Source organism: Patagioenas fasciata, chromosome 26 (assembly GCF_037038585.1).
Source record: "Patagioenas fasciata isolate bPatFas1 chromosome 26, bPatFas1.hap1, whole genome shotgun sequence".
NCBI classification, from domain to species: Eukaryota; Metazoa; Chordata; class Aves; order Columbiformes; family Columbidae; genus Patagioenas; species Patagioenas fasciata.
Genome location: NC_092545.1, coordinates 6,869,929 through 7,113,721, shown reverse-complemented (window position 1 = coordinate 7,113,721; position 243,793 = coordinate 6,869,929). Strand labels below are relative to the sequence as shown.

Sequence of the window (243,793 nt, the reverse complement as noted above, 5' to 3'; positions counted from 1 at the left end):
ATTTGGGTCTGGCAACATTTAAAAATCAGCTCACAGAAAGTGGGTGCCCCGAGGTCTCGCTTTGCAGAGGGCTGGGCTGGGCTGGGCGCTGCCCGAAGCTCTGCCCACACCTGCTGCCTGCGTGCTGCTGCCCCGGGCTGGGCGCTGGGCAAACCGCGGGGTGCAGGGGACCCCTTCGCCCCTGGCTGCGCCGGGGCCCGAGGCTTTCCCGGTGCCACCGAATGCAACAGGGCGAGAGCAGGGAGGGGTGAGCGTCCCCCCGCCGCACGGCCAGCGCCCGCTGCCGCAGCCTGGGCTGGTTCCGGGGCGACAACCGCCGGCAAAACCCAGCGGGGACCCCCGGGATCCCGCTGCCGAGAGCGCAGCCCGGGGGCCCGGGCGGGCGGATGGCCCGGCGGCGACTACAAGCCCCATCAGGCCGCTGAGGAGGAGGAGAAGGTGGGAGGAAGGCGGGGGAGGAGCCGGGAGCAGGCGGCGGGGCGGTGCGGGAGCGGCTCAGACCGGCGGCGGGCGCTCGGCGGGGACGCGGCGGCGCGGGCAGCGGAACGGCAGCGGCGGCCGTCGGGGCGGCCGCGCCTCCGGGAGCGCCTCCCGCCGCCACCTCGGGGCCGGCCCCGCCATGGGGCGGCCGCTGTGAGCGCGGCGGCGGCGGGGCTGCGCCTCTCGCCCCGGCCGGGGCTCCCCTCCATTGTTCCCGGGAGCGGCGGGCACCGCGCCGCGGGGCTCCGGTGAGTACCGGGACCGGGGCCGCCGGGCATCGCTTTGTGCTCCGTGCGGCTGGCGGCGGGGCCCGATCCGGGAGCCGGGGACACCCCCGTCCCGCGGGGCTCCGCCGCGGGCGGCCCTGCCCCCCTCCCGGTGCACCCGTGGCGGGGCGGCTCGACGGCGGCCCCGGTTCGCAAGCATGGGGCTTTGCGGACACTGGGAGGGCTGCGATTTGCAAGTGCTGGAGGTTAGCGGACATCGGGGGGGCTCCGGTGTGCGTTGTCGGGGGACTCGGTTTGCGGCTCCCGGGGGTCGCGGGGGCCCCGGTTCGCAGCGCTCCGCGGCTGGAGCCTCTCGGCGGGCGGCAGCTTTGAAAGGCGGCGGGTCCGAGCGGGTCCTTCGGACCGAGCCGGGGCTGGAAACCTGCCCGCAGCCCCGGTCCCGGGGCGGGCTGGGGCCGGAGACCCCCCCGGGCTGCAGGGGAGCCCGGCCGGAGCTATTTTCCGAGTTGCTGCCTGGCCCCTATTCTCGAAAAGTTGCTGGGCGGGAGCCTCGCGGCTTCCAGAAAAAGACGGAGAAGGAGCTGGGTTTGGTATTGTCCAAGATTTTGGATCCTGGGGCGTTCGGTGGTCACCGGGGACGGGGGCGCTCGGAATAACGCGGTCCTGGAGTTTGTGCTTCCCTTTGTGTTGCTGCCTGCGGAGAGGGGGAGACTCCGAGAGGCTCCTTTATCCGAACTCTTCGCGGGTCTCGGGGAGTCGCTGCGGTTTGTACATGGCGAACGCGCAGGGAGCGCGGCGTGGCGGCCTCGGTGCCTGCGATACTCAGTTATCTGCTGGGCCGGTGTGCGCAGCCCGCCAGCGCCCGCCCGGGCTTCGGGTGGCGTTTTGGGGGATTTTTGCGGTCGGGGCCGCGAGCCGCGGTCGCAGCCAGCTGGCCTTGTGCGGGCTGAGCGTGTCCGCGTTCAGGTTACAGCCAGGAGCGCTGAAGCCGCCTGGCGATTCTCCGCTCTGCCCGGATTGCTGGGTTACTGCCCCGTGGCTCGGGTGTCGCGGCTGCCCGGTGCAGCTTCCTGCCCGTCAATGTTTAAACCTCAGCGCTGCGGTTCGCCCAACTGCTCGCGTTAATAAAGCAGCCGGGCCGGGAGCTGCTGCTCTGCCGGGGTCCCGGCCGGAGCGGAACGGGGGTTTGCGTGCGGGCGGAGGCGGGGATTTGCTCTGGCTGGAGGTCTCTGGGTGCTGACCAGCTGGATGCGAGTGTGTGCAGAGGAGTGGGGGTGCGGGGGGGCAGCCACCCTGCCCAGCGTGGGGGATGCCGCAGGATGCGGACCCCGCAGCCCCCTGCTCTGGCTCGCAGCCATTTTCCCCACACAGGAGCACTTCCTCCCTTAATCTCTGTGGGGGCTGGCATGCACTGCTGCCTTTTCCTTGTGTTGCTCGGAGAGGATTAAAACAAATAGTCCCTGCCCTGGCGGGGTGAGGCAGGAGCAGCACTGCTGCACAAGCACCCTCGTGTGCACCCGTGGGCTCCTGGCTTTGCTGTGCCAGACGTGCCCGCTGTGGGGAAGGGGCCCCGGGTCGCTTCCAGGTGTGAACTGGAGCTCCCTGTGTGTTGATCTGCTGAAAAACGGAGCCTGATCTGGGAGCTGCATCGGCTCCGGCCCCGCTGGTTGCCCCGGCGCTGCCGCCCCCAGGCCTGGCTGCTGGAAGAGGCCACTCAGCCGCGCTGGGTCACAGATGTTCGTCCCATCCCAGCCATTCAGCTTTCTCCCCCACTGAGGACCTTTTGCTTCTGGGTTTGAAGGCAAATGGAGGTAGCAGAAACCCATCCAGCCCCCTCCCCAGCTGGGTAACAGACTCTCCCAGAGGCTGTGGTTGTGTCCCAATGTCCCTGTCCTGGAGCAGTCAGTGGCACCAGCCCGGGGGAGGTTTTTGGGTACCCATGGATGCTTTGTAGATCTGAAAATCAAGCCCTTGGGTAGGCATCCCCGAATTTGAGGATACTTGTAAACCTAACCCGGTTTTACAGAGACGTGTGGGTGAGGCCGGGCCTTTCCCCGTCCTCCTGCCCCGTGTGCCAGGCTCCCCACAGCTGGGCGCCCACAGCGAGCAGTGAATTGGCTGCTGGAGACGCCCCGGGAGCCGCACGTCCCCGCCAGGCTGCAGCGCCGGTGCCCGGGAAGGGTTAACGCAGCGTGGATGCTGCACAGTTGGATATTTATTTTTCCAAGCATGTGTCTGCTTTAGGCATTATAGGTTTTCCCTGTAGTTACATTTGCAGTTGTATTTGCTTTCTATTTCAGCAATACTTGGTTCCTGACCTGAGGCGCAGGCTGGGGCCAGGAGAGGGCTGAGGGAAAGGTTTTTCTCCACCTCGCCCACAAATTTTGCCTTTGCCGTGCCCTTCTTCCCCAAGGGCACCTGCAGGGCTGCTTGTGTTGAGGCTCAGAGAAGAACTGAGCCTCCTCCCCTTGTTTTGGAGCTGCAGGGCATCTGTGCCAGGCGGGGTCTCCCAGGGGCAGTCACCACCTCTCCACCCCGAGGGCCGTGTGGGTGCAGCCCCCACGGAAGCCTCGCTGACCTGGGAGCTGAGCTCCAGCTCTTCTCCCCGTTGACTTTGGCCTTGCCCTGTTGTTTTTCTGCCGGCTGCCTACGCGCTGGTCACTGGCACCGAGGCACCCGGGTCCTCGCCTGCCCCCGGGACGCTCTGACGTGGTGGGTGCTGCACGGGCCAGCTCTGCTCCATCACGGGGAGCCCCGGGCTGAGCGTGGCCCCAACCCTGCCCCGGGACCCGCTCCCGCTTTTGGCACCTTCGGTGCATTCCTGGGGATGAGCCGTGGGGTGCGAAGGGGCTTCCCCACAACACCCAGCTCGGAAGCGTCCAGCGGCGGCTGCCCCCGAGCGGGGAATGTCCCATCTCGTGCGGCGTCCCTGGGACAGCTCAGCCCTGTGACTCACGGACGTGGGACAGCCAGAGGCCAAAGTGCAGCCCGCGGGGTCCCTGGGGACAGTGGGGGAGACAGGTTGCACCAGACGGCTTCTCCAGCACACACGGGCATGCAAAGGATGCGTGAGAGCATCTTCCCCGGCACGCGGGGTGCGTGAGCCCCGGGAGGGTGTGCGGGTGGGCGCAGGGGTGTCCTGTCGCTGCTCCGAAATAGCTCCGTGGGTGTAATGGCGGGTGTAATTGCGGGCGCGGAGGCAGGTCTCCGCGGGGCCGTTAGCCCTGGCTCCTCTCTCGCTGCTTCCATTTTTAGTTGTTTGAATCCACCCTGAGCAGTAAATTGCAGAGTGCTGGGGGAGCGGGGACGGTGCCCGGCAGGACCGGACACCCCCCCTGCCCGAGCCGCTGCCCTGGTTTCCTGTGGGGATGTATTTAGAAGCTGTATGAACAGGGAGAAGAGCCATGCTGTTTGCACAGGTAGGAGCGCTCTCCCCGCTTCCTCATCCTGTCCAGCGGGCGCAGAAGAGCCCGGGGGGCAGGTGCCATGGCGCTCCCTTTTGCCTTGGGAAGGAGGGAAGGGTCTGCGCCGCCCCAGCCCTTCAGCATCCGCTGCTCTGAACACCCAGATTTCCTCAGGTGCTGCTGGGCCTGCTCAGGGGAGCAGGAGGATGCTCGGTTTGTGCAGGATGTGTCCCTGTCCCCCACCGTTCTGGAGCCGAGCATCAGTGGCTCTGTCCCTCCAGACCTCAGCACAGGTCTGTCCGTCCCTCCCTCCCGTGCCCTCCCAGTGACTCCCAGCCCCTCGCTGCCGGTGATCCCGCGCCATGGGAATAGCTGCTGTGAGCCCCTGAATCAGCTGGAAGGCGCCCGCTCCGAGGGGTGTCTGGAGAGGGCTTTGCCGTGCACCGAGCCAGCACTGACTCATTTTTCAGGAACTGCGGCTTCTGGAGGCTCTGCGCTCCCCTCCCTCCATCCCTCCCTCCATCCCTCCCTCCATCCCTCCCTCCATCCCTCCCTCCATCCCTCCCTCCATCCCTCCCTCCATCCCTCCCTCCATCCCTCCCTCCTTCCCTCCCTCCGTCCCTCCGTCCCTCCCTGGGCGTGGGGCGGCTCCGGAGGCCCACGCAGCCGCTCCACATTAGGACATGTTCCGGGAGCGTGTGCTGTCGATAACAAAACCACTTAGAGACAGAAAATAATTTCCAGAAATACTGAAGGCTTTTTTTTTCCCCAAGGAGAATTCCACCTCCCCTTCCAAACCCCGATAAATCGATAACATTCAATAACTGTTTGAAAGCGCTGCCTGGCGCCTGGGAGCGCTGGCACTGGGAGATAACGCCGGTGTTTGCCGGGCGCTGCTTTTCCCTGCCCGGCCGCTTGTGTCAACATTCGGGTCCCAAATGCTCCTGCGCTGGGCAGAGCTGGGCAATTGGGGCAGGGAGGAGGCGGCTGAAGCGCCCGAGCCTGCATTCCGGGTGTGTTTCCTTGGGCTGCAGAGGCTGTTTGGGGGCATCTGAGCTCACCCGGTATTAAACTGGAGCCCTTGGGGGTTGCTCAGCCCATCCTGGGGGAAGAACCGGCGATTTGGGCAGGGGGAACGAAGGGTCCTGCTCCCTCCCTGGGACGGGACAGGCGGCGGCCGGAGCTCCAATGGACTGAGTGCGTGGGGAGGATGAGTAGCAGCTTATTACTCACTGCAATTATTACTCACAGTTTTCAACAGCACATACTTTAGACAGATATCTGACGGCAAAAGGACGTGGTTGTTCACGCGGCGGGTTGGGAACGGCTCGGCGCGGGGCTTTGGGGAGCAGGAGTCGCTCGGGAGAGGATCGGGGTGAGCTCAGGGTGCTCGGCAAGGGCTGCGGGGCGCGGGGGCCCAGCTGCAGCCCAGGGTGCTCAGCCGGAGCCTGGAGGAGGGTTTGGGGACGGCATCATCGTCCACACCCTGGTCCTTCCGCTGCTCCGGTGCGGGGCCAACATCGCCTTGGCCGGAGCGGCGCGGCCGTGCCGGGGTTGTGCAATGAGCTGGGCAGGGATCTCGCTGGCGAGCTCTTCGGTGAAGCCCAGGGGGACAATTAGTGACGGCCGGTGTCAGGACCCGCGTCCCAGGCTGCTGCCGAGGCGCAGATGTGTGGCGGGGGTGGAGCGCGGGGCTCTGCTCGCATCCACGCTGCTGGGACCAGTTGGCCAGGGCGCCTTTGGCTCCGGCGTCCCCCTCGAACGCGTTTTGGCAGCGCTCCACGCTCCCGGCGCGGCGGGAGGGAGGGACAGGCGGGGGAAGGAGGACGAGGGCACATCCCGGGGGTGTCCTGAGCCGGCATCGGGTTCCGCTGGGTCTCCCCGTGCCAGAGCCCGCTCTGATCCCTCCCCGCACGCAGCGTCCCCTGGCACGGGAAGGGGCCGGGGACCCGAGGGGACGAGCAGCTGGAGAGCCCAGCGTGAGAGCTGGCAGGGACCGGAGCGAACTGCGGCGCTGGCCCTGGAAACCGGGGATTTCTCCCCGAATGGCCGCTCTGAAAACAGCTGCTGGTGGAAAGAGATCTGCCGCACGTGGGAGCGGGGCCAAGGCGCCGGCTAACCCCTTCGGCTCCGGGAAGGCGTTGCCATAGCAGGTGGCTGCATGTGCCCTATAGATCCTATAGGGAATGGAAGGAGCCGGGTTTGCAGCAGGATCTGCTCTACCAGGCTTGCACGGTGACATGGATGACGTCAGGTTGGGATGGCTGGATTTGCCACAGACGGGTCTGGGGTCGGTCCTGGAGCACCCGGGGGTCCGGGCTGGGTCCCGGTGCTGCCGGGGCGCTCAGGGCAGAAGATGCTGTGGGAGCAAGGGACGGGGCAGGAGGGCGTTTGCAAACACCGTGCGGGCTGGCAGCTCACGCGGGGAGAACTGACCCTTCGGAGCCCACCGGGAGCATCTCCTGTCCCGCAGAACCTCAGGAGCGGGAGGTTGGTTGTCATCCGAGCAGAGTTAAAGAGAACTAAGAAATTTCTGGGAGCCACCATAGCATGATGACCCAGCCGGGGCCAAGGAGGTTTTTGTTTCCGATTCTTGCAGTGTTTGGTCTGTATGGAGTTCCACCCTCCAGCACAGTGTAGGTGCAAGAAGAGGAAAGCGGGAGAGCAGAGATCTCCCGTTCTTTATAACGGTGTTGGAAAATGTCTCCCACCGTTCTGGGAAATTTCTCTGCACTCGATTCTGCTTCGCCAGCAGTTTCACTCTTGACATATCAGCGCAGGAGAACACAACCCTGCCCGGCAGCGCTGGGTCGCTCCGGGCTCGGAGGGCTCTGCAGGGACCTGCCCCGCGCTGGGGACGTGGTGTCGGGGCGGGATGCTCCGGAGCGTCACCCGCGGAGCCGCGCTGGGACAGCGGGGCTGTGCTGGGACAGCGGGGCTGGCGGGGGACGCGGGGGTGCAGCCGGTCCTGCCCTGACTCTGCTTTCCTCCCTCGCAGCTCGGAGGGGCTGACGGCCCGGCGGAGACGCCCCCCGCGCCCGCCCGGGGTCCCCATGGAGTGGGAGTTGCGGAGCCCAGTCGCCGAGCAGTAGCCGCAGCAGTGGGATGTTGACCTGGCGGTGCCTCATCCTTTGGGCTGTGCTGGTCACAGCCGCGCTCGCCGCCGCCCGCCCGGCCCCCACCCTGCCCGAACAAGGTAAGAGCGGCCAACGGGGGCTCCGCGTCCTTCGCGTTTCCCTGGTGGTGACCTGGACGGCGTCTCTGCGAACAGGCAGAGGCTGGCGCGAGGGCTGCAGTGGGGACGCGGGCACGTCCCCGGCAGCCAGCACGGTGTCACCCGGCTGCCTGGCACGTCTTGTCTGCTAAGAGCAATTTGCGTGGGCACAAAAAGCCTGTGCACGGCGTCAGCGTCACCTGTGGGCGGTTTAAACCTGGTGGGAGATTGTGGCAAAACCTGATGTTGTGGCTCGGAGAAGGCTACAAAGCCCCAGGGGCTGTGTCCCTGGAGTGGGGTCAGTGTGTGACATGGCACTCGCTTCCCCGTGACAATCTGCAGCTTGAGATGTGTGCGGAGCCGGTCCCAGCGCTGCTGGCGGCTGCGCTGCTCCTGGGGACGAGGGTTTGGGTGCAGACCGGGGGTGCCCTGGCCTTGCTCCCCGCTGGGGAACACCCGTGGGATCAGCTCTGCCGGGGTGCAGCGCACGGGTGCCCTGGCGCTGGGGACAGCCGGCCCCGGCCCAAGCGTCGCTCTGGCGTTTCAAAGCCTTGGCCTTCCCCTCGGTGCGGCGGAGAATAAACAGAGCAGGCACCGCCGCACGGGACTTCTGACTTTCTGCCTTTTGGTTTTAATTACCCAAGAATGTCTGGGCTGTGGGGTACTGCTTTGCTTTTTGAGGCTGGTTCCCCCTTCCCTCTTCCTCCCACCGAAACCCTGAGAGGCCGCTTGCTGGTGCTGCTGGTGCGGTGCTGTGCAGTGGCACAGTGCAGTGGGCTGCTGTGCAGTGGCACAGTGCGGTGGGCTGCTGTGCAGTGGCACAGTGCGGTGGGCTGCTGTGCAGTGGCACAGTGCGGTGGGCTGCTGTGCAGTGGCACAGTGCAGTGGGCTGCTGTGCAGTGGCACAGTGCAGTGGGCTGCTGTGCGGCACCCCAGGGAGCAGCAACATTCCGTGCTGGCGTGAGCAGCGGGTCCCGGTTTGCGGGTCCGTCCCGCGGGGCGCCGGGGCCGTGCGCGGTGCCCGGGGAGCAGGCGGCTCCCGCGCGGAGCCCGGGCAGAGCGTCGCGCACAAGCGCCATCTCCAAGACTTTTCCACTGGCATGCTCGCTCCCCGCTTCTGTAAATAAGGCGCTCGGCAGCAGTAAACATGTTTTTCTCGGGAGATTGCTCTTCCTGGAAGAGGTTTCCCGGCGGCAGTTGGGCAGGGATGGCTCTGGTGCTGCCGGAGAGCAGAGCGGCGCTGGCAGCCCCGCCGTGGCGCTGGGAGAGCTGCCGGGGTGTGCAGGCTGAGGGCTGAGCTGAGGAAAGTTGGGTTTGGGGTGCCCTGCAGCACCCAGAGGGTTTGGGGAGCAGCGTCAGGCGGAGGAGGAGGAGGAGGAGAGGCTGGAGAGGAGGGAGCTGGGTCCTCGCCAGCCTCATGCCAGGGCTAACAATAACCTCTGGAAACATTTCCCGACACGGTTCTCACCAGGGCGGCCCAATTAGTGCCACAGCAGGAGCCCGGCTGGAGCAGAGTCCGTCCCTTGGCTCCGGGGCCGGCTGGTGGGAACAAAATGTTCCCGGCAGGACGCGCGGGATGGGAAGAGCCGCTGCGGGGCCAGAGCCGCGGCCCTGCCACCGGCACCGTGCGCGTCCCCGGCCGCCGCGGGCTCCGGCTCCAGCCCTGGGGTCCCGCGGGGTGCGTGGGGACACAGCTCCTGTGCCGTGGGACATTGTGTCCCCGTGGCCGGGCTCGCTGTCCTTCCCCTGCGTCCCCACCGGCTCCTGAGCATCCCCGTGCTGGGGTCCCTCTGCCGCGGAGGCAGCGGCTCTCCCGGGCTTTGTTGGGGATGTTCATGGGGTTTCGGTTTTCTCCCGGTTCTGAGGCTCCAAGGTCCCTCCCGAGGGAGCGAGTAACCCCCAGCCAGCGGCCCCGGCCTCGCCGCAGAGTGGTTTGCAATGGCCGACCCGCTCCCCGTGGCGTGGGGAGGGGGCTTGGGCGCTCTGCCTTTGCCAGGGGCTCCCTCCCATTCCTGAAAGTTCTGCAGCAAGTAAAATATTAATGGGCACTTACTGTGTTTTATAGCTACCTAAATTTGGAGGTGGTAAAAAACCCCTAGTTAAGGGGAAAAGCCAAAAAATTTCCATGACCAACCTCCGTGGCCCTCCCTCACAAAGCTGCTCTTTGTCTTCAGGTTAAATAGAAACCTGCAGAAAATTGCCGAGGGGATTTGTTTTCCTCTCTCCTTGTCTGCTATTGTCCTCGCTGCTGCTCAGGCATTTCCAGCGCTCAGGGTCTGCCCATCGCTGCCTGGGGAGCAGAGCGGGTTTGGGGGAGCGGAGCGGGTTTGGGGGAGCAGAGCGGGTTTGGGGGAGCGGGACGCTGCCGTGCCCTGGGGACGCTGCCATGCCCTGGGGACGCTGCCGTGCCCTGGGGTGCTGCCGTGCCCTGGGGACGCTGCCATGCCCTGGGGAGCTGCCGTGCCCCGGGGTGCTGCCGTGCCCCGGGGATGCTGCCGTGCCCCGGGGTGCTGCCATGCCCTGGGGGTGCTGCCGTGCCCTGGGGGTGCTGCCATGCCCGGGGATGCTGCCGTGCCCGGGGATGCTGCCGTGCCCCGGGGTGCTGCCGTGCCCCGGGGTGCTGCCGTGCCCCGGGGATGCTGCCGTGCCCTGGGGAGCTGCCGTGCCCCGGGGTGCTGCCGTGCCCCGGGGATGCTGCTGTGCCCTCGGGTGCTGCCGCCTCCTCGCTCCCCAGACCTCGCAGCACAGGCAGGAGCGTTGGACAGAACCTGGGGCTGCGATCTGCTGCTTCATCTGAGGTGCAGGCTGGGCAGGGTGGGGGTGCCCGGGGCAGCGAATAACGCCCCTCCCTGCCCGAGGAAGCAACTGGGACCAGAGGGTGGGGAGGAGCTGCTGCCCCCGGGCTGGCTGGGACAGGAGGAGCCAGGGATGCCTTGAGCCCCCAGGAAGGAGCCAGCGGTACCTCACACCACTGGCATCCCCCTGCTGTGCATCCCCTGGGATGCAGGGATGCTGCTGGGGGCATCCCCCCGGGCTGGGGGGGTCCAGCAGGGCCAGGAGCTTTTTAAATAAGAAAGAAGCCAATCCCCGCATCCCGGTAAGCGCTTCCTGTTGGGATTAGTGGGGCTGCCGGGCATGTGTGTGCTTTTTCTTCAGGAAATACCTTCGGAAAGCCCCGCTGGGGTCTCCAGGGCAACCGGTGGCCGCGGCCCCGCGCCCCCGCCCGCATTGTCCCCGCGCCGCTTTGTTGGCCGCTTTATTGCCATCGCCACCGCCATCGCACCCGCCGCCCCCGCGCTCGGGGGCTGCGCGCCGGGCCCCTCGCTGTGTGTGTGCACAGACCTGGGGGGCGTGGAGGTGCGGGGGGGTGAAGGTCAATCTGTGCCGCTCCTCTCCCCGGGGTTGCTGCCCCACGTCCCCGTCCCCAGTGGGGCCAGCCCGGGGAAGCCGGTGACAGTTATATGCACTTGGTGACACTCTCCATCTGGCTGGCGCTCGGCTCTGCTTTCAGTTCCATTTCAAAGCTGGAACAAAGTAATAAAAGCAGCGCGGGCTGCCCTGGCCGCTGCAGCCTGCACCTACTTTTTGGGCTGGTTTGAAAGCCGAGGAGCGACGTGCAGGGCTGGGGCATCGGGCTCTGCCCTGCGGGACCCAGACCGGGAAACCGGGGCTGCCTCCCTGGCCCGAGGAGTTTGGGTTGAAGAGGGAACAGCAGATAGTTCAGAAGTGCCAGATCTCATGGCTGTTTTGCTGCTTTCTCCCGGCGGGCGAGCTGCTGCTGTTCCCTTTGCTCTTCTCCTCCTCCCTTCACCCCGTGTCGCTCAGAGGGGCTGTGAGCATCCCCACAGCCCGGCTGGGCAGGGGGATCCCCCGCCCCGGTCGCCCCTTTGTGCGGCTCCAGGAGCATGCGGAGCCCGGCCGTGCAGCGCCAGGGCAGGCAAGGCCCGGGGAGCAGAGCCAAGCGTTTGTCTGGCCGATTAAACTTGTGCTAACGTGGCTGCTCGGGGCGAGCTCTGCGCGCCATGGGCGCAGCCGCCGGGCGGCGGCTCCACGGAGGGGCTGGGCTGCACCTGGTGCCGGGGCTTAGGTTACAGAGAACCAGAACACAAGAAAGAGACGTTTGAGGCGGATGGAGTCCAGCGATCAAACGGGCTCACCCTCGTTAACGTACGTGGGGTACCTCGGTACCACAGCTGCTCCGGCTGCCATCCCGGGTTTTACAGATGCTGCGTTTCCAGGGGGGTTTCGGTGCCTCCGCTGCCGCGGGAGCCGGGCTGCGCGGTGCCAGCAGAGCCGTCCCGGGGGCCGCGGCGCGGTCCGTGTGCCAGGCGGCCCCGCAGCAGCGCCGTCCCAGCCCGCCCGAGGGTGAGCGAACCTGGACATGCTCATTAGCCTGTGAATCCGTTTGCAGGCTGTTCCCACCAAGGCGCGTTTTCCGCCTTGTCCCCGAGTGCCAGAGATGGGCTGTGGGTGAGCGGAGGGCACGGTCCTGCCCTGCCCTCTGCCTCCCCGCTCCCGTCCGTCGCTCCGACGCCTCCGCGCGTCCCGTCACGCTGTAATGCAGAACAGCCCCCGGCTCACGGACCGGGGGGAGGGGGCTGCTGCCTTTGAAAAGCAATCTGGCCACACGCCGGCGGCCCCGGCCCCTGCCCGGGCTGCTCAGGGCCCTGCGGCCGCGGGGCGATGGCCCGAGGGGCGGTGGCACTTGCACGGGCTGCCCGGGGGCTGCGCGGTGCTGAGCCTGCGTCGCTGCATCCTTGAGCCTCAGCATCACTCCAAAGGCCTTTTCTACCCCCAGGCCACCTCGTCCTCAGGCTGCAGGTCCAGCTGGGAGGCGTTTGCAGAGCAAGGGGCTGGCAGGAGCTTCGGCACGGCAGGTTCTCCTGTGGTGGCCCTGGGACAGGCTCGGTGGGGAGGTGACCTCTGCGAGCTCTCGCACCGCCGCGGTGTCGGGACGTTCGTGGGCAGCTCCAGCCACCTTCTGCAGGTTGTTCTGCTCGATAAGGAACGAGCTTATCGGTGCGTGGGGAGGGACAGACCTGAGCGCCGAGGGGGCGGCGAGATAAGGGCAGATACGGCTGTGCCTGCGGCTCCGAGTTTCGCCTTGGTTTGGGTTTCGGCGGCTGTTTATCGCTCGCTGACCTTGCTCTGTTTGAGAAGGGAATCGGGACGGACAGGAGGACGTTGTGTTACCCAGTGCTGCGGTGTTCGGACAGACGGCGATGGGACGTCGGGGCACGGCTGCTGCATTGTGTGCCTCTGAAGATGCCTGTGACCAATCACTTGAAACACAAATCAGGGCGACTGGAAGTGCCCATCCTGCAGGAGGAAAGCAGGGGGAAAGCAGGATTGCGAGAGCAAGACCTTCCTTCCGCCACCAAGAGACTCCCACCACTCTTCACCTTCCACGTTAAAAGGCTTTATAACGTCTTACGGATGGATCTGGAGCCATGGCTGTTGCCCTTCTAGCAGCCAAGGAAAGTGAACTGTGCCCCACCACGCTGTTCTATGTGAGTGCTCAGCAAGAGAAAAAGGAGAAACTCAAGCTGCTTGTAGCTGTTTTCCCCATGAAACTTCTCGTGAGCACGAAAAGGAGCGACCAGAAAGCAAAGTGCAGATCACGGTGCTGTAAATGGGAGTTTCTGGAGCACTGAGCTCTCGGTTTTGGCAGCAGGGAGCTGCTGGTGGGTCCGGGGAGGAGGACGCCGTGGTGACAGCGCTGTCCCCACGCTGCCAGCCTGTGCCCCTGCCTGCGCTGGCCCGGGCAGGGCTGTTTGCCCGAGGGTTCGGTGCTGGCACAGACCTTGCAGGCGCAAGGACGAGCTGGGGACGAGGCTGCGCTTGCCCGGCTCGGTGGCACCGAGAGGTGGGGGCGATAACGCGTGCTGGTTTGCAGTGAGACGGCCCCTCCGGCGCGCACTCGGATGCTGCAGGCGTTTGTAATTAGCTGCTGCTTTGCAAATTGCTGGGTTCTGTGTGGGTCCCGAGGGAGAGCTGTGGCTCTGCTCCTGTCCCCGCAGCCAGGGTATGGTGCCTGCGGGCTGTGTGTGCTCTGAGCACCTCGGTCCTGGAGCCGGGGATTGGCTGAAGTTTGGATGTTTCTGGGCGGTTTCTGCTGGGCTGCCTGTGCAGGGTTTGTGGGGATTTTCCAGCCCCCGTTCTGGATCCTCTGACACAGAGCAGTTGCACCGTGGAGAGCGTCGGCCGTGCCCCCGCGGCACCGTTGGCTCCCACTCCCGGCTCAGCCGGAGGTGCCGTGGAACCGCGGCGATTCCTTCCGGGACGCTACCGAGCAGCTCTGGCCCTGAGAGCTGCGTCCACAGCAGCACCCAGGACCCGGAGCCACATGCATCAGCCCGTGCTGCTCGTTCCCAAGATGATGCTCGTGCTGCATCTGCCCTGCATTGCCACCCGCGGAGCTGCAGCAGCCCCAGCCCTTCCTTGGGCCGTGGAATTCAAAGGGATGGTTTGAAACCCCGAGCTCTGCACCAAGAGCCGCTCGTGCACCCCCTTGGAGCTCTTGGGGTCAGAGCCGTGTCCACACAACCCAGAGAGACCAGCTCATGTAGCAGCGGGATGGAGAGAAAGGACCTTTGTGCTGCTCACACAAGTGTTGCATCGGGGAGCAACTGCAGCAATCCCCGCCCAGGGGGCTGCGAAGGGGATGCCGCGGCCACCACCTGTGTCACCGGAGCTGCCCTGGGCTGACCTGTCCCCGTTACCCCGCTCCTGCCCGCTGTCCTGGCGCAGCCCCCGGCTCTCCTGCCCCTGTCCCTGCGCTCTAACCGGGGCAGGGGTCCTGGTGGCATGGGGACCCTGGCCCGCTTCGCTGGCTGATGGTGCTGGGGATCTCGGGAGCCCTGCGCAGCGGCAGAGCCGAGCGGGGTTTGGGATTTGGGATGCTCCTGCCCAAACAGCTGCTGCTGCCTGAGAAATCTCAATTTGCCCGTTTCTCCCCCATTTCAAAGCCCCTGCGCGGCAGCGTGTGAGTGCTTTTGAACTCCCCGGCCGGGTCCTGCCGCGGGGTGAAGTGCTTGGTGCTGCTTGGGGTGCTCGCAGCTCTGCCTCTGCCTCCCCCGCTCTGCAGCCGCCCCGGGGCAGCCGCTCCTGGAGCATCCCCAGCAGCGCATGGTGCCTCATTAACACCGAGCCGCGACAGCAGCGGTTTCCTTCGGTCTCTGTTCCTTTTCTCCTTTTTCTTCTCTTCTTCTCTCTCCTAACCCCTCCAGCTCTGCCCAAAGCAAAAATCGAAGTGGAGTCGTACTCGGCGCACCCCGGCGACCTCCTCCAGCTGCGCTGCCGGCTGAGGGATGACGTCCAGAGCATCAACTGGGTGCGCGACGGCGTCCAGCTGGCCGAGAACAACCGGACGCGCATTACCGGGGAGGAGGTAGAGGTCAGGGACGCGGTGCCCGAGGACTCGGGGCTCTATGCCTGCATGACCAACAGCCCCTCGGGAAGCGAGACCACCTACTTCTCCGTCAACGTCTCAGGTTCGTAGCGGCCCCGGGCGCGGGGAAGGGGCAGCCCCGGGGCCGGGCTGCGGAGCGATGAGCCGGCAGCCCCCACTCGCCTTGGCGCGCTCGCCAGCACACACACCGGCCATGCATGCGCCTGCCCGGTGAGTTCGGGTAGATTTGGGGTGCCCCAGGAGCCACCGGTGCGGCACAGGGTCCCTGCGTGCCGTGGTGCGGGGGCAGCAGCCGCAGGTGTCGCCGGTTGGTGTGGGGGCTCCAGGGAAGCTGAGCTCTGCGGTGGAGCGTGAGGCTGGAGAGGAACGAGTGCTCGCGGTGTCTGCGGAGGCGTGGGGCGATTCTGTGTCCGTGGGGGCTTGGTTGCTGCCCCAGAGGGGTTGGTGGCACCAGGCGTGGGACAGGACCCGTGCGTGGACACAGGAATCACCCACGGGGCAAACTGCTGCACGACGTCCATGGCTGTGACACCAGGATGCAGGCGCTGCCAGCCCGGCTGTGCCGGGTCCACACACAGCGGTGTCACCCGTGGTTCCCGCGCCCCCCACCAGCGCTGTCCTGGTCACCCACTGTTCTCCATCCCTTGTCACCAGCCCATGGTGCTCCGGTCCCCGGCCGGTCCCGCTGGGGAGGGGTCTGTGCGCGAATGTTCAGCTGGGCCGTCTCTTCTCTTGCAGACGCGCTCCCCTCCGCAGAGGATGATGACGATGAAGACGACTCCTCGTCAGAGGAGAAGGAGGCGGATAACACCAAGCCAAACCGTACGTGTGGGATGGGTCAGTCCCCGCTGCCCTGGCTTTGGGGGGGCGAGGGGGAGCTGAGGACGCTTCCCAGCACCGCCCAGGGATGGAGAAAGGAACACCCGTGTCCGGAGGCACCCTCGGGCATCCCCGCTCAGCCCTGCCGGGGCGCCCTGGGGTTAAACCTGGAGCAAAACGCTGGAATCCTCCATGGTTAGGGGGTCTGGCCAGGTGCCCCCACCACCATGCTGACCCCCCCACTCCACAGAGGCCATCGCTCCGTACTGGACCTATCCCGAGAAGATGGAGAAGAAGCTCCACGCCGTCCCCGCCGCCAAGACGGTGAAGTTCAAGTGTCCGTCGAGCGGGACGCCCAACCCCACGCTGCGCTGGCTGAAGAACGGCAAGGAGTTCAAGCCTGACCACCGCATCGGGGGCTACAAGGTACCGCGGCGGGGGGGCCGGGGTGGCACAGCCCCCAGGGGCAGCGCCCGTCCCTGCCGGCAGATGCTCAATCCGGCTGGGTGCCCCTCGGGGGGCCGGAGCCAGGGGGCTTGCCTGGGGAGGGGGAGGATGGGGAGGGGGCTCTGCAGATTAAGAGGCACCGAGCCCCCTGTCCGCGCAGCCCCCAGCGGCGGCAGATGGGCCCCTCCGCCATTCCCGTTGCCAAATCGCCCCATGGCGGTGACAACAGCGGTGACCTGGTTCTGGGTCGTGTCAGTGCCGGGGAGAGGGGGCCAGCCTGTCCTCGCGGCTTCGCCTAATCCCCCACGAGCCGAGGGCGGGCGGGCTGCGCTCCTCCAGCAGCCAGGGGCTGTCACCCTGCGGGCAGCCCCGGTGGGGACCCCCGGGTCACCCCACAAGGTCACCACCATAGTCCCCTCTCTTCATCTCCCCTGGTTTCCTGGAGCGCGGCGGCAGCCTGCCCGGGGTTTGTGCCCCTCGGTGCTGCGGGGACGCGGCTTCGGTCACTCCAGCGCCACTATTGCACAAGTGGCATCCGGCCGTGGCCCTGCGTGCCGCCGGCTCCAGCAGGTGCCAGGACGCGCAGCGGGAACTCAGCCACGTTGCAGCCCTGGCTCCGGGCAGCACGTCCCGGCAGGGACGCCGGATCCCAGGGAGCTGGCAGCACCGCGGCTCCCCGGCCGGCGACAGCGCCGTGCCCTGGATAGCTAATGGGGCTGAAATGTGGGGCTGTGGAAACAACCAGTTTCCAGCGGGGAGGGAGGAATGCAGTGGGTTGGGGGCTCTCACCAGAAGGAGCAGAGCTGGGCGCAGGAAAGTTGTCCCTGTGCCCAAACGGGACCTGGGGAGCACTCGCAGCCCCCCGAGCCGCCAGGACCTGTGCCAGAGGACAACACCTGGGTGTGTGACGCCCAGGCTGCACGGCGCCCGCTGGCCGTGCGGAGCAGCGCGGGTCCGGCCCCATGGAACAATGCCGGTCTGTTCCCTCCGCGCTGGGGCCGCCGCACAGGGGTGTCCCTGCGAGCCGGGCCAGCCCATCACGCTCGGCTCCCAACATCTGCTTCTCGGCACAGTTGGCTCATGCGAGGCTGTCCCGGGACAGCTGGGAGCAATTACAGCCCCTGCGTAGGAGAGGGGAAAGGTGACCTCAAAGGGAGATTTATGTCCTGGCTCTGCGGCGGGGGCCGGGGGCCGAGCCAGCTCTGACATGTGACCGACTCTGTCGTTGTCCCCGTGTCCCCAGGTCCGCTACGCGACCTGGAGCATCATCATGGACTCGGTGGTGCCGTCCGATAAGGGTAACTACACCTGCATCGTGGAGAACAAGTACGGGAGCATCAACCACACCTACCAGCTGGATGTCGTGGGTGAGCAGCTGGGGGCCACCCCCTGTCCCCCACCCTCCCCAGCAGCAGCGGGTGCTGTGCCCTGTGGGGACGGGGACGGGGACGGGAGTCTGCGGCACAGCCGGTCCCGGGCGGCGGAGGCAGAAGGTTCACCTGACCCCGTCTGGGGATTTTTAATTGTGGTGGACATAATTTCATAGACCAGACAGAAACTTTTTCTAATCGCCTTATTAGCCATAATTCCCAGCTGGGAAGGCTGGTCTGAGCAGTTCCACATGTGGAGCTGCTCTAAATGCCAGTAAATGAACCATTAAAAATGTGATTTAATTTGATTACACTGAGCAAACTGAAGGGAACAGTCAGGGAGGGGAACAAAGGGGTTTGTTAATGCTGACTCACCGCGGTGGCAGCCGCTTTGTTAACGGCCCCGGCCCTCGTTAGGTTTGTTTGACCTCTGACCCCTGCCATAGGTACTGCCGTCCCTGTCCCTGCCCTGGGACCTCACCTGTCCCTGTCGCCAGCTCCTCCTGGCTGCTCTCGCCCCACTGCGGGGGGTCCCTGGGGAAGGGGACACTGGACGCATCAGTGCCCACCCCAGCCAGGGTGCACCCCGTAACGTCCCCGTGTCCCCGTCCCGCAGAGCGGTCCCCGCACCGGCCCATCCTGCAGGCGGGGCTGCCGGCCAACAAGACGGTGGCCCTGGGCAGCAACGTGGAGTTCGTCTGCAAGGTGTACAGTGACCCCCAGCCCCACATCCAGTGGCTGAAGCACATTGAGGTGAACGGCAGCAAGATCGGCCCCGACAACCTGCCCTACGTGCAGATCCTGAAGGTACCACCGGGGAGCTCCGGGGAGCAGGGGGGAGAGCGCAGGGGCTGCCCGACCCCCGGCTGCACACGGGCACCCATCCCTCTGAGTCCCCAAAGGCACCCGCCGTGGGGCTGGGGCGAGCACGGCGCTGGAGATGTGGGGCTGAGCCCCCGATCTGTCCCGGCGGGAGCAGCTCTCCCTGCTCGCAGCGAGCAAACGGGCTGCATGCGAGCCCCTGGGGGTGCGTGGGTGTCCCCAGCTGTGTCCCCAAGCCCAGGGGTGCATGGACGTCCCCAGCCATGTCCCCACCCCCCGGGGTGCGTGGACGTCCCCAGCTGTGCCCCTGACCCCCGGGTGCATGGGGAGCAGCATTACAGCCTTACGGCTGCCCCCTCCTCCGGTGACCCCGGGTGCCAGGGAGCACCCCCGCGCCGGCGGGGCCGATGCCGATGCTCCGGCACTGCCGGTGCTCCGGGCGCTGCCGTTGGCAGCCGCCTCCGTGTGACTCCATGTTGTTGGTCTGTTCCAGCACTCGGGGATTAATAGCTCTGATGCGGAGGTGCTGACCCTGTATAATGTGACAGAGGCGGAGAGCGGGGAGTATGTTTGTAAGGTTTCCAATTATATTGGCGAGGCCAACCAGTCTGCGTGGCTCACTGTCACCAGGCCCCTGGCCACAGGTAATGGGAAGGACGCCCGCCGCGGTGTTTCCTCGCACCGTCGCTCCCCGGCGGCGGAAAACAAACCTCTGGGCTCTCTGGTTTCTGCTGTTTCTGGTGCCACAAGCCATGGAAAAACACTCAGCAGGGCCGGCTGGTTTTGTGCTGTGTGTGTGTCCCGGTGTGTCCCCTGTGCGTGTCCCCGTCTGTGCTGCCCTCCTGTCCCGTCCTCGTGTCTCCAGCAGCCGGCCGGCTCTGCCTGGGGCTGGTTTCTCCATGCAGCCCATGGCCAGCATGTTCCGATGGGCAGGACGCTCAGTTTGGTGAAGGGTTTTTAACCAGCGTGTCCGTAGGTCGGCCGGGATGAGTGGTCATCCCGGGGGTCTCGTAGCAGGTCTGCAGCGGTCTCTGTCTGCTCCCCAGGGCTCTCCCTCCTCTCTGGACTCCTTCCCAAAGGTCTCATGTCGTTTGCTTCTCCGTTTTTGCTTCCATTTTTCCCTCTAGACGGCTGGCGTTAACACGACAGACAAAGAAATGGAAGTCCTTCACTTAAGGAATGTCTCATTTGAGGATGCTGGGGAGTATACATGTTTGGCGGGTAATTCTATTGGGATCTCCCATCACTCTGCATGGTTGACAGTTCTCGAAGGTATATACTCCTCTTCCTTTCCTCCCTCCTTTCCGGCGTATGCATCGCGGGCCGGGAGAGAGCGTCTCCCCCGTGGCCGTGGGACGGGGTGCGTGGCCCCCGCTGTGTCCCCCTCGCCCCCGATTGGGGTCTGTCCGCCGCTCTCTCCCTGGCCCAGACGATGCATACTCAGGGTGTTTAACCAGGGCTGTGTGTCGCTTCTGCTGCGCTGCAGGGCCGCTGTCCCTGTCCCCATTGATGCTGCCCCCCGGGCATCAATGCCGTGCGGACCCCAGCCTGATAACTCCACCAGGGAAGTTTTTGGGGCGCTGTGTGGTGGTGGCTTTTCAGCCAAAAACTCTCCCCGTTATCAGGCGGTGCTTTGCCAGCCAGGTGTGCTCGGAGGTGGGACAAAGCTCGGACTCCCTCTTACAGCTCTGTCTGGGGCTCTGTTCTTTGGGGGGGCCGGGTTGGGGGTGCTGCTGGGGTGCAACGGCAGCTCCCACCCCGACAGATTCACCGCGGTTTGCAGCCGCGCTGCACCACGCCATGTGGATGCAGCTGCTCTGCGCCATTCGCGGCACTGCCACCTCCTCTGCCACCAGCGGCCACCAAAGCGGGGTCTGTCCCACGGCAGGGGGGACGGGACCCTCCTCCCCGCCAGCCCGGGGGTCCCGCTGCTGCTGGCGCTGCTTCTGCCTGCGCTGCCCGAGCTCCGACAGTCGTTATCGGTAGCGCCCGGGCACCGCTGCGCAGCCCTTCCACCCCTCCAGGCACAGGGTGACCCCCGGACCCCAGGGGACCTGCAGCAGGCAGGGGACCCATTGCCCAGGGGTGCCCGTGGTGCCCCATCCCTGGCAGTGACGCAGGAGCATCCTGAGAGCTCTGTGACATGGCCACTGTCCCCCCACTTCACACCTTCCCCAGTTGGCCCCTCCCCAGCCCAGAGCTCCATCCCGCCCTGGGCACGTCCCCGGGATGCGGCAGAGACGTCGCCCAGCCGCGGGGCAAGGAGCTGGGGGTGCCACACGCCTTCCCCACGGGGGTGGGTGCTCAACCCCCCCAGTCCCTGCCACACACTGCACTGAGGTCCCCGGCGCTGCAGAACGTGTCCCCGCCCAGCATGGGGAGCAGCCCCAGCTCCCCAGCTCCGCTCCCCAGCGCCAGGGGCTCGCGGGTGCTGACGCCCTGTTCGCGCTGACCCAGCTATCGAGGACACCCCAGCCATGATGACGTCCCCCCTCTACCTGGAGATCATCATCTACTGCACCGGGGCCTTCCTCATCTCCTGCATGGTCGTGACCGTCATCATCTACAAGATGAAGAGCACCACCAAGAAGACGGACTTCAACAGCCAGCTGGCCGTGCACAAGCTGGCCAAGAGCATCCCCCTGCGCAGACAGGTAACAGAAAGTAGAGAGGGGGTTCGTTTGCACCTACTGCCCCTCCCGGGGGACCTGCCCTTGCTGGGGGGAGGTTTCAGAATGAGGATGATGGAGGGAGACCTTGGGACCATCTCCTCCTGCTGTATGTGCCACCCTCCCCAGCCAGTGGGGACCGTCAGTGGGTTCCGATGGGCTCTGCCCTGCCTGGCAGTGCAACGAGCCGGGGGGCTGCACAGCCCCTCCGCCCCCCGCGGGGCTCAGCGGGGCGCTGGGGACCAGGAAGGATTCACAGCAGTTTAACGTTCCAGCAGAAGAGTGTGTGTTACACACCCAGGAGACAGAGAACTCCAGGCTGTAGGTTTTTGCGGTATCAGCATGCCAGAAATTAATTAAAAATTACTTCATCTGGGTCCAGCATGGAAGCAGCGCCAATGGGGCCCCACGCCTGCGGGCAGGGGGATGCAGGCGGGGGGGATGCAGGCAGGGAATGCAGGCAGGGGGATGCAGGCAGGGGGGATGCAGGCAGGGGGATGCAGGCGGGGGGATGCAGGCAGGGGGATGCAGGCGGGGGGATGCAGGCGGGGGGGATGCAGGCAGGGGGGATGCAGGCGGCGGGGATGCAGGCGGCGGGGATGCAGGCAGGGGGGATGCAGGCAGGGGGATGCAGGCAGGGGGATGCAGGCAAGGGGGATGCAGGCAGGGGGGATGCAGGCAGGGGGATGCAGGCAGGGGGGATGCAGGCAGGGGGGATGCAGGCAGGGGGATGCAGGCAGGGGGGATGCAGGCAAGGGGGATGCAGGCAGGGGGGATGCAGGCAGGGGGATGCAGGCAGGGGGATGCAGGCAGGGGGGATGCAGGCAGGGGGATGCAGGCAGGGGGGATGCAGTCAGGGGGATGCAGGCAGGGGGGATGCAGGCAGGGGGGATGCAGGCAGGGAATGCAGGCAGGGGATGCAGGCAGGGGGGATGCAGGCAGGGGGGATGCAGGCAGGGGGGATGCAGGCAGGGGGATGCAGGCAGGGGGATGCAGGCAGGGTTGGGGTGCAAAGGCTCCTGGTCAGCATCTCTGCGCAGGACAGCACCGCCCCCCACGCTGCGTGAAGGTAACCCACGGTCCCCCCCGGCCCCCGCAGGTCTCGGCCGACTCCAGCTCCTCCATGAACTCGGGCGTGATGCTGGTGCGGCCCTCGCGCCTCTCCTCCAGCGGCACCCCCATGCTGGCCGGTGTCTCCGAGTACGAGCTGCCCGAGGACCCGCGCTGGGAGCTGCCCCGTGACAGGTGACGTCCCGGCCCTGGGGACGCGGGTGGGAGCTGGTGGGGACAGCGGCGCTGCCGAGGGACCTGACCCCTCACGGTCTGGTCTGTCCCCTCACGGTCTGGTCTGTCCCCCAGGCTGATCCTGGGCAAGCCACTGGGCGAAGGCTGCTTCGGGCAGGTGGTGCTGGCAGAAGCCATCGGCCTCGACAAGGACAAGCCCAACCGCGTCACCAAGGTGGCGGTGAAGATGCTCAAGTGTAAGTGGTGGTGAGAATGGGGGTCCCGGTGCAATGCCGCAGCCCTGGCTGGGCGTGTGACACGGGGGGACCCAGCCTGCCCCCCCGACCTCCGCCTACCCCCCGTTTTAGCCGACGCCACGGAGAAGGACTTGTCTGACCTCATCTCCGAGATGGAGATGATGAAGATGATTGGGAAGCACAAGAACATCATCAACCTGCTGGGTGCCTGCACGCAGGACGGTGAGGATGTGCGGGCCGGGGGGGCTGACGCTGTACCCGGGGGGACGGGACCCCCGTGCCGGGGTCTGGCCGCTCACCCGCCGTCCCACAGGTCCCCTCTATGTCATCGTGGAGTACGCCAGCAAGGGCAACCTGCGGGAGTACCTGCAGGCGCGGCGGCCCCCGGGCATGGAGTACTGCTACAACCCCGCCCGCGCCCCCGAGGAGCAGCTCTCCTTCAAGGACCTGGTGTCCTGCGCGTACCAGGTGGCCCGCGGCATGGAGTACCTGGCCTCCAAGAAGGTGAGGGGCTCTCGGAGCGGGGGGTGCACCCAGCGCTCCCAGCCCAGCTCATCGGGGGGCTTGGGGACCACCTGACGGCCCCGCGCTCGGTCAGTGCATCCACAGGGACCTGGCGGCCAGGAACGTGCTGGTGACCGAGGACAACGTCATGAAGATCGCTGACTTCGGGCTGGCCCGCGACATCCACCACATCGATTACTACAAGAAGACGACAAACGTGAGTGGTGGGCGATGGCAGCGGTGCTTGCCGTGCCGGGGATGTCCCAGCGCGGTGACACAGCCAACGTGGGGCTTTCTGGTGTCCCAGGGCCGCCTGCCGGTGAAGTGGATGGCCCCCGAGGCGCTCTTCGACCGAATCTACACCCACCAGAGCGACGTGTAAGTAGCAGCCATGGGACGTCTGCTCCCTGCCCGGCTTCACAGCAATGGGCTGGGGTGGGGGGACCCTCACTTGTCCCTTTCAGCTGCCCCCCAGCACCCGCTGCCCTCCCATCCCGCTGCCCCCCCAGCGCCCGCTGCCCTCCCATCCCGCTGCCCCCCCAGCGCCCGCTGCCCTCCCATCCCGCTGCCCCCCCAGTGCCCGCTGCCCTCCCATCCCGCTGCCCCCCCAGCACCCGCTGCCCTCCCATCCCGCTGCCCCCCCAGCGCCCGCTGCCCTCCCATCCCGCTGCCCCCCCAGCGCCCGCTGCCCTCCCATCCCGCTGCCCCCCCAGCGCCCGCTGCCCTCCCATCCCGCTGCCCCCCCAGCGCCCGCTGCCCTCCCATCCCGCTGCCCCCCCAGCGCCCGCTGCCCTCCCATCCCGCTGCCCCCCCAGCGCCCGCTGCCCTCCCATCCCGCTGCACCCCCAGCGCCCGCTGCACCCCCAGCACCGCCGGTGAACACGATGCGCACCGCGGCAAAGTGCACCAGCTGTGATCCGTCTTAATTAAATGAAAATACAATTAGCGCCAGCAGACAGAATACAGGATGTTTCAGAGATGTACCCCATTTGAAATCACTGTATCTCTGCAGCCACGAACCGCCCATGAGTAAAACTCTTCTGGTGCACGCAGCAGGGGGAGGGAGCACAGAGCGTTCATAAAAATGCTACGAAAACTTGATAACTTTTTAAACTGTTTGTAAATTTTTGTGTGATTGTAACACGTTGGGTCCGTCTTTTTGAAACACCCTGTGTTTTGAATCACGATTGTATTTGGTGGTGGGACTCGTTTGGCTTTGTGCGCCGGCCGTCAGCGCTCGTCCCTCCTGCGGGTACGCGGAGCTTTGCGGAGGGGCTGTCACCCACGCGGTGTCAGCCGGGGGTCCCGTTCCCGGCAGGTGGTCCTTCGGCGTGCTGCTCTGGGAGATCTTCACGCTGGGCGGCTCGCCCTACCCCGGCGTGCCCGTCGAGGAGCTCTTCAAGCTGCTCAAGGAGGGGCACAGGATGGACAAGCCCAGCAACTGCACCAACGAGCTGTGAGCGCCGCAGGGGACGGGGACAGGGACGGGGGGGGGACACCGGCGCCGCCCCGCGTGCACAGGCAGATGTTCCAGCAGTTCCCTGCAAAAACATCAGCTCAGCCCGTTTGTGATAATTGACGCCTCCCTCTGGTATTTCCCAGTGGGGTGAATCCCGGGGTGACCCTGGCTCAGCTCCCCGTGCATCCCAAACTGCCCCACGTGCCCTGGTGGATGGGCAGGCGGGGACTCCCTCCTTGCCACGTGGGATTAGCCCTAAATATGCAATAGCATGTAAATATAGATGAATGTAAATATATAAATACCTGTAAATATAAATATATAAACACGTAAATATATAAATACCTACACATACAAATATATAAATATAAGTAGCATATAAAAATGCAATATCACCTCCAGCACCTTTGCTGGCCGCGGGCTCAGCCCTCGCCCCCTGTGCCCCCAGGTACATGATGATGCGGGACTGCTGGCACGCCGTCCCCTCGCAGAGACCCACCTTCAAGCAGCTGGTGGAGGACCTGGACAGGATCGTGGCCATGACCTCCAACCAGGTAGGAGAGACACGGCGCCAGCCCGCGGCCCCCGAGCCCTGCTGGGATGGCCCCTCCGGGGTGTCCCCTCCCGAGCCCTCTGTGTGCCCCCCAGGAGTACCTGGACCTCTCGGTGCCACTGGACCAGTATTCCCCCGGCTTCCCGGCCACGCGCAGCTCCACCTGCTCCTCGGGCGAGGACTCTGTGTTCTCCCATGACCCCCTCCCGGACGAGCCGTGCCTTCCCAAGCTGCCCCCCCAGCACACCAACGGCGGCCTGAAGCGACACTGAGGGTGGCCCTGCCACCAAGGACTGCCGTGCCGTGCCGTGCCGAGCCGTGCCGTGCCGAGCCGTGCCGTGCCAAGCCGAGCCGTGCTGTGCCGAGCCGTGCCCGCGGGCTGCCGTGCTCAGCCCTTACAGGACAGGTTCAGAGACAAACCGCAGCATCTCCCGTAACCAAACCCACCCACCCCTCGTGCTCCTGCCGCCTCCGTCCGCTCCCTGCAGCCTCCATCGCCCGCTCCCTGCAGCCCGAAGCTTTTGTCCTGATGGGTTTTGGCGTTTCCTTTTACTTTATTGTTTTTAACGCAATTTTCCATGAACTCTGTGCTTGACTGTTTCCACTTGGTTACGCCAAAATCCTCCCCGGTGGGCAGCACCCAGGCACCGGCCACCCAGCCCGGGATGGTGGGTCCTGGCAGGGCACGGAGAGCCGGGCTTAGCTGGGCTTAGCTGCGCCTTGGAGAACTCGCTAAGCCAAGACCAGCGCCAGGTTCTGCGGCCACGTGAGCCAGGGGTGTGCCGGGGATCCCCTTGGTGTGCCGGGGATCCCACTGGTGTGCTGGGAACCCCACCGTTGTGCTGGGAACCCGCCGGCACGGCCCCAGCTGCCCCAGGGCTGGTCCCGCAGCTCGGCAGCACCGGCACCCGCGGGCTGTGCCGACCCAGCGCCGGTACCGGGGGGCGGGATCCGTGCCGCGTGCGTTTCCCGGCACTGCCGGGGGCGGCCGGACACAGCAGCGCTCGGAACAGATTCCTGTGTACATAGCTAAAATATGTATAAATATGAATATATATTTACATGTCTTTTTAAAAGGGTTGTTACCAGAGCTATACCGGTGGGTAGTGAGGTACTAGTGGCTGGTAGATATCAGTTGCTACAAAAAAAAAAAAAGTCCATATATTTTGCTACTTTTGCTGTTTTTATTTTTTTAAATTATGTTCTAAACCTATTTCAGTGTAGGTCCCTCGGTAAGAATTGCTGCTGCTGCTTCAGTTTTATATGGGGTTGTATTAAACAGTAATAATAACGTGTCGATGCCTTTTGGGAATGCGTTGTCGTGCCGTGCCTGGCCTCGCCATGGCCCCACGTCCCCCGCGCTCGGGGCCGGGCACCGCGTCGGTGCCCCCGCGGTTTGGGCAGTGCCGGTGCTGGGGGTGCCCGGGGGTCCCGTGGGGAGGAACGGGGGCTTGGGGGTCGCAGTGGTCCCCGGGACACCGGAGCAGTGCCACGTGTCACCAACACCTTAACCCAGCTCGGTGCCCGCGGGGGACACGGGCCATGCCACCAGTGCCTTACCGGTGCCCGGTTTGCCGTGCCGGGGAGGACGGGGCGCGTCCCTGGCTGGGGACAGCGCGGGGACGCGTGTGTCCCTGTCCCTCCTCGTCGCTGGTGTTGAGACTCCAGAGCCAGACGCTGTTACTTGAAAAGTTTATTTTGCCTTTGTATGGAGAAATATTATTTGTTGTAAACTCTTCTGTACTGAATCTGGAATTCTTGTAATTATTAAAGACTTTATCCACGACTCCGTTCCTGAGCGGGGGAAGATGCTCTGGGCTGGTGGGGAAGGGGCCGCAAGGGGTCGGGGCGCTGAGGCTCATCCGAGCCACCAAAACAAGGCGTGTGTGGCTGTGACGGTGTCGGAAGCGTCGCCGGGTGGGTCCCTTCCCGCCGGCCCCTTCCCCAGCCCTGAACGGGTTCCGGTGAAGCGGCTGCGCCATCGCTGGCCTCACCGGCCCTTTTGAAAGCATCTGCTTGCTGCCGTTTCCCTGTGTAAATTAAATCGATCAGCTGTGCTCTGCCCCCCGCTCCCCCCTCCTAAATTAAGTAGAGCTTTTAATCAAGTGATTGATGTTGAATTCACAGTCCTGGATTAAACTGGCAGCCCGGGCGGGGGGAGGGGGGCTGGGGGCTCCGTAAATCACCGCGCTCCCCGGGGCCGACTTGGCCGTGGATGGAGCCCATGTCTACATCACCAGCAACCGCGGCTCCCGCGGCTCCTGCTCATTTCCTGGGGTTACCAGGAGGGCAATTAAATATGATAATAAGCAGAGCAGCTCCAGCAGTGCTGCTAATGCACGGGGGAGGGACGGGCACCCAGGGCTGGGGGTCCCCTGAGCATCCCCTGGGGACCTGGGGGCTTGGCCGGTGGCTCCTGCAGACCTGGGGACACCACACAGAGCTCTGGGGACACCACGCAGAGTCCTGGGGACACCACGCAGAGCCCCGGGAACACCACACAGAGTCCTGGGGACACCGCGCAGAGCTCTGGGGACACCACATAAAGTCCTGGGGACACCACGCAGAGCCCTGGGGACACCACGCAGAGCCCTGGGGACACCGCGCAGAGCCCTGGGGACACCACGCAGAGCTCTGGGGACACCACGTAAAGTCCTGGGGACACCACGCAGAGCTCTGGGGACACCGCGCAGAGCCCTGGGAACACCACGCAGAGCTCTGGGGACACCACGTAAAGTCCTGGGGACACCACGCAGAGCTCTGGGGACACCACGCAGAGCTCTGGGGACACCACACAGCCCTGGAGATACCACGCAGAGCTCTGGGGGCACCGCGCTGCCTGTCACCCAGCCGCAGCCCCGGAGGACTGCAGGGATGGGTGTGATGGGGACCCTTGGGAAACGGCCCCAAAGCAACAGGAGATCACAGGGACCCCGAGGGGGTGGCGGGGAACACTGGGCATCGGTGGCTGCCAAGCGCTGGGGCCAGGGCTGCGTGTTTGGCTCTCACAACACCCTTTGTCTGCTCCCCTCCTCGCCTGCCTCTTTCTCTCCTTTTAAAGCCTGCGCTGTGCAGCTCCGAGCCGATCCCCTGGCCCCGGCCCAGGCCTGGCTGCTCCGCTCAGCCTGAGCTGGGCTTTGTCCGCCCGCCAGCCGCACCAAGACCCTTCCCCGCGGTTCCACCTCGACGTGGGGTCAGCGGGGCCCAGGGGTCTGGCTCCAGCCCCCCGGCCACCCACAGCCTGGCCAGGGGCCGCTGTCAGCGGGGCAGATGCAGCCAGATGTGCGCAGCTGCAGGAGCGGATGCCCCTTTGCCCCCCACGCCCCATCCGTGGGGGGTCCTGGGCACCAGGTGACGCGGGGACAGCACCCGGGGTCCGTGTCCCAGCCTGGTGGGGCAGGCAGGGGACCCGCACCCCCAGCAGCCCCACGCCACAGCCGGGGCTCCATCCTGCACGGTTTGGCCACGGAGCCCTCGTTCTCCATGACTCGGGGCTGGTGTAAACCTCCCTCTCCTTTGCTACGAACGTACAACGGGGCAGAAAGCCTGCTCGGAATGCAACGCTCCAACACAGGAGGCTATAAATCTCAGCCTTTGTTGTGCTTGGGCCTCACTAAATCAGTGCTTTTCCCCCTGAATATTAATCTGCTATGAAAGTGCTGAGCGTGCATCTTTCCCCGTGGCGCTCTGCGGAAGAGGCTGACGCAAAGACCAGTGGCATGGGGGGTGTTTCCAACCAGCATCCAGCAGAACCCCCGTGTCCGGGCAGTCCGCTGCCCCCACGCCGGCACGGCGTGCGCCGGTGGGACGCGGCAGACACGGTGCCGTACAGCCCGGCTCTGGGCCGGGATCGGCCACGCGGGGGGTGCCGGGGGAGGATGAAGCGGCGGCGGAGCCGGCTGTCCCAGCCGAGGGGAGCCCGAGGGGTGTTTGGCACCAGCGCGGCTGGAAAAGCTCTCCCCACGCCAAGGCACACACGGCCCTGGAGCTCTGCGGTGGTTAATTCGCCCGGCTCTGCAGAACAGAATCCAGTAATTCACTGGGGCTCTGCCGGGGTCGTTTCCTCTGCGCACGCGGGGGGTCATGTAGCAAAAACTGCTGACTCTCCCCTTCTTGTGCCTGTGGGTAAAGGGGTGCGGGAAGGTGCCAGGGTGGAAGCGGCTGGGGGTGTGCAGGGGTTTTTGGTCGCAAATGGGTTTGTGCAGAGCTGCGCCAGTGGCCCAAAGCTCCCTGGGTTCACCCACCTCCACCTGGCTCCAGCGCCTGCTCGCCCACAACAGGGGCAGGTTTGTTCTCACTTTGTGCTCATTCTGTGTGCAGGGTTTGCTCACTCTGTGCTTGCTCAGGGTGTGCAGGGTTTGCTCACACCGTGTGCTCACTCCCAGAATATTCAGGGCTTGCTCAGAGTTTGTTCTCAGGGTGTTCAGTGCCTGCTCACACTGTGTGCTCAGGGTGTTCAGGGTTTGCTCACCCTTTGCGCTCACTCTGTGTTCAGGGTTTGCTCACCCTTTGCGCTCACTCTGTGTTCAGGGTTTGCTCACCCTTTGCGCTCACTCTGTGTTCAGGGTTTGCTCACCCTTTGCGCTCACTCTGTGTTCAGGGTTTGCTCACCCTTTGCGCTCACTCTGTGTTCAGGGTTTGCTCACCCTTTGCGCTCACTCTCAGGCTGAACTCCAAAGCTGGTGGCTCAGCTGTGCAGCTGGGGTCAGCGCGGGAAACCCAGGGAAGAGCACGGCCCAGCTTCCAGATCTTTCTAAATCAAAAACACCGGAGGAAAAGACACAGAGCGACTCCTGGCACACACGGCTGCGCGGTGCGGGCACGGCAGAGCGCAGCGGGGACGGGGCTGCGGGGACGCCTTCGCTCGCCCACGGGTGGGATGGGCAGCCGGAGCCCCGGGTGATGCCGCGGGCTCCACACCAGCCCCTGCTCGCCCTCCATCTGCAAAACCTCTCAGCAGAGGAATGTGCTGCTCCCTGAGCCAGCGCAGGCCGGCCCTGCCTTCCTCCCACCAGCCTCCTCCTCAGCCTCCGCCCGCGCAGGAGTGACCCAGGGAGCCGGGCTGGGTGCATTTGGGATGGGCACGGGGCTGGGGGAACAGGGAGCCGGGCTGGGTGCATTTGGGATGGGCACGGGGCTGGGGGAACAGGGAGCCGGGCTGGGTGCATTTGGGATGGGCACGGGGCTGGGGAACCCCTGTCCCCAGCACCTCACACGGATGCTCAGGGGCTGCCGGACCCGCCGGGCGCAGCCGCTGCTCCTCTGGGCTGGCTGAGCCCAGCTGGCGAAGCAGCCGCCCGGGGAACCACGATCTGCTCGTTTCACCTCGAACTTCCCTGCGCGGTTGCGGACGCTGCCAGGAGGGGTTCAGCCGGGTTCAGCAGCTGGAGCAGTCACCAGCCTGGAACACGGGGCGGGAGGAGATGACTTCCCTCATTATCCTGTATTATGTGGCATCAGATGTTCCCCTAAGATGTATTTAAGGACTATTGGAGTGGCAGTCGTGCAAGGGAACATTTGCAGGAAATTAAGGGTATTATCTCGGTAATTTTCTGCCTACCTCTTGCACCCAGCCCAGAAAAGCCCCCGACAATTTGAAATTCAACTGTGATTTCCCCAAACCCCCTGAAAACTCCCCAGCCGGCAGGGGGTGTCTCCTGTGGATCCCGAACCGGGTGCACCCCAGGGTGCCGTGGCCCCCAAAGGCAGCACCGTGGCCCCCAAAGGCAGCACCCTGCCCCGGGACCCCTGGCCCTGCGGACACAGCCCCGAGGCCCCACCCCGGGGAGCCTGTGCTGGGCAGGGGGCCGGCCAGCCCCTTTAAATGTGGGGCAGGAGAAGGGCTCTGCCCTATGGCTGCCCCGTAGCCTGCAGCCCCCAGCACCACCGGTAAGTGCTCCCCGCGCTGGGGCTCTGTGCTCTCGTCTTTGTTACTGTTGTTCTCTAAGGAACAGTTGATTTTTTTTGCACAACCGAGGCTGTGGAACGGGTCGGGGGTCTCCCGGCTCCTGCCCCTGCAGCTCAGCCACGGGCAGCTGGGTTTCTCTGCAAATGCTGCTGGTGACCCCGTTCCTGGTTGTTGAGGAGTTCAGAGCTCGTCTCTGGGCGCTGCAGGGCGCTGTGGGACCCGGTGTCACCTGAACCCTTGTTCCAGGGTCGGACTCCCTGGGTACCTCGGGTTTAGCGCCTCTGCTCCCCGGAGGGAGGGTGGAGAACAGGGCGGTGTTGCTGCAGCTGCGGCAGCAGGGGCAGAGGAGCGGCTCCTGCTCTGTGCTCCTGCTCTGTGCTCCTGCTCTGTGCTCCTGCTCTGTGCTCCTGCTCTGTGCTCCTGCTCTGTGCTCCTGCCCGTCCCGAGAGCGCGTGTCGGGTCTGCAGCAGCGTCTGTCCTGCGGTCCCCATGGGGTCATTGACCCCGAGATGCTGATGGGCTGATGCTGCTCAGCTGGTGCTGGGCTGGGTCCGTGTGGGACGGTGCAGCGTCGGGCAGAGGAGGACGAACCTGTTCTTGGTGCAAGTCCCACAGGGCTCTGGGCTTCGCAGCTCAGCTGCTGCAGAGAAAACAGAAACCTTTGAAGTCTGGTCGGTACCGAAAACGCTTCATTACGCTGCACTAATGAGCGGCTGACTCTGGGAATTTGGAATTCCTCAGCCGGGCTCCGGCGAGAGGGCATTTCTGGGTAACGCTCCCTCCCGTGGCTCTTAATTGGAAATACAAACAACTTCCCACCCAACCTCTGCCTCCCCGGCCGGTGCTGCGGCTGCGTGCGGGGCCCGGGCTCCCCGTGTGCTGCAGCCAGCTCTGCGGAGCGAGAGCGGCCCCACGGCGTCCTGGACACGCGGCTGATCCGTGTTGCTCGGCCCCGGGGGCTGGTGGCGGGAGCTGCTCCCGGGGTGTCCCCTCCAGCCCGGGGGGTGGCCCCAGGCGCACCGGGGGGCAGCAGGAGCAGCGAGCGGCCCCGCGCGGTGGCCGCCGTGACCGGTCCGTGCGCGGTCTGAGTGCTTTGGTACCGGCTGCCGAATGCCCCTCGTACCTGGCGGCAGGATCCGGTGTGAACGCAAGGGGTTTCACCGTCTGCCCGCGGGATGTGGGGGGTTTTGCACCGGTTTCAAAGGCTTTCGCAGGTTTCTGCCCGCAGCCCCAGCTTTGCCGTGGGCTCGCAGCCCTGTCCAGCGGGAGGTGCCCCGGGGTGGAGCTGGGCGCACGGGGCTCAGGGACAGGGTGGGCTGTCCCCAAACAAGGCGGTTTAGATCCCAGCGGCTCATTTGGGGCTTTCGATGGAGAACTGGCTGGTGCTGCTATCTACCGGCGGGAAGGGGCCGTGTCCCAGTGCCGGACCAGCGACCCCGCGCCGGCGGGGCCAGGGTTACAGGTGCGGGGACACGGAGCTGGCAGAGCCCCCAGCACAGCCGTGGGTCCCAGTGCCAGGACAGCACCGACCGAGGATCATTTGCACAACTCATACGCAGAGTAATTACTTCCCATTGTGCTAGGAAAACACGTCCCTTGGTGGCAGTGATGTGAACTATCGGCTGCTGGCAGAGAGAGCGGTTTGGGGCGGTGTGGTGGAGCTGGAAAAATCATGGATGGTGACGGAATTGTGCGTACCCGCTGGTGCGGGACAGGGATCAGTCCCCTCCGATCGCTCGGTGCGCTGAGCTGGGCTGGCTCTGTGAGCCCAGCTCGTGCGCTTTGATCGCAGACATTCCCCTCGCAAGGCTCTTCCCGCTTACCCTGAACTCAGGAATTACCCCTCGCTGTTTCCGTGCTCCAGCCATCGTACAGAAATCACCCGCGTTCTCTGGGCTCTGCACCCATCCCGGTGCTCAGCGCCAGTGAAATCCTGCACTGAACAGGTGCTTTTCCAGCCCCAGTGGGCTGTGCAGACACCAGCTCACGGTTCTGTTCAAACAGCGGCGACTGTCGGCGTTACCAGCGAGACGAGGCTTCTGCTAAATGGACATTTTATTAACAGAACGCTTATTCTCGTATACCGACCACCGATTAACACAACTATTCAGCGCTGCGTACCGGGTGCGGGACCAGCGGAGCACGCGGGTTGCACAAGCTGCTGCTGCATCGCTGGTCGGAGCCTCTGCCACACGTTTACAGTGCAGGTAACACCCGACTGGTTTCTTCGAGTCAACTGCTGTCTGACCTCTAGAAAAGACGTTTCGTTCTACTTAGCACCAAGTCTAACTTTAATTTTACAGTAAGTATAAATATACATATATTTAAAACCCATCATGTGAGTCACTTCTGGATATTTACATAGGACAAAGTAAAAATAAAAGTTAACACGTTAAAACCAGGTTTTCAGTAGGGTCTACCAAAAAACTCGTGAACGCCAGGGTGTGCGAGGAACCGCTCTGTGAACGCAGCGAGTCCGAGCCTGGCAGGTTTAACCACAGATGTGTGCAGGTCCCCAGGGTGCCTTGCACGACCCCTCAGACCCTAAACCCGCGCAGCTCTGCCCGGTGCAGCCCGTCCTGGTGCCGCAGGCGCCCCCGCCGTCCCTGCACTGTGCTGCTCTGAGCCCTCCAGTCCTTCCAGCAGCTCCGGTCACCGCGGTACGAGTGTGACAGCTCAGGCCAGGGCTACACGGGTCATTCTGTGCACCGGTTATCGGTTAAACCGTGCTAACCAGGACCAAGAGCTTGAGTTTAATGGTGGGAGCAGAGCGGGCTGCAAGCCCTGGATATGTGGGTAGGGTCCTGCGGAGGATTTCAAACTGTAGAACGGGCTTTACTGGGCTTGCAGCCTAACTCATCCTGCGCCCAGGCCTTTGTGACAGTGACGAGCTGCCTCTCCTAAGGTTTAGAGCACCTGATCAGTAGGAACACAGACAGTTGCATCATAATTTAGGTATTTACAGCATAAGTTAAACTGGTGAGGGCAGGGGATCCAGTCCAAGTGGGGGGCGGGTGCCCCATGACAGCCTTGGCCTGGCCGAGGAGCGAGCGTGGAGCGCACGCGGAGCCCTGGGGCGCTGGCGCCTCCTGTGCGCCGCAGCCCCTGCAAACCCGCTCCTCCCATCCCGGGAGCGCAGACACCAAAGCTCCTGTGGCAGCACAGGACCGTCCCCAGGCTCCAGCCTAAGCCCCGTTGGCGCCGGCCTTGCTGCTCTGAGCCGCTTCCAGTTTAGTCTGGGGGAAGAGAAAGTCGCAGATTTTAGGCAGTTCCAATGCAAATGCTGCTTAAAATTCAAAACCTCTTTTCGGTGTCCTCCCGTTTGCTACAGGAGGCTGCTCTGAGAGTAACAGCTGCTGTGAACACAGCTCTCCAGGGTAAAGGAGCACTCTGCCGATAAAACGCAGCCTGGACTCCCAGCCTGCCTGAGGTGGCACCCAACGTGTACACGTGAGCAGCTGAACTCAAATGAAATACCACAGACAGCAAATGGGCGAAAGAAAAGCAAATCACTGTAGAAGTACTTCTAGAGATACAAAACGGCAGTTAACACTGCTGACACAGGTCACACGTGGTATTTGCACATTCACAGCTCTCCAGGCAGTTCTCATCCACAGCTTCTCCAGTTGCTCCTTGAACTTAACGTTCACATCATCCTGTGGCACAAGTTTCCCCAGTTTGTGTGTGAGCTGTGCGATGAACGCTCTCCTTTGGGAAGCTGAGGGCTCTTTAAAATCTTACCTCTTGTGGGGGAGGCTTAACTGACATCTCCGGGGTTGGCAGTTTCTCTGTCGTCTGAGACACAAACTCTTCATTCTTGAAGGAAAAAGCAGCTTTAAGTCGCAGAGCCCCCTCAGAAAGCCAAGCTCTAGCGAGACCCCGTACCATCCCTCCTCCCGCCCGAGCAAGGCTGGGCCCTGCAACGCGTGTTTGTGAAAGATGCATGTTCGTGTTTCCAGCGTTTCCCTTACACTATTTAACAGCACTATTTGGAACTATTTCTAGTGGTTGACACAATATTCTCCTTTAATTTCAGCTGCTGCTCTTATTAGCTTGGACTAATGGAAGGAATTCACTTCAGCCTCATGCTGAGAACCACGTGTTCTGGTTTTCTCACTCCAGGTATTTTGGCTCTTTGTCCCGGACAATTCACCAGGAGAGCTGAACACAAGGCACCCTGAGCTGGCTCCTCTGCGCTCAGTGCACCCGGACCGAAGTCTCTGTGTTTCTGTGAATACAGCAACGTGCAGACCGCTCTTTTCTCACCTTTCTCCCCTGTACGACAGGGGCAGGATCCACCAGCACCTCCCGCCCTTCGGGAACGGATGTCACCGTTTCAGCAGCTCCACTTATCTACGGAGGAACAGACAGTTCCGCACGGTTACAACTTTAGTCCGCTTGGAGGATCAAAGAACAAGATTCATGTCACGGTGCTTCATTTTTGTAACGTGTAATGGTTAAACCATTAACCTGAAGGTTTTATTCAAACAACGCACCTTATTTTGTGGAACCGGAACAGACTGTGGCTTCACATCTATTAAGTACAAGGCACGGGAAAGCAGGAGCAGAGAAGGTGGAACGTTCTCTTTTAAATGCAGATCCAGCCACTGCGAGTGGGAAACAGAAGCAAAAGTTATTTCGTATTGGCTTTATCTAGCACTCTTTGTCCTTAAAGATCTTCAGGCTATCTTGAGTTTGGCCAAGTTAAGTCACCACAAAGAGCAGAAATAGTTTTGCAGAGCTGAGAATACTGTGTGGGATACACACTGGAGAGCAGGTTTCCAGCTACCAGTGAGGTACCAACATCAAACAGCCAAACACTCTGAATTATCTACAGCTCACAAACACAGCACCCACAGCAGCACCTGTAAACCGTCTGAATGCTTAGGAAAGTCTAGTGTGGGCTCTACTGCAAGTCTTGGCTACTTCAGAGGCTTAAAACATATTCCACCCCCCACAATCCTCTTCATCCTGCTTCCAGCTGGCCTGATGCTGCTTTAAGGCATAACCTGAGTGCTTCAGGCCTTAAAGCTCCGTGCTGCGCAGAAACCTCCTGCACATGAGGAAACCACACTTGCCTGTCTGAGCTGCTCCTTGAGCTGCTCCTCCGAGAGCCCCAGCGAGCGCATCCCGCGGGCCCTGCAGGCGCTCTGCAGCTCTGACACGCTCAGCGCGCCGACCCCCTCCTTGGCGATCATCTGAAACGAAAGGGAACGTTCCACCTCGGCACCGAGTGAGCCAAGGCCCTCGGTGACCTGATGAGCTTGGGCCAAAAGACGTGTCTGTGTAGGTAAATGTGCATCAAGTCCCACCAGCACAAGGTGAGACAGGGTTTTGTCCACAGGCCATTCTGTCCTTGGCAGCGGACAGGCGTCAGCTACAGAGGATGGAAAACCTGGATCCTGATTAGCTTTTTTTCCCCCCCAAGTACTGACAATTTCACTTTTACAAGTGATCCTACAGGTTTGAAGATTTCACACAAAACCAGGTAACCCTGGGAACTGCGAGGACTGCAGGCTTGAAAGCCAAACCCATGGTTAAGCTGCACCTGCCTGTCAGGACCGGCTGCCTCTTCCTAGTGATATTTATTCCAGAATTGGAACCTCCCTTCTTTACAATTAGTGTGACTCCAGACAAAAACATAAGGGTGTTCTGAATAGCGACAATATCTGCAGCGCCCCACATCTTGGGGGTCACCAAAGGCAGCAAGGGCGCACGAAGATGAACCTCTCTTTTTCTGGAGACTGTCAGAATCTGTCCCGTGAACGTTAAACTCCACGCCGGAGGATGGCGCGTGGGCAGTGGCACACGCCCCAAGCAGAGCAGGCAGCCTGTGACTCAGAGGGCAGAACCCGAGACTGCAAGAAGCGTGCGTTCCACCCCAGTAGCCACGTCTGCGCTAATTAAAACTCACTTCATCATCCGCCTTGATGGTTCTGAGCCTCAGCCGGAGCTGAAAGCGGAGCAGGTTGTTGGTGCCGATGGGCTGCAGCTCAAGCAATTTGCAAAGAGCCACGAGCTGCGGCCGCTCCAGGTGTTCCAGGGTCAGCTCGTCCTCAAACAGCTTGGAGAAGCGCACGATCTCCTGGGTGCTGGGCCGGTGGCCGCTGTGACAGATCTACGCAAAGCAGAGGCACCAGGGCCAAAGTGAAAGAGAATCGCAGGTTCTGAATCCCCTTCCCCCTCCAAGGAAAGAGCCCTCCCATTTCTCACACTGGTGTTCCCATCTCTCAATGGAAACAGAATTACATAGTTGAAACGCCAAAGTGAAACAGAGTTTGAGCGGCAGCTTAAAGGATTTCCCAGGGTGAAGCTTTGGTGGCTGTTCCAGGATGGAAATGCTGGTACCTACAACCCATTTCACCAGGGTATGGGCTGCGAGAGGGAGCCCAGTTACCAACAGCTGACGGGACAGCTCTGCGCTGCCAAACCTCTCTGTATCTTCACACAAACCCCACCCTGACTGCTCAAACCAGCGGCACCAAAGCTGCTGTCAGCACTGCTGCCGTCACCCGGCACAGCCCGGCTCACCTGGTGCACGTAGGAAGAGAACTGTCTGCCTTGTCCTGTATCCGCCTTGTTCCTTTTGGCCATCTCTGCCACGGTCTCCTGCAGGAACTTGGCTAACTCCAGCTTTGCACTGAGCCTCTTCTTCTGCTTCTCTTCCTGCATGAAGGGAACAAAACATAATTAAAAATTCCACTTGAAAATCAGAAGGGATTCTGGGAAAGAAATGGGACTTCAGTACTGCAAGCAAAGAGGCTTCGGTTACTGTAGAAAATGGAATCGCTGTGCACTTCCCTATGGATCACCGTTTACAGAATGATCTTCACGTTCTGCTCTCCTGTCTAGGAATAAGCCAGGACCGTCTGACCCAGACGTGTGCGAGGACGACAGTGGGTGACAGCAGCTCTCTGTGCAGCTGCACAGGCGCTCTAACGACCGGGAACGTGCAGTCTGCGTCTCTAGAAAGGACACACACCTTTTTTGACTCTGTCTCAAACGTTGAGGGCAGCATTTCGGGAAAGAGCTTCAAGAACACAGGTAACAGGAACTCCATGAAGGGGACGATGACGAACACGAGGAAGGGAACCAGCCGGAAGAGATCCGCGCACGTTCGCAGCAGCTGCACAGAGAAGAGCACGGCAGAAATTATCATTCGACCGGACAAAAAGAGTGTTCCAAAGTGGGAACTGAGTGATTTAACTTCTTTCGGTGCAGTCAGCCTCCCAATGCATCGCTTTGGCAAGGCGTTCATGCGCTTGGCACTTACCCTTCGCCTCTCCCTCCTGGTGAGGACCTGGCCGTGTAGCAGCCTCCACACCATCCTGGCAGCCACCTTGGTGTCGATCCACAGCAAGTGGAACCCATTGTAATAATGTTTCAGCTCATCCACCACCCTTTGGCGCAAGGACTTTTTTCCCACTGGAGTCTCTACGATGTTTTTTGCTGGAGTCTTAGCAGGTTTAGTGTCCCGGTTCACGGCGCTTTGGTGGGGCGGAGGGTCGGCCCGGGGCTCCTGACGCAAGCAGGCGGACGCGTGGAACGTTCGCAGGCTGGTGCCCGACGGTGCCCGACACAACCATCGCTGCTTCTCAGGGTCTCTGACCAAAGTCCGGTCTAGATGAGAATCCACAAGTTGGACAAAGGCAAGTGCTGGAGCGTACGGAGGACTGGGGTGCACAAGGAGGTGGGAGCCTCTGAAACTGGAGAGATGTTCAAGTAAGTAATAGTAACTAAGGTACCTAAGTGTTACAAATCGCTGTTCTTAGTGCCAAATTAATCTTGCGAAATGGATCTTGTGGCTGCTTCGGCAACTGAGATTCCTGTCCTTCGGCAACAGGCAAAATATTGAGACCATGCCTCATGCTTTAAACTTTTCTCTTTAGGGGAAAATAAGTCAAGGTTTCAGGCTGCCTCTGGGAAGCCATTAAACAATCACATCGGCTAAAATTTGCCAGTTGCACACAAAGAACAGCCAAGGCCCCTTCTCTCACCGAACATTTGTTAACAGAACAGAGTTCTCTGTGTTTCCTGCCCCTTTCCTCCCCCAGGAACTGGAAGAGCCAGGCTGAGCGCTGGAGAGCTCTGTGGGACATTGGACAGGCTGCCCAGGGCAGTGCTGGAGTCACCATCCCTGGAGGGCTGGACAGACGGACACGAGGTTCCCAGGACATGGGGCAGTGCTGGGGTGGGTTATGGCTGGACTCGGTGGTCCTGAGGGGCTTTTCCAACCACAGTGTTTCCATGGTTCTGTACCAGAGCTCTGCCCTGCGCTGCAACAGCTGTGGAAACCCCTCCGTTTTAGACAAACGGGGTTTGTACCGGAGATCCGCAGCAGTCCGGGGCGCTCTGCCGCGCAGCCCGGCCGGGAACCAGCGGAGCAGCCCCGGTCACGCCGCAGCGGTCGCGGTGAGGGCGGCAAGACCCCCCCGTCCCCAGCACCCTCCGGTCCCAGGCTGACCGCCCCCCGCAGCCCGGCCCGGCTCCCGAGGACCCCGCCTCACCTGGGCCTGGCCGCAGCCAGGAGCGCGTTCCAGCCGCAGGCGGCCATGGTGGCACCGAGTCAGCGGCTCCGGCCGGCGGCGGGCAGCGGGGGGACCCTCATCTCCGGCGGCGAAGGCGAGAGGCCGCCGGGCCCCGGTCCCGGCCCTGCCGCCCAGCTCCCCGCCATGGGCCCGGTCCTCCCGGGCTGGCCCATCGCGCCCCGCCCGCGCCGCTCTACCCCGGCCAGCCGCGCTCTATGGTTCCCTCTGCATCACGCCATCGCGTGGCGTCACAGCCTCTTCGGCGACAGCCAATCAGAAGGCAGGGTCGCGGCCCTACCGCAGGCCACCCAATGGGAGCGGGGCGGGGCGGGGCTTGACCCGAGGTGCCCTCAGGAAGGGCCGCGCATTGGCTGCGAGGGGCGACGTGCGGGAGGGCGGGCCCGGCGGGGTGATGTCACGGGCCGGTGAGTGACGACATCGCGGGGCGGTGGGGCTGCCCGTGACGTCAGGGACGGGGGGGCACGGGGACGGCGGCCGGGGCGGCATCTGGGACCGAGCCGAGGCCTGAGGCCCGAGCCGGGGCCCGTGCTGAAGCCTGAGGCCCGTGCTGAAGCCTGAGGCCCGTGCTGAAGCCTGAGGCCCTGCGGCCGCTCCTTCCTCCCGCTCCCCTGTCGGTTCTCACCGGCGCTCCCGGGCCGGAGGGGCTCCGCTGGCGGCCTGGCCTCACCTCTGCCTTTTTGTTGTTGTGTAGCACCTGAAGAGCGGGAGAGAACCCGAGCGCCATGTGCAGCAGCGGGCTCCTGGCTGGAAGGGACCCCCAGGCTCGGCTCCGCGCGCTCGCCGTGTCCCGCGAAGCCCTGGCTCGAGTCCTGGCGGAAGGCAGGAGGGCTGTTAAGCGGTTGGCACACACGATGGTGTTTCGCTGGTGGCCAGGTCGGATGTTTCCTGGTGCATTCATAGGGTTTTCTTTGAAAATGCCATCAGTGTTTCAGCAGCCCGCGCTATCCAGTGAAACACCGATAGTATCCCTTTAGTTTTTTGTACGGAACAAAACTTTGCTTTTACGTGAACGGTTCCCATTTAAGTGATTGCAGTTTGTATCTATATATAGAACAGAACATATTCTGAGCAGCTGCGTGTACAACGCGTCAGGTAACAGAAGAGTCTCCTTTGTCTCCTTTTGCGTGTTGTCACCTCAGAGCAGCTTTCCGTGGAATTAGGCGTCAGAAGGAAGTTTCAAGCCCTGACGTGTTTCAGACAAATACCGCAGGTCTGATGATACGCATAGGCAGCTGGAGAAACGTTCCTGGGAGGTGACAGGAGACTCGGCCTCTCGACAGGGGACTGGCAGCAGGTGTTCCTGCGCGGTGTGAGGCGCTGGGCCGTGGGGTGGTCACTGCAGCGATGGGGGGTCAGAGCCGCTCCCTGGGGCTGCTGCTGGGAGCCCCGGGAGTGAGCTCCAGCTTCTGCTCCCCCGTTTTGAGCTGCAGCTTCTGCTCCCCCTTAGCAAGGCCTCCCCATCTTTTTGGGAGCAGCACCTGGCAGGGACTATTTGTCCAGGAACAGGCAGTGGTTCTGAGCTGTTCTGAAACACGCAGGCAGCAGGACTGGGGGCACAGCTTCTGGAAGCAATTAGCGCGCTGCGTTTAATTATTCCAGGGGAATGTGGCACCTCTGCGATTGCTCAGGAATGTTGTTTTCTCTTGGGTACGTCTCGGAGGCTGTTGTGAAGCTCTGGGGTGTGGGGGCTGTTAGTGACGGAGCTGCCGTTGTGTGTGGTTCCGTGTGCTGATCTCCTGGAGCTGAAAACGGGGAGGTCCAGACTCAGAACGGTGAAGCTGCGGTCGTGGTGCGTCCCTTGTTCTCGTTCAGCTTCAGCTCTGCCAGTGGTTTCCAAACCAACAGTCAAAAACTATCAGGAGCAGGAGAAAGTCACGTGAAGGAAAACCGAACGTGAGAAAAATGGAGAAGAAACAGTAATTCCTGTCAGGATGTTCATTGGTTGTCAGAAGGAATCAGAAAGAAATCCATTCTTATCCCTTGACTACTTCAGGAACATCAGGACCCTCCGTAGATTAATATTAACCTTAATGCTTAATATTAAGCATTTAGAATTTACAGAAGGGAGAGGAAGAGAGAAAGAGAGAAAGCCTTTTCGAGGTCACCTCCGTTTTTGGTGCCTTATTGTATTGGAGGGGGAGAATCGCTTTCTAAATCCACTTTATTCGAGCGGTTCCCGCCGCAGCCGGACCCGTCCTCGCTGCGGGCTCAGCGCTGCTGCTCTCGGGGCAGCGGGAACCGCTGTGCGTTTGGGACTCCTTGCTCAGTCCCTCTTCGCCTTCCTCGTCCACGTTGGGTCATGTGTCTCTATCTAATTCTTCTTTTATTATCCAACTTCCTTTTTTTCTGGTAACAGACCTCACCTTATCTTCCCATCTTGTTTACTTTCCATTCTCTTGAGCTTTTCTTACTTTCTGTTTTCACTTTGTTTCCCTTGCATGTAATGTTTGTGCTGCAGGGAAGGTTTATTGTGTGCGCTTCGGTTGCGTTTTCTGCTGCAAAAGAAGAGTTGAAGGTTGTGGAGGAGGGGAGTTCATTGCAAACATCTCAGTGCACACTTTTCCAGCCAAAACGGGGTTGAAAGCTCCTGAATCCAACGTTTTCTTTCTCGATCCAGCCTCGGGACCCAGATCGAGACTTTCCACCGGAACTGGGGGTTTGTTTTTCGGCGCGGCGGGATTTGAACCCGCGGCCCCTGGAGCGGGTCGGGGCCGCGGCGCCGGGACCACATCCCCCGGCGTGCCTTGCGGCGGCAGCGGCCAATGGCGGCCGGGGGCGGGGCGGCGCGTGCGCGCGCGCCTGCGCGGCGGCGCGGGGGGCGGAGGCGGAGGGCGCGGGAGCGGGGCCGGGACCCGGGCAGAGCGGCACCGAGCGCCGCCTTCCCCCGCCGCCAGCGGTCGCCCGCGCCCGCCCGCGCCCCGCCGAGCGCCTCCCCTTGGCCGCACCGGCCGGGAGCGGGCGGTGGTGGGGCGGGCGGCCTCCCGGGGCGGAGCCCGGCGCCAGCGGCGGGGGCGCGGAAATCGAGGCCGGGGCTCCGTCGCGGCCTGCTGCTGCGGGAGGAGGCGGGGAGGCCCCGCCGCCGCCGCCCCCGCCGCCGGCCTTTGTCTCCGCTGGGCTGGGTGGACGCGGCGGGGGCAGTTAGAATGGAACAGACTGAAGGTGAGGGCGGCGGGCGGGCGGGCGGCGGGGGCGGCGGCGCCGGCCCGCCCGGGCTTAAAGGGGCCGCGGCCGCCATGTTTGCTGCGGCGGCAGCGCGGCCCCCGGGGCCGCCCCCGCGGAGGGAGGGGGACCGGGGAGCGTCCCGAGCCCACCCTGCGGCACGGCCGGGTGGCGGGGCCGGGCCGGGCTCGGGGACGCGCGGCGGGACCCGCTCGCTTGGCCCCCCGGGCTGGGTTTGGGGCAGCGGCGGGTTCCTGGGAGGGCGGCCGGGGCTCGGAGGGGCCTGCCGGGGGAGCCGGGCTCGGAGACCCCACATCTTGTGGTGGGGAGAAGTTGGGGTTGGAGCCGGCACCGCGCTCTTCCTGCGCTGAAACCAGGCACCGCTGGCTCCGCCACCGACCCGCGGACCTGTCTGCTTCCCAGGGAAAAACGTTTTCAGTGTGTGCTCTGGAGAACCACATATAAGTGAAAGATTTGTTGTTGCTTGGATTATGTTGGTTCCAGGTCCTGTTGCAGTGTACTCTACTTTGTTCTGTGTCTCACTCTGCTCGTCCTTGGCTGTGGATACACTCAACAACATTAGTACAGGTTTAAGATGTTCAATTTGTTGATCCAAGACCGTATGTTTTGTTTTAATACCACCCTGTTTTGCATCTTTTAGTTCAGCAAGATTGCCTGAGTTTGAAGTGATTCGTGAGAGGCGTATTGCAGCTATTACACTGGTTTTGATATGAGGAAGCATGTCATGTCTTACAGTATTTGGTGTTGCCAAAGGTCCGGCTGCTGGTTTTATGTGTGTGTCAATCTGTGACTCTCCCTGAAAAACAAAAGATTTTCCTACACGCTTCCTATTTGAGCTGAGGCTCTAACAACAAACGAGTACTCTTAAACCCAGTTTCAAGACAAACAACTTCTTTTTTCTTTTTAATGTGTAGCATTTTCTTTGCCACTGTCTGACTTGTTTTCTTTCCGTGTCACTGTGGGAAACTTGTTGCAAGTGGCCTTATCAAAACCATATTACAGACGTGACTGTCTCTTCTGGCATTTGAAAAACCAACAAACCACCTTGAGAAAGGTGTCCAGGGAGCAGTCAGCCTCCCCGCGTGCTCTAAGGTTTGTCAGGAGGCCGCTGATTCACCGGCAGTGTCTGCCAGAGGAGGCTGCGCGCTCCAGCCGGACTCTGGAAATCCACAGGCTACAACTTTTCTGCTGATGAATCTACGTGCTCTTGAAAAACTTGGCATTGTCTTAACGTCTGTCAACAAAACTTTCCATGCATGATTTCTTAGGACACCCAGAACAAAATGAGGCAAAGCAGACTGTAAATACTGAATGCAGGAATCAGTAAGAATATTTGTTTTCTCTCTGTATACAGTTCATATAATTCCATGGGATGCTGTTACAGGTGGTAAGGGTGCCCTCGGGGTGATTTTTGACGTGGCTGTAGGAGAAGCGCGGGTGTGTTGGGTTCCAGTGAGGAGTTCGGGGGCAGGTTTGTTTGCTGGACTCGAGCAAAAGCCCCGTTCCAGCTGGAAACACCACAGAAGTGGATTGCATCACTTACTGTTCCCGACCAACCGAGCCTGTTCCAGTCAAGCAGCTGCTGGTAGAACACGGGCAGGGTGCACAGCGACTGCTCGCTGCCCGGGTCAGACGTGTGAGATGAGCGCGGGTCGGGTACGGGTGCGCACTGGGGTGGAACAGCACGGAAAATGGGGTAGACGTGTGCGTGGTGACTCGGGGAATGAAGGGGCGGTAGGAATGAGCAGATCTTGAAATCTCGCTGGTTTAGTTGTGAGCTGGGCTGTTATTTGTGCTCAGAGAACTTCTGCTTTCGAGGCTGGTGGTAGAAAGTCCATGTCGGGGTGGGGGGCGGTGTCACTGAGCACGCAGGGCTGACTCAGGCTGCTGCTCTCCAGCTCGGGCAGTGAGGTGGTGGGGCCGTTTCTCTTCTCACAGCAGACACTGTGTCTGATGGGTGCTAACCCCACCACCCGCGTGCGTGCTGTCAACAGAAAAGGGTAAAACTAATTCAGAAAGGTTTTGTGGAAGCTCAGTTTAGAACATGTGCATGCGGTGCTTTGGATGGGTAGGTGCTGTGTCAGCTCACCGCTGCGGTGACAGCCACAGTGTCACATCACGGGCTCTGTGCTGGTCCCTGCAGGTCCCTCAGCCTGTGGCCCTGGGCGGGAGGTGCACGGAGCCCCCTGCTCTCGGTGTGTGGGGAAAGCGCCGTTGTTTGCACTGGCGCCTGGGTCCGGGCAGCTTCTCCCAGTTGTGCCTGCAGCGGCGTTTGCAGACCGTGCCCCCTCGTACTTGGGAGTTTTTACCCTGGCTCCCGGTCAGCGATGAGTAGCGGTGGGTGCTTCTGATGTGTGGGAAGTTTCCCTCACGCATTGCCCGGTTACCGTATCTTTTCTCGCTTTTTTTGAGCTCTTCCTGATTGAGCAATAACGCAGCAGATAGATGCAGGTTTGTGTGTTTCATAGGGAGGTCCTACCACGTTGCGATTTGTGTGGACCCACAGAACTCCCGGTTTGGGAGGAAGAGGAGCTTTCACCAAATGGGATCAGCGTTGTTCAGAACTGTTTGATCATGAGAGGTCAGTCGTTAGTTACTGCATCATGGAAGTGATATTAGAGAACGTCGTGTCTGCTTTCTGAGAGTGCGCTTACAAAATACTCATGTTAAAAGTGGCTTTAGATAAGTGTGATTGTTCGTGAGAAAACCTGAACCCGAGGATTCCTCGTTTCTCTGAAGCTTCCCCGTATTGGGCACTCGCTGTTGGAGGCGTAACTGAGGTTTTCGAGTTATGCTCAGTCAAGCTAAGGAGCTTGGGATGGGAAGTGAAGCAAACTTAGTGTTAAAGTAAGAAAGGTCTGTTGAGCCCTGGTAGGTTGATCTACCTTACCTTGCGCTGCTTATACTTTCAGTTTTTCCTTTAGTGCTCTGAATCGTGACCCCCCATGGGCCGGGTGGCAATGTTTGCTCCCCCATGGGCCGGGTGGCAATGTTTGCTCAGAGCGTGTGCCCGTGTAGTCCTGCTCAGGATCCTCCGGCGTGGGGCAGGACGAGCACAGGGCGCTGCCTGCCCAGCTCTGCACAAGCAGCCCTTTTTATCTCTTTAGGGAATTCAGTTGCGGTTTTGAAGGTGTCGTTGATTTCAAGTTGTTCCTCAACTGCTATAATGTATCCACTTCCTATAAACCTATAATTAAATTGTTCCTTTATCTCTTGGTTGAGTTCCAATGGGGTACCAGTGTGGTATCTGTTGTGGGTCATATTTGGAAGCTGAATTTTCCAGCTTGCGGAAGGCTGGTACCATAGTTTAATACAGTAATCGCAGTTGTAGTGTGAAGAATTTATTCTGAAATGCTTTTTTGCAAGGTGGACGGGTGTCCCTGCAAATCCCATTCACTGGGGGTTTAGGAAACGTTCCTCTGATGGGGACGACTCTCGAGCCTGTTGATATTTCAATGGCAATGGGGTTCCTGGTGCATTGGAACTCGGGGGTGACTTTACGAAGTACTCCTGCCGTGGGTTTAGACACCGAGATTCCGGCTTGTTGAGGATTCCCTGTTTGCTCTGTTACTGGGGCAGCTCCTGGGTGGTGACTGGCACAGGAACAAGCTCAGCAGGGCTTTGGAGAGGAAGAGGGCTGGAAAATCCGGGTGTGGTGGCGGTGATGGCAGGCAGGCCGCGGAAGGAAGCCGCTCTCCTGATGCGAGCGCTGTGGGAGAGCAGCAGCTCAGCGAAGCCGTGATCCCCGCTGCGGGCCGGGGGAAGGGCCCAGGCAGCTGTGCAGCTTGTCCTGACCGTGAAGCACGGGCCTTGGATGGGGTGGAGGTTGTTTCACACAGCCGAGCTCCAGAAAGGAGTTTCTTTCAAAAAGATAATCATCCAAACTATTTTCTTTTATTGATAGCTCCTAGATCCAGTGTAAGTAGGGTGTTCTGAAGCTTGCGTCCCGTACCGAGGCGAAGCACGCTGACGGCCCAGCAGCCGCTGCCATGCAGCTCTCGGGTTCTGTTAGCGCCGGGTCTGGATCTCATTGGTGCCACCTTGGGGGGCAGTTGTGCCAAGGTGTTGGCAGAGAAGCTCTGCTGCTCAGTGGGTTTGTGCTGCACCTCGTTTCAGCCCTCCTGGGAAGAGCAGCCGTCCTGGCGAGAGCGTTGTCTGTGTGGGGAGGGCCTCGCTGGCTGGTGGGGCAGGTGTTGTGCCATCTGTGGGCCCACGTGGCCGTGGCCATGCCGAGGGGCCCGTTGTGTGGCCATGGCTTGGTGCTCTGGCCCCGGGACAGGTTCTGCTGGGAGGAACAGGGCTTTAGGCCTCGATAAAAGCAGCCTAGGCTGCAGTTTCTTAGTAGTGTGAGAAACCTGTTGTTTGCTCTTCGGTTTGGCAGATGTAAAGTAACAATTAGTTTGTAAATACGAGTACAAGCAGTCCCACTTCCTCTTCCTGGAGTGGGTGGTGGTTTGTGGTTTCGACCTTGGTGCGCAATCCTGCTCCGTGTCCTGTCCGCTCGACAGTGACCCTTGGCTGCTGGTGTTGTGGCCGGTGTGCAGGGCGCTGCTGCAGAGAAGGGATGGTTCTGCCGCCGCGAGATGGGAAAGTTCCTGCAATTAGTGGATGTTGCTGCGTAGCTTTGTGCTAGGGAGTTTTTCCCCGAAGTCACTTAATTAGTGACACATGTGCCCCCGGCTGATTGCACGGGGCAGGAAACATGAATGCAAACATCAGTGTGAGCTGAGGATCAAGTCCACGGAACATAGAGCAGAATTCTGGTCAAGTTCTTACTTGTTACTGTTATAACTTCAGTTTCTTTTTGCTGTCTGGCCGAGGGAAGTGCTCTGGGTGTTTTGGAGACTCTTAGCTAAGGTGTTGCAATCTGTTGCGTTGGGAGGGTGAGAATTTAGTGCAGGGGGGTTATTCGTAGATCTTCCTATGAGCAGGACCTGTGGGCCGTGTGAATGGCGTTTGGAACCCCGGCCAGGCGGGCGCAGTAACCCGCTGTTGTACCCACAGAGGCAGAGTAAATAACGCAGGGCGCTGTTTGCTTTGGAAGGGCTGACGTGACCTGGCTTGGGAGCAAACCCGCCCTTCTTACCTGGAGCGCAGGTCACTCTTGTTGACCACTGGGATTATTTAGGTAAATGCAAAAGCCTTCTCTGAACCAGTAGCTGAGTTTTGGAAATACAATTTACTCTGATTTTGCTGGTTTAATGTGCAATGGAAAAGTGAAAGTGTGTATGACAGCTTTCTCAGCTGTAATCTCATTCTGTGAATAACCTCGCGTTTTGGACATCTTTTGACGCTGAGGCTATTTTTCTTCCCCTCAGAACCATGTAGTGTTTGGGCCCTAAGTGTTTAATGCTAAATGAAGGTGAGGAGCAGGGAGTGAGCAGGATAACCGTCCTCGCTTGGCTGCCGAGAGCTGATGGCCGCAGGCTCTGCGCTGCTTTCCTGGGGAGGGAGGAGGTTGGGAAGCCCCCGCTGCGGCTGCTTTCCCGGCAGCTGAGCTGGAGTGGCCTCCTCTTCACTCTAACGGTGCCCGTGGCCCAGTCTGCTGCTGGCACAGGGCTGCCCGCTGGCTCCAGCAGTGGCAAGGAGCCGAGGGGCAGAGAAGAGGTTTCTTTCTCATTGAGTGGTCCTTCTGTGGCTTTTTGTGGCTCGTTCAGTTTTCTGACAGTGGTGTCAGGAGCACTTGGTGTGTTCTGTGTGCCCGAGGGCCCGGGTGTGCTGCCTTCCCGCTTGGGGTGTGAATAATCCCAGCGCCAGGCTGGGAGGGCTAGAGACGCTGCTTGGGACTCTGGCACCGTTATTCTGCCTTGGTAACACTTGAGCTCATAGTTCTTAAGCACTTGTGCTTATAACATTTCTTAAAACATCTTGGGAGAAAAGAAGGTGGTCATGTAAAAAAGCTGTTCTGCAAAACTGTGTGAATGGCCCTTTTTGAAGATTCCGTGGGACCGGTCCTCTCTAAGTCCATGAGAAGGTGGCTGCTGAATGCAGAGGGGGAAATTGGTCTTTGGATCCTTTTTCTCAGCAATTTAATTTGATTCATTATCTTTTGATTGGCACTGACTTCTTATTTCCTTTCCCTCACCTGTAGGCCCTATGAGAAGAAGGGAAAGCTAAGGATGCTGGAGCAGAACAATGGATTTCTCTTTCTCTTTCATGCAAGGGATCATGGGAAACACAATTCAGCAACCACCTCAACTCATTGACTCCGCCAACATCCGCCAAGAGGATGCCTTCGATGGCAGCAGTGACATTGCTGAAGATGGTGGCCAGACGCCGTACGAAGCCGCCCTGCAGCAAGGCTTCCAGTACCCGCCGCCCCCGCCCGAGGACCTCCCGCCCCTGGCCAACGGGTACCCCCCGGCCATCGGCATGTACGAGCCCCACGGCAAGTACCAGACCTACGCCCAGTACCCCAACGGCTCGGCCAACGGGTTCGGTACCGTCAGGAACTTTAGTCCCCCGGAGTATTACCAAATGGAAAACTCGAACGCGAGGCCACACGAAGTTCTGGAGAAACCTTCCCCTCCGCAGCCGCCACCTCCACCGCCGCCTTCGGTTTTGCAAACGGTGATTCCAAAGAAGACTGGCTCACCAGAGATCAAACTAAAGATAACCAAAACTATCCAGAACGGCAGGGAATTGTTTGAGTCCTCTCTGTGTGGGGACCTTCTAAATGAAGTACAAGCCAGTGAGTATGCCAAGGCGAAACACGAAGGGAGGAAGGAGAAAAGGAAAAAAAGTAGCAAGCACGACTCTTCCCGGTCGGAAGAGCGGAAGTCGCACAAAATTCCAAAATTAGAACCAGAGGAACAAAATGTAAGTGGAATAATAGTTTCAGCCATCTGTGTACCTGATATCACTGATGGAGTTTGTGTGCCTGCAGTGCTTTTCCTTTGTTTTAATTGTATACATACTTAAAGTCTCGAAACTTGATTTACTGGCCAGATACTCTCTATTAGGTTCCTATGAAGCTACTTCATTGTGTCTGTTTCCTTTTCACGTGCTTGTTGCTGCCACCTCTGGTGCTGGTGTGGGTGCTCCCGGGTTGCGGGAGGGGCGGGGGGCAGGGATGGGGCGGTCGCCGTGCCCGTGTCCCGGCTCAGGCTGGGCTGCTGCAGCCCGTGCCTCAGCTTCCTGTAGGTTCCCGTGGAACCCTCGTCCTGTGGGTTTGGGGAGGGTTGGGAGATGTGCCCTGTAGGGATCAGGGCTCTCACCTGGTGTAGCAGGTTCGTATGCTCGTTGTGCTGTTGTTGTAATTGTTTTTAATGGAAGACATGGGGCTCTGATTCTGCTCTTGGAGCTTCAGCTGTGCCTGTCCCTCTGTTTGGCTGGTGTTCCTTGGTCATCGCGAGAACAAAATCTTGTGTCTTTCCCAGGCTGCACTGGAACTTTGCTTCTCAAGTTCTGAGTCGTATGTGTCGTCCAGAATTCACCAGGAATCTTGGTCTTGCTTTTGTCCTCCTTGTAGCTTCCATTTCCCTTCCAAAAGGTGGTGCCACAATCAAACCTTGCGTGTTGTTCACCCGTTTCAGATAGCAGATCACTGACACAAACAGGATTTGTGCTGGTGGTTTTCGGTATGAATTCCCCGGTGCAGTCTCAGTTTCATCCTCCCACCGCTTGGCTTTCCACTACGTGATTTCATCTCCGTGTGGGTTCATCATGTACCCTTCCATCATCTTTGGTATTAATGCTGTGAGACTCGTCGCTTAGCCTCATCTTCCCAGCCGCAAACAGCAGCTGTGGTGCAGGCCGAGCTGTGTCACCCCCTCAGCGTGGCTGTGTGAGGCAGGGTGACGTGCGGTTGTTCCCTCCGCCTGACACTCTAAGCTCTCTGGAGACCCAGTGGCTGTAGGGGGGTGTTCGTGCCTGAAATGCCCATTTGAAATGGAAGTGTTATGAAAACACCATTGAGCTCTCAGCTCTGAGAACACTGTTGTATGTAGGTGTGATGGTAGTGGAAATAGTGTAGGGAAAAAAGGTATTTGTTGGTTGTTATGCTGCTGTGTTTTGAATGGGGCGCACGGAGCCCTCATATCTGTTTTTTCTGGGTTCATGGTTGCCTTTCTGCGAAGGATTTTTCCTCCGTGGTTTCGTTATCATGCTTGTGTGTTTGTTTTACTGTCCCCTTACCCTGTTTGTGTTTGTCTTCCTTTTTTCTCTTCGTTGTTCCGTGTTTCCTAGAGACCGAGTGAGGGGCTCAGTGTGGAACGACCAAGAGAAGACGCGGTGCTGGAGGAAACCCCGGTGAGTACACGCAGTAATCCACACTTTGGAACTTCCGGTGTGTTACTGGTTTTGGACTAATTGTTACGTGGGTCAGGTGCCATTTCTTTGAAATCATTACTGCATCAAAACACCTCTCATCCTGCTGTATTTATTTATCCCCAAAGCAATGTTCTTAATCAGTTTATGAAGCAGGGACTTCTTTGGGGTGGTGGTGGAGGTTGCTGTTGCGTGTCTTGGTTTGTCAGTGAGTATCTTGTGTGAATCCCAGCTGTGTGTGACTCCTTCATGTCGTACTGCAGAGCAGTGTTTCTCTCCTGTGAGATTATCAACGTCAGGGGTGCTCCGGAGAAGAGCACCAAGTCCCCGTGGATAGCGAGCGCATCTCTGCGTGCACTGAGCTGCCTTCTGTGGCTTTAAACTTGCGCTTTCTTTGCAGGTCCAGCAGTTCTTGCCTTCTCTTCCTACACAAGTCGGCCATGACATCAAGTTCCAGGTTGGCGATCTGGTCTGGTCCAAGGTGGGAACGTACCCGTGGTGGCCTTGCATGGTTTCATGTGATCCACAGCTTGATGTTCATACCAAAATTAATACAAGAGGTAAGGGAGGAGGATCTTTGTCAGAATACATCAAGTGTTTGTAGTTGTTCCTGTATTAAGAATATCTTGGAACTCTGTTTGAAGGATGAATTCTGCTTGTGTGTGCGCTAACCAGGGCTGTTCCTGAAATGTGTAGAACTAATGCTTATTAGATCACCTCCGCAGATGGGCCTGTGCAAACTGGGCTTGTGCGCAGAGACTCCCACTGCTCTCAAGCCAATGTGTTTGTGAGGACGCTGACAGGCGTGAGGGTGTTCGTGTGGACTTATCTGGACTGATCTCAATCTAAGCCCGTCTTATTTCTGAACTTAAGCGAGGTATTTCCACCCGCAGGAGCTGAGCGATGTGGAGGAGGAAAGCGTAAGCTAAACCAGCCGAGCGTTGCTGATAAAACTGCTGACCAGAACTTTTCGCTTGCAGGTGCCCGCGAATACCACGTTCAGTTTTTCAGCAACCAGCCGGAGCGGGCGTGGGTGCACGAGAAGCGGGTCCGGGAGTACAAGGGACACAAACAGTACGAGCAGTTACTGGCTGAGGCTGCTAAGCAAGCCAGCAACCACTCTGAGAAGCAGAAGGTATGGCGGGCACTGATTGCCTGGAGGGTTATCCACAGCGCCCGTGTAAGCGGAGCTGCCGTGGGGCGGCTGGGAAGCACTGCGGTGCTGTGCCCTGGAAAGGGGGTCTGCGTTTCACTGGTAAAAGTGCTTCTCGTAAAGATACCGAGAGTGTTTCCGTACTCTTGTGACTTCTGTGTGAAAAGGCTGAGCTCACGTTGTTGGTTCCTCCTGATGGTGGTCATCCTGGGCACATCTGGATTAGAATATTGAATACAGATGGTGCCTGTGTGTTCACCACTAACCTGCTCTTTGGAAATACGGTTTTTGAGACACCCTTCCAGCCCTGATACTGGTGACTGTGTTCTTTTCTGTTGTTTTATTGGAAAGGCAGTGTTAGCTACAGAAATTCCTTACTGGGCAAAGGGACTACTGCAGTCACTATTTATGCTGTTCAAAATACTGATGTGGAAGGAAAGGAGTGTTTATAGGAGAGGAAAGAGGATTTAAACTAGGATTAATTCTGTGTCTCGTAACAAAACGACCGGCTCAAATATTGCCACTGCTTGTCTGTGCCGAGATGTAACTGGGGCAGACTCGTGATGGTCGTATGATCCTGTTTGTACTCTCATCAGGGGATTCACTGCCCACCCCTCAAAAACGCCCTGTAAATGGAGAGCAAACTTAAATCTGCTGCCTGAGAGATTTAAAGACCCTCAGGGCTGCTTTTTAAGTGCTATATGTGGCAAAATCTTCAGTGTAATTAGCTGCTTGTCTTTGTTCCTTAAGATTCGCAAACCAAGGCCGCAAAGAGAGCGTGCTCAGTGGGACATTGGTATTGCTCATGCTGAGAAAGCGTTGAAAATGACTCGGGAAGAAAGGATAGAACAGTACACCTTCATTTATATAGACAAAGAGCCAGAGGAGGTTTTGTCAAAAGCCAAAAAGACTGCTGCTTCTAAATCGGAGGCCAAGAAGAGCCGGCGGCCCAAGCCGGCGTCGAGCGCCCCGCCGGAGCACGGCAGCGCGGCCGCGGCGTCGCCCTCCAGCGCCGAGGCGCGCAGACAGAGCCAGCGCAGGCAGTCGAGCGTGGAGGAAGAGGAGCCGCCTCCCGTGAAAATCGCCTGGAAAACAGCTGCGGCTCGGAAGTCCTTACCAGCTTCAATAACCATGCACAACCTGGATCTTCAGAAATGTAACATGTCTCCGGTTGTTAAAATTGAACAGGTTTTTGCCCTTCAGAATGCTGCCGGGGATGGAAAACTCATCGATCAGTTTGTTTATTCCACTAAGGTAGGTACCTGGTGTGGTGACTCCTGTTCGGGGGTTTTCCCAGCGAACGTGTGTCCAGAGGGTGTCACAAAGCACGTTACACTGAATCGCTCCAGTGAAAGGACCGAGACGCAAGTGTGAGAACAGAACCTTGCAGTGCGCTGAACTCGTAGCTGCGGTGCCCCCGCGGTCTGCGTCGCTGACCCGTTGGTGGCAGAGCAGCTCCCTGCACACGGGCACGCTCTTGCTCACAGCGCATCCAGAGTATTAAAGCCCTTCACTCCCAGCTTCCTAGGTGAAGCAATCCAGAAATTCTCTGGGCATCTCAAAACCAGTGGCTTTGTGGGAAATAGATGAGGTGACAAAACTGTCAATAACGCATGAACAAGTACTCGCTCCATCTTGTGTAACCGACTTTCGCAATGAGCTCTGCCTCCTGGCTTCCTCCAGGTGCACAGCAGCTTCCCACAGGCAGTGCAAGGAAAAGGTTTAGGACTGTTTCTCTGCCTGGAGGGTATTTATTTCATCCTGAGCATTAGAGGGGAGGTAACGGTGAGAAAAGTCGCTGGGATTTTGTTTTTCACTCGTGCAAGGGGAGGCAGGGGCGGAGAGCTCTGCGAGGAAGCGGCTCGGCAGAGGAGAGCTCGCTGTGTCCCTGGTGCTGCGCAGCGCTGGGCCTCGCTGTGGGAGGCAGGAGCGGATCGATGGGCCCGTTAGCAGCACGTGCAGCAGCACCTTAAGAGAATCTTCTTTTTCTTTTGAAGGGAGTTGGTAACAAGACAGAAATAAGCGTCAAAGGACAAGACAAACTCAATTCTTCATCAAATCAGAGAAATGAAAAAGCAGCGGTGCAAAACGCGTCCTCTCCTGAAACAACCGGCTCCACAGGTAGGCAGAGTCTGAGAATCCTCGGCTGAACTTTTCCTTTGGTTCCTGAAAAGAGACAGTTTTGAGTCATCCTAAACCAGGTGCTTTTCGAGCTCCTCCAGTCCCTATAGCGACTTCTGTTTTTCAACCGCAGGTTTTGTGCAGACCACGTGAAATCCAGTAACTGCTGCATGTCTGTTGCTGTGTTTGCGATCGTGTCCTTGGTTTAGTCTCAAATGTACTTTTACGTCGGGTATCTAAGATTAAGTTGCAGGTTGCAGCAGAACACCTGGATTGTCTCTCACGGTAGGGTGTGGAAATGCTCATGGTGTTGAAACGGAAAAAATGGAAGACATTTCCTTCTTGAGAAAAAGATCTCAGAATGCTGCCAAGTGTCAGTCCCACTGTAACTGTCCGTCCGGTTGTTTCTCTCTTTACGGACAGTCAGTGGTCAGCATAGATGGGATCAGCATCCTCTGCAAACTCGCTTCCGTTTCTGTACTTGTCTAGTTTTTGGGTAGGCTTCTTTTTCTAGGTTTTCTGGCTGTATTTGGGGACTTCAGTCACCTGCAGTCAGACATACAGAGTCCCATAGCGCCAGGAAAGGAATTCTGTGACTCGAGATCTGGTAACGAGGGAACAGGGCTGAGAATTCCTGGTGTCCAGGTGCAGCTGGAGGGGCCTGGCTGGCCAGCACTGGGATTGCTGGGCCGAGATCCGGCCTGGACCTCGGGGTCAAACGTGCGGAGCTGGTGCGGCGGGGCCCTGCGCTGGGTTCTGGAACCTGCCCGTGGTGCTCGGTGCTGCGCACGTGTTTCTCAGCGTGCCCTTTTTGCAGTTGCTGCGGCATAGAAAGGTCTCCGGAACCTTAGTTGTCAAAAAGCAGGAGCTCCCACTCCATCTCTTGGAATGTCATCATAACCTTTGTTAACCTGAGTTTCTTTCCCGTGGTAATGTTTTCAGAAGCTTTCATTAATTGTAACAGCACATCGCGGTCCTGGTTGCGTTAGCACGGAGCTGGTGCTCAGCTCCGGGGCGCTCAGCGAGGTTGGGTTTGGCACAGCGCGGATCCCGCCCCGGTTGGTGTGGGCCGGTTGGTGTGGGCCGGTTGGAGCAGGGGCCGCTCCCCGCAGAGCGGCGGCCGCGCTGAGGACCTGGGGCTGCGTTTTGTGTCTGAAACGTTGAGCTTGTTTTAGTTGAAGAAGTTGGTGGTGGGTACCTTCCCATAAACACCAAAGATACGGACTGTTCGGTTAAAAATGAGCCAAAGCGAAGACTCTGCTTGAGAGCTTGTTACGCAAACCCGTTTGCGCTGGACTGGTTTCCAGCTTTCTGTTCTGTGACCGTGTCTGGTCCTGAGCCCGATCTCCCCGGCTGTGCAACCGGAGCACGTTGTCTGCAACCGCAGCACCAGTTGCAAAGAGCTCGCAACTGAATTCAGAAATAAAACACTCAAAAGAGGAGAAAGTCTTGGTTTTGTTATTGACCTGTGGGTTTGGTGTTGAACATCTTGCTGTACGCCGAAGAAGAAGGAATCGTGTAATGGAAATGTTTTTCCTTCTTCAGGTTCTGTAGAAAAGAAGCAGCAGAGAAGATCGATTCGAACCCGCTCAGAGTCTGAGAAATCCACCGAAGCTGTGCCAAAGAAGAAGATCAAAAAGGAGCAGGTTGGCTTCCTCCATGTAGAGAGTTAAAATATATTGTGTTCATAAATGTTGTGGCTTATATTGGTGCCTTTCGTTTTCTCCATTCCCCCGGGTTCCGTGTTGGACTGTCTGGTGTCCCTGCCAGTCCCGCTGCCGCCGCTCTGCCGCGGCCCCAGCTCGGTGCTGGGCGGCGCAGGACAGCGCTCGGTGCTGCGCGACCGCTAACGAACCCGCCTCGTTCCCCCGACATTTCTGTTCTCACCAAATGATCTTGTTCCACTAGTTTCTGTTCGATGGAATTGCCACCAGGTCCCTTCCTTTGCTCTTGATTTAGCCGCTGGTTTGTATTGAGGTTTTGTTTTTCGAATGGAGTTAGACTGATTAATCTGACCGCTCTTGCAAATGGACTTTAAGAATGATTTAATTTAAAGATGAAAAGTCAGAGCTTTGCGTTGGCAGACATCAGCGAAGCAGATCTCCTGGGATACACGTCCTTCCTTCCTTCGGTAGATCTGACATGTACAGGGCGTTCCTTTACTCTGGATGTCAGAGGACAAATGTTGTTGCTTTACAAAATTATTGCAAATTCTGCGTGGAAACGAGTAGGAAAGTTCAGTGGATGGGCGTTAATGTTGGAAACCGAATACGCTTTTAACAAGTTTGTCAAAGTTGTTGGTTCTTGTCCTTGCATGGTTGATTTTTCCCCTCCAGGGGCGGCTCCGCTCGAACCCCGAGGGTTTTACATCGGTGTTCCACAGGACAGCTACACCAGGGAGAGCTTTAGCCGGGACAGGCAGGCTAAAGGTTCATGTGGGACGGGGAAAATGTTTTTATCTCTTGTATTTTAATTTATTATTTGCCCTTTGCACTTCATTCACGTCAGAGGTGGGAAGTGAGCCCGGTTGCGGTTTTCTCCATGGTTTTGTCCTGGTGCCGCGGCGTTCGCGTCCGTGTGGAGCAGGAGGATGCTCGAGCGCTCAAAGGTTCAGCCTCAGTGCTGGGTGCGAGATACCTGCCCGGCCCTCCCGCCTCTGCCTCTTTTCAAATGAGTTACTTTGTGTTTGTAAATGTTTCTTAATTTAACAAAGGTATAAGAACCAACAATAGGAGCTCCATGGGTCCCGGTTAGCTTCGCGTGTACGTTACCGAGCTAACCAAGACCGTGAACGTTAAAGTGCTTTTCTCAGGAAAAGTGTGTGACTAAAAGTTAAACACGTGCACTGTAGTGTGCATAACCTTGAATGTATTAAGTTATATTAAAAAAGAAATCTCACTAACTTCTTACAATTATGCAACAATATTTGTTACCCCAGCTCAAGTTTTCTTGCAACTGATTCCCAAATTAGTCTACATCAACTTGGTATAAAATTATAACTGGAACGAGTACAATTAATGGGAAAAACAAAATGTTAATGCTACTGTTACAGTGACTAGTGGAGAAATAAAGTGATTGTTTAGATTTTATATTTGTATTGCAAAATGTATCCTATACAAATCCTTCTATTGTATGTTTTTACTTATTGTACAACAAAATAAAATATTTTTTAAAAAAATTAGAGAATAATCCTTAAATATTTACTAAATGTGTTCCTACATGCATATGTAACCGCATTGTAAAGAAATAACCTGTAACTCTTAACCTTAAAAGCAGGATTTTAGCAACAGCTTCCTCTGTCGTTCCCGAGCAGCCGCCGTTCTCAGGCGTCCGTGGGGTCTGGCAGAGCAGTTTCCAAACTCGCCTCCCGCGGTGGGACGGGGCCCTCGGGCAGCGTGTGCCAGGCCGTGCCCGGTGTTTGCCGTGTGCCGGGCCGTGCCCGGTGTTTGCCGTGTGCCGTGTGCCAGGCCGTGCCCGGTCTGTGCCGTGTGCCGCGTGCCCCGGCCGTGCCGCCCCCCAGCAGCGCAGCCCGCGCCTTGCAGGGCCCTGCCCGGGACGGCCCGGCAGCTGCTGCGGCCACGGCGGGGGCGGCGGGTTTGCCGACGCATGGGGAGCCGCCCCGGCAGCCGCTCGGCCGTGGGCAACGGGCAGGGCCGCGGGGGCTCCGGGCGCAGCGCAGGCCGCGGGTGCTGAGCCCCGGGACAGGCTGCGCGGGGGCACGGCCCGCGGCTGCGGCAGGTGCTGAGCGCTTACCTGAAATGCTTGCTTTTGATACCAGGGAGAGGCTTCCTCTGGTTTTAACTGTGGGTTTTCCTATTCAAACAGGTGGAGATGGTGCCCCTGACGGCGGTGAAGACGGCATTGCAGAAAGGTGAGTTACACCAAAGATAAACTTCCTTTAGAAGTTCCTGGCTCGTCACGTCAGGTTTTCCTTCCGGAAAGGTCCTGATGCTTTCTGGTGGTGAACGTGATAGATGCTGATCTTGATTTCCTTTGCGAGGGTGTTCTGGGTTCTGTTCTCGTTGCTTCGTGCGTTGCTGGTTGCACAGTGTTGGTTAAGGTGCTGTGAGCACGTCGTGCGGGTCCCTCTGCACGCTCTTAATGAGAAAGAAGCCTTTGCTGAGGCACGTTTGAAAGCTGAGTGCTGAGGGGTCGTCTCCTCTGCTACACACAGCTCGGGAGCTTCCTCCGCCAGGTCAACGTGTTCAGAAGTTGGTCAAGAGGTCTTGCTAAGGTGGTTTTTAGGGAGAATTCAACTAGTGTCAAAGTGAAGTCTAGCAGATACAGTGCAGGTTTAGGCTGTCTCTCATCTTGCTTTTTCCTTTATTGTTTTTAAGCAAAACAGTTGAGAACATATATTAAAACTAATTGTAGTATGTTGTGTTCAGGTGCCAGCGAGATTTCGGACTCCTGTAAGCCCTTGAAGAAAAGGAGTCGCGCCTCAACTGACGTGGAGCTGACGAGCTCAGCTTACAGGGACACGTCCGACTCCGACTCCAGGGGACTCAACGATGTACAGGTAGCGGCACGTTGTTCAGTCGTCAGTATAACAGGCTGTCAGTTGTGCACTGCTGTGTGAACACTGTCTTTTCTACCCCTTCCTGTCTTTGTCTAAAAAATAAAGCCTCATCTTCTTCTTTCTGATCCTCTCCATTGATATCAAAAAACCTTTCTTTACAAATTTTCCTACTTCTTTTTCTGGCAAGACCTGGGTTTAGATCAGTGACTCGGTTTGCTTTGTGGAAGTCGTTAGATTCATTGGGAATTGGGAGATGCCGCCATATTTTGGGATAAAATTGAGAGGCATCTGGAAAAAGCAAACTAGATCTCTTTATGGTGTTTCACGTGTATGGGTGAAAAATCCTTCAAGTGTCACGAAGTTCAGCAGCTTTCGAGGACTTTTGTACCTCTTGACACGCTGAGTGACCTTTGGCCGGTGGTGACTGAAGCATTGTTCGGGAATGCCGTTGTCCTTTCAGAGGGCCTGGTTTGAGTGCCTTGGACCTTTCCCCTTTGCAGGGTGGTTTTGGAAAGCGTTCGGACAGCCCCTCCGCTGCTGCCGATGCCGACGCCTCCGACGTGCAGTCGGTGGACTCCAGCTTGTCCAGGAGAGGAGCCGGAACCAGTAAAAAGGACACGGTTTGTCAGGTAAATGGTGGGACTGTACAGGATTAAATGCTGAAGATGTATCGATCCTGTTACTCTGAGCTGACAGACTCTTCAGATTGCACTACTTTGTTTTAACCATTCAGTGTCTCAGGTAAAATTCATGGCTTTTTTAGGAGTTCTGATGCTCTGGAAATGATTCATCAGCCCTCCTGTATGCCAGGAAGTGGCATCTAATTTTTCTACCTACGCTAGCAGGTATGGATTAGATGCCATTTTCTGCTCCATGCAGAGATTTCAGATGGTCTTTCGGGATAGGGCAGAAAGAGAATTTTCCAGTGTTTTGGGGAGAAAGTGGATTATTTTGGTTCAGAGACTCGGGTCTGCCGCAGTTCTGCAGATTTCGGCAGGTCCTGTTCCTCGTTCGCACCCGTGGCCGCTGCGGCGCGTCCAGTGCCCCGCTCTCCGACACCCTCTGTGTTTCAGATCTGCGAGAGCTCCGGCGAGTCCCTGGTGTCCTGCGAGGGCGAGTGCTGCAGCGTCTTCCACCCGGAGTGCCTGGGCCTGCAGGCGCTGCCCGATGAGAAGTTCATCTGCGCCGAGTGTAAGAACGGTGAGTGCGTTCCAGGCTCCGAAAGCTGGGGAGGGATCTGAGGAGCTGCTTTGGGGTCAGAACACACTGAGGTGGGAAGTTCCCAGGTTTTGGGGGTGGTTTTGAGTTACTCCGTTGCTTTTTTAACCTCTGCAGTCTGATTCTCCTTTTCCACCCAGAAAGTTCCTGCATCAAAATCTATTTAAGGTCTGTGCCTCAAAGAATTGGCGTTACAGTTGGGTTTCCTTCTCCCCTCTTTCACCAGGAGAACACACGTGCTTTTCCTGCAAACTCCCTGGCAAAGATGTGAAGCGCTGCTCCGTCAGCACGTGCGGCAAGTTCTACCACGAGGCCTGCGTTCGCAAGTTCGCCACGGCCCTGTTCGAGTCGCGGGGGTTCCGCTGCCCGCAGCACTGCTGCACCGCCTGCTCCATGGACAAGGACATCCACAAAGCGAGCAAAGGTGGGAGCGGGGTGGGGGGGCTCAAATCGCAGCAACAGTGAATAGAACCGCACCCTCTGAAACGCAGCGTGCGGCAAGGAACGAGGGTTTCCCTCTTAATGGGGTCGTTACATTAGATCTGTGGTGGGTGGGAGAACAGCAGCCTGAGACCACTGGGTGTACGTGCATCCACGACCCCTGAGTCCCCCCGAGTCGCCTTTCGTCGTGGGGTTTAATGGGGCTGGGAGCACAAGGCCAAGGGATGTGGTTTGTACCAGACAGTTGGTAGCAGCGTGTAGAACAATTTCTCAAGGAAAAAAGAATCCATTTAGAAATCAACCAAAATATTTAAACAAAACACATAGACTGCAGAATGATTAAAAAGTATGTTTTTTCTTAACAGAGTTTTAAAGCGAAAGATTTAACTTCTGTGAAACCTTTTTTTATGTGAAGATGTAAACTGTTGATTTAGATCCGGTCTCTGGAGCGGGACCCAGCCCTGCGGCCGTGTCGGCGGCCGTGCCGCACGCTGCTCGGGGTGACGGCGCCTCTCTGTCTGTCACACAGGTCGCATGGTGAGGTGTCTGCGATGTCCCGTTGCCTTCCACTCCGGAGACGGCTGCATCGCGGCGGGGAGCTTGTTCGTGTCATCCCACATCCTCATCTGTAGTAACCATTCCAAAAGGAGTCACTCCTCATCAGCTGTAAATGTAGGCTTTTGTTTCGTTTGTGCAAGAGGTGAGCGCGCTTGGTTTTTCCCCGGTTCTATGGTTCTGTGGTCACTTGTGCAGTTTAGTGATAAAATCAGGTATTTTGTAAAGAAAAACTCCCTCAGGGCTCTCCAGGGTTTAAATGCTGCCTGAGATGGTTTTGTTTCCCTGGTCAGCAGTTCTGATGAGAGCTCAGTCGCTGTTCTGGTGGGCAGTGCCTGGTGCTCAGGCACAGCGATGGGTGCTGGCAAGGGCTGCTTGTGCTGCCAGGAGAGAAGGCGGGTGCTGAGCCCCCCGTGCCGGCCCTGGCAGCCCCACAGTGGCTGCTGTGCTGTTACTCACTTAAAACTGTTCACATTTTTAAGGCTAAAAGGTAGGATTTACTCCTCAGCTATAAAAAGCCATTCTAATTCATAACTACCATCACATTTGAGAACTCTGGAAGAGAGGCATTTACAATACCACATCAACAAGTGTCATGCTGGGATTTTCCATATGCAAAAGTTTTGTGTTTGTCTGTTTGTTTTCCCTTTGTTTCCTCTTCCCCACTTGTCGCTCTGTGGCTCTCAGGTCGTGGATGTTCTGCCGCACCGCAGGTTCGGGAGTTCTAGGGCATCAGCTGCTTTAGTCACACAATGCAAAAACACACTGTTCAGGTTCATCGAGGTGACCGAGGCGTTTGAGTGACCATGTGCGTCTTAGACGGCATTTCAGGAGTTTGTGCTGGATCCGTTCTTTTCAGCAGCTTTGAAATCACTGATGAGGAAGTGAAAATGAGATAAATCCTGAAGCTGTTTGGTTTCACTTGTGTTTATTGAGTTGGAGGTTTAGTTTGGGGAAGGTTGCCTTGAACTCGGAAGAGCAGAGTGGTGATTAAAGGCCTTCGAACAGGAAAGATGGCGCCAGGATAATTCCCTTTCTGCCTCTCTCCTCTCTTCCCCTTTCCTCATTTCCAAGTAATGTAGGAGAACCGTTACAAACAATTTCGTGGTACGTAGAGCAGTTCCATAACATTTTCAGCACTTCGGTGTTGTGGTTTCTGTCCCAGTTGTCCCGTCAGTGTGGTACCAGGATCAGACACGGGTTGAGGACAGAGCAGTTTCTCTGCGTCGTCCATGGTTTGAACGGCAGATGAGAAATGTCCCTGGACAAGGTCATAGAAAACCTGCTCTAGAAGATGTTCATGCTTTTTTGCCATTTGACATTTTGTAGTAATTCTGTTTGAATGTGCATCTGGCTTCAGCAGAGGTGGAGCCCCACAAGTCTGTGTCTTCTTGTGGCGATTCACGTAACCTCTGAACCCCGGCAGGCGCAGTCTCCTCCTCTGTGTTCACTGGGTCTTAGTTATGAGAGCCGGACGTGTTCAAACCGCTACCGCTGACTGAATCCTCTCTATTTTACAGCAGTTACCTGCTTGTTCTCTAGACAGTGGCTGTGAGGCTTGTTTCTATGGGCATAGCTGGACTCTGGTCCCGTTGCTGCCCCGATGAGAGGCTCGGCATGGGTAGGTTTAGCAAACCCTGGGTAGCGTTAGGTCTAGCAAACCCTGGGTAGGGTCAGGTCTAGCAAACCCGGCTGGGCAGGGTTATGTTTAGCAAACCCTGGGCAGGGTCAGGTCTAGCAAACCTGGCTGGGCAGGGTCAGGTTTAGCCAACCCGGCTGGGCTGATGTGAGTCCTGTCCGTGCTGTGTCAGCGGGGGGACAGACAGCAGGACGGGAGTGCCCGGAGCACCACACGGGACAGAACGCGATGGAGACACTGGGCTGTGTGTGTGTGAGAATGGTTCCTCAGTGGGCTGTAGCTGATCGCAGCGCTCAGCTCTGCCCCTGTCCCAGCGGCCTCGGGGGCGGCTGTGCGGGCCGCAGCTGCTCTGCTGTCCCCTGGGCTGGTGGCCGGGAGCTGGCGGGCGGTAGCCGCGGGTCTCAGCTGGGCTGCGCTCGGCTGCTCCGTGGTGATCGGTTCGGCAGCGGGGGGGGCAGGGCTGGCGGAGCTTTGCTTGCGAGCGCCGTGTGGGGCAGGACTGTGTCGTCCTTACAGAACCACTGTTCCCCCCGTTAGCTTCTTTCCCAGCACGGTTCTGAAGGCAGAGCCCTTTCCCCTGTGCGATCGGAGCGGCAGGTGGGCCGGCGGGTGCCCCGGCTGCTGGTCGGTTTGTGCCCGGCCTCGTCCCCAGCTCCCATCAGCAGCTTTTGGCGCGGTGGGGAGGGAGGGCTGGTCACACACATACACCGCTGCTTGCTTTTCTCGTGCTTTCCTGTAAATGCAGATTAAGAGTAAAAGCACAATTGCAATTCCACTTACAAGCCGTTATTCCTCATAGGTTTGTCTGGCTACGTTTAATTTAGTCTCTCAAACACACAACCTTTTTCTTAGCAGAGAAACTCTGTCAGACCTTTCTTTTCCTCCATTTTCTTTTATTTTCATTCACGTAAATGCGTTAGAGATGTTCATTTGGTTTATTTTATTTTCTCCTTTATGGAATCATGGGTAGTTTCATTGCAACTCATCTCTTTCTGTTTGTTTCGTATAGGGCTGGTAGTGCAGGACCATTCAGACCCCCTGTTCAGTTCATATGCCTATAAGTCCCACTACCTACTGAATGAATCAAATCGTGCTGAGTTGATGAAATTACCTATGATTCCTCCTCCTTCGTCAGCTTCCAAAAAGAAATGTGAGAAAGGTAACCAAAATAGTTTCTTTCTCTTTAATTTACTTTTGCTTTTTCTGTTATTTCTCTCTCTCTAAATCAAACAAGAAATGTCTGCTTGTCAAGCACCATTTACTGCTTCTCAGTAAACTTCACTCATTGGTTATTGTGAGCTTGTGTTCATGTTGTTGGCAATTATTTGTATTACAAAAGGGCTTAAAATAATTACTGTCTCTAAATTCTCCTCGGAGAGGGAGATGGGTGCGTGTCTGGCCAGGCTGGTCCAGCCCTGGGGGAGCTGCTTCCCCGGTGATGTGAGGCGGTGGCAAGTAGAGCTTGATACTGTAGCTCAGGACTGAGCAGGATGGTGCAAACCAGCTTCTGAACTGGGTTTTCCAGGTGAAGAAGAGGGGCTGCTGTGTTCGAGGTGTTCGGGGGCTCCCGCAGAGGAGAAGGGGACGTTCGGGGGGCGGTGGCTCCAGCGGGGGCAGTGGGTTCTGTCTGTGAACGTGTCCGTCAGTCCGGGACCCCCGTGCTGCCCCACCGGCCCCGCATTGGGAGCCACGGGGACACAGGACGGGGTCCGGCGGAGCCCAGGTGGGGGGTCCTGTTCCCCACTGAAATCCGATCTCCCGAGAGCGGTCACAGACGCTGCCCCGTGAACCGTGCTGGGGTGAGGTTGTTTGGGACGTTGGTGGCTTTCAGTGGTCCCTGTGATTCCTGAAAACAACAATTATTTTGAGCCCTGTCCTTGGCCTGAGCGATGTCTCACGGGTGCATCCGAGAGCAAAGCGGGGGGTATTTTCTTGCTTAGCACTGAAAGTTATGTGTTTGGTTTGGTTTTGCATCTCTTGGCATTTTACCGTGTTGGATGACGTTTCAGCAATTCACGCTGGCTCTGTATTTCCTCTGAAATAACCTTTGCGACAAAATATTTTGGAAGTTGAAATTTGATGATGGGTTTGGGAGCCCTGGAAGATCCACGTTTGCATTTGCCGGTCTCGAGCAGAGGAAATACAGCGCTGGTCACGATCTGTTCAAGAACGCGTGTGCCATGCAGCGAGCTGCCCGTGCGGTGACATTGTCAGTCTATAGGTGGACAAGGTTTTCTGGTAGCGTTTGAAAGTTGCTCTTAGCACTTCTTTTGATATTGTGCTTGAAAATTGCTTGAAATCCTCTCAAGTCTCTCCCAGATTTTCCATCTGGGACACAAAAACTTGTTAATTAAAAAAAAAAAAATATTTCTCTTTAAGAAGTATACATATTTTACGTACATATTTGAATATTACAGCATGTGTAACGTGTCCAGCGTTACTGTTCGAGCCACTTTCTCTGCGAGGGCAGCTCAGGGATGCGCTGGGCTCCCCACATCTGATCCATCTGCCAAAACATCTTTGGCCCAATAAGCGAGAGCTTCAGAAATGGACGTAAACTGCTGCTCAGAGATTTCCTTGGTGCGCAAAAGGAACTTCGGGGATGGGGCCAGCTCCGGTGGGGCCTCATTGTGCGTAAAGTTCCTTTTGTGGAACAGACAGACATTATGGTTCCTCTGTAACGTCCTTGGTGCAGAAAAGCATTGCTCGACCTATAGGCTGCGGGGTTTGGGATGCACCCTGAGTGACTGCGGGGGGATTCGGTCACAGCAGTGTTGGTTGCAAAAGGGGTTTGTACGAGGCGGGGTCGATGGCTGTTTGGCCGCAGCGGCGCTTCTGTGGGACCTTCTGCCCGCTCACCTCGTGGGCAGAAAGTACCCGGCTGCTTTTTCGTGCGTCCTTGCTGCAGGGCAGTGAGAACTTGATTGCCCTGCACAGCCTTTCTGAACCAACGCTGTGGGGTTTGACCGGATCCCTTGCCGGTTCTCCTGCCGGTTTCTCCTGGGGGAGCGCGGGGAGGGTGACGGACGGAGGGCGGCGGCTGCTGCGCGGGGCCGCGAATCCTTGCTGTACGAACCAACGGGTTTCTTTGTTCGAAGGTGGGAAGCTGCTGTGCTGCGAGTCCTGCCCAGCGTCCTTCCACCCCGAGTGTCTCAGCATTGACATGCCCGAGGGATGCTGGAATTGCAATGACTGTAAGGCTGGCAAGAAGCTGCGTTACAAGCAGATCGTTTGGGTGAAGCTTGGGAATTACAGGCAAGTTGGCTACTTTGGGATTTTCATGCTTTGGATGTTTTTGATGTCCTGCGGAATTACAGGAAGGTAACGCAGAGCAGCTCGGTCTTTGTAAACAAGAACCAGAAATACAATAATTCATTGGTTTTGTGTCAGACATTGGTGTCAACCTTTCAGTTCAATTCTCCTGCTTCTTCCGGGCAGTGATGGATACTTGATTTTGCTTACGTTGCTCTGCAGAGCGCAATAGCGATAGGGGAGATGAGGGGCTGTCGCACAGCCCCACGGTGTCCTAGCGTGTGGTTGCTGTTGGGCACCTACAGGCGTTACAGGGGATCTTACCAGCCCGCTCTCGTGCCACGTGTGTTCTTCCAAGGCCTTTCTGAATCCGGAGGGAGAGCTGTTGTCACGGTGTGCACGGTGCTTTGCCGGTGTTGCCAAGGGAGCCCGGGCTGCGTACGGGAGGAGTTTGTTTCTCTGAGAAGGGAGAACTGGCTCCTATTTCTCAGCCTCACAACTGAGGCCCCAGCTCAAGGGACTTACGTGCTCTGTTTTTCCTGCTTTCAGGTGGTGGCCAGCAGAGATCTGCAATCCCAGGTCTGTGCCTCTCAACATACAGGGCCTCAAACATGATATCGGGGACTTCCCAGTATTTTTCTTTGGTTCACATGACTACTATTGGGTACACCAGGGCAGAGTTTTCCCTTATGTTGAAGGAGATAAAAGCTTTGCTGAGGGGCAAACTAGTATTAACAAGACCTTCAAGAAAGGTAAAACCAAACAAAGTTTATAGTGGTTTATGACAAAAATTCCACGTGTTTGTGTCTCCATCACCACTTAACCTGCATGGGAATATTATGTGCCTAGTGTTCTGTGTTCACGTAAAATTGCAAACATTGTTTAGATCCCTTGACCGCAGCTACAAATACGTTGATTTAAGTGCCTACTCATTGTGTATTGTTGTGGGCAAGTTCAGTTCTTCATAGACTGGGAAATGTTAAGATGGAGCTCGGGCTCTGCTGCATGGGATCGTTGTTCAGTATCTTCTTGCCTACTGAAAATACCTGATGATAGATTCATGATATACTGCGATAACTCATCTTTACCTTGTGTTGTTGTTTATAGAGTTCTATTCATAGCTTTTTGAACAAATGAAACAATTAAATGTGTACATGTATGTATGTGATTAACAGCAGCTGATGCTAATTGCTTCCTGTTTTGAACTCCCTTGCACAGCACTTGAAGAAGCAGCAAAGCGCTTCCAGGAGCTGAAAGCACAAAGAGAAAGCAAAGAGGCATTAGAAATTGAAAGGAATTCGAGGAAACCTCCGCCGTACAAACACATTAAAGTGAGTTGGCTTCTTTCTTTTGCTGTTTTTATTCTGTGCGTTGGTAAGGTGTACTTATTTAAACCAGTATTTGCAACAATTCAAGCTTGAGGAAATTCAAATCACTTTGCTGTTCTTTTCAAGAGTCTTTTGTTCTCTCTTATAATACCATAGAAGGTTATTTTAGCAGAGCGTTTGTGAAGGAGAGTTAACGGTTGAAGAACAGTGTTACCTGAGCTGGGATTTGCTGCTTGCTCCCGTTGCGTGTCTTAGATACGCGCCGGCTCTTACGACTTAGTAAGTTGTCTGGACACTGAACTCTATACTGGTTGGAAACTCAACCGCTTGTGCTGCTGCAGCTGCCGAGTCTGACCCTGCCGGCAGCTGTGGGCACGCAGGGCCTGGTGTTGCCCCTTTCGTGTCTGTAGTTGCAGCTGGAAGAAATCCCAGTGAGGTACTTGATAACGTAATCATTACTTTCCTGCCTCATCATGACGGTTGATGATTGACCCTCGATAGAGCCGTTGCGTTTGCGTTCTTTGTGCGTCGCCATCTTCATGTATTCGTTATGCTTTGTCCCGCAGTCCAACAAGGTGATCGGGAAGGTTCAGATCCAGGTGGCGGACCTGTCGGAGATCCCCCGCTGTAACTGCAAACCCTCGGACGAGAACCCCTGCGGGCTGGAGTCCGAGTGTCTCAACAGGATGCTGCAGTACGAGTGTCACCCGCAGGTGTGCCCGGCCGGGGAGCGCTGCCAGAACCAGTGCTTCACCAAGCGGCTCTACCCCGACGCCGAGATCATCAAAACCGAGCGGCGCGGCTGGGGCCTGCGCACCAAGAGGAGCATCAAGAAGGTGGATACTGCACAGGACAAGGGTGGTGGTGGCCATCGTGTGGGTGTGTGTGAAGGTGGATACTGCACAGGACAAGGGTGGTGGTGGCCATTGGGTTTGTGTGAAGGTGGATACTCCACAGGACAAGGGTGGTGGTGGCCATCGTGTGGGTGTGTGTGAAGGTGGATACTGCACAGGACAAGGGTGGTGGTGGCCATTGGGTTTGTGTGAAGGTGGATACTGCACAGGACAAGGGTGGTGGTGGCCATTGGGTTTGTGTGAAGGTGGATACTGCACAGGACAAGGGTGGTGGTGGCCATCAGTGTGGGTTTGTGTGAAAGCGCTGCAACTCTGTCCTTCGAGCAAACATGTACGGAAATTTCAGCACTTGCAAGTAAATGCTTTGTGTTGAGGAGCTGGAATCTCTGCAGGGGAAGCAGTGAGGGTGGGGGCAGCTGAGCTGTTTCGACAGGAGCCTCTTAACCACGACACCGGCAGCAGCAAAGTGGATTGAGGGGCTGCGGACGTGTGAGCTCGGGAGGGAAGGGGCGCCCGTGCATCCCCCACGGCCGGGGAGCAACGCGTCCGAGTGGCGGGTTCTCCCTGAACGGGGCCGTTCAACACAACGGCATCTTGGAGGGCTGACAGAACAGACCTCCCTGCTTTTTGTGCTGGTCAGAGTGTGTTCTTGTAGGGAAGGCTTTTTCTGCGCTGCTTCCCTTAGCATCGTAAGAAGCCACAAACATGGATTTCTTACTTTGTTCTCCTTTACTTGTCAGGGTGAATTTGTGAACGAATACGTTGGTGAGCTCATTGATGAAGAGGAGTGCAGGCTGCGGATCAAACGCGCGCATGAAAACAGCGTAACCAATTTTTATATGTTAACTGTAACAAAGGTAAATACCATGTATTTTATATAGTCAGACATTGTTCCATGAAACTAACTCTGCAGGGAAAACATAACCACTTTTAACTAATTTAAAATGTGTGTTTTGCTGCCCTAGCCGTTAGTCCTCACTTGTTGGCAGGAGACCTTTTTCGTTTGTAAGCACTAAATACGTCTTTTGTCTTTTTGTTGAAAGGACCGGATAATAGATGCTGGCCCGAAGGGGAATTATTCTCGCTTTATGAACCATAGTTGTAATCCAAACTGTGAAACACAGAAGTGGACAGTGAATGGTGACATTCGAGTTGGGCTGTTCGCTCTTTGTGATATTCCTGCAGGTAAAAACCTCTGTGTACTTTGGTCTAGAAATGGCAAAGTTCCTGACCTGGCTGGGTTCTTTCGTGCTGGTGAAGCGTCGCTGTCGCAGGCCTGTCTGTGCTCAGTGTCTGTGTTGCTGAGTTGTTTTTCTTCGAATGTTAGGAATGGAGTTAACGTTCAATTACAACCTGGACTGCCTGGGCAATGGCAGGACCGAGTGTCACTGCGGAGCAGAGAACTGCAGCGGCTTCCTAGGAGTGCGTCCCAAGGTACGCGGTGAAAACGGAAGCGGGAGCAGGGCAGAGGGGCTCTGGTTTATGTAACTTTATTTAACAGTCTGTGGAGCACTTTCCACCCTTGAAAGGCTGTGAAGATTGTGCAGTGTGAACTGTAGTGCTGTCACATCTAGGGCAGAGTTAATTCAAATATATGCAATGGCCATTTCTAGCTTTTACAGCTTACAGACTTTTTGGAGTGAGTTTAATTTAAGCCTAGTTCATGCAAATAATAACCCAAAGTCGATTAAATGAATTTTCGTGGCAGGGTTTATAAAGTGACTGTGTGCTGTGATCTTTGTCATTGCCAGTCAGCATTTGCAACTGCAAACGAAGAGAAGATGAAGAATGCGAAATTAAAGCAGAAGAAACGGAAAATCAAAGCAGAACAGAAGCAGATGCACGAGGACAACTGTTTCCAGTGCGGAGACGGGGGAGAACTGGTCATGTGTGACAAGAAGGACTGTCCCAAAGCGTACCACCTCCTATGCCTTAACCTGACTCAACCACCTTTTGGTAAGAGCTCACCTTTCCCTCCTTGTGGGAGCGTTTGAGCTGAGCCGCGGTGTTTGACGCTCAATGCAGCGTATCTGCTGTACCACACCGCCGTTCTTAGAAACACAGCAGGTGGCAGTGTTCCGAAATGAGAACCCGTGGCCAGAGAGGCGCTGGAATCGTGTTTAATGCTCTTGTTGTGTCTCTTTCTCGGACCAAATTTCCTCCTCTTTGTTTGAAATACGAGCCTATGTCTGAGCTTCCTTTGCGTTCACCTGAACGCGCGGTGAGGCTCAAGGGCCGGTGCTGTCTGCGAAATGCACTAATTCGAGCTTCCCGTGTCTCTTCCCGCCCGCAGGAAAGTGGGAATGTCCGTGGCACCAGTGCTCCGTGTGCGGCGGCCCCGCGGCCGCGCTCTGCGACTTCTGCCCCCGCTCCTTCTGCAGGGAGCACGAGAAGGGGGCGCTGGCGGCCTCGGCGCTGGACGGCCGCCCCTGCTGCTCCGCGCACGACCCCCAGGCGCCCGTGGCACCCGAGTTCTGGAGCAAGATCAAGTGCAAATTGGAACCACAGAACCCTGCGGAGGAGGCGAAGGAGTGAATTTGGTCACGAACGGACAAGGGAGGGGAGAAACGAGGCAAACGAGCGATGGACTTGAAGAGACTGCTACACCACATTCAGTCCTTGTCATCGGAGCCGTCGTGTGTGAACTGGGAACGGGACCATTTAATCTTAGCAAGCAGAAACAGGCAGCGTGTTTGGTTTGCATTGTTTGGTCTTTCTTTTACCCTTGAATGTGCTACAGCAGCTCTTACTCTTGGATACCAGAAACGTCTTGGCCTTCAAAGCAAAATGTAGACCTTTCGACAGTGAAAAGAAGATTCTGTTTAAAACAATGCTCTTTGAGTGTAGAAAGCAAAGCATAGCAACATATTTATTTATTTAATTTTTAAAGGGTGTTGAAGATCTGGTTTTGATCAGTCAACGCGTCTTCAAAAACAAAATAGCAAAGCCACCATAACGTTTTTGTCCAGTTTACAAAAGAACAAACCTCCCCGCGCTGTGTAACACTGGGGTGCCACAAAGGCAGGCGTGACCCCGAAATGCCTCCATTCCAGTACTTGTTGTTAGAGGCATTTTGGGAAGGTAGGTTACATGTCAACTTATGAGTATTATTGTAAAGCTTTTCCCGTGAGAAATCAGGTGTAGAACTTTTTGCGAGGGCTTGTAAGGCGAGATCTGGTGTTGGCTGAGGAGCGGACGAACCGTGATTCCTTACGGAGAGCTGGTGGGTGTTTGCAGAGAGGTGGGCGTTCAGGAGGAGCTCAGTCAGTTGCGCAGTGCTCGTTCTTTATGCCGCCTGCCTTGGAGAACCTTTGTGGTCGGGAGAGCCGCGCGCTGCGGCGCCAGCCCTGCCCGGAGCCCGGCCCGGCCGCGGGGCGTTCGGCACTGCAGGCCTGCGCTGGTTTCAAGGCATTAACGTTGGTGCGGTTCTTTATTGCTGCCTTCTCAGGCTCCCGTCGTCTTCAAGGAAAATTGGAGCGCGTAAGGGATCTGACCCCTGTGCATGTTTATTTTGATCGGGCGTTTAGGCTTTTTCGCTGAGATCTCCTGACTTTGCTCCTCGGTGTTGGTGGCGATGAACCTCAGCGCTCAGCAGTGAACAGGGTATTTTCTGTCTGGGTCACGGGCCGCGTCCCCGCTGGAGCCTCGGGGGGCAGTGCTGGCTGATCCGCGCTGCGGTCAGCAGAGGGACGGGCGCCGTCGCTCGGGCCTTCGCGGTGGCTGGGGTGGCTCCTGCGCCGGATTTTCCTCTGCAAACCTCCACTCTTTCTTTGCGAGGAGCTGGGGGGCCTGGTTTCCCAGGCTGCCGTGAGTCTGTGGCAAATCCCCCGTCCCCCAGACCGACAGCGCTGTGCTCACAGCGCCCTTTCCGCTCGGATCCCACGTTAGCTGGCTTTTCGCTGATGGCTATTGGAAATAATCCTGAACGGAAAGAATTCATGCCAAGGGTTGCTGTAATCTGGCTACAATGAGCTCTGAATTAAGAATTAAGAACCGCATCTCTGGAGAACGGCCTCCATCAGCCTGCAGGAACACGGCGACTCCTCAGCTCAAGAGAACAGGCCGGAAAGGCGCGTGTGGGATTCTGGAGCAGGTCTGGCCTGGGGCCGGTGTCCCGCTGGTCCTGACGTCGCGCTCGGGGAGTTCGTGTGTGCGGCTGTGAAGCTCCAACATACACTACAGTGTCCCGCAGCGGCTCGTGTGGCGGGCGCTTCCGCGGGCGCCCGGGACCGATCTCAGCACTTCATCCCCCGGTCCGCGCTGCAGCCGGCGGCCGAAACACTACTCTTGCTTCAAAGCAGTGCTATATTTTGGTATTTTTTACAAAAGGAATTTACAAATAGGATTTTATTTTTCTTAACGTTTTGTGTGATAAATGTCTCTTTTTAAGATCTTACTGGGGGTCTTCAACCTTTTCAGAAATCCCAAACGCAGCTCTTGCTGCAGCGTCTGTAAGGCCCGGTGCATTTACTTTATATTATTTATTAGGCTTGACCACGCTGGGATGGTTCAGAGCGTTGTGAGTGTTGCAAACGGGCGATCATGGGAGCGCACGGACCCGCAGCCCCGTTCCCATCGGCGGGGACTCGCGGCCGTGGTTTGGCAGCGCCGGGACACCCTTGGCCCCACCATCGCCAAACGAGACATTGCGGGACGCGGGAACGTTCACAGGAGGCTGAAAACTCGTGAACACTGTGACCCGAGGCTGCGCTCCCGTGCCGCACCACTTGGTGTCTTCGCCTGCAAACTCTTCCACGTGCTCCTCTTTTTCCACCAAAATAGGTCCCTAACAGCCAGCAGCTGCGCCCGGACCTGAAAGGGAAAATAGATTGGTTTTCCAGTTCGTACAAGTTCTGAACAAGAAGTCTGAGCTGGATTTCACGCTGTGTGGGAGAAGGTGAATCCTTCAAAAACCTTAACGCTCTGAGAGAAGAGAATTCCCGTTTCAAAGTATCCTGGTAACTGTAGGGGTTTGTTACATACACAAAATGTTAAAGTACACGTTTTAACCATGTTTTCGCAAATTGAATAGAACAATAACGCGATTCCTTGCAAGGAAAAGGTTGATCAGCTGTATTTTGGTAACTGGTGTCAGCAGAGGGGCCGTTTGCGCGGTCTGTAAAGCGGGTGAATGCCCTGGGGTAGCGGGGCTGCTGGGTGCTGAGGCCGGGAGAGCTGCGGGGCCGCTGGGGTTTGACTGGGAGCTGCGCTCAGCCCGTCAGCCCGAGCCGCTCCGCACATCCCGGTTCTGGCTGCAGAGCCGGTGCTTCCCAGAGCCCCCGGCCCCGCACCGCAGCGGCCGCTTCCCGGCGCTTCCAGGGAGATCTTCCTGCTGCGAGCGTCAGGTCCCGCAGCTCCGGCCATCAGCACAGGCTCGTTCTGACCGCTCGAGGCGTTTGCGGCTCAGGAAGGAGAACGGTGAAGGCGATTGTGTGCGAAATCACCTTCGCTGGTCACCACCCTGGTCCTGGGGAACCTGTTCAGATGGAGCGATAGGGCTGGAATGCTTGGTTTGGGCCTTCTAAGAAAACCCTTCTTGTATCTTAATTTCGGGATAGAATGGGAAGGACACAATTACTAGATGTAATTAACAGTGAGCATAAAATCTGTATATATTGAAACTTGACAGAAATGGGGGGATGTCCCGCGCTGGTACGAAGTTGTCACTTTACCACGGAAACCTCTGCCTCGTTGAATTCAGGGTTTAACGTACTTGAAGCTCCGCAGTTCCTTATTCAGCTTCTTTTATTTATACACGACTTTCTGTGCGCTGCATCGGAGGCGTCTTCGGCTCCCCCGGAGCCGCTTTCTGCTCCCGCTGGGCGGCGAATCCGCAGCAAACGGGAGTTGCCAAAGGTGCCGTCCCATGCGGTGGCGCGAGAGTGGCAGCGGAGTGATGCTGTCCCCTTGCTGTCCCCTCCTTGTCCCCCTGCTGTCCCTTTGCTGTCCCCTCCTCGTCCCCCTGCTGTCCCCTCTCCGGCAGCTTTCCCCTTCCGTTTACCTTTGTGTAGCAGAAACATTTGCACTTAGGATGCACTCCTACGCGTTGGATGTGTTCACAATGTCGTTCTGAGGGAAAAAGAGGAAGAAAAGGTAAAAAAAGGCGTTTAGTGATGATGGTGTTTCCCGAGCGCCAGCTCAGGCGGTTGTCACCCGCACGGGGCTGGAGAGGGGGAGCTCAGCTCCAACCGTGCTTTGCGTAGCGATCGCTGTAATTAATGTGAAATCAAAAAGGGAACGCGTGCGTGACTTTGCCAAAGCCATTCTCTCCTCCGTTTCCCGCCCGGTCCCCTCGGCGCGGTTCTTGCTCCGGGTCGGTGACAGACGGGTGAAAAAACAGCAATTCCTGCTCCCCGGCTGAGCCGCGGCCGTCGCGGTGTCGCTGTCCTGACGTGGTGGCACCGGCTGTCCCGACGCGGTGTCACTGTCCTGACGTGGTGGCACCGGCTGTCCCGACGCGGTGTTGCTGTCCCGACACAGGGATACCCGCTGTCCCAACACAGTGAGACCCGCTGTCCTGACGCGGTGTCGCTGTCCCGACACGGTAACACCGACTGTCCCGACGCGGTGTCGCTGTCCCGACACGGTAACACCGACTGTCCCGACGCAGTATCGCTGTCCCGACACGGTGACACCGGCTGTCCCGAGGGGTCCGTGTGTCCCCAGCCCGGCCCCCGCGTCACCCGCGTGTCCCCGCGCTCCGAGGGTGACCCGTGTGGAGCCGGTATCTCTATAGGCTTTGTTTATCCGTAACACCCTCTGCAGATCCTGTGGGCTGGTACTGGAGCGGAACCCCTGGAGCCTGCACTAGCGCGGCACCGGGGTCCCCGCAGTCGCTCTGGGGGTGTTCGGGAGGCGCTCGCAGCTCTGGACGCCGAGCCCGTCGTGTTCCGTTCCGTTCCGGGGCCGTTCCGCTGGGGCATTACTGTATTCACGACTTGATGTTGCCGCATAGACTTTGAGGTATACGATATTCGGGGGGTTGTTGTTCGGCCTATGTTCTCTTGCCTAGTGTGACGCCTGTAAAGCTTGGTTACCTGTACATAGTTAGCTTCCGTCGACTAGTTAGTGTATCTAGGACTGCCTGTAATATTTTAGCTTCTTACTGAATGTCCGTGATGGTAGAAACATATAATTTTTGTACATTCTATTTACTGAGATGTTGCCTTTTTTTTTTTTTAATTATTATTATTATTTTACAAACACTTTGGAAATTCCGATGTGGTGGGATTTTGTTGGTTGGTTGTTTTTCTTCATTTCGAACAAGTTTTTAAATGACATTCCCCACTCATTTTTTTTAATTTTTATTTTATTTTATTTTATTTTTTGCTTGAGGTTGACTTCAATAAATCGTTCTTGAATGTTAGTGAACGGATCCGGTGCTTTTTACCTTCACGGGGAAGGGGCGGGAGGGCCGCGCTCCGCCTCTACCGGGGCGGGGCGGGGGACAATGGGCCGGGCGGGGCGACAGTGCGACCGGGCGGCGACAATGAGCCGGGGGGGGTGACAGTGCGACCGGGCGGCGACAATGAGCCGGGGGGGGTGACAGTGCGACCGGGCGGCGACAATGAGCCGGGGGGGGTGACAGTGTGACTGGGGGGGTGGTGACAGCGTGCTGGGGGTGACAGTGTGAGCGGGGGGGTGACAGCGTGAGCGGGGGGTGACAGCGTGAGCGGGGGGTGACAGTGACCATGCGCCGTGCCGGCGGCTGCACGGCGGAGCTGGCGGCGGAGCTGGCGGTTCGGACCCTGCTGGTGGCTGCGCTGCTGTGAGTGACCCCCCCGGATCCCCAGGGACACCCCGGGGCCATCAGCCCTTTGTCCCCGTGTCCCCGTGTCCCCTCCCCACCCTCCCTGCTCTCGCTCTCTGGTTTCTCTGCGCACTCTGCTCGAAATCTGCTGCCTCTGTTCGCTCTCTCCCCAGGGTGATGGAGACTCTGCCCCCGTTCCAGCGCCTGATCCAGCCCGAGGAGATGTGGCTTTACAGGAACCCGTACGTGGAAGCGGATCGCGTGCCCGCCGTGCCCATGTTTGTAAGTTCAGCCCTTTCTTTCACTTCCTCGTTGTAAAAACCAGTGAGGGCTTTTCACGGTTCACCGTCAGATTCTGGCTCGGATGAGCGGGCCCGCAGGTCTCGCTGTCAGAGGGTGTTTTGCTTGCAAGCCGCTATTTTTGGCAAAGTTAAATTATAATTTTATCGTGAAAATGTAATCCCTGGGTCTCCAGTGAAAAGGGTCGAATACAAACTATCGAAGCGCTGGATCCGAGGAGGGAGCAGAGCGAGGGGCGGGCGCTGCGTCCCGCTGGCGCGGTCGGGGCGAGCGCGGGGGCTCCGGGCTGGCTGGCACCCGCTGGCTCTGCAAACCGCGCTTGGGGTTTTCTGCAAGGGGCGAGCGCTAAATGTTTGGGGATAAAACCTCATTTTTTAGCCTTGATTTTGGGTGTTAAAGCCTGAGGTGTGCTGGACAGAGCCGTCGGGTGTCCCGGGGCGACGTCCCCGAGATGTTGTGAATAACCGGTTTTCTCTGCGTCAGCCGTTCCTGTGATTTCTGCTGACCGGCGGCACGGCGCTGGTCAGAGCCGAGCCCTGCGCACGCGGCAGCGCCAGGACAGGGTGGGAGGGCGCCCTGGGTGCTGCTCGAGGGCTGGGGATTGCTGGGCGTTGGGAAGGGAAGGCTCTGCAGTGTGTGCACCCACCGGGCAGGGCGCGGGAAGGAGCGGGAGCAGAGGAGCTCTTCGGTGCCCTGCCTCTTGTGTTTGGTTTTTCTCCTGCTTTGGTGGAGGCAGCAGCCGGCTGCTGGGCGCTGGGGCAGGAAAGCGTGTGCCCTCTGCCACGCGTTCTGCTGGGAGCGCTCACATCTCGCTCGCTCGGAGCTAACGACGTTCTCCTTTCTGGCAGCTCATCTCGTTCCTGTCGCCCCTGCTGCTCATCGTCCTGGCGAGGGTGCTGATGGGCGCCGGCCGAGAGGACACGCGGGAAGGCTGCCTGGGTGAGCCCGGGACCCGCCGCGGGCCGGGGTCCCGCACACGAGCCCTTTGCTGTGCAGCTGCAGCGCTCGGGGCGCCGGTCGTGCCCGGGGCTGCGCGTGGCGGCGGGGGCGGCGCTGTGACCTCTCTGCTCTCTCCCAGCTGCCAGCCTGGCGCTCGCCCTCAACGGGGTTTTTACCGATGCCCTGAAGCTCGTTGTGGGGAGGTGAGGACTCAGCTCGTGTCCGGCTGCGCCTGGGGGGGGCGGTGCTGCAGCTGCACCAGCAGGAGCTGGAGTTGGTCATAGCCTGCGAAAAGTGTGGTTTTTCAAGCTGTAAAACCAAACAAATATGAGAACGGACGCTGTCGGGGGCCTGCTGTCTCCAGGCATGGTGTGGGGGGTTCATCCAGGCCTGTGCTGGGGAGGGTGTCGAGGTCTCTGGCGCTGAGCACGGGCTGCGCGATGCGGTGGGTTTGTGCTCTGCCCCAGGCCGCGCCCGGACTTCTTCTACCGCTGCTTCCCCGACGGCCGAGCCAACGCGGAGCTGGCGTGCACAGGCGACCCCGGCGTGGTGACCGAGGGACGCAAGAGCTTCCCCAGCGGACACGCTTCGTGTAAGGTTCCCGCGTCCCCTCCCCGCCGCAGCCCCGACAGACCCAGGGGAGCAGCACCCCGTGCGCAGGGCAGCTCACGTTTGCTCCCGTGCACCCCACGGCTCCGGCTGTTACACGTTCCTTGGCCTGCCCGGGGCCTCAGCTTTCCCTCCGCAAAGCGACGGGGTGACAAACGTGTCCTGCGGCTCCCGGGAGCAGCGGGAGCTGTTTCTGACGCTACACGCTTCTCTTGCAGTCGCCTTCGCTGGTCTCGCCTTCTCCGCGTTCTACGTGGCCGGGAAGCTGCGCTGCTTCACCCCCGGCCAGGGCTGCAGGGCCCTGCGCCTCTGCGCCTTCCTCCTCCCGCTCTTCCTCGCCACCCTCATCGCCGCGTCCCGCACCTGCGACTACAAACACCACTGGCAAGGTGGGTCAGCTCTGCCTGGGGACCCGCTCGGGGACGCTCTGTGCACGGGGGTCCGGAGTTGGGAGCCTGGGACGGCCGCTTGGGGCTTGCGATTACTCCTCCTGTTGTAATTGTTTTGCTGGTGCCAAGGCCTTTCTCTTTGTTTTGGAAATAGATGCCAAGCTTAGTTGTACAGCCAAGGGCCAGGTGGCCAATGCAGCTCGGCTCGGGGCAGCCGAAAGGCGGAGGATTCGCTGCCGAGGGCTGTGGGGTGAACCGGAGGGGTAACTCTGCTCTTGCCCGCAGATGTGGTGGTTGGCTCAGCAATGGGCTTGGCGCTCGCCTACCTGTGCTACCGGCAGTATTACCCTCCCCTGACCGCGGCCACGTGCCACAAGCCGTTCCTGTCCACACCCCAGCAGGAGAAGCCCTCAGCCACCAGCTTTCCCCTGCACATCTAGTGCTGCGGCCCCTCCTGCTGCTCGGGCCGTTGTGCGGGCGGGGGTTCAATGAGGACGACCCCGAGCAGCCGTTCCCTGCCCCGCTGCTGCTGCTCCTTAACCGAGCGGTGCGGGCGGAGCGAGGGGCGCTCGGTGTGCAGCCCTGGAGCAACACCGGGGAAATGGGACAGCCCGGTGTGTCCCGGTGGGTGCTCTGGTGTCGGTCCGGAGAGCACCGCCAGTCGCCGCCCTTGGACCCAGCCGAGCTGTCCCTCCCAGGGACCGTACGGCCGAACGAAGCGCAGGACCTGCTCCTGGGCCAGGATTAAGTCCGTCTTTTCAATCACTGATGAGCTAATTTGGAGTAACGAGCACAAGGTTGCTGTCTGTAACCACGGATTAAGAGGAAAGATGAAGGTAACATGATTGTAATTTGTATTATTGTGCTAGCTCTGATTTTTTCTAATTTGCCAAATAAAGGAGTTTCGCTTTTCTAAGGAGCTGTGGCACCGAAGACTTCACTTCCCAGGCCGGGTTTATTGCTGGATGAAGCGTTGCGCTGTGCCCAGGGCTGTCGGGTGGGTGTTCGTTTCGTACCGCTTTCCCTGCAGCGCTGGGACGGTTGTACAGAGGTGACAACCAGCAGAACGGGGGGTCCGGCAGCACCCCCGGGGCCGTTGTCTGCAGGGGGTGCTCCCAGCAATGGGGGGGCAGCCATGGAAACGCCGCCTGGCATCTTCGGTTTGGCCCATATAGACCCCCGGTGACCCTGCCACTGCAAAATGGCTTCATCTTCCCCTAGAAATGGGAACGATTCAACCCCTTCCCCTCCCGCCCCCCCAAACGCGCACACGCCACAGTCATCTACTTATTTATTTTGGCTTTTACTGGAAAAGACATTAAATAACACTTAAAATGTATTTAACTCTCTCTTTTTTTACAAAGTGCTTAACTTAGAAAGCTGATCATGAGAGTGTCCCGCGTTAAGACTTGTTCCTTCTCCTGCTCCCATAGGAGGTACCTGAGCAGTCGGTAGCTCAGGCGTGGGGGAGCAGCGGGTCTGATCCTGCGGTCGGTAAAACCAGCTCCGGTTCCCCTGGGACGGGCGCGGGGACGAACCTGCAACAAAACCTTCCCCGTAGTGCAAAGAACGTGGTAGGATGGAGGAGAAACACAGGCTGCGGAACAAAGGCTCCTCGCCCCGCGCGGGGCGACAGTCACTGGGGTTTCGGGAAAGCGGTTTGGCTCTTCCCAAGGCTGGCGCTGCCGCGACCTCGTGTGCCGGGGACGCGTCTCCCGGTCCCTTGGCGCGGGGCTCCAGCCTCGGCCGGGCGGTTTGGTCACAGGGAGGATGGCCCCGTGTCCCCCCGGAGCAGAGCTGGGGTCACCGGGACACGGTGTCCGGACTCTCCGGCTCTGGCCTCCAGCGTCACTGGCTGTACACTGAGTATTTCAAACCCAAAAACATATCCGAGGCCCTTGCAGCCCCCTGCCAGCCGGGCCGCCCGTGGGACACAGGAGGGACTGTCCCAGCCTGCTGCGGGTGGGGCTGGGGTGACACGTCCCCGTGCGGTCACGCGTGGAGCCGTGTCCTGCGCGAGGTGCCCGAGCTGCGCTGGGGACCACACTGAGGAGCCGCTCGACGTCCTGCAGCACGAACCCACTCCGGAGCTGTCTGAGCGGGCACAGCTCAGGGACACACGGACACCGACACAGGGAGGTGACAGCGGCTGCAGGGACGCGTTCTGCCCAGCAGCCTGTGCCTGGGGCTTCGCCCGCGGGACCGCGGTGCCGGGTCAGCGCAGGGAGGCGCCGCCATCTGGGGCTCCCAGCGTATTTAAGGCTTTTGTTCCTCCAGGTCCCGCTGAACCGGGAGCAGAGCCCGGCCCGGGGGTCCCGGCAGCTCTGCCGCGGTGCTGGGGGAGCGACTGATGGCTCACACGTGGAGGGCTGAACGCAGGTGTTGCCACAGGGGCTCACAGGGCACATGCTGTGTGTGCTCCAGCAGAAATGTCCTCCCACTGATGTTGTTGTTGTTGTTTTCCCCGCTCCATACCCCAAAATGGAGGAAAATCGTCCTTATCTCCAGGCAGCAGCAGCAAGTGCTGGGGAAGCAGCATGCGGGACACGGCAGCGGAGGAGAGAGGAAGGCAGAGGAGAGACCCGGACTTTCCTGGTGAGTACTGGGGTGAAGCGGATCTAAGAAAGCGATGGGAGAACATGGGGCAGACCAAACCCACCCGCCCCCCGTACCTCGCAATAACAGCGTCGGGCTTTGAGGGCAGGAAACACCAAGTTAAAACCCCTGTGGGTAAGGAACGTGGCTCCCTCCGTGGCCCAGGTGTCCCGAGGTGTCCCGGGTAGCTCGGAAGGGCTGGGCGAGGTGGGACTCACCCCCAGCGCCGCGGAGGGCGTCACTGGCCCCCTGGCAAGGGCTGGTCCGGCGTGATGCCCTGTGTCTGGTAGATCTCCTTCAGAACCAGCAGAACCGTGTCTTCCGACTCCCTGGGGGACCAGAGGGGACAGGTGGCCCCGTGTGCCAGGACACCCGTGGTGGCTGCGGGTTGGTGCAGCGCTCAGCGGCCGCTCCGGCACCGGATGAGCCTCCCCGGGCTGCTGCCCTGCACACCCCGGCGCTAGGACAGGAGCGGCTCGTTTACTCGGTTAAGCTCTTCTTATTACTGTGGCCTTAAAACCGACGGCGTTCTGCTCACGCCGAACTGGGATTTTTGAAGTTGTGACGGTGACGCAGGACCTTACCAATAGCAGAGATGCCCCTGCAGGGCAAACAGGTACTCGTTGAAGCTCTCGATGGGCTTCTCCTGCAGCACGTAGTCGATGCGGTTCCCCCCGTTCAGCCTCCCCACGTTGATGGGCGGGGGGGTCTCCTCCTTCGCCACGGGGGGCTCCTCGGGCTTTGGGTCTGGGGATGAACAAGAGCGATGTGGTTCAGCCAGGGGCACCGCGGCCCTGAAAAGGCAACAGCATCGCCGTGCCCGCCCTTCACAGAATCATTTCGGTTGGAAATGACCTTAAAGATCATCGGGTCCAACCGTTAACAATCCTGATACCCAGCTGTTAGAGGGAGGATGCCTGATCTCAGCAGAGTGGTGGCTTTGTCTGGAAAGCTTTTAAAAGCATCGCACAGAAATTGAAGTTCGATGCGTGTCCGCTCATATGGAATTCTAGAGCCCCTATTATGCACAATGTTCAAACTGGTTGTAACTTGATGATGCCGAGAACATATAGAAGCAGCTCTATTCATCAATGTGAGCTTCGGCAGAGGTGAAACGACTACGTTTATCCACATTCACGTTGGAATCAAGGAAGGTGGCAAAAGAAAGGAGGCTCACGGGGGCTCCACGCTTCACCTCGTGCACCCCCGGCTCTCCACACACGCCACCCACCTGGCTGCTTCTCGGCGCCGGCGTCGCTCTCGGCTTCGGCGTCGGCGGCGGGCGCCTCCACGGCGGGCAGCGGGGCACGCGTGAAGGACTGCCAGGCCACCCGCAGGGACCCCAGCAGGTTGTTCTTCAGGTCCACGCTCATGCGCGTCAGCCCTTCCTTCAGCTCTGCAAGGCAGGGGGTGAGGACACGCGGCCCTGGGCGGGACAGGGCTGCCCTGGGGGGCTGGGGCTGCCCTGGGGGACTGGGGCTGCCCTGGGGGGCTGGGGCTGCCCTGGGGGACTGGGGCTGCCCTGGGGCTGGGGCTGCCCTGGGGGACTGGGGCTGCCCTGGGGGGCGCTGGGGCTGGGGCACTGGGGCTTACCCAGGTGCATCCTCTTCCTGCCCTTGTGGTGCGGCAGCAGCATGGGCTCGAACTCCAGGTCCGGGACGATCATGGGCTCGATCCTGTACGCCACCGGGTCGAACTGCGCGGGGAGGGGGACGCTGAGCCGGGGCTCGTGCCCCACGGGGAGGGGGCTCTGGCTCCGGTACCTACCGGGTGGAAGATGTTGAAGAAGCCTTTGCAGGTGGGCAGGCTGTAGTTTGGGTCGATGCGCTTCACCCCTCGCACCGTGAGGAACATCCCGATGGGCGACCCGAAAGCGAAGAAGATGGTGGGCTTGTAGTTCAGCTGAGGGTAGTTGGCCGAGACCTGGGAGGGAGGGAGGGAGGGAGAGGCGGTTTTGTTTCAGGAGACGAATGCCACGCTGGCTTCACCAGCGCCTGGTTGTGGCGGTCAGAGCACAGAGCTGATCGCGGTCGTTACCTGTCCCAGGCCAACATCGCGGTATTGGCAATCTCTGCTGTCACCGGTGCCGTCTGGGTCGCGCTGTGATGGGGACGTGGCCCCGGGAACCGCTCTGCTCTGGTCCTGCGGGGACACAGCAGCAATCCCGCTGGTGGCTGCGGGACGGTGGCACGGCCCACCCGCCCATGGTGGCACGGCCCACCCGCCCATGGTGGCACAGCCCGCCCGCCCACGGTGGCACGGCAAACCGCCCGTGGCAAACCGCCCGTGGCAAACCGCCCGTGGCAAACCGCCCGCACCCCCATCCTGCCGAACCGCGGCAGCCCCGTCCTGCTCCAGCCTCTCTCGCTGGCGTCTCTGATCGCGTCTCTACCACCGTTAACGAGCCCTCCTGCTCCACCATCACCCCTGCAGGCCGCGGGTGACGTGTCCCCCAGCACGGTGACCCCAGCGGACAGCAGGAGCTCTGGGGTGCTCAGGGTCCTTGTCTGAGAGCGACGGGATGTGAGCGCCGTGAACACAAACCTGCATCTCCGTCCTGGAGCTGATGTAATGAAGAATCTTCATTCTTGGTCCTAAGGGAATTCCCATTTCTTTGAGGTTTCGCTCTGTGCACAAGAACTGGAAAATAAGCAGCACAGTGTTTAGCACCGGAGCAGGGGGTGTGTGCCCAGCGAGGTCCTTCTGATCCCCAAAACTCTGCTCCTGCTCTCCCCAGGGACGCTTGGTGTGCGAGGGACCGGTCCCAGGAAGACGCGCAGAGGGTGGAAGGACTGGGAAGCAAAGCAAAGAGGAAACGCAAGAGACAGCCCAGGAGAGCCTCTCACCAGCGCCTGCGGGTCCATCCTCTCCTTCTCAAACACATCGCAGTATTCGGACAGCTCCAGCTTCTGCAGGATTTCCTTCACCCCCTCAGCACCCCCGCTGCTCGGGGTTGTCCTGGACCCCTGTGAACAGAGCCGGCGGGGATCAAGCTTTTCGCTCACCGATTTTCTCCCGTGTATTTGGGGTCTGTGCCCCGTGTGGCGGGGCAGCACGCACCCCTCGGCTGCGCGCGTCCTCCTCGGGCCCAGCCTTCTGGTTCGTCAGCAGATCGAACAGAATGAGCGACCCTAGAAACCAGGCACAGAGCATCAGCGTCTCCCCGGGAAAAGCCCCAGCGCAGCATCCCTTGGGGACAAAAGCCCGGCGCCCCCCGCGCTCCAGGGCCGGCGGGGGGACCCTCACCCAGGCTGTGCCCCGCGATGGAGACCCCCCCAGTGAAGAGCGGGTTCCTCTGCAGGAACAGCTGGTACAGGCGGTTCATCTCGGACGCCACCGTGTCCACGATGGTTTGGCAATAGGTGGAGCTGTTGTAGAAGAAAACGTCCAGGATGGTGTCGTTGATGAAGTGACGCAGGCGGTTGATGCTGGGCAGGGTGATCCGCTCCAGGTCCCTGCGGGGGACGAGAGGACAGAGGGGCCTGCAGTGAACCCCACCGCCCTTCTACAGCAGAACACGCGTTCCGAGGAGGGTTGCCGGTGCCGCAGAGGACAAAACGCTGCCACCCAGAGCCCTGGCTCGCGGTACGGCATGGCCTGTGCTCTTATGCTGCAGCAGGAGTGAGGAGCGTGGCTGTTCTCCCCCAGCACCCCAACCTGCTCTGCCCATCCCCAGGCTCCGCTGAGCAGCTTTTGGGTGCAGAAACCAGGTATTTGGTTTCCAGAGGCTTTTACCCACGTGGGGTGGCACAGGGGGTAAAAGGGGGTGGCCCTGACCCAGCCGGGGCAAGGCAGACGCTGATCGGAGCAGGGACCCGCAAACCGGGCTGCAAAAGGACAGCAGGGACGGGCCTGGCATGGGAGTGTCCCCGAGACCCCGTCTGTCCCTGCACCCACAGCTCCCCTCTGCACGCAGGGCCGCCAGAACACACAGGTTGGGCAGCGGAGGGGCCTCCTGCGCCCTGCCGAGCCGGGACAGCGCGGGGGGGACGCTGGGGCCACTCACACGTCCACGCCGGTGGAGTGCAGGGAGCTGTGCCAGTTGACAGGCAGGAACTCCACGCGCCCGATCTGCTGCTGCTCCTGCGCCCTCCTGAAGTGCGCCTGCAGCATCCCCAGCGACACGTTCCTGAAGTCGTTCACTGCAAGAGAGCAGCGGCGTCACCCAGAGCCGCAGGGCGAGCCCGCGGTCCACAGCCCTAATGAGATCAAAGGAAAGATCATTACCGGGGAAATCCCACCAGGGTCTTTAAGCTGCTGCTGCTGCTACCCTAAGACATTGCATCTTTAACTACGAGATCAGGGGAGGGCTCCGTGTCCCTACGTGTGTGTTGAGGGGATTTTGCTGCCCCACATGTAACCAGCTGCCTTCTGCAGGGCAGGGCTCTAACGCAGCGGTCGGGATAAGAAAGGTGCTTTTAGGAGTTAAAAAAATACAAATGTGTTGTGAAGATGTGTGTGTTAGAGAGGGAATCCTAAAGGAGGAGATGAACCTGCAGTGACTCAGTTCTGAGGGAGAGGCTGATTTCCTTCCCTTCAAATGACCAGCAGCCTTGAACCCAGCTTCATCAGCTGAACATACAGAGAGAAGAGCAGACCGCATTAAAGCAGAGGTGTATTTTATAGGAACTAGAGACAGTCCGCTGTGAAGAGTCAGCTCCCCGGACTTCTACACGTGGATGGCATTTGGCTGCCAGGCATTGTCAGTGACGGGCTGTCCTGCAGCACGGCGCAAACGCTAACGAACAGGTCGGACCAGAGGCCCGGGTTTGGTCCTTGCCTGCAGTGCTGCTGGCGCTCAGAGCAGCGCCAGCCCAGCCACGCTGCTCGCAGCTCCCCAGCACCCGCAGCCCGGGCCTCCCTGCGCAGCACCCTGCTGCTGGTCCAAACCCTCCACAGGCTGCGGGACGGGGGGCGCCTGTGTGCCTTCCCCTGCTGGGATTGACCCACAGCAACAGGCGGAGCAGGCTGGTAATTACTTTAGCAGGTTTAGACAGTTACTTGGAAAATCTGTATCCAACCTGGGAAACCATCCTGAGCAGCAGCAGAACGCGGTGATGCAAGGTGGCTGCCCAAAGCTTTCAGGTGGTGGGATTTAACGGGTCAGCGAGCGCGATGTTCGCGCTGCCCGCTGCACTCAGCAAACGTGGCCGTGCAGCTCGCCAGAGCGAGTGCCGGGGCTGGCACGGCTCCCATTGTCCCATTGTCCATGCAGATGGGGCTTTACGGCTCCGCTACCGGCAGCGGGCGGAGGGAGCGTCCCGGCCGCGCTCCGCACCTACCGCACTGCACGATGCTCCTGAACCGAATGTCACAGGCCGGGCCGATCCCGTGCACCACGAACACCAGGTGATCGATCTGCAGCGGCTCCCCTGGGAGGAAGAAGAGTTCAGAGCGGGTGTGACGGCAGGGGTCCGCCCCAGTGCCCGTCCCGCTCCGCCAGCCCCCGGCGCCCCATGCCCGTCCTGCTCCATGAGCCCCTGCGCCTGGGTGGGGTTACGGCTCGTGCCCTGTCACGCTGCCCACGGAGCAGTGTGCGTGCATACTTTCCTGAGGGTGTGCGGGGAAAATGAAGGGTTAGATGGGAGTAGCTGCCTGTCCTCAGCACGGGGACAAGTCCTGGGGCCTGACTGGGAGTGCTGGGACAGCTGGGAGGGGACGGAGCTGACACAGCTCAGGGACAGCGAGGGCACGTGCCCCAGAAAGTCACTGACGTGTTGGGAAGTGATGAACCTGTGTCCCTGCCAGGGAGACTCCTGCTTCACGGACACCCACGCCAAGACCTCGGGGGTGATTTCGGGCTGTGCTCTGGTGCAGGAGCTGGAGCTCACACCTGCTCCCCACAGGCACCTTCATTTGCACCATGGGCACTCTGCTGCTGGGGAGGTTTCCGAAAACCACTCGGTTCCTTCCGGCACAAAATGTTTAGATGTGCCCTTCATTTAAAGGATCATGGAAGCTTCTGTCGGTCTTTTTTGAGAGGAGAGGTTGGAACACAGCCCCGGCAGCTGCGGGCGGGAGAGCGAGCTCACCGTTGGGGATCTCGGCGGCGATGTTTTCCACCCCTCTCTTCACCGTCCGAGGCCGCCCTTGCTCCGTGGGAGTCGAGCCCCAGTCGTCGGAGGCGGCCGCGGGGTGGTAGTGCACCATGAGCTGCAAACGAGAGCGCCCGTCACCCGGCTGCTGGGCGGGAGGGGAGAAACCCCGCTCGACACCCGCCCGGGACACGGGGGGACCAGGCGCGCTGAGAACCAACGAGAGGCGTGAGGCAGAGTCTCTGCGGGCACCGCGCTCCGCTCGGCAGGGGCGAGGGGAACGCTGCCGGACAGAGCTGAGTTCTCGGCAGCCGTGGTTAAGAGGAACGGCGTAAAGCCAGGACCTCGAGAACGGCAGCGCTGTCCTCGCTGGCAGCGCAGCGGCCCCTCCTCACCTTCGGGTTGTGCAGGATGATGATCTCCCTGCTGGGGGACTCCAGCTTCTTCTTCCACTCATCCAGGGTCACAGCGACCATGTACGCTTCCTGAGGACAAGAACACGCTCCGTGAGTCGGCCGGAGGTATTGCCGTGAACATTCAGCCACCCGGGACACTCCCACCCCTTTCACGGTATCTTATCAACACACTTTGCGCAAGAGGCAGAGGAAGCAGTCGGGTCGGGCTGGGGGAGCAGCGGGGTCACCTGGGTATCGCCTGCTAGAGAATGGTATCTTTTGGTGAAACTATTGAGGGCGATTGTCATGAGGAGAGTCAAACTGGAGCTGGAGCAGGCGGGTCAGGAGGAAACAGAGCCAGGCTGCTGTAGCAAGGCCAAGGGCGAGCACAGAGCAGCGGGCACCGAGCGTGGGGCAGGGGACGGGGCAGCCGCCCAGCTCCGGCAGCCTGGGAGGGAAACGCTGCCAGTGTTGAGAGTTACAGTAATCAGCTGCAAAAACACCACGCCAAAGCCTCTTTCGAGTTCATGTCCTCAGGCGCGACTCTGGTGGCAGTTGCCCCGTACGGATTTTGGGACGTTGGGGCCAGTATTTGACAATGCAAAGCCAAGCTGGACGCTGCCGGGAAAAGCGCCTTTACCTCCAGTTCTTCGCTGAAGGTCTCCGAGTAGGGAATATACTTATTGTCCTTGTCTCCCTTGTAAAACCAGGTGCAGCGGCGCACCTCGGACACCTCCTCGTCCCAGTACACGGCCACGCGCTGCCGCTTCTTCAGGTGCACGTCGTACCTGCCCCCCGACGTCGGGACAACCAGGTCCTCGTCGTCTCTCCCTGCAGGAACCAAGGCCTGGGATTAATCGCGGGAGGACCAGAAAGGCGCGCTAGCAGAGAGCCGTGTGCCACGCCAGAGCCGAGGGATGGGATGACATGAGATGAGATGCGCATCTTCTGCGGGCAGCACGCAGGAGCACGTGGACACCAATGTTCTCCGTACCCAAGCACAGAGAACGGCGTCACGGGTGTCCCAGGATCGATGCCCCAAGTCGAACTTCCCCAGAGGCAGAAGGTAAGGTGAAGGCGTTAAGCTACATCTGCCTTCCTCTCTAGTTCAGGCTTACATGGACGCTTCCTGCCTCCCTTAGGTGGTACAATGTGAATTTGCGGCACGGGGAAGAGCATTGTGTAACGGTGGAGGTGCGCGTCCCCAGGTCTCTAAACCGCTCTCCTCTAACAGGGAGAATTCCACATAGATCCCAGTACAGACTTCACATTCTGCTAATTCAGCTGCCTTTGGGGTTTGCTGGCGGAGCACCGTGCCGGGTTCCGGGGAGAGGGCGGCCGGCGAGCCCCGGCAGCAGCCGTGATTTCGGCACCGTCCTGGCCGCGGGCTGCAGGGACGGGCGGTTTTCGGCAGCAAAAGGGCCTCATCGCGTGTGGTACCGCTCGGAGCAGAGCACAACCCATCGTGTCCACACGGAGGAAATCTCCCCAGTGGAATTTCTGCCCTGCCACCCACACTAGATGCGGTATGATTATAATTTAGAGCGTATATCAAATGAATGAGGTCAGACCATTTGATGCATCCGGACAGCTTAGTTATTCATGTGTTTACAGCTCTAGGAGCGAGGGCATCGCTAAGAGGAGTCAGTTTAACATTCCCAAAGGAAAATCCTGCATCCGAGGCAGCAGCCGCGGACGTGCCGGGGAATTTCCTCGGATGCGCAGCCAGCGCTGCCTCGAGCGCACACCTGATGCTCCCCCCTCGCCCCACCAGGCCGGTTCCTCGCAGCGATTTTAAGCGCAGAGAAGAGGTATTTAGAACCAAAGGGCAGTTTAAAAATAGCAGCGGCAGGAGCCGCAGGGCGGCGGTGCCGGAGGGGGTACCCGGGGTCTCTCCGCGGGTCCGGGGGGGTTTCTCCCTACCTGAGCCGTGCGCCTCTTCCAGCCGCTCCGAGTCCTGGGCGCTGAAGGGGACCCAGCGCTCCCGGGTGTCCGTGACCTTGCGGTAGAACCAGTGCGGAGCCACCGCCTCGTATCTGCCGGCGGCGTCGGGCTCGGCGGGGGCCGGGGGGGGCGGCGGCGGCTCCCGCGCAGCCATGGTGCCGCAGGGACGGGGATCGAAGCGGCCTCGGAAGCGCCGATTCCGGCTCAAACGCAAAACGCGCTCCCGGGGGGCCGGGCGCCCCCGCCGCCCGTCGCGCACACGCGTGTCCGCGGCTGTGACCCCCCCAGCCCCGCTGCTGCCCCCGCGACTGAGGCGGCTGCTCCGGCGGCAGCGCAGGCCCCGGAGACCGCCCAGCCCGGGGCGGCGCTGCCCGGCCCGCTGCCGTCACGCGTGGGGGCGGGCGGGGACGGAGCGGAGCCCTGCGCGCCGCCCTGCCTGCAGCCTGCAGCCTGCCGCCTGCCTGCGACTGCTGCAACGGCTGCAACTGCTGCCTGCAGCCCTGCCTGCAGCCCCTGCTGCACAAACCCCTGCCTGCAGCCCCTGCCTGCAGCCCCTGCTGCACAAACCCCTGCCTGCAGCCCCTGCCTGCAGCCCCTGCTGCACAAACCCCTGCCTGCAGCCCTGCCTGCAGCCCCTGCTGCACAAACCCCTGCCTGCAGCCCTGCCTGCAGCCCCTGCTGCACAAACCCCTGCTGCACAAACCCCTGCCTGCAGCCCCTGCTGCACAAACCCCTGCCTGCAGCCCTGCCTGCAGCCCCTGCTGCACAAACCCCTGCCTGCAGCCCCTGCCTGCACCGCTGGTGCACAAAGCCCTGCTCGCAAGCGCTGCCGGCAGCCCTGCACCGAGCTCCTGCCTGCAGCTCTCAGGAGGGCCGTGCAGCCCAAGGGGACCCATGCCCAGATGCCATCGCAGGCAGGCGATGCCAGCACTAATTAGGACTCTCCAGCCCCAGTCTTGACCTCAGCGGGTTGTTGCGCCCCTAGGATGGGCCCCGGCGGGTAGGGGTGCGCGGTGCTGATCCGGCATCGCTGGGAAGCACGTGCCTTTGTGCTGGTTGCTCCCCACGTGTGACACGGGCAAACACTTGAGCACAGGCCACTCTGCAGCAGAAACCACGAGGCACTGACCTAATGTTTGTTTTTCAGTCCTCCTGTGCCCCTTTCGCCTCAGCGGAGGTTGGGAAACCCTCCCGTGGCAGCGGGTGCTGCTTGTCGGAGCGACAGGAAACCCCGGAATGAGGGTTTGGTTTCTGCAGAGATGGGCCCTGCGATAAATCCAGAGGCGCGCTTTCTAATTTGGGGTTTTGTAATGTGGGTGGATGCTGTCAGATAAACCAGTTGCCAGGAATTCTCATCCCAGTGCTCACCGCGGTTACCGGCTGGGGAGGCCGAATGGCCAGAAGTGCTGGAATCCGCGCACAGCGAACGGGGGCACCGTGGCCGCGCAGGCTCAGCTCCGCGCCGCTGCTGCCGCTGCCCCCTCCGCACCCCGGCCTGGCCGTGGCCCACCGTGCTCCCACCGTGCTCCCACCGTGCTCCCACCGTGCTCCCACCGTGCTCCCGCTGCGCGGATGGGAGGTGGCGGGCACAGACGCGGTTCTGCCAGCGGGAGGTTTCTGTAGACACGGAAGGGATGCCCAGCTCCCCGACCCCAGGCTCAGCTTTGGGGGTAAACGCACAAACCCCCCGCCTGCCCCGGGGATGCAGCAGCGTCACCCGCAGCCACGTCCTCTCACAGAGCCGGTCAAACCACCACCCTGCTGAACCAGAACCCGCCGTCCCAGCCCGCTTTTTGTGTTCTTCCATGCGCGTTAACCGTAGGTTTACGTAACCCTCTGCGCGTCCTGCCTGCGCGGGGACTTCAGCTCTGGAATCTTGCACAGGAACGCGTTTCCTTGGCAGGTTCAGCGCCGGAGGAGAAGCCCCCTCGTTCCTCCCAGACTTTGCCTGGCTCGTGTGCCACGCACACACGCTCACGGTTTCTGATGGACAGATAATGACGTCGCCCTCACCACGTCTCCGCAGCGGGAAACCTTTGTCCCAGGCGGAGCGTGGGTGACACAGCGGCCGAGCGCATGGGGCGTCCTCCGAACCCGCGCCGCAGCCGGCGCCGGCGCCATCGGCTCCTGCGCGGCTCCGGCCTCCTCACCGGGAGGGAAATGAGCCGCGGAGCAAACAGGATGCGACAAACAATGCGGGTTTGTTCCCGATGCGACTCCACTGAAGCAAATGAAGGGCTGATTCGGCAAAGCAGGGCAGGCCTGTGACAGGGACTGTCACCCGCAGCCCGCCCCGTGCGGCCCAGACGCACCCACTGGGGCCAAACGGTCCCGCTCGCCCCGCGACGTGTGACTTGCGCCATCTCTTGCAGCAACAAATGTCAGACTTCGGCCAAATCCTGCGCAAGGGGAACCCAGACCTTGGTTTCAACAGCTGTACCAACCAAATGGAAAAAAGCAAATGTGGGAATGGAGGAAGAAATGAGCTCTTTGGTGACTCCCTAGAGAGCACAAGCGGGTGAGACTGTGGCCAGGACATGGGGTGGAACCCGGAGTGGCTGGAGAACAGGGCAGGGCGGCCACGGGTGTCACCAGGGCTGCCTCCAGCCCCCAGTGAGAGATTCATCGCTCTTGACTTTTCTAGAACGTGACAACTAAGGTCCCTTTGGGTACTTACATCCCTGCTCTACTTTCCCATCTCCTTCACAGCCAAACCTTGCGGGAAATGCTGAAGGATCAGAACAGGACTCTGTAAATCTGGAACTGAGTGCGCTAGAACCGGCAGCACGAGGACCGAGCTCTGCCCCTGCAGCGCACCTTTCTTCAGAGCGGGTGATGGTTTCCTTGCCCATATTCCCTTTCAAAAAACGTAAAGAAAGTTATTACTGTACCAGGCTAATTCAGTGAACCTGCAGCAGTGTCTTGGGAAAGACCTCAGGGCATTAGAGGCAGCATTTAACAAGACTTCCAACCATAAGATAAAACGAAAGGGGTGCAGAGGCACCACGGTGCTGCTCTTCATTCTCTGGGTCTAAAGAGCCGCTGGTAGCGAGGCCGGTTGTGGAAATGGTCCCCATGGGACACCGAACCCTGGGACACCCCGGACGAGCATTCCCGGAGGTGACTCACGGCGTTTTCCTGCCGAGACAGCCGGTCCGGCGCTGGGTTACGGGCCGAGCTACACACCCTGCCCAGAACTTCATTTTTAAAGAAAAGAGACTTCGAGATGCCCTAATTACAAAATAACATTTAAAAGTTGTGAGGGTTTATTATCTGGTCACACAGAGCGATGATTCGCGTCGTGCGCTGTAGCCGGGGGTGCACAGCGGCTCAGCCGCGCCGTCCCCCGGCCTCCCGGAACACACGGCTCACACTGTTACCATTCAAAAGCGGATTTTCAGCCAAGTGAGCTGGGGAGCGCTCCCAGCGTCCTGCTGTTCCGGGCCGCTCTGCCCGGCCACCGTTCCTCCGCTCGTGTCTTCCCAGCGGCAGAACCGGGCTTTGCGCGGGGACACCGGGACCGGCTCTTCAGGGCAGGAGGAGCAGACGACGTGGCACCGGTTTGCACCGACCTGGTCCCGTTCCGCAGCACCCGGGTGTAGCTACTTGGGCGCACTAAAACCCGACAAACGCCCAGGACGACGCGAGTTTCACGGCGAGAAGCTGAAGCTGAAGCTGCAGGCGGTGACGGGCGGGCTCTGGGTTCGTGGCCGCACGTTGCGGGGCTGTGACGGTGTCTGGCCAGCGTTGCGGCCGTTGGCAGAGCTGCCGTGGCTGCGGAGCCGCCTGCAGACCGGGGCTCCTTTGGGGCACTTTGTACAGTGATTTTCCTGCTGCTGGTGCCGGGGATGCGGATCCCCAGAGACTCTACCCTTGAGCACCTGGGGTGCTGCTGCTCCCCCAGAGCCTGGAACAGACAAACAATTCAGTTTGCTGCTCCAGACCCTCCCTTAATTTGTCCATTGCCAAGTTATTTGTTGGGGCTGGGCTTCTGTTTTGTTTGGGGGTTCTTTTGTGGCTTTGTTTTTTTAACTCGGGGCTTATTGCTATTCCATTGTCAATAGTGCGGAGCAGAAAGAGCTGATTTAACAGAACGAGAACTCTTTGGAACCGCGACAAGGGGCTGTGTGTGTGGCTGATGTGCTTTCACAATCCCTTTCTCTCCAGTTGCTCCAGTATGGCCTGAATTCTGTGGACGGACTCTTTCCTGGCCTGCCGAACGCTGTCCTGGCCCCCGGTCTCCACGGAATCCAGCTCCAGCAGCAGCTTGGTCAACATCTCCTCCAGAAGCCGGTAGGATTTATCTGTCTTTTTCCCCACAAACTCATCGACCTCCTGCTCCAGCCGCTCGGCCGCCGCCATCACGTGGAGGATCCTCTGGATCTCTGGCTGGGCGGCCGCAGATTTTGCAGAGGGCTGGTCGCTGGGTTTCAAAGCAGCCTCCCGGTTCCCAGCCCGCGGTTTCCGCCGCGCGGCGTCGTACATCTGGGGCTGGGCGCTGTACTGCACTTTGGGGCTCGGGGGGCGCGCCCTGTGGTCACTCACTGTCCCCGAGTGCTGGTGATTGACATCAGAATAGTAGCTGTGTTGGTCTGCGCTCTGCTCGGCTTGGTCGTAACCTGCATCCTGCAGTCAGAAGGAAAAAACATAAATCTTTAAGTGCATCTCCCTTAAAGCCGGGTTTAATTTTGCTGTCGAAAGGCAGCCAAAGCAGGGTGGGGTTGGGTGCGGGTGACACTGTCACTGCCCTGAGGTGTGCGTGCCCAGGAGCGAGGGCAGAGCGGCTCAGCGCCGTGTCACCGGGGATCCGGGCGGCATTTCTGAGACCGTCACACACCGTGATGTCACAACACATCACGTCCCCGCGGGCTGGCACCCCGAGTCCTGCTGCTTCTACCTAAACTGACTGTGCCCAGAGAAAGGGGCATCCCCAGGGGAGCCAGGCTTGGAGGAAAGCTCTATCATCTATAATGATGATGATAATGATGATAGTAACAATAGACGGTCTGGTGGCAGCAGGGAACGCGCTGCAGAAGCTTCGGTTGTACCTTTGTGTCCCAGGTCGGGGGGTGGGCAGAGGCTGCGCTGCCGGCCCAGGGCGGGTGCGGGTCGGAGCCGAAGGGGTTCCCGTGCCCGGGGGCCGCGGGCCAGGCGTAACGCACCCCATAGACGCTGGGGGGGCCCCATGTGTCCTCCGGGACTCGCGGCTGCGGCCCCTGCGGCGTCACCCCCGGGTTGTCTCCATACAGATACTGCGGGACGGGCATTCCCGGGGTCTGCAAGAAAAGGGGGGGACGGGTGTTACCCCCGGAGTCTCCCCAAGCACCATTCCCTCCGGACAGCCCTGGGAACCGCCACAGCATCACCCCTGCTGCCCGAGCCCTGCTTTCCCGACCCACGGGCTTGGAGTCTCTGGAGAACAGGGGGACCACCAGCTTCAATAAGAATAAAAAACATAATAATATATATAAGAATAAAATATTTATAAGAATAAAAAATACAAGCTGCGCAAGGCACAGCAGCCACATGGAGCCATGGATCCCCTAGAGGACGCACTGGGGGCTCTCCCTCTGCTGGGGCCCCCACAAAACCACTTCTTGTGCCCCGGGAAGCGCTGTGGCCGCTGTGGCTGTGGCTGTGGCCACTGCCCGGCCTCCTACCTGCGGTGGGGAGTAGCCGGGAACTTGCTGCCTCTGGAGCGAGGAGCCCTCGGCGGCGCTGTCCGGCGGGACGTAGTTCCAGGGGGGAGCGGGCGACGGGGGCCGGTACATCCCCGCTGAGTCCACGGGGTAGGGGGTCCGCGGGGGCCCGGAGCAGTAGTACCCCCGCGTCTGCGGCAGCCCGGCGTAGTGGGGGGCAGCGCTGGGAACCGAGGGGTACGGGGGGCCATAGGCTCCGTTCATGTAGGGAGAATCCATCGCCTGCGGAAGAGCAGAGGTGACGGGACACGGGGCAGAGGTGATGGGACACTGGAGAGATGGGATGGGACACAGGGAAGAAGTGATGGGACATGGGGCAGAGGGGATGGGACACAGGGATGGGACACGGGTCAGAGGACATGGGACAGAGGTGATGGGACACAGGGCAGAGGGGATGGGACACAGGGATGGGACACGGTGCCGAGGTGGTGGGACACGGGGCAGAAGTGATGGGACACAGGGCAGGGGGCTCTGGTCCACCCAGCAGCGGCCCGGGGACAGGACCAGCCCTTCCCGCAGTGTCTAACTAAGGGGTTCCTTTGTCCCCGAGCCGATTTGCCCCAGTTTTAGGTTTTTCTGCTCTACCGTGGCTTTCTGTCGCCACTGAGTGCTCACGGGCCGGTCCCACCACCCTCGCAGCACGCTCGGGGCACTCCAGATTCATCTGGAGGGCAGGAAGCAGAGGGGATGCACCAAGCTTAACCGTGCTTCGCTTAGCTAAGCCTTGCTCAGAAATACACATACAATCCCTCGCAGCAAGCGGCTCTGGGGAGGTTCAGCCAAGTCAGTTTAGTCACCGACTGCGGGCTGAAAAGAAAAACACTCGGGGCAAAGCGCATTTCCTCGCTCGGACAAGACCGACCGGTTCTGGGCCCCGGGGCGCTGGATCACCCAGCCCCGGGTCGCGCTGCGGCCCTGGGATCTGAGAGCTTGTGTGTGCACGGTCTGTACGTCCGTCTGTGAGAGTCTATGTGAGAGCATCCAAAGAATCGATGTATATTGAACGTTTCCATCCGCCCGTAGCGCGGATAATTAAGCGTCGGAGTTCCGGGATCACTCCCCGTAGCTTTGGGCAAAGCATTTTTTCGCAGGTGAGCACAGATCCTATCACCCGCGTGCCGGGTTTAGGGGAGAACCGGACAGACCTACACATCCCATAGGATTCAAACAAACCGCAGCACAAAGCGGCAGCGAACGGGGGACGGCGCCGTTTCCGCGGGGAGCTCCCCGTTAAAATCCCCGCCCTGGAAATGTCACCTTGAACTCGATACGAAGCTAAAACTTCACCGCGTCCGCCGTTTCATGTATTTTTCTCCCGTTAAACATCCGCCCAAACCCCGGGGAAAGGGGGAGGCGGATTTTTCATGCAAAACGGCTCCTTCTGGCAACCGAGCTGAGAAAAACACCCCAATGGGCCGTGGGGAAGGTCAGGGACGGGTTGAACGACCCGGGCGGCGCGTCCCGGCTCGATGCCGCCGTCCCGGGGGTGTTTTGGGGGAGCCGGTACGGGCCGCGCAGCGCTGCCCGGTGCAGCCGGGGGGACGGACCCCGCGCCTGCCCCCGCCCCGGGCACGGGGTGGGCTGCAGCCCCGGTGGTTCGGCTCAACGGCCGGGATCGGGGCGGCCGCCTCCCCGCCGCCCGCCCGGTCCCCGCCGCCCCCGCCGTTACCTGCGCGGCCGCCGGCGGGCGGGAGGACCCGGGGGCCCACGGCGGGCCCGGCTCCGCGGCGCGGCCGCGGGGCTCCATGGCCGCCGCCCCGCCCCGCCCCGCCGCCAATGGCCGCTGCAAGACCCCGCCGCCAATCGGAGGCAGCGCCTCGCCGGCGCCCACCAATCAGCGTCCGCCCCGCGCGCACGGCCGGCGCGTCTTAAAAGGGCGGGCCAATGTGGGGCCCACCCGGCGGCGGGGCGGTTCCGGGGTGGCGGCGGCTCCGGCGCATGGCGGCGCTTCCGCTGGGGGCGGCGCGGCGGCACCATGAACTACATGCCCGGCACGGCCAGTCTCATCCAGGACATCGACAGTGAGTGCAGCGTGCGGCCGGGCCGGGCCCTGCCCGCGGCGGGAGCCTCGGCCCCGGGGTCACCGTCCCCGCCGGGCGGCCGGTCCCCGCTGTCCCCGCCGGTGCTGCCCTCCAGGGGGGTCGGACCTTCCGTTGTCTGCGGGTCCTGCTCCTCTTAGGGTGGTCGCACCCCTCCTTTCCCGGGGGACCTGCCCCCCTGTGCGCACCGGTCACGCGTGGGGCGTCCGCGCTCCCCGGGGCCGGTTAACCGGACATCTCCGGTGTCCCCCGGTGCGTGTGGAGGGTGGGGGGCGGCCGTGGCTGACCCCTCCCGCGCTCCCTGTCCCGTAGAGAAGCACCTGGTCCTGCTGAGGGACGGCCGGACGCTCATCGGGTACCTGCGCAGCATCGACCAGTTCGGTACGTCCGCACCGGGGGGACTTAGGCCGGGATTTGGATGCAATCCGGTGCCAGCCGAGTGCGGGGGCTGCGGGGAGGAGGAGCAGAGCCCGACGGGACCGTTTGCATGAGCCGGGGGATGTTCCCGTGGCTGTCGGGGCCGCGCTTACCGGAGCAGCTCCTGTCCCAAACGGTGCTGCTACAGTAACGAGGGAGTTTGGGTTTGGGGGGAGTTCCCTGTTTCGTGGTCCCGCTCAGCTGCACTATTTCCTGCAGCAACGACCCCGCCGTGTGCCGGTCCCGTGTGCAGGCCCCCTGCGTTTTCTTAGCTGAAATCAACATGAGTTTTAAAATAAATCAGTTTCGTAGTGCGGAAAGCGACGTGGTTGCAGGCTGTGTTTTTGGAGTGTTTGTGTTGTGGGTTAAACACCCACCTGTGTGACCACTGGAACTGGTGTTTCACAGAGATTTCTCCCAGAACCAGTCCCTCTTTCCCCTGGTTACATCCAGCACTGGTGCTCTGACGGCTCCTTTGAGGCACCGCTGCTGTGGGTTTTCTGCCTGGGTGGGATGTGATGTTCTTTACAGCCAGAAAATGTAGCGAAACATGGATTATTTTCTCTCTCTCGATCGCTGCAGCAAACTTGGTGTTGCACCAGACGGTGGAGCGCATCCACGTGGGCAAGAAGTATGGGGACATCCCTCGAGGCATCTTTGTTGTGAGAGGCGAGAACGTTGTGCTGCTGGGGGAAATAGTAAGTAGGCAGCTCCCTCTGCCTGCTCTCTCACCGGAGCTTGGTGTCCGTGTGTCTGTCTGCTGTGAGATACGGTCGCTGCCGTCCCCACTGGCTTTTTGTCCCTCCAGACGGAGCTGCCCCGCAGACGCCGGAGCGTCCCACGAGCAGAGCTGCACGGGCTGCTGCCGAGGGGCTGAGCGGCTGTTCCTCTTGCAGGACCTGGAGAAGGAGAGCGACACGCCTCTGCAGCAAGTGTCCATCGAGGAGATCCTGGAGGAGCAGCGCGTGGAGCAGCAGGCCAAGCAGGAGTCGGAGAAGCTCAAGGTGCAGGCGCTGAAGGAGCGGGGCCTCTGCGTCCCGCGGGCGGACACCCTGGACGAGTACTAACCGTGCCGCCGCTCGGACCCTTGCCCCGCGGCAGAGCGAGGGCTGCGCTGTGACCCGCTGTGCGCGGGGGATCTCCTCGGAAGGGCGGGTTTTATTTTCAGGCGGTGTTTTCTGTGGCGTGGATAACTGTAAAACAAATCACGCCATCGGTTTCTCCTTGCGGAGAAGGAGAGAAGGCGTTGGGCCGCCCTTAGAGGCGGGCAGGGGCACTGGGGAGCATCAGTGGTTTTGTTCAGGAGGCGAATGGCTTGGTCCTCTGGGTTTGTTTGCGTTTTCAGACTCTCATGACTCTGGGCAAGAGTTTTCCTTGATGTGTAAATAAATCCTTGATCTCAACAAGACTGTTTTGCCAGTGTCTGGGACCGGATGCCTTCCCCTCTCTTGGGACAAACACCCTTGTGCCAACTCTGGTCCCTGTGGGGGAAATGGGCCCGTGGTCCTGCCGTGTCCGGGCTTGCACTGAGGAGAAGCTGAAGGATGGGGTGAGATCCCTCCCTCCAGCGTGGGGAGCAGGACTTGGGGATCCCCTGCACCCCAACAGGGGCTGCTGGCTCCCCCCAGCTGGGCTGGGCAGCTCTCCAGCAGCTGAGCCCACTAATTACCCACTAATGAAGAGCTACCGCAGGGCTGGTTCCTCGGTGCTGGAGGAGCTGGTGCAGCTGCAGCAGGTACAGGGACCTTCATGTCTGGGGGCTGTCGGGTGCGTGTGGTGATGGGTGCACCTTTGTGGGGCTTGCGGGAGGCTCGGGGTGCACTTGCAAGTGGGTTTTCTCTTCCGAAGCGGCTCGTTCCTTTGCAGGAGGAGCCCAGCTCTGCACCGGGTACAAATGGGTCTGGCTGCTGTGCTCCTGGAAAGTAAACAGCCGGGGTGCCCCCCCGCGCCGGCCGGCCCAGAAACGTGTTTCCCTGCTCCCCGTGGGCCGGGCTGCCTGCTTCCAGGGGGAAAAAGGCATTTTCCCTGTTGTATTTACTCGGGTGGGACGGCGTGAGTCTGGTGGCAGAACAGGAGTAAACAAGGAAACGCGATTTCTTGCTTTAACAAAAACAACGGCTGGATGGAGCCGGCGGCGGCTCCCGCGGCTGCGGAGTCTCCGCCGGGAGGAAGCGGCTCCTTCGCTGTCGTTGTTCGGCCGCCGCTGCTGCTCGGGGAGGCAGCGGGGGGTGTTGGGGTGCGGGGTGGATGAAGCGGGGGGTGCCGTCCTGGGCTCAGCCCCGCGGAGTGGGGGGACGGGGCTCCCTCCCTGCCGGCCCGGGGTCCCGTTTCGGAGGAGGAGGAGGAGGAGGAAGGCTGCCGTGCCGCAGCCGGGTCTGCAAGGTGCTGGTGCTGCCCAACCGCAAACCGGGAGTGGGGATCCCCAAGGCGGGGTGGGCGCTCCCGTGCGCTGCCCCTTACATAAGCCCGTGACGCCAGGGGGCGGCCCGTGACGTCACGGCGGTGACGCAGCCCCGGAGGCGGCCGGACCGCCCCGCGCCGCCGGGCCGGGAATGGTGAGCGGCGGCGGGGCTGCTCCCCGGCCCCGCCATGGAGCTGGAGAACATCGTGGCCAACACCGTCCTGCTGAAGGCCCGCGAAGGTACCGCCGCGTCCCCGTCCCGTTCCCACGCTGCGTCCCGGATCCACCCGGGTCCCGTTCCCACGCTGCGTCCCGGATCCGCCCCGGTCCTGTTCCCACGCTGCATCCCGGTCCCATCACGGTCCCGTTCCCAGGCTGCATCCCGGGCCCCTCCCCACGCCCCCTCCCCGTATCCTCCTCCCCACGGGCACCCTCGGCCCCTCCACGAGCACCCCAGGACCCCTCCGCCCGGGCTGGTGGGTGGCCGGGGGGGCTCATCCCGGTTGGCTTCGTGCAGTCCCCGCAAGGGGACGGCTGCCCAGGTGCTGTGGGACATATCTGTCTGTCTGTCCCACCCACCCTGTGGACCCAGGGACATGAAGCAGAGAATTTAAGCAGCAATTTGGGTGCAGTTTCCCCAAGCGATGCATGTGCTGAGGCACCGCGGGCTCGGGGCGACCGAGAGCCGCTCTGTACGTCCGTCTGTCTGTCCCTCTGCGCCAGCAGGACGTGTCAGGCGAAGCGAAACTTTGCTTGGTGCAGGCCTGTGCGACAGGCGCTTCCAGGAAAAACACGGCCCCGCCGGTGGAGCCGGGGTGGTGCCGGTGCCACTGCACCGGTTTGTGCCCCACCGGCAGCTGCGGTGAGGCCTGGGGGGGCACAAGGCTCGGGCGTTTGTGCCCCTTCAGACGCGGGGGCTTGGCACAGGCTCCGGGGGGATCGCGGGCGCCTTTGTTTGCTTTTGGTTTCCTTTGGAAAACCGGCGCCCTCGTCGCTGAACCTTTGTGACCGAAAAGCAAACGGCCCCGAGAGCCGCTGGGGCAGCCCTGGGGACGGGGTGGCTTGGCGGTGGTCCCATTTTTGGTTTTGGAAATCCAAGTTTTCTAAAGGTTTCCTTACCCGCGACGTGGTTGCTTCCAGCAGCTCTGGAGCTGCCGTGGGGATGGAGCTGGAGAGGTGCCGGTGCCTTCGCCGGGCAGGGAGGTTTGGCATCGGGAGCTTGGGGCAGCCGGACCGCTGGCACCGGGGCTCCCTGCCCGGGGCTGGACGCTGCTCCCGTCCCACGGGATGCGCGGCAGACGCCTGCCCAGTGAGCTGCAGCCCGGGGAAGGAGGGTTTGGCCCCGGGGCTGGCGGGGGCTCTGCACCGCGGGGCCACACGGGTTAATGTCGGCGTGCGAGGGCTGCGAGAGGCGCCGGAAGCCGGGAGCGGAGCGGGACGGGGCTGGGTCCCGGCTGAGCGGCTGCTTCCCTCCCCGGCAGCGTGGGGAGGACCGGAGCCGTCTCAGCAGGAAGCTGACACCCCCCGGCCGTGCCCGGGGGTCCCCACGTTTGAGGGTCACGGGCTGGCCTTGCTTTGGGAGGCGCAGGGGGCTCGGTGAGGTGTCAGACCTGGCATTTGGATGTGGTGTGTAAGTTGGAGGGCTCTGTGGTTTGAAGGGCTCCCCAAGCTGCTGCCGCCCGCTGTGCCCCTTGAAAGGACCTTGCTCTGCTGTGGGGCCCCTCGCTCTGGCCTCATGACCATTCCAGGGGCTTTGCGCCCCAAAAGGTGATCTGGGGGGTGCCCCATGTGGGATGCGGGGGTCTCTGGCTGGGCGGTCTCCCTGGGCTTCGTGTCCGGCTCTGCTGGAGCTTTCAAGGAGCTGGTGTCCGCAAGGGCTCCTGAAGCTCGGGGAGTCAGGAGGATTTGTCTGCCCACGGAAGCACCTGGGATAAACCCCCGGGAGTGTGCGGGCGCGGGGCAGATAACCGGCGGTGAGTAAGGCCCTATGGCTGCCGGGGCGGGGGCAGCCGCGTCCACACCTCGCTGGGCATCGGTGCCCCCTCACCGCAAACCAGCTGGGGACAGGGCACCCCGGGGACCACGCTCCCACCTGCCGCGGGGCTTTCGCGGCTGTGCTGGTGTGACACCTCCCTGTGTGCGCCGCGTGGTACGTGGGCTCCTTTCCGCCAAGGAACGATTTGATTTTGCTTTCAGCAGTTTTTCTGGTTGCCACGGTTGGTGCAGCATCCTCGAGGGCTTTCCCGGAGTGGTTCACTTAAGGGGAGCAGGGCTAGGCGAGCTCCAGTTTTATCTTTCCCGCTGAGTCCTGCTGCTGGCTCTGGTTGGTGCAGGCAGGGACAGGAGTGGGGACGTGGTGCTGTCTGTGCTCGGCCCGGCTGTGCTGTGCTGTGCCAGGCTCGCTGCAGGGGCGCCGGGCCGGGGCAGGAGGGTGCTGCAGCAGGAGCCTGCGTGGAGGCAAAACCCTTCTGATGTGAACCTCCCCATGTGCTCAGCTCCCCTCCTTCCCACCCAGCCCCAGCCCTTCCCCAGTGCCACCGTCCCAGCTGAGAGCACGTCCCCAGGGCTCAGCCGGGGGAGATGCGTTGGGATGCTGGTGACAAGCGTTAATTCAGTTTTTATCGTTGCAGCAAACAAGTTGGAATTTGGAAGGAGCGCTGTAAAGGGCCGGGTGGTGGTGGGGCTGGTACCTGCAGGGGAAGAGGCAGGGAGGGAATCGCGTGGGCAGCGTCCAGCCGCGGCCTCCAAGCATCCCCGCAAGGTCGATGGCTCCTGGGGCAGGCGGAGGGTTCTGGGCATCCCCCTGTGCCAGCCGCCCGGGGCTCCAGCCTGGGCACCGCGGGGCGAGGGGAGCGGCTGCTCCTCTTCCTTCAGCACCGGGTGCCCAGGACCCCGTGTTGCTGGTCTCGGGGTGCCCGGGGACCCGTTGCCGCCGAGGCCGCTGCGCTGGCTGGCGGGGCTGTTCCTGCCGGAGGAAGGAGCCGATGACGGCAGGAAGCTCTGCCCGGCCGAAAGCCGGCCCTGCCAGAGCCCAGCGCCGTGGCGTCCCGCGGGCTGGCCGCGGCGTCACCGGGCGGTGCTGGCCGGCCACCAGCTCGGAGCCGCGCTGATGTCAGGTCCCTGCAGGGATGACTTCACGCGCCAAGCATCCGCCAGCAGCGGCTGTGGGGCCATCGCTCTGCCCCCTCCGTGTCCCCGGGGAGTCCCTGTCCCCGAGGAGGCAGGGGCTGCTGTGGGCAGGATGAGGGCTTGATGGGGAGCGAGGGAAACTGGACACTTTTGAGAGGGAACGACATGGAGCTGCGACATCGTTTGGGGGGAAGCGATGCCAAGGGGCGTCCCGTTCCTGCCCTGGGAGCCGTGACTGGGTGGGGCTCCCCTTGGCTGTCTGGGGCAATGGTCCCTGGGGGCCTCAGAGCCCTCTCCACACTCAGGGTGGATTTTCCCACATGGCTTCAGAGCTGCCCAAAGCCCCAGTGCTGGTGGTGGCGGGTACGTGCGCGAGTGATGGGTTTTGGGAACCAGCAGTAATTGGATGGGGGAAAGCGCAAACCAGGGGACTCTGCAGCACTGGGCTGGGGCTCAGCGGCCCCGTTGTCCCCATCGCCACCGGACCGGGGCAGGGATGGCCGTCCTGCTGACCTGACCTCTTCTCCCACTGCTGCAGGAGGCGGCGGCAAGAGGAAAGGCAGGAGCAAGAAGTGGAGGGAGATCCTGCGGTTCCCGCACATCAGCCAGTGCGATGAGCTGCGCAAGGGCCTGGGTGAGACGGGGAGGGCGCTGGGAAGCGGCAGGACCGGCTCCCGGCTCGGGGACACGGTGGGCGCGGGGCTGCGGAACACGGTCGGCGTGTCCCGTGGCACGTCCCGCCTTCCCTTGCAGAGCAGGACTACGGCAGCCTGTGCCAGAAGCAGCCCATCGGCCGGCTGCTCTTCCGGCAGTTCTGCCAGACGCGGCCGGAGCTCCTGCGCTGCATCCGCTTCCTGGACGCCGTGGTGAGGGACGCGCGCGATGCCACCGGCGCTGCTGGGGACGGGGACGACAGGGGCGGGATGGGGCTGGCAGGGGGTGTGCGGAGTCCCGGGGTTGCCGCTGGAGCTGGTGCGGTGGTACCGGGGGCTGCGGGGGGCAGAGACCGCCCCGTCCTAGCACCCCGCGGGTGCGTCTCCGGGTTGTGCTGCAGGATGGGGCTCTCCAGCCCAGCAACCTCTGAATGCCGTGAGGCTGATCCCGCTGCTGGGAGGTTTCAGCTGCGGCACAAACCTCCCAAAATGACCCGCATGTCCCGTCACCGCACGGTCGGTGCCAGCGGCGGGTGGATGTGGGGGGACACAGGGCAGGGCCTGCAGCCCCCTCCTCTCCCGCACATCCCAGGCGGATTACGAGCTCTCCCCGGATGAGAAGCGGAAGGAGATGGGGGAGGAGATCATCCGCCGGTTCCTCCAGCAGGAGGTGAGTCCCGGGGGGCTTTGTGCCCCCAGGCAGCTGGAGCAAGACGGGGTGAGAATGGGATGGGAGCAGCGGGTGCAGGGGTCCCTTGCTGGCCAAGGAGCCACGTCCCCTCTCTCTGAGCACCCCAGTGGCACCCACCGCCAGCCGGGTGACAGGTGGGCTGCGAGGGCGACGCAGCGGGGTGGGGGGCACATCCATCTGCTCCCCTGATAGTCCCCAGATTTCCTGCCCGAGGTGGGGCAGCCCCACGCCAGCCGCTGCCTGCAGGACCTGCAGAAGAGCCCCTGCAAGGACCTGTTCAGCAGCTGCCTCCGGTGAGTGTCCTGCCTGGGGACGAGCGCCCGGGGGCTGTGGGTGATACCGACTGTCCCCTGTCCCCCCGCAGCCCCCTGCACCAGTACCTGAGCGGGGACCCCTTTGCTGACTACCAGGACAGCATGTATTTCGACCGGTTCCTGCAGTGGAAGTACCTGGAGAGGTGAGTGGGGGGGCTGGGGGGCCTCTGGGGGGCTCTGGGGGGCAGCGGGGCTGATGTGCCCAGGGCTGTGTGCTTCAGGCAGCCGGTCACCAAGGACACGTTTCGGCAGTACCGGATCCTGGGCAAGGGCGGTTTTGGAGAGGTACGGCCATGGGGGGAGGATGGGGGGCAGATTTAGGGCTGACGGGGGCTCACCCCGCTGCTGTGCCCCCCGCAAGGTGTGCGCCTGCCAGGTGCGGGCCACGGGGAAGATGTACGCCTGCAAGAAGCTGGAGAAGAAGCGGATCAAGAAGCGGAAAGGGGAGGCGATGGCCCTGAACGAGAAGCAGATCCTGGAGAAGGTCAACAGCCGGTTCGTGGTGCGTGTGGGGCTCTCCGGGGGGGTCGGGGTCCCGGGACCGGTGCTGACGGCCGGGTGGTGCAGGTGAGCCTGGCGTACGCCTACGAGACGAAGGATGCGCTCTGCCTGGTGCTGACCATCATGAACGGCGGCGACCTCAAGTTCCACATCTACAACATGGGCAACCCCGGCTTCAAGGACGAGCGGGTGGTTTTCTACGCGGCGGAGATCTGCTGCGGGCTGCAGCACCTGCACCAGGAGGGCATCGCCTACCGGTGAGCGGGGCACGGGGGGCGGCTGGGTGGGACCGCGCCATGCTGAGCCGTCCGTCTGTCTGTCCCTGCAGGGACCTGAAGCCGGAGAACATCCTGCTGGATGATGATGGTGAGGAGGGGGCTGCTGGGGCTGGCGCTGCCCATACTCTGGGCTCCGGGTTGGGACTCCGTGTGCTTCCAGGGGGGCTCTGGTGGTGGTTTGGGGGCGACATGCAGGGATGTGGGGGGGCCCTTTCCTGCTGCCCTCCATGCAGAGCTGGATCTGGGGAACAATTCCTTCCCCAAAGGGCTGTGGGGCATTGGAACAGGCTGCCCAGGGCAGTGCTGGAGTCACCATCCCTGGAGGGTTGGACATGGAGATGAGGTTCTCAGGACACGGGGCAGTGCCGGGGTGGGTAATGGTTGGACTCCATGATCTTGAGGGTCTCTTCAACCAAAATGATTCTATGATGCCCCCAACCCTCTCCCTGTCCCAGGCCACATCAGGATCTCCGACCTGGGGCTGGCGATCAAGATCCCCGAGGGCGAGACGATCCGAGGCCGCGTGGGCACCGTGGGCTACATGGGTGAGTGCGGGGGCTGCGCCGGCGGGGTCCCGGTGCCGCGGTCCCCCCCGGGCGCTGACGGGTGCGGGGCCGTGCCCGCAGCCCCGGAGGTGATCAGCAATGAGCGCTACAGCTTCAGCCCCGACTGGTGGGGCCTGGGCTGCCTGGTGTACGAGATGATCGAGGGGCAGTCGCCGTTCCGCGCCCGCAAGGAGCGCGTGAAGCGGGAGGAGGTGGAGAAGCGGGTGCAGGAGGAGCAGGAGCCCTACTCCGAGAAATTCGGCGAGGACGCTCGGGCCATCTGCAAGATGGTGAGTTGGGAGCGGCTGGTCCCTGTGGGGGTCAGGGTGGGCTCCGCCCCCCGCCATGACCCCTGTCCCCCTCCGCAGCTCCTGGCCAAGGACCCCCGGCAGCGGCTGGGCTGCGGGGCCGAGGGGGCGGCCGAGGTGAAGCGTCACCCCTTCTTCAGGAGCATCAACTTCAAGCGCCTGGAGGCCGGCATCATGACACCCCCCTTTGTGCCCGATGTAAGGGACCGGGGCTGGGCACTCCGGGGGGCGATGCCCGTGCCCCCCGTGACGGTTCCGCTCCCGCAGCCCCGGGCGGTTTATTGCAAGGACGTGCTGGACATCGAGCAGTTCTCCACGGTGAAGGGCGTCAACCTGGACCAAACCGACAGCGATTTCTACGCCAAGTTCGCCACCGGCAGCGTCTCCATCCCCTGGCAGAACGAGGTACCGGGGGCACGAGGGGGTGCTGCCCCATGGCAGCGCTGCCAGGGCTGCCCGTGCCCACCCCACGGGGACCTGCCCCCTAGATGATCGAGACCGAGTGCTTCAATGACCTCAACGTGTTCGGCCCTGGCGGGACCCGCTCCCCCGACCTGGACTGGTGGCAGCTGCCCGAGCCCCCCAAGCGCAGCCTCCTGCAGAGGCTCTTCCGACGCCACGTAAGGGGCGGGGGGGATATTTGGAACGGGGGTGTCCCGGGGTCTCCCCGAGCCCCCCGGCTGACTGCCTGCTGTCTGTCTGTCCCTCGCAGCCGTCCGACTACCCCATCGGCACTGCCATCCACCCCCCCGACCCGGCCGCCAGCAACTCGCACCCCCCTGCAGCCAACGCCACCTGCCGGACCCCGGCCCCGTCCTGACCCCTCTCGCCACCCCGGGGGAGCCCCCAGCCCCCCGTGCCCTCCCAGGGTTCCCCGGGGCCGGGGTCTCGGGGGTGCTGACATGTGCGGGGTGATGGGGCAGAGTCCGCTTGACCCCAACCCTGGCAGCCCTATGGCCCTTCCAGCTGTTCTCGGGGGTCCCACTGCAGGGCACCCCCCACCTGCCCCCCCAGCCACTGCCAGGGGAGAGGGCCAGGGCAGGGACCTATTTTTGCTGCGTTTGAGCCCGTTATCTTATCACCGCTCGGTGCGTGACCTCTGCGGGCACGGGGGGGCTGCGGGTTTATCTGCACTCTCCAAATAGAAACAAAGGCAACCTTGGAGCTGGGGGGACACCCCCGGCTCCCCCCGGCCATGCTGCAGCAGGAGGGACGGGGTGACCCCGACAGAGCCCCCGCTCGGGGAAACACCGGCTGCCCCCTCCTGCTCCGGCCACCACAATGGGAAATGGGCTCAGAAAAGGGAATTTTCTCGAACGTGAGGGGCCTGGGGGGTTCCCTTTGTCACTTTGTCCTCCTGAGGCTGGTGGGGTGCAAGGGACAGCACATGGGTGTGCAAGGGACAGCACCGGGGTGTGCAAGGGACAGCACATGCGGGTAGGGGGGCTGTGCTGCCCCCCGCTTCGGGCCCCAGTGAATCTCTGCCTCCGGCACCTTTGGTTTACATTCAATCCGGTTTTGTACATTTGTAAACAGTTGTAAATATTTGTACGTTGAGCGCCTGGATGTACATTTTTAAGGTAAAAGCTGCAAACGGAGCTGCGTGTTGACTTTGCATGGGGATGTTTTGGGGAGGCATTTTTGGGGATGGGAGCTCGGTGGGTGCTGTGGGGGCTGCTGTGGCTGTTTTGCCTTGGCCAGTGTTTGTTCCCCGGGAAAAGCTGGGAGGGTGCTGGGTGCCCATCCTGGTGCGGGCTGTGCTGTGTCCCCAGGCGTCCCCTTGCTGGACCGGCCGTGTCCCCCCTGTGCCCCCCGCGTCCCCAGCTTGGGGGTCCCGGCTCAGCATCCCCAGCTGAGGGTCCGGGGGTCTGGGCAGCTCCGAGCAGGTGAGCGGTGCCAGAGCACACATGGGAGCAGCCAGAGCGATGGTCCCGGTGCCCAAGGTAGGTGCTGGAACCCCAACCCCATCCCAACTGCCTGTGGCACCGCACAGCGCTGCTGCTCACTGGTGCTGTGGTGCCATCCAGGTGTCATCCCCGGTGCCATCCTGGTGCCACGGTACCATCCCGGTGTCATCCCCAATGCCATCCTGGTGCTGCGGTGTCATCCCCAGTGCCATCCTGGTGCCACAGTGCCATCCTGGTGCCATCCCTGGTGCCATCCTGGTGTCACGGTGCTATCTCCAGTGCCATCCTGGTGCCATGGTGCTATCCCAGCCCTTCTCCTCGCAGGCTCAGCAGACTCGGTGACAATGAGGGACCCCACGGGACGTCCAGAGGAGATGCTGAGGTGGCACTGGGAGCTGGTGAGTGTCGGGGTTGGTCCCAGTTAACCAAACGGAGGATCCCGGAGCTGTTTTGGCACAGCTCCCTGGCTGCGGATCTCTGTGCCGCTCTGGGGACCGGCTGCCCGGAGCGTTTGCTGCGTGTGCCACGGTGCAGCGTGGCTGTCCCTGCGTGTCCCCTCCCGGGGGGCACAGAGGGACTCGAGCCCTTGCAGGCCCCAGCCCAGCGCCGGAGGGGTGGCCCTGCCCCGGCTCTGCTGTGGTTCTTCTCACAAACAACCGCGTGTCCTTGTGCCGAGGCCTTGTGCCCGGCAGCGACTGCTCCGGCGGGGATAACAGCGATTTGCAGCTGAGGGGGTCTCCGTGTCACCCTAGAGCCGCGTTCCTCAGCCCGGGGAGGGTCTCGGTCACCTCGGTGCTTGTGCATTTGGCACGAGCTCCATGCTGTGGGGCTGGGGACTCCCAGCGATGGATCAGGGACTTCAAACCTCCCAGCAATGGCTCAGGGATTTCAAACCTTCCAGCAGTGGCTCAGGGATGTCAAACACTCCGGATTTCCCTCCTCCAAGCTGGGGCGCAGAGCCGGTCAGTGAGCGGGAGCGCGGCTGTGGCCAAGGTTCCCCAGTAAACATTCGGGAAGGGGATGGTGCAGCCTCTGGCTTCCTCCTGGTCCCACCAGCCCCTCTGTGGGCCTGCACATTGCTGATGTGAACACACGGTGAATTTTCTCATGGGGGATGGAGAGGAGCCGTCTGGGGATGGAGGAGCCGTCCTGGGGATGGAGGAGCCGTCCTGGGGATGGAGAGGAGCCGTCTGGGGATGGAGGAGCCGTCCTGGGGATGGAGAGGAGCCGTCCTGGGGATGGAGAGGAGCCATCCTGGGCATGGAGGAGCCGTCCTGGGGATGGAGAGGAGCCGTCCTGGGGATGGAGGAGCCGTCCTGGGGATGGAGGAGCCGTCCTGGGGATGGAGGAGCCGTCCTGGGGATGGAGGAGCCGTCCTGGGGATGGAGGAGCCGTCCTGGGGATGGAGGAGCCGTCTGGGGATGGAAGAGCTGTCCTGGGGATGGAGAGGAGCCGTCCTGGGGATGGAGAGGAGCCATCCTGGAGATGGAGGAGCCGTCCTGGGGATGGAGAGGAGCCATCCTGGAGATGGAGGAGCCGTCCTGGGGATGGAGGAGCTGTCCTGGGGATGGAGAGGAGCCGTCCGAGGATGGAGGAGCCGTCCGGGGACGGAGGAGCCGTCCGGGGAGCAGCAGGACCTTTACACAGACGGCAGGTAGGACCCAGCGGGAGTGTCGGGGCTGGCGGGGGGCTCCGCGCTGGCCTCCCCCCGGCCGGCTGTTGCGCCAGCGGGAAGGTCAGGTCCCGCAGGGGGGTGCCGGGCTGACGTCAAAGGAAGCAGCTGGTGATTCACGGGTTGTTGGGAGCGCTGCTCTGCGGGGCCGTAACTCATCCCAGAGATGTCATTTCATCCTTGAGCCTTATCGCTGCTCTGCCGCCGCCCGCCCCTCCCAGCCCCGTGGCAGATAAACCGGGCTCTGGGGGGGCACGGGGGCTGCCCCGTGCTCCCAGCCTTGCGCTCAGCACCTTCATGTACCTAATAATCAGCTTTATAGAGGCTGGGAGCCAGGCTGCGGTAGCGGGGGCTCTGTGGGGTGCACTGCACGCCCCCCAAACACTCCCGTCCATGTGAAGTATCCCTGGTGCTGCCCTGCCGGGCACAACTGTCCTGGTCGGTGTCCCCCATCCTGCGCACTGTCACCTGTTGTTACCTGTCAGAACTGATTGTTACCCATCGTTATTCATGGCTGAGGATCCATGTGGGGACAGCTGTGCTGTGGACCCCCTTTTTGGGCCCCTCAGGCCAAGAAAGGCCTTGAGGTGCTGGAGCGAGTGCAGAGAAGGGGACGGAGCTGATGAGGGGCTGGAGCACAAGTGTGATGGAGCGGCTGAGGGACCTGGGGGGGTTCAGCTGGAGAGCAGGAGCTGAGGGGAGACCTTCTCAGCACAATTTACGCCAGGAGAGGCTGAGGTTGCATCTGGGGAACAATTTCTCCCCGAAGGGCTGCGGGGCGTTGGAACAGGCTGCCCAGGGCAGCGGCGCAGTCGCCATCGCGCGGGGCAGAACACGCGTCCGCCCATGTGCCAGCGCCCGCTCGCCGGACGCGACCCGTGGCCTCCAGCAGCTGCGCGAGGAGCCGGCTCCGGCCTTGGCCCCGCCGTGAGCGATGGCTCTTATCTCAGCGCTGACAAGCCAGCATCCTTCAGCGCCGCTACTTAAGGGCGGGCGCCCGGAGGGCTGGGGCAGAGCAGCGATCGCCGCGGACGCGCCCGCAGCCCCGTCCCGCCGCAGAGATGCTGCCCGCCACCTTCAAGCTCTGCGCCGCCGTCTCCTACCGGCACCTGCGCAACATGACGGGTGAGGGGACGGGGGACGGGGGGGAGGCTGGGGGCTCCGGGTTTGTTCTCCCCACCCCACAACTGCTGCTCTCTGGGGTTTGTGTTTTACCATCGCCACGACCCTTTCTGCCCGCAGCCCTGTTTCTGGGTGCTGCTGGACGCGGGGTGCGGCGGTGGGTGACGCTCCTGCTGCGTTTGCTTCCCTGCACTCCCTCCCTGCGCCTTTCCGGGCGCTGCAGATGCTCCTTGGTATTTTTACGGCTGTTTTCTGCTCGCTGCCCTGCACGGCCGGAGCAGAGGGGGTGCGGGACAGGCTCTGTCCCAGCGCTGTGGATGGCACCCACCTGCTCTCTGTGCCAGGACGGAACACAGTAAAGCAAGCAGAGGTTTTTTCAGTGTTGTGTGCTTAAATTGCAAAAAGAAACCCCCAAACCCAGCAGACCTCTGCAGCACAGTGCTGGTGCTGGTGCTGGTGCTGGTGCTGGTGCGTGACGCGCTCTCTGCCCCCAGGTCTGAGACGACAAGCAGCCGTCGCCATCAGCCAGGAGCTGAGCAGGCTCGCCCGCCACGGCGCCGGCCCCGGCGCCTGGATCCACCAGGTCCGCAGGAGAAGCTCCTTGCTCGGTAAGGGACAGGCACACGGGTCTGACTGTCACGGGCTAGTGCTTGGGGACAACTGGCTCCTGGGTCACCTGTGCTTTTGCTGAACACACGGCAAAGCGGGGAGGGTGATGGGAATTGAGTTTGTTTTCCCTGGGCACAGAGGAGTGTATTTGATGCAGACAAGGTTTATCTGGCACTAGGGTGTGTTAGTGAACCACGCAGCTTTCTGACAGCCCCAGTTTGTCCCCCCCGCGCAGGCTCGAGGCTGGAGGAGTCGCCCTTCAGCGAGATGGAGATGTCGTACATCAGGCAAGGGGAGGAGGCTCTCCAGAAATCGCTCAGCATCCTCGGGGACCAGGACGGCTGGAAGACGGAGACGGTGGTGGTGGGTGCTCCGCTTTGCGGCAGAACGGCCCGGCCCTCCTGGGAATGGGGGTGGTGTTAGTTCTGACCTTCCCTTCTCCAGGACAATGGAGACAAAGTGCTGAGCAAGGTGCTCCCGGACGTGGGCAAGGTGTTCCGGCTGGAGGTGGTGGTGGACCAGCCCCTGGACGCGGTGTACGGGGAGCTGGTGGACAACATGGAGCAGATGGGAGACTGGAACCCCAGTGTCAAAGAGATCAAGGTAGGACCCGGCTGGGGTCCACGCAGCCGCGCTGCTCCCAGGGCAAAGAGCCGCTGTGGCCGCCACGGCGGGGACACGGACGCTGTCCCACCCGTTCTTTGGGGACAGAGACGCTGGGCTTTCTCTTGTCCCGCTGCAGGGGCAGAGCCTGCAATCGCGGTGCTGCTGCAGAACCACAACCCAGGGTATTTTGCTATTCCACAGCTTGTCTGGAATAAGAGAAACACCTCCCCTTTTGAGGCATTGAAAACTAAAGTTGTGTTTTCTGGGATGAAGTGCATATTTGCTATTTTTCTCACTACAAGCACTGAGCTTTTGTAAGAGTGTGTATTGAACACACAGTAATCAAAGCCGGCTTTTAGCTGTGTTTGCGGTCGACACCCCAAATTAACCCTTCAATTCCAAACGGTGCAGATTCTCCAGAAGATCGGGAAGGACACAGTGATCACGCACGAGAAGGCGGCCGCCACCCCCGGGAACATCGTGGGGCCGCGGGACTTCGTGAGCGTGCGCTGCTCCAAGAGACGCGGCTCCACCTGCGTCCTGGCCGGCATGGCCACCAAACACGGAGCGATGCCGGAGCAGGAGGGCTTTATAAGGTAATAATCACCTGTTGCATTCACGAGCTCGGAGTAGTGAGGTGTCTCAGACGCAGGAACCGAGGAAACGCTAATTCACCACTGCTGTAGTTTTGGGGATACAAGTCAGATGTTGTGTTTTTTTCCAATATGCACGTTCCTGTCCCCGCAGAGCTGAGAACGGCCCCACGTGCATGATCCTGCGCCCGCTGCCCGGCAGCCCCTCGCAGACCCGGCTCACCTGGCTGCTCAGCATCGACCTGAAGGTGAGTTCTGAAGGTCCCCGGGGGGAGCGGGACGTGCCGGGGACACGGCCCTGAGCGCTGTCCCTGCTCCCCCAGGGCTGGCTGCCCAAGAGCATCATCAACCAGGTGCTGTCCCAGACGCAGGTCGACTTCGCCAACCACCTCCGGCAGCGCCTGGCGCGGACCGCGGCCTGCTGACCACCGGAGCCGGACGGAGCCTCGTGCCGCCTTCATTACAGCCTGGCTAATTGGCCTTTAATAGTACACACTGCTAATTAACGAAGCTTTATTTATTGAAACTAATAAGGGAGGTGGCAGGGGCCAGCACATGCTCATTGTGCAAATGCAGGACCGAAAATCTGAGGTTAACCAAGTCCAGCATTCACTCCACTGGCCCAGTCAGGCCCCTGCGACCTCCCTAATTAGTTTCAATAAATAAATGAAAGCTTTATTAGTAGCGTCTCCTATTATATGCCTAATTAGCCATTCGGGGCTGGGGAGGCAGGACCAGCCCGGGCCCAGTGGGGCAAACGCAGGACTTAAATTTTACTCCCCTCCCTCCCCAAAACACAACTTACCTAAAACAATTCTATTCCCCTTCTCCCCCTGTGCAGCAGCTCTAATTTATTGTTCGTGTACAGACACACAAAGTGTCACATTATTTATTCACGCAAAGCTCTGCAGCGATGATTGGCAGGAGGCTGTGCAGAACTTGTCAATGCAGCGAGCAGGAGAGCCTTCAAGTAGCTACTTTGAGTTTAAATCTCATTCGTAACAAGGCAACAACAACAATAAGTAAGAGTTAAAGCCTTTATTTTCAAACTGGTTTCCAGTTTGTGGGGAAAAAACCCACAGTTTGGCCAGATGCCCGCACTTCAGCCGTACACGCAGCAGCCTCGTTACAGCACAAGCTGTTGTTCATTGTACAATCAGCCGCGGAGCAGCAGCACCGCTGCTGCAGCCCCACCGAGCAGAACGGCCCCCTGGAGCCCGCGCTGGCTGAACCGCGACCGCCACAGCAGCCGTTTCCTCAGCACAGCGCTCGCTGTTTCGCTGTCACCGTTGCTGCCGGCCCCGGGGGGTGCGCAACCAGCACAACGCGCTCCGGAACGGCAGCACTGGCTCCAACAGCGGCAGCGCGTGAATCGGGTAACAACTACACGGCTGGTGAGGGCTGCAGCTTGTTTGCTCCCTGGTTGATTGTTCTGAGTGATGCGTGTTCCTGTACAATAAAAACCACCTGACTGGACGCCCGCTGCGCTGCTTCTTCTGCTGTGTCAGTTCTTCTGCTGCGCCGTCTAAGGCTCCCAGGGCGGGCTGCGCCGCCCGTCCACCTCCGTCTCCACGTGGTACAGCACGTCTGCCAGCGTGTGCTCCACCACGGCCCCCCAGCCCATGTCGCTCATCTGCGAGGGAAGGAAAGACAACCAGCTCAGCCCTCCCAAAAACATTAGAAAATTTTCCAAGTGTTTCCTTAAACAAGAATTCAGGCTCTTGCTGATAAAAGCAGCTGACACGGAGACCTGATAATCCATCAAAAGGAACATTTAAATTTTAACTAAATACTAGATGCTAAGTTATTTTTCAGGCTATCTATCTGTCCTCAAAGATTGTTAAATAAAATTCTCTTGTTACACTATCCATGCACAGACCGAAGGGAACAGACACAGGCCTGGTATAAATCAGCTCCCACCACCACAATAAAACCTCAACCACTTTCGGTTTAAATACTGTGAGGCTGCCAAAAGCAGGGGGTAAAAAGCTCTGGTTATTACTTACCGGACGGTAAGTGATATCTCGAGGGGGGTACTTGAAATACGGTCCAAAGTTTATAGAAACCTGTGGAAGATACATTTGTCATTAGATCCAAAAGAAACAGGCAAAGTTCTTCATCCTGCGCCAGAGCACATCGAACACCCCACAGGGATGCAGAGCGTTCCTTTGGGCGTTTGGTGAAGCCACATCACACCAGGGATGTAGCTTTAGTAACGCACAGAGCGCGTGTTACAACAGACCTGGGAATTATGTTTCAAAGATACATTACTTACCGTGCAGCCCTTGTACAAAGAAATAGCAGGAAAATAAACTCCTTCGAAGATGTCTTTAAAGGCAACTCCTTGGCTGGCACCATTCTTGAAGAATATTATCTGCAAAGGAAAAGGCAGAGGGTTTTTTCCGCAACAACATGACAAGCAGCCGGTTCATCCTGGTATTGTTGCTTTAGTAAAAGCATTCTGGTTTGTTGTTGTGGGTTTTTTTCTGTTGTTGAAGAACTAATAATCAGCCTCCCTTTGTGCTCATTAAACGTGAAGAACACCTCCCGGCCCTCCCCGAGGCTCCGCACCCTCCAGTTTAACTCACCTGGCTGCCGGGCGCTTGCTTCAGGCTCTTCTCTGCTTTGTCCACAAAGTCCTTCTCTTCGAAGTACAAGTAGCTTTTGAATTTGATCAGAGCCTGAAATATTAGAAAAAAATAACACTTCAGAAGTAATCCAGAGAACTGTTACGTCTGGTGACATATTAAAAAGCGCCAGACACACAGGAGCCCTGCAGAACATCTGGGTGGTTTTGGGTGCTTTGTCTTCTTGAGATCAACGCTTTGGGCCCTTCCGATATAAACCACAGTAAACCCAGAGGTAGGACGGAAAGGACGCACTCGACACAAGAGCAACCTGTTTTCCACCCCCCAGCCAGCGCTCAGTCCGACTGCAAACACCTCACCTTGTCTTTGTACGTGTCAGGCAGAGACCTGGCCGTCTCGGTGTCTTCCGGAAGACTGATGTAAAACCCCAGCACGTCGCCCTGGCCGTAGCCAGACGAATAGTGCTTCCCTATCGACTGGTGGAACTTGGTTCCCTTCTTGCTGCGCCAGGAGTAACTGAACTTGTCGTATCCCAGAGGTGCCTGGAGGTTCCCTGCAAAAGCAACTGTTTTGTGAACACACAGAGCAGCAGGAGCACCTCCGTGTCCCGCTTTGCGTTTTGAAATAGTAATTACATTCCGTTAACAAATGCATCTGCCCTTAGTACACAGGCACCGCCTACAGTGTTAAGCATGCAACAGCACAAAGGATCCGCCTGTGCCGCACAGTTTACATCACCTGCAGAAAGAGCTTCCCCTTCAGAAAAGCAGTGAAGAAGCTGGCAAGCCAAATGTGACTTACCCTCCTGAGGTCTAAATTACTGGGGAAAGAAATATAGGAACCAGTTGCAATCCACCACTAAGAAATACTTGGTAAAATCCTTTACCGAGTGGCTGTGACCAGCCTAGTCTGGCAGCTGTGTCCGGAGGCATCTCGTCCATGGATATCTCGAAGTACCACGCTCCTTTCCGCACGCCGTGCGAGGCTCGTACCATGGAATAGCCCTTCTCGCCGATAACGGTCAGCCTGTCGTCAGAAATCTTTAACTGAGGAGCTGCGGCAGAGGAGAGAGGATGATATGAGAGGGACATTTGTGATTTTTAAAGCGCAACAATGCCAAAAGGCAAATGAACATATAGAAGGGGAATTAACATTTGCACCGCTTAAAGCAATTATGTCCGAAACATCAATAACAGGTAACGTGAGGTTCCAAGAAGATGCCCCGTGAGAAGAGCCCGTTGCACACTCGCAGACGATCAGCAAGCTCTGTACCTCGGTCGTGCAGCGCCAGGAGGACCCGCTCGTACAGGCAGGCTCTGTACAGGTCCCCGGGGATGGGCTTTCCTGCCCAACAGTCCAGCTCCAGCTTCTCTGGGTCTGGCGCGTGGGGGTCGGGCTCAGCCAAGATGTACCGATACCCGTCCTTATTGAAGGGGTGCTCCAAGGGGTAACCGTGGGGCGGCAAGCGCTGTGCAGAAAACAACGGGTCGCTGCGGGACACAAGAAAGAGAGGTGGGCATCTCACATCACAAGTCGACGTGGGACAGCCTCTCAGAGCTGTATCTGCCATGTTCACAGCCCGCACGGCGCTTCGCTGCCAAACGGCTGATGCAAAGTGAGCGTGTACTCGGCTACAAAATGGGCATGTACTCGGCTGTTCCAAAGAATTTCTAGGGTGTGATCTACCAAAACCAGCCCGGCGTTACGGCACAATTCCCCACCAGTGTCCCGAGGGCAGAGACAGACGGGCGGCAGCATAAGGGACGGGAGGAAAGCCGCCCCAATGGCTCATCACGCATGGCGGTGCCACCGCGTTGTCTCTCCTCTTACCTTCTGGTTTTCTTGGCTGTTCCCGTGGTTCCTCCGTCCTGCTGCTTGCGCTTGGCTCCCCGTCCCTTCCCGCTGCCGCTGGCGGCGATTCCCCCTGGAACACAAACGGGAACGTTGGGCGGCTGCTGAGCAGAGCAAGCGCTGAGCAGGAACCTCCACGAGCACAGGGGCAGCCAAACCCAAACCCACCGTGAGCTTGAGCACCTTCTCCCACAGCCAGTGGGAAACAGACTTTATCCAAAATGAGCACAGCAAAACCCAGAATTTTTGTATGAAATGTCTGGATTTGGAGTGGAAGCTAAGTGAGATTTTATCACCCAAATGAGCTCAGCTCAAGCTTTCAAGGTGAGAATGAAGAATCTTTTCTGTCATCAAGACATCCCCAGGCAGCAGCACCGGGATCCACTGATTTGCTTTCGTGGAGATTCCAGTCACTGATCAGACTTAGTTCTGCAAAAGCAGCAGAAACCCAGGCTGCAGCACACAGTCCGGCTTTAATCAAAGTCACCACGCAAGGCACCGCGCTGGAGAGACGCTCGGACACCGATAAGCAATAAGCACTTAAAGTTACATTTCCATCTATAAAAGAAAATACACCTAAGCTGAGGGAAAATGAGAAGCAACAGAGGTGTTTCTCTTCAGTATCACCAAAATCTGCGGTTGAACGGCGGATCACTTTGTATGACAGAGCCCAATTTTTACTCATAAATCAAACCACAGTACAGGAAAAGCTACACATCAAGTGTAATCAAACTAATATCGGTATGATGTTTAACAAATTAAATGTATATGCATTTTATCATTACGCTATTTCAAAAAAAGATCATGGTTGATTTACTAAGCAAACTATAGAATTTTTACGTACTGTAGATAAAACACCTTTACAAACCACATACTGTGTCGTAACTAAAAATATAGTCAGCTTTTAAATTATCAGTATTCCCCTTGGGGTGTAAGGGAGTCACAGAATATTCGTCACAAACGTGACGTTATTTCAGTCACAAACAATCACAAACTCACACCAGCTCACGGGTTCCCCGTATTTAGGCATTCAGATTTAAAACCGCAACATCGGGTCAAATCATACAAAGTGAAAACAGAACTGTAAACCAGTCAAGTGGGGCAGAATATGACAACGAAAAACCAGCTGCTGAAGATTAAAACGTGAAATTGTTGGTTTGTATTCAGGTATTGTTGCAATCACATCAGGGCACGCTTTGGATTTTTAATCGACTTTAGCTTCTAAGACAACTGAGCAAAAAAGCTTTGCAAACAATAATACTTAAGTTTTAGAAGCTGAAAGGTAAATATTCACCTCCCAAAGGGGCTGCACCTGCAAGAACAGAAGTGGCACCACGTTTGCATCAGTCTTCCAGAAATTACATGAAAAACAACCGGCACATGAAACGGAGACAACGCAGCCTTAGCTATCTATAAATATCTCTAGAAAGCCCCCAGCACCTCCTGTCAGGCACTATCTGATGCGTTTTAGGGAAGGGTGTAGCCTCGCACACACTAAATCCCACCGGCAGGTAACGTGATTATTGAGAATAACAGACCGTCCCCAACCACTCTGAAATCTCAGAGTGAGGAAAACGGGAACTCCGAATAATACAAGTAGGTAAATTAAAATCGACACGAAGGAAAACGGACCACCTCAGCTCTCTTGCAAGCACCTTGGTTTGGCTGGCCGCCACGAACAAAGAAGTTGAGGGTTTGCAATAAGGTAAAATGAATCTCTCCCTACAGAAAGGCACAGCGACATTGGCAAAACGTGTTTTGGAGATAACAGTAATCTCAGTTCACACAACGGGTTTAACCGCAGCATCTCAACTGATGTAACTGCACAACAAAATGCAGCTTAGCCCCAAATAGTCACAAAGCGCCTGATTCGAGAACTTGCCGTTTAAGTTTCCGCTGGTGGACACGGCGTTGTTCTGTTTCTGGTTGTCATACGCAGGTCCGATATTGGCGAGATCCTGAAAGAGACGAAAAACGCGGTGTCTGGACTGGGTGCAACTCACCCCCAAAGGCCAAGCAGCGCGGTGCCGCGGCCCAACGGGGGCTCACGGCGCGGTGCCGCGGCTCAACGGGGGCTCACGGCGCGGTGCTGCGGCCCAACCTGGGCTCACAGGGCTCATGGCACGGTGCTGTGACCCCTCACGGGCTCACAGTGCGGCCGAGTTCTGCTCGTGATCGAGCACAAACCACAGCAAAAACAACCCCCTGCCCCCCTCCCAGCTCCCACGGCACAGCTTCCCTTCCCTCTCCCGCTACCTACTTGGTCTACAAGCCCAAACTTGGGGTAATCCTCCTCTGGGTCTTTGCTCCCCGGGTCCGGATGCTCCTTCACCAAGAATACGTCTCTTTCTTTACACTAAAACAGAGCAGGAGTTCAAGTTTTGCACGGTAAGATCACACCAAGACCATTAACAAGTGTTTAAATCACAATATTTATTAATAGGATGTACATGAGCTAAATAAGAAGCTTCAGACTCTTCACCATTCCCCTCTAAGCCCAGAGCTTGGCAAACACAAATATCAGACAATTGTACTGCGCGCGGAAAATCCTCCACAGATTTAACTCCAAACACTCACCATAGTTTTGACAATGTTATTAGGCCAAGTCATTTTCCCAGGTCTCTGGCGTGTTGTCATGCACTCCCAGTATTTATCAATAAAAGGGATAATATCCTGTAAAAAAAATACAATAAAAATTGCGTGAACACTGTGGGTCTGAAAGTCTCGCTGCCGATATTTGTTTGAAGTTGCTTTTCACTGAGCTCAGAGCCCACGTCAATACACGATGGTTTTTGTAACAGCCGTACCTTATCTTTTGAGAACATGGTTTTCGGGTGCTCATCCTGTGTCCTTGACTGCCACGTTAGGTTGGCCAGAGCACTAAGGCACATTTCCTTGAGATCTTAACAAACAAAAATATTCCAGAGTGGGAATTACACTTCACAGGGGAAACCAAACACAGACGCGTGCGCAGAACGATCCCCGGCCACACAGCACCCACAGCATCCCCAACAACAAACCCCTCGCGAGTTCTGTCCTTGCTCTGCAGCCCCAACCAGCAGGAGACTTTCACCACCTCAATTAACTTAGTAGCAAATGGCAAAACGCTTTTAGAAAAAGCTTCACACACTTCTTGCTAATACGGAATTTTTTGGAGGCATTTTTGAAAAGCTTCAGCTGAACCTTCCCACCGACTTTAGACAAAATGAAGCCTCCAGGATCATCTCGCACAAAATTCCAAACACGTGTGCTTTCACACTTACTTGCTTGTTTCCTTAAGAAATAGGTGTTCCCGCTGTGGTGGCAAACGTTGCAGTGGAAACTGTAGTTGGTCATGAAGGGCAGACAGGATCTGGAAAAGCACACGGTGATCTGTGAGTAACGGTGCAGACCTTACGCACCAGGTTAGGAGATTAACTGTTCTTCACTACGTTGGGTTATAAAACTCATCATTCCAGGTTAGCAAATTAATTCTTCCCCCTTTCTCCAAACCCAGGAACATCTAACAGGTTCCATGATACTCCCATCACATCAGGTTTATCACGGGCACCAAGAAAAGGGAAAAAGTGAGAATAATGTAAGCAAGCCAAGGGTCTTCTTGTTTTACAGAAGTCCTGAAATTCATTCAGCAAAATAACAAACAGCCCAGAAGCTCCAAAGAGCTCCATCCAAGTCAAGTCATTCTAACTGGAAATCTAGAGTGCTTTTTAGGGACAAAATACAGCGGAAAAAAGCTAAGTTTTTAATAAGTCTGAGGTCAGCCCCATGTAGGTTCTAGAAATTAACTGAATTTACTTTTCACTTGCAGAAAGATTTTTTGTTCACGTCAACTGAAAACGCCTGCTGAAGCCCCCCCTGCTTTTCAAATGGCACTCTGGGCATTTCCACCCCAAGCACCCCGGTTCTGCCGAGCGGTTCGGCGCCCGCGCCGCGCGGAGCTGACGCACGTGGTGTCGATGCCGAACGTGTCCGCCGTGAACCACTTGGTGCAGATCCCACACTGCAGCTCGATCTCCCCCAGCTGCCGCCCGTTCTCCTCGTCCACCGAGCCGGCCTGGGCGTCCAGCGCCTCCGAGGTGTCCCCAGCACCTTCCTGCAACCAGAGCACAGCAGCAACCCCGCAATGACCGCGCCGGACAGGAGCTTTGTGCAGTCACCTGGCAGAACAGGACACTTGGAGGGAACAGGTTTTGTTCCCCCGGCACAGCCGAGCTGTGAGCTGCAGCCGTTCTGCAGATGCAGTCGGTGAGAGCTGGTCAGACAGGTGAGGATCTGATTTGTAAAAACAGCTCTTTAAAGAACCAAAACTGAGGCTAACGGGACAGCAAGTCCTTCTCGTCTGAACCACAGGGACGTGTTTGGATTTTGTTTTCTGAACAACCACCTGCCCGCCTCCTACGTCCTCGTCCCGCCCTGACTTGGCGACCCTGGCAAACCGAGGATGCTCATCAGTGCTATGGCGTCAGGTGCCACCAAACGTCCATGGGTTAAATGGAAATACCTTCTGAAAAACATCCGACACCTGCCCTTTCTGCACCCCGTGGAGAACCCGTGGCTGTCTCAGGCCTTGGCATGTCCCCTGTCACCCGCGTCCCCTGTCACCCGCGTCTCCTGTCACCCGCGTCCCCCGTTACCCGCGTCCCCCGTCACCCGTGTCTCCTGTCACCCGCGTCCCCTGTCACCCGTGTCACCTACCAGTGCATCCTTCCCGCCGGCGGCCTCCGTGTCCAGCGCTGCGGTGACATCGGCCAGGGTGGCATCGCCCCTGCAGGGACAGAACCCGAGAGCGGCCTCGGAACTGGGCTGGACTGGGGAGACTGGGGAGAACTGGGGAGACTGGGAAGAATTTGAAGAGACTGGTGTGGACTGGGGAGACTGGGGTGAATGGGGAGACTGAGGTGAATGGGGAGACTGGGGTGAATGGGGAGACTGGGGTGAATGGGGAGACTGGGGTGGACTGGGCAGCCCGGTGCGGGCCGGGCCCTCGCGGGCAGCACGGGCCGGGGACTCCGGGCACCCCGCTGTGGCTGAGGCAGAACCGCCCGTGCTCCCCCGGGGAGGGGCAGGATCCCCCGGTCCGCTCCCGGCTCCCCGGGCCGGGCGGTGCTGAGGGGCCGGCAGGGACTCACCCGCTCTCGGCGTCGGCAGCGCCCGGTTCCGGCGGGGCCGGAGGCTCCGGGGCGGGCGGGTCCGGGGCGGGTTCCGGCCCCTCGGCCGCTGGACCCGCAGCCCCGGTCGCGGCCGCCGCCGCCATCTTCCCGCGCCGCCTCCCGCCCGCCAGGCGGCGCCGCGCGCGGCTCTCGCGAGACTTCCCGCTTCAAAGGGCAACGGCTCCCGGTGGACCCCACCGCGGGCGTGCGGCGGAGCGGCGCCACCTGCTGGCGGCTGCCGGGAAGGACACGGCGGGGCGGGGGGAGCCGTGACATCACCCCGCTCCGCCGTGACGTCACCCAGCCCACGGCTGAGAGCCGGTGCGGGCGTGACAAGGGTCCCGCCGGGAGCGGGTCCGTGCCGGGCGGGGACGCCGCCAGCAGTCCCGGGGGTCCCGTGTGAGCATTTGTCACGTTTCCCCGGGAAGGAGCAGCGCCACCCCCAGCTCCGCGAAACCCTCTCGCTGGGAGGGCTGGCGGAGGTGGGGACCCCCCGCTCGGCTCCTCACACCTCCGGGGCCCAGCTGTGCGGGGTGACGCGCAGCCATGTGTCCCCACGGCCGCTCTCACTCGCTCCGCAGTGCTACGAGCAGAAGGGTTCACCCACCGCAACCCCCGGCCTGGCCCAGCAGCACCCCCGCCCCAGCCAGATCGCGTCCCCGGGGCTGGTCCTTGGGCCAGGGCCACCCCAGGATGCTGCCGTCCCCCCGCACCCAGCGGTACGAGCCCGCTGTCCTGTCCCGCACACTGTGCCATCAGCAGGGAGGGCAGTGGGTGCTCAGCACCCTCTCCCCAGGTCCTGCTCCGGACCCCTGCCTGAGAGGGGCTCGGGGAGCGATGGGGACGATATCCATCGGTACCGCAGACCCTGCTCTGTTCTCCAAGGAGAAGGACAGGATTGTCGTGGGAGGGTGCTGGGGCCACCCTTCCGCAGGGGTCCCAGGTGCAGGGCGCTGGGGACAGCGGTGTCCCTGCACAGCGAGCGGGTGGCCGTCTCCCCCATGGCAGGACAGGGCTGGAGGGAGCTGGTGGTGGGGAAAAGCCCAGGAGGGATGGATGGAGAGAGGGATGGGGAGGAGGAGGAGGAGGAGTAGGGATGTGGAGCTGGAGATATGGAGAGGTGGAGGGATGAGATGGGGGTGGACAGGGCTGGAGGCAGGGAGGGAAAAATGGGAAAAAGGAGCGAGGGAGAATGGGAGGAACAGGAGAGATGGAAATGGGACAGGATGCGGGGCAAATAGGGGGTGGAGGACAGGGAGAGTGGAGATAGGGACGGGGAGAGGGACGGGGCTGCGGATGAAGGCTTGGCAAGAGGGACGGGGAGAAGAGGGGAGGGGGTGAGGGTGGCGGGGAGGGGGCTGCGGGGCCGCCCGGGGCGGCGCTCGGGGCTGCGGTACAAATAGGGCGGCTGCGGGCGGCCGCTCCAGCCATGCGGGTCCCGCTGCGCTCCGCGCCCGCGCTGGCGCTCTGCGCCCTCGCCCTGCTCTGCCTGGGCTGCGCACCCACCCGCGCACCCACCCGCGCCCCCACCCGCGCCCCGCCGCGCTGCCCCCCGCTGATGCTGCAGCTGCTCCGCGCTCCGCCCGCCCCGCTCCGCGCCGCCGCCGCCGCCGCCTTCAGCCTCTCCCCGCACGGTGAGTGGGGCCGCGGCCCCGGGAACCCCTGTCCTGGCACCGGCACTGTCCCTGGCACCGGCACTGCCCCCGAGCATCCTTTTCCCTGGGACCGGCACCCGCAGCTTTCCCGAGCATCCCTGTCCTGGGACCGGCCCTGTCCCCGGGACCGCACCGGCCCCGAGCATCCCTGTCCTGGGACCGGCACTGCTCCCTCACGCCCCATCCCCGAGCACCCCTGTCCCCAGCGGCCAGGGCACCATGCTGGGAGGCTCTCGCTGGCTCTTGGGGTGGATCCAGCTGCTTTCTGTACACCCTCGGGCTCCCGCGGCAGGGACCGTGTCCCGGCAGTGCGCAAGGACACGGTCCCGTCTGGCACCGGCGCTCCCGGCAGAGCAGGTGCCCTCACCGTGCCCCTTGGCTTTCAGGCTCGCTGCAGAACGGCTCCCGCTGGGCGCTTTCCTTCGACATGTCCTCCCTCTCCGGCAACCAGGAGGTGAATCTGGCCGAGCTCCACGTCCGCCTGTCCGGCCTCTCCCCAGCCCACAGCGTCTCCCTGGACATCTACCACAGCCGGCGGTGCCGGGGCGGCGGGACCTGCGCCCACCAGCTCTTCCTGGGCACCGTGACCGGCAGCCCCTCATCCACCCAGGCCTCCTGGACGGTGTTCGAGGTCTCCAGCCTGCTCCGATCCTGGCTCCACCAAAGAGTGGCCCCTGGGCACCACAGTCCAATGGGGCAGGAGCGGTGGGAAGCAAATGGATCAGCCACCCTGACCACCACCGCGACACACTTGCCCATCCTGAGTGACGCTGGTCCCAGGGAGCCAGCCCTGCCCCAGGACATGATGGACAGAGTCCTGCTGCTCGTCTTCTCCAAGGACAAGTCTCCAGGAGACCACAGCCTCATCCGGACAGCAGAGACCTCCAAGCACGTCATGCGCGACAGCGGCTCCCAGGGCACCGGGACCCGGCGGCACCGCAGGAACAAGAAGGAGAAGCAAAGGATCAAAGTGAGTGACGTCGCCGCCGTCCCCGGGGAGGAGAGCAGGACCTTGTGCAGGAGGGTGGACATGATGGTGGATTTCGAGCAGACTGGCTGGGGCAGCTGGATCGTGTACCCCAAGAAGTACAACGCGTACCGGTGTGAAGGGCAGTGCCCGTCACCTGTGGACGAGACCTTCAAGCCCACCAACCACGCCTACATACAGGTAAGAGGGACCCGCTGCCCCCTTCACCCCAGCCCTGCCAGCCCACGGCAGCGGGTGACGCCTTTTCCTTCCCACAGAGTTTGCTGCAGCTCTACAAGCCCAACCAGGTGCCCTGTCCCGCCTGCTCCCCGGTCAGGATGAGTCCCCTCTCCATGCTCTACTACGAGAAGGGCGAAATCGTCGTCCGCCACCACGAGGACATGATCATCGAGGAGTGCGGCTGCAACTGAGGGCAGCTCCGAAGGGGCACGTCTCTGCCCAGAAAGTGTCCCCGCGGACTGGCCACCCCACCCATGACCAACACACAGACTGGGGCATCACTGAGCCCCCGTCAGCTCCACATGCCGGTGGGCTGGGGAAGGTCTGGCTGTGCCAGGGAAGAAGGAGCGGGGTGCCGGGTGCTGGCAACCCTGCAGTGCAGTGCACGGACAGATCCGGGGTGCTGGGTGCCCGGCGGCTGCGTTTAGCCGGGAGCCGCGGCGCTGGCAGCCGCTGTGTGCCGGGGCAGCGGGGCTGTGCTGCTCCGCGGGGGCAGGAGCCGGGGCGCAGGGCTGGAGCACGGCAGCATCTCTCCGTGCCACCGTGTGCTGCCTACAGTGACGCTCTTTTTGCGGCAACAGGTATTGCTGGCAGCTGCAAGCGCTGCAGCAGTGGTGCATGGCCATGCTGAGCATCTGCACCACTGGGATTTTCAATCTCGCCCAGGGTTTTGGCATTTCTCTTAAGATTTTTGTTATGTTTCTATTAAAATGCTACCAGATTTATATCACAATGAAGCTGAGTTAATGTGTCAGGTCAGTGTCCAGAGCTCCCAGCCACAGCGCCACGTGGGCAGCAGCAGATGGGGCCTCCATCTCTACACCCAGGATGCTGGGAGTGATGCAGAAAACGGGGCTCCCGCATCCCTCCCCAAAGCATCTCCCGGAGCCAGAGGGGGTTTGCACGGGCAGGGGAGGTGCCCCTGGGAATAAGGCACCCTGGGGTGGGTCTCGGTGGGTCTGAGCCCCCCAGCCCACCCTGAACATCTTGGCTCTGTAAAACACGGGTTTGCTCCAAGCTTTTCCACCACTCGCTGGATGGGGCGGCAGCGAAAGGGTCGTGGTTGTATAATGCATGAATAAACTCTACATGTTAAAAACACCTGGTAGACTCTTCTGATTTCCACGGCCCGTTTGTGCCACAGCATGGGGCCAGAGTGGGGAGCTGCAGCCCCACGCGATGCCCGCGGGTGACCGTGTCCCCGGGGTGACCGTGTCCCCAACTGCCAGCCCTGAGGGGACAGACGCTCCCTCTGGGTCAGCGGGGGTGACCGCTGGGTCTGGCCGCTCCCACCCCATGGCCGTGGGTCTGGGCTCCCCCGGGCTCGCCGCTGCCCGTGGGTGGGGACACGCACGCGCGTGGGGACCCGCTGCTGTCCCCGGCCGCCCGCGGCGGGACGGGACATCCCCAGCCCTCCCCTCCTGGGACCAGCGGCCCCCAGTCCACATCCAGCCCAGCCCCATCATCCCAATCCACATCCCGGGCGGCGGGTAAACAAAGCGCGTCTGGTTCCCCCCCGCCCCTGCTCGCAGATTCACACGGGGCCCGGCCCGTCATTAGAGGGTCATTTGCGGAGCTGTCAAGGGCGGGCAGGGGCCCGGGGTCACCCCGGCAGGACACGGACCCGTGCCGAACCTGCACATCTGAGCTCCATGAAATACAGTTGATTTTTCCCCTCCGCAGGTTTGCTGCTCCCCCCCAAACCCGCTGTCGCCCCGGCCAGGGCGCTTCACCCTCGCACGTTCACCAGCTCCTTGTCCCCCGTGGGACGCCCCTCGGCCTCCCCAGCCCCCCGTGTCCACCAGCCGCGCTGGGAGCTGTATCTCGGCCATCTCTGCCCCTCCATCAAGCCTGTCTCAACGCCAGCAGCCGGTTCTGAAGTTGTCATGGGGCGGAGGGGGAGCAGACGGCGCTTCCCTGGGAAGAGTGGGGTGGAAAAATAAAGTCTGAGATTCCAGGGCTGTAAGGAAAACATCAAAGTGCGGACGGTGACAATAAAGCTGAACTGCAGTGCTTGGGTGAAGTATCTGCTAGCGAGCCAGGCTTTGCAAGGCTTGGGCTGCGAGCAGGGACCTAACGTGTGAGCAGAGCTCTGGCCCCTCTCCTGCCCCAATACACATCAGCTGCGGGACAGAGGGAGCCCAGACATGCAGGGCAATAAACCCGGGGGACAGCTCCAGCCTGGTGGGGGTCCTGTCCCCCTGCCAGCATCGCCAGCTCCCTGCTGGTCACCTTCCCAGTGATCAGTGGGACCCTCCAGCACCCCGGGGCCAGTGGCTGCTGGGCAGGGGTGCTGCACAGGTGCTGGGATGGCAGGAACGGTACAGGGGTGTCACAGGCGCTGGGATGGCAGGAACGGGACACAGGGGTTGTGGGCATTGGGATGGCAGGAACAGTACAGGGGTGTCACAGGCGCTGGGATGGCAGGAATGGGACACAGGGGTTGCGGGTGCTGGGATGGCAGGAACGGGACAGGGGGTTTGGCCCAGTCCCGCTGCACGGGCAGGGAATGGTCCAGGGGGCACACACGGCCAGACCCCGCGCTGGCCATCCCGGATGCTCTTGTGAGCTTTGCCTGAGCAGGAGCGACCCGGTTTTGCCCCATTTTCTCAGTGGGGTGCTGCTGCAGAGCAGGAGCTCTGCCCTGAGCACTTGCGGGAGGAACACCTGGTGGTGGGGAGCTGGCACGGTCCCCACTTTTGGAAGGGCTGGCTGGGCTGTAGCACCGCACACATTGGTGTGGGAAGGACAGAGCCTTCCCAGGGTAGGGCAGGTTTTCTGGCACAGAACGTGCCCGTGGTTTTATGGGAGCGCTGCCTGCCCATGGGCTTATCAAAGGCCCAGGGTAATATTTGCACAAACGGTGGACTGAGGCACAAGCTGGGTCAGGCGGGTGTTGTTTGTCCCGTGACCAGGACACGGAGCAGGACACGGGGACACTGTGAGCGCTGCTCGAGACAAAAAGGGGCAGGGACAGAAAATGGACCGGCAAAGCCAACACTTGTCCCTCAGACCTCCCCGGAGACCGCGGCCATGTGGCAGCCACCCACGCGCCAGGGCGGCCGCGCCGCAGCCAGCACCGCCGGGCCCGGCCCGCGGCAAAGCGGCTCCTCCTGGAACAAACCCTGCTCCACAGGGACCGCAGGGACGCAGGGCTGCCGGGACCTCCGGAGATCACCCCGTCCAGCCCCCGCCAAAGCAGCGTCACCTGCGGCACGTCACCCGGGATCGCGTCCCGGCGGGTTTGAGTATCCCAGAGGTGCGGATATCAAACCACCATCACCAAGGCACAAAAACCCTATCCCAACAATGACCCCAACATCCATAATTTAGGCGAACAAAGCTCTCAGTCAAGATGAAATGAAATCATCCACACTATGTCTATGAACATTTCCTATTAAAACACCCGCTGTCAGAAAAAGCTGTTGTATTTGTAAGCGGTGACGTGACCAGGACGGGCGATGTGCAGGGGAGTGCGCCCAGGGTACGGACAGTGAAAATCGAGTATCCGCGCTTTCCTCAGGCTCGGGTACAAATGTCTCGCTCGGGGACACATTCCTCCTGTCTCATCCACCAACAAATACTAAGCCTGCTCCCCTGGCAAGGCTGAGCCGCTCCTTACGGGGCTTAAGCGAGCTCAGAGCGCTGGAAACGCGAACGCACAAGGGAAAGGATCCGAAAATGTGCTGAAGGATGCAGCACCGGGGGTGTGAGGAGGGGGTAGAGATGGGAGAACAGGAGCAGGGGGTGCTGAGACCACACAGCGACACCACGGGCGCAGCAGAGGCCCAAGGCTTGGGACAAATTGCACCAGAGCCGACAGAACGTCACCGCGTCACTCGCTCTGTCCCCTGCGTGCCCGTGGCCCGGGGGCCCCGCTCCGGGAAGCCAGCGGGAGCCCTGACCCTCCGCACCCCCACACCTGGCCGGTGCTTGGCGGGGTGTTCACCGTCTCTCCGAATTATCGGCCAGGAATTGCTTGCGGAGGCACCTGGTGCTTTGATGCTCCCGGATCTACATAAGCACGCAGATACCGATGCAAAGCTGGCGCGGGCACGGACGAAATACTTAACACCTAAACACTTGTTACCCTCTAGCAGGGGGGCGGGAGGGAACGGAATTTAAAAGCAGCGCTTGCAGGAGCTGACACTCGAAAAGAGAAAAAAAACAGGCAGTAGCTTTCGTACCGACATAAAAACCCCTCACCACGAGGCTCCCGTTCGCGTCTGGGCCAGAAACTCACAGAAATAAGCAGCAGCAAGGCTGAAATGGGCTTGTTTCTCCCCAGAGACGTGCCTGGATGTGCAGAGGGGACGGTCCTGCTGGCCGGGTCAGCCGGGGTCACCCCCAAATCTTCCCTGGCACAAAGCGAGTGCCAGATCGCAGGGCCCAGCGCTCAGCACCCACTGACACTGCAAACAGCACCCAGGTCTGTCGCGGCTCTTCCAGCCTCCCCAAAGCTGGACAAATTCACACCAGAGTGAGTTTTCTTAAACCCGAGTCTTGTGTTGCCTCCCCAAAACGGAGCTGGTTGTGAGCAGAGCAGGACGCGGGGAGCTGAACGGCCGCAAGACCGACAAAGTGACACCCCAGGGCAATAAATTCACATCCGTCCCCATTAAGGTTCCAGAGAAACGCTAAATCTTATCTTAAAAAAAGCGCAAGTTTATCTGCAGCAATTGCTTTGTCTCTGTTCCTTCTGTTACTCATTATTAAAGGTTTGCATATCATAATGTCACAATTTAGCTTAATTAGCAGATGTTCAAACGCTATCTACCGAGGCTGGTTCAGACACTCATTGTCTTTTAGGAAGCGTGGGGTTTGGGCCGTGTCCTGATTCGCATTCTTGGAGATGCCACCACCACACGTGGGACACACAGAGGGCCCAGGCACCTCAGCCGTTCACTTCGAGGGAAACCCCACGAGCGCGGTGCTTATCTCGAGCCTACCCCCCATCGATTTTCCCAGAACAAGCTGGTGGTTTCTTGCTGGGAAGAATGAGGGACAGAAGCCGCATTTATTGCATCGATCTCCATACCAGGAGACTCAAAACGATTTTTATTTCTCCCTTATGTCGCATTTCTGTAACTTTTACAGTATTAAAATGATTAACAAAGGCATAAAACTGGAAACAAACGCAATGGTTGAGAGTGTCTGCTCCGGCACTCCCAGGCCCGTCATCGGCAGCGCGGGATCCGCACCGGTCCGGGACAGGACGCGCTCTGCTCGCAGGACACGCCGCCCGCCCGGGACGCAGGAAGGCACTCAAGGCGCGGTTTAATCTTAGGCCTGGCTGGTGGGAATCCTCAAGACGAGGTCCTGGTTCTAAACTGGATGAGCACTCTCAGGGCACACGCTTTAGATGTCCATGTCAAACTGCTCCTCCTCGCCTGTTGAGAGGGACAAATGGCACAAGTGAGTCCTCCAAGCTTCACATTAAATATCGAATACTTTAGTGAAGAAATAGCCGGCTGTGCTTCAGAAACGCAGCCGTTTGGACTTAATCTGCACTGAGGCATCGATGAAAACCACCTTGTCCAAGCAAAATGTGGATGTTGTCCATAGTGGGATCTTACAGGTAGACGAGCAGTACAGGACACACCCTTTACAAACAGGTATTCTACCGTGGATTTCCTTGTACTATCAAAAGGAATGTAAATAACATGGATGGCAACTACAGGTACAAACTCCAGTTAGCAGAGACACACACACACGTTTTGTAGCTTGTCGCGGGTCCAGTTGTCACCACAGTGTGACAGGACAGCCATGCACACAGCGCGGAGCCGCCCCCAGGACCCGCACAGCCGGGTCACATCCAGCCCGCCGCCACAGCTCACAACCGCTGCACCAAAACCACGAGGCAATACTGACTCTGGAAAGATTGTGCTTAGAGCGAGCATCGGAGCCAGCTCATAAGCACTTGGATCTTTATTTTCAGAGGGAAGATAAAAAATTGTGCTTAGTAGTTCTAGGTTTGCTTTGAGAAGGGATGCCACATACTTAAAATAAACCTGTTCAAGAGTGATAATTGCTCATTTTGCTACAGCACCTTTAATTAAATCACTTGTACACCGGAAGCCTCTGTGCCAAACAAAAAGTCAGAAGGAATTTAAAACTCAGGCCAATATTAAAAAGCTCGAAGAAATGCTGCTCCGAGTTGTAATCTAATCTTTGTTAGAAATGCAAAGCAGCTGCAGGATGGCCCAGGATGCAGAGAGGCAGCGACAGCTGCGCCCGCTCTCACCACAGGACTAGCGACCCAAGAGCAGCGTCCCAAACGCTACATTACTGAGAACAGAGTCACTTTGACCAATTACACTGAACTAATTGAAAATCCCTCCCCTGAGGAGCCAGCAGAGCACCGCCCTGGGTTTCACGTGCCCTCACCTGCGCTCACTTTCTCCTCGCAGTTTTGGACGTGGTTGTTCTCGATCTTCAGCTCCTCCGTGCTAGGGCTGGTGACACCTGGAATGTCCGGAAGGTGGGAAGGTGGGGTTTTGGCAACCGGAGAGTTGCGGCACTCCATCAAGAATTTACGGTCATAAATAATCCTGGTACCTGAGGGGAGACAAGAACGCCGTCAGGTTTTAGCGTTTTGACACATGGAACACAGCAGGGCTACGCTCACAGCTCCACGTGCAACACAGCAGCAGCAGTCACGTTTAAACCGATACCTGTTGTTCAGCACTCCTTCTGCTCGTTTTGTGCTGCCCCAAAGCCAGACACCACCAGCACTATTTGCCAAAAAAGGTGTGAAAGCATCAGGTACCCATGTAAGAGCCAACGCTCCCCCTCTGCTGCACGGGGAGAGTACAAGGTCCCAAACCCAGACCGGTGCTGCATGCCACAGATTCAGCCCCTTCTGCCTAACTCAAGGGCACAACAACACTCCAGGGAAACTGATAATTGACTGTAATTTCCACTTATGAACATAACAGGCTTTTCTGAGCTGAGAACCGTGGACAGACAAGTTGACACATGCGGTGCGGGGCCTGGCAGCGCCTCCGTGTCACCGAGCGCTGGCGGTTGCCTTTGCAAACCGCCCGGTGTGGTGACGTGTACCTTACACACAGCTCCACAGCCGAGAGCTGCGGGTGCCGTCTGCTCCATCCGTTAGCAGAGCACGGCCCCAGGCACGCACTTCTAGGAACACCGCTGGACTGAACAGCCTGTTCCTTATAAAGGAATTGTGCTGGAAAAGGCTCAAACACCACACAGAAAAGGAATCCCTCCAAACAGACCGCGGCCTTAACCCAGAAAGTACTGGAAAACACTTTTTCCTGCAAACCTCATCTCTGTTTCAGGCCCTTTCTGCTCTGTTCCTGTTCCAGCAAGAGGGAGACTCAACTCCTCCTTGTGTACTCCCTGAAAAATGTGTAGTTAAAGTTCACACGTGCAGGCAAACAAGCTGTGATTAGCATCTGTTCGGGAACATTAAACTCAGTTTATTTTGAAGCGTGGCTATAAAATAATGTACTGGGTGTCACGTTTCAAAAACGTTCTGCTCATGAGTTCTCAAAACAACGGGGACCTTTTCCTGGAAGACTGTGGACCCGAGTTGTTCCTGTAGCTGCAAGGGGAGCCCCAGCGCGAGCCGAGCGCGCTGGCAGCTGGCGGGGCGCGAGGAGGCGGGACGGGGCAGCAGCTCGCTGGGACTCAGCGCTGCATTCCCGGGAGGCTCCCGGGGGCGAGGACGGGGTTTCCTGGAACCGCAGCTCATGTACCGAGTACCGGGAGCACAGTTCAGGGGGACCAGAGCTTCCCTGCCTGGGTCACGTTCCTGGCGCGGTCACATGCCTGAGCTCAGAAAGCAAACACCCCGCGGCGGCACGGCCCGGCCATAAATGGGCTCCTCACGAGCATGTAGCCGTTTTCCTCCTGTTTTGGGGAGGATAATTAGCAGCAAAGCCAACACCCCCCCGCCCCGCTTGTGCCATGGCCCCAGCACCCCTAGTGCCTCTGCTGTGCAGCTTAGGAAGTTGGGGTGAGTTTGGCTCATTGGGTTGAAATATTAATACAAGGGTTTGAGGAAGCAACTGGTGCAACCCCTCTTCCCTTTCCTCCCAAAGATAGCCCCAAATTGACCACCAAAGGGGACCAGCCAGCAGCTCCGGGTCACCAGCGCCCCGCGGGCTGTGCCAGGTGCGCACGCCCTGTGACAGACACCGGCTGTGACGGACACCGGCTGCACAGCTCCTGCGGCTCCAGACGTTCATTAACTCCCCAAAGACTGACGGTAATCCCAGGAAGCTCATTAGGCTGAGCAGCGCTGCTAATTGTTCGTTTCTATTCTGTTACTCAGAGCTTTGAACACAGCTGAGAAAGTCCTATCTACCGCAGCATAATTACCGCAAGTGCTGTTTAAGTGCTCCAGTTATTCGCTGCTTTCAGAGCAGAGAGAACATATGGCAAAAACAACAGGAGAACTTCAGTTCCCCAAGCAAAGCTTTTCTGTACAGACGCACAAAAAAACAAGTGAGTCAGCAATGCTGACTTCCCTCTTCACTCCAAATTTTAACCCACGAAACACATTGTAAAGATGGGGAGGAGTGAGGGACGAACAAAACACCTACCGACTCCCACTTAGTTTGTTCTTTTGACTGAACTTCAAGTACAGTTTCATCACCCCTGCTGCTCACACTGATCTCTTATGTAGCAGAACGGGGGGAAAAGAAAAAACTTAAAATTACAGAGAAAATTATCTTGGAGCGCTGATGAGCAGGAGCTGCAGACACACACACGTGCCGGGGTCATCAGCTCGACAGCAGCCGCTTGTCCCAACAGCCAAACTCTCGAGATAAGCAGACACTCGGGCAGGCGACGGGGACACGGACACAAACCCTCTCGACGGACAAGCCCTTTATGGAGCTTTGCACGCGGCGTCCCTGCTGCAGCACGGGGACAGGGACACTTCAGCCGAGATAAAACGCAAAGCTCCCAGGTTGGGCACCTGCACCCCTGTTATCTGCGCCGAGCAGGCAGCAAGCGTAACTGATCCCGCGGTCTATTCTGATTAATGGAGCACCAAAGCCCCCAGGGACAGCACAGCTCCCGGGCCTCCAGAGGGAACCACGGAACCACCGGCTGCTGTTCCGCTCCTCGCACAGACCCCTGGGCAGGGGCAGCCCCCCAGTACCGGCCAAGCTCCCACAGCCCAGCCCGGGGATCGCAGAACAGCCCCCAATGCACCCCCAGTCAAAGCAGGAGCCCCCCAGCCGAGCCCCTGCACCCCCGCCCAGGTACGAGCCCCCCGGTGCCCACGCAGTACCGGGTACAGCCCCGCGCACCCCCGGACAGCAGGGGCCCCGCCCCGAACGCGGGCTCGCCCGGTTCCCCCGCAAACCCGGGGCCGCACCCGGGGGTCCCGCTCGCCCCGTTGAGGGAGCGGCCCAGTCCCGGCCCCGCCCGTCGCTCACCGCCCGGCGTGGTCCCGAAGACGGTGCCCCCCGGCGTGGTGCTGTAGTCGCCGGGCGGCAGCGGGGCGCCGTCGGGCAGGGCGAGGCGCTTGCCGGGGCCCGGGATGTCGCGACTCGGGGTCTGGCCCTGGCAGCAGCGGCCCGACATGGCAGCGGCTGCCGCCCTCCCGCCCTGCCCGCCGCTTCCGCCGCACGCCACGCCCCTTCCGCCGCACGGCGACACGGGAAATGCAGCGCGGGGCGGGGCGAAGGGCGGGGTTTGGTTGACTAGGGGTGGGGGCATGAGTGGGGCGGGGCAGGGGGCGGGGTCTGGTTCAGTCGGGGCGGGGTCTGAGCGGGGCGGGGCAGGGGGCGGGGCGTTCCCGGAGCACGGCGGGTCCTTGTGCCCGCCGGCCGCTGTCCCCCAGCACGCTCCCCCTGTCCCCACAGTGTCGTGCGCCCTGCAGTGACCCCACGGGGTCCGCAGCGGGATGATGACAGCGCTGCCTCCTCCCGACGGACATCCCAGCCCCGCTGCCCCTCCAGGGGTGTCTCGCACTTTTAGTGACCCCCCGCCTACCCCATGGGTCCCCATGTCACCCTGGGTCCCCCTCCCGGGGACTGCAGCCGCGGTGGCCGCGGTGGGAGGTCCCGAGTGGTCGCGGTGTGAACCCCGCGGGGACAGATGTCAGCCCGCCTGGGTGGCAGAGCCCCGTCCCAAATGGTTCTGTCACCTCCGGGTGACAGAGCAAACGGGGAGACCACACAGCGTCTGCACAGGTGTCCGGCACCCCGGGGGGGCCTGGGGTGCACCCCGGGCAGGACGGCTCTGCCTGGGGCTGCCCGGGCCTCGGGGCAGTGACAGAAAAGAGGTTTTTTCTTAGAACTTTAAAAAATCACAGATTTGAAGAGAAGCTGAAGCCCCCCAGTGACCCCTGGGACCCCAGGCAGGGCGCGGTGCCCCCCAGTGACCCCCGGGACTCCGGAGCCGCTGCGGTGCCAGCCGGGCAGCCCTCACCCCGCGCCGGCTGCTGAATCGATTACTGAGCTCTGGGGCAGGAAAATAACACATCCGGCTGTGCCGAGTGACATCAGCAGTGACCCCCAACCCAGCCAGGCGTCCTGCCACCGAATACCAAGGTCCACGGCCATTTCCTCCTCCTCCGCCCAGAGAATGGACCATTACGGGGTCAAGGAGCCGGGGGGAGGTCAGGGTTTAAGGGCACATCTTTGTGGGATAGAATCACATCACAGAATCGTATCACAGGATGGTCTGGGTTTGAGGGACCTTCCCAGCTCCCCCAGCTCCCCCCTGCCATGAGCAGGGACAGCATCACCAGCTCAGGTTGCTCGGAGCCCATCCAGCCTGGCCTGGGATGTCTCCAGGGATGGTCTAAATCACTTTCAGCAGAGCAGGGGTGGCTTTTTGTGAAACACTTGTTCCCTTAGCAGGCTCCCGGGAAGTGAAATGTGCCTTGTAAGTCATGAAACACTGAAGTTTGCCCTGGATGTGCGACAGCCGGGGCTGCCCTGTGGAACAGCCCCATGGCGCTGCCCCCGGCCCCTGCCCCTGCGTGAGAGCAGCCCCGGGACAGGCAGCGAGGGGCAGTTCCTGCCCAGCCCCGGGCACTTCCACCAATACTCCCCGGCTGCTCGTTACCAGAGGGGTTGCTGGAGACAGGAAGAAAATAAAGCGAGGGGAGGATAAACTTCTGCACCGGGGCAGTGGGGACTGGCGGCTTCTGTCTTGCCCCATCCATCATCTCTATCGTCCCTGTCTGCGGGATCCAGGGTGGGAGCTGCACCCCGGCTCTCCCGTGGGTGGGGAACCCATCTCCAGCCCCACGCAGGAGGGGGTGATGGTGACTCCCCGGTGCTGCTGCCCGTGGCAGTGGCCCCCGGTGAAGATGTCCCTGTGCCGCATTTCCACCCCATCTGTGTTTACATTCCCCTCCGATCGCTGGGGGAGATAACAACCAACCCACATCCACTCTGCCCGCCCAAGGGCTGCTTGTGCAGATAAACGTTGCCCCCGTAAACAAGCCCATCCTGCCCTTGGGAAGCTCATCCTGCCCTGTCCACAGCCAGGAAAGCCCTGGACAGGGCTGGGCAGGACCGTGGCCCCCGCTGTCCCCGTCCCCTGGGCACAGGATGGGGCTGGCCCTTGCTGGGGGTGCTCAGCACCCCACAATGCACCCCTGTGAAGAGTTCCTGGGCTCACACTCTGCACCCACCGTCCCCTCCCTGCCCTTCCTCGTGCTCCAGGTCACCCCTGGGAGTCAAAAGGTCCACGTGCCAGTCAGGAAGAGAAATATTCATGGGACCTTTCCTGACCTCGGGGGGCTCGGTCCGCCTGCCACCCCAGCAGCCGGCAGGGTCCCGCTCTTGCCACATGCTGCCCCCGGGTGAGCCGCCACTGCCATTCAGAGCCCCAGCTAAGGTTTGAATTCCTGCACCGGGGTCCCCTGCCCTCGGCAGCCCCGTGGCTGCATCCTGCGGGAAGCAGGATGGGTGCTCAGGCGGCTGCCAGCACCGGTTCTGCTTTCCTCTGAACACCAGGGTCTGGGAAGTGGCTCAGCCTCCTCCTCCTCCTGCCCATGCAGGGGGACCCGGGTTCCGGGTGAGGGACTGGGGTTCTCCAGCACCGGGCAGGAGCTCCGGGATGCAGATGGCAAGGAGGAACCTTTTCCCCATTTGCTTCCCTCAAGAAGGAGGTTTCGGAGCAACACCGGGGTCAGGAGGAATGCGTGGGGTAAAAATAACCTCCATGGCATGGGAGCCACCGCGGAGCCCACAGCAGCCTTTTCTCCCAAAGCGGGGCTGGACCCAAACCTGCGGCCGGGCAGAGCTGGGGAACCACCATCAGGTGCCCCGCTCTCCTCAGAACCTCTGGAAGCACAGCTGCTCTCAGAGGTTGTTTTTGTTGCTGACATTTTTCCCCTACGGTTTCTACACCGTTTTGTGAAATCTGTTATTGCAAACTTCTCCCTCCTTCCCCCACACCCTGTTTTTCTTTAGCAATAACAGTGGGAAAACCAGAAACAATGGAGAAGGGTTTGTGAAGATGTCCATAACGCCTTTGCAGGTCTCGGCAGCAGCACAAGGATTCTGGCTTCTCTGGGTACCTGCGGCTGGAGGGCGATGGGAAGTGTCTGAAACAAAACCCTGCTGCGAGGTGTGCTAAAAACGCCAGCAAAAGGGAATAACTGCTGCAGGCAGCGCTCTCACTGCTGCCGCAGGCTCCCCCCGGCAATGGGGGAAGGAAAACAGCTTTCTTATCATTGTTATGATATTTTCTTTTTTCAGATCTGAAAACATGATTGCACAGGGGTTTGGGGGCAGGAGAAGGACCTGAGGTTGCTTTAGTGCAGCCTTTGACACTGGCTGGGTTTCAGGATCTGCGTGTCCCTTTCCCTAATTCTCAGCAGGCTGGCGGAGCTGGGGGATGAACCACAGCCTCACGGTGCTGAGAGCGCTGGGCAGGGCAGGATCGGTCCCAGCAGCCCACCCGTGCCCCCATCCCCGCTCCGACGGGACACCATGCTGCTCGCCACCCTGAGGGGCACAAAACACATTCACCGTGCCGGGTTCCCCCTCTCCAGCCCCAAAGCCACCCTGGGGTGCCCGGGCAAGGAGAAGCGACCCCAGCAGCCCTGCCCCGGGTGGCACCAGCACTTCCCCCAGCAAAGCTGCATGTCCGCAGGGCAAAGCTTGTTGGGAACGGGCTAAAACCCATGGGCTGGGTGACCTCAGCCCCGCCGGCAGCGGCCCCGGGCTCTGACCCCGGTGCCCGGGGTACACGCTGCCTCTTCCATCATCATCCACGCGTCTGCTCCCAGGAGCTTTGCTCGAAAAACAGGATGTCAGCCTGCGACACGGCCGCTCGCCCGCCCGAACCGTGGGAGCCCGCGGCCGGTCCCGGCCCCGCCGCCGCACCGGACTGGTGCTGAGCCACGGGCTGCCCGCCCAAAGGAGCCACGAGGCGTGGGATGGGTTTTCGGCTGCATCAGATGCAAAGCACAAAGCGTCTCTTTACACGCCTGTGAGGATTTCCCTTTGTGGGTACGGCGGGATATTGAGCACGCCTTGACTAAGCCACTCTCTGGAAACAGTATCTTGCACGAGATTCAGTGAAACTGCACATTTTTGTTACTTTTTATTGTTCTGACACCGGATTTTTCCCATCCTGTGCCTCAGCTGACAATGGTGCTTCGGCTCCCAGAGCTGCACTTGCATTCGGAGCTTCTATAGAGCCGAGAGTTTATGTCCAGCTTCCTCCAGCCTGCCCGGGACAGGCAGTACCCTGCTGGGTAAAGCTCCATCACAGCCTGTTTATGTGCTGACGAGGAAACACGATGACAGATAATCCCAAACAACTTCAAAGCAAGATTTGCAGATCCGATATGGAAACTATTCCTCAAGTCTCGGTTCAGAGAGCCCCGCACTAATTACCGCTGCGGACATTAAAGGGAGGGCAGGACCCGCTGCCGAAAGCCCAGCGCCTGGCCTGGCTGAACCCCGAGCTCCCTCCTCGCCCCAGCGAGGTGATTTGGGGTGGAATGATGCTCCTTGAGTCGCACCAGCCCCACACGGCACTGCAGGGAGTGGATGGGGATGCTGGGGGTCCCGGGCTGGCAGGACTTAGGTGACGTGGCTTGGTGGCTCTCGGCAGGGACAGTCCTGCCCGCACACCCTGCTGTCTCAGCCTGCCCGGGTGCTTCCCCAGACAGTTTGCATAAATAAATCATTTTGTAGCTCTTGAGAGGCCGCTCAGGTTGCCACAGGCTGGGCCACAGCGTGGGGTGAACCCCTCTGCCTGCCCTTGCCCTTTGCTCTGGGCCGGGGACTTGCGCCAGCACGAGTTGGCTCCGGGTTCCACGGAGGGGCAAAGCTTTGCGACACAAGCCTGGCTCAAGAGGGGTCTGGCACGGGCTCTTAGTGGCGCAAAGCTGAACGGCACCTCCGCGGTCGACGCGGCGGGCAGGGACAGCAGTGGGAGCGGCGCTGCCGTGACTCCTGCTCATTTGTATCCCTGGTTCTGTAAGGGCGGGTACGCAAACAGCGTGCCAGGGGCCGGCCGGAGTTCCCAGCTAGAAAGAGCCTCTGTTTTACCCTGGTGTGGCATCAGCCCTGCTCAGCCTTGGCAGAGCCTGGACGTGCCGTGTTTAACGGTGCTGGAGGCCAAGCCGATGCTTTCCTGCTGCTGCCCAGTGTCTCCTCTGCTCCCATCCAGCCTCAGCTCCTCCTGGGTGCTGGACACTGCACCCATGCAGCTGCAGGGCTGGCTCTGGTCCCCGTGTGCAGGCAGAGCCCAGCCCAGCCCATGGCAGGATGGGAGGGCAGAGGACGCACAACCGGGGTCTGGGCACCTCGGGGGCTCTGGGGAGGCTCTGGAGCAGCTGGGATGGGGTCAGCACTGTGCGAGACCCAGCGTCTCCGCACTTCAGCTTGACAGCCGTAGAACTGGGACAAAGATACCGAGCCACGTTACTTCCCTGCTTGGAGGAACGAATGCCTGGGACTCTCCCTTCCTCCCCTCGGCCAGTCGGATCCCCGGGAAGGAGCCCAGCAACCCTGCCTGGGGGTGAGAGGAAAACCTCATGTGAGTGCCTGGAAGTGGCTCTTCAATGGGTGTCATTGTCCATGTGCATCCCCACAGGTGCTCTCATTTAATTTTTCAGACACGAAGCCCATCTGCAGCCTCGTGTGCCGGTGCACGCTGGAGCTGCGTGTGCAGTGACACAGAAAAGACGATGGCTTTCCTGCGCACATCTTGCGTGTGCCCTGCACCGTTCCGGTGGAGGAAAAATCGCTCTGTAAATACAAGTCCAGTGCTTGGTCCAAGCCAGCAATTAATGCCAGAGCTGGGAGCTAAAAAGGGTTGCACCAAGCCTTCTTCTGACTGCTTTGAAAAACCAAAACAATCTTGTAAAGATCAAGCTTGTAAAAATGGGGCTCTGCTTTGCCAGCTCATGAATGGGAAGAAATTCCAGCTGGATTAATTTTTTACACATCTTTTTTTCCTCTTTGTCAACATTCCCCCATTTGGCTGAAGCTTCAAAACGCCATATTTGGAGAGCGCCTGTCTTAGAAGTCCCAGTATTTGTATAAATAGCTGATAGTAAAAAAATGAGCCACTCTGGAGCCTGCGCAGGGGCCACCAGGAGCAGCGGAGCTGGGGCAGAGCTGGGGCTGCCCAGTGCCCCCCCAGTCTGATATGGCTCCGACCTGGAGCAGGAGTTGTGGGGGATCTCTAAAGCACCAGCACCCCCCAACAGCAGGAGGGGGAACAGTGGGGGTCTGACCATCCTCCTCCATCAGCTTGGAGAGGGGTTTGGGCAATGAATGTGGAATAGTGACTGTGGGATGCCCTGGATGTCATCTTTTGGAGCAGGGCTGTCATCTTGCCATCCCTCTGCTGATGTTGGGGTGGGCAGGGGGGTCATTGTCCCCCCCGAGACAGCCTGTCCTGCCCAGGGAGATCCTGAGCCCGAGGAGGGGTGTATGGAGAGGGCAGGGAGCGAAGTCCTGGGGTGCAGGGTGAGGGGTTTGGAGCACGGGGTGCCAGGTGAGGTGCTGCGGTGTGTGAAGGATTGGAACACGTGGTGAGGGGTGCACGCGTTGAACGAGGGGTGAAGGGCGAGGGGTGCACAGAGAAGGACTGGGGTGCACGGAGAGAGGCTGGGAAGCAGAATCACGGAACCGTTTTGGTTGGAAAATCCCTTCAAGCTCACTGAGTCCAACCGTTTCCCACCCCCTGTCCTGAGAACCTCATCTCCATGTCCAACCCTCCAGGGATGGTGACTCCACCACGGCCCTGGGCAGCCTGTTCCAGTGCCCCACAGTCCTTGCCGGGGAGCAATTTTCCCAATATCCAACCTCAGCCTCCCCTGGAAGGCGCGGGTTCAGCGGGGATGCCGGGCGTGCCGGGCCGGGGGGAGGCGGTTCCGCAGTCCGTTCTCCTTTCATTGATGTCCGGAGCGGGGCTGCCCGGGGCCGCCCCCCGCCTTTAAAGGCTCCTCCTCTCGCGGCGGGGGGAGCCCGGCCCCGCTCGGCCCCGCCGGTCCGCCCGACGGCAGCTGCGGGCTCGGCGGGAGCGGGGACGCAGCGGGACGGCGGGACCCCCCGGCCCCGCGGAGATGAGTCCCCTGCCCGGGGGCAACGGCAGCGCCTGGGGGGCAGCGGCAGCGCTGGGCAACTGCAGCGGGGCCGGGAGCCTGGGCCGGCAGTGGGTGGTGGGGGCCGCCCTCAGCCTCACCGTGCTGGTCATCGTGGCCGGCAACTTGCTGGTGATCGTGGCCATTGCCAAGACGCCGCGGCTGCAGACCATGACCAACGTCTTCATCACCTCGCTGGCTTGCGCCGACCTCATCATGGGCTTGCTGGTGGTGCCGCCAGGGGCCACCATCCTGCTGAGCGGCCACTGGCCCTATGGCACCGTGGTGTGCGAGCTGTGGACCTCGCTGGACGTGCTGTGCGTCACGGCCAGCATCGAGACGCTGTGCGCCATCGCCGTGGACCGCTACCTGGCCATCACGTCACCGCTGCAGTACAAGGCGCTGGTGACCAAGGGCAGGGCGCGGGCCGTGGTGTGTCTGGTCTGGGCCATCTCCGCCTTCATCTCCTTTCTGCCCATCATGAATCACTGGTGGCGGGACGGGGGGGACGAGCAGGCCGTGCGCTGCTATGACGACCCGCGCTGCTGCGACTTTGTCACCAACATGACCTATGCCATCATCTCCTCCACCATCTCCTTCTATGTGCCCCTGCTCGTCATGATCTTTGTCTACGTCCGTGTCTTCACGGTGGCCACGCGGCACATCCGGCTCATTGGCAAGGACAAGGTGAGGTTCCTGCAGGAGCCCCCCAGCTCCAGGAGCAGCCGGCGCAGGCGGCCGTCCCGTCTGCTGGCCATCAAGGAGCACAAGGCGCTCAAGACCTTGGGCATCATCATAGGCATCTTCACGCTCTGCTGGCTGCCCTTCTTTGTGGCCAACATCATCAAGGTCTTCTGCCGGTCGCTGGTGCCGGATCAGCTCTTCCTCTTCCTCAACTGGCTGGGCTACATCAACTCAGCCTTCAACCCCATCATCTACTGCCGCAGCCCCGACTTCAGGAGCGCCTTCCGCAAGCTGCTGTGCTGCCCGCGCCGCGCCGACCGCCGGCTCCACGTGCTCCCGCGGGACCTGCAGCGCTGCCCCTGCGCCTTCAGCCCCCGGGGGGCACCCACGCAGGACAGCAAGGCCACAGCCCCCGGCGGCCCCGGGGAGGACGGTGAGGCTCGGGGCAGCCGGACGGAGGAGACCAGCCTGTCACAGGGTGGTGGCCACCAGCAGCATCCCCTGAGCGAGTCCCGGCTGCAAGGCACCCAGACCACGCTGTGCTCGCAGCTTGACGAGTAGGTACCCACGCTCGGGGGGGCTCCAGCCCTTTGGGATGTGACCGGGGGGCTGTCAGTGGGGGGCTGTGGTCTCTGCAGTGTGGAACCGGGGCGCAGGCAGTGGCTGGGGTGCAGGGGAGAGGTGTTGGGGTGTGGGGCTGGGAGCCGCTGCCCTGTGCCCTTGGCTTCCCCTAAAGCCCCAGCCCCTGCCCTGGGCTGCCGAACTGAGCTCCCAGCCCAGTCCCGCTACGTCCCTTCCCAGGGAACTCCCCAGTTTTTTATCAGTACCACAAAATCTGTGTTATTCTGGTTACTGTGGGTTTTAACCGGCTTTCCCTGCTCTGAAACGCCTCCTGACGCCCGAAGGCAGCAGAGGTTCCCGCCAGCCCGCGCAGGCGGAGCTGCTGCCGGCAGGGACGCGCACAGAGAGGTGCCAGAAAGTGTTTTCTGAAGTTTTGTGTTCTGAGGAAGGATCCGTCCACCCCAGGAACCTGGGACGGTAGATCGTGGGAAAAATCTGGGCTGTTCACACGCTGTGCTCTCTTGTTGCAGGTTTGCCAGCAAAGAGATGCCAGCGGGTCCCTCCATCTGACAGCGGGCAGCCGTGATTTGGGAAGAGAGTGAGTGTGCGTGTCCCCGGCCGGTACTGCGGCGGGCTCGGGCCATTGTCCCCTCGGCGTCCCCTCTGCCCGCTTTGGCGGCTGCCCGCCCTGGGGGAGCGCAGCCTTTGGCCGGCAGCATCCCGCTCTGCCCGGGCTGCTTTAACCCCTCTGCCGCCTCGGCTTTCGGGCTGCTGCAGCTCCAAAGCTGGTGCATGGTGCTTTTTGTCCAGCTCCAGCTCTGGATCCCCCCTGTGCGCGCTGCTCCCCTTCTCCTGGGGCGCTGCTTTGCGTCCCTGTCCCCAGCGCTACGAGGGCTGAGCCCGGTGGGTGATGCTGCGTCACCTCCCACCCTCTTCTTGCAGGGCTGGGTGTTGCCAAGGGGACAGAGGATCGGCGCTGGGGGTGACGGCGCTGGAAGGACCCTCTGGTGCTTGCATCGACCTGGAGAGGAGGGAGCGATCCCTTGGGAGCGCTGGCGGTCACAGTGGGGTCGAGGAGACGGCTCCTCCGAGCTGTCGGTGCTGGAGAGCTGGAGACAGCCAGGAAAAAGCCAAGAGGCAGCGCAGCCTTGGGGACATCCCTGCGGTCCCCATGAGGACAGGGGATGAGCTTCCCCCGGGGGTGCCTTCTGGCAGGGCTGGCATCAGGATGTGGTGGCCAGCAGCTCTGCTCTCCCAAAGGACCCGTTGTCCTGGGCTTGGCGGGGTTTTGGGCAGCCCGTCAGGAGGGGGAGAAGAGGCTTCTGTGGGCACCGAGCCCTTTTCGGGATCTCGGCTCCATCCCTGCCCCAGCCGCGGTGTTCCCAGGGCCGGTGTTATCCCGGGAGCCGCAGCGATACCTTCAGCAAAGGAAAAGCGCAGGGGAGCTCTGGGCAGGGGACGCTGGGCAAAAAATGCCAACGATGCTCTTATCAAACCTCCTCCCACTTCTCCCCGTCCGTTCAGGGCAGATGTTGCTTTTTCCGTGCCGTTCGGGGCTGGAGCAGCAGCAGCGTGGGCAGAGCGCTGCAGGAGGGTGGTTTTCACCCCACGGCCCCTGCTCTGGGTACGTGGGGCAGCGGGGTGAGGGTAAGGAGGGTTTGCATCAGCTGTAAATCCCATTTCTGCTGCCAGCGTGGTGGGAAGCGCTGGCAGGGCCAGCCCTGCTCCCCCGTGCACGTTGCTCGGGGTGAGTACAGATGGGCTGTGCGACTTTTGGGGATGATGTTGGTTGTGAATACGTCACAGTGACTGTAAAGTTTTTGTCCTGTTTTGTCTCCTCCCACCCTCTATGTGAAATAAACCTTGGAAACCCTGCGGTGCCTTCGACTCTGTGCCGAGCAGGGGGATGTTTCTCCCAGGTGCCCTTCCTGAGGGGCTACGTGGGGCTTGGGGGGGGGCTGCGTCCCCTCCCGGCGCTGTGTCCCCTCCCGCTGCTGTGTCCCCTCCCGCTGCTGAGTCACCTCCCGGTCCTGCGTCCCCTCCTGGTCCTGTCTCTCCTCCCAGGGGGTTTTGGTGGGTCAGGGTCCCCCTCCCACGCAGCCCTGCATGTCTTTGTCCTTTGCCCCCAGGACAGCCCCTGGCACAACCAAAATCGCACTTGCTGCAGCTTTTCCCTGCAACCTGTACATACCACACACACCTGTACACACCTGTATGCACCTGTACATACCATACATACCTCTACACACACCTGTACATACAGCTGTACACACACCTGTAAACAGCTGTACATACCACACACTCCTCTATACACCTGTCCATACACCTGTACATAGCATATGCACCTCTACACACCCCTGTACACCCGTGTACATACACCTGTACCTACCACACACCCCTCTAAGCCCCTGTATGCACCTGTACATACACCTGTCCATACCATACATACCTCTACGCACACCTGTACATACACCTGTACACACCTGTCCATACCATACATACCTCTACGCACACCTGTACATACACCTGTACACACCTGTACATACCGCACACACCTGTAGACCCCTCCATACACCTGTACATACACCTGCCCACACCTGTATGCAACAGGCGCCCAGGCCCCGCCCCTTCTCCAGGCCCCGCCCCTTCCCCCGGCCCCGCCCCGTGCTCTCGCGAGAGGGGCGGGGCTCTGGGCGGGACCGCACCGGGCGGCACCGGGCGGCACCGGCGGCACCGGTCCGGGCATCGCGCCGCTCCCCTCGTTGTGCTCCGCTCCGCTCCGGTCCCTTCCCCTCCCCTCCTGCCGCCATGTCGGGCCTGGCCCCGGCCTGGGTGCCCACCCACGTGCAGGTGACGGTGCTGCGGGCGCGGGGGCTGCGGGCCAAGGCGGCGGCGGGCGGCGGCGGCAGCGATGCCTACACCGTGATGGCGCTGGGCCGCGACAAGTTCTCCACGTCGGTGGCGGAGCGGTGCCAGGGCCAGCCCGTGTGGCGGGAGGAGGCCACGTTCGAGCTGCCGCCGCCGGCGCGGCCCGCCGCCCTGCGCCTCACCGTGCTGCACCGCGCCCTCGTGGGGCTCGACAAGTTCCTGGGCCGCGCCGAGGTGGACCTGGCCGCCCTGAGGGCCGACGGCGGGCGGCGGCACTCCAGGTGCGGACACCGCGGAGCGGCGGGCGGCTGAGCCCCGGGGGACAGGGGTGTGGGGATCTGTGCCCCACAGGGGTTGGAGGGAGGGATGTGGGGGCTCTGAGCCCTACAGGGGTTGGAGGAAGGGATGGGGGGGATCTGAGCCCCACAGGGGTTGGAGGGAGGGATGAGGGGGTCCTCTGTGCCCCACAGGGGCTGGGGGGAGGGATGGGGGGGATCTGAGCCCCACAGGGGTTGGAGGGAGGGATGAGGGGGTCCTCTGTGCCCCACAGGGGCTGGGGAGAGGGATGGGGGGGATCTGAGCCCCACAGGGGTTGGAGGGAGGGATGAGGGGTCCTTTGTGCCCCACAGGGACTAGGGAGAGGGATGGGGGGGCTCTGAGCCCCACAGGGGTTGGGGAGAGGGATGGGGGGGATCTGAGCCCTACAGGGGTTGGAGGGAGGGATGGAGGGTCTCTGAGCCCCAAAAGGGTTGGAGGGAGGGATGAGGGGGTCCTCTGTGCCCCACAGGAGTTGGGGTGAGGGATGGGGAGGATCTGAGCCCCACAGGGGTTGGAGGGAGGGATGGGGGGACTCTGAGCCTCAAAAGGGTTGGAGGGAGGGATGAGGGGGGTCCTCTGTGCCCCAGAGGAGCTGAGGAGAGGGATGGGGGGGCTCTGAGCCCCACAGGGACCTGGTGTTCTGGTGGGGACCACAGTTCCCCCGGGATGTCCCTGTTCCTCATTGAAATCTCTGTGCCCCATGGGGACCCCTCATGGGGGTGTGGGGCTCTGTGGAGGACCCTGTGCCCCATGGGGACCCCTCATGCTCCTGGAGGGCCCATGGGGTGACCCCTTGGGGCAGGGTCCCTCCCGCTGTGGGTCAGCCCCCCATGGCTCTGGGGTGCCCATCCGCTGGGAGAAGCCGGGGGTGCTTTTTTGGGTGCTTTTTCCACCCATTCTGGGGTTTGATTTTTAAATTAACAACACACACTGGGAACAGCCAGACTGTCCCCAGAAACTTAATGTGTTCACAGTGCCTTCTCCTCCCGACAGAGAAGGAAAGCAGGCTGAGGCCAGCTCATTACCGATTTTTCTTAATGAACACTTAACAGAGCTTAAGTGCATGTAAGAGCAGGTAATGCAGTGTTTTATGGGCTGGCTTCACACCGAGCTGGGACACTGTCCTTTAATCCCGAGCGCCAGCTCTGTGTCATCCTCGCTCCTTTGAGCGTAAACACCGGGACGGTGCTGGAATCCCAGGGCTGTTACTGGGAGGGTTTACTGGGAGTCAGCAGCCTTGTAATGTGGCTTTCGGTGGCCGGTGAGTCACCTTCCTCCTCCCGCTCACCTGAGCACATCCAGGTTGTGTTTCTTGACAAAGCCATCACTGTTTCTGAAGCCTTAATTATAACACGGCTGTCATTAAGGCTGCGTCAAGGCTAATGTGTTTACACTGCGAGCGTGATGCGCCGTGGGTCAGCAGAGTTTCATAGTAAATGATATTAATAAGATTTCACGTTCTGTAGTTCTGGGGGAGGTTGTCAGTGGGTTGTTGACTTTCACGGCTGTTTCAGCCTTTCGCTGAGCACGTAGTTTGTATTTTGGACGCAGCTGGAACAGAGCAGAGCGCGCAGGATGAATTGTTGTGGCGCTGCAGAGTGCAGGATGCTGCTGGAAATCACGGGGTTCAGAACAAAAGTGCCCAGCGCTGGCTTGCGTTACAGGATTCGCGATTCCCTTGGTGCTGCAGCTTTAGGGACCCCACAAAACCTCCTGTTTCTTTAAACAATCCGTTTCGTGGTGCTGTGTCCCTTAGCATCAGGTGTGCAGCGTGGTGCTCGAGCGCTCCTCTCCCTCTGATGTGTTTCTCAGTGGCAGATTCTGAATTCACCTCCTTGGGCTGACACTCACTGGTTTCGAATTTTCTCTGGAGCAACTCGCCTTTCCCCGCTCTCTCCGTTGCTCCCAGCGCGCCTCCAAAGGAATGAAGTGCAGACTGGTGGAGAGGCAGATTTGCATGCTCTGTTCCCTTTGTTGTCATGCTCCAACCGGTGAGAGGAAGAATTTCCAGATGGTTTTTCCTCTCGCTTCTGTGAGGTCGGGAATTCCACGGCTCCAGCCACAGACAAAACGAGTACCGGTGCGCGGTGCTGATAATTGCCTTTGCCAGCCCCGGTGTGGTTTGAACGTCATTGAGATGTAATTGGGCACGTGCGATATAACGTGTAGATGGTGGTTTTGCAGTTTGAGATACCCTGAGCTCTTATTTAATAGGCAGCGGTTAATACTCCGGAGCCGCGTTTCGGGAGGTTTGAGGTCCGGGGTGTGCGCAATGTCCTTCCTGGTGCGCCGGGTGGGGAGCGGTGAGTGGAAATCCCCAGCGGGCTGTGCTCCGGCTCTCCGGGTGCTGATTAGGGCTTCTGGAGCTTTGTGGCCATTAAGATAGCGACAGAAGGAGCTGGAATGAAAGGTATGAGGGTGTGGGGCGTGTGTGCGGCTCCAGGTCCAGCTCTCCGAGGCTTTCGCACCCACTTCAAAGTCCTGACCTCTGCGAGCTTCTTTGGAAGCCAGATAAAGGCACAGAAGAGAGTGGCTGAGTGAAATACAGGAATTCCACGTTGAGGGGGATTTTCTTCCTTTTTTTAACCTTTCCTGGTCTTGTTTAAAAAAAAAAAAAAGTAATAACTTTCTATTTCTGATAAAAAATGTTTTCCTTGGCACCTGGGGCTGTGTGGTTATGATGTAGCTATAAGATTAAAGGCACATATTTTTTCCCCTACACTGTAGGCTTATTTGTTTTCTGCAGCATAAATACCGTCTGTTGTTCTAAATTACCCTCTCAAGGACTTGTTTGTAAAAGGAAACGTCCTTGTTGCTGCAGGTGGTACAAGCTCCGCTCCAAGCCAGGGAAGAAAGAGAAGGAGAGAGGGGAGATCGAAGTGGACATCCAGTTCATGAGGAGCAACATGACCGCCAGCATGTTCGACCTGTCCGCCAAGGACAAGCCTCGCTCGCCCTTCGGGAAGCTCAAGGACAAGCTCAAGGGGAAGAGGAGCAGCGGCTTTTCCGACACGGCGTCGGAGATCGTGCCCAGCGCCACGCACTCCCCGGCCGACAGCGAGGACGAGGCGGCCGAGAAGGAGAAGGAGAAGAAGAAATCCAAGCTGAAAACGCTGTTCTCCAAGCCCGGGCTGCAGAAGACGTCGCTGTCGCAGTCCATGTCCGTCCTGCCCACGCTGCAGCCCGTCACCACCAGGGTCCGCCTGCATCCCCGCGACTTCCACCCGCACTGGGACGACGAGGACCCCGAGGCCTCCCCGACCTCGGAACGTGAGTAGTGGCGCTCGCTGCGCTGAGCAGGCGCAAAGCCCTTCCCCAAGGGTTGGCTCACACTTCTCACGCTTTTTAGAGCACTGGTTAAATCCTCCTTGCTGAAGGAACCCGTAGGAGGTCGCTCCTGTGGTGGGTGTGCACGTTACGCTCAGGGCTGAGCTTACCCTGGGACAGCACAGACGCAGCTCCACAGTAATTAATCCGCGGTGGTTTTGGGTCATTAAACAGCGCGTGTGGTCCAATGTGCTGAGGGCTGGCAGGAGGGTTTGGAAGTGGCTGGTACAGTCACACTTGCCCTGTTCCTGTTCCCACAACCCGTTAATGACTGTGAAGCGCTGCGGTTGTCGGTGGCGAGTGTCAGAGCAAAGGGAATTCTCGCATCTTGAATTTCTCCCTGTTTATTTTTTCCAGAAGCCTTCGGAAATGCCCTGGAAGAGAAGTCCTCTCCTGCTCCTTCTCCCGTGTTTAAAACTCGTAAAATGGCAACTTTGGACAGCAGGCAGCTGAACCAAGGAGGCGCCGGCCACCCCAAGAAAGAAGGGCTGTCTTTGTTCAGTGGCCTTAAATCCAAAGGCGATCCCGTTTCCAAGTCCAGCCTGTGCATCAACGGCAGCCACGTTTACATGGAGGAGAGCACGGGCAAGGACAGCACTCCAGCCTCTTCCCCCTCTCCTCGCAACCTGAGGAGGAAGCAGCTCTGTGCGTCAGCAGAGAACCTGTCTGCCAGACCCACCAGAGCGCCCGAGGAGGCGGGGGGAGCGTCTCCCGGCCATGCCTTCTCTGGCTCGGCATCCCTGGAGACCTTTAAATCCATGACTCTGCCGTCGTACAAACTGCTCAGCAGTGAAGAACACCTGGAAACCAGCATTCCTCCCAGCACCGAGGTTGTTAGAGAGCCCAGGAAAACGGACCACAAGAAGTCTGCCTTGCTCTCTCTGGTCACGGGGAAGAAGGAAGCAGCCAAGATCACCGATGCTGAGAATATTCCCAACAGGACCCTGCGGGATGAGGAAAACAAAGTTCCGGAGGAGGAGAGTGAGCAAGAGGCCGAACGTCCGGAACCTCCAGCAGGTTTAAGCAGCGGGGACCCTTCTGGAGCCGCGCACCACGCAGACGACGCCTTTGCAGAGAAACACCCGCTCAACCCTTTCGAGGAGGAACGGAAACCTGACCGAGCTGCTGCGCCCACAAAGACCAGAGCTGTCAAGCCCAGGTCAGTGGCGTTTCCTCCCGAGGGTGACAGGATGGCGGGGTGCAGCGGCGGTGTTAATGGGGCTGCTCCACTGCAGGGCAGTGCATATCAGCTTAGATCTCGTGTGCAGAACCCACTGCTCTGCCCGGTGCCTGGGGGTCACTGCGCTTTTGGTGACAAATAATCATTCCGGGTTGTTCCTCGGTGCCAAAAAGAGCCTGGTACAGGGAGGTTCCTTACAAGCAATGCTGAAATAGCAGTTCTCCAGGTGCAGGCTTCTTTGCAGGTATTGTAGGGGTGATTTTTCCTGCTGGATCTTCTGCACAAACTAACAATTCTTCTGGGCTGTGTGGCTTGAACGTACCCAGGGGCTGAAACACCAGTTCTGTTGTCTCCTCTGCACTTGGCTGTGCTCTTCAGAAGTGTCCATCTCGGAGCCCTTCTGCTATTGGCGTTGTTCACAGCAACGTGAGGGACATTTGTGTGCATTTGTACACAGGCTTTTTCGGAAATTCTGCTCCTTTATCCTTCATATATATATAAAAAAACCTCTCCGTGTTTGTGTTTTTATATATATAAGGCTGTGTCCTACTAATGAGTCTACATTTTGTGTCTGTCTAACTCCTTATTTTCAGTGCTTCTCCTGTTAAACATCTTCCATATGACGTTCTTACGTACTAATACGATTGCTTGAGGTGCAAAAGACGGGATAGTGCTTAAAGCAACCGCAGTAACCTGTGCAAACTCTGCAGCCGGCGTGTTCTGACCAAACTGAGCGCTTTGTAAAGACACATTAATGTGTGCGGAGTCTGCCAGGCGGGCTCTGAGGTGTCCTCCCACTACAGTTTGTCCCCAGTGTTAGGAGCTGGTGGAGTCCGGTGCTAAAGCTTTGTCTGTTGTGCCTCGTGTTGCATCTGCCAGTGACATGCGAGTTTTTTGTCCCTTTTTGCAGACCGGGCGTGACTTCAGAGGAGGAAACCCAAGCCACGCTTCCTGCTCTTGCACCTGATTCCCTGCCTGCCTTTCTCTCTGTGCACCGCACCAGCGGTGACAATAATCCTTTCATTTCTAAAACGGTCCAAGTGCCAGGCTCTGAAAACATTACAAGCTCTCCTGCACCTGCTACTTCTCCTCCTCCTGTTGCCTCAGAGCTTTCAAATGGCAAGAACCCCTTTGCTCCCGAGCGGGACAGGGCATTTGCAGCTCCAGATGCTGAAGGTTTCCCCCATTTTCCTTCGCCCCACCTCCCCACAGCCTCCGTTCCCAAAGCGCCTTTCCCCCGGGAGCTCTCTGGTCGTGGCAATAACCCTTTTGCTGGTGAGTGGGGGCAGAGCCCGTGGGGCCAGGGTCCTGCTCTTCCCTCCGAGCGCCGTTTTGGTGACAATAACCCCTTTGTACCCAAGCCTGGGCGGGAGGCAGGTGCGCCGGGTTTCAAAGCTGTCGCTGGTTCTTCCCCTCTGTGCCTCCCCGCTGGTCAAAGCTGTTCCTTGGCAGAGCTGGGACGTGCTGGTCGCGATGCTTTGGGGAGCTCTGCAGATGCGGCTGTAACTCATAATGTCCCCACCATGTCACACCCCCCGGGCAGCCCTTCCCGCAGCCCTGGGCTGGCTCCAGAGCAGCGCGGTTCTGCTGGGCTCCAGGCTGAGGGTTCTTCAGTGAGAAGGGAGGCAGGTGACAGGTCCGTGTGCGAGGTGGGGGGGGCTGTCGGGGAGGGCTCTGTCACCCCACAGCCGCCACCACGCCTGGCTGTGCCGCTGAACGAGCGCACACTGGGTTCTGGGGCTGCGCAGTTGGGTGCTGATGTTCCTTCTTCAGGCCACGGTGTCAAACCTGCGCCTGGGCTGCCGGTACCTGACGACAAAGCCCCCGACGCTCGCGGGTGCCTCCCCCAGAGCGGCTCATCAGAGGCCGTCGCTCCGCCGGTGATGCTCAGAGATGACAGCAATAATAGGCTTTTAAAAAACAAAGTTGATGACGATTTGTTTGACTGTCTTACAAACCTGAAGTCTGCTATTCCCGTTACTGCGGACCACGGCCCCAAACTGGTCGGTCTCCCGGTTATTCCGGAGGGCGGCTCCGATGACGAGCTGCTGGGCGACTGTCAGGAGAACCACGGCGATAAAAGCCTTTCAGAGACTGACAAGGGGTCCCTGGATTTAATGCTGGAGCCCACTGAGAGCTCTGTGGCAGCCCAGGCCGCCCCCGGCGGAGGAGGAGGAGGAGGAGAAGGAGGAGGAGGAAGGGCTCCTGGTGCTGGCAAGCTGAGCGAGCCGCCCGCCAGGGTCGATGTTCACGGTGTCAGTGCGACTGACTCAGGCTCAGGTGTGACGTCTTGTTCCAGGGAGCGTAATAGTTATTTGGAGAAACAAGAACTGAAAATAGAGGCAGGTGCTGAGGAGCGTGCAGAGCGTGACTTCTTTGAGCCTTCTGCTTCCTCTTCCTCCTTGTCAAATCCTTCCCAGCCCTGCTCTTCCTCTCGTCCCCTTCTCTCTGACACCCCAAGTCATAGAGCAGAGTCTCCGAAAAAGCCAACAGCCGAGGGCTTCGCAGATAAAGCAGGAAATTCTGGCGAGAAGAAGCTCCTTCAGGCGCGGGTTTCACCCTCTGACGCATCCCCTGCCCAGGGGCAGCGGGGCGGTGAACCCGCGTCTCCCAAGCACAGGTGAGACAACGTGGGGAACGCACGGAGAGTTTCGCTGCTGCTCTGAGCCTCCTTTTCCTCCCTGGGAGCGCAGCTCTGGCTCTCCAGCTGCGGTTCGCGGTGATGTGGCACCGTACAGCTGTCACCTCCCCGGGTTCGGCGGGATCTGGGTCCTGTCGTGCCAGCACAGGGTCATTGCGGGCACCAGGTACGTGTTCAACGGTGCTCAGGGCACTGAGGGGACCTGCCCTGTGTCGCCTCATAGCAAAACCCTTGGGAGAGCTTGGTGGCAGTTCAAGAAATCAAAGTGGGGAAGCGGGCTGGAATTGATCCATTTGTCAGGAGCAGGGGAACATGACAGGGAGCCTCATGAACCGGGGTGCATCGTTCCCTGGCCAAACGGGGCTCCTGAGCCCCAAAATGAAGAGCTCCACCTGTGGAACCTGCTGCTGCCAGGCCGGCACTTACCCAGATACAAATACAATTTCCTTCCTATACTGAAATTAGCAATATAAATCCTGCAGCTCATGGCGTAAGTTCAGCTTGGAAAAGACGTAATAAATGTTTGTCCCAGGACAGTAGAACTATTTGATGTGTTGCAAGAGCCACGAATGTGTTCTCGTGAGGAAAGTCAGGCTCAAATATCAGTGTGTGAGAGATCAGAGCGTGTGCTGCTGTCCCAAGCACACGGACCTGCCCCGTCCTTTGTGTTTCCCTTGTTGCTGTTCATTATCTCCAGTAGAGAACTGGAGCATACTTACATACCCTATAGCTTAGACAGAAATGCTTTGTCTTCCTGAAGCTGAACCTCTCATCTCTCTGGAGATAGAGAAGGGCAGGGATTTTTTCCAATTCCTTGCTATATTTTAGTCTGAAGACCCATGTAGCGTTATGTGTGCTGCCTTAATAACGTGAACCTTCTTTGCTGTTGCAGGCTCCATCCCGTGAAGCCGATGAACACCACAGCGAACAAGTCGCAAACTAAAAACCTGAACGTCATCAGCACGATGAGCGAAAAGCTGCTGGAGATGAACGTGAAGGTACGGAGGAAAGCGGCGCTTTAAACCAAAGCTTAAGCACTCAATTGAACAGAGTTCGTGTGTTTGTTTGCCTGGGCTCGCATCTCGTATATCCCGGGCAGAAAAAGAGCAGGGGTTATTAGGCCATGGGGGGTGTGAACTTTCCTTTGTCAGTCCCCAGAGGCAGGAACAGCCTTTCAATGTTTTCCTGCAAGCAGCAGCGCTGGGGCGGCTGTGACGGGGCCGGTGCTGCCCTGGGCGATCGTGCCCGTGGTGACGCGTGGCAGCTGCGGAACTCGGATCAGCAAATTACTCACTGCTTGTTTTCAGGCGCGATGAGTCCCCAGAGCTCGTTTTCACCCCAAAATAAGCGTGTGGCTCTTAAAGCCGGGAAGGTGGGAAGAGTCACCTGTGGGTGGCTGCTGCCTTGTGTGCTGCTTGAATATCCTGTGCAGGCTGAGGGTCAAAGCACGGCCGCTTCCCAGGAGCGTGCCTGCGCACCGGGCATCGGCGCTCGATTTAAAGGAGTTCTTGGCATAATCGTGGCCTCAAAAGAGACCCCCAGGCTTGAGGCGTAGCTTAAAAGTTGCATTGATCAGAATGGCTGGAACAGGCAACAGGGAACAGCCCTGGGCAGCGTTATTGTCTCAGGGATTCTTGGGGAACACGGGAGGTTGGTACCAAAGTGACTGTGGTGCCTCCTTCTGGTGTGAGTGGAAAAGCAGAAAATGTGAGTTAACTGGTTCAAACCGGCCTGTTGCCATTTCAAAAGAGCTGAAAACGTTTAGCTATTGTCCTGGTGGTTCCACGTAAGGAGTGACACTTGCCGCAGCCACGCAGTGGCACAGTGACAACCGCAACACGAGGGAAACGCCAGAGGCCTGGGTGTTTCTGGCTGTTCACCGTGGATTTGGCTTTGGTTGGCGTTTAAATCCCTAAGCCAGCTCCGGGTCATCCCATCGCTGTTTTGAAGTGCCCGTATGTCCACACTGACCCTGCCTTTCTCTCTCTCCCAGAAATACGACCCTTCGGATCCCGCCTACGCGTACGCGCAGCTGACGCACGACGAGCTGATCCAGCTGGTGCTGAAGCAGAAGGACACGATCAGCAGGAAGGACGTGCAGGTGCGGGAGCTGGAGGATTACATCGACAACCTGCTGGTGCGCGTCATGGAGGAGACCCCCAACATCCTGCGCGTCGCCACGTCCGCCAACAAAAAAGCCGGGAAGATGTAGGAGCGCTGGTTGAGCAAAGGGCTGAATTCCCGCCGGTGGAGGTTGGTTAACGAGGAGACGACGCGGAGTCGGTGGGACCGGTCGTGCTGCCCGCAGAAAATGGGCTCTTTCCTGTTCCTGCCTTGAGCAACTCTGTCTGATTGGTAGTTACATCAGCTCTTGTCGATGGAGCTGGGAGCAGAGTCAACTTGCCTTATTTATTTTCTGGTGTCTTTCCATGATTTGGGAAGATTTGGTGAGGCATCTAATCCGAAGGCTGATGGCGGTAGGAAGGACGAAGGGTTTTTGATGTGTTTTGCCTGCCAGCAAGGCACTGATGATCCTCTATGAAGGTTTTTTTTCCATGGTTTTGTTTCGTAGCAGCTTCGATAGATGAATTACTCTTCTTTCTGTTTCAGTTGTAGTGCAATACAAAATCTTGTACAGTAGAGCTTGAGGATTTGATTGTTTGTAAAGAAGAAAATTAATAACTACAGAGAGAAGCCCAAAGATGTCTGCTTCACACCAGGGCTCGATTTTAGAAGCAGTTAATGCCCTGAAAGTTGAATGCAAGTTAAACTTTAGACTGAAAAGGAGGAAGCAAGGCTGAGTTAATCTCGTGAAGTACGTGTTGTTCAGAGCGGTTCTCCAGGGGACTCTGGTGCAGGACACACCGAGGTGTCGTGGTGCGTTTGTCCGCCGTAGGAATGGTGATGAACCCGGGCAGAGGTGCGTTGGAGATCAGCAGCTGTTCCGTTACAGGCGTCACGTCCCTGACCGGAGGTTGTTCAGGGGGGAGCGAAGGTCCGGCTGTCCCTGTGCTGTCCCTGCCCGCGCGTGTGGTGACAATTTGCCTCTGACCCCGTCGCGGTTCATTAAATGTAAATACATCAGGTTTTGGAGCTGAGGCTTCCCTGGAACAACCTCCTCAAGTGATGGGTCTCACAACACTTCTGTGCGTTCCTTGTGTAGCCGGGGCGGAACCGAATCGCCCTCCCCTGGGGATCCGAGGCTTCCTCCCCCGAAAAACTAAACGTGACTCTTGTCAAGATCAAAAAGCTCAGACGCCTCTTTGCGGCTCTGGGACTTACCGGGTCGCCAGAGTCTGTAAAAGGCGTAGGAGAAAGCTGAAATACCAAAAGAGCGGGCAGCAGAGGACCAAAGCAGATGCTCCTGCCCTCGGGAGTTGGGTCGCTCCTGGCTCAGCTCCAGAGGGCTGAGTTTCTACCACCACTTTTCTCCAGCAAAGCACTTTATCGTGGGACTAAACCAGCTGGGCCGGCTATCGACCTCTTAGCTGTCTCTTTTCACAGAACACTGGACACTACCGGACACTTCTCAAATACCGTATTTTTGTAGTGAAGAGTAGTTTAATATATTTGCCTAGAGATGTGAACATTTATTGGAAAAATCAAAAAATGCCGTTAATGACATTTAGAACTGTAAACTGATTCCCAAAGCGTGGAGCTGTTCTGGAGGGAAGCTGGAGCTGAAACAACCCTCAAGCATTACGAGTCTTCTGAGACTTCAGGTACTCATTTCTGATTTTATTTATATTTGAGCGGATGTCCTCAGTGAAGGGGCTGTTTGTTTCCTGCTTCACCCTCTCCTGTGGGTGCAGGGTCTGAAACGCAGGAGGTGTTTGTGGCATCTGCAGCTCTTGGCTGATGGTTTTAATTTCGAGTGGGACTGGTTGGCCTTGCTGAAAACCACTGCTGCTTCTCGTGCCTTGCGACAGGGAGGAAGATGAAGGATTGATTTGTTTCCTCCTTGTGCCTCTGGATCTCTGGAAAGAAGCAGCTGCCTGTGCCTCGCTCATAGATTTATCTCGTTAGACTTTGTGCCAGCTTTCTGATGTTCTAGGTCAGAGAAGCCGGTTGTGCCTTTGAACGGTGACTTAACGGTTAAGACGACTCAGTTGTTACTGGAAGTTGTAATGGGACACGGGGGAGGTGAGGCTGGACTCCTGCTTTTGCTCATTTTAGCACAATGCGGGCACTGCTGCGTTGCTGGCAGCACCGTGGTGCGGTGTGCGGTGCCTTTGGAGTGTGGGGGTGGTGGATTTGGGTAACGTGTGTTCGTTCCTGTTGACCGGAGCGGCAGGTTGTGCTTTTAGCAGTTTCTCTGGAGACACAAAGCCTTAAAACTCGCAGTATCCTCCCACAGCCTGCTCTGCGGTGACAGCCGGTGGCCCCGGGCTGTGTCTGGTGTGCCACGGGGTGTTCTCTCCGCACCGCACACCCTGTACCTCAGTCTTTCATTGGCAATAACTCCTTAGAGCCTTTCTTTGGTGTTTCGTGTCCGGCAAGGTGCTTCACCTCGACTCTAAGGGCCTTAAGAATCAAATGTGTTTTTTGTTATTGAAGGATCCGAATGTATTTTTCCCGTTTATACTGTCTGCTTTTAGCCTGGGTACCTGGTTTTTTTTTTAAATGCCTTTTGGTTTCGTGGAACACTAAAATAAAAATACCTTAATTCTGACCATGGTGTCTCTCTTTCTGATTGAGCGCTTTGCCAAGGGCACCGTCCCCTCCTTGGGACCAGCTCCACTGCCCGAAACTCCTCACTTGCCAGGTATTCTCGAGCTGATCCCATCCCCGCGCGCTCCCCGTGCGGGTTGCGGAAGCACCTGGCGGGGCGGGGAAACCTGCCGGACCAGCTCCCCCGCATTGCAAGAATCCAGAGTTTCTGTAAAGCAAAGAATAGATTAATATGTGAAAGGTTCCTGGCCAGCAGCCGGTGCCATCACCCAGCGCCGGGCCCTAATTGTGATGACCCTGCAGCTGGGGGCAGGGGGTGAAAAAGGGGTGAAAAGCGAGGAAATCAGCCTCCTGCTGTCCTGAGGGCGTCCAGCCTGGAACGGGTCAGCGCTGCCGGAGCGCCCAGTGCTGTCATCGCGCTGTCATTGTCCTCGTCCTGCGGGCGATGAGAGGCGGGTGGGGGACCCCCAGAGCCCCCAGCCCATCCCACAGCCCCCCAGCGCTTTGGGGCTGCCTGGAGCCCCCAGCACATGGGACCTCCAGCGGGGGATGCTGCTCAGCCCTGACACCTCTAACGAGGATGAGAACTGCGAGCTGCGGCTGCTGCGTCCCCGGGCCCGTCTTGTCCCCTCGCTCCCCCCCGGAACCCGCGGACCCCGGAACGCGGAGCGCGGGGGGGCGGCGCCCGCGCCGGCCGGCTGGTGGGCGGGGACACACAGAGCGGCGCCGCGATTGGAAGTTCTGAATGCGTCGAGCTCCGCGATTGGCTGCTCAGAGTGCGTCGAGCTCCTTGGTCCCCCGGCGCCATGGCGGCCCCGGGCCGGCGCTGCCCGGGCTGCGGCTCCGCGGAGCTGCTGGAGGACGCGCTGTACGCGCAGCAGCAGTTGGTCTGCGCCGCCTGCGGCTGCGTGCTGGCCGAGGGGCTGCTCACCACCACCTACAGCGACGAGGAGCACTGCAGGGGTGCGGGGATCGGGCTGGGGCAGAGCCGGCCGGGGGGAGCTCGTTTGGGGTCGGTGTGACGGCCCCGCGCTGCCCGGGCAGCGGGTCCGTCCGCCGGGGCAGCGGGTCCGTCCGCCGGGGCAGCGGGTCCGTCCGCACGGGCAGCGGGTCCGTCCGCCGGGGCAGCGGGTCCGTCCGCCGGGGCAGCGGGTCCGTCCGCGGGGGCAGCGGGTCCGTCCGCCGGGGCAGCGGGTCCGTCCGCACGGGCAGCGGGTCCGTCCGCGGGGGCAGCGGGTCCGTCCGCACGGGCAGCGGGTCCGTCCGCGGGGGCAGCGGGTCCGTCCGCGGGGGCAGCGGGTCCGTCCGCCGGGGAAGCGCGTCCGTCCGCCCAAAAGCCGCTCCCAAGCGTGGTGTGTCCGTTGCAGGGTCAGACCCGCGCTGCCGGGTTTGGGGCTCGGAACACGGGCTGTGCTGCTCGGGGCGGTTTGAACCCCGTGGGGGGTTAAAAGCTGGTTAGATGAGGTTCTTATGGACATGGGTTAGTGACGGTGTTGGGTTAATGGTTGTGCCAGGGAAGGCTGAGGTTGGATTTAGGAACAATTTCTTCCCCAAAGGGCTGTGGGGCATTGAACAGGCTGCCCAGGGCAGTGCTGGAGTCACCATCCCTGGAGGGTTGGACAGACGGACATGAGGTTCTCAGGACATGGGGCAGTGGTTGAACTCGATGAACTTGAGGGTCTCTTCAACCAAAATGACTCTGTGATTCTATGATTTTAATCTCTGACGTGTCGGGGAGCGGCCCCGGGGCTGTTTGCTGGTTGTTCGCAGAGCAGCGATGGCTGGAGGGGCTCTGGCTCCTCAATGGGACTTGGTCCACTGGTTGTTTGCAGAGCAGCGATGGCTGGAGGGGCTCTGGCTCCTCAATGGGACTTGGTCCACTGGTTGTTTGCAGAGCAGCGATGGCTGGAGGGGCTCCGGCTCCTCCTGGGACTTGGTCAGTGCCCCCGCAGACCCCGCAGTTCTCAAGACTGAAATCCAGTGCTGTGGGCATTTCCCGAAATCTAAACGACACCTACCCCCAGGGTCACTGGTGTCACCTGCCCTGACACTGGCTGTTTTTCAGAGGTGGCGTATTCCCAGAGCACCGGCCAGAAGGAGCAGCTGAGCCGCTGCGTGCAGCAAGGTAAGAGCGAGCCCTACGCTCCCTTCCACCCCTATTCCCCCTTGCTGCTCTCTGCCCAGCTCTCGTTCGTTTAGTGTGTTTCTGATGCTCTCTGAAGGGGTGGAAGCCCTCGGAGCTGGCGGTAGAGCAGTTAGTTCTGTGTCCCACCAGCACCAGCCTTCAGCAAACCGCCTCACCTGCGCAGAGGGGCTCGGGAGGGCTTTTCGTGGTGTCTACAGGAACTGGGTGGCTCTTGCACCTTTGCCTGGGGCAGGATGAAAGCCGCAGCGTGATATCGAGGAGATGTGTGTATCGGGAGCTCCCTGAGCTGGTCTCTAAGGGCTGTGTCTTCTCACAGGGATCAGACGTGTCCAGGATCTCTGTAAAGTCCTGCAGCTCCCGACAGTGTTCGAGGAGACGGCCGTGTCCTACTTCCAGAGAGCCGTGCAGCACCCGGCCTTCCACCTGGTCAGCCTGGAGAAGAAGGAGCTCCTGGGCGGCTGCTGCGTCTTCGTGACTTGTCGGCAGCACAACTGGCCCCTGACCATGGGGACGATCTGCTCCCTCCTGTATGCGAAGCAGGAGCTGTTTGCCGGCATCTTCCTCAGCCTGCAGAAGGAGCTGGGGCTGTCGGTGCCGGCGCTGAGCCTGGCTGATCTGGTGACGACGCACCTGAACAGGTAACAGGGCTCGTTTCAGCGTCCCGTGGGTGGAAAAGGTGCTGAAATGCAGGGCAGGAGTCACAAGCACATGCAGGGTGACCTGTGCTGGGGCACCGAGGTGAAACCACATCATCCAAACCCGCGTTCCCTGGTGCAGCTTGCGGCCCCACGTGCTGGGGGGCACGTTTACCCAGAGCCCACAAGGCTGGTGCAGCATCTCAAATCCACTGTCTGGGAGCGTGTTCTGTTGTCCCTTGGGTGACAAACTTCATGGAGTTCTTGCTCCAGCAGCAGTCGCAGCACAACGGAGCAGCTGGGGGTGGACGTGAGCAGCCGGTGGAGCAGGACTGGTGTTGGCTGCTGGGCTGGGGGGAATGGCCCATGCATGCACTGCATTTTACAGACTGCGATGGCTTTTTTGCCTTGTTTTTCACAGCCTGGGCTGTGATTTCTCGTCCTGCCCTTTTCTCCCCAGTTTGGAGAGTGGCAGTGAGGTGACATGAGCAGAAGCCACTGCAGGTACAGGGTGTGTTTGTCCCAAAGGACGTTCCTGCCACCACATCAGTCGGGATGCGCAGTGAGGCTTCCCGGTGCCCTGGCACTGACGACGGGCTCTTTGCTCCTGCAGTTTTCGGCTGTTCCAGCACTCGGCTGACGTCCCCGCCCCGTTCGTGGAGGACAAGGAGAAGATGGTGGCCCGGACGCTGCAGCTGGTGGAGCTGGCCGGCGAGACGTGGCTGGTCACCGGCCGCCACCCCGTCCCCATCGTCACGGCCGCGGCTTTCCTGGCGTGGCAGTCGCTGCGGCCGGGCGCCCGCCTGGCCTGCCCCTTGGCGCGGTTCTGCAGGGCGGCGGGGGTCGACCTGCCGCCCCCGGCGCACCTGCGGCTGAAGGAGCTTCTGGACATCCTGCTGCGAATGGCCTCGCAGCTCGCCTGGCTCAGGGTCTTCAAGCTGGACAAGAAAACCGTGGTCAAGCACATCGGGGACCTGCTGCAGCACCGCATTTTCCTGCTGAAAAACGCCTTCTGCGTGGAGGAGGAAGAGGAGCAGCACGCTGCGGCCCCGGGCCAGGGCTCCCCCGGCTCTCCGTGTGCTGTGGCGCCGGAGAAGGGCTGTCCCGAGGGGAATAAACGCCGGCGGGAGGGCGGCGCGAGGCCGCTGCTGCCACCCTGCCTCATCCAGCCCAGGAAGCGGCTGCGGATGGCAGTCCCCAGCGCCACGGGCTCGGCCGTCAGCGGGGATGAGCCCATCTCCGACAGCGAGATCGAGCAGTACCTGCGCAGCCCCGAGGAGATCCGCGCCTTCAGCAAGGCCAAGGGCTGGCCCTGACGGCAGCGCCCATGGGGTCTGGAGGACGCTGCTCCGCTGGGACCAGAGGTGTGGCATCTGAGGGTGATGAGGGACAGCCCGCAGGAGCGGGGCTGCGGGAAGGAGCGGGCACTGTCCCCTGGGCTTCTGGACCAAAACGGGGCTTTTTGTGCAGTGACGGCGTGGGGTTGTGTTCTGTTGCTGTTATAAATAGATGGAAGCGCAGGTGCCGGGACTGGTTTCTGGATCCTCTCTCGCTGGTAGAAGGTGCTTTGGTGAGTCCCAGCCCTGCGGGGCGGGGGTGATGCCCAGGGGGACGCCTCCAGCACCTTCATGGTGCGGGATTTCCATAGCGCTGCTTTTCCAGGGGTGGTCTCCCCTTCTGGTGCTTCACCTCCTTTGTCAGAATGAGTTTGTGCGGGTCTGGGAAACACCTTCACCTGCCGAGGGAAAACTCCCCTGGTTTGGGTTAAATAAGGGATGTGCTGGAAATGGTGAAGCCGCGGTTTTGGGCGGCGTGTGCGGAACACGACATTGCTGCTCTCAATAAGACAGCGCCCTCGCCATGCCCGGTGTATTTGGACACAAGGTCTGTGAGAAATAACAGTAGATCTTGGCAGATTGGCAAATCTTTAATATATTAAACAAAACATATCTGCTAGAAACATTCTATTTATATAAAAATGCAAAGAAGACCCCTTTAAAGACATGTCTTTGGCATACGATCCCCTCCCTCCCCCGGGTTACTGCCAGAAGCTCTCTGTTGATACGATATGTCGTTCGCTTGTAATGTAAACAGACAAATAAAAAGTGTAATTAATAATACAAAGCTTTTTCTATAATACTGTCACAGTGCAGCAAGCAGATACAACAGCTCAGCATCGGCACCACCGCGTGGGCTGCGACACGGACACAAGGGTTTGAACTGCATCACACACTGGGTGCGCTGGAAAGTGCTTGGAGCCGCCGGGCGGGCAGAGGCGCCGCGGCAGAGCCCAGGTGAGCAGTTCCGAGCATGAGACAAATCCAGCGCTAAGTGCTTTTTCCTCCATGGCTTCGTGGTTCACCCGCGGCCCCCGCCTGGCCCTCGGCAGGTAGCTCCATAATTAAACTAATTTGCACACAGGAGAAGTGTGAATTGGGGGGAGGCTGCAGAGGGCAGAGGAGGCAGTGGCTGCAGCACAGGGCTGGGTGCTCCCCACCTCGGCTCCTCAGGAGCAGGGGGAACGGCTCCGGCACCTGCAGCATGGCTTTTTTGTTTTAATCTGCATTCTAGGGAAAAAAAGAAGGGAGGACTTGTTTTGAATTGGGAAAAATAAGTGCTTGTCCAGTTCCAGCCCTTCGACTGAACCGGGTCCCTAATTAATCAGCCAGGAACTGCCCCAGCACTTTCAGCTCAAGGCTGGTACCTGGGGGGTTTCTCTGTCCTCCTAAGCGCAAACCCAAGGGTTTTCTGTGCGTGCCGTCCCCGGGGCAGCTCAGGACCCGCTCTGGGCTCTGCCCCGCGCTCGGCTCTTTGGTGCTTTGGCGGAGGGTCGGTGTCGGCTCCGGCAGCAGCTCTGCCAGCCCGGCCCATTGCATAGCTGGCGCCTCTGCGGGCTCAGAGGCCTTTTCTGGCTGAGATTGTAGTGTCTGGCGTTAAACCAGTGCAGACATCGCCTGAGGCTCCTCTCACCTTGTGCTTGCTTCGCAATATGGCTTTTCCTTCGGCAGCCGCTTAACGCTGGCGTCTAACACTGATGGACCAAAACGTCAGCGTCTCCACTGGTTTCGGGGAGCAGCTGCTCTCCGGGTGGCTCAGCAGCAGCTCGCTAGGGTGACGGTGCCGGCGTGTGAAGGGCACTTGGTCCGGTCCCATTTTAGGGAATATTGCAGTCGCGGCAGGAGCGGGCTCTTGCCAAAGTGCTGGAGGGCTCACCCGCTCCTGGAGAACACTGGTGGGTAACAAGGCACTCGCATCACTCACTGATCTGTCTCTACATATATACATTCAATAATATAGCTTTGAAAAATAGACATTTGTTTCCTCTGTATATTATAAAATAGCATTTAGGATCAGTCTGAAGTGCCGTGCAGCAGTGACCGAAGCTCGGCTGCAGTTGGGGCTGCGGAGGAGCCAGGACACCCCACGCCCCCGGGATGCTCGGAGCCCCCCCAGGGAGCAGGCTGGGCTCAGCACCACCCCAGCCCGGGGGAGCCGCAGCCCCGGCCACGCTGCCCATCCCGCTAGTGCACGTGGCGATTCCCGCAGCATCGCAGCCTCGAGGCACCGCGGCTGCGGCTCCCGGAGGGAAATTCTGCGGCGCTGCAGCCGTCTGGTCCTTCTCCACCTTCACACGGTGGTTTCGCTCTTCCAGAGGCCAGTCTTCATGCCAGCCGCGCCGTCGGCGCTGCCCAGGTCCATGTCGTACTTGCTGCCCTTGAGGCCGCCGTTGTGGCTGCCCAGGTTGAGCGGGTAGGAGCGGCGCTTGGCCTCGCGCTCGGCAGCGCTGTGCCGCGGGTTGTCCCTCCTCCGGCGAGCCGCGGCCAGGTCGGGCGCCCGCCGGCCGCTGTCGCTGCCTTCCGAGGGGCTGGGACCCCCCTCCGTGTCCTGGGGGGGCCGCGGGGCCGTGCGGCCGCCGCTGCCGGGGCTGTTCCTGCCGCTGTGGTAGCTCTCGGAGTGGCTGTTGTGCAGGCTGCCGCTCTCGCTGGAGGGAAGCTCCGAGGACGGGCCCCGCAGCGTTTTCAAGCGGTGATGCTTCCCGTCGCGGCACGGCTTAGTTCTGCCGCGGTGGCCGCGGCGGCCGGGGAGGTTGCTGGCGTGCCGGGCGCTGCCGGCGGTCCTGCCCTCGGCCGGGTCCAGCTCCAGGCTCTGGGCCAGCTGCAGGTTGGTGAGTTTGCAGCGGCCACCGGCTGAGCCTGCGCTGCTGGGTGAGGAGGAGGAGGAGGCTGCGGAGCGAGCCAGCTCCGGGTCGCAGCCGATGAAGACCTGCGAGCCGTCCCCCGGCGCCAGCCCGGGGTGCACGTACGCCTGCATGGGCAGCGCGTTCCTGTAGGACGGGCAGCAGGAGAACCAGGAGTTGAGGACGTCCCGGCGCCGGACGCAGTGGTGGGTGAAGATGAAGAGCCCCAGAGCCACGGCGGTGACGCCGTAGAGGCAGCTGAAGATGATGTTCAGGTACCAGCGCTGGGACACGGCCAAGGCGCCGAACGTCCACAGGGCCACGTACAAGACGTGGGTGGCCACCAGCGCCCAGAATTGCACCTGCAGAGAGTAGACACCGTCCTGCTCGGGACAGGGTGGCCCCGAGTTCAGTGTCACCGAGATGGACCCGGAGTCCGTCAGGAGGTCCCCGGCAGTGCCCAGCCGCGGCGGTGGCTCCAGCGGCTCGGGGACATCTTTCCGGTGCGACGGCTGGCACTGGAGGCTGAGTGCAGCGCAGAGGAAGTAAATCCAGGTGACCAGCAAGATGAAAGCCACGGGGACGTAGAAAGCGCCCAGGCTGGGCCGCCACACCAGCCAGCAGCTGCATGGGGAAGGGTTGGTGAGCAGAACCTGGTTGTCACACAGCCGGCAGCAACGTGGCACCGCGATGCTCGGCATCCCCACCCCAACGGGACGGGTTGGTGGCAGCCTGGCTGCTGCTTGCCCAACATATAGGATCATTGAATCATTCTGTTTGGAACAGACCCTCAATATCATCAAGTCCAACTGTTCCCCCTGTCCTGAGAACCTCACGTCCGTCTGTCCAACCCTCCAGGGATGGTGAGTCCAGCACTGCCCTGGGCAGCCTGTTCAATGCCCCACAGCCCTTTGGGGAAGAACGATCCCACCAGCCCTTCCCAGGCTGCCGGGATTCCCAGCCCCACCGGTTCCCCCGCCCCGGCAGGGCGTGCAGCGCGTTCAGGGAGGAGGGCACAGGGGGGTACAGACACTTACTAGGGGTTGTTGTCGTGGTAGTTGTGGATGTTGACGGCCGCGGTGATGCCACAGATGATGAGGGGGATCCCGCCGGCAATCAGGTAGAACCTGCATGGAGGGGACGGTGTCACCATGTGCCCAGAGCGAGCCCTCGGGGAGCACGGACTTGTGTGGCAGAGCGAGTCCTGCCCCAGGCTGTGGACACGGGGCAGGGGATGCTGCCCTGGCTCCCCATGGGGCTGGGGAGGGAAGGGGCGCCCGTACCGGAGCATGGGTCTGGGGGCCGGCTGGGACGCGTCCCCGTCCGGTTGCCGCGGCGCCTTCCAGGTCAGGTCCCTGTAGAGCACCCGGGCCGTCACCGCCATCCACAGCAGCGTGGAGAGCGAGGAGTAGTGCAGGATGATGCCGACCTGTGGAGAGAGGCGGCGGCTGGGACGGGGGGGGCTCCAGCGCGTGGGATGGCAGAGCAGCCCCGGGCAGCGGCGGAGCTGAACCCCCTCCCCGGTACCCACCGCCTGGCAGACGATCAGGTACCCGGTGAGGGTGATGCCTCCCGCGAAGACAGCGGCCGTCATGGCCATGTGGAAGCAGAGGTTGAGCAGCATGTGCCAGCCCTTGCGCGGGATGAGGATGGTGCTGGAAGAGACACACGGGTGCCCGTCAGCGGGGGATGCGCTGCAGTGTGCGGAGCCGCGGCTCCTGCTGCCCCGAGGGGGCTCGGCACAGCCCGGCCCTGAAGCCACGGCACGCACATGGGCAAAGGACTTCGAATCTCAGAATCATTCGGGTTGGAAGAGACGCTCAACCACAACCTAAATCTAGCACTAAACCATGTCCCTAAGAGCCCTGTCTATAAGCTGTCCAGCCCTCCAGGGATGGTGACTCCAGCACTGCCCTGGGCGGCCTGTTCCAATGCCCCACAGCCCTTTGGGGAAGAAATTGTTCCTAAATCCATCCTCAACCTCCCCTGGAGCAACTTGAGGCTGTTTCCTCTTGTCCTATCACTTGCTCCTCTGGAGAAGAGAGCAACCCCCTCCATGCTACACCCTCCTTTCAGGTGGCTGCAGAGCCAGCAGGACACGTCCTGCCACACCGCGACACAGGAGCACTCACCCGTGGTTGACGATGTAGGTGATGATGGTGGTGAAGAGGCAGAGCAGCAGCACGGCCGTGCAGGTGTACATGGCGGGGTGTAGCACCTCCCCGGCACCCCCCGCCTCGCTGGGGAAACCGCTCAGCTCCTGCACGGCACAGCACAGCCCGTCACCCCCACGTCACCCCCACGTCACCCCCACGTCACCCCCACGTCACCCCCACTGCCCCCCAGGCGAGGCTCCCGACCCCAGCGCTCCCCACACCTACCATGAGCACGGCCACGTTGCTGAGGTGGCGGCAGTGCAGGGAGGTGACGTTGGGCTCCCGCGATGCCAGCTGGCAGCCCTCAGCGCTCCAGCCCCCCATGCCCCCCAGCACCTCAAAGTTCCAGTACGCGGCCACGGGGTCTGCGCCCTCCCCGGGGTGCCGCAGGGACACGGCCACCGGCTCCGAGAGGTTCCCCACTCCGCAGCCATCTGCGGCGACAGAGAAAAGGGGTGAGCGAGGCAAGAGAGCCCCTGCCTGCTCCCCGAAAGATGAGGGAACCCCCACCCCACCCCACAGGCACAGTGCCCCTCCCAAGGATGGCTTCGCTCTGCAAGGAGCCCCATGGAGCTCCACTGAATTGTGGAGGTTTGTGCTCCAGCCCCTTCCCCAGCTCCGTTCCCTTCTCTCAACCCGCTCCAGCACAGGGGGACGCTCACTGCCCTGGTCCACCCCCGAGAAACCCCCGCATAGGGCACCCCCAGTCCCCACATCCCCTTACAGGTCCCGGCGTAGATGACGGGGGTGGCCACGCTGCGGCGCTTGCCGTCGTCGGCCAGGCGGGAGGAGTTCCCGGTGCTGCAGAAGAGTTTCCCGTTGCGGAAAACCAGCAGCTGCAGTTTGCAGTCGGCGAGCGGCGCGGCCGGGACGGGGCTGGCGAAGAGGCTGGGGGGCAGCTGGATGGAGGCCAGGGCGATGCTGTTCTGCGGGGACACGGGGGACGGTGAGCAGGGGACACCCCCTCTGTCCCCCCCGTCCCCCGGTGTACCCGTACCTTGATGTGGAAGCTTGTCAGGGAGATGTTGGGCCGTCCCGTGGTGCAGCGCAGCCGCAGCTGCTGGTCGGGCGTGGGCTCAGCGCCCCGCTCGGCCGGGGGGGGACGCCCGCCCAGACCCCCATCCCGCCGCTGGAAAGCCACACAGCTCAGCCCCACGTAGCTCTCGGGCTTCACCACGTACGCCTCGAATGCGATGTTGCGGGAATTCTGCCAGGCACAGCACCGCGGGGTGGACATCAGCCCTGGCATGGGCAGAGACCCCCCGGCATGGGCAGAGACCCCCCAGCATGGGCAGAGACACCCCAGCATGGGCAGAGACACCCCAGCATAGGCAGAGACACCCCCTGGCATGGGCAGAGAGACCCCCCCAGCATGGACAGAGACACCCCGGCATGGACAGAGACACCCCGGCATGGACAGAGACACCCCCTGGCATGGGCAGAGACACCCCCTGGCATGGGCAGAGACACCCCGGCATGGACAGAGACACCCCAGCATGGGCAGAGACACCCCCTGGCATGGGCAGAGAGACCTCCCCCAGCATGGACAGAGACCCCCCGGCATGGACAGAGACACCCCGGCATGGGCAGAGAGACCCCCCAGCATGGGCAGAGAGACCCCCCAGCATGGGCAGAGAGACCCCCTTGGCATGGGCAGAGAGACACCCCGGCATGAGCAGAGAGACCCCCCCCAGCATGGACAGAGACACCCCGGCATGGGCAGAGAGACCCCCTTGGCATGGGCAGAGAGACCCCCCAGCATGGGCAGACAGACCCCCCGGCATGGGCAGAGACACCTCCCAGCAAGGGCAGAGAGAGACCCCTGGCAAGGGCAGAGCCCCCTCACCAGCAGCCCATCCACCCCCTCGCCCCCGTGCAGCCCCCTCACCACCGCCATGTGCTGGGCGTTGCTGCCGAGCGTGCGGGCCGCGATCCTCTCCAGGGAGCGCACGATGCTGGAACAAGCCTTCTCCTCCTTCTGCGACATCCACAGGATGTGGTCGTCCACCAGCATGATGTTGCTGGCCATCTCAACAATCACGTCCGGCAGCTGCAAGGACAGCAAGTGGGTCTAGTACGGTGGCAAATACCCCAATTCGTGCTTTTTCCGCCCCAAAAGCACCTGGCGGGGCTGGGGACAAAGCAGCGCTCATCACCTGCTTGATCTGGTCCACGTAGCCGATGAACTTCTCAATCATCTGGGCCACGTAGAGGACATCGACCATGTCCGAGAAGTTGGCCGCCTCGGCAGTGTAGACGCGGAGCTGGTGAGCCAGGGTCAGGGCGTTGGAGGCGTTGATGGGCATCTGTGGGGCGGCACGGCCAGGGGGACAGTCACCGCCTGCACCGCCCCCCCCGGCACGGCCGGCCCCCCGGTGCCCGGCTCACCAGCACGAAGGTGTAGAGGACGCGGGTGATGTCGTTGGTGTAGAGGCAGTGCGAGTAGTCGCCCTCCTCCCAGCGCCCGGCGCGGTCGCAGCGCCGCCACGCCTGCTTCTCCCCGCCGGCAGAGCCCCCCCCGGCCGGCCCCGCCGCGAACGGGTGCTGCAGGCACGGCTGGTACGCGGTGATGCCGGCCAGGGTGCGCGGCCACCTGGGGGGACAGAGAGCGCTGAGAGGGGGCACGTGGGACAGCAGCACCCCCGCTGCACCCCCAGCGCCAGAGCCCTTGTGGAATCACAGAACCGCTCGGGCTGGAAAAGCCCCTCAGACCATCAAGTCCAACATAACCCAGCTCCTCAACTTGCTCCAGCACCTCAATATTATTAATAATGAACCTCGCTGATCTCCAAGGGACACCACAGCCCCCCAGCAAGCCCCTGTCTCCCCACAGCTTGGGGGGGCTGGGGGTGATGCTCCCCAAAAAGCTGCTGCCCCCCAATCCCAGCTCAGCAAAGTGGGAAGCAGCAGGAGGGGGGTGGGCACCGCTAATTTAAGCCAGATTGCCTATACCAGTAATTTATATTCCGTAGCGGCCCCGCCGGGGTTACGGAGCCGCCCGGAGCCTTTCGTCTCGTGCCAGAGAAATTCCAACACCTCCGCTGCCGGAGCCGCCGGCACGGGAAGCCCTTCAAAAGCCCCCGCGCCCCCCGTTAATCGCTCCCAGACCCCGTCACCTGCGGCGAGCCCCCTGCCCGGCACGCACTGTGCACCCTGTCCGCGTCCCCACCTGAAGTCCCCGCGGTTGTTGGTGACACGCTCGGCGGGGCAGTAGGATGCGGAGGTCTCCAGCACCACGATCTCCACCTTCTTGCTGACGTTGCCCTGGGCGGTGGAGACGGCACACTCCCACTCGCCGGTGGCCGAGACATGGATGTTGGACAGGATGAGCTCGCTGCGGGCAGAGGGGACACGCTGGCACGGTGGCTCTGCCCCACAGAGAACCACTGCAGTGCTCCCCTAAGCATGGGGACGTGGGGACACAGACCATGAAGCACAGGAGGTGCCCACACTTGGCAGCCCGCTCACTGCACTACCAGTAAGCCCCGTGGCCATGAGTGTCTGCCCTGTCACATCTCCATCCTGTCCCCATCCCTGTCCCCAACTCCATCCCTATCCCCATGTCTGTCTCTATCCCATTTCCATCACCTTTCCCATCCCATCTCCATCCCCATCCTCATTCTCATTCCAATCCCATTTCCATCCCCATCTCCATCCCCGTTCCCATCCCATTTCTGTCCTCATTCCCATCCTCATTCCCATCTCCATCCCCATTCCCATCTCAGCCCATCCCTTCTCCATCCCCATTCCCATCCCAAATCCCATCCCCATTCCATTTCCATCCTCATTCCATCTCCATCCCCATTCCCATCCCCATCCCATTTCCATCCTCATTCCATCTCCATCCCCATTCCCATTCCCATCCCATTTCCATCTCCATTCCCATTCCCATCTCATCCCATCCCTATTCCCATTGCATCTCCATCCCCACTCCATCTCCCTCCCCATTCCCATCCCATCTCCATTCCCATTCCTATCCCATCTTTCTCTCCATCCTCATCCCACCTCCATTCCCATTCCCGTGTCATCCCATCCCATCCCTATTCCCACCCCCATTCCATCTCCATCCCCATCTCCATCCCATATCCATCCCCATTCCCATCTCAGTCCATCCCTTCTCCATCCCCATTCCCATCCCAAATCCCATCCCCATCCCATTTCCATCTCCATCCCCATTCCCATCCCAAATCCCATCCCCATCCCATTTCCATCTCCATCCACATTCCCATCTCATCCCATCCCTATTCCCATTGCATCTCCATCCCCACTCCATCTCCCTCCCCATTCCCATCCCATCTCCATTCCCATTCCTATCCCATCTTTCTCTCCATCCTCATCCCACCTCCATTCCCATTCCCATGTCATCCCATCCCATCCTATCCCTATTCCCACCCCCATTCCATCTCCATCCCCATCGCCATCCCATATCCATCCCCATTCCCACCCCACCTCCATCTCCATCCTCACCCCACCTCCCTGCCCACCCCCCCAGACCTGCTGATGAAGGTGCAGTCGTGGATGAGGCTCTCCTCCACGATCACCCCGGCCCGCTCGTCCCCCTCCACGGGCTGCCGGTTGTGGTACCAGCGGATCTGGGTGCTGTTGTCCAGGTAGGTGGCCGTGCACTGGAAGGGCAGCCGGTCGCCCTGGAAAACCACCTGGCGCAGCGACGGGATGAGGTGGTGGGTGTGCAGCTCCGGGGCACCCGCTGCGGGGGACACAGGCGTCCAGGTGAGCCCACGTCCCCCCGCCGCCGCCGCCCCGTCCCGGCCCCGGCTCACCGCAGCGGAGCTGGCCGTCCTGCGTGCCGCGCAGGGGCACGGCGCGGAGCTCCCGGGGGTACACGCACACCGTCCGCTCCGAAATCTGCGCCGAGCGGCCGCGAGCCCAGGGCAGCACCCAGCGCAGGTGGCAGTCGCACGTCAGGTACTCGGTGGCAAAGTCCCTGCAAGGGACAGCGTCACGGGCGCCTGGGACACGCCACCAGCCCCTAGACCCCCCACACGGATCCCTCCGCGTGCCCAAATCCCAGAGCGCACACTCACACGACTTTCAGGGAGGGGAGCTCATCGAAGACGCCAGGCGGAAGGCTGGAGAAGATGTTCCCAGACACGTTCCTGTGGGGTGGGACAGAAGTGGTGTGGGGGGACCTGGGGGGGGCAACACTTCCCAGGGGCACCGGCGAGGGTGGGCATGGGGATGGTCAAATTCTCCTTAGTTAGATGTTCTATTTCTTAGGTGACAGTAGAGACAATGTTTAGTGTAGCTAAACACTCTTATAAACAAATACATCTACATTTGCCGCAACAAAGACAGACGCGAAGCTGCTGGCTGTAGACACTCAGCCTCTTTTTGTACTATTTGACATATCACTGTCTCTAGTTTTGCTTTACTAACCCACCTTTGTATTAGGTTAGTTTTTTAACCACCTTGTGATTTTATGCCATGCATTAACCACTTCTTTCTGCCATCAGCTGCGCCATCTCACTAACCGTCCATTCTCCCTTACGTCTTTTCCATTTTGCACTCACTTCCATATGGCTTTAATCTATTTTGTTCTTCTTTCCTCCTCTAAATGGCAACTTCCAGCTGGTAGCTGTGACGCAGGTAGATGAGCCCAACGAGCCCCGCGCAGGAGCTGGCACCGTGACAGCGCCGAGGTGCGAAACCAGCAGCGGTGCCCCAGGGCAGGGGCTGGGGGCTCTGCTTGGGGAACGGGGGTTCCCAGGGGGTCCCCAGGGAGGTACTCACAGCCGGAGGAGGTTGGGGAGCCCCTGGAATACACTGGCGCTCAGGCAGCCGATGCGGTTGTTGGAGAGGTCCCTGCAAAGCAACGGGGGGGTTGTCAGGGCTGGGGGGTCCCCGTTGTTCCCACTGGACCGACCCCGGGGGTCCCCAAGGGGCTTCACCAGCACTTACAGGCGCTTCAGCTCAGGGAGGCCGAGGAAGGCGCCCGGCTGGACTGTGCTGATCAGGTTGTTCTTCAGGTCCCTGTGGACAGACACAGACCTCGGGGTGTGCAAGAGCCTCGTTAGCAGCTTTCCGTCCTACTTCCCCCTCGTTATCACTGCAAAGGGTGCAGGGAAGGCACAAGGTTCCCCAACACTTACTGGGGGGACGCCAGCCCCCATGCACCGTGGAGCCTTGTGCACCACAGAGCATTGCGCCCTGTGCACACCAAGGGGCTGCTGTCCCCCAACACTGCTCCCCAGGCAGCCGTGCCCCAACGGGTCATCTCCTGCCCGCTGGATGAAAGCACATCCCAAGTATCAGCACGGCCCCAGGAGGGTTTTGTGTCCCGTAGGAAGCTGGTTTGGGTTATTAACCTGACTGGGGGGACATATCTAATCAGCCGCTCACCGGGCGTGTGGCATGCACAGGGTGCCGGTGGCATCAGCCACCCCATCCAGCCCTGGGGACCAGAGAGGCGGTTCCTGCCGAGCTCCAGCGCTGGCCCGGGAAGGAAATGGGATCCATATGGCAATGGCACGTTTATTATAGCAGTCTGCACGGTGCTCACCCGCTGCTCCATGGCCCTGGGGACACCGCTGAGCTGCAGCCCCTGCTCCAAGGCTTGCCCTCCCCAACGGGCAGAGACACGGCCCGCCGGCTGCGGTGGCGGGGGCTGCAGGCAGCGGTGCAGGCAGGGTTGGAGGCAGCGGTGCAGGCAGGGATGGAGGCAGGGATGCACAGGGGCCAGGTGAGTGGCAGTGCTGAAGGAACAGCTCCGGTCACCTGCACTGTCACTGTCACCGCCACCACCCGCCGCTCCAACACCCAACCTGCAAACACCCATTCCACAAACACCTGTTCTGCAAACACCCATCCCGCAAACACCTGCCCAGGGAGAACACCCACGCCAGCCCCTGTCCCACCGGGGGACAGGGAGAGGTCCCCAGGGACCCCCACCCAGCCCCAGCACACGTGCTGCAGGCACGAGAAATGGCCATGGGGAGAGGGGTGGCGATGGCTGAGCCCGCGGCCACAGCAGCAGCTCCCGCGCACAGCAGCGCCCACCGCAGCCCGGTGCAGACAGACAGACGGACAGACTCCATCCCCATCACTGCTGTCACCCGCAGAGCCCCCTCGCAGCCCCATGGGGGAAGCGCCGGCCCCGGCGAAGGGCAGGACGTTCCCAAGCAGGGCAGCGCTAATGAGCGCGGTCGCCTCGCCTGCATACCGGCCCCGCTCAGACTCATTAATCTCATTACGGCGCTACAAATCACCCGAGAGGCCAAGCTGCGAGCCTGGAGGGGTGGTGGCCCATAGGGACACCCCGCGCACGGCAAAGACCCCAGGAATGGCTCACCCCCATCATGGGGGGACATCGAAGCACCCATAGCGGGTGGCCAAGGGCCCCATGAGCCCCAGGAGGAGAAGTGAGGGGCCCCAGCGCCCCTGCCATGTCCCTGCTGTGCCAGCGCGGTCCCTCCATGGGGCACATCTGCGCCGTGGCCCTGGACCAGCCCGATGAAAACAATTATGGCTCCTGTCGAAAGCAATCAGGCACAGAGCGATACTGCTGGCCCGGGACGGGGAGCGCTGCCCACGGCCCCCCCAGCCACGCTGGCATCCCGGCTCCGACCCACGTGGGGTTTCGGCACGGCAGAGGTGAGCGGAGGTGACACGGGACAGCTGCTCTTCCAGAACATGGAGACTTTTAGGGGGACCCCGGGGCTGCAGAGCCATGGTCCCCCCAGGGACGCCGGCAGCCGGGTCACCGTCACACCAGGGGGGCGTCCGGTGGCAGGAGCTCCGTGCAAGAATGTGCGAGACCCTCGTGGGGCCGCGGTGGGGAACAAAATGCCCTCAGTGTGCCGGTCCCTGCTCCTGCATACCTACAGATCAAACCCATATGGGGGCCATAAATCTCCCCTTATTACAGCTCCCTCCATAGAGATGCCTTTCATGGAGAGATAAGAAAGTTGACTTTGTTCGGGGGGACAATGTCGCTTTTCATACCGGCCCCCACAGAGTGCAGCCCCCCCGGTGCCTCCCGCCCCAGCGCCGCTCCTGGGGTCCCCAAGACGCCTGCGGGTGCCGATGGCAAACCCTGCGCCCGGTGCCGATGGGCGAACCCTGCACCCAGTGCTGGCCGTGCCACAGCACCCGAGAGCGACGTCTGGAGCGGGACGGGCACCTGCCCTGCCTGCACCCCAGGGAAACCCTGCCTGCTCCCCACCCCGACCCCCAGCCAACCACCGGGCACTCACAGCTTCTCCAGAGCCTGCAGCCCGAAGAAAGAGCCGTTCTCCAGCACCGTGATTTTGTTGTTACTCAGCAGCCTGTGGGAAGAGCAGAGGGAGAGCAGCAGCCCCGTTAACGACCTGCCCGGCAGCCCCATTCACATCGCGGTGACCCGTGGGGCTGGAGCAGGAGCGGAGACGGTCAGACCCACCGCGACAAGCGGCAGCTCGGGCCGTGCTGCCGGGGTGGTGGTGTTGGCAAAGCCTTGGGGACAGGCTTGCGCGGCCAGGTGGCGACATGGGATGCAATGGCGCGTTGGGATGCCACATGTGGTCCACACGCGTGGCAGTGCCAGGTTGGAGGCGCCCAGGGCTGTGCCAACTCTCAGGGCATCCCCGCTCCTGCATCCGGCCCTGGGGGCAAGGGGCTGCAAATGTGGGCAATGAGACCCCCACCCCAGCACGGAGAAGGCCTCCCCAAGGATCTGCAGCTGGGAGGGGGGCCCATGGCACCCCCAGCTCTTGCCCCCAACCAGCCTGACCTCCCTCCAGTCATCCGGCCATGCCGGGAACCTCCCAGCGCTGAGATTTCATCCCAAAGTAAACAGCTTCGCTGGCCAAAGGGGCCCTTGCGGGCTGACGGGGGAGCGGGGGGGCGCACGCACCCGGCAATTGAGCCAGGAGCTCATTAGAGCGCGGCAGCGGCAATTAGCAGAGCCAGACCCAGCCTGGGGACAGGACGCGGCTCTCGGGGACCGGCGGAGACACCGGCGATGCTCCCGCCGGCAAACGACGGCCAGGGCCGGGGGGGCAGCGGGAGCGCAGCCTGAGCCCTGCCCGGGGGGGCACCGGGAAAAAAGGCTCATTGAGGGCCGGGCGGGCTGTTTACACACGGGCGGCTCCGCAGCCGGGCTGAATGGCGGCTGTGTGCGGAGCCCCGGCCCCCCGGACAGGGACCGGCCCGGGGGCTGCGCTGCGGGGAGGGGGCTGCCGAACCCCCCAGGACAGGGCTGGGGGACAGCCCCCCGCCCTGGGACACATCCTGTGCTGATGTGGAGCCACCACTGGGTACGACGGGACCCTGTGACCCGGCCGGTGGCACCGCCAGCCTCTAATTGCTTCCACCAACTGGTGGCCAGTGCCACCTCTCACCCTGTCCTCCCCGTGGGGACCCCGCTTTGGTGGGGCTCAGTGAGCCCCGATGCCGGCAGGGATGGTCCCAGGGCAGCATCGGTCCTGGAGCATCCACAGTCCCACAGCACTGCACCCCATGGCACACAGCAGCCCCACAACACATGGCAGCCCCACAACACACGGCAGCCCCACGGCACCCCACAATTCCCCGTCATGGCATTGGACGCTGCTCAAGGCCATGCCGGCTCCAACAACTCCAGAAGGTTTCAATTCCAGCGAATTTCACAACCCAGCAAATCTCCCACAGGCTGCGCACACATGGGGGGACATCAGCCCCAGTCTGGGGGCTGAGCCGGGGACACGCTGGACCCTGCTCGAACGGCCCTTTGGGACCACGGGAGCTGCAAACGCAGAAACCAGACGGGTGCACGAGACTCTGGTCTCAGACCTCCCATCTCTGCTCCCATGCCGTGTCTCGGGGTGGCAGGGGGGTCACGGCCAAGGACACGCGTGGCCTTTGGGCAGGGCGGGGCCAGGCACCCTGCGCAAACCAGACCCAGTCACATCAGAGCCTTCCAAGGCGTTGCATGGGGTTACGACCACGGGTGTGCTGCCAGCACAGCAGGCAGAGAGCAGGCAGCTGCCCGCACGAGCGGGGGTCACCGCACCAGAGAGATCCCCACCACCCCCGGGGCTGACCCCGGGACACTCGCTTTGTTCCCAGACCCCAGGGACCATCCGCGCCTCTGCCATAAAAAGACAACTTCCCGCCTTAAAAGGCAAAAAGCTCCCGCGGCCCCCAGGGAATCGGCCCCCCCTGTGATCCATGGCCAGGACACCCGGCCAGCGACCGCCCCACGGCCGGCAAAGCAGTCGAGGGCAAAGCCACCCGTGGGGACCACGGCCATCGGGAGGGACCGCGGCCATCGGGAGGGAGCGGCCATCGGGAGGGACCACGGCCATCAGGAGGGATCGCGGTCATCGGGAGGGAACGGCCATCGGGGAGCGCGGGACTGACCAGGACCCGGCCCAGCGCAGGGGACACTCCGAGCTGTGGGCTCTGTCCCTGCAGCCCCCGCTGCTCAGTGCCTGGTCTGCCCTTCATTAAGGACAAGAGATCCTCGACTAAAACGAGCGTTTGGCACACAAAAAGGATTGCACCGACAGTAACGATTTAGCCAGAAGTTTCTTCCCGATAAAGCTTTTTCTGGGTAGCGATCCTGGCTCCTCTTCTCCCCGTCCTGCAGGAGACAGCTGGGTCACACTTCCCTGTTACAACTCACATCCTCAAACACAGTCTTGTTTTGGTTTTGCTGTTTTTATGGATATTATGTTCCAAAATGTTTTCCTTTTGTTTTTTCCCAGGAAGTTCCCATCAGGCTCCACAGGACTTCCCGGCCCCACGCGTCTCCTGGCGGCAGAGCCATGTGCGGGTCCCCATACTATTCCCTTACCGGACATTAACCGAGACACCCCAAAATACGGTGCAATAAGCGTACCCACGAGGCCACCCTGACACGGGGGTCACAGGCGAGCAGCCCCCGAGCTGCATTGGGGCCGCGGGACCCTGCACTGGGACCCTCAGCACACAGGACGGGGGTCAGAACCAAACCCCTCAGCTGGATTTCAAACCCCAAGAGCTGCCCCTGTTCTCATACCTGGATTGGGGAGGGCAGCAGATGGGGGGCTGGAAGCAAACCCCATTGCCCCCGGTTCCCGTGGCTCGCCGTGGCCAAGGTGGCCATTGCCACTGGTGGGCAGGGGTTGCGGCAGTTGCCCAGATGCTCGTGGGGTCTGCGCGGGGCTGGGGGTGCAGAAGGGCCGCGGTGCCTCCAGGTCCCAGCCGTCTGAGGGCTTGGCAGCCCATGAAAGCGCAGCTGTGCTCCTCAGAGCCGCCGCTCCGCTGTGCCTTGGAACCAGCCCAGCCTGGGACCGCGCACCTCGGCAGCGCCGGCAACCGCTGCGGCAAGAGGTGCCCCCAACAGTGCCAGGAAGCGCCATGGTAAGAGGTGTCCCCCAGCCCGGGCTGGGAGCAAAACGACGGGCACAGGGCGATGCAAAGGGCTGTGGACCCTGCAGACACCCCCAGCCCTCGACACCCGACCACCCTCGTGCTCCAGCATCCTCCTGCCTGAGCCGGAGCTGCAGCCGCCCTGAGACCCCCGGGCACCGTGCTGCGTGGGCGGGCGGCTCCCGTCGCCACCGGGAAAATAATCAGCTAATTGAGCGATGGCTGGCAAAGTCTCTCCGGACAATGCGGGGATTAAGGACCAGAGCATCGAGCCCAACGGAAACGACGGGGGGACGCGCAGCAGCAGGGACGGGGGCGGCCGGGCAGCGGGAGGGACCCCCCAAGGAGCATCCTCCTGTCCCGGGGGGATTCAGCTTTGGAAAGGGCTCAGCATCCTCACTCCAACCCGCCCGCACTGGAGCTCTCAGGGCTCGGACCCCGTGAAGCTGCAGGTGGGGAGATAGAGAGATCCCTTCCTCTTGTTTGGGCTTTTTTGGGTGTTTTTTTCATCTCAAAAAGAGGAGCCAAAAGCGAAAAAAACAAGTTTGTTTTTTCAAGCGTGCTGGAATCCACTTGGATAAATAACGGCTCCAGAAACTGGGCTGCTGAAACAATAAACTTCCTCTGGACCCAACCAAAAAAGGACGCGGGGAGACGACGGCTCCCCGGCCCGGGTGAGCGGCACAAGCAGCGGCGCAGAGGTTAATAAGGGGGGGCCGCGGTGGGGGCGGGAAGGCGGCTCCGCTTTGCTCTCCAAGTGCATTAATTCAAAGCATATGCCCGCAGCAGATACGGCGCAGGCTGCGCCCCAGCAGAGCTGCTGCTCCGCACGGGGAACCGAGGAAGAGCAGAGGGGCCCTGGGGCTGGCGAGAGGTGCCGAGGGCTCGGGCACCCCGAAGGGCTCTGGGGGCGGCAGCGTCCCGGGGGGACCCACAGCTCCCAGCCCAGCGGCGCTGGGGACCCCCCGACACGGCTGGTGCCCCCTCCCCACTTAGTTTGGGCGCTTGGGGGCTCTTCCCTCCCCACGCCGTGCGCGGGCGTCGCTCCAGCCCTGCGTCACACCGGGCTGCTTCGGATGGTGGAGATTATTGTTCCAGCCCTCGGCTTTTGTTAGCACAGGAAAAATCAGCCCCGGAGAGAGGGCGAAACCTCCAGAGCCGGGATGCACCGGGCAGCACCACGACCCACAGCCCCCGGGTAAACCAAACCTGCCGGAGCCACAGCCCAAGAAACACCAAAAAGCTGAAAAGGTTTGAGAAAGACACGATCCGCAGGGCACAGGACAAACTGGCCTTGGAGAGGGGAGTTCAAGTAGAACTGGAAATTGGTCATAAGTCAAAGCCCTCTATTCCCTGCAGACAATCTGTAATTTCAGTGCAATCAAGCTGTGCACATAAATGAGGCCTGTGCTGGGATTCCACATCTGGAAGAGGTTTGGGCTCCCGCCCGTGTGACAGCGGGGCTGGGGCGGCCGGCGGCGAGCTGCGCCTCGTTAGGGCCACGGTGCTTTTTCCATCAGGCGATTAGCAAAGGGGTCAGCTGGAGGGGGAGGGAATTAAAGCCTTGTTAATACACGTGTGCAGAGCCCTGGCACCTCGCAGTGCGCTGGAGGGGCGTCCCCAAGAGGTGCCAAAGCCCCAGCCCCACACCACACGGAGCTGGTGGCCTGGGCAAAGCGCTGTGCCCCGGGCTGTGTCGGTGCCAGCTCTGCTGAGAGCCGCAGCCGGCAAGCTGAGCAGGTCTGCCAGTCACCAAGGGGTTACAACGCAATCTATAGGGCTGGCACCCATCCCCTTCCTCCCCGCGATGTGCTGGGGTCAAGAATTAATCTCCAGGTATAAAACAGGGCAGGTGCCTGCAAACACACGCCTTGCAACATCTGTGGGCATTGCACGGGGATATCGCACCCCTGGGAGCATCGCCCTGCTCGCCAGCCCCTACATGTGTCCCCACACATGTCCCCACGCTGGCTCCCTGCACTTCTGTCCCCCGCATCATCCCTTCAGCTCCACATCTGCGGGCGCTGCTTTGCTCCCTCCCGGAGCGGCGATCCCTGGAGGGTCCGAGGGAGAAGCCGCTGCGGCTCCACTCGGCAGACGGCTCCTGGTGAGAAGCCGCTATAGCCCCCGGGACGCGGGGACACGGTGGCCGAGCCCAGCGCTGGCTGCAGGACAGGTCCTGGGGCCACGGGCGTCCCTCGTCCCCCGCTCTGCCCATCCGCTGGCTGCAATGCCAGCGAGCATTCCTCAGGTGCGGGGGTAAATAAGCAGCAGCTGCCACAGAAGCAGCCCTGGATGCCTCAGCGCAGGCCTAATAATTAAAGATAAATAAAGAAGTAAATCGAGAGTGTGGGAAAAACCCAAATGAGACCCAGGGTGAGGGACCAGCAGGGTGGCAGACCCGGCCTCCTCGGGTCAGCAGCTGCTGGGAAGAGCCTGGTCCCGCGCACAGCACCAGCCGCTCGTCGCCACGGACACAGGCGCCCGCTGCCAGGCCAGGGCGGACACAACCGAGCGGGGCTCTGCTTTCCAGTGTTATCCCGCACACAACACACCCCACACTGCCTGCGACCGGGGCAGCGCTGACGCTGAGCATCCCTGGGGCATGGAGGGGACCGGAGCATCCCCAGAGCATCCCTGGGGCATGAGCAGGAGCCCTGCTCAGACCTGGAACACCCGCAGGGCTCCAAATTTGGCCGTCCCCAGCAGGGTGTCCCCATAGGCACGTGCAGCCCTTGCCACGTGCCCGGGCTCTACTGCCTCCTCTGCTCCCTGCCCGCACCCCAGCGGCTCCAGGAGACGCTCCCAAAGCCAGAGCCTCTGGTTTTGATTGTTCCATCTGGAAAGGGTTTAGAATAAATCATGTTTACTGCACGAGAGCAGAGCCCAGGGTCACCGCATATTTGTAGGTTCCTGCCTACGCCTGTAGGTTTCATGTCACGTTTTAGTGGGATCGTGTAATGCCCTAAACGCTTCTGCACAGTCATCCTGGCCCCTCGGAGGGAGCCGGCCCGGCACAGACAGCTCCAAACCCCATCCCACCAGCACATCCCACCAGCACCAGCAAATCCCACCATGGCCACTTGGCCAGCACGGGGCTCAGCTCCTGCTCAGCATCGCGGTCACACTCGCCCAGGCTGGAGAAAGCACCAGAGCAGGCAACTAATCAGGCGCTTTTCTCACATACAAATTGGCGAAGGACTCAGAAATCCCTGCAGGTATTTGCAAGGAACTAACGTGTAAGAAAAAGCCATGGGAAGAAAGAAAGAAAGAGCAAAGCCACTCGAGGGACAGTGCGAGACCAGAGCTCTCCCTGCCCCGCAGCCTCCCATGTCCCGCACGAGGGGAAGCTCAGGACAAACTCCGTGTTGTTGTTCCAGAATGACTTACAGTTTCATTACAGCCATTGTGCTCCAGCCCCTGCCAATGGCACCTACGCACAGGCACGTCTCATGGCCACACTCAACATGGGGACAGTGGCATCAGCTGGATCCCCTTTGCAGCCACCCCATTTTCACAAAACAAACATCATCCCCCCAAAGCGAAGCCCCTTGGCAGCCAACGGCACACGGGAACCAAGAGGTGCTTAGAAATAGCAGCGACTTGGGCACAGAAGCAGCAACGCGACCAAGTGGGTTCAAGCATGAGAGCAGATGGGACGAGGAGCGCAGTGGCCTCCAGCCCAGCTCCACAGCATCCGAAAACACACCCAGCAGCAGAAGGCGGGGGCCGAGGCCACGGGCACGCTCGTGGGCACAGCCACCCTCGTGGGACAGCGCTGGGCGAACGCGACGTTCCCTCCAGCAACGGCGCTGCCGGCCCTGCCCTCCAAACCAGATTTTAATTCAAACGTCTCCTCTGGAGTTATAAATAAACCCTGCAATTGCCGCTGCAGCGAGCAGGCACGCCAGCTGCCCGCGCAGCCCAGCCCTCCCGGCAGCCAGCGCAGGGGCGGCTTTTGGGGGAGAAACGGCGGCTTTGGACCCTTTGCACAAACCCCAAACCACTCACCGCCCCTAATCTCTTTTCAGAAAATATTTTCAGCAAGAGCCGTCACTTTCAAACAAAAACATCCTCCCCCGGCGCTCAGGCAGCGGAGGGAAGCGCGGAGGAGCCGTTTCCTGGATTTCCAGCTCCTGTCCCAGCTTCAAACCCGGGCGCACTGGGGGGACAGCGGGTCCGTCCCGTTATCCCGCCCCGCCCCGCCGCGGTGCCATTTACACGCAGTTAACGCACAACCGAACGAGCTTTCCTTGGGAAGGATTCACTCACTAAGTGAAAAAATCAGTGGAAAAAAAGTCGCGGTTGGCGCGGCGCTCCCCGACACGGGGGGACTTTATCCCCATCGTCCCCCTTGTCCCCGCCAGCACCTGCCCGGCCCCGGTCCCCGGGGACACGGAGCGGGCACGGAGGGGGCTCAGCGCGACCCACGCGTGGGTGCTCGCTCTCCTTGGGGACGCGGGGCGGACGGAGAGCGATGTCCGGGGCCGGGGGCGATGCCCGGGGCCGGGGGCGATGCCCGGGGCCGGGGGTGGCGGGCGATGCCCGGACGCGGTACTCACAGCGTGGCGGTGCCGTCGGGCAGCAGGCGCGGCTCGGGCGGCGCGGGGAGCCCCCCACCGGTGCAGACCACCCTCCGGCGGGGCGCGGCGGGGCCGCCGGGGGCTTTGGGCCGCTCGGTCCCGCACTTGCAGCCCAGGCTCTGTGCGGGGCAGCTCCGCGCCGCTCCCCCTCCGCTCAGAGCCGCCGCCAGCAGCACCAGCGCCGCCGCCCGCCGCATGGCCCCGGCCGCGGGCCACGGGCTCCGGGCTCCGGCTCCGCGCCCGCCGCCGCCCCGCTCCCCGGGGCGGCTCCGGCGGCGCCGCCTCCCCCGCTCCGCCGCGCTCCGCAGCCGGCCCTGGCGCCTCCCCCGGCCCGCCCCGCCCCGCCCCGGCCCCGCCGAGGGCATCGGCTCCGCTCCCCCTCCCCGGGACCGGAGCCTGCGTGGGGGAGCGATGCAGCCCCCGCGGGCCGGGGCCGGCGTTCGGAGCGGTCCTGGGGAGCCGGAGCCTGCGTGGGACAGAGCTGGAGCCCCCGCGGAGCTCCGTGCGGTCCCACGGGACCAAAAGCCACGGCTCTGCACCCACCCGAAGGACAGAAGCTCCAGCCCCACAGTCCCGAGCTGGAGCGCCGGGCATCGCCGGGGAGGGCTGGAGTCCTGCGCGGTCCATACGGGCCGTGGTGTGACACCTCGAGCGGCATCCCGGCGGTGACAAGCACAGGGTGCCGTGCCCAGGGTGGTGGCACACACGGGACCCACCAGGGCTCCTGCAGGTGGGGGCTCTGTGGCCTCCCAGCGCCTGCTGGGATCCCCCTGCGCAAACTCCCAGGGTTCACTTCATGGTCGTGCCGCTCTGTCCCTCCCGGCCTCCGCTCCAGAGTTAACGCTCTTCCCTTCTTGCCTTCCCTGTTTGCTTCACCGGTTTTCACTCTAAGTTCAATATTTTGATTACCGCCCCCCCCCCATCCCCGCTGCCCCTTGCGCTGCCCCCGGACTCGGCTTCTCCGAGGCCACGGCTCGCTGCAGCCTCAAATCAAAAGGGATCAACCGCCGGCAGTGAAGTCTCCGGGACCCCGTGCCAGGGAGCGGAGGATGAGGGTCACGGAAGGACGGCAAGAGGCGACTCTGGGAATGCGGTTTCTCTCCAGGACCAATAGTTCCTGGAGGGGAAAAGAAATTTACTCCTTTCTCCAAATAAATACAACTTGCTGTGGCTGTGGGCGTTGGAAAGAGGAGACACTCATCAGCACACACTCCCCAGCTGTTTCCACATGCGCTTTTGTTTGGGAGCAGAAGCAGCCCCGTTCCCGCACAGCTCGTTACCAGCGCTCACCTCGCTCCTCCAGCTCTGCCCGGCTCGGGCAGTGAAAACCCAAACAATGTACCCACATCATCTTCCCCACACCCCCCTTCTTTTTCTCTTTCTTTTTTCCTTTTCTGCACAGAGCAAAGTTTCCAGCGCAGAACTGACCCCCGTGCTCAGCGCCGCAGGATGCTGGTCCCAGATCCTGCGGCTGAAGCTGGAAGAGCAACAGGAAACCGCCCGTGTCCAGTATCCGCTCCGAGATCCTGCAAGCATCTGCACAGCATGAAACCCCTCCCCAGAAATAACGCGGTGAGCTGTGCCCCCCCTTTAAACGCTGCAGAAAGCACGAGGGGGCTTCGAGCCCGCTGCTCTCCCCGGGGGGGAAGAGACGGCGTGTCTGGGGTCTGATTTAGACAACAGCACAGCACACCCAGCACCAAACAGGGAAATCGCTGCGGAGCACAGGGCTCAGACGCCTCCTTTCGCTGCATTCAGCCCTAAATTAAGGAATTCTTACCCTGTTTTGTTTCTCCTCTGTAGGAAGAGCCAGGGAGATGCTCACACTCCTGTTCCTATCTCCTGAAGCTCTGACCCCAACCCAAACACAACTGCTGTCCCTCTTCTTCCCCTTGCTCGGGACAGCGGCTCCGCAGCCGGGCTGGAATGGGCCCTGGGAATCCCGGCGCTAACCAAGAGCCTAAGACAGGAATGGATTGGGCACCGATCTCGGGCCATGGAGGACGTTGGTCAGTGCTGGCAGCACCCAAGGGCAACCAGAACTCTGGAGCTGTCTCCACAACACGTTGAAGCGATCAAGCCACTGTACGTGGCCTCGAGAATTTCAATCTCCTATAAAATTACTTCTAAGAACAGCCAAACCTTGTCCAAACCAGTAACAAATGTGAAACACCCAGCCCCAGCCCCGCTACGACGAGCGGAGCTCAAACAACACTTCCCACACGCTTCGAGCCCAACGGAGTTCAGGTTCTTTCAAGTACTTCCAAGCTCCTCTCCGTGCTCTCCCGGCCCCGACCGCTCCTGCCCAGGAGACAACGGGGCAACCTGTTTGAAACCCCATCGCCACGGACGTGCCGGTGCCGGCTGCCAAATCCCTCCCGTTCCAAAGTAAAAGGGCTGCTCAGCCGCTGCCGGCACAGGGAAGGACAACAAGCACAGGACTCTCTAAACCCCTTTCACTGGGATCCAATAAAAACCTTGGCAGTTGCCGGCCTTCCTGCCGGAAACCCGATATCCCAGAAATAAACACATCTCCCACTTTGAAGGGCGGCAGCGGGTTCTGCGCGGGGCCCAGCGGCTCCGGCCGCCCCAGGGGTCTCACCTGCCCGCGGCATCCCCGGCGGCAGCGCAGGGAACAGGCCAAAACGCTCGGTTTTCTCATGCGAACCGAGCAAACGTGATGGCGGGCACCGGGACTGGGCCCGGCTGCGCCCCCGGGTGCCGCACATCTGGAGCGGATGCCTTCACGTAGCATCGCTGCGCTCGGCCCCCGCTGCCTCCCCGCACATCTGCTGCCGGCACCGCAGCGCAGCCCGCGCCGGATCCGGCGGGGAGGCCGAGCACAGGTCCTGCGCTTTGTAACACAAAGGGTATTATCTGATGAAAGATAAATCAAGCTTTGCACATGAACGGGAGCGAACGGTGCCCGGACTGTCACCCAATGGGCATCGGACCTTGCGGGGCTCACCAATCTCAGCAAGAACCTCTAACGGGAGAGGCTGCTGCTCCGGTACCTCCTCCTGAGGATGAGGATGGCCGGAGGCAGCCAGCTCATCTTCCTGGGAGCCCGGACAGGAGAAGCAGCACCACATCACCCCACCCGGTCTCTCCAACGGTTTCATTCCTTCCAGAGGCAGCCAGGTCTGCGCCTGATGCTCCCCAAGCCCCCGGGAAGAGCTTTTCTCCATGTCAAGTCCAGCTCCGTGCACCGGCACAGCCAGCCCCCACCCAGGGGACATTGTCACCCAGTGAAGATGAGTGTCACCTCGGGGAGCTGCTGGGACCCCTGGGGCTGTGCCTTTGCTCCGGGAGGTGACGGCGCCCGCGCCACCAGGATGGGAGTCGCGAGGGAGGAGGAGTCCCCATGGCCACAGAACGAGCCTTGGTCTGCGGGACGCGTTCCTCCAAGGTAAATATTGACAGTGACGTTGCCCCCCGAGCGCGCAGCCAGAGCCCCGCTGCTTCCATCAACCCGCCAAGTGCTTTTAATAGATGTAAATAAAGCTCGTGGTGCAGGCGGCCGCGGTGCCGGAGCGGGGAGCGGTTCATTAAGGGGCTGGGGAGCCTTTCATCTCCCGCTCCTTGGCTGCACTCCAGTGACCAACAGCTCCCATCTGCCGGGTGACCTGTGCCGGAGGAGCGGGTGATCGGTGCCCCGTGCCCCCCGGACAGGCGTCCGGCGTCACCGACACCGCGGCCCCGCACCGGGCAGGGGGAGCGGCTCACGGAGGGCGCTGCCAGGAGGCTCGGGCACGGGAGGAGCGCGGCAAAGCGCTCGGGGACAACGCGGTCAGGAGAGAAAACCCAGTTGGAAGCGGGATGGGCGAGAGAAAACAATTGTGGAGCAGGGAGCAGCAGCTCGTGCTGTTCTCCTGTCACAGCCCGCAGCTCAGAGGGTCCCCAGCCCAGAGCAAAGGGTGCCACAGCTCCAGCGGGACACGCCGGGCTCTGCCACGCAGGAGGCCACCACCAGAGCCCTGAACGCTTCAGCAGGCACACCAGAAAACTGCGAGACCACACGCTCTCGCGCATTAAATATCGCTGTGCCAACACGGAGCTGCCGGGCAGGGGGGCCTGGACGAGCCCCGTGCTGCCCCACAGCCACTCGCGCACACTCACCTCCCAGTTACACCAGTTACCACTGCCTTCAGCTTGGCGAGCGCCTGGGTTCAGCTCAGGAAATAAGCACAAAACGCCCGGGAGAGGAAAAGCAAGAGGGCAGGTGAGCCGTGACGCCAGGTGAGCCGTGACGCCAGGTGAGCCGTGACGCCAGGTGAGTCCGCCCCGCTCTTCCGTGAAACAAACGCTGTGAAATCCCCAAAGGTGAGGATCCGCGGTCAGTGTGCGGGGCTGGAGCGCTGGGGGGTGGAGGAGGGACTCGCTCCAACCATCGGCTGGGAAATACAGTTATTTCTGACTCATTGTTGCTCCGTACCTGTGCAACCTGTGCTCCGTACCTCTGCGAGCGCGGAGCCGCGGTGCAGGCGCGGGGAGCAGTGCCGCCCAGAGGGCTCCTCCAGAAACAGCCCAGCACACCAGGGAACTGGGGCTCATTCCCCTTCTGACCTCAGAAAGCTTCACTTTCTGCCACCTCCATTCCAGCACCTTTCAAACCACCCTCCTCCCTCCCAAGTCTCGCTCAATGGCAGCTCCAGGTTCAGGAGGTACCTTCAGTGACAACCCAGGGCACTTATTCACAACGCTGGAACATAAAAATAACATCTTTAATAGCTTTATAGTTGGCACAGATGGTATTAGAATTCACCACTTTTTATGAATGGACTACGGAACCGCACACGGCGAGGCCGGGGAGGGCGGCCCAGCGCCCGCGTCGCGTCTACACCATTAGCTATGACAGGTCGGCTTTGCGTTGACTCTTCATTTACATTCAGCGTTTATAGTCAGAGTAAAACCAGCAGCGAGACTGAACCACACGCACACACAGAAAAGCCTGGGAAGGATGTTGCTGCCGCCAGCCCGTGTCTCCTCCTCTGAGCAGCACAAAAAAGCCCAAAGGTGCGGTTGTAACGCAGGTTATGAGGGATTTGCCGTAGCTACCGCTGGCCAAACAGCAGGTGCCGTAACACAGGAGCTGTGAGCAGAGGAAACGGTACCGCAGTGAGCAGTCCCGTTGTGTCCTCCAGAAGCGAGGGCTGTGCCGGCCTTACCATATTAAAGCAGCTCTGCCGGGGACGCTGGGGTGTTTCAGGAACCCAGAACGCGGTGGGATAACAACACCTCACTTCCTGAAGTGCTTTTCCTGAAGGGCCCCTGGCAAACGTCGCTGCTGCCCCGCCAGACGGGCGAGTGTTGCTGTATTCATCCTCACACAGACAGACGGGGTGCTGGGGGCACCACATGCGCAAGTGACCGCCCTGGGAAGCAGCAGAAGCTGGTGGTGGAACGAGGACCCCGCGGAAAAGCCCCAATCTGACCAAAAAGAACTTAGAGCGTCAAGAACTACTACGTAGGATGAAAATAACTCCCGACAACACTTCACAAGAGGGGAAGGGGAGGTTGACAACATCCCAGAAGACCTGAGCAGACACGGAACCAACGGGAAAAGCTGGCGGCGTCAGCCTGGAAAGAACAAGTACCGACTCCAGCCCCAAAGTCACTCCCCAGCGTGCGACCTGCATCAAACCGCTGGCAATTGCACTCCTGGTCCGTCCTCCTGGGCTTGTCTGTCCTGTTTGAACGATGGAGTCCCTGCGGTGTCACAGCACATCCCTGTCACAGTTCCCGTGTCGGCATCCATCACCAGTGACCCCTCTGTGCAAACCTTTTATTTGGGGAAACATTTATAGGTCTCTGGCAATATTATAACTTGTTTAATGAAGAATTTAGTCCTCAGCAAGAACATAATCACCAACACTGCTGCAGATACACCTTGCTCATTAGCAACTCCATCCTGACAAATATCTAATTTGTTCAGTTTCGTTATCCGAAAGTCACTGTTCTTAATGACCCTGAAGGAGCCAAGATCCTACAGTCTCTTGAACCACAAATTCTCTTACCATTGGTTGATTATTAAAATGTTCAGTTTCTAGGGGCGCTCTATAATCACAATAAATTGCGAGGCATTTCTGGCCTCTGTTCTGTCACGAGGAATTTCCCCTCAGCGTCCCGGTGGGGTGCGGACACGGAGGGAGGTGAGGATGCATAGTGAGCTCTCCCATCAGCCGTCCTCTGGTGAGGCCACTGTTTTCTCTACCTAATGTCCCTGCGCTGCCGTGGTCTCCGTTTCGCCTTTAGTTTCAGCAGGGGCTTTGCCCCCAGCGGCTTTGTTTGAATAATCTCGCTCTCCAAAAATTGTGCTTCCAATCCTGACGTTGGTGGATCCAACCTCTATCTGCGGAGAGACACACAGGAGGAGCTGAGCCACTCGCAGGACCGTTCCCCACGCCCTCACCACCCACAGCTCCAGCTCGGCTCTGTTTCGATCCCCAGAACTCCACCCCTGGCCCAGGAGAGCTGTTTGTCACAGAACAGCACCATCAGCATCCGAGGGGAGCCCCACGGGGCCCATGTGGATGACAGAATTCGGGGTACCCACTGCTGGTGCTGGTACGTTTGGTTCCCAGCGGCAGAGGGAACCCGGACTCACCGCGTGCTGGAAGTCCGTGGACATGCCCATGCTCAGCTCCACCTTCTCCACGGGGAGATTCAGCTTTTCACACACCTCCTGCCGCAGGGACAGCAGCATCTACAAGGGAGGAGGGAAGACGAGAGGATCACGCCCCCGACAGCCACGCCAGCTCGGCTTCAGGGTCTCACAGGTCACGATTCCTGCTGTTCCTTGAAGGCTCCTCCACATGGAACAAGAGATCCCCACACCTCCCACCAAAGCTTGCTCTGCAGCACCACAACGGCACCTGGAGATTTCCTGTTACAGGCTGCGCTACTGGCAACACACCTGCTTAAAAGCCTACGCACCTTCCGAAGACATCCAGCTGTCACACCAGCGTGACACAGCAGGAACGCAGACCCGGCTCCTCTGTCGGGTGCAGCCCCGTGCCCGCCGTGCGCAGAGGAAGCCTGACCGAAACCTCCTCTGCACGCACAACCAGGGGATTTTTCTGTTTTCTTCTGGAAAACCTTACCTGGAAGTCAGGATTTGGGCCCTTGCTGAGGTCATGCCCAATGCTGCCGATCGTCATCAGCCCCACGAATTCCAGGCTCGGACACTTGTTGATGACGTGCTCCACGGCAGCCGCGGTGTCTGCGGGAGGAAGGCCATGCTTGCCTGGCAAAAAACAGGGAGATTCGTGACAAGCTCTGCCAGAGACCTCCCCACACTCACCCCAGCTTGGAGAAACGCCTAAGAGCGCAAAGAAACCCATCCCGCTCAGGTTGTTCCTGTCAAGTCAGCAGGACAAACCTGCGTATCATCAGAAAAGCCACTTACTGTCTTCTCCACTCGTGTTCACTTGCACCATGACCTTCAGCCTCTGAGACGACCCTTTTTTCTGCCACAAGCTGTTGACTCTGTCTGCCAGTTTCACAGAATCCACCGTTTCCAGCATGAACAGGTTGGGGACAGCTGGGGAGAAACCACAGGCTGGGGACAATCCTCTGGCACAGAACATCCTGTACCTACAACTCTGCTCGTTCACAGAAACGGGCACTGGTGAGTTAATACACAGGAGGCTGTTGTTATTTGAATGCTGGAAGACTATTGCCCCCAGGGTCACTGCACATAAAATTAAAGAGAGTTTACCGATCAACTTGTTGACGTTATTTTTCTGCAGATGGCCAATAAAATGCCACTTAATCTCCGGACAAGACGACAGAATCTGAAAGCAGAGAGGATCAGTCAGGTTTGAACGACAATTCCCTCTTCCCCCACACGGTATTCAGTCCGTTTGCCCACAAACACCACAGCAGACCCCCAATCTTCTTGTGTTCACCCTGCGAGGCACAGCTCAGCCCGTGCCTGTGGTGTGTGCTGAGACTGCTTCGGTCTGCAGAGGAACACAACGTGACAAGGTGAACGGGGAAGGCAAAGCTCTTTTGTAACTGAACAGTCACAAAATGACATTTTCCCCAAACGGAGTGTTACAAATTTTTTAAAATGAGGACTGATGATGACAGCGGGAAAGACAAAAGGTAAAGCGCTGTTCAGATAAATACTTTATGACTAAGGCACACGTGTTCACAGAATCCTCCAGAGCCAGCAAGGTGAGGAGAGGGAACAGGGCAGAGGCAAAGAGCTAAGAATAACCCCACTGTTCATCTCAAAGACAAGAATTGGCCTCCATCGCCAATTCCCTAACAAAGACCAGGACTTCTGCTGAACAGCTCTCAGGACACGGCTACACGAGGACACAGAATATATAAGGGACTCTGTACTTACTCTGGAGTCTGACGCCTTTTCTAGCAGCTCCTGAACCTGGGAGAATTCAAGGAAATCTCTCGTTACGACCACACCAGAGGTGTCTGCGCCCCGAGAACGGTGTCTCTGGGACCAGCATCCACGGAGGGCGCGGGGCCGGGGTGGCACCACTCACATAGTTCTCGCCGAAGCTGCGCTGCCCGTGGCTGTAGGCGTCCAGCACCATCTCCGCCGGCTTCGTCTTGCTGACGGCCACCAGCCGCGGCTGCACGGCCGGGAGCCCCTGCGGAGGCACCCGGGGTGAGGGGACACCCGGGGTGAGCGGACACCCGGGGGAGGCTCCAAGCTGCCCCCGTGTCCCGCAGCGCCCAGCCCGGGGCTGCCGTGCGAGGGGGTTCAACGGGGATGGGGTCCCGTCCCCGGCTTTAATGGGGGGAGGCCTGTCTCTAAGGACTGTGACAGGGTCCTGGCTCCATCGCTGGGGGAACAGACGGGCGGCTCCATGGCGGGCCCGCCCCTGCGGGGCCATGGGGCTGTTTCCATGGTGACTGCGGACCTGCCGCCACGGCGGAGCGGGCCTACCCCGGCCGGGTGAAGTGCTCCGTCCCCCCCGCCCCGCGACCCCGGGCCCCCTCTGGACCCCCTCCGCACCCCGGGCCCGCCGCCCCTCACCTGCGGCCTCCGCGCTGCCGCCTGCTGCACCTGCTCGCTGACGGCCCGCAGCGCCGCGGCCACCCCGTCCCCGGCGGCCATGCCCGCTCTCCACATCCCCGCCCCGCCGCTTCCGCCACACACGCGCACGCACACGCGCGCTGCTCCTCCCCACCCCCGGCTCGCGGCCAATGGCATCGCTCCGCCGCGCTCCGCCCACCAATGGCAGGGGAGGGGCGGAGCCCGGGGCGGCGGCGCCATGGTGGGAAGGTCGGCGGCCGCCATGGCGGTGGACGCGGAGGGCAGCGCGGAGAGCGGAGCGAACCCCAGTCCACGGGCAGCCTGAAGCGGCCCCGCGGGGTCCCCAGGGCCGAGGCTGGACCGCGGGGTCCCCAGGGGCTGCCTGCGGCGGGCACACCGCCCTTCTCTCACCAACATTCGCGCCTTTCACGGGTTTTGACCCAAATCGGTGACAAAGCCCATCGCACCGACACCGCAGAACTCGTGACCCGCACACCTTGTGCCCTGCAGCAAAAATCATCCCAAAACCAAAACACCCGCAGCGCGCCTTCAAAAACCTCCATTCTTCCCACCTGCACGAAGAGCGGTCTCCCCAGGGTGCAAATTTCAATTATAATTTCAGAATAAAAGCTCCATTAAAGCAGCGCAGGTGCCACCGCTGGCCTCCGGACGCCGGGAGCACAGCCCCAGGACCGTGAGCCCGGACAATGCTGCTCTGTGTCCGGGCGGAAAGCGCCAGCTGGAACGCATTAACTGAAATATTTGTCTCAATGTGCAGAACTCGCCCTCCCCTCCCCATATTCCGAGCAACCATGGTATTTACACAGCTGTTCAAAAACAACCAGGAGGCTCCAGCTCTTCGGTAAAACGCGACAATGATTTTCTGCAAACTTTACCAAATCCTTGATGTTTGCACTGAAGTCTTAATAGTGTTTTTTTTCACCAATCTCAGGAGCAAAATGAGGCCAAAAGATGCTCGTGGTGCTCCCGGGCTGGACCCTCTGCCCCTGGTCTGCTCCCCACCCTCCTACCCTGAAAAATTCTCGTTATGCACGCAAAAAAGACCGGTATTAAAATTGAAGGCCATTTTATTGTCATAGCAAATACCAAAATAAAAAGGCTTTGAGTTCAGTCGGTAAGGAGATCCAGGACTGTACTGGTGAAGCGCTGCCGCGCTCCGCCGGCGGCTCTCGGTACCAGCAGTGCCACAAACCCGCGCTTCCTTTGTTACAGAGTGGGTTTAAAACTCAGATCTTCCTCTCAAGATCTCAGGTTATGGAAATTAGGACAAAACTACACAGAGATAGATGGAACACAGATTTGCATGTAGTGACGGATCTAGTCTGGAAAATTGAGGGAGTTATACATATAATGGAGAAAGCCAAATGAAAATGCATCAATGGATTTGGGCTTGTGAAGACCGGCATGGTTTCAACTTTGTTTTTGTCTTTTTTTACTCTTATTACAATTTAAATTACAAGAATACTTTAGCAGTAATGTTTTCAATTTAAAAAAGCATTAAGACCTATTTTTTCCAAACTATTGTCTTACCATGAAGTCATACAAAAACATACTTTATAATACCACTTTGGCTTATCTGGGTCTTTTCATTAGTGAAAAATGCTGGCATGAAAAGTAGAGTTTAGTTACTAATGGAAATCTCTAACATGAACGTAGAACAACCCCAATGAGATCACCCTCAAAGGCTGAGGTTCTATTACCTCATTCCTAAGTTTCCGCTAATCCCTGTTCATAATCTTCCTGCAGAGACCTATTTATAAAAGTCGGGAATATTACAGCCTACCTAGTGATGCATTTTTCTGACCGCTGTGTTGTCTAATAGGTCTGGAGAGGGAACTTCCCTTAGCTCCTATTTTCCAGCAAATACAAAGACGTAGGAGATGGGACTTTTCTCCAGCAGAAACCGACACTTATCTTTCATTCTGCATTTTCAAGTCACTTTCCTAACAGGGAAAAGAAAACTCAAGTAAAAACACTGGAACCAGCAGCTGTAATTCATCAGATTTCTATCTTAGTGTGATCACCTTATGGAAAACATTAATGCACATTTAAAACACTGAGGAGTCAAACCAAGGGTCGTAGGTAGCAAACGTTTGGGGCACAAGATTGTAAATGCAATAAATAGGCTGGTTTCTGACAACTAAGTCAGCATCTCGCTTCATCTCCTATTACCACGTTGGCCGCAAATTATCACAGTAATTAATAAACAGGCTCTCCTGCCAAGTGGCAGATGGATTTGGGAGAGAAAAAACCAAGTTCTCTCTCGGCCTGAACTTTTGTCTCTAACACCCCTTCAGGCTTCGCATGTGCGTCAAACAAAACCTTATTACCTCTCTGCATCTGGTCTGTGAAGAATTAACCAGTTTTCTGAAACGAAAGGTACATTATGTTCTGAGCGAAAAAGGAAAAGTTATCTCTGGACAACCCAGAGGTTCTTTTGTTGACTCTGACTTCTCAGTAGGAAGTTTTGTGTCCTTTGCTACCAGGAAATCGTCCTCTCACAAGGTCTGTTCAGAAAAGAAAACACCAAACAAAACCAAAAACCCCAAACCAAAACCAGCTGGGACTCAGTTCCGTTCATCTCAGTTCACCTGAACATCCTCCTTCTAGTAAGACACTATCAACACTGAAATCCAGTTGGTCTTGCAGAGGCAGAAAACCTCCTGTAACGACCACAGACCGGTCATTCGCGCAGACACTCGCCAGTGAGGCTTTTTGCAAAGTCAGGGTCCCTGAGACAAAAATGCTTTTCTCCCTTGTTGTTCTATGACGACTGCGACAATATCGTGTCTGGAGTCTGGTTTTGCCAAAAACCAAGCCCAATTATGCAGCAGCACGCCTGCACCCCGGCACCCAAACTGCTGGCAAAAGCCTCGGAACACCGACTCCCCTTTGCCCTCCCCAAATACAGCGAACAGGAACCAAACCAGTGTTAAGATGCGGGAAATGAAATTTGGGCCCCCAGCGCGAACCTGGTCTAAGGCTCAGTGCCCAGCGTGGGGACCAGGTCCGGGCCTTCGCAGACCCACTAGTGTCAAAATCCAGCACCTTTCTTAAAAAAGGGGGTTGAAATAAAGTACTCGAAATTGCCAGCAGAAAAAAAAAAGTAGCAGCAATTCCCCTCCCTCCAAACCTCAACATTTCTTCCCTTTCAACTGCTATGAACCACCTCAACCCAAAATTAAGAAAGCACCCATGTAGCTGGCTGCAGAACGCTCCAGCTGCCGCTCCGGAATGATTTGGTCTGGATGTCCCAGAGCAGGGAGAGGTGCACCTGGGACATACCTGGAGACGGCTGCTTGGAAATTACCAGAAAAACACCCCATCAATACCTAAGTCTTCACGTCTAATTGTCATACAAAAGACTGAAAGGATTAAATCTGATCCATCTCTTTCAATAAAGAGGGAAAACAAAAACAAACTTCCCAGTTCGTGTTTCTTTTGATATAAAACGACTAGAAATGTTTTCAGTTGACGTTATGAAGTAGTTTTGTGTCCTCGCTGGCTCCTGCCCCATCCTCTTCTCGGATCCCTTCTGCCAGTCCCTCTGCAAATTTGGTCTGGCTTCCCGCATAGTCCATGAACATGTTGGGAATATCTTTGCCAAAATAGATCTTGCTGTTCGCCGCGATCGCCTTGTATTTCATCAGCTGCAAGTACTCGGGAGTTAACTTCAGCTGCGCAAAAAGAAAACGCATCAGCAACAGCTCAGATTCAGGCAAAAGCAAATTTCATGAGTGTACAAGGCATCTGCTTTTCCGCCCCACCAGCAGGCACGCTCGTCCTCCCCTTGGCAGAGAGCCGGCGTGCCCAGAAGAAGGCTCCCTTTCAGTGCGGGAAGGAACGCTCTAAATCCCGGTGACTAAATAGCAAAATGAGAAAGTGATGGAAGCAGCTGGGGGATGTTCAGCCCAAACACAGCCGAGATGGAGATGCTGGAAAGCACATCACTCACTGAAAGCCCTCGCAATGCAAGCGGCTGCACAGAAAAACACAACGGGCTTTCTCACAGAGGGCAGATGGATGAGTCTGTTCCGGAGAGCAGCGCTCATTCGTTCAGGATAATGACATTACAACACAGGGCAGAATAACCGGGACAAAACCTCTGCACAAACAGCCCAGACCTCCGTCCGTTCTCACTGACCCTTACAATACAGACAGCCTTCCTGCTGGGTCTTCTGGTGCCAGATCAGCTCTGTTTGCTCTTCACCTGAGCACTTGTTCGCCCTAGGCCTGCCTGTCACTCCAGAGATGTCCCTGCTCGCACTGCTCGCCAGCTGGCAGCACTGAGACCGGTATCCTGTCTACAGAGGGAGCCACAGCCCCACCAGCAGCCAGCAGAGCCGGCCCCAGAGATGACCACATATTTATCTTGACGTAAATTTATCTGCCCAGAGAAGAAAATGAATCTGCTAATAAGGATCTGGTTGTTGCAGTCTCAACGACAACTTCTCTGAGAGGAGATGGCTTTGTTTTGGTTTTTTACCTAACAATGGGACCCAACAAACAAATGATAAACACGGACTGCTCTCTCGCTGAGTATTTCTGTACAGCTGGATGTCAGGAGCCCTGTTTCCAGGCCCAGCATAAGGAAATGACAATACCTTGTTAGCCTCGGCTATTTTCATAGCAGTGTAGCATTCAGCATCCGCTCTGGCCTTCTCTCTTGCAAGAAATGCAGCATCTGGAAGAAAACACATGTTCTTGTATTCAGATTTTTATTTCCAGCCATTTGCAGCTGGGAAGTTTTAGAAGCGGCCAGTGCCACATCTAAACTGTACGGGATACAAGGGGAAGAGGGAACAAAACGGGAAACCCAGAAACGGGACCTCAATCCACATCCACAGGGCTGCAGGACAAGAGCATTCAATAAGTAAAGCGCAGCTGCAGCCGAAGACCTCAAAGCATTTCACAAACACAAGGTTCTCATTACTCCCGTCACGCAGGCTGAGCACGCTCTTTCTTCTCCAGCCAGCCGCTAACCCCCGCGCCGAAAACGCGGCGACTGTGCCGCGCAGCGCGGTATTTACCCACAACGCCAGCACGGGCTCCGAGCACGGCACAGGCTGCTCTGCACATGAACACGAATCCCATTCCCCAGATGGGATTTTCTCTGCGATCCCGAGGTTTTTCTGGCACGCAGAGGCAGGCGGTTTTAACCTTTGCAGGCTCTGCCCTTTGGACAGATGTTGGAGAGCTGTTTCTCTGCAATATCAACAGTTGCGCAAAGTCTGATCCTGTCGCGCATGGAAATTCCCCGACTGCTCGCAGAGACATTTAAGGAAAGAAACACTTCCCCTTTACTGCACCCTTTTTATTTCCTCTGTTTGTCTGCCCAGTGATAATGACGTGGTGTCAGGCCACCACGCTGAGGCTCGGATGAGTTTAATCCGGCTGGTTCGATGTGGTCTCTCAACATTCTCTCTGGGACAGGGAGCCACACAATTGCAACACGTGCCAGAGAGTTGCACAGCTGGATAAACCACTTGTTTACCTGTACCAGCAGGGAGCCCTGCGAGCTGCGACACTCAATCATGTCAGCAATGGCAAGGTTTGGCCTGGAACTTCCTCTCTTTTGGCTAAAAAGAGTGGTCCCAGTCAGAGCCACCAGAAAGGATGAAGGAAACAGGAATCCTCACCAGCACAGAGCTGGAGGCCTGACAGGCAGTGACACACATTTAGAAGAAATATCCTTTTAGGATGACACCAGCTTTGTCATTACCCAAGTATCCTGAATGCCTTTGACCATCCTGACTGATCGGCTCCCTGAAAACTCCACTGCAAAACAGGCTGTGAAATGGTGGGAGAATCCGAGTATTCAGACACACTTATTCAGACCTGCAACACAGTATGTAAGGTACCGCATATATGGGCTAAGCTTAAAGACTTCAGACCAGGAACTTCATCCCCGTGTCAACTTGGATGGAAGAACAGAGCCAGTACACACACGCCAAGAACTACTGAACTCCACGGTGAACTGCTTCAGGATCTTCAGATAAAATCTGACACGGAACATATACTTATTGGGAAGCTCACTACTCACCTTCAATCTCTGAAATTCGCTTCTCCGTCTCCTTTTCCATCACTTTCTGTCCGTATGTTATTTCGGCAACTTGTGCAATTTTTTCTGCCTCTAAAATGAAAAAGAACACACCCATGTTGTCACCGTGCAGTCTCCCTAACGCCGGGAGCAGCTTCGCCCATTGAAGTCCTCACCACCCCCTTGTGGTGGAAATAAATTGCGGGAAGTATTTCCAGCCTTGGAAGCTGTTAGTCTACGCCTGTGGGCAAAGCTGGGACCCACCTGAACAACTCTGAGTTCCTCTGCAAGCTTCAGACCAGCAGTAGATGCAGCAGAGACCCCCAGCAGTGACCCAGGTACATCCCTCCCCGCTGTCTGTGATTTTGTCACCCACCCCCCCATTCTCTGCCCTGGAGCAAAGCCGTACAGACCGATGAGGGCTTTCTTCCTTTCCGTCTCCGCTTCCTTCTCCACCACCTTCTGCTTCTGTGCTGCGATCAGCAGCTTCGTCTTCTCGCTCTCCCTAGCAAGGCAGAAGGCAGCAGTTACAAAGCAGCTCACTGGAGTGTGGTCAACCACATCTCCAGGATGAGTTCCTGCTCGGTCCCTGCAGCACGTGCTCACAGACCACGCATGTCTGAGCGTTTTTTGGGCCACTGCTAATGAGGAAATTACTGAAATAAAGTAAGAAGTTAAAATCCTATAAAAGCCCCTCCAGCCACGCAAATGGCTCTGTGCATTCTACATGCTAAGGCCCTTTTCCATCTTACTGTTTTGTGCACACACACGTAAGTTTTTAGAGTGGGTATGTGAATGAAAACCTCTGCTGCCAGCCAGGGAAGAGAGATTAGAGTGAAGAACAAGCGTCTCTCGACACACACCCTGCTGTATTCCCGGCAGCAGGTGCCAGGCTGGTTTGGGATTCTGCCTGCCACAACCACACCGCACAACTTACCCCAACACCAGAGGGTCGGGTGAAACGCAAGGGAAGGAAAATGGACGAGAGCGATTTTACTCTGGCCTGTGCAGGCTCTGCTGGCGGAGTGCTCAGAGAACATAAGCACTTCTGAACGAGCCAGGGCAAGAGAAGGCAGCTGGCCCAGAGCATTGAAAAGGGATCAGGATGTCAAGTGCTATTAAAGAAAAGTTGTTTCAAAGCTTTGTGAGTCCTCAGCCTGTTTAATCAACAGTTCCTCCATCCCAGTCAAACAAGAGGATTAGCGGGGGAATCCATCCACCTGCCACTCACTCACATGCTCCAGGAGGCCCCTCTAAAACAGGGCCAGTGTCAAGAGGAAGGAGCCCCTTGGCAAATAACTTCTGTGCTCGAGTGTTCAAAATAGAGAGATACCTTCTAGCTCGGCGGTGACCTGCCAGGCTCTCACAGGGACAGACACGCGCCGGTGTGACGCAGCCTCAGCAGCGCCCGGCAGTGCGGCAGCGCGAGGCCGAGGGGCCTGGCAGAGGCCACCGCGATCGCCGCACGCCGTGAAAACACATTAATCTGGATGAGCGGTTCTTTTTTGGTAACACAAAGGTGCAAGTCTCGGGCACTTACATGAGCTCATAATTCCTCCGGATTGTTTCAGGGATGTTTGGCTTTGTAACTCGAACTGCCTGGAAAGAGAGAGTGAAGAAAACATGGGCAAGCAGCCAACTATCAAAAGCCAAAAGGCCCCCGAGGCTGCAGAGGACGGGGGGGGCGAACGCTCGGGGCGTGCTCTGCCACACAAAGTGTTCACACGCTGCAGAAACTGCGAGCGGGTCCAGCCTCCCAGGGCGAACACAGCACGGGGTGATGTCCTGAGTGCCAGGAGATGATAACCTGGGTAAACCGGTACCCAGAATAACACAAAAACATCCAACCAAAGCTAAGGGGGATGGAAAGGATACTGTTCTCATTCCTCACGTTAAACAAAGTCTGTATTATAAAGCAGTTTTCTAAAAATGTTTCACAGCTTCCTGTATCCTTGTAGCCCTTACCCCTCCTTACGATCTGCACCTCAGAGATCTCAAAGCAGAATTACCTGTATAATTAATCCCGGGGCCATCGTCGTCAGGTCTTGCTGCAAGGCCAGTTTAAGGTTTTCATCAATCTGATCTGATTGGGGGAAAAAAGAAAAAGGTAACTAAAAGCCCACAAGGCAGCTTGCTGTCAGCACCTGCAGAATCAGCTGAACAGCTCGGATTTCTTATTCCTGGAAAGTAAGGACAAATGAAGTTTGATGTAGAAGTGCTGGGCTGAGGAAAGCCATCCCGACCCCAAGGCCGGTTCCCGTCTCCTCAGCACCGCCCAGCCCCAAACACCGGGCCAGACCACAGCAACATGGCAGGAAAAGTCTAATTCTTTCTAACTTCCCATAACCTGCAGTTTGGAAGCTTTCTGAGCCAAAAGTAGCATTTTTACAATAAAGAATCTGCGCTCTAACCCACTACCCCATTGACATCTTCCCAATTAGATCCTAGAGTAACGTGGTCCTGCTAAATTGTGACTGATTGGGAACTGCATCTGTGCCAGCAGGACAAAGCAAATGGAAAGGTGGGAATGTGAAATGGCTGCATTAGTTATTTTAGTAGCCTGCAAAAAAACCCAGAAACATCGCTCCTCTGTGTCTGGCTCGCTGGGTAACAGTCACTCCAGCGCAGCTAAGGCATTTCAGGAAAAACTACACACCAAAGCCCTGCCTCGGTGGAAAGCTCAAAGGACAGCACTGTTTCCAGCTGGGGTCTGCTGAGAAGTGCAAAGGGAAAATAAAAACGTAACGGCCTTGAAAGCGATCACATCGCACTCCTCGGTTATTTGCTCTGGTCCCGGTTTCTCCATCTGGAACGCGCGCTCCCAGCGCGGTTCAGCCAGGAGCTCAGGAAACAGCCGTTATCAGTTTCCTGCACCTGCTCGCAGCTGCGGGGGCACAGAACGACCCCCGGCGGCTTGGGACGCCGGAGCTCCCGCGCCAGAAACCATCCCGCTCGCCCAGAGGCTTCCACGAGTCTGTCCTGCGCACACCAGTGGTTTTGGGTCCGTTTCCAGCCGTTGTCAGCAGCTGCCGACATCTGGAGGCTCCATCGGCAGAACCCGCACAGGAGCTGCCGGGGACCCAAACCCCCGTTCTGTGCCTCGTGCCAGGGCCTGTCGGACAGCAGAGAGCCGGGTTTCCTGGAAATTCCAGTATGAACAGAGAACGGCAGTTTGTAAACACTCTGGGCTCTAATTCTGCCCATTTGGGGTCAAAAACCTGTCACAGCAACACTTTTTGTAACAGCAGAGAGCACAAGGCTGGTTTTTCCATCTCTGGCAAACCGCCCGACTGATTCAACAAGTGGCATTTGCTGAACGCACAAAGAACGCCGCAGAATTCCCACTCCCTCCTTCCCTGGAGCCCCACCGGCAGGTTTGGGATTGGGTGCTTTTTTGTTACTGAAGCACTCAGCACCAAAAGATAACAAGGAGCAGCTCACCGAACAGCTCGATGTAGACCTCCTGCAGCGTGTGGACACTGCAGAACTGGTTCAGCTCATGGTGGATCTTGTTGAAGATGAGAGCTTTGTCGTAGTCAGCCGTGTAGTTCTTCACGATGTCGTACACTGCAAACGAAGAGAGCGGCGTTAACGGCCGGAGGGACGTCATGGGCTGGGCCGAGCGCTTGCGCCGGCTCAGTCACAGCAGCGGGAGTCACAGTGCTGATCTGGAATAAGGAACCACCCACAAGAGAAGCCTGTGCCACAAATAAATAGTCTGTGCAGGGGCATTTTATTTATTGCTAGTATTGCACAGCACCCTACCTGATGTTACATTGTGTGCTTTGTAAACAGAAAGACACCTAACAACTGCAAGACTCCTAATAACTGCCCTGCAGTTATACAACACTTGTAACCAACAGGACACTAAAAATGAACGAATTTGGGCAAAAGGCTGCACAGGTCGCTCTCCCTGCGGCTCGAGGCAGCAGTTCTGCTGGCAGCCACCCTGTCTGCTCCCCTTCTCGCGTCTCGTTAGTCAGATCAGGGGAACACTCCAGGCACAGCAATGCGGAGCCACCCACAGCCCCGCCAGCTCAGGTCGCAGGAGCACAACCAGCTCCGGGTGGGTCGGGGGGAAGAACTCACCTGCACTCTGGATGAGGAAATTCACCACCTCGATCCTGTCGAAATAAATCATCACTCCTCCACTACAAAAGGAAGAAAAAGGAAAAGCTACGGATGAGGTTTGTGGGAGGCCCAGCGCTCTGCAGTCAGGCAGCTCTGAGTGGAGGATTCTCCCCTCCAATGACCAAAATCAGATTACAAAACGTGGGCCCAGGTCGGAGGAGTCAGCGCAGCCCCCAGGGATGGCTGCGCACAAACCACCCCAGCAGGACGCGTGAGACAGACAGACAGACACCCATCACCCCGTTCAGACAGACACCCGTGAAAACAAACCTACGGGCTTAAAGCAGCTGGAGCAAACAGGGGGGAAAAGGGAGAGGACTGGAAGGTTTCCAGCAAAAACGAAGGCCTTGAGGGGTAATGGCTGAACGTCTCACCTGGTACCACAAGGAACATTTTTCACCTCATCCGTCTGCAGCGTGGTCTGAAGGGAGATTTAAGAAAAGAGGCTTAGGGGACAGGTTTTTCCCCGCACAAAGCCTGCTTGCTGATAAGCACCTACAGCAGATGCAGGTTTCTGCCCTCTCTCCAGCAGTTCCCTGTCCTTCTGGAGCTGAGGGGCCACAACTGGACACAATATTCCAGGTGTGGTCTCCCCAGGGCAGTGCAGAGGGGCAGGAGAACCTCTCTGCCCTACTGACCACCCCCTTCTAACCCACCCCAGGTCCCATTGGCTTCCTGGCCACAAGGGCCCAGCGCTGGCTCATGGTCACCCTGCTGTCCCCAGCTCCCTTTCCCTGCACCGCTCGCTCCGCCGCCGGGACCAACCCAGCCCGACCCCCCGGCCCAGCAGCACCTGCACTGACTTGTAGGACGTGATGAAGGGCAGCATGAGGTGGAAGCCGGGCCCGCTGGTGGAGGTCAGCAACGCGCCGCCGCTGCGGGGGGAACGACACACAGAGCGGCGGTGAGAGGCGGCCCGGCCCGCGCAGGGCCCGGGGCCGGCCCGCCCGCCCGGGGGAGGCCGCGGGCCCCGCCTCACCGGTAGTAGACGCCGATGTGCCCCTCCTCGATCTTGTGGATGGCCGAGAGGAAGGCGGCGGCGAGGAAGCTGAGGGACAGCGCGGCGATGGCGCCCAGCTGGGCCATGCCCGCTGCTCGGCCCGCTCTCTGCCAGGCGCCGCTCTGACGTCATCACAGCGCGACCGTGCCGTCCGCCGCCTCGGCGCCCCGCCAGGGGGCGGTGGAGGCGCGGGAACAGCGGGTCCGGAGGTTCGAGACCCGCCCGCGCCGGAGCCGATCGCCCCGCAGGGCTGGGGGGCTGCGCACCCCAAATTTCAGGGTCTCCGCTCCGAGAGATGGGGAGGGCGGCGTGGCGGGGGCATACACCGGGCCCTGCGCAGGCTTTGCAGAGCTCACAGAAGGTTGTCTCAGGTGCCAACCCCCGGCTTGCGCGTGGGAACCATCACAGTGTCCCCATGTCCCCTGTCCCGCTGCCCCCGGCCCCGCTCCCCATCACCATGGACCCCCCGTTCCCTTTAGTCCTGGTTTGGGCAGACGAAGGGGAAATAACAGGAAAAGTGGCAGGCCAGGCAAAAACATATTAAATCTTCCACCTCGGTAATTGTTGAAGGGGACTTAAAAAACATGGAGAGATGTATAAAACGTCAATAAAGGAGAATAATTTGATCTTTGCACTTGATAGATCTCCGAGGGTTATGTATAACAAACCTGTCAGGAGGATTCAGCGCTGTTTGGAAATAAGGAATGAAATATCCGTGATATTTGTCAATCCAAATTTTACAGCTCTTAAATAAACGCGAAAGGGCGCCAGAGATGAAATAGACCTTGTATTAGGCTTGCTTTTTTTTTTAAACGCTTGCCCAGATTTAAGGCCTTGATAAAACGTATTAAATCTTTAAAGGTTTTAATGAATCTAGTATGTGTTTCATAAATCAAGAACCTCTGCTCAGCCCCCTCACAGTTTAATAAGGGTAAACTAGGAAATTGCTCTTAGCTGGAGCAAAATACATTCATATAATATTGAAAAGTAATAGATTTTTAAATGTGGGGTGTTCTGGCTCACAGGCGAGGTTTTGCTTCATAACATCGGCGCTATATCATTACCCTGAATGGGAAACCAGCTGCGTCCACGTGTTTAACAGCATCAAGATGTGAACTCGCACAAAGGTAAATATTATTCGTAATAATCCTGAAAAAAGGGGGAAAAAAATAAAAAGCCAAAAAAAATCATTACTTCTGGACCCGGGGCCAGGATCATTCGGCGGGGGCTGCGCCGCGGGTCTCTGGTTTCTAACAGCACGGGCTTTTCTATATGAACAAATGGTTTATTGCACCCACTTCTCTCCAGCACTTGAAAACGTTTCACCCCCCCGCCCCTCACGCCCGCTGCAGCGGAGCCCGGGTGGAAAGCGCTGGTGGGTTTTAGTGCGAAGTTAATGGAGACGAGTTGGTCGGACTCTGAGCGCTGGTCCCATCCTGCCCGCTGCCCCCACTCCCACGGGGGGACGGACGGTGCCCACCCCCGGGACGCGGGGGGTTTGGTGAGGGCTGGGGAGCCAGAGGGTCCCCCCACCCCCAGCACCGACCCCCCGGGGCTGCTGCAGCGGGACGGGCGTAAAGCGCCGTGTAAAAGTCTGTCCAACCTCATTAGCTGTCACAAGTAACAATGCCGGGCTGGCAATAAAGGCAATTTCCAGCCTGTTGGCCATTAATCACCGCCTGACAGCTGTGAATAGGGGTGGAAAAACTCTGTCCCCATGGCTCCTGCTTCGGCGTTTAAGGTTACCTGTGTGCGCGGCCGGAGCGGTGCTGGGGAGAGCTCTGGCTCGTCTGTCCCATCCCTGTCTCCATCCCCATCTCCATCTCCGTCCTCATCTCCATCCCCATCCCCATCTCCATCCCCATCCCCATCCTCATCCCCATCCCCATCCTCATCCCCATCCCCATCCCCATCCTCATCCCCATCCCCATCCCTATCCCCATCCCTATCCCCATCTCCATCCCCATCCCCATCTCCATCCCCATCCCCATCCCCGTCTCCATCCCCATCTCCATCCCCATCCCCATCTCCGTCCTCATCCCCAGCCCCAGCCCCATCTCCATCCCCATCCCCATCCTCATCCCCATCCCCATCCCTATCCCCATCCCAATCTACATCCCCATCCCAGTCTACATCCCCATCCCCATCCCAATATCCATCCCCATCCCAATCTCCATCCCTATCCCAATCTCCATTCCCATCCCCATTTCCATTCCATCTCCATTCCCATCCCATCCCATTCCCATCTCACCCCATTCCCATCCCATCCCATCCCATCCCATCCCATCCCCGTGATGCCCAATAACTATTCCATAAGATGTTTGGAAAGCACCCCGAGGCCGAATGGCGCTGGGGGCTGCAGTGGCGCTGGGGCTGTGAGGCCCCTGCCCGCTCTGACGTGGCTTTGACAGGGAAAGGAGATGGGGAGAGGGACCGTGCGGGGGGAAATACTTAACAAATTAAGTCTATCGAACGTTATTTGCAGATTAGGGTGCAGAATTGTGTTAAAGTATGTCCGGGCTCGTTCCATGTCAGGGCTAACAATGCAGCGCTTGGCAATCAAGGCGGTTCCGTGGCGCTGGCCATTAATCATCCGCTGACAGTGCCGAGCTGGGGAGGGGAAAACACCCACATGTGCTCGCTGCACCACGCACCTCGCTGCCATCGGGACACGCTCGCCTGCACCTCCGCACGGATTTCATGTCCCCACATCTCACGGGGCAAACAAGCTCCGGGGACAATCCCCTTGGGGAAGCGGTTCTCTGAAACGGGTTAAAACTCGTGGTGTTTCGGCAGTGATTTTTCCTCCATCCTCCATCCTCCTGCTCGCCCCAAATCTCACGGCCGGGGGGCTCATTCTCAGAGGGGATGGTCCCCGTGGGAGCCAACGCTGCCGTCCCAGAGCTCACCCCCAGGCTTTGCTCCGTGCGGCCCCGCAGACGCCAGCGCCGTGGCCGGGCGCCAGCGTGCCAGGTCATCCTCCCGGCAGAGAAAGGAGCAATGTTTCCAGCCCCCCGACGCCGTTCTCTAAAGGGAAATGATTAATGGCGCTTGGAAACCACAATTCATCCCGGGAAAAGAAAGTGGATTTACCCGAAACATGCGTGAGAATTAGCACTCGGATCAGCTCCGAGGGCAGAGGAGGGAAGTTAATGGCAAACAGAGCCCATCTGTGTGCGGGGAGGGAAAACACCCCGCGAAAAACAAGGGCTGGGGACGCTGGGATGGAGCTGGGGTGCAAGGAGGAGGAGGAGGAGGACGAGGACGAGGACGAGGAGGAGGAGGAGGGGGTGGTCACCAGCATTGGTCCCCCCAGGCTGGAAACCCCAGTCACTCCTTCTGTTCTTCATCCGACACGGCACGGGGAGGATGGACGCTGCTGGTGGGACCCAAACCGGCTTTTCCCAAAGTCCCAGAGGTACCTGGGAGAGGCCGGAGGGGGTTTTGCACTGAAGCCCAGAGAGTTCCAGCCTGCAAGTGCCAAATGCTTTAAAAAAGCCAGTTTTGGGGCTCGGGGAACAGCTCTTTGCTCTGGATCGAGGTCCCATCCCGTGAGCGGCACAGAGCAGCTTGGAAAGGGCTCCAGGAGGGTGATTTATGTGTGGGATTCCGGGAAGGGCTGGGGAAGCCGCGGCGAGGTGCTGAAGCCCAGGTCAGGAGTCAGCCCTGTCTCTGTGATATATTTAGAGTGGGATAATGTAAGCGACAGGAGGGGAAAAACCAAATCCGCGGAGGAGGTGCAGCCCCGGCCCCTTGGCCGGGGAGTTTCTGGATGATCTGAGCCAGGGAACAGATAGTTGGATTTCCCTAGTTTCTCCCTTCAAATAAATCACAACTCCAGAGCCCTTTAAACTCTGCAATACGATCTGTTCCAATAAGGAAGGGAATGAAAGGCTGCGTCTCCCTGGAAGCCTCCAAAGCCATAAATCTACTATGTACAAACACATACCAGATTTCCAAGTGCATTTATTTTATTGTATTGTTTTAACAGAAAAATCAAACTGCAATAAACTCAGTCCCTCATTAGCTGTCTCTGTGTCCAGGCCAAGCGCTGCTAACGAATAAAACCAGGACAAAGGAATGTGGCTGTCGGTCAAAAGCCCGGCCGGGGGCTGACCCCCCGAAAGGGGCTTCCCTGGGACCCCACGGAGGCAGCGGGATGGGGGGAGCCCAGGAGCCGGTCCCGTATTGCCCAGCACTGCAGCTTTGCTGGGGTTTGGCACCCAAAATCCAGCACCCCTGCTGTGGACACCCCTGCCTGCCCCACACCACCGCAGCCAGAGTTTCATTTGGGGGGGGTTCTTCCTTAGTTTGCTGTGGCCCCCGACATTGTGCTCCCCAAGTGAGCTGCTCCAGAGCAGCACGGAGCACAGGGCAGTTTGGACGAGGGACACGGGTGCGCCCCCGCCCCACGAGGCCGCCCAGGCGAAGCGGTTTGCTGCAGTACATCTGAACCCATCAAGCACTGGGTCAAACACCACCCAGCCCGGCAGTCGGGGCAGTTTCGGGCTTGTTGGTCATTAATCATCCGCTGACAGTCCTGAAGGCTCCGGCTGCTCCGGCGAGTGCGGCTCTGGGGGACGGGAGAGCCTGGGATGGACGGGGACGTGCCTGTGCTGGTGGCAGTGGGGACGGCGTGGTCCCCTGTGACCCACACGGAGCACCCGTCGCTTTTCCTGAGCCCCCCGGGATGCACATGGAGGGTCCGGGCGCCGCTGCCACGTCCCGGGTGCAGGAGATGCAGCGACTCGCTCTGGTCCGCGGGAAGAAATGAAAATGAAGCCCGAGCTGCCCGGGAAGGAAAAAGGAGCCTGTCCGCAGGATTTATGGCGCTGACGCGGCCGAGCCCGAGAGCCCGGAGCAGCGCCCGCGCGGGTCCCGCCTCAGCCCACGGAGAAATTCCTGACTTATTGAATCACATTTGTCATCCCTAAATACATATGCAGGCCCGTGTTTCTGAATCCATAAACATCTTTAACTAACTCGGCTCGGCGAGGCCTCTTTCAGCAGTAATTTATATTTAACTTTTTCCATATGCGGGGCCTGTCGCGCTGGTGTCATTTCCGGGAAGGCCGGGGGGCCGGGGGGAGCGCGCCGTGTCTTGGCCACTGCAGCAGCCCGGCTGCTGGCACGGCGCGAGAAATCCACCCGCCAGAGCCAGGGCTCATTAATCATCTGAACTACTCAACTGCCAGCTCCTTTCAAGATCTTTCAAGAAGTGTTTTCACCCAAAATAGAGTTGAAAACGCGCCGGGCCCTACTTTCAGAGTCTCATCCATCTGGCCATTATGGGGAGTGTCAGGCGGCTCTGACAGACAAGGCTGCTCTGTTCGAGGGGCCCCGGCTCCCGCAACCTGTCATATCGCAGGGCTGATGGCATCTGACAGCTCCATTTGTGCCTCCCCGAGAGATAAAAGGGCCATTTGCGGTGGCAAGGGCGCAGGGGAGAGGGATGAGCAGGGGCACGCCGGGCGCTGGGGTGCGGGATGCTCCAGCATCCCTGGTACCCTGCCCTGCCCTGTGGAGAAAACCGGCCCCTCTCCCCAAAAACCCACCGCTGAGCCCTGCTGGGGTGCAAGCGATGGGCACCAGCGTGCAATGTGGGGTGCAAGCTGGAGCTCCTGTGCCCATCACCCCCCTCTGGCTGTGCCACAGCTCGGTGCTGAGCGCGGAGCGTCCCTTGCCAAGCTGGAGCCACCAGCCCCACTCTGGCTCTGCCCCAGCTGCCGTCTCCCCCAAAACCACCTGAGAGTGTGCTGGGTGCTGGATGCAACCCCCAGTGCTCAAGCAGCATGAGCCAGACCCCAAAACAGCACGACAGACCCCAAAACCAACACGATAGAGCCCAAGACCATGGGAGCTCCCCCGTGGTGAGAAGCGCTGCGGGCTCTGCCCCGCACCAGGATGCACCTGGAGCGAGAGACACGACTGCTGGGGCTGGGACATGGGGAACCCTGCGGAGACCCCCGAGCCTGGTCCCAGGGCTGCTCCTGGCTTTGCGCCCCCGAAAAGCCGGGCAGGTTCATCGGCCAGCGGTGGGTGGGAGCTGAGCATCTGAGCCGTGGAAGTCTGGGGATTATCAACGCAGCACATCCCTGCGGCTGGAGGAGCTGGACGAGCACCCAGCGAGCGCCTTCCCAAGGAGCTTTTCCCAGCACAAAATCCAGCCAGAGCCTGAGGCACCTGCAGAAACCCCAGAAGGAACAAAGGGGTGTTCAGCTCCATTTCCCAGCAGCCGGGGCAGCGAATTCCCCTTCCCGGCCCTGCCATGCAAGCGGTTGTTATCTGGGACAGGTTGAGCAATCGTTCTCTCGCAAACCTCGGGTTGCTCCGTGCCTGTGAGAAATGAGCAGCTCCCTGTGAGCCCGGCTGGCGCTTCGCTTCACGTCAGAGACGTTTTCCACAGATCGCAGCTCTTCCCAGCTCGGAGGGAGGACCCGGCCACTGTCCCGCTCCAGCGCCATGAACGTCACCGAGACTGAGCGGGGATCTGGGACAAAACCCCGCAAAGGGAACCAGAACGAAACCCGCAAAGGGAACCAGAACGAAACCCGCAAAGGGAACCGTCGCTCCAGCAGCAGCAGTTCGGTGCTGTTACAGCAGCTCTGCCCGGCAAGCAGCGCATCTGAAAATGCCTCAGTCTCCTCTGTTCCTGCCACCCCTCCTGCAGAAGCTGCTCATGGAGAGGGGGCACCGGTACCCCCGGGCTTCCACCACCCCTTTTTCTCAGGGACAGCAGCATCTCCCTCTCCCAGTGAGGCACTGGTGATGCTGGACATGCGCTGGGCACCGGCGTGGCACCGGGACCTACCCTCTTGCAGACGTGGGAGACACAAAAAGGCCATCTCAGGTCCCTGATCCGGCGGGGTGTCCATGAGCAGGATGCTGGATTCCCAGGATTTACAGCCCCCAAAGACACCACATGGCTGGGATGCTGCACGTCCTTCGGCTGCCCCGGGTTCAGCTGGGCCAGGAGGGATGGTCCCTGGTGTTTGTGCCCACGGGGTGTCGGCAGAGGTCACGTTGCCCCCTGCACGGCGTCAAGTGTGTCACCCCGCTCCGCTCGGCCCGTCCAGGCCGGCTCTGCCGAGCCACAGCCACATTCCACCGCCCGCCTTGCGACGGCAGCTCCCGCGCGGTCCGTCCTCGCAGAGGTCGCGTTCCTCCGTCCCGACGCGCGCACCGCCATGGAAGGTGGGGTGAAGTCACGGGAAAGCTGCTCCGGGAAGTTTCCATAAACACCGTGTTAGAAAACATTACGGTCTGTGGAAATCTGTTTGTTATTGTGAGTTGAGCTCAAGGAAGATACTCTGTAAACTGAGGTATCAGCCGAGCGCCTCCCGCAGCGAGCGTTTAGCTGGAACATTTCTGTGTACAGAATTATGGCTCTTCAGTTATTCATTGTGATGACAAACAGAGATAACTACTACATCATGGTGAGGAACAGGATCGCTTGCATGCACCAGGGCAGATCCGTGCAGATCAGCACGAGGAGCGGGGCTTTCACAGCCCCGTGCCAGACGGCCACGCTGAGCTGGCACCAGCATCGGACATCGCAGGGGAAGGAGGGAGCCACGGGTCACACTGGGCACTGGTAACTGGTCAGCAGCCAGACCTGGCTGTCCTGGCGCGGTGGGGAGATGTTAGTTCATCGCTGCTGCAAGTGGTGCGGTGCCGATGGGAGGATCCGCACCTCACGCTGATTTATGGCCAGGGAGGTGACAGTGGTGGCTTCAAACGCCACCTGCAGCGTTCCTGGTCGCCACGGCACCCCAAGCACTTGCCCACACTCTTCTGGCTTGGGGGTCCCCGAGAGCCTTGAGGTCTTTGCTCTTCTCCAAGGCCTCCATCACTTGTGCTCTTGCTGGAGAAAACCCGCAGACCAGGGCAGCGCTGGGCTCCGGCGCGGGGCCACGGTCACGGCTGCAAACCAGGGGAGCAGCTTTGCACCCCGGTGTCCCCAGCTGCCCCCTCCGCTCCGTGTCGCCGCCGGCTGCTCCTTTCTCGGCTGCGGGCAGCAGGAGCTCTGCGGAGGCGGTGTCGGCTGCAGGGGTGTCTCTGGGGCTTGGTCTGTCCCTCCGGGTCCGCTCTTGGCACACGCAGCACGACTCATCCCCCAAAGCAAAGCCCCGACCTTGTGCTGGGTGTGGGGACGCTGGCAGGGGCCGGGACGTGGCCGCTCCGCTGCGGCTGGCAGGACAAACACAGAGCCCGTGTTCTCCGGGGCTTCCACCGCGGCTCTAGCGGAAAGAAAAGCTGCTTTATGCAGCTGAGGAACTTCTCATCCACCCACCATCGCTCGTGCTCCGGCTCCGGCATCCTGACCTGACCTCCTCTTGGCGGGCGCGCACCAGCCTCGAAGACCTTGTGCTCCGAAACGCCTTGTCCGTCTGCGGGCAGACACCTCCGCATCACCTAAAAGACATCAGGGGGCTGCGTGCAGGAGAGGAAGGAAAACAACAGCAACAACAAAATACGGCCTCGCTCTTTCATTCACATATTTATTAGGTGGATGGATCATTTGCGGTCAGATGGGCTCCGGGCCTTACAAACGGGGATATTTATAAGGCACGCGGCACGGTGGAGCTGTTCTGCATGTGCGTCCAAGTCATTCCTTCCCCGGCACAAGGGATAATGTTGCCTTTGTTCGGCTGCCTCCGACAGCCGGGCACAGCAAACCATGCCGTGCCGCTTGGCCGGGCCCCTCCGCCGCGCACCCGCGCTCTCCGCCGCGACAGCCCCGGCCGGCTCCCTCCACACACAGCGCAGCCCCGGCAACGGCCGCAATAAATCAATAGGAAAATAGAGGCTGCCAGTTAGACTAAACAAGTGCATTTGCAAGGATTGCTAACCCTCATTAATCACTCTGACAGTCCTAAAAACACATTTCCCCTTTAATGACTGTATTTGGATAATCAGAGCCTTTTCCTCGCGGTGCGGGGTGACTGACGGCGGGCGCGATTGCGGCGAGCACCGGCACCGGGGTCACCGGCGAGTCAGGCGCTGGAGGTCCCGGCAGCTCGGGGGGAGCTGCAGAGGTTGCAATAGGGAGGGGAGCCCCAAACCCACTGTTCCCGCGTCCAGCACCCACCTGTGTTAACCCAGCCCTCCCTCCCCAAACCGCCCCCCATGGCTGGGATTGAAAGGGCCTTTTTCTGTCGCTCCACGTTCCTTTTGGTTGACTTCTGCCTCCCGGAGAGGTTTGAAACCTCACACATTTTTCTGTATAAATGATGCAACACATTAATGCACAGCACATTATGAAAATGGTAATTCAAACCCATACAACTCTAAATTAAGCCATACATTATCCGACCCACTCAGCTATATATTTTGCAGAAAGACAGGGTTGAATCAAATCAAACTGAAACTGTGGAGTGCAGGTTGTTAGACAGAATGATTAATAAAGTGCATCCCAGTGCTCTTATAAAATGAATTCTGCAGTAACCTGGGCATACATTAGATAGGGAGTTATTTAATATATTGGCACCACAATCATTCCCCGGCAGATAAAGCCTCTGAGTGCCGGCTGTGATCAGATGCTACCTTGCAGCATTCACACAGCCTGGCCCCAGTGCTGCAGTCTTTAGGGAGGGGAAAAACATTCCTCGGGGAGCCTTGTGCGCGGCAGGACGCACGGAGCAGCATCCAGCTCCCGCCGGCACCGGGAGCGCGCAGGGGCCGCGTTTTGGAGCTGGGAGCACCCTGGTGTGAGGAGGGGCCTGGGGAGAGGGGAGATGGACCCTCACACACGGCAGGGCCCCCAGGGCCGGCACGGTCTGCACTGTTCTATCGCGCCTCATGCGCATCCCCCAGCACCACGCGTCGCCCTCTCGCCCCGCGGCACGAGGGTCTCCAGCGGCGGACGCCGGGCTGCGGACGGGGAGGGGCACGGTGGGACAAAACACTGCACTGGGCACCCGCAACAGGCACCGCATTTTGGAGCTGCAGCCGAGGAGTCGTGATTTATCCCAGGGACTGGTGGTGCTCAAGCGAGGCCGACACCGAGCAGCATCAGGGGCCACAACCCAGGAGCAGCGATGCTCCCGAGGGGCAGGGGTGCCCACAACACCTTCAAATGCCACCCCGTGTCTCCGCGGTAGCACAGGAGCTGTCCCACCAGTGCTGTGCCCGCTGCCCCAACACCCCGCTCCGCGGTGAGCAGCGGCTGCAACGGGTCCAGCACCCAGCTGGGACACGGGACAGGACACCCCGGCACTGCCGCCCGCCGGGCAGAGCAAACAGCCGCAGCAAAGCCCCTCTGCTCCCAACCCAGCCCGGCGAATCGCAGGCCAAGGGGAGAGCGGCCCCCAGCACCACCAAACACCCCCATTTCCAGCAACCAGCCATGAGTTTGCAGCAGGAGACCCCGGCGGGCCCCCCCGCCAGCCCCATGCCCACGGCCACGCTCGCGGTAACCGGCAGGAAAATAAAATTCCCGTTGGCAAAACAAGGCCCTGTTCTAAGCACATTATTTTTCAGCTCAAAGGACACAAAGGAATTTAAACACAGGGCATAAGGCAACATAGAGAAGGCAATTAAGTGCGATTAATTGCATGACTCACCCAAAACGCAACAGGCGTAAAGCACTCAACAGCAAGAAAAAAGAAGTGATGTGGGGCAATAGGAGCACGTGAGATCTCAAAGGGCAGTGGGGCACAGCCGGGGTGCTGCTGCTGGGAGAAAAGCCCCCTTTTTGGGGCCTGGGGGGGGCAGCACCCCTGCTGCCGCAGGCCTGGAGCAGGCAGGAGCGGTGGGAACCAGCCCCATCTCAGAGCCATCGACCCTCCTCGCACAGACAGCAAGAATAGCAAATGGGGAGGGGGACTGTGATTCCACACCAGCTCTTGGCTGCCCACACACCCCTACATGGGAGTGGGACCCCGTTTGTATCGCAATTCCGTCCCTAAAGCCGAATTCCTGCGGCGGGTGCAGGCAGGAGAGGGGTTCCCATCCGCTCGGGGGGCACTGGGGACTCTTTGCATGGGTTTCAGCTCAAACGCCTTCTCGAACCTTCCCCGCTCCGCCACGCACGAGAAAACCCGGCGCTTTCCTCCCGGGGAAACGCACACGCGAGGAAAAGGACCCGAGGAGGCACCGCACGCCCCGTTTCTCCTACACGAGCCCCCCCGCCCCGCAGCCGCCGCCCGGCCCGGGGATGCGGCGATGCCCGGGGATGCGGCGGGACCGCGCTCAGGGCCGGGAGGGTCCCGCAGCCCCGGGGGTCGGGACCGGGCGCACCCGCCGCCGCTGCCGCTAGATGGTGCTGGGAGCCCGCGGGCCGGCACGGAGCCCCGGTGCGGAGACCCCCGGCATGAAGTCCCCAGCTTCAGTACAGAGCCCCCCGCCCAGGTACGGAGCCCCCAGCCCGGTACGGAGCCCCCAGCCCGGTACGGAGCCCCCCAGGAACGCGAGGTCCCGGCAGCACAGGGAGGGAGGAGTGCAGGGAGGGACGAGAGAAGACACCACAGGGTGAATATAACCAAGAGTCATTTATTAACAAAATCAGACTTACCAAGCCGGAGCTCATCACCCGCCACGCTCGCCGCCCTCCCGCTGCTCCGGTCGAGGGACCCAGCGCCCTCCGCTGAGCCCGGTGCTGCCCGCTGGAGCCGCCGCTCTTCGCCCCCCGCGGGGGACACACACACGGTGCCGCTTCCCACGGCCGCGGTGGGAGCGGCGGTCACGGCGGCAGAGCCGTGGGACGGGGAGCTGTGTGGCCAGGCCTTCGCCCGCCCCTCCGTCACAGCCGCCCCGGCCCGGCCACATCGCAAGAAATAAAGAGAAATTAAAAAAAAATCAACATTACATGTGTTAAGCTGACAAATGAAGAGGAACAGAATCCTGACGACGGACGCGGGAGGAAAAGGCCTTTTCTTTCTCTCCTTGTGTGTCAGGAGTCATGCAAGAATTCCTCAGTGGGGAAAAGAAGAAAAGGGAGGGAAAAAAATCAAAATAAACAGAAAAGGAAAACCAAAAGGAACCAAAAGGAACCAAAAGGAACCAAAACCCCCACACCTGCAAAGGAAAGATTTTTTCTTTTTTTTTCTCTCTTTTTTTTTTGGTTTTTTTTTTGTTGGTTTTTTTTTTTTTTTGGACACAGACTGTTTGCATACCATTGATTCATCGGTGTATTAATGCACTTATATTCCCAGCTTTAAGCTAACATACAGTAAATAAATACACAGTCCAAGGAGGGAGCGAGGGGCTGGGGCGAGGAGGAGGCTGAGCAGGGCGAGGGGCCGCCGCGGTTACTGATATCCCAGTGCAGAAGCTGAAGTTAGTCTTTGGCCGTAGAGCGCGTATGGAGAGTAGTAAGGTCCGGCGGCCGGCAAGGAGGGCACCGGCAGCGCGCCGGCCGTGGGCAAATGGCTCTTGCCGTAGGGGTGGTACCTGTTTAGTCCCAAAGTGTGTGGGCTCCTCAAGGAGAGGGAGGCGGGTAACGTGTTGGGGCTCCCGGGGGCGGCGGGCGGGAGGTGGAGGTGGCAGGAGGCTGCGGAGCCCAGCCCGGAGGTAGGGTAACCCGCCAAGAGTTTCTCCGCCCCTGGCAGGGCCGTGTGGGTCCGTAGGTGGGTGAGCAGCTCCTCCGAGGTGGCAAACCTCTTGTCGCAGGGTCCGCTGGCAGACACCCAGTTGCATATGTGGGGCAGGGGGTCGTTCTGCAGCATGAAGCCGTAGGTGTAGAGGGGGTGGCCGGGCAGGCTGGGGGTGCCGCTGGAGGAAAGCGTGGTGTGCACCGAGTGCAGGGGGTGCGTGGGGTACACCAAGGGGTATCCGCTCTTCAGGCTGCCGGGGTCGTGCACGCAGCTGGAGCAGTTGCTGGAGCCCAGGTGCGAGGTGCTGTGGTAGCTCAGGCAATACGGGTCCCGGCATAATCCCTGCATGAAGGAGGGCGGCGAGGCCCCGGTGAGCGGGCTGGAGCTGGGCGGCTTGCCCGGCAGCCCCAGTGCCCCCGGCAGCTGGCTGCCCACCAGGCCCGGCTTGGTGGGGTCCAGCCCGGGCACGAACTGGGATGGGTAGCCGGCGTAGGCACCGACAATGGAGCCGTGGTAGCCGATGCTGGAAGGCGGCAGAGGGAAGACGGAGTGGCCCGGCTTGTAGGGCGAGACGGGGGCCACATGGCCGGCGGGCGGCAGGGCGGGGGGCTCCGACTTGCGGCCCGAGGGGGGTTCGCCATGCGCCCCGGGCTCCGCTGCCCCACGCACCAGCCCCCCGCCGGTCCCCTCGGGGCTGGGCTTGCCCGCCTCGGGCTCCTTCTTCTCCTCGGTGCCCTTGGGGTCGGCGTGCTGCGGCGAGGCACCGCGGGAGCTGCCGGGCGAGGCGGCGGCGTGCGGGGGAAACGGCGGACAAGCGGCGCTGGGCACCCGAAAGCCGGCCTTGTCTGCGCTGCCCTCCTTGCGCGGCTCCCCAGCGCCCTTCGAGTAGGGCTTGAAGCTGGACTTGTCCTCGGGCGGTGCGTCCGCGCTGCCCGGGGGCTTCAGGGCGGCGGGGCGGGCGGCGGGCTCCTTCTCGGCGGCGGGCAGCCCGGCGGAGGCCACGGCGTTCAGCTTGGAGGAGGGCGGCGGGTCGGGCTTGCCGATCTGCGAGCAGGTCTGGGCCAGCAGCGCCAGCGGGCTCTTCTTGGCGTCCAGCTGCGGGCGGAGCGGAGCCGGTCAGGGGGGAACCCCGACGGTGCCCCCGGCCCGGCCCCCCCCATCCCACCCCCAAAATCCCGGGTGCAGCGGGGCCGAGCCCGGCGCGGAGCCAGGGCGCGGGGGATGGGGGGGACGGGGGGATGCGCTTGGCCGGGGAAGAAGGAGCGGGGTGGGGTGGGGGGAGCCGGGCTGCGGCGGGAGAGCAGGGAAGGAGCGGATCGCGGGGAGCCGGGAGCGCCAGGAACGGATGAGCCCGGCCCGGAGGAGCCGGGAGCGCCGGACCGGGATGAGCCCCGGGCGGACCCCGGGGTAGCGGGCGGGGGCGGCGGGCACTGACCTCGATAGGGCTGACCGGCGTGGAGGAGAGCGGCTGGAGGTACTCGGGGTGCAGGAGGTGGCCGCCGTGGGCGCTGAGCATCTTCAGGACGCGGATGGGCAGCCGGCTGGCCTGGCGGAGCGGGTCGGCGGGGGGCGGCCGGGGCGACGGGGCGCCCGCGGTTCCGCGGCTCGGCGGGGTCCTCGGCCGGGGCCCGCCGGGGGCACCGCTCATTTGGGGCGGGGGAAAGGGGGGGGGGGCGCCGGGCTCCGCGGGGCCGGGCCGGGCCGGGCGGGCGGCGGAGCGGCGGCGGCGGCGGCCCCGGCGAGACGAAACCCTTCCCTGGCCCCACCGACACGTCAAATAGCCCCGATGGCGGCCGCGCTCCGAGGGGGCCGGCGCCGCGCACCAATCCGCGCCCGGCCGGGCCCCCGGGGCGGGGAGAGCCGCCGGTGGGGGGGGCGAACCGCCGCCACCGCCCCGCGCTGCCGCCGCGTGGGGAGAACCGCCCACGGCCCGACACCGGCGGCGGGCACGGGCTGCGGCGGGCACGGCTCGGCCGGCACGGCACGGCATGGCGTGGTGCTCGTGGCACAGCTGGGCATGGCGTGGCACAGCTCAGAAAGCACGGCATGGTATAGCTCTGCTGTTATGGCATGGTATGGCACAGCTCAGAAAGCACGGCATGGTATAGCTCAGCTGTTATGGCATGGTATGGCACAGCTCAGAAAGCACGGCATGGTATAGCTCAGCTGTTATGGCATGGTATGGCACAGCTCAGAAAGCACGGCATGGTATAGCTCTGCTGTTATGGCATGGTATGGCACAGCTCAGAAAGCACGGCATGGTATAGCTCTGCTGTTATGGCATGGTATGGCACAGCTCAGAAAGCACGGCATGGTATAGCTCAGCCATTATGGCATGGTATGGCATGGCTTGGACAGTATGGCACGGCACAGCATGCTGCTGCCAGCATGCCTTGGCATGGCATAGCATGGCTCACATAGCATGGCTGGCACAGTTTGTCATGGCACGGCACAGCTCGGATGGCACGGCACAGCATGGTGCTGATAGCACAGCTTGGCATGGCGTGGAACAGCTCAGCTGGCATGGCACTGCTGGCACAGCTTAGCATGGCACTGCTCGGCTCAGCTTGTCTTAGGTAAGATCAGCCTGGCACAGCCGGGCTGCGGTGGCCCCTGCACCCGGTCTGTGTCCTGCTGGCCCCAGACACAACCTGTGTGCCAACTGGGACGGTGCTGGGGCTGCTGGTGGGACAGCAGCGTCACCCAGACCTGAAGGGCCAACACGGATTGCACACATGCTGGTTTACCTTGCACGTGTTGCACTCACCAGCCTTTAACAGCAGCAGTGGCTATTGCAGCGTTTCCTGCTCTTGGCGTGGTGATCAGTGACTGATCATTTCACACCACTGACAAACACGCAGCCATCAGGGACATATCTGGGACCTACCTGGAAAAAGTTCAGAACGGGGATCCGGCGACCCGTCCCTCTGACCGCACGGTGCCGTCGGCACGGTCACGGCTCTGGATATTGGACATTATTGTGTTTTCCTGCACGGCCCTGCGGCTGCGGGCGCATCTTCACCAAGCGCAGGTTGCAGGGCAATGGTCTGCGCTGCAGCCGGGGCTGGCGGGACAAACCAGCTCTGCCCACCCGGCCTTGGGGTTCAGTCCCCCCTGCCTGCCCGGAGAGGGGAAAGACAGACAGACACCTCTAATTAATCATATTAACTCCTGACAGATGCTTTATGTTCAACAACATTGCTATTTTTAAGTTCATGTGGCCACCCCTCACCAAGCCCGTCTGCTCCAGGTTCTGGGAAGAAAGGGCTCGGCTGGATTTCCCCCGTGAGCGCCCTGGCACGGCCCGACGTCCAGTCCCGCTTCTCCAGCCGCTCTCAGTCACTCGATGGTCAGACCTGTCCATTTTCCCTCTTCGCGAGGCTTTTTCCTTCTTTTATTTCCCCTTTCCCAACGCTGACCGCAAGATTGATTCAGCCGGACAGGGGGACGCGGATGGAGAGCCGCTGCCCTTCAAAGGAGCCATTCAAGTCAGGAGGAAATAGAAAAAGTCTTTCCTCAAAGTCCCTGAGTTGTGCGCCAACAACAACATGGCCCTGACAGAACAGCATCGAGTGCGGTGGACCAGGGCCTGAGAGCAGCGGCGCATCTGCAGCGCACGAGGACGAGGAAGAGAAGCCTCTGGGGCCGCGTTTATCATTTGCCCCAAACCCTCGGGTCATTGCGAAGGGCTGATCCTGCTCCGGCGCTGGAGCAACCACAGAACATCTCTGGATGCAGCTGGTGTTCGCTGGGTTAGGATTCATCAGGGGGCCGTCACGGGTGATGGTGAATCCTGCTCAGTGCCGATGCCCATCTCTGGCTATGGGTTTCGCTCTGAAATCCATCTGGGTCCTGTTTTCATTAAGGGGAGCAGTGACCAGAGGGAGGGAAAATCTTCCCTATTTCGTGTTCAGTTCTGCTCCACAAGTCACCTGAGAGCTGGCCCACCACAAAGGGTATTCAAATAAAATACGCCAGACCCCGTGCCGAATCAAAATAACACAGGCACCAGATGAAAAGCAAAATATTTTGAAGAAAAGTAAAGCCAAAGAAGACAAAAAGCCTCCGTGAGCGCTTCCAGAAATGACTGATGATATTTTTGCTGCCTAATCAGGCCTCGCCCCACCTGGGCTGCTTCAGAGAGGCTTTATTTTCCCAAGGACGTGTCCCAGCGCCCCTGTGCTCTGCTGGGTTTGCAGCCTGCGGAGTGCGGACGTACAGGGGGAACGGTGCAGGGGAACGGTGCAGGGGAACAGTGCAGGGGGAACGGTGCAGGGGGAACGGTGCAGGGGAACGGTGCAGGGGGAACGGTGCAGGGGAACGGTGCAGGGGAACGGTGCAGGGGGAACGGTGCAGGGGGAACGGTGCAGGGGAACGGTGCAGGGGGAACGGTGCAGGGGAACGGTGCAGGGGAACGGTGCAGGGGGAACGGTGCAGGGGAACGGTGCAGGGGGAACGGTGCAGGGGAACGGTGCAGGGGGAACGGTGCAGGGGGAACGGTGCAGGGGGAACGGTGCAGGGGAACGGTGCAGGGGAACGGTGCAGGGGGAACGGTGCAGGGGGAACGGTGCAGGGGAACGGTGCAGGGGGAACGGTGCAGGGGAACGGTGCAGGGGAACGGTGCAGGGGGAACGGTGCAGGGGAACGGTGCAGGAGAACGGTGCAGGGGGAACGGTGCAGGGGAACGGTGCAGGGGAACGGTGCAGGGGGAACGGTGCAGGGGAACGGTGCAGGGGGAACGGTGCAGGGGAACGGTGCAGGGGAACGGTGCAGGGGGAACGGTGCAGGGGAACGGTGCAGGGGAACGGTGCAGGGGGAACGGTGCAGGGGAACGGTGCAGGGGGAACGGTGCAGGGGGAACGGTGCAGGGGAACGGTGCAGGGGAACGGTGCAGGGGGAACGGTGCAGGGGGAACGGTGCAGGGGAACGGTGCAGGGGGAACGGTGCAGGGGGAACGGTGCAGGGGAACGGTGCAGGGGGAACGGTGCAGGGGAACGGTGCAGGGGGAACGGTGCAGGGGGAACGGTGCAGGGGAACGGTGCAGGGGAACGGTGCAGGGGGAACGGTGCAGGGGAACGGTGCAGGGGAACGGTGCAGGGGGAACGGTGCAGGGGAACGGTGCAGGGGGAACGGTGCAGGGGGAACGGTGCAGGGGAACGGTGCAGGGGAACGGTGCAGGGGAACGGTGCAGGGGGAACGGTGCAGGGGAACGGTGCAGGGGGAACGGTGCAGGGGGAACGGTGCAGGGGAACGGTGCAGGAGAACGGTGCAGGGGGAACGGTGCAGGGGAACGGTGCAGGGGAACGGTGCAGGGGGAACGGTGCAGGAGAACGGTGCAGGGGAACGGTGCAGGGGAACGGTGCAGGGGAACGGTGCAGGGGGAACGGTGCAGGAGAACGGTGCAGGGGAATGGTGCTTTTCTGGAAGTTTAAGCTCTTCCAGCAGCCTGGCATGAGCCCCGGACAAGGTTTGGGGTGACACACACCAGGGGTGCCCCTCACTCTCGGGCCCTTCCAGCCTCATCCACAGCTCTGGCAGATGCACAGAGGTGTTTTCCAGGGCCGGCGCACACAGTGCACCGGGGATTTTTAACGAGGGAGAGAACCAGGAGCCGGGCCCGGAGCGATGCTCGGGGACGCGTGTGACGGGCGGGACAGCCGGCCTGCCCGTGAGGACACTGCCGCAAACCACGGCATTCGATACGCAATCAGTAAACTGCACCGAAAGAAAGCGTTTTTCCCAGAGGTCGAGTGCTTTCCTTCACCTGCCTGTGCTGGCCGCCACTCGGACAGCACGCAGTGTAACGCTCAGCGCTTTTCTTCTCTATTTTTGCTCTACCCTTTAGCAGGAAAACCCTCTCCGGTTCTGCCACACGCTCTTGCTGCTGACAGTCACAAGGTCGCTCCAGCGTGGTGTTTTAGGTACCACGGCACAGGCTGCCGGCGCGGGGAAACGGGGCTGGAGTGGGTGCCCGCACACAAACCTGCTGGGATAAGACAAGACACGGATTTAAATCACTGCGACTCTCCCAGCATCTCCCTCTGAGCCGCACTCTGCAATAAGCGCCGTTCCCAGCTCGCTGCTGCTGGATGCGGTTGGAAGGAGACTGGGAAAGCGCTTTATTTGTGCGCAGCGCCACGTACCTGCTGCGCTACAGGTAAATCACATCCAGCACCCCGGGGACGGCGCCGGCCCCTCCGGCTGAGCAGCCGAGTCAGCGTTTCCCTGTCCCCCCCCGCCGCGGCCTCGCTCCGAGCTGCAGAACAAGTGCATAAAAATGATCTTATTTATTACAGGAGACATGTTTTAAAACAACTGACAAAATTGCAAGATGTAAAACGACAAGCAAGTGCTTTTTCTTTTTTAAAGCCATATAGACTTCTGGCAATGATAAAAATAGTGTTTTCTTTTTTAAAGTTGGAATTAATCTTTCTTTCCAAAGCAATCGTGTAGCAGGAAAGGCAGGAAGGCACTTCGGTATTAACTGATCCTCACTGGGTGACGGTTACTTATTGAACAGCCGGGTGCTCGCTCTCCTCTGCACAGCGGCTGACATGAAAGAGCAGCGTGAACATTAAAGCAGGAAAAGGTGAAGGGTTTTCTCCCCTCCCCTGTTCCCTTGATGTGTGACTAACAGCTGCTTTTCTGTGTGACAAATCAGTGGGGTCTTCCTGTTGTTGATGTAATGAAGCTGTTTCCCGGTGTGAAATTCTGCGGGGTGAACGGCAGGAGGGAGGAACGGCCGGGCCATCCCGGCCCGCGCGGCCAGCGGGGCCCGCGGCGCCCACGCTTCGGCATCCTTTGAGATGCTTTCCTGTTCAAGCTCCGTGCCGCTGAAAGCAGAGCTGTCACTATGGGCGGTTTGGGGTATTTTCCCCATCACCCCATCTCTCTTCTCACCAGGGCAGCACGAAGCGGCCCATGGGGAGGTGACGGTGACCCCGTCCGCCGCAGCGGGAAGGGCCCCCAAAGCGCGGTGGGGACGCGGCTGCCTCCCCGCGCTGGCACCAGCCCCAGCGCTTCGGGGGATCCCCCCTGGGCTGGTTTAGTCCTCAGACACCTAAAAAAATCACTTTTCCCTCTGTTTTTCTTGCTTTCCTTGCCAGTGTTAGTTAATTAAACCACGCAAATTAAAATAACTTAATTTCTATAATATCAGGACCAGAGCCTCGAACCATTTGGTGTAGCTCATCTGGCACGTACGTTACATAAAATGTTTGGAGCGGCTCTAATAAAAATGAAAAAGGCTGTAAATCAAGTTTAATTTATTCATTTTCTGTATGGTATGAAAGCATGCCAAAATCAGATTATTTATGAGCCCTTCATAACAATAGGCATTTTTATTGGTTGCAAATGACAAAAGGGGTTCTCAGAGGGATTTTTTTCTTCTTTTAAATTTTTTGAATGCCTTTTCAGAAACATTTATTTTTTTGGACTCTATGATCTCAAAGAAAAACATTTAATCATTGATACAGTAAAAATAATTTATATTTAGATACTGCGAAACGCATCAGACTTTAGCACATAAATACACAGAGCTAATCCAGCCCAAGGGCTCAGGCGAACGCCGCCGCACAGGTTGGAGCGCAGAGCTGAGATTTATACCCGCTCCCCTAAATTTCCCATTAAGAGCATAATCTCCTGTAAGTCTTTCACAAAACGCCTCGGCCACTTGGGGTTTGTTTGCTTTTCCTTTTGCTTTTCCAGCCCCGCTCAGCGGGCCGGGCGCTGCACACGCGCTCGGTGCGCACGGGCACGCATGTGTTCACACGTGTTCACACGTGTCACCCCTGTCCACCCACGGCCAGTTCACAGCCATGGGCTGGCGTCTGCCTCCTGTTTTCAGCCCATTTCACCCACTTTGGTGGGTTATCTGGCACAGCGGGAGCCAGCGGCGGCTCTGGAGGGTGCAGATGCGGGTACCCACTGATTGTCCTGGGATGCTCTGGGGTATGAGCCACAGCAACCCCAAAGCCCCCAGACTTGAGTTTGGGGGCAGGAGGAGATGGGGGACCCCAAGATTCCCGGCAGAGGTGGAAAGCCTGGCTGGCTGTGCTGGGGGTGGCTTTGCTGGAGGGCTCTGGGTGGAGGAAGGGGACAGAGGTGTCCCCTCTCGCAAGGATGGGCCTCTGCGCCCGGCCTGGCCATTCTGAGAGGGAAAAAGCCAAAGCAAGGAGAGAAAAAGAGGGAACCCCCTCCCCAGGAGAATTAGCATCCAGGATCTGTCAGTCACCCGGAGCTTTTGGTAAAAGGGGCCCCCTTGTCAACCTCTGCCTTTGATGTGACTGGGACGAGGTGCTCAATTAAAAGCCTATCAGTCTGTAAGTAAATCAACGCCTATCAGGCTTGTCACATCAAACAAACGATTATTGCAGGAACCCGCCCACCCCATTAATCTGGCTGTTCCCTCTTGACAGCTCAGGGTCAGGGCACTGTAAATCCTGCACTGGATCGCAGCCACCTGGAGCAGGATTAAAGCCGCCCCGCAGCATCTGCTGCCGCTGCACCCGCCGGCTCCCCGGCTGCACCCAGGGGTGCCCGCGGCCCCCGCAGCCGGGGGTGCCCAGCACGGGGCGGGGGGCCCCGCTGGAGCTGGGCTGTGCGGGGTCACGGTTGCTGGCGTGGGTGGTTCGGTGGTGCCGCGTGGTCATGGCAAACGGGGGTTTGTGGGCAGCAGGGATGCTCAGCGGCGTGGTACCCAGCACCCAGCGCTGGAGCAGCACTGCCAGTACCTGTCTGGCTGCCGAGACGATGCGGGAGCTCCAGAGACGGGGAGTTCTTGTCGATGGGGACGGTCCCACCAAAACCCCATGTTCCCGCGCGGAGGGTGGGCAGCTGCGGTGCCCATGGTGAGCTGGGCCAAACCTCACAGCTGCTGGGCAGGTCACGTTTGAGCCTGTGACCAGCAGCAGGGGAGCATCTCCGCAGCTCACATGATAAAAGGAACCAAACGGGTTGAGCTTTCGGGTGCTCTTTGGGTCTGGATCAGCAGCAGGGGTCCCTGGGGACACCACGGCTGTCCCATCGGGTCACTCAACATGGAGACGACTGGGCAGCAACTGGGGCTCCTGCCCTTGTCCTCCCAGATGCTCCACGTCCCCAGGGCCGGGCTGGCGGGGAGGAGGGTGCTGGACCATCGGATCCGAGAACAAGCAGCTCTATTCAGGGCAAGGCAGCAGCCAAACTCTGTTCAAGAGCCTCTGTGCTGTGGCGGGAGCGGCCTCGGGGCAGCCGGAGCTTGTGATTCCTGCACATGCACACAGAGGCTGTTTTAATAAAGGAAAACTGAATCCTGGATCACATGAGGGCTGGAAAAGACGGGGCCGGCGCGAGCAGAGGTGACACCAAATAGGAGACAGACTCGCACTGCGCCACGTCTCATGTGGCGACACCAAATCTTTTGCCGATAAGCGGTATCGCCTCCCCAGGGATGGCCATCACCGCTCGCCCTGCCCGGGCCCTCGGCTCTCCCACGCACATCAAGCAACACCCGGCAGATAATGCCACCGTGCCCGTGTCCCCACCACCCGTGTCCCCACCACCCCTGTCCCCACTCCCGTGTCCCCACACCCGTGTCCCTGCCATGCCCGGCTGGCTCTGCCTGGCCCCAGCCCCACGGTGGGAGATGCTGGTGGGGACGGTGGGAAGAAACCGCCCGTGCTCACCCGCTGCTCCCACCCAGGTGCATTCTGCAGGGAGAGAAGTGCTGGGGGTGCAGGATCGGGGGATCTGGCCCTGTGGAGTTTAACTCCCACACATGATCAATGCCGAGTTTAAGTAAGGTTTATTGGTATCTGTAATTTAACGTGACATATTTCTAACACGAATTACTCTGAGATCATCGTGCGCATAAAATATGACAGGACTCTTTTAAGTGCAAGCATAGTTCTCAGTTAATTTAATAACTGAGATGGAAAATGGAATAGCATTAAATTTAATATTTTACATAATGCTCCTACACTTCCTTCACTTGCTGCTGGCATCATTTGTTTTCCCTTCTTCCTCCTCTCCAGCCCGAGCTGCCCTGGAGCGTGGCCAGGCAGGGGTGCAGCGCCGAGCCCCCGGGCAGCCAGAGCCGCCCCACTCCTCCTATCCCGTGCGAAGCGGGGGGTGCTCTGGTGCCCCCTCGCCTCTGCTCTGCAGAAAAACGGCACCGCCGCCCCTCACGGCTCGGAACCGAACTCACCCTTCATGAAGAAAGTGGTTTCCAAGTCTGCTGCTGGGCAAACAGCCTCCCGCGTCCTAGGAACCCAGGCCAGAGGCAGATGAGGGGTTAATGCACACCACGCGGGCAAATTCACCTTCTGCTCAGATCTGGAGGAGAGAAGGACGGGGTATAATTGCTCACCCACTTGACCCAGGGCCTGTCCCTGCGTCTCGCTCTCGCCTCTGCTCTCGCTCAGGGCTGCTCTCGGCAGCTCCTGCTCTTCATCCTCCTCATGCTCACCCAGCTCCCGCTCTTCATCCTCCTCCCCCTCACCCCGCTCCCGCCATCCCTCGCCCAGCACGGCTTTGGACAGAAAATCACAGCTGACCCATTTCACATGGAAATCTCCCCAGGGCTGTGCCGGGGTCCCCATCCCACGCACGCCCGGACACGAACCATTCGTGGTGGGACCGACCCCGGATCGGGACGGGACCGAGGGTGCGAAGCCCCCGGGATGCTCCGCGCCAGGTTTTGTGCTCGCGGCGGGATTTGGGAGCATGGAGGATGCCGAGTGCTGCGGAGGGGGGGACGCAGCTCCCAGCCCTGTCCCTGCCCACCCAGCCTTGGCAGTGGTTCCGGGGGCTCCGGGAACAGCGTGTGAAGACAAAGCTGCCGCAGTCGTGGCTGCGGAGGAGCCGGCGGGGCCCCGGCAGGATGGGACCCTCCAGCCCTCGTGTGCTGCGGTTCAAAGGGTCCTGTGACCGCGATGAAAGGGGGGATGTGGGAGAGATTCCAGCAGGGAGCGGGGCCAATGCTGCTGGGAACCCAGCGGGCTCTTTATCGGAGAGGAGCAGAGCCTGACAGCGCCGTAACTCTCTCTTCTGAAGGAGATGAGCTTGCAATAAAGCGAGGAGCACATTAGAGGTAACGAGACAAAATGGCAGGTTTTGAAAGCCCAGCAGAAGCACTAATCCAGCCTGGAACAGAGCGACCGCTCAGCTCACTCGGCCCTTCGCAAACGCTGCCGGGTTTTGGCAGCGCTGCCAGAACAGCTCTTTACTGTAACTTGGAAAGTCTCGGACGCGGGTTTCAACACCTCGCTCTCACACCACATAATGCAAAAGTTAATTCTACTTTCAGGCTGATGTCAACATTCCCCTTTATTGCCAGGGCGAAATGTGAAGACTACATTAATTTGCATTTGCTGTGTGCGAGTAACGCGTTCCAGATAATCACAGTAACTCCTCTAAGGTATAGACGAGAATTTCCTGGATAATGTGCTGGATGGAAAAAGCCGCTGGGATCCAAGAGAAGGAAACAGCATTGTGTGTTTTCGCAGCTCCACCTGGACGCAGCGCAGCGCGGAGACCCCGGCTGCAGCCCCAGCGCGGGGACGGCGAGCTCGGGCGCTGGGGCGGCCACCGGCACCGCGGGGTCCGGAGCATCGCGGGGTGAGAACCGACCACCGAGGGGACCTTCTCCTCCCCTCCTCCTCCCCGGCAACTTCAACACCAGGCGGCCGCTTCGCCATGAAACGAACAACACATCACGGACTGGAAGCCAAACAATTATTACTCAAAGCAACGTGCTGAAAAACACAGAGGCTCCAGTCTGAGACAGCGACGACCCTTTGTCTGCGGAGCCGAGAATGTATCGAGCCCCGGGCGCCTGCACAGAAACTCACCCCGTGCCCCCCAGTAAATTAACCCGGAGGATCCCGCACACGAGCGCTTCGGCCGGGAGGCATGGGCCGAGGGAATGGATTTTCCATCTTCCCTGATGTATCGCGTGGCCCGCACGGTGGCAACGACCACACAGCACAGCTCAGGGCGTCCAAGGGGCTCTGCAAACCCAGAGCTGGACTCGGGGATGCTCGTCCCAAGGTGCCAGGAGCAGACACACAGGGGGACTCTCGCAGGTGGGATCCATCCCGTCCCCGTCCCCGTGGCCGCCACCAAACCGCATGCGGGAGCGATGAATTCATTTCCATTTATGATCTGTTATGATGATACCCCTGAAGGATAAAAGTCTACACATAATAATCTCTCTCTTCAGCTTTGTTAACAACTTCAATTAACAGAGAGCTGTGTAATGCTTCATCAGCCGTTTGGATTACAGATGAAATTAAGCCATCATATTTATGAACTACGCAGTGAGTTCGAGGAGGACTCCACATATTTTACATTTAATAACTTGCCCTCTCATTTTATTTATAACGTTAATAATGATTTGGTGGCTGCTTTGGGGGGAAAACATAAATGCCAAAGCGAGGGACGGGGCGAGCGCAGCGGTGCTTTATGGGAGCAGCGCTGGTGCCCAGACACGCGCCTCCCCGCCTCGGCCGCTTCTCCTCTAGCTTTGATTAAGGAGCCCTGCGAACATGGAGACTTCTGCCTCGTAATTGCTTTCCACTCAGCACTCTCGAAGCCCGGGCCGAGGGTTAATGATGAAATCCATGGTGGGGACCCGTCGCACCCACCAGCCGGAGCATCGTGATCTGGGGGGCGTCGCGTTTTGGGTGCATTTCATAGGTCCTGACCCCAAAGGAGGACGCCCCGTGCCTCGGGAAGGGTCAGTGCCTTGGCACGGAGAACACAATAATAACCCTGTTCCCCGAAGCAGGGACGGGCAGAGGGAGCGGGCGCGGGGACACTGCTCTGCGCACCCCGCGGGACCCGTGGGGTGCTCGGGGGTGCTTTGGGGTGCTGGTGTCACCACCCGCCGATGAACCCGCGGGATGCGATCGCCGCGCAGCGCCGCCTGCAGCCCTGACACAGCGAGAGCCCTGCAAGGTTAATTAATCTGAGCAAAGACCGAAGCCTGAAAGATGGGGAGCAGCACGCTGAAAGATGACGGCTGGCAAAAATCATTAGAAGCATCTTTCAACAATCTATATACCGTTATCGATCCTGTTATAGATCATGTTCCTTTCCCCTTTTTTGCAGGATCTTCTGGATCGATACAGCAAGTGCATTGAGACTGTAGCAACACATTTAAAACCTTATAAAAGGTTATTTAGTTGCTAACAGTGCAGCAGTTTCTGCAAAGCCTGCCAAAAGGTTACAGCTTTTTGGGCATCATAAATTACAGACGACAGGGAAAAAAAGTAAGTGCGGTTTTCTTTATTGTCTCAGTGATGGATGGGCTCCTGAACAAGACACAAAATACATCATATCACCTTTAATGGGACCACATTTCTGTAGCCATAACTCACAATTTTAAAATAGAAAATGGTGAAATATGGCGTTGTATATTCCACTCCTGACATATTTATGAGTCCTTCCCTTCTTATAAATACAGTGATTGCTATTTCAAAGCAGCATGTCAGGTATGAGCAGAGCACAAACAGCTGGTGCGATTGAAAAATTATAGCCAGAGTTGGACGTTTTCAAAAACTCTCTCTCGCAGCAGTAAATTTACAATGTTTGCACTAACTGTTATTAAAACCAAATCCATATCTTGGCAACGCGAACCCAGCGCTCCGGCCCAGCTGGAGCGGCGGTGCCGCTCGCACCCGGGGCTGCTCCTGGGGAAGCTCAAAGGGCACGGTGGGGTCCCCCGGCTCTGAACGGGGTCCCCGGCTCCGGACGGGGTCCCATGGGCGGCAGCTGTGCCGTCCCGGGGGATGCGGAGCTGTCAGTGCGTCCCCAGCGCCGCGCTGGCTCCCAGCACCTCGCTCCAGCTCCGGCCTCTCTCGAATTTATGCCTCAGTCCGTAATGGCAGTTTAATGTTACACTAATAGGGGCTTCGGGGCTGGTGCCATTTCTGTATCATTATTTCCATTCATTCCGTAAGAGGGTTTTACCAGTAAATACCTTGTGGAAGGAATAATCCCTGCAGGAGCCCTCCTGAGCATCTCCAGCCCCTGGGAGCCGGGGGAATTCTCTGGCCTCATTTAGGCACACAAAAGGCCTCTAATTAGCTTTTTGTTTAGTCCGATTATGAATGTGAGTTTTGACCTTCCGAAGTGATTAGCTTTTGAAGCTAACTGATTTGCATAACATCAGCTGCTAAACTACAAGTACAACCTCACAACCTCAGACCGGGCTCTTTGTTTTTCGCTCCTTTTCCCTCTTCTTTCAAAGCACGGCCTGAGGAGCTGCCAGGTTCCCTCCCTGCTCCCTGGGTTCTCTCTGAGCTGCCGGGTTCCCTCCCTGCTCCCTGGGTTCTCTCTGAGCTGCCAGGTTCCCTCCCTGCTCCCTGGGTTCTCTCTGAGCTGCCGGGTTCCCTCTCTGCTCCCTGGGTTCTCTCTGAGTTGCCAGGTTCCCTCCCTGCTCCCTGGGTTCTCTCTGAGCTGCCGGGTTCCCTCTCTGCTCCCTGGGTTCTCTCTGAGTTGCCAGGTTCCCTCCCTGCTCCCTGGGTTCTCTCTGAGCTGCTGGGTTCCCTCCCTGCTCCCTGGGTTCTCTCTGAGCTGCTGGGTTCCCTCCCTGCTCCCTGGGTTCTCTCTGAGCTGCTGGGTTCCCTCCCTGCTCCCTGGGTTCTCTCTGAGCTGCCGGGTTCCCTCCCTGCTCCCTGGGTTCTCTCTGAGCTGCCGGGTTCCCTCTCTGCTCCCTGGGTTCTCTCTGAGTTGCCAGGTTCCCTCCCTGCTCCCTGGGTTCTCTCTGAGCTGCCGGGTTCCCTCTCTGCTCCCTGGGTTCTCTCTGAGTTGCCAGGTTCCCTCCCTGCTCCCTGGGTTCTCTCTGAGCTGCTGGGTTCCCTCCCTGCTCCCTGGGTTCTCTCTGAGCTGCTGGGTTCCCTCCCTGCTCCCTGGGTTCTCTCTGAGCTGCTGGGTTCCCTCCCTGCTCCCTGGGTTCTCTCTGAGCTGCTGGGTTCCCTCCCTGCTCCCTGGTGAGGTCCTGATCCTGCTCAGCTCCTCAGGGATTCGGGTGCACCCGTTTTAGGGCACCCGCGCTTCCCCCATCCCTGTCCCAAAGCTCTGCTCTGCAGTCCCTGCACAATCACATCACCCTGGACCATGCCCACTTGTCCTGCTGCCACCACCAACACGGGGCCCATCCCAGCTCCTTGAGACCCCCAGGGTCCCCAGAAACACCGGGGTCCTTCCAACTGGGAAGTCGACACGGACACGGCCAAGGTCACCGGTGGAGGCTTGGAGAACAATGGGCTTCCGCACTTTCTTTGTGGGAGCTAAATTCAAAACTCTTTATCACCGATTTACATTCCTTTATCTGGGCAAAGCCCTCCAGAGGTGCATTTTATTACCCTGGATTATTAAACAAGAAAACTTAGCGATAATGAGGCGCGGGGCTCTCGGCTGCTGCTGCCGGAGCAGGAGCCCGGCCGCTGGGACCCGCTCCCGCCCTTTATCAGCCGCTCGCGCTATCGCGATGGGCGGCTCTATCTGCCGCGACGACGGCCCCGCTGCCAGAGCGCCGGTCTCCACGGCCCGTGAGCAATACCAGATAAACCCTCGCTCTGGGTGAGGCTTCTCAGAGAGCGTCTCCTGGTGCAACAGCCCGGGGCCTGGGGGCTGCACGGGAAGGCGGGGAGGAATCCAAGGTTTTGGAGATAACAGCCCCCTCCTGCCTTCAGAGAGAAGGGGCTGGGGCTCAGCGCAGGATGCCAACTCTACACCAGTTCTGCCATGAACCCCATTGCGGCCAGAGGTGAAACCATGTCCCCCTCTGCACATCCCGGCCGGGCGCTGCACCCCCAAACCCAGACACCCATCCTGCAGCACCCCCAAACCCACCCACCCATCCTGCAGCACCCCAAACCCACCCACCCATCCTGCAGCACCCCAAACCCGCCCATCCTGCAGCACCCCCAAACCCAGACACCCATCCTGCAGCACCCCAAACCTGCCCATCCTGCAACACCCCCAAACCCACCCATCCTGCAGCACCCCCAAACCCGCCCATCCAGCAGCACCCCCAAACCCAGACACCCATCCTGCAGCACCCCCAAACCCAGACACCCATCCCGCAGCACCCCCGGCAGCGGTTCCGGCACCGAGCGCCCGATCCCCGCGCACAGCCCCGCAGACGCGCCGCTCCCGTCCCCGGCACACGCGGCCCCTTCCTCCCCGCGCCCCTCCCTCCCAAACCAGGTCTGTAATATTTTCTTTCCTGCACACATGCAAGGACCTCGGAGTTGACTGCTCTGTTTTATAACATCGCTGTTTCCTGGCCTGGCTTTATTACATCTGTTCTTCGGGGTATGGTGTTATAAATTGGGTATGTGATGACGTGTAATCACTAACTGCAAAGCCAATACATTTTCGCTGCAACAGCAGCAAGACAAATAAAGGCGAGCGGGAGAGGCTGGCGAGGCTCTGACAAAGGGAGATATACACACCGGCACAGCCACAGATAATTTAAACATCTGATTGGGGATTGAAAGAGAACGTCCTTAGCTTTTGGGCAGGGATTTGGTTTTTGCTAAGAAGCGCAGCTGCGTTTCCAGCTCTTTTTGGGGATGTTGAGGGCCCAGCATGGCTGAGGATGCTCCCTGTCCATCCTGCCCCAGCGGTGCGGGAATCGGGGGGTCCAGAGCCAAACCAAGGCTGGTTTAGGGCAGTACTGGGGGTTTCTGGAGAGCGGTGCGGTGTCCTGGCTGGGTCAGGACCAGCGCATCCCGGCTCCTGCATCCCAAGGGGCAAACCCGGCCCGAGCGTTGGCGCAGGCTGAGCCGGAACCGGCCCCAGCACCGCTGTCCTCAGCGGCGATGATCACCGGTGCAACTGTGCAAATGTGCCCGGCGAAGATGGGACGGGAGATAAATGGGAGAGAGTCAACCAGCTGCAACTTAAGATGTGCCTGTATGCTGCTGCACCGGTTTATCATGATAAATGTCATTGGAAAATCAATTCTCTGTGTACTTTTGGGAATTACAACTATCATTTTGGTGTGATTTATTTGCTGTATAGCATGGACAAGGGCTCTTTGTTCATCATTCTGAAAGTTCATTTACAATTGCTCTGAGTTCTCGGTTTTCCGCCGCGCCGGGGCCGACGGTGCCCGCTCTGCCGTGAAACGCAGACCCACGCGGAGGGGCGCTGGGTGGGGGGCTCTGCTCCTGCCCATCCCGCTGCCCTGGCCAGGGGGTCACCAGAAACCACGCACAGAAAGCGGTGGGGACGTCCCCTCCGCGGACACAGCAAAGGGACGGTGGCCACTGCCCCAGCAGCCGCGTTCCACGGCAGGAGCAGCGCCGGGCTGGGACTGTCGGCGTGCCGGCACCGCACCCCGGGCCAACCTTCCCTGTTTCCTTCGCCAGCCACCCACCAAACCCGTCTGTCCTGCTGTGCTGCTTGCGGGAGCCTGGGAAACCTCCCCTGCCCCCAGCACGGGGCGTCTGGCCACATCTCCCGTGGGTCCCGGCGCTGGAGCGGGGCAAAGAGCACCCAAACCAGCAGAATTCAGCTGGTTTATCCGCAGAGGCTGAGCAGGGGAACCATCGCTCTTACAAACACACGGGGGGTGAACGCCAGGCAGGGGGACGAGCTGCTGGAGTTGAAGGACAATGTTGGCGCAAGGACAGAGGGGATAAATTAACCATGAAGAAGATGTAGGCTGGAAATGAAAGCTGAAATATCATCTGGAAGAGCCTCCTAAGCAGGGGACGGAGCAGCGAGGGGGTCTCGCTGCCTCCAAACAACGCTCTGCTTTAGTATCCACGCTGCCTTCATCCCACCGGATTTCGGTGAAGTTCAGGAAAACCGTTTCTATATAAATCTCCCAATCGCTGGGCAGTTCAAACCCATCCGGTGTTAAACGTTTGTCTTTAAAGGCCGAGCTCAGGCCTGGAATTACAGCCTGGGAGGAGCAGAGCGACGGGTGAGGAAGGGACCCCTGGGGAAACTGCAGCTGAGCTGGGGGGGCCGCACGAGGCCTGACCCGGCCAGGCCCCCCTGCACCGCCCTCACCGCCTCTTGGACAGGCACCCGGCGCCTAAAACCAGCGCTGGAGCTGCACACATGGATTTTTTATAGTTGTTTATACCAGGTGTGTGTTTCAGCGGTGGGGGCTTTAATTACAAGGAGGAAGAAATGCGCTCGGTGGTTTTGCGTTACAGATTGGAGCGTAAACCTCAGATAAATCACGCGGGAAGCAGCTGACGATGAGCAGAGGCTGCCGCGGAGGCAAAGCCGGGTCGCGGTGGCTTTGCCACAGCCGGGACCGCCATCGGCGGGGAAGAGACGGGGACCCCCTGCCCAACCTGCTGCGTGAGCTGTTGCACCAGGCAGCAGCATCCAGAGCCATCCAGAGCCATGCAGCGCCATGCAGAGCCATGCAGAGACATCCAGAGCCATCCAGAGCCATGCAGCGCCATGCAGCGCCATCCAGAGCCATGCAGCACTGCGCCACGTCCTTCTTGCAGGTCAGACCACACCAGCACCAGGGCTGCCCGTCCTGCTCAAGGATCAGGGTGCTGAGGCTGCCCTGTGCACCCTGGGCCCCTCCAGCACCCGTCCCCGTCCCCTGTCCCCAGCCAGGCTCCCACCGCAGCCCCCTTCTGGTTTTCATTACCCTCCCGCGAGCCCGACACCAACAGCCTAATTTGGAATAACAGCCGAGTGAGTGCGAAGGGGAAAAATCCTGCACTCGCTCTTTTGCTGGGCTAATCCCCTGACAAATTCTGCTGTGCTCTGGTTCCAGAGATGCCCCTGATTGAAATGGAAATACTCCCCGATCCTCTCCCTGAAAGGAGAAGCTTCCCTCTGTTTATAAAGCCTTCCAGAGGGGGTTTTACGATTGTATTTTAATGGCTGGCCTTTCCTAGGAATGTGGCAGCCAGCTCAATAGCTGCAGGAAACATCACTGCCCATAAACCCCTTCAGTCAGAGCACTCGCTGACATTGTCATGAAACCAAAATATTCCTGATGCTTATCAGGGCCCCACATCAAAGGCGCTGGGGTCATAAATCTCCCGGGAACTGTGCCATGGAGCCCAAATAAAAGCAGCTCCCTGGGTTAATGGGCGTCCAGAGCGGGACCCGCAGCCCCCGCGGGGAGGGCAGGGGGGTCGGGCTGGACCAGTCCCCCCAGCTGGACCCGTCCCCCAGCACGGATCCGCCTGTCCAGGCCGCCTCTGGGCTCCCGGCGTTCGGAGATGTCCCAGCGCTCCCTGCCCCAGCGCCCAGCCTTGCAAAACCCTCCTTATTTCACCCCCAACCAGCGCAAAAAATCAAACTTTCACAAAAAATAAAATCCAGGGATCATGTGAACGGGTGGAACAAATGAGCGTGAATGGTGGGAAGGCTCAGACGCCGCGTCCCCGGGAGCTGGAGCGTCCTGGCTGGGGTGACCCTGCTGTCCCCAGGCCTGGGCAGGCTGACAGCGCATTATGCAGCTCGCCTGCCTTCTGCTGCGAGTGGGAGCCAGGAGTATTCCTGCAGATCATTCAGATTCAGGGAAATCAGCGTTTTCCAGTCCCGGGAGGATATTTCCCACCCGCTGAGCTGCAGGGTCACCTCCAGGAGCTTTCAGCGGGTATCGCTCGCTCCGTAAGGACCTTGAGTGATGGATACTCCATCTCACAGGTAAGTTGTTCCAAAAGTTAATTATCTCCCTGGTTGCTCACTTGGGAATTTAATCACGCTCTGCTGTACTGACGCCCTTACGAACAATTACACAAGTGCCCAAAGGGGAAGTTTCTATCTCGCCCTCATCAGGCTCGTTATGCCCTGACGACAGCAGGACTCACATCCTTCAACACGGCCAGCTGCCCGGACACACACCGACCGTCCCTGCTGTCCCCAGGCTGTCCCGGCCACCAAAGCCTCACCCACGCATGGGTTCTTTGTATGTGGCACCTTTTCCTCTCCACCAAGCAAGGCAATGGAGTTGAAGCCTTGACGAGCAAGGTTTAAAACGCAGCAGCTCTCAGAGAGCCAGACAGTAACGCGACGTCTCTCTCCAGCACTTGCCATTCCCTCCCTTCCACAGCTTTGATGTTAACTTCTTACAAGCTGCGAGACGGCTGTAGGATTTGATCAGTAAATCATGCATGTTAATAGGGAGAAGCAAGAGAAATGCAAGAGGTTCCTCTCCCCCCAGAAACACAAGGGGGTGAGCGCAGGCCATGCCCCGGGGCATCGGAGCCGCTCTCTGGCTCTCAGGATGCCTCACTCGGGCTTTCGGGGTGATGTGAACCTTTGCCCGATTGCTGCGCCGGTTCAAGGGGGTTATTCCCTCCTCAGGAGTCCTCGACGGGAGCTGAAACCAGTTTGGCCACAATTTCAGCACGTGGCTCCTGTCTGTGTTCTCGGCCTCCTCCCAAACTGGGTTAGTTTTCCCTTGGCTCTCGAGGAGCCTTGGAGATGCTCAGGCAGGTTTGATATTCAGTCACTGCACCTGTGTCGGATGGGTCTTAATTATTTATAGCTTTCCTATCCTGTTTTCTCGAGTCGGTTGGGAAGAGGTGACAGGTGAAGACTTCTTGTAGCAGATGCTTATGAGGCGGGTGAGGTGCCTGCCGCTCAGATGAGAAGAAAAAGTGCCTTGAGCAGGAGAAAAGTGACAAAGCCGCACAGGAGCTGCCTCATTTAATAGTCGAGAAAAGGAAAAAAAGAAAAACAAAACCCAACCTCCTCAGGTCTCCAGAAAAGAAAGAGATTCCTTCGAAACCCACGGATGCTCTGGGGAGCAGATTCCTCCCCTTCGCTCAGGGGATGCGCTGGGGCGACAGCAATGCCGAAAACACGGAACACCCCAAAACACAGACACAGCCCCGCTCCGTACGGGCGAGCGGGGCCTGGCCGGAGCCTCTCGCTCATGGTGGGAGGGTGGGCGAGACCTCTCCCACAGAACATCCACCGTGGCACGTGGAACGCGTCCTCTGCACACCCGCCCCTCGCACACGCGTGTGCTCACCCGGCACGTGCTCCCGCGTCTCTGCGGGACGGGACGGAGTGAGGATTCTCGCGGTAACGCGATAATTGCACGAGTGTTAATAACGGGCGTCCTGGCGCAGGGAGGATGGGGCAGCAGGAGACCAGGGGCTTCGCTACGCCGGTAATTCAGAGCCCCGCTCCTACCACCGCAAATGTCAAGTTGATTATTTTAACCACATTAGATCCCTGTTAATTAACATGAATTAACCACCTGAATGCGCCTGGGTAAACAAGTTATTAGGTACAGGGAGGAGAGGAAAACCACCCTCAAACCATCACGAATCCATCCCTGCGGAGCTGGGGCTCCATGACGGCCCATCAGACCGGGACAGCCCCCCCTTCGTTAGCACCGGGACAACCCCACCTTCGTTAGCCCCGGGACAGGCCCCCCTTCATTAGCCCCACGCTCGCCATGAGCCCCCGGTCCCTGGCGGCTGCCGCCGGTCCCAGGTATGACGCACACACAAAGGTACCTTTTTATAGGTAGGAAATTATAGGTGCCATGACTTCAAAGGCTTTTGCAACAAGAGCTTTCCCTTTGATAAATGACAGCACCATTAGTGGCGATTTATTACCGCGGCTATTTCAACAAACAGAAATAACCAGTTTCTTTTCATTTGGCTTGGTGGGTTTTCTTGCTCTGGGCTACCCAGACACACAAGGTGGCTGGCAACAGCTGTTTTACTGCTGGTAAGACATCTCATTTATTAACTTGTCATCATGTGTCATAAAGTTTAGCAAAATGCTAGATGATTGTGTACTTAAGCTAGGTAATTACCCCGTTATTAAAGCTGCCTTCTTTATTTATTTGCTTTTCTGGTGGTTTGTTCCTACCTTTGCTCCACATACGGCCTTAGTCAGAGGGCACAGGATGCGCTGCCTTGGTATCACCTGTGTGCTGAGCCCCCTGCTCTGAGAGGCCAGGAGAGCTGTCTGGAGACGCCACCAGCTCACTGGAGAGGGGCTGGGACAGTGCTCGGAGGGGTCGTGTCCTGGAGCTGCATCCGAGCGCCCTGAACGCGGCCGTAACACCAGCAAAACCCCATTGGAGCCAGGAAAACTCCATGTGCTGCAGGTATTCCCAAGCAGGATCCTCTATCCAGGGGAGGAAGCACCCGGGGCAGCCCTGGGTGACCAACCCGGCCGGTGGCAACCGCTCGTACGAGGCGTTTCTGTTGGAAATGCCGCGCCAAGCTTCTAATTAAACTCCCCGAGACGCGCTGCTAGCACGGAGACAAAAGCAGATCCACCCCTTGATGGAGGAGCTGCCCAGACAGAGGAAACCACGGTGAGCACAGGGAGGGTAATTGCCCCGAGAGCTCCCCGAGCCCAGGTGCAGCCTCCCAGGAACGTCTGCTCCCCTGTCCGGACACGTCCGTCCCTCCGCGTTCCCAGGCGCAGCCAGACGCTCTGGCCTCGCTCCATCTCCCCTCCCGGCCCAACTGGTGCTCACACCAGGCTGCCCAGAGAAATCTGGCTAACAAACGTTTTATAAGACGCTGAACGCTTGAAACCGCCCAATAACCGACTATTATCCGGGCCAACAGGAGCCAGAGCACAGGGATCACTGGAGCGCAGGGATCGCCAGGCTGGCTCAGCATTCCCTGCTACCCCCGTTTCTTCCTGATGCTGCCGCCAATGTTGATCAGGGAATTTCACCCATAAATCGCTCTCTCATACGATGAGAGGCTTTACATTGTAATTAACAAGCAGGTATTGCACACTAATTACAAATAGGTTAAGATTCAGTTTCTAGAGCTGCCCACAGTACCGCAATGGCTTTTTCCAGCCCTTTGCAGGGGAGGGGTTTGTTCAGGGTCATCCCCGGTGCACCACGTCTGTGGGGCCAGGACCCACATGGAGAGGAGAAGCTGGGGGTACAGAGAATAAACCCCACCTGCACCACGGGCCGGAGCCTCCCCACGGCACTGAGGACACAGGTTGGTGACACAGGGGTCCTGCACGGGGGCGATGGCGCCAGGAGCTGCCCCGGAGCGCTGGGCAAGGGCTCCGGTTGCTCGGGACACACCGGCCGGACCCGCGGCTCGGGGCACGAGGACCAGCACAACACGAAGCATCTCAGCCTCACCGGGCCGGTTTGCACTCGCAGAGCTCAGGGCTCGGCGCCGGGGATGACAAAAGTCCAGCACTGCAGAAACCCCACAGCCCGGCAGTGAATCTCCCCATTTTCATTTATTAAAATAGCGTTTTTATTACAAAGAGATGTTCGAAGTGAAAATGGATGCCATAGATTTTACATCCCCCATCGATTTCCCGGGATATTTACAGCTGCAGAGATATTGATCTCCCCGAAGTGCCGGATGTGCTTCCTCCCGACGCACGACATAGGCAGTGAGAAAGTGTTCTCAGCAAATGAACCACCCCAACCTGCCAGACCAATTGATGGCGGAGGGCTGGGGGTCGGTGGCAGCGCTGTCCCTGCCACCCCACCCTCGCTGCCATCGGCACTACTGTCCCCTCGCTCCGTGTGATGGGGGCAGAGGAGGGCGGTGGGTACCGCAGGCTGCGGTGGCACCGGCCCCGTCCCTCTGTGGGGTGGGGATGGGGAGGGAGACCTTAGCTTGCAGCTCCCCACCCAGGGGGGACCTTCCTTGGAATAACCAACTATTCTATTTTCACGTGGGACGGAACGCGCCGGGGTGCGCTGGGGCTGGGGCGATGGCGCAGCACGGCCGCACCGCCAGCCCCGTTTCGCGCGTGCCGGGCAGAGCGTCGCCTCCCAGCGCGCTGCCAGCCAGAGCCGGGAAACCGCACGGTGTAAAGTTTCCGGAGATCCCGTCTGCCGGCGTGTCAGCCCCGATTACAGCCGTCACGTCGCGTTACCCGGCTGACGGGCGCTAACGAGAAGTGACAGACGTGACGGGGAGCGGGCAGGCTCTGGAGTGACACCGCGGTCCCCCAGGACGGGTCCCCCCGCTCCCAGCGCTCCATCGATCCTCTGGTTTGCTGAGGCTTTGCTGGGGCCACAGGACCAGCACGGGGACGGGGGCTCCGTGGCCGGTGGCAGCAGGGACACAGCCCGCTGTTCTCATCGGAGCTCCAAACCAAGGCCAAAGGAAACGCGCCCCGGCCGAGCCAAGGCTTCCCGCGGTGGAGAACGGCCGGGGGGTCCTGCCCGGGAAACCTCAAAGGGGCACGAAGCGGGAGGGGAGTGCTGAGCATCCCTGCCCGAAACACAGCGGAGCCCTGGGAACAGCTCGGCCTGGAGAGCGCAAAGAAAGGCACAGCGGGGGACGCACCGAGCGGCCAAATTTGCCTCGAATGCCTTCGCTGCGGGCTGTGAAAACCCAGGGAATCTGCTCCTCCCTGGGCTGCTTCGCCCCAAAACCACCTTGGCTCTTGCGGTGATGCCGCCCCTGCTGGCTCCGTGTTGGGCTGGGTGGGCAATGGTTTGTGTGTCACCTGGGGAAGGTCCCCTGGTTCCCCCAGCCGGGGGATGAACTGGAATCCATCTCCCCCAAGCTTCAAGGTCTGCAGTTATTGGCATTTTGTTCCAACTGAGTCAATATCAACTTCTCAGGCCAACAGACAATACATAGAAAATAATCAGCGATGCACAGTTAATATCAGCTTATGATTATTTGGGTCTTTTGCATGAGTTTCTCAGACGCAGAGCAGCTCTGTGTCCATGAGGCTCACGTCTTCGTTAGCACTGAGAGATGCGAACAGGAGCGAGATTTGCTGCAAGGTCCACAGTGCCTCGGAAAGGGTGCGAGGAGTGAGCTACAGCAGTGATAGAGCCCTGAAAACACGCTAAACATGTTAAAATCAAATTAACTCCACTGCTTCCCCATGAGCAAGGCATTTAGGAAGAGTTTGGAAAACAGCATCGAATCAAGTTCACGGGTGGGGGGATTTTATACGTATGGGGAGTTTGAACCAACTTTGCAAGGCATTAAGAAGAACTGCAAAGAAAACGGTGGAATTGGGTGAGAGACATCGCTGCTTCGGAAAAACACCCCCAAGAGAAGGAACAGATGGGACATTTCAAGGCCAGGGACGGGTGGCTTTGCCAGGACGCGGAGGGGCGGGAGACCCTTCACCGGGTGGGAAGGAACCCACCCCGTCCATCGCTGCTCGCTGCACAGCCCACGTGGCGAGGGCTTTGATTTTCTTCCCCCTTCCCACCCCATCATCAGGATTTGTATAGAACTCCAAACCAATGTGAAGCTGGGAGACGTTCAGCCAGGGAAGCACGGTGCTGAGAGGGTCCAGGGCCCGTCGCCAGCGCCATCACGCACCCCGACGCGTTAATTCGGGCTGTCAGGACCCACGCGCTTGCAGGCGCAGGGGGGACGGGGGCGGCGCGTCCCGAAGCCCGCGGCCAGCGTCCCGCAGCCCCGCACGGCGATGGCCGCGGCCCCGCTCCCCGGCTGGCACCCAGGCAGATCTGAGGAGCTGCAGGAAGTACATTTGTTACTGGGAACGCTTTGATATTTCGCATGTGAAACGTCTGCGTGCTGGAGGAGCTCAGGCATCTGGCAGGAAATTACCATGAATCCTGTTTCTCCAGCAGTGACACACACGCCTCCTCCTCGCTCTTTTCCTTCCCCTTTCTCCCTGCTCGCCCCTCTCTTTGCCTTCCCCAGCCCCACGCCAGGGCCTGATTCAGACCCCGGAGAAGGTCCCGCTGCCCCCAGGGAACCCCCCACAGCTCTCCCTGCAGCAATCTCAGACGTGTTAGACAGCCTTCTCCTGTTTGCTGTGGGGCTCTGTGGGGTCAGGCTGCCTGAGAGCGCCCACCCATCCTCTGCTGTATCAGCCTGGGCTAACGGGGGGCAGGATGGGTGTTTGGGTGCTGGGCTGGGGCCAGATCACCCTCAGCCACCAGCAAACTCATCCCTTCTGGATAGCACCTTTGATCCGGCCAACCGAGGCGCGCGCAGGCAGCAGGAGCCGCGTCCCTTGTGCCGGGCACGATGCCGATTTTGGGGCACGGGTCCCTCAACACATTCACCAGGGGCTGCGCACCAGCGGTCCTGGGCCGCATCAGGATCGAACCCAGGAGAACCAGCTCCCTTTCCCAGCCCCGCGCTCAGGAGCGGAGCCGCAGGCTCTCCCCACGGGATCCCCTGCCCGGTGGGAGCGGAGGAGGCCGATCCCTGCGATTCCCACCCGGGGAGCTTGGCCGCGGATCAGAGGAGCCGCTGCCTCCCCGGCGAGCCCGAGCTCCAGGCTGGATTTTCGTGTTGCCTCCTGCTCGGCGCAGCCCGGGAGTTATCGGGTCCATCGCGCCGCCGTCAGCCAGCTCCGCTCCCCATCGCTGCTCCGGAGCGCAGCCCTCGCCAACACAACCACGGCTGCATTAATGATTTTATTACAGTAAACTGCAGAGCGCGCAGTGTAAACACAGGTGCTGCGACACCTCGCTGCTCGCCGCACCCGGGGAGCGGGAGCCGGCCCATCTCTGCTCCGTGGGGCTGGCAGAGCCCGGCGCGCAGGAACCCGGTTGGGATGCCCCCGACGCTGAGCCCTGGGGCAGGGGGTGCGGAGGGGCGACGTGCCCGAGAGCCCTGCAAACGCGCCCGGGGAGCCGCGGTGCCCGTGGCACGGTGCTGCCGGCACGGAGCAGCCCAGCGCCCGCTGCAAACTGTGATTTGCAAACAACTCTCGGGTTGAACCGTGCCGACAGAGCCGGTGCAGGACCGGCAGCCCCGCACCCGCGCCCAGCGCAGGCTCCTTCATCCCCCCCGCTTTCACAGGTTTCATTTTGGCCGCGATTCCAGCAAGTTTACTGACAGATTACTTCATTTTAACTCTATGGCTTTCCCGTCTTGTGGGAGGCATATTTCTAAGTATCATATTTATCAAAAGGCCTGTGCAAAAACAAGGGCCAGAATTACTCTTTTGATGGTTCCCCCAATAACTACAACCACAATAAATTTTTCAGGCAAGAAAACTCAACCGGGGACCTTTTGTGCCGAGGTTTGGGAGCGGGGTCCGGGCCCCGGCCGCCCCCCCGCCCCGCACATCTGGTCTCGCTTGCGAGCCTGGTCTTCCAGATCCCAGGGGTGACATATTTCCCCCGCCTATAACTCTAAATCAGAGCAGCATTTCAATAAATCACAGTGAACACTTATTTATTGGACATAGTTTTGGGGCTCTTAAAGCACGGAAAATAAATTTAATGGAGCGTTTGGAGCATTTCTCCAATCTTTTGAGGGATTACTTGGGGAATTTGTCAACGGAGCCAAGCACAGCAGCTTGATCCAGAGAGATGGGAAAGAAATTATGGGAGATACTCTATAAAGGCCCAGGTGTACCCTAAATCACATCAAAAAAGATTAATGTCAAAGGATCGCTTGCCAGCAGAGTTGATTGGCAGCGCTGCAGTTTATTTAATAAACTATCATTTTAGCCAGAGGGTGACTTTAATCTGAATTACATTTTGTTTTGTCGTACGCCATGCCAAGCGATTTATTGAATACTGTAGCACATTTCTTAACCTCAAACATCGAAAGAACAGGAGGAAAAGCTTGAGAGCCCCTGGAAAGCCCTGAGACAGCAGACGCGGCTCCGCTAAGGGGGCAGGAGCTCCAGTTGGGGCTCAGGTCCGTGCTGGGTTTCAGACCCATCCTGACCTCCAGACCCGGCTGGGACAGGGACGGACGCACAGGACCAGATGAGAGGGAAAAGAGCCCGTCCGTGCTGGGTGGGACCGGGGCCGGGTCACAGAGCCAGGGGCTCTTCAATCGTGTTTGTGCAAACAGACACAGAAATCCTAACTAATAATAACCCCGCTTCCAAGACTGTGATTGAGTTTTTCCCCTGTTCTGCTTGATATTTCTGCCAAAGAAAGAAAAATCCTCGCTGAAGTCTAACAGGAAATCCAATAAAATTTCTTCAAAAGATGGGTCTGACATTGAAAAATAGCGAAATTATAAAAGTAGGCCTCAGAAAAGAAAAGGGGAGAGTTATTATATCTGGCACCTACCGAGGGCCCAAAGCTCCCTCTCCAAATGAGCCATCACAGATTGAAAGTGTTTAGCTTCCCGTTGATTAAATACGGTTGAAGGACCCGGGGCCTGCCAAGCCTTGGGGATCCAAAGTTTGTTTTCAGTCAGAATGTGTTTCCAGTCAATGGAAAAAATGGTCGGGCTGTGCCGGGTATGTAACTGAGAAGCCTCAGGTTGGGAGTGAGTAATGACTGCGATGCAGGAACGCGGGAGGGTTGTTAATCATCCGACCCCAGCCCCGTAATTCAACTCAGCACTCGCATGACTTTGGAAGCCTTGCTTTTTTCCTCCTGCTCTTTTTTCTATATTAAAAGCCCCTATTTTTTCTCCTTTTTCTCCCTGAAGGGACAGCATCATCTGCGTGTGTCACCATCACCTCCTTTTCCCAAGGTGGCTGGGATAGCACGGCGGGTCTGCAGCCCATAACTGGTGGGTGGCAGTGGGGACAGGTCCCTCCTGCTCACCGGGGTGACTTGTGACCACCGCTTGCCCGGGGCTGCCCGAAAGAGCAAACATCCCCCTTTCATAGG

The 243,793-nt window shown here is 59.6% G+C and overlaps 20 protein-coding genes and 1 long non-coding RNA gene across 40 annotated transcripts; 11 read left to right on the top strand and 10 right to left on the bottom strand.

Moving 5' to 3' along the window:
* The first annotated feature begins 544 nt into the window (after positions 1–544).
* On the top strand, positions 545–26,646 carry FGFR1 (fibroblast growth factor receptor 1). Of its 4 annotated transcripts, none has more exons than XM_065856885.2 (18): positions 545–728; positions 7,110–7,307; positions 14,555–14,818; positions 15,475–15,558; positions 15,806–15,981; positions 17,246–17,369; positions 17,989–18,179; positions 19,322–19,466; positions 20,652–20,848; positions 21,963–22,108; positions 22,223–22,344; positions 22,456–22,566; positions 22,658–22,848; positions 22,943–23,065; positions 23,156–23,226; positions 24,167–24,304; positions 24,756–24,861; positions 24,956–26,646. In XM_065856885.2, exons 2-18 carry the CDS (start codon positions 7,217–7,219, stop codon positions 25,130–25,132), a joined length of 2,457 nt encoding a protein of 818 aa, XP_065712957.1. In that variant the 5' UTR covers positions 545–728; positions 7,110–7,216; the 3' UTR covers positions 25,133–26,646. The 4 variants fall into 4 exon arrangements, with proteins under 4 accessions (XP_065712957.1, XP_071655495.1, XP_065712958.1 ...); XM_071799394.1 differs by having other exon boundaries at positions 20,652–20,855; positions 21,964–22,108; XM_065856886.2 differs by lacking the exon at positions 14,555–14,818 and having other exon boundaries at positions 546–728.
* Positions 26,647–32,818: 6,172 nt separating this feature from the next.
* On the bottom strand, positions 32,819–39,535 carry LETM2 (leucine zipper and EF-hand containing transmembrane protein 2). Its single transcript, XM_065856838.2, has 10 exons — positions 39,276–39,535; positions 38,042–38,474; positions 37,751–37,894; positions 37,300–37,434; positions 36,683–36,886; positions 35,847–35,966; positions 35,265–35,375; positions 35,035–35,121; positions 34,510–34,584; positions 32,819–34,004 (listed from the first exon to the last, which is right to left on the bottom strand). Exons 1-10 carry the CDS (start codon positions 39,320–39,322, stop codon positions 33,954–33,956), a joined length of 1,407 nt encoding a protein of 468 aa, XP_065712910.1. The 5' UTR covers positions 39,323–39,535; the 3' UTR covers positions 32,819–33,953.
* Positions 39,536–39,696: 161 nt separating this feature from the next.
* On the top strand, positions 39,697–75,211 carry NSD3 (nuclear receptor binding SET domain protein 3). 4 transcript variants are annotated; one of them, XM_071799413.1, is made up of 24 exons: positions 39,697–39,721; positions 48,589–49,316; positions 50,685–50,747; positions 51,166–51,325; positions 51,746–51,900; positions 52,669–53,172; positions 53,916–54,039; positions 55,585–55,685; positions 57,865–57,910; positions 58,428–58,558; positions 59,059–59,187; positions 59,632–59,758; positions 60,003–60,200; positions 60,747–60,917; positions 63,421–63,570; positions 65,510–65,666; positions 66,213–66,415; positions 66,882–66,994; positions 67,558–67,827; positions 68,586–68,702; positions 68,889–69,030; positions 69,173–69,279; positions 69,597–69,801; positions 70,139–75,211. In XM_071799413.1, exons 2-24 carry the CDS (start codon positions 48,633–48,635, stop codon positions 70,378–70,380), a joined length of 4,299 nt encoding a protein of 1,432 aa, XP_071655514.1. In that variant the 5' UTR covers positions 39,697–39,721; positions 48,589–48,632; the 3' UTR covers positions 70,381–75,211. The 4 variants fall into 4 exon arrangements, with proteins under 4 accessions (XP_071655514.1, XP_065712963.1, XP_065712964.1 ...); XM_065856891.2 differs by lacking the exon at positions 39,697–39,721 and adding an exon at positions 42,165–42,476; XM_065856892.2 differs by lacking the exons at positions 39,697–39,721; positions 63,421–63,570 and adding an exon at positions 42,165–42,476.
* A 294-nt stretch (positions 75,212–75,505) lies between these two features.
* PLPP5 (phospholipid phosphatase 5) lies at positions 75,506–81,402 on the top strand. 5 transcript variants are annotated; one of them, XM_065856732.2, is made up of 7 exons: positions 75,506–75,613; positions 75,769–75,877; positions 76,744–76,834; positions 76,974–77,037; positions 77,302–77,426; positions 77,662–77,832; positions 78,118–78,409. In XM_065856732.2, exons 1-7 carry the CDS (start codon positions 75,537–75,539, stop codon positions 78,270–78,272), a joined length of 792 nt encoding a protein of 263 aa, XP_065712804.1. In that variant the 5' UTR covers positions 75,506–75,536; the 3' UTR covers positions 78,273–78,409. The 5 variants fall into 5 exon arrangements, 2 of the variants coding, with proteins under 2 accessions (XP_065712804.1, XP_071655416.1); XM_071799315.1 differs by lacking the exon at positions 78,118–78,409 and adding an exon at positions 77,987–78,111; XR_010652815.2 differs by lacking the exons at positions 75,506–75,613; positions 75,769–75,877; positions 76,744–76,834 and adding exons at positions 78,750–78,829; positions 79,266–81,402 and having other exon boundaries at positions 77,037–77,426; positions 78,118–78,668.
* On the bottom strand, positions 79,111–89,142 carry DDHD2 (DDHD domain containing 2). Its single transcript, XM_065856731.2, has 17 exons — positions 88,781–89,142; positions 87,498–87,688; positions 86,858–86,947; positions 86,460–86,580; positions 85,710–85,799; positions 84,434–84,569; positions 83,674–83,882; positions 83,488–83,558; positions 83,274–83,393; positions 82,972–83,067; positions 82,465–82,569; positions 82,195–82,350; positions 82,021–82,123; positions 81,659–81,823; positions 81,012–81,174; positions 80,646–80,756; positions 79,111–80,450 (listed from the first exon to the last, which is right to left on the bottom strand). The coding sequence occupies exons 1-16, from the start codon at positions 88,953–88,955 to the stop codon at positions 80,666–80,668; spliced, it is 2,082 nt and encodes a 693-aa protein (XP_065712803.1). The 5' UTR covers positions 88,956–89,142; the 3' UTR covers positions 79,111–80,450; positions 80,646–80,665.
* Positions 83,876–89,110, top strand: LOC139825642 (uncharacterized). Of its 3 annotated transcripts, XR_011735841.1 has the most exons (4): positions 83,876–87,032; positions 87,695–87,923; positions 88,092–88,383; positions 88,472–89,110. It is a non-coding gene; the product is annotated as an uncharacterized lncRNA (long non-coding RNA). The 3 variants fall into 3 exon arrangements; XR_011735840.1 differs by having other exon boundaries at positions 83,876–87,923; XR_011735842.1 differs by having other exon boundaries at positions 83,876–87,923; positions 88,454–89,110.
* A 2,894-nt stretch (positions 89,143–92,036) lies between the features above and the next one.
* BAG4 (BAG cochaperone 4) lies at positions 92,037–96,266 on the bottom strand. Of its 2 annotated transcripts, none has more exons than XM_065856877.2 (4): positions 96,170–96,266; positions 94,462–94,722; positions 93,850–94,077; positions 92,037–93,427 (listed from the first exon to the last, which is right to left on the bottom strand). In XM_065856877.2, exons 1-4 carry the CDS (start codon positions 96,245–96,247, stop codon positions 92,948–92,950), a joined length of 1,047 nt encoding a protein of 348 aa, XP_065712949.1. In that variant the 5' UTR covers positions 96,248–96,266; the 3' UTR covers positions 92,037–92,947. The 2 variants fall into 2 exon arrangements, with proteins under 2 accessions (XP_065712949.1, XP_071655449.1); XM_071799348.1 differs by lacking the exon at positions 96,170–96,266 and adding an exon at positions 95,758–96,080.
* A 119-nt stretch (positions 96,267–96,385) lies between these two features.
* Positions 96,386–98,362, top strand: LSM1 (LSM1 homolog, mRNA degradation associated). Its single transcript, XM_065856718.2, has 4 exons — positions 96,386–96,521; positions 96,852–96,920; positions 97,539–97,654; positions 97,853–98,362. The coding sequence occupies exons 1-4, from the start codon at positions 96,476–96,478 to the stop codon at positions 98,021–98,023; spliced, it is 402 nt and encodes a 133-aa protein (XP_065712790.1). The 5' UTR covers positions 96,386–96,475; the 3' UTR covers positions 98,024–98,362.
* A 1,086-nt stretch (positions 98,363–99,448) lies between these two features.
* On the top strand, positions 99,449–107,374 carry LOC136112293 (G protein-coupled receptor kinase 5-like). 2 transcript variants are annotated; one of them, XM_065856856.2, is made up of 16 exons: positions 99,449–99,597; positions 103,025–103,120; positions 103,240–103,352; positions 103,732–103,809; positions 104,023–104,123; positions 104,195–104,287; positions 104,366–104,429; positions 104,506–104,646; positions 104,712–104,902; positions 104,974–105,011; positions 105,379–105,468; positions 105,550–105,758; positions 105,837–105,974; positions 106,044–106,181; positions 106,265–106,396; positions 106,489–107,374. In XM_065856856.2, the coding sequence occupies exons 1-16, from the start codon at positions 99,546–99,548 to the stop codon at positions 106,594–106,596; spliced, it is 1,782 nt and encodes a 593-aa protein (XP_065712928.1). In that variant the 5' UTR covers positions 99,449–99,545; the 3' UTR covers positions 106,597–107,374. The 2 variants fall into 2 exon arrangements, with proteins under 2 accessions (XP_065712928.1, XP_071655521.1); XM_071799420.1 differs by lacking the exon at positions 99,449–99,597 and adding an exon at positions 102,506–102,849.
* A 1,726-nt stretch (positions 107,375–109,100) lies between these two features.
* On the top strand, positions 109,101–113,761 carry STAR (steroidogenic acute regulatory protein). Of its 2 annotated transcripts, XR_011735875.1 has the most exons (8): positions 109,101–109,337; positions 110,125–110,480; positions 110,972–111,085; positions 111,322–111,449; positions 111,531–111,689; positions 112,104–112,288; positions 112,440–112,533; positions 112,609–112,652. XR_011735875.1 is itself a non-coding variant. In XM_065856858.2 (7 exons), the coding sequence occupies exons 1-7, from the start codon at positions 110,417–110,419 to the stop codon at positions 112,708–112,710; spliced, it is 846 nt and encodes a 281-aa protein (XP_065712930.1). In that variant the 5' UTR covers positions 110,312–110,416; the 3' UTR covers positions 112,711–113,761. The 2 variants fall into 2 exon arrangements, 1 of the variants encoding a protein (XP_065712930.1); XM_065856858.2 differs by lacking the exon at positions 109,101–109,337 and having other exon boundaries at positions 110,312–110,480; positions 112,609–113,761.
* On the bottom strand, positions 113,309–122,001 carry ASH2L (ASH2 like, histone lysine methyltransferase complex subunit). 2 transcript variants are annotated; one of them, XM_071799418.1, is made up of 17 exons: positions 121,854–122,001; positions 121,420–121,489; positions 120,672–120,817; positions 119,988–120,076; positions 119,532–119,626; positions 119,302–119,397; positions 118,985–119,080; positions 118,607–118,682; positions 118,019–118,036; positions 116,704–116,797; positions 116,146–116,363; positions 115,760–115,927; positions 115,233–115,426; positions 114,874–114,966; positions 114,561–114,659; positions 114,292–114,351; positions 113,309–113,918 (listed from the first exon to the last, which is right to left on the bottom strand). In XM_071799418.1, exons 1-17 carry the CDS (start codon positions 121,976–121,978, stop codon positions 113,811–113,813), a joined length of 1,845 nt encoding a protein of 614 aa, XP_071655519.1. In that variant the 5' UTR covers positions 121,979–122,001; the 3' UTR covers positions 113,309–113,810. The 2 variants fall into 2 exon arrangements, with proteins under 2 accessions (XP_071655519.1, XP_065712927.1); XM_065856855.2 differs by lacking the exon at positions 118,019–118,036.
* A 1,236-nt stretch (positions 122,002–123,237) lies between these two features.
* Positions 123,238–125,837, top strand: NODAL (nodal growth differentiation factor). The gene is made up of 3 exons (XM_065856736.2): positions 123,238–123,508; positions 123,916–124,697; positions 124,775–125,837. Exons 1-3 carry the CDS (start codon positions 123,304–123,306, stop codon positions 124,925–124,927), a joined length of 1,140 nt encoding a protein of 379 aa, XP_065712808.1. The 5' UTR covers positions 123,238–123,303; the 3' UTR covers positions 124,928–125,837.
* A 3,915-nt stretch (positions 125,838–129,752) lies between these two features.
* EIF4EBP1 (eukaryotic translation initiation factor 4E binding protein 1) lies at positions 129,753–134,357 on the bottom strand. Its single transcript, XM_065856870.2, has 3 exons — positions 134,153–134,357; positions 131,124–131,294; positions 129,753–130,126 (listed from the first exon to the last, which is right to left on the bottom strand). The coding sequence occupies exons 1-3, from the start codon at positions 134,298–134,300 to the stop codon at positions 130,095–130,097; spliced, it is 351 nt and encodes a 116-aa protein (XP_065712942.1). The 5' UTR covers positions 134,301–134,357; the 3' UTR covers positions 129,753–130,094.
* A 6,896-nt stretch (positions 134,358–141,253) lies between these two features.
* ADRB3 (adrenoceptor beta 3) lies at positions 141,254–144,121 on the top strand. Its single transcript, XM_065856756.2, has 3 exons — positions 141,254–142,529; positions 143,064–143,137; positions 143,476–144,121. The coding sequence occupies exons 1-2, from the start codon at positions 141,271–141,273 to the stop codon at positions 143,101–143,103; spliced, it is 1,299 nt and encodes a 432-aa protein (XP_065712828.1). The 5' UTR covers positions 141,254–141,270; the 3' UTR covers positions 143,104–143,137; positions 143,476–144,121.
* A 1,102-nt stretch (positions 144,122–145,223) lies between these two features.
* RAB11FIP1 (RAB11 family interacting protein 1) lies at positions 145,224–157,539 on the top strand. 2 transcript variants are annotated; one of them, XM_065856758.2, is made up of 6 exons: positions 145,224–145,682; positions 148,541–148,989; positions 149,404–150,205; positions 151,137–152,846; positions 153,760–153,865; positions 154,861–157,539. In XM_065856758.2, the coding sequence occupies exons 1-6, from the start codon at positions 145,342–145,344 to the stop codon at positions 155,077–155,079; spliced, it is 3,627 nt and encodes a 1,208-aa protein (XP_065712830.1). In that variant the 5' UTR covers positions 145,224–145,341; the 3' UTR covers positions 155,080–157,539. The 2 variants fall into 2 exon arrangements, with proteins under 2 accessions (XP_065712830.1, XP_065712831.1); XM_065856759.2 differs by lacking the exon at positions 151,137–152,846.
* Positions 157,540–158,327: 788 nt separating this feature from the next.
* BRF2 (BRF2 general transcription factor IIIB subunit) lies at positions 158,328–162,443 on the top strand. Its single transcript, XM_065856614.2, has 4 exons — positions 158,328–158,501; positions 159,604–159,663; positions 160,001–160,322; positions 160,933–162,443. The coding sequence occupies exons 1-4, from the start codon at positions 158,345–158,347 to the stop codon at positions 161,633–161,635; spliced, it is 1,242 nt and encodes a 413-aa protein (XP_065712686.1). The 5' UTR covers positions 158,328–158,344; the 3' UTR covers positions 161,636–162,443.
* ADGRA2 (adhesion G protein-coupled receptor A2) lies at positions 162,228–182,837 on the bottom strand. The gene is made up of 19 exons (XM_065856613.2): positions 182,546–182,837; positions 174,866–174,937; positions 172,572–172,643; positions 172,404–172,475; positions 171,698–171,769; positions 171,434–171,597; positions 171,147–171,360; positions 169,822–169,986; positions 169,041–169,245; positions 168,809–168,958; positions 168,541–168,702; positions 167,650–167,859; positions 167,377–167,578; positions 166,878–167,086; positions 166,629–166,756; positions 166,028–166,151; positions 165,780–165,925; positions 165,534–165,623; positions 162,228–165,120 (listed from the first exon to the last, which is right to left on the bottom strand). Exons 1-19 carry the CDS (start codon positions 182,761–182,763, stop codon positions 163,947–163,949), a joined length of 3,849 nt encoding a protein of 1,282 aa, XP_065712685.1. The 5' UTR covers positions 182,764–182,837; the 3' UTR covers positions 162,228–163,946.
* A 4,439-nt stretch (positions 182,838–187,276) lies between these two features.
* On the bottom strand, positions 187,277–191,672 carry PLPBP (pyridoxal phosphate binding protein). Of its 2 annotated transcripts, none has more exons than XM_071799357.1 (8): positions 191,574–191,672; positions 191,077–191,184; positions 190,923–190,958; positions 190,287–190,362; positions 189,975–190,193; positions 189,670–189,812; positions 189,174–189,272; positions 187,277–188,918 (listed from the first exon to the last, which is right to left on the bottom strand). In XM_071799357.1, exons 1-8 carry the CDS (start codon positions 191,667–191,669, stop codon positions 188,781–188,783), a joined length of 915 nt encoding a protein of 304 aa, XP_071655458.1. In that variant the 5' UTR covers positions 191,670–191,672; the 3' UTR covers positions 187,277–188,780. The 2 variants fall into 2 exon arrangements, with proteins under 2 accessions (XP_071655458.1, XP_065712899.1); XM_065856827.2 differs by having other exon boundaries at positions 189,975–190,109.
* A 971-nt stretch (positions 191,673–192,643) lies between these two features.
* On the bottom strand, positions 192,644–202,897 carry ERLIN2 (ER lipid raft associated 2). 2 transcript variants are annotated; one of them, XM_065856644.2, is made up of 11 exons: positions 202,745–202,897; positions 202,559–202,640; positions 202,140–202,186; positions 201,724–201,785; positions 201,076–201,201; positions 199,644–199,717; positions 199,175–199,233; positions 198,048–198,139; positions 197,638–197,727; positions 196,199–196,278; positions 192,644–195,271 (listed from the first exon to the last, which is right to left on the bottom strand). In XM_065856644.2, exons 1-11 carry the CDS (start codon positions 202,849–202,851, stop codon positions 195,062–195,064), a joined length of 1,029 nt encoding a protein of 342 aa, XP_065712716.1. In that variant the 5' UTR covers positions 202,852–202,897; the 3' UTR covers positions 192,644–195,061. The 2 variants fall into 2 exon arrangements, with proteins under 2 accessions (XP_065712716.1, XP_071655419.1); XM_071799318.1 differs by having other exon boundaries at positions 202,569–202,640.
* Positions 202,898–206,718: 3,821 nt separating this feature from the next.
* On the bottom strand, positions 206,719–214,365 carry LOC139825647 (uncharacterized). The gene is made up of 3 exons (XM_071799339.1): positions 214,281–214,365; positions 211,091–211,180; positions 206,719–211,005 (listed from the first exon to the last, which is right to left on the bottom strand). Exons 1-3 carry the CDS (start codon positions 214,293–214,295, stop codon positions 210,499–210,501), a joined length of 612 nt encoding a protein of 203 aa, XP_071655440.1. The 5' UTR covers positions 214,296–214,365; the 3' UTR covers positions 206,719–210,498.
* On the bottom strand, positions 214,239–216,964 carry ZNF703 (zinc finger protein 703). The gene is made up of 2 exons (XM_065856658.2): positions 216,737–216,964; positions 214,239–216,396 (listed from the first exon to the last, which is right to left on the bottom strand). Exons 1-2 carry the CDS (start codon positions 216,947–216,949, stop codon positions 215,017–215,019), a joined length of 1,593 nt encoding a protein of 530 aa, XP_065712730.1. The 5' UTR covers positions 216,950–216,964; the 3' UTR covers positions 214,239–215,016.
* Between the last annotated feature and the right edge of the window lie 26,829 nt (positions 216,965–243,793).

Excerpts from the sequence above, each read along its gene's own strand:
- FGFR1 (XM_071799394.1), top strand. The coding sequence starts at position 7,217 with ATGTTGACCTGGCGGTGCCTCATCCTTTGGGCTGTGCTGGTCACAGCC. Across the intron at positions 23,066-23,155 it reads ACTACAAGAAGACGACAAAC|GGCCGCCTGCCGGTGAAGTG; the intron begins GTGAGTGGTGGG and ends CTGGTGTCCCAG. Across the intron at positions 24,305-24,755 it reads AGCAACTGCACCAACGAGCT|GTACATGATGATGCGGGACT; the intron begins GTGAGCGCCGCA and ends CTGTGCCCCCAG.
- LETM2 (XM_065856838.2), bottom strand. The coding sequence starts at position 39,322 with ATGGCCGCCTGCGGCTGGAACGCGCTCCTGGCTGCGGCCAGGCCCAG. Across the intron at positions 37,895-38,041 it reads CCAGGAGGGAGAGGCGAAGG|CTGCTGCGAACGTGCGCGGA; the intron begins GTAAGTGCCAAG and ends TTCTCTGTGCAG. Across the intron at positions 35,376-35,846 it reads TCAAGGAGCAGCTCAGACAG|TGGCTGGATCTGCATTTAAA; the intron begins GCAAGTGTGGTT and ends TCCCACTCGCAG.
- NSD3 (XM_071799413.1), top strand. The coding sequence starts at position 48,633 with ATGGATTTCTCTTTCTCTTTCATGCAAGGGATCATGGGAAACACAATT. Across the intron at positions 49,317-50,684 it reads TAGAACCAGAGGAACAAAAT|AGACCGAGTGAGGGGCTCAG; the intron begins GTAAGTGGAATA and ends CGTGTTTCCTAG. Across the intron at positions 53,173-53,915 it reads AGTTTGTTTATTCCACTAAG|GGAGTTGGTAACAAGACAGA; the intron begins GTAGGTACCTGG and ends TTTCTTTTGAAG.
- PLPP5 (XM_065856732.2), top strand. The coding sequence starts at position 75,537 with ATGCGCCGTGCCGGCGGCTGCACGGCGGAGCTGGCGGCGGAGCTGGCG. Across the intron at positions 77,038-77,301 it reads CTGAAGCTCGTTGTGGGGAG|GCCGCGCCCGGACTTCTTCT; the intron begins GTGAGGACTCAG and ends GCTCTGCCCCAG. Across the intron at positions 77,427-77,661 it reads CCCCAGCGGACACGCTTCGT|TCGCCTTCGCTGGTCTCGCC; the intron begins GTAAGGTTCCCG and ends CTTCTCTTGCAG.
- DDHD2 (XM_065856731.2), bottom strand. The coding sequence starts at position 88,955 with ATGGCTGCGCGGGAGCCGCCGCCGCCCCCCCCGGCCCCCGCCGAGCCC. Across the intron at positions 86,581-86,857 it reads TCATCCTGCACAACCCGAAG|CTCATGGTGCACTACCACCC; the intron begins GTGAGGAGGGGC and ends TCTCGTTTGCAG. Across the intron at positions 82,570-82,971 it reads GCTCCAGGACGGAGATGCAG|GACCAGAGCAGAGCGGTTCC; the intron begins GTTTGTGTTCAC and ends GTGTCCCCGCAG.
- BAG4 (XM_065856877.2), bottom strand. The coding sequence starts at position 96,247 with ATGGAGCCCCGCGGCCGCGCCGCGGAGCCGGGCCCGCCGTGGGCCCCC. Across the intron at positions 94,723-96,169 it reads GCCCGCCGGCGGCCGCGCAG|GCGATGGATTCTCCCTACAT; the intron begins GTAACGGCGGGG and ends GCTCTTCCGCAG. Across the intron at positions 94,078-94,461 it reads CCGGCTACTCCCCACCGCAG|ACCCCGGGAATGCCCGTCCC; the intron begins GTAGGAGGCCGG and ends CTTTTCTTGCAG.
- LSM1 (XM_065856718.2), top strand. The coding sequence starts at position 96,476 with ATGAACTACATGCCCGGCACGGCCAGTCTCATCCAGGACATCGACA. Across the intron at positions 96,522-96,851 it reads TCTCATCCAGGACATCGACA|AGAAGCACCTGGTCCTGCTG; the intron begins GTGAGTGCAGCG and ends CCTGTCCCGTAG. Across the intron at positions 97,655-97,852 it reads TTGTGCTGCTGGGGGAAATA|GACCTGGAGAAGGAGAGCGA; the intron begins GTAAGTAGGCAG and ends TTCCTCTTGCAG.
- LOC136112293 (XM_065856856.2), top strand. The coding sequence starts at position 99,546 with ATGGAGCTGGAGAACATCGTGGCCAACACCGTCCTGCTGAAGGCCCGC. Across the intron at positions 103,810-104,022 it reads GCCGGTTCCTCCAGCAGGAG|TCCCCAGATTTCCTGCCCGA; the intron begins GTGAGTCCCGGG and ends CTCCCCTGATAG. Across the intron at positions 105,469-105,549 it reads GGGCACCGTGGGCTACATGG|CCCCGGAGGTGATCAGCAAT; the intron begins GTGAGTGCGGGG and ends CCGTGCCCGCAG.
- STAR (XM_065856858.2), top strand. The coding sequence starts at position 110,417 with ATGCTGCCCGCCACCTTCAAGCTCTGCGCCGCCGTCTCCTACCGGCAC. Across the intron at positions 110,481-110,971 it reads GCACCTGCGCAACATGACGG|GTCTGAGACGACAAGCAGCC; the intron begins GTGAGGGGACGG and ends CTCTGCCCCCAG. Across the intron at positions 111,450-111,530 it reads GGAAGACGGAGACGGTGGTG|GACAATGGAGACAAAGTGCT; the intron begins GTGGGTGCTCCG and ends TCCCTTCTCCAG.
- ASH2L (XM_071799418.1), bottom strand. The coding sequence starts at position 121,978 with ATGGCGGCGGCGGCCGCGACCGGGGCTGCGGGTCCAGCGGCCGAGGGG. Across the intron at positions 114,660-114,873 it reads AGCAAGCGCCCGGCAGCCAG|ATAATATTCTTCAAGAATGG; the intron begins GTGAGTTAAACT and ends TTTCCTTTGCAG. Across the intron at positions 113,919-114,291 it reads GAGATATCACTTACCGTCCG|ATGAGCGACATGGGCTGGGG; the intron begins GTAAGTAATAAC and ends CTTCCCTCGCAG.
- NODAL (XM_065856736.2), top strand. The coding sequence starts at position 123,304 with ATGCGGGTCCCGCTGCGCTCCGCGCCCGCGCTGGCGCTCTGCGCCCTC. Across the intron at positions 123,509-123,915 it reads CTTCAGCCTCTCCCCGCACG|GCTCGCTGCAGAACGGCTCC; the intron begins GTGAGTGGGGCC and ends CTTGGCTTTCAG. Across the intron at positions 124,698-124,774 it reads CCAACCACGCCTACATACAG|AGTTTGCTGCAGCTCTACAA; the intron begins GTAAGAGGGACC and ends TCCTTCCCACAG.
- EIF4EBP1 (XM_065856870.2), bottom strand. The coding sequence starts at position 134,300 with ATGTCGGGCCGCTGCTGCCAGGGCCAGACCCCGAGTCGCGACATCCCG. Across the intron at positions 131,295-134,152 it reads CTTCGGGACCACGCCGGGCG|GTACCAGGATTATTTATGAC; the intron begins GTGAGCGACGGG and ends GTCTCCCCTCAG. Across the intron at positions 130,127-131,123 it reads CGAGGAGAAAGTGAGCGCAG|GCGAGGAGGAGCAGTTTGAC; the intron begins GTGAGGGCACGT and ends CCCTCTCAACAG.
- ADRB3 (XM_065856756.2), top strand. The coding sequence starts at position 141,271 with ATGAGTCCCCTGCCCGGGGGCAACGGCAGCGCCTGGGGGGCAGCGGCA. Across the intron at positions 142,530-143,063 it reads CTGTGCTCGCAGCTTGACGA|GTTTGCCAGCAAAGAGATGC; the intron begins GTAGGTACCCAC and ends CTCTTGTTGCAG.
- RAB11FIP1 (XM_065856758.2), top strand. The coding sequence starts at position 145,342 with ATGTCGGGCCTGGCCCCGGCCTGGGTGCCCACCCACGTGCAGGTGACG. Across the intron at positions 150,206-151,136 it reads ACCAGAGCTGTCAAGCCCAG|ACCGGGCGTGACTTCAGAGG; the intron begins GTCAGTGGCGTT and ends CCCTTTTTGCAG. Across the intron at positions 153,866-154,860 it reads TGCTGGAGATGAACGTGAAG|AAATACGACCCTTCGGATCC; the intron begins GTACGGAGGAAA and ends TCTCTCTCCCAG.
- BRF2 (XM_065856614.2), top strand. The coding sequence starts at position 158,345 with ATGGCGGCCCCGGGCCGGCGCTGCCCGGGCTGCGGCTCCGCGGAGCTG. Across the intron at positions 158,502-159,603 it reads CGACGAGGAGCACTGCAGGG|AGGTGGCGTATTCCCAGAGC; the intron begins GTGCGGGGATCG and ends GCTGTTTTTCAG. Across the intron at positions 160,323-160,932 it reads GTGACGACGCACCTGAACAG|TTTTCGGCTGTTCCAGCACT; the intron begins GTAACAGGGCTC and ends TTGCTCCTGCAG.
- ADGRA2 (XM_065856613.2), bottom strand. The coding sequence starts at position 182,763 with ATGCGGCGGGCGGCGGCGCTGGTGCTGCTGGCGGCGGCTCTGAGCGGA. Across the intron at positions 168,703-168,808 it reads ACGTGGACCAGATCAAGCAG|CTGCCGGACGTGATTGTTGA; the intron begins GTGATGAGCGCT and ends CTGTCCTTGCAG. Across the intron at positions 166,757-166,877 it reads GCAACGTGGCCGTGCTCATG|GAGCTGAGCGGTTTCCCCAG; the intron begins GTAGGTGTGGGG and ends TGTGCCGTGCAG.
- PLPBP (XM_071799357.1), bottom strand. The coding sequence starts at position 191,669 with ATGTGGAGAGCGGGCATGGCCGCCGGGGACGGGGTGGCCGCGGCGCTG. Across the intron at positions 189,273-189,669 it reads GCCCAAATCCTGACTTCCAG|ATGCTGCTGTCCCTGCGGCA; the intron begins GTAAGGTTTTCC and ends CCTCCCTTGTAG. Across the intron at positions 188,919-189,173 it reads CCACGGACTTCCAGCACGCG|ATAGAGGTTGGATCCACCAA; the intron begins GTGAGTCCGGGT and ends GTCTCTCCGCAG.
- ERLIN2 (XM_071799318.1), bottom strand. The coding sequence starts at position 202,897 with ATGACGTCAGAGCGGCGCCTGGCAGAGAGCGGGCCGAGCAGCGGGCAT. Across the intron at positions 201,202-201,723 it reads TTTCCTCATCCAGAGTGCAG|TGTACGACATCGTGAAGAAC; the intron begins GTGAGTTCTTCC and ends CTTCGTTTGCAG. Across the intron at positions 197,728-198,047 it reads AAGGAAGAAAGCCCTCATCG|AGGCAGAAAAAATTGCACAA; the intron begins GTCTGTACGGCT and ends TTTTCATTTTAG.
- LOC139825647 (XM_071799339.1), bottom strand. Across the intron at positions 211,006-211,090 it reads GCCCGCCAAGAGGAGGTCAG|AGCCGCGGTGGAAGCCCCGG; the intron begins GTCAGGATGCCG and ends TCTTTCCGCTAG.
- ZNF703 (XM_065856658.2), bottom strand. The coding sequence starts at position 216,949 with ATGAGCGGTGCCCCCGGCGGGCCCCGGCCGAGGACCCCGCCGAGCCGC. Across the intron at positions 216,397-216,736 it reads CGCCGGTCAGCCCTATCGAG|CTGGACGCCAAGAAGAGCCC; the intron begins GTCAGTGCCCGC and ends CTCCGCCCGCAG.